This window comes from Balaenoptera acutorostrata, chromosome 15 (assembly GCF_949987535.1).
Source record: "Balaenoptera acutorostrata chromosome 15, mBalAcu1.1, whole genome shotgun sequence".
Taxonomy (NCBI): Eukaryota; Metazoa; Chordata; class Mammalia; order Artiodactyla; family Balaenopteridae; genus Balaenoptera; species Balaenoptera acutorostrata.
Genome location: NC_080078.1, coordinates 45650175 through 45864931, shown reverse-complemented (window position 1 = coordinate 45864931; position 214757 = coordinate 45650175). Strand labels below are relative to the sequence as shown.

General features: G+C 48.3%; 4 protein-coding genes across 12 annotated transcripts; 1 reads left to right on the top strand and 3 right to left on the bottom strand.

Moving 5' to 3' along the window:
* Positions 1-2007: 2007 nt before the first annotated feature.
* On the bottom strand, positions 2008-22643 carry GINS1 (GINS complex subunit 1). Of its 2 annotated transcripts, none has more exons than XM_007191852.2 (7): positions 22449-22643; positions 17738-17802; positions 14087-14185; positions 13384-13474; positions 10886-11002; positions 5970-6044; positions 2008-2691 (listed from the first exon to the last, which is right to left on the bottom strand). In XM_007191852.2, exons 1-7 carry the CDS (start codon positions 22521-22523, stop codon positions 2623-2625), a joined length of 591 nt encoding a protein of 196 aa, XP_007191914.1. In that variant the 5' UTR covers positions 22524-22643; the 3' UTR covers positions 2008-2622. The 2 variants fall into 2 exon arrangements, with proteins under 2 accessions (XP_007191914.1, XP_057385858.1); XM_057529875.1 differs by lacking the exon at positions 22449-22643 and adding an exon at positions 22244-22421.
* A 3776-nt stretch (positions 22644-26419) lies between these two features.
* Positions 26420-96604, top strand: ABHD12 (abhydrolase domain containing 12, lysophospholipase). Of its 5 annotated transcripts, XM_057529837.1 has the most exons (14): positions 26634-26756; positions 48498-48686; positions 75031-75155; positions 81506-81611; positions 83834-83953; positions 86562-86592; positions 87027-87072; positions 89443-89572; positions 90671-90708; positions 91043-91122; positions 92063-92145; positions 93760-93838; positions 94830-94957; positions 95278-95918. In XM_057529837.1, exons 2-14 carry the CDS (start codon positions 48667-48669, stop codon positions 95501-95503), a joined length of 1212 nt encoding a protein of 403 aa, XP_057385820.1. In that variant the 5' UTR covers positions 26634-26756; positions 48498-48666; the 3' UTR covers positions 95504-95918. The 5 variants fall into 5 exon arrangements, with proteins under 5 accessions (XP_057385818.1, XP_057385822.1, XP_057385819.1 ...); XM_057529835.1 differs by lacking the exon at positions 48498-48686 and having other exon boundaries at positions 26420-26756; XM_057529836.1 differs by lacking the exons at positions 48498-48686; positions 95278-95918 and adding an exon at positions 95927-96604 and having other exon boundaries at positions 26422-26756.
* A 2027-nt stretch (positions 96605-98631) lies between these two features.
* Positions 98632-153264, bottom strand: PYGB (glycogen phosphorylase B). The gene is made up of 20 exons (XM_007191855.2): positions 152897-153264; positions 134263-134364; positions 123541-123619; positions 121183-121286; positions 118361-118492; positions 116536-116647; positions 116161-116243; positions 115204-115347; positions 114591-114683; positions 113493-113639; positions 112649-112812; positions 111838-111952; positions 110815-110916; positions 110080-110227; positions 106736-106794; positions 104833-104974; positions 103057-103264; positions 102361-102495; positions 101202-101268; positions 98632-100093 (listed from the first exon to the last, which is right to left on the bottom strand). Exons 1-20 carry the CDS (start codon positions 153137-153139, stop codon positions 99941-99943), a joined length of 2532 nt encoding a protein of 843 aa, XP_007191917.2. The 5' UTR covers positions 153140-153264; the 3' UTR covers positions 98632-99940.
* A 10292-nt stretch (positions 153265-163556) lies between these two features.
* Positions 163557-186470, bottom strand: ENTPD6 (ectonucleoside triphosphate diphosphohydrolase 6). 4 transcript variants are annotated; one of them, XM_007191856.2, is made up of 16 exons: positions 186351-186470; positions 185079-185220; positions 182898-183015; positions 182131-182463; positions 180439-180515; positions 178047-178190; positions 177050-177125; positions 175921-175956; positions 175102-175190; positions 173853-173932; positions 173107-173171; positions 171046-171147; positions 168752-168892; positions 167820-167876; positions 166818-166930; positions 163558-166709 (listed from the first exon to the last, which is right to left on the bottom strand). In XM_007191856.2, the coding sequence occupies exons 4-16, from the start codon at positions 182420-182422 to the stop codon at positions 166611-166613; spliced, it is 1371 nt and encodes a 456-aa protein (XP_007191918.1). In that variant the 5' UTR covers positions 182423-182463; positions 182898-183015; positions 185079-185220; positions 186351-186470; the 3' UTR covers positions 163558-166610. The 4 variants fall into 4 exon arrangements, with proteins under 4 accessions (XP_057386047.1, XP_057386048.1, XP_007191918.1 ...); XM_057530063.1 differs by lacking the exon at positions 186351-186470 and adding an exon at positions 185673-185895; XM_057530064.1 differs by lacking the exon at positions 182898-183015 and having other exon boundaries at positions 163557-166709.
* Positions 186471-214757: the final 28287 nt, after the last annotated feature.

Here is a 214757-nt window from a genome sequence, read left to right as displayed (position 1 = left end):
TGGTTGAGAATCTGCCTGCTAATGCAGGGGACACGGGTTCAAGCCCTGGTCTGGGAAGATCCCACATGCCGCGGAGCAACTGGGCCCGTGAGCCACAATTACTGAGCCTGCGCGTCTGGAGCCTGTGCTCCGCAACAAGAGAGGCCGCGACGGTGAGAGGCCCGCGCACCGCGATGAAGAGTGGCCCCCGCTTGCCGCAACTAGAGAAAGCCCTCGCACAGAAACGAAGACCCAACACAGCCATTAATTAATTAATTAATTAATTAATTAAAAAAAAAAGAAAATATAATCGAAAAGAAGATTCCATTCATATTAGAAACAAAAACTAGAAGGTAATTGGGAAAACACTAAAAAGAAATGGGCTTGCACTTATATCCGTAACCAGTTAACAGTGGACACACTGGATGGTGGTATTCATTTATTACACCGCATTTTTTTTTTACCTTTTTAACTGTGCATATATTACCTCTATAATAAGAAAAAAACATATATTTTAAAATTCTAGCCACAAGTCTAGAGCCAGTCAACATAAATCAATAAAACCTACAAAATTTTAACTTTTCAACAAGCATACATTCACTTCAAATAAGGAATATACTTATTATATTCTGGGAATTAAACAGAAAAGTACAACATATAGCAATAATTTACGTACAGGAATGATGCTGCGCTGGCAACAGGGCAATGGCCTTCACTGCTGTCTATCCTCACGGCTGATTCACATGGAATCTAGGATCACCTGCACGTGGTTCCACATGCTTGGAAGAGCAAAATGCAAGGGAAGGAAGTGACCACTGATGGACAGTTAAAACATCATCCATCCCATTCACTAGGGAAATACTCCATATTGTTTATTGGCAGAGATTCAGATGAACATCTGATGTGCCTACGAACCTATGGGAGGAATTATTTTTAAGAATGAGGGAATTCCCTGGCAGTACAGTGGTTAGGACTCTGTGCTTTCACTGCTGAGGGCGTGGGTTCAGTCCCTGGTCGGGAAACTAAGATCCCGCAAGCCGAGTGGCACGGCCATAAAAATACATAAACAAAAACAGTCTGTCAAGGGCTGCCTACTGACCTAGGTACGTGTGTTGTGAAAATATGCAGATCCACAGCCTAGGTAGAGCCTCTCTATAGCTTGATTTCTTGACTATAATTCTGGCCAGAAACATTCTCCTGTTTAAGAAATAAACTGCACAGAGAGTGTCAGGTACTGGGTTTATCAGGATTTTAAATTTGAATGCCTCTGAGATTACAGCCCAGCATCATTCCTGTACGTAAATTATTGATATATGTTGTACTTTTCTGTTTAATTCCCAGAATAAAATAGTAAGTATATTCCTTATTTGAAGTGAATGTATACTAGCTGAAAAGTTAAAATTTTGTAGGTTTTATTGATTTATGTTGACTGGCTCTAGTCACTGGTCATGGAGGGGACTGGTGCGGAAAGGCCACTGACCACCAGGCAAGACCACTCTGTGCCTCTCCAATGTCTACCGTTTTCAGTTTATCAGGCAACAGAAACTGCGCTCCACTTAGTTGACCAGCTCTTCATGTGACTTTCTGGTCATTGTGACTGTTGGGGGGAAACTGCACAAAGTTCCTTTCCTAGCCCCAATTCCAGTTTCCCTTTCCAAAGGGGGGATCCTGGTGCTCACCCCACAGGCTCGCAGACAGGCATGAGCCAGATCAGCCACCACTGCTGGAAAAGGGCAAAATCCATTGTGTCCTTCCTTTCTTCCCAAACAGCCAGGTGATAAGTTAACATGTTATTAAACATTAAATATGCTGAAAATTTTATAGGCCATCAGCTCCACCTGCCCATGTGATTTGGAAACATGAATTGCAGAAATTCAGCTCCCCGGCTTGCACAATGCACACTTCCAGCAACACAAGATGCACCAGGACCCCCTATCTCCCTATACAGCCAGGTGAAACTTCCTCATTGTTTAAAGGAGATTAAAATGTAATATTGATAATTTACTTTCATTAAACAAAAACACACTATAGTATTTTGGGAACTGTATATAGTATTTTGGGAATTGTATACAGTATTTTGGGAATTGTATACAGTATTTTGGGAATTGTAGGAATGTTGTGATTACAGATACAACTTACCACACAAAGGGGAGAATCCTGTACAATAGAAAAATAAACCACTTCCACCTTGTGAGCACAGAATGAGAAGATGGCGGTGTATGAACTAGGAAGCACTCTCTTCAGGCACAGATTCCGCTAGAGCCTTGATCTTGGACTTCCCTCTAGAACTGTGGACAGCAGATTGGATATGTGGAGTCTCTGTATGGCAAGAATTCAAACTCTCTATTGAGAACTGATGCTTCAAAATGCAAGCATACAACATAGATTCAAAAATATGTTTACCATGGAAGGTTATAGAATTATATTTGGAAATTAAATAAAAGAGAAACTCAGGTTCAAATGAAAAAAAAGAAAAAGAAAAACAAACCATACTCCTTGGCCAAGCAGTCCTGGTTAAAGAAAGTCTAAATTTTAAAACCAAAAAGTGGTGGGCCTGGGGGAGGTGGAGAGGGAGGTGGAGAAGCGTCCTTGGTTGGGTCCAGCCTCGAATGGGGGAAGCCTTGGCAGCCATCTGGTGCGAGGTCACGATAGCACGTGCTCCAGAATGCCTTGTCTAATCAGCTGCTCGCACTTCCACCGAGGTAGAAAGTGCTGAGGGAAGAGGGGGAGGAAGAAAAAGGAATGAAAAGAATGTTAAATTATACGATGCATCATTAAGAAGCAGCAACGCATTATATATATATTTCAAACTCCACCAGCTAAGTAGTTAAAAGCTAAACTTAAGTATTTTTGCTATTTTAATCAACTGAAATGGATGTCAGCTAGAGCTGTACTGAAGTCTGAATTTTATAAACAAATTCACGTTTTGCTTAAGTTAAATGTAACTATAGAGTTTTGAATTCTAGTAGGTATTTTCCTTCCTGTTTGCATTTTAAAATCTACGCACAGAAGACCCAGGTAGGTGAGATACGGGGCGCTGGATCACAAGTGGTGCAGCAACAGCTCATTAGGAAGGCAAGCGGAAGGAGTGTCTTCTCCATTAAACCTCTTCTAGGATCTGAGTCTGAACAGTCATTCTTCTACTAACAGTGCAACTCTTCTCCCATACTTTCCAAGGATTAAAAGTCATGGTAACCTATGACATGGGTGCTGGTCACACGCTGTGTGTGAGGATGCCAGTGCCTGGCTAAGGCTCATCCTCAACGTCTCCTGAGAGGACACTGCTCTCGTTCTGAGGTGGAAAGGAGTCACCTTGTCTGATTCCCTCTCAAAACACCAGGGCTTAAAACAAAAGTGAGGGCTTCCCTGGTGGCGCAGTGGTTGAGAATCTGCCTGCTAATGCAGGGGACACGGGTTCGAGCCCGGGTCTGGGAAGATCCCACATGCCGCGGAGCAACTACGCCCGTGAGCCACAACTACTGAGCTTGCGCATCTGGAGCCTGTGCTCCGCAACAAGAGAGGCCGCGATAGTGAGAGGCCCGCGCACCGCAATGAAGAGTGGCCCCCACTTGCCACAACTGGAGAAAGCCCTCGCACAGAAACGAAGACCCAACACAGCCAAAAATAAATAAAAAATAATTAATTAAAAAAAAAAAAAAACACAAAACAAAACAAAACAAAAAAAAAAAAAACAAAAGTGAACATTTACTAAACTCTGGAGCGGGGAGGTGCTGGAGGTGAGGCAGGAAGAATTTCCAAGCTCACAAGTGACCAAAGAAATCTCAAAGACAAGACAGAGATACTTGGGTAAAAACAAGAAACAGTACATCAGAAAGTGCAGTGTAGATAACCCTAGAAAGTAACTGAAGGAGAGAGTATGCAAAGTATTCAAGGAAGCAGATGCCACTTCAGTGCACCTGACAGTCCTCCACAAACTCAAAGACCTCAGGTGAGACCCATGACCAAAGAAACTCCTCCAAACCAGTCATGAAGACCCATGGGCCAAGGACTGTTGTCTAGCTTAACTGAATTTTAAAAAATCCTTAAGAATATAAAACGTAAAAAAAAAAATAATAAAGAGAGAGAGAAAAAACTATGGAGTTGTTCATTTAACAATTATTCCAATATCTACTAAAAAGAGGGAGTTCTGATTTCTGGACAACCAGAGAGCATGCTTGCCATAGAGTCAATAATAAAGGAATGTACAGTAGGAAAATGTTTCCCTATTAATATTTTACATTATGTGGGTGATCTACAATACAGATTTTATAGAAAACTGGTTTCAGATGTGCTCAGACATTTTTAAAGCCCCTTAATATCAATTACAGTAGATTATGCTTTTAAGTTTCCCCATTTTTATAGGGTGATACTGAGAGACAAAGTCTCATTAAGAGGAAGGCTTCTGAATGCGCCACACAGTAAACAGCAATCGTCTAACAGCAGCAGACGGAGGAGGGACTGGGTTTCGGCTGCCCTGGCCCCACCCAGGCCCTCCCTGCTGAGGAGTCTTAGCACACCTGGTGGGAAGACTGGCCACAAAGCTCGAGAAAGAAATTCAACCACGGGACAGTGTTTGGGGTGAAGTGCATTTTCTCAGATCTTGCTTTATGAGGCTAGCTTTGTTCTTGTGAACCCAGAGCTTCACCATCTATTTTCTATTCATTAGTATCCTTGGAAGGGAAACTTTTGCCTTAACAACCAAAGATTTTAGGGTACCCTGAAAATCTGTCTTTAAAAATTTCAACTTTTGTTTCAGGAAACTATTTAAAACTCCAAGGGTACTAGTAAAATAAGAGACCAACTCACCCTCCCTTAGGGAAATGAGCTAAGAACCACATAACCAGAACCATTCTTTGGCTCAACAGCACAAACAGAAGTCAACAAAAGTGACTAGGGTCATTAAATACCGACCATCTCATAACAAGATGGCAGGCAACAAAGGAAAGAGTGGTTTTTACTAGTTCACCTTTCCTCCTATGCTAATATGACTACAGAAAACAGAGATAGGATAAAATAAATTTAGCTAATGTGAATTCATCTAATGTGAACCTGAAGATTTCTAAGGAAACAATAAATTGAGATTCTTCGTAAGGAAAAATTTAGTGAGTTACAATTTCACAATTTCAGTCTTTCCCTATTAAATTCTATTATGTTTATATATTAAATGCTTAGAAGTTTTTTGATCCATATCACTATTTGTTAGCTAAAGAACTAAGATTTAAAAGGTGAAGAAGTATAGGCTGAAAACTAGTGCTTTGCACCTTTTTAATAAATAATAATTTGAAGAAAGGAGCTAAATGCAACAACTTAATAGCCCGTTAACTAGAATAAGACCCACTGTGGCAACTTCCCAGGGAAATGCTTAGTATTAAATTCAAGCAATACCCTAGTAAATTATAGCTAATGCTTGAGCATGGGTTTGAACTGCATGACTCCACTCAAATATGCGGATATATATATATATATATATATATATATATATATATATATATATACACACACACACACACACATATATAAAACCTGTATTTTCATTTTACAGATCTTTAAATTGACTAAGTATGGGGAAAAGTTTGTGTTCGATTAGAGATCACAAAAGGTGGGATCAAAAGAACTAGGGCTTGGGTCCTAATTCTATTCAAACTGTTTTAGCTTCCAGCCTTTGGGTGAGTCATTTATCAATCCCTTTGTTTTTGAGGCAGAGATAGAAGTACTCAGCTTTCCGACTGTGTGGGGAGAGGGGAGTCTGTAGGCACCCCTAATCCCTGTGCATTGTTCAAGGGTCAACTGTAATTAACCCTTTCTTACTATATGCAACATTTGCTTCACGTCTTTACATTTAGAAAGAGGACAAAAGAGTATTTTATAATAAACATAATTCCTACGATACAAATGATCATCACAAGGTGATACTTACTTTGCTACTGATTCCAACATTTTTGTCATTCAACACTCTTACAAAATTTAAAGTATCTTAAGACAATAAATACCTGGCTATTTTTTTTTAATAGGACTGAAGTACCATCATCAACTTCAAATTCTCCATAGTCTTTTAGACACCGCACCTGAAAAGAAAAACTGATGTCTTATCTAAATTACTTTATAATATGTAGAAACCATAAAGCAGATGGGGATTTATATATACCCATATGAAAAGTATTAGGCTTTCTCTTTATTTCTTCTCTGTGTACTTAGGCCTAGTACTCCTTCCTGTGGTATTCTAGTGGTTTTAATTGTCCTGTTTTGATGGGGAGGAAGAAAAATGGCAAATCTCCGAATATATGTGTACGTCAGCACTGACAGCAAGGAAACCTAAGGAGCTGCCAAAAAGAGACAACGTCACTGGATTGTTTTCCCTCTGCAAACTGTGAAAAATCAAGCAGTTGAAAACACATCTACAGGGACTTCCCTGGTGGTCCAGTGATAAAGAATCCGCCTTACAATGCATGGGACGCAGGTTCAATCCCTGCTCAGGGAACTAAGATCCCACATGCCATAGAGCAACTAAGCCCATGCAACTAAGCCTGAGAGAACAGGACATAAGTCTGAGAACAGGACATATCTGAGAACAGGACATAAGTCTACAAGATTTGTTTTACAGATTCTGCCAATCTCCTTTGATTGATTGATTCAGACTCTTTCCCAGTATTACTTAGAAGCACACTAGGAAAGAAAAGATACAGACTCATGCTACAAGAATCAGGAGAGGGTCTTAGTTGGAAGGTGGGAGGGGTAAGGAGCCTGATAACCACTTCTGCAACTGCAAAGAAGGAACATTCAAAGGCAGCCCCAGAAATCTCAGACCTGGCTCAGCTTCAAGTGCTGCCACAGGAAGGCGGAAGGGCATTTTCATCTCCTATGAGAGTTCGGACCTCAGTTTATTCTCCAGAGTACTAGCACTGGTGTTAGCAAAGCCAACTCCAGTGGCAAGTCTCAGATTCCTACTTTTCCTGGATAATTTCATGTCCTGTGATTCCTCTGCAATCCTACCATGACTCCCAAAGGTATTTTAAGTTGGTTTGAGAAATACAAGAAAAATCCCCACCACCACCAGCATTTTGCTTCTTTAAATAGACTTTTATTGTGGAAAATCTCAAACACATTGAAAAGTAAAAAGGCTAATAAACTCAATGTCCCACCAACTGGCTTCAACAACTATCAGCATGTGGCCAATCTTGTTCCCTCGCCCACTTCTGGGTTATTTTGAAGCGAAACCTAGACATCATTTCATTTAATCTATAATTATTTTAGTGCTTATTTCTATAAAATAAGATTTTTTTTAAAAAATCCCAATACAATTATCACATCTTATTAATAATTTTTTAATATTATGAAATACCCAGTTAGAATCCAAATTTCCCCATTTTGTCTCATGAATTTTTTTTTAAAGTTGCCATGCTCAAATGAGAGTCAAACGAGAGCTACACATTACACATTTCTGATATGTCTCTAAGTCTCCTTTAATCTACAGGGTTCTCCCCCTTCCCCTTCCCCTTGGCAACTTATTTGTTAAAGAAACTGGGAAGTTTAGTAGTTTCCCAAAAATAGATTCTGTTGTGGACTCCTATGGGGTCATTTAACATGTTCCCCCATCCCTGAATATCCTATAAACTGGAAGTTAGGTGTAGGGGCTGGATCACATCAGGTTTTGTTTTCTGGCAAATGATGTTATGATGTCGTGAAGCACAAAATGTCTGGTGTCCCTTTTTGTTTTTCGGGTTTTTTTTTTTTTTTGGCTGTGTTGGGTCTTCATTGCTGCGTGTGGGCTTTCTCTAGTTGCAGTGAGCGGGGGCTACTCTTAGTTGCAGTGCATGGGCTTCTCATTGCAGTGGCTTCTCTTGTTGCAGAGCACAGGCTCTAGGAGTGCGGGCTTCAGTAGTTGCAGCACACAGGCTCAGTAGTTGTGGCACACAGGCCCTAGAGCACGCAGGCTTCAGTAGTTGCAGCATGTGGTCTCAGTAGTTGTGGCGTGTGGGGTCTAGAGTGCAGGCTCAGTAGCTGTGGCACACGGGCTTAGCTGCACAGGCTTAGTTGCTCTACAGCATGTGGGATCTTCCTGGACCAGGGATCAAACCTGTGTCATCTGCATTGGCAGGCGGATTCTTAACCACTGCGCCACCAGGGAAATCCTGGTGTCCCTTTTTGGATGTTAAGATTGATCAATGGGCCTAGGTGCTATCCATACCCATCCACTACTAAGGTCTCTATTAAGCTTTTCATCTAATGCTTTAGCAGCTACTTGCCTCCATGCATTAGGGCTACAAAACGGCATTAATCTAGTTTTTTTATTCCTGCTGCATTTATTAGCTGGAATTCTTCTATAAAAAAGAGATTTCCCTCGTAAACAATTTGGCTACCCTGAGATAGAATTTGTGCAGTAACGGCAGATGGATGCTTGACTCCATTCTTTCATTTACCATTTTCCAAAATGAGTTGCATCCTTCATATTCTCCAAGGAGCCCCAAAGAGGTTTCAGTTTTAAAACTGTTATTGTTAGGTGTCATTATCATTCATGCTTCTAACGCAACTGATGTGATGCAATTCACTGCAGTTTATCATTTTGATGCTCAAATTGTCTTTTCTTTGGCTAATGCGAGCTCCTTCGAATCAGTTCCCAAGTCTTCTCAGCACTCCCCTTATAGTCCTGGATACTTTCTTTGCTTTCCATGCTCAGCTTGTACATCTTTAATCTATTTGAGACCTGGAATCAGCCATTTTCCCCCCCAAGAGTCCTGGTTTCCTTTCACGGGAAATGGCATATAGACTCAAGAATGTGAGGCTTCCCTGGTGGCGCAGTGGTTGAGAATCCGCCTGCCAATGCAGGGGACATGGGTTCAAGCCCTGGTCTGGGAGGATCCCACATGCCACGGAGCAACTAGGCCCGTGAGCCACAACTACTGAGCCTGCGCGTCTGGAGCCTGTGCTCTGCAAAAAGAGAGGCCGCGATAGTGAGAGGCCCACGCATCGCGATGAAGAGTGGCCCCGGGGCTTCCCTGGTGGCGCAGTGGTTGAGAGTCTGCCTGCCAATGCAGGGCACATGGGTTCGAGCCCTGGTCTGGGAAGATCCCACATGCCGCGGAGCAACTAGGCCCGTGAGCCACAACTACTGAGCCTGCGCGTCTGGAGCCTGTGCTCTGCAACAAGAGAGACAGCGATAGTGAGAGGCCTGCGCACCGCGATGAAGAGTGGCCCCCACTTGCCACAACTGGAGAAAGCCCTTGCACAGAAATGAAGACAGCTAAACGAACACAGCTAAAAATAAATAAATAATAGAAATAAATAAATATTAAAAAAAAAAAAAAAAAGAGTGGCCCCGCACTAGAGAAAGCCCTCACACAAAAACGAAGACCCAACACAGCCAAAAATAAATATAAAAATAAATAAAAATAAATTAAAAAAAAAAAAAAGATAGGCCAAGAGCTAGAGAAATTCCCTTTAAAAAAAAAAAAGAATGTGGATGCTCATGGCTACTGGGTTGGTCCTTGTTTCTAGGCCTTTTCAGTGGACAGAGCTAAGAAATACTTCTTTAGAGGAGATGATTCAACATGAGCCCATGCTATTACTTTTTTGCTCTATTCTTCAATATATAAAGTGTTTATTATTTAAAGAATATTATATTATTCTTAGGAATATTATTACTAATAACATTATTACAAATAATATGATTACTAAAAACAGGTTAAGATTTCTTTGTAATTCTTTTCATCCTTAGTATGTACCCACTAGGGAAATACAATCAATCTATGTGTTTTAAAGTAATTTAAATAACCCCAGTTTGACTCATCTACCAACATGAAACACAGGTTCATTTGTTTCATTTTGTTTTCAAAATGTGTAGGTTGGTTTTCCACTTTGATTTCATTTTGTTTTAACAATATGTAAAATATTTACATGGTTCCAAAGTTAAAACTTTTAAAACAGGTACAGTCAGAAAATTTTGGCTGTTCCATCCTATTCCTGCCACCACTTACAGGTCAAATTTTTGGTTTGAGTTTGTTTCCTTTCTTTTTTGTGCTTTGCTTTATTGTGCTTCTCAGATATTGCGTTTTTTACAAATTGAAGGTTTGTGGCAACCCTGCATTGTCAGATAATGGTTAGCATTATAATGCTAATGCATATTCAACAGACTACAGTATAGTGTAAACATACCTTTTTTTTTTTTTTTAAACATAACTTTTATATGTACTGGGAAACCAAAACATTTCATGACTCACTTTATTGTGGGTCTTAAACCAAACCCATGATATCTCCAAGGTATGCCTGTATAAACTAATATATATTCATATACCCCTTTTCTTTTTTTTTTTTTTTTTTAACATCTTTATTGGAGTATAATTGCTTTACAATGGTGTATTTGTTTCTGCTTTATAACAAAGTGGATCAGCTATACATATACATATATCCCCATACCTCCTCCCTCTTGCGTCTCCCTCCCACCGTCCCTATCCCACCCCTCTAGGTGGTCACAAAGCACCGAGCTGATCTCCCTGTGCTATGTGGCTGCTTCCCACTAGCTATCGATTTTACATTTGGTAGTGTATATATGTCCATGCCACTCTCTCACTTCGTCCCAGCTTACCCTTCCCCCTCCCTGTGTCCTCAAGTCCATCCTCTACGTCTGCGTCTTTATTCCTGTCCTGCCCCTAGGTTCTTCAGAACCATTTTTTTTTTTTAAGATTCCATATATATGTATTAGCATACGGTATTTGTTTTTCTCTTTCTGACTTACTTCACTCTGTATGACAGACTAGGTCCATCCACTTCTCTATGAATAACTCAATTTCGTTTCTTTTTATGGCTGAGTAACATTCCATTGTATATATGTGCCACATCACCCCTTTTCTTAGACAAAAGTCATCACAGTCTATGCATTAAAGAAAAATCCATTTTAAAAAGGTATACTTACTTCTATATATAGGCTTTTTGGAGGTTTCATATCCTGTGTGATGTCCAAACCTTCATCTCCTCCCAATGACCTCATGTAGGTAGCAAGGGACTTTTTGTAATGATTGAACCATTCCATCTACAAACATAAAGATGGCCATTTGACAAAGCTGTAAGAAAACAAACTTGCAGAAATTATATACTAATCCTTTCAGAAACAGCACACATCCCCACATGGATCATTACTACGACCATTCATTCAAGCTACAAATATTAGTGACTGCCTGTTATGAACCAGGCACTGGTCTAGGTACTTAGGATCATTTAACAAAGTGAACAAACATCTCTGTTCTCACAGAACTAGTATCCCAGCATACTTAATCACAGACCTAAGGAACTTTCCACCAGAAACCAAACCACGAAAAATACACCATTTCAGAATTATGATCTCTTCAAACTTCAAACTCTGTATTGACAGGTTTTCTGAAAGCTATAAAATGCTGTTGAGAAAAACACCCAAATGTCCATCAACTGATGAATGGATAAGATGTGTACATCCCTACAATGGGATTATTCAGTCGTAAATCAGAGTGGAGCTCTTATATGTGTTACCACATGGATGAACCTTGAAAACATGCTGAATGAAAAACACAAAAGGCCACATATTGTACGATTCCACTCATATGAAAAATCCATACTAGGCCAATCCATGAAGAAAGTAGAGCAGTGGTCTCTAGGGCCTGGGAAGAGGGGACAGAATATGTTCTGGATAAAATGGTGGTGATGGATGCACAACTCTGTGAATATCCTAAATACACTGAACTGTATACTTTAAAAGGATAAACTTTAGGGGATGTAAATTATATCTCAGTAAATCTGTTTTTTTTTTAATTGTTGAGAGAAATTAAAGAAAACCAAAATATGTGGAAGGATATACCACTTTCAAGGATTGGGTGATTCAGTATTGTAATAATGTCAACTGATCTATAGATTCAATTCAATCTCAATCAAAACCCCAATTTTTTAAAAAATGGAACTTGATAAATTGAGTCTAAAATTTGCAAGGGAATGCAGAAGGCCAAAAGCAGTGAAGACATTGAAAAAGAAGAACAAGATGGGAACACTTACTCAAGACTTATTATAAAATTCCCATAATTTAAACAATATGAAATTGGTACAAGGACAAATAGACTAAGAAAGAAGAGAAAGTCCCACATCCAAAATCCAGATATATTGACATTCAATTTATGACAAGTGGCACTATGCACAGAGCAAGGGGAAAAGAGGACCTTTTCAATAAATGATGCCATCTCAATATCCATACTCAAAATGCAACTAGGCTCTTACATTATTCACAAAAATCTATTCCAGTACTGTAGATCTCTTTGTGAAAGGTAAAACAAGATAACTTCTAAAAGACAATACACATAATCTTCATTAGTAAAGTGTGTGTGTGCGAATACATACACACACCCCTCACTCAGGTTCAGTAATTTGCCAGAATGACTCACAGAACCCAGGAAAGCACTACACTGACAATCACAGTTTTATTGCAGATACAAATCAGAACGAGCCAAAGGAAGAGACACCAGGATGAGGTCTGGGAGTCCCAAATGTGAAGCTTTGAGTATCCTCTCCCTGAGGAATCAGGACACACCACGCTCCTGGCACAGTGATATGTAACAACACACACAAAGTACTGTCAACCAGGGAAGCTCACACAGCTCTGGGGTAACATTACATAGGCTTGATAGATTGATCAAATCATGATTGACTGAATCACAGGTGACTGAGCTCTACTTCTAGCTCCCCTCTCCTCTCTCCAAGTTGGACTAATACCAAGAGGCTAAAAGCCCCAAACCTGAGGGGATGGTGGGAACCTCTGAATTTGTAGCCAGCTGGTCAGAAGGGAGGGTGGCCTTGGGAACCTCAAACTTTACGGCTGGTATCTGAAGTGAGAGCAGTCTTAACCTATAAAGTTTGGTCTAACTTTAGGTAGTGTCCGAAGTCACTGCAACACCGTAGGCAATATGACCCTCACTTTGCAAATGAGGGAATTTAGGCACAGGGAGAGGTCGAGTCACTTGCCCAAGATCTGACAGTGGCAGAGCCAAGGTTTGTACACAGGTTTGCTTGGCTCCAATCCTGTGTCCTTAAATATTGTCCCTTAATGACTGGATAAATCAAGAATTCAAATATTCACATTGATAAGCAAATTATGTATACCCACATATTTTATGGAAAATCTCCCAATAATAATGACAGTTTTCTCATCCTACTGATGGATCACTAACAAGTAACATAATGGGACCCTTTATTTTGTTAAGTAATAGTAGTTTTCCATATAGCATTTAGAATTACTCCTACCATTCTCATCACAGTATATACTACAGACCAAAAATTACTGAAAAACAAATGTTAAAACAAAAAAAGAGAAATACTATAAATACTATTACAGAACACTGCCATAACCTCAGCGATTTTCCAAATTCACAAACTTGAACAACAGTGCTGACTTACTTCTTCAGCAGACATGTGAAATCGTAAAGCACTTGGCAAGACACTGCCACATTCCCACCTGAGTGCTCTAATCCGAAGCAATCGGTCATACCTAGGACATTAATAAGGTATTAGATGGCATAACAGAGGGATATCGGAAGTTGTTTTGATCAAGAGAGACTCCAGACTCAACCACCAAAATTTAACATGTGGACTTTTATTTGGTTCCTGAGGCAAACAAACCATTGTAAGAGGACATCTTTGGGACAACAGGGAGAATAGGAATACAGACTGGATGGATGCTGTGAAGTCGGGTTCATTCCTTTAGGTATGAGAATCATAGTGGTCATGTAAGAAAAGGTCCAAAAGGTCCGTATTTCTTAGAGATGCATACTAAGGTATTCAGTGGTAAAATGCCCGATGTTCTACAATGTTTTAGCATAGACAAGTAAAACAAGATGAAGCAATTATGGCAAAATGTTAAGAATTGTTAAGCCTATATGATGGCTCCATGGGGGTCTGTAACATTATTCCCTAATTTTATGAATACTGCAATTTTTCATTATAAAAAATGTTTAAATAGAAAAAAGAGAAGAATTTAGAATGCTTATAAAAGAGAAACAAATCTAAGAATTTCTGTTATCCATATAAAATGGTTAATTAGGAAACCACATGGGAAACCTCCACTGCTCCCTGCCACCCCAGCAAACACAGAGAAGCTCACAGGTATGCTACAGTGCAGCGCTGGTTTCTTAACAAAGAACAGTGTCGAAACTTGATGGTTGGTATCAAATCACTTCGTCCACCTGACTTCGCTTCATTCCTGGTAAAACATTTAAGGAGGAAAAGAATGTCTATTTCAGTATAAGTCGAATTTTCCAAGCCAACTAACAACTGACTCCATGCTTGTTTTTATCCATTTATGTTAGCAGTTAACCTACCCAAATAGTACCTGCCTCCACATCAGAGCTTTTGCTAACATGTTAAAAGATAAAAAAAGCCAAAAGCTAACTAATTTGCCTAGGATCACACTCCCAGTGTTTTGTTTAGCCATGTGGCACTTTGCATTTTGCACACTGATTAATCTCCATTGTCTCCAAAAGACAAATATCATGTTTCCTCACTTTTTGGAATCCCTTTTTCATGGTGGGATAAGAGACAGATAGAATATCACGGTGCATAAGATTATGGCCTCACATCATGTTCTTATCCTATGGAGTCCTCTTTTTGTGGTACTTCCAAATCCTCATTCTAATAAAGTGAGCTAAGAATTCTGGAGTCAGATGGTCCTCCACTCATCCAACAAATATTTATTGATCTTCAACTACGTGCATGTTCTGTACTTTAGGGTCCTTCACACAGAGAGGGAGAAAATTTTGGTTTTACCCTATAAAATATATATCTCCTTGGATATTAGACAAGTATTGCACTTTGAAACCAATGTATGGGAATTCCCTAGTGGTCCAGTGGTTAGGACTCTGCACTTTCACTGCTGAGGGCACGGGTTCAATCCCTGGTCAGGGAACTAAGATCCCGCAAGCCTCAAGGCGCAGCCAAAAAATAAATAAATAAAATAAAATAAAACCAAATGTACAATTGTTTAATGGGTATAGTGTTTCAGTTTTACAAGATGAAGAGTTCTAGAGATGATGGTGATGGCTATATGACATTATGAATGTACTGAATACACTGAATTGTACGCTTAAAAATGGTTAAGATGGGGGACTTCTCTGGCGGTCCAGTAATTGGGACTCCGCACTTCCACTGCAGGGCAGGGGGCAGGGAACTAGGATCCCACATGCCCCACAGTGTGGCAAAAAAAAAAAAAAAAAAAAAGTTAAGATAGCAAATTTTATGTGATATGTATTTTACCATAATAAAAAAAAAAACTGGAAACAAAACAAAACAAAGCCAGGTATACAGAATGAATTAGAATCTAATCTGGGGTTTTAAAAGGAAACAAATACAAAATATACGTGCCTGCTCCAGGCCCTGAAAATAGAGGTAAAATATATGTCCCATTTTACCATGTCTTCTAGATCTGTTCTATACACTTCTGCCACTCTACAAACGTTAGATTTATTCTCCACATTTTTTTTTGTGGTTTTTTGTTTTTGGCCACACCAAGAGGCTTGCAGGATCTGAGTTCCCCAACCAGGAATCGAACCCGTGCCCCCTGCAGTGGAAACACAGAGTCCTAACCACTGGACCACCAGGGAATTCCCTATTCTCCACATTGTTTACAATGTGCTCTGGATTATAAAGAAATAGCACAAATAAAATACACCCAACCTAACATCAGAGTACTTTATTAGGTACATAAGAACTTCCTTAAAAAACTCACATTTACGCATGAGTAATTAAATAGGAATAGATTTCTTCTGACAAATAATTTTAACCAGAAATTGGTAATAGTGACTGACCCCCGACAACCAAACTAGGAGGACAGGGCACAGAATTTTGGATCATGAATTTCCAGATGGTTGAATACAGGAAAATCATCCTCTTACTGGACCAAGGCCTGTTAGGCCACCTCCTAAATATGTCTATAAACTGTTCACTTTCTCCCTAGTCTGGCTTACCTCTCTTGTCACCTGCATGACCAGCATGCCTCCCTATCCTCTCAGCCCCTCCGTCTACTATCCACACAGAAGCCAGGGTGGTCTTTTAAAACACAAACATGCCTCCACCTGCCCCACATGCTTAAAAATCTCACCCGGTGTCACCCTTTGCCTGCTCACTAAGTTTCAGCCACACTGGCTTTCTTTAATGATCAGTTCCCTGAGCATCCCACCCTCTTTCATGACTCAGGGTCTTTGCATATGCTGTTTCCTCCACCTAGAATGCTCTCTGCCCCAATTACTGCCTCGCTAAAACCTGCTTCTCCTTCAGGCCCCAGCTGAAATGTCTCTTCCTTGGAGAGAACTTCCCTGATTCCTCAATCTACTAATATTTTCAATTCATTATTCTCTCTCCTAGTGTTGTTGTTTTCCTTCATAGCATGCATTCCAACTTGGTGTATCTGTATTTAATATCTGCCTTCTGCCTTACACTGTGAGGGTCATGGGGGCAAAAATCTTGATTATGTTGTTCACAATTGAAATACCAGAGCCATTTATCAGCTCATAATTGTTTAGTACATATCTGTTGAATGAACAAATGAACAGTTTGGGAACCTGAGTTCAGGACTTTACATTTCCCTTACATTTACTGCAGACCTGCTGCAGTTCAGTTCCTTGTTGCATCTTATCTATCTTTAAATACAGTAACTGCAAAATGTGCCTACTGTTCTGTGTACTCCACAAATCTTAACAGCATGGTACTGATTTCTATGTCCAACTAACTGATGAAAACACTCCCTAACAAGGCCAAACATGAAACCTCATGTTGCAGACAGGTTGAGATCTGAATACCTCACCATTGATCCAGCAGTTAGTACTCTGTGTCTTACTCTTCACCAAATCACAGGACCCTATGAAGTTGGTCATTCAGCCCAAATTCTCCACTGGGCCAACTACCATGCTTGGCTCTAAATAGCCTGTAACTCAAGAACCCTCTCACCTACCAAGCCTTCTGTAGCACTAGTTCTCAGTGAACTCCATTCAAGATATTGCAAGTCACTGCTGCTCCTGCTAAGTTTAAAAACTGCCTGTTCTCCTTTTAACCCACTAAGTCTTCTACTGATGAAAACAAGCAGTGGAAACAATACATTTCACTTATTAAGGTTGTTACTTACTCCTGTCTCATCTCTTTTAGGTCCACCCCGATTCCTTTCAAGTCATATCAGTCAAACAACAAATATTTATTGAACGTCCACCATGTGCCAAGCACTGTTTGAATCCCCATGGACATAGCAGTGATTAACACAAATCCCTCTAGTTCTGTATAGTTAGGGTATGATCAGGCTCACAGAGAATTAGAAAAAACAAATCATATCTAAAATCTAATGTTGGGACTTCCCTGGTGGCGCAGTGTTTAAGAATCTGCCTGCCAACGCAGGGGACATGGGTTCAAGCCCTGGTCCAGGAAGATCACACATGCCGCAGAGCAACTAAGCCTGTGCGCCACAACTACTGAGCCTGCACTCTAGAGCCCGCGAGCCACAACTATTGAAGCCTGCACGCCTAGAGCCCGTGCTCTGCAACAAGATAAGCCACCTCAATGAGAAGCCCGCGCGCCACAATGAAGAGTAGCCCCCGCTCGCTGCAACTAGAGAAAGCCCGCGCGCAGCAATGAAGATCCAACGCAGCCAAAAATAATTAATTAAGTAATTAATTTAAAAAAAATTTAACAAAAATAAAACTAATGTTAAGATTATCTGATTTCAATATCATACTTCTTAAATTGTTTTAAAATATCAATCTTATCAACTTACACATCAGATTGGTTTTGTTCATATAAAGCCTTCATCTCCTCCAGAACTTGTCTGAGTCCATCCTCCTAGAACATATAAAATTACACTCATTAATTCCCCCACCAAGTTTGTAGCAATATTCTATCTATGTTTATCTTTGATTTATGTATGTTATCAAAAACCAATAGTACGGGACTTCCCTGGTGGTGCAGTGGTTAAGAATCCACCTGCCAATGCAGGGGACACAGGTTCGAGCCCTGTTCCGGGAAGATCCCACATGCCGCAGAGCAACTAAGCCCATGCGCCACAACTACTGAGCCTGCACTCTAGAGCCCACGAGCCACAACTGCTGAGCCCATGTGCCACAACTACTGAAGCCCGCGTGCCTAGAGCCTGTGCTCTGCAACAAGAGAAGCCACTGCAATGAGAAGCCCATGCACCACAACAAAGGGTAGCCCCTGCTCATTACAACTAGAGAAAGCCCACGCACAGCAACGAAGACCCAACGCAGCCAAAAAAAAAAAAACCAATAGTCCTTCCACACCTACTAGGATGGCCATAATAACAAGTTTGGAGAGGATGCGGAGAAATTGGAACCCTTGTACAATGCAGGTAGGAATGTAAAATGGTACAGCCCTGTAGAAAACAGTCTGATGAGTCCACAAAACGTTAAACACAGAATTACCATATTATCCAGCAATTCCACTCCCAGGTATATACTCAAGAGAACTGAAAACCTATGTTCATACAGAAACTTGTACACAAATGTTCAGAGCAGCATTATTCATAACAGCCAAAAAGTGGAAACAACCCAAATGTCCAATTGATGAACAGATAAACCAAATACTGTATATCCATTCAATGCAATATTATTCAGCCAAAAAAAGAAATGAAATACTGATACATGCAACAACATGGATGAACCTCGAAAACATTATGCTTAGCGAAATAAGCCAGACAGAAGGACAAATATTGTATGATTCCACTTATCTGAAATAGGCAAATTCATAGAGACAAAGTAGATTAGAGGTTACCAGGAGCTGAGGGGAAAGAGGAGTGGGGAGTTATTGCTTAAAGGTTATAGAGTTTGTTTGGGGTTATGAAAAGTTTTGGAAATAAGAGTGATGGTTGCACAACAATGTGAATATAATTAATGCCACTGAAGTGTACACTTAAAAATGACAAATTTTAAGTTATGTATATTTTACCATAATTAAAAAAAATAAAAAGGAATGAATTACTAACACAAAATACACAATTAACATACTGATTAAGGATAATCTTGAATATACTGTACTGAGAAAAGAAGTCAGACAGAAAGGAGTACACACTGTATGCTTCCAACTGGCCCAGTCCAGAAAAGTTTGCAACTCCAAGCATGCTGACTCCAGAAATACATTTAAAAAGACAAATATAATCTGTAGCACAGAAAGAAAATCCATGGTTGCCTAAGGCTGCAGATGGGAGGTAGCTAGTAGCTACAAAAGAGAAAAGGGAATCCTTGGGGTGACAAAAATCTTGATTGGGTTGCTGGTTATAAGGATTGTATACACTTGTCAAAACTCAAATGTCTATTAAAATGTGTATTTTGTTGTATATAAATTATACCTCAATAAAACTAATGACAAAAAAAAATCAATAGCCCTACAAAAGCAATAATGCATGACAAAAGTACATAAGTAATTTATTATTTACTGGAAAATGATCTTAAAAGGTTACTACCAAAAAAAAAACCACTGCTAGAATAGAAAATAGAAAGGTCAAAGGAGATTTTCTACTTGAGCAAATCATTAGAGAAATCATTAGGCAAATCATTAGAGACAAGCAAATCAAAACCACAATGAGGTATCACCTCACACCAGTCAGAATGGCCATCATCAAAAAACTACAAACAATCAATGCTGGAGAGGGTGTGGAGAAAAGGGAACCCTCCTGCATTGTTGGGGGGAATGTAAATTGATACAGCCACTATGGAGAACAGTATGGAGGTTCCTTAAAAAACTAAAAGTAGAACTACCGTATGACCCAGCAATCCAACTACTGGGCATATACACTGAGAAAACCATAATTCAAAAAGAGTCATGTACCCCAACGTTCACTGCAGCACTATTTACAACAGCCAGGTCATGGAAGCAACCTAAATGTCCATCAACAGATGAATGGATAAAGAAGATGTGGTACATAAATACAATGGAATATTACTCAGCCATAAAAAGGAACGAAATTGAGTCATTTGTAATGATGTGGACAGATCTAGAGTCTGTCATACAGAGTGAAGTAAGTCAGAAAGAGAAAAATAAATACCGTATTTTAACGCATATATATGGAATCTAGAAAAATGGTACTGATGAACCTAGTGGCAGGGCAGGAATAGAGACGCAGACATAGAGAACAGACTTGTGGACACAGAGGGGAAAGGGGAGGGTGGGACGAATTGAGAGAGTAGCACTGACATATATACACTACCATGTATAAAATAGATAGCTAGTGGGAAGCTGCGGTATAGCACAGGAAGATCAGCTCGGTGCTTTGTGATGACCTAGAGGGGTGGGATGGGGAGGGTGGAAGGGAGGCTCAAGAGGGAGAGGATATGGGGATATATGTATACATATAGCTGATTCACTTTGCTGTACAGCAGAAACTAACACAACATTGTAAAGCAATTACAATCCAATAAAGATATAAAACACACACACACACGAAATTTTCCCTTGGAAGGATAAAAACATTAGAATTATAAAATTCATAAATGTCACACAATAAGTCTGTCAACAAGCAACTCCTACACCTGAAACATTGTAAACCAACTATACTTCAATTGAAAATTTTTAAAAAAGGAGAAAAAAGCCACTAATGCTATAACAACAACCAAAAAAAACCCACCCAAAACAAAACAAAGATAAGCAACCCATCTACTTTTAGAGCCAAAATATATGCATTAGCAAAAGTGCTTTGGCACTACTGGTATAATTACAGAATTACACTTTACTTAACCCTGCTCGAATATAAGAAATGATTCCTGATGAAAATGAAAGCATGATTTCTACCTTCTCTTTCATCAGCTGGTTAAAAAGAGATCATGGAAAAGTCTGATTTATTAGAATTCAGTTAAATATTCCATTTATTACAAATATTATTTTAAGGAATAGGTGAAACTCTTGCACAATTAGTAGATCAGCAGGTATACAAAAGAGAAGTGTGAAATAATTTTGTAAAGATACCTAAAATAATTTTCCTAAAAACTCACTTAAACTTTTACCAGTTCTGCATGTAGAAAGTGCATAATCATTCCAATTTGCTGAATACAGCACCTAACCATGAGGGATTCGGGAATGAACAAGGCAGAGTCCCTGCTCTAAACCAGCCATCATCTGCCTGGGAAGAATAATTCTTGAAAGTCTGTGTGGTCAAGGGTGTGTGGGGTCAATCAGATCAATTCTTGGTCTCAGCTCAGCTGTGCCAGTGGCTGGCCCCGAAGGCAGGCACGACTGCAAGAAAAGGTGCACCTTCGCCAACTAAGACCCAGAAAAGCGAGTGATTTTACAACTTCTAAGTCCGCCCCTGAGCCCCCCACCCCGAAGTGCGAAACCAACACTTATCCTAAAATGTGAGTGAAAAAGAGAGCTGGACTAAGGGTCTGAAAAGGCAGCACCGTGGGCAGTCTCTGATCCTTTGGGCTGGTTTCCTCCCATGTACCACGACCCCCAAAGGACCTAGTCTTCTGACCCCAGCGGGGCCACATTTGACAGCCTCCACGCCTCTGCATTCCAGCGTCTCTACTGAACCTCCCACTGTGGTCTCCTAACTTTTTAGATGAAGTAACTGTCTGAAGTTGCAAGAACAACAGACTGGACTCTAGGAAACCTGTATTCAGATTGAGGCTCTGGCTCCAATATGCTTCAAGTTCAGGCAAGTTCCTTAAACTGGATCCATAATTTCCGCGGCTCAGTTTCCCCACCCGTTAAATGACCTAAGTGTCAAACTAACTGCTCTTTAATGTTCAAAACAAAACTCACCTTCTCCAAACACTCTTCCTGCTGACCTCCGATGTTTACTCCGCTACCAGAGAGAGAAGCCTCCCGAGATGCCGACCTCTCTCCTCCCCCACTATCCATCCCGTCTCCAGCCCTGTCCTCGTAGCTACAAGTCCTGCTGTCTCAGGACACGGCTTTCAGCGCCCGCTGACCGGGCCGTTCGGACCATACACAACTCTCGTGTGGTCTACTGTAACCACCCAGAGCCATTCTTTCTTCTCTTCGATCCATTCCCCAAAGTGCCGCCATAGTTATCTTCAAAACACGAAGAGTTACCCCATCGCTGCCCTGAAATGCCTTGTAAGTGACCAGCAAACCTCCCGGCCCCGGAGCCCCCGTGCGGCCCGCGCACCCCGCGCCGGTCACCCTTCCCCGGCGGGGAGAGGGTGTCCGCACCGCCGGCTCCCCGGCGGGGCTGCGCTCACCGCATCCTCCCAGGCGCGGCCCTAACGCCCCGCTACCCCGGTCCAAACCTCCCCAGTGCAACTCACACCTGCGTTCCAGCACCCGTCTCCGGGCCTCTCCAGCGCGTCACCGGGGCGAGACGCCGACCGTCCAGCCCACACGCGGGAAGCCGCAGAAACCAACCCGGCCACATCCACCGCGGAGAACCACGGGCACACCCGCCGTCCCGTCCCGGCTGCACAGCCCCCAGAGAAGCCACCCCTGGGAGGCGCCCGCCCGCCCGCCGCCCTCACGTTGAAGGCCGGCAGCCTTCCCTCGGCCGCGCGGTGCAGCTCGCGGACCAGCTCCATGGCCCTCTCGCAGAACATGGTGGACGCGCCGGCCCTTACAGACCACCGGCTCTCAGGCAGACAGCCGCCGACCAGGCCCTACGGTTTCAGCTCCTACAGGTCCTCGACGCGCGGGGCCGACCCCGCCTCCGCGCCGCTTTGGCGCCCAAACACGCGACCAATAGGAGCGCACTGCCGGCCTCCAGGCTACGGCGGCGGCCACGGGACATTTGCCTCTGCTGTGCAGCCGCAGTGCCACAGGGAGCTCCGCACCTGGGCGGTTGCGGATCTTGGTGTGGCTTCAGCCCAGCCCTCCTGTCCAGGCCTCGGTCTGAGCTCAGGCTGAGCCGCAGGACAGCTCCCGCGCAGCACAGCTCGGGATGGACGTACGTCCCCTTTTCCGTTGGATTCATTCATTCTCGTTTAGGTTAACAGGGGCGCGCACGATGCGGTCTAGAAGGCAGACCCGGAAAAGGTGTGCAATGATGTTAGCACCCAGCGTTGCGTCTGTTCGGTTTTGCAGTGTGGGTTTGTTTGTGTGATGGTAAAGGGAAAACAACTTTTATTGGGTATCTCTTGTGTGCTAGGGACTGTGACATACTTCACGTAATTCTCACGATTATCCTTAAAGTGGTTATTAAGACTCTTGGTACTGATTAGAAAACAGAAGTTAGAGAACTTGCCCAAGGTCACACAGTTCGTAAAGTGACAGACCCTGTATTTAAGCCTTCAACTCCACCGTACTACATTTGATATTAAATCAGTCATTTAAAGACATGTGTACAATAACTCACAAGGTGGTGGTGGGGGATTGCCCTAGATTAACATGAATACACATAGCCATATTCCCGCCGAGATGATTACGGAAATTTTCATAACCATATAGAATCAAAGGTGGGAATTACTGCTACGGAAACAATTCGTTTTATTTGGCTTTTTTTTTTTTTTGGCCCCGCGGTGTGACATGCGGGGTCTTAGTTCTCAAACCCATGCCCGCTGCAGTGGAAGTGCGCAGAGTCCTAACCACTGGACCACCAGGGAATTCCTGTGGCTATTTTTTTTTTTTTTTAAACAGGGTTACTTTGGACTTCTGTGGAAGTCCAGTGGTTAAGAATCCACGCTTCCACTGCAGGGGGCGCTGGTTCGATCTCTAGTCTGGAACTAAGATCCCACATGCCAAGCGGCCAATAAATAAATAAAACAAACGTTACTTGGATTCATTCTATCTAACCCTAGAAACTTTGTTCCTCTTTTGCAAGTATAGATACAGTAGATGTGTGGTCTGAGAAATGAGCCTGGGAATGGCCTACAAAGCCTCTGAATCTTATCCTTACGTTGAGTGACCTTTCCTTCCCAGCTCTAGAGTAACAGATAATTTAGCTAAGTGTTTTTATTAAATACACAGTTCTGTAGTGTAATCCAAAGAACACCAGTATCCACAACCTTCCTTTGCCATAAACCTTTTCAATTTCAGACCTCAGGCCTGAGACTCACTTCCTTACCTATACAGTGGGGGCAGTAGTACCCACTTCTGGGGGGTTGTGATGATTCATTATTCCTTCAGCAAATATTTATGAAGTGCCTATTCAGCATTGTTCTAGACTCTGAAGATAAAGCAGCAAAGTCCCTGCTGTCAGAGTCTAAGTTCTAGTGTGGGAAACAGCAATACGCAGATACAGATATACTGATGACAAATATATTGGTGAAACGTGCTAAGAAGAGTATAAGTCAGGGCATACATGTATAAAATAGTCAGGGCATATGGGGAACTCCGCTCAGTGATCTGTGGTGACCTAAATGGGAAGGAAATCTAAAAAAGAGTGGATATATGTATACATCTAACTGATTCATCTTGCTGTACAGCAGAAACTAATACAACAGTGTAAAGCAACTATACTCCAATAAAAATTAAAAAAAAAAAAGAGTATAAGTCAGGGAAGGTGAACTGTGACAGTGAGAGGGCCAGAAGGTTTCGAGTTAGTGCTCAGAGAAGGCACAGACCTGAAGTGGAAGGGAGTTAGCCATGTGGATATGATGACTCATGTGCATGCCACCCACACCCTGGGGCCCCTGCCTCAGCAAGGAGGCAGTGATGCTGGAGCCAGGTGAGCTAGAGAGAGGCTGGTGGCTGAGAACAGAGTGAGGGCTGGAGGCTGAGGCCAAGTCAAGTAGGGCCCGTTGGCCCATTTCATAAGCTTTCAGTTTTATTTTCCACGAGGTGGGGAGCCATTGAAGTGTTTTGAGCAAATAAGTGACAGAACTGGATCTAGGGTTTTTTTAAAAAGACCTTTGTGGCCACTGAATTAAGTAGACAGAAGTGAGGCAGGAGACCATTTAGGCTATTAAAAGAATCCAAGTGAGGGATTATGGCACTTTGGCCCATGGTGGAGGTGGTGAGAAGTGGTTGATCCTGGATAGATTTTGAAAGGAGAGCTGACCAGGCTTGGTGATAGACCTGCTGTGTCCTGAGAAGGGAGGAATCAAGGATAACTCCAAGGTTTTGGCCTGAGGAACTCTAAGGATGGACTTAGCATTCTGGAGGTGGGGAAGGTTATGGATGGAGCTGGGGTGGGAGAAGAGCTGAGAGCTCAGCCTTGAACATGATTTTAGGTGCCTGTAGGAGGTCAGAGTGGATGAGTAGACCACTGGATAGAGGAGCCTGTAGTTCAAGGAAGAGGTGTGGACTGGAGATACAAATGTAGGTGTCCCCATTGTAGGGTGGCCTGGATAAGATTACTTATACTTATAGAGTGAGTGTGGACCAAGAGTTGAGGACTGGATGAGCAAGGCCTAATACCAGCAAGAAAGACTCAGTACCCCTTAGTCTCTTCTTTCCAGCCCTCCCTTCCTAGCTTTTTTGTTTTCCTATTGATTGGAAAGGATTTAGTGAGTGATAGAGTAAAAAAATGTTTTACACTTTATTTTCTGGATTCCCAGTCTTACCAGTATGTGCCTCTACATTACTTTAAAGAATTCACCAAAAGTATATTTGGACAAATATGAATGCTGGTTGTGATATTTAGTAATATGGTCAGTGAAATTCTTTTGCAATTTCTAAGTATCATTACTAAGCTAATATAAGGAGCTATTGAATTTCTAAAGACATTTCTAATTGATCTTAAATTATCAGTTGCCAATAGTTTTCACTGGCACAAATGTTGAAATTACAAGTTACTTTGGAATAAATAAGCGAATCTCTTGGTTGTAGATCATTTGTAAAAAAAAAAATAATGCCATACTAAAGAAAGCCAAAGCTGTAAAACTGAATAGGTGAAACTGCTCTTTCTTTTCTGTTTTTAGGATGGGTTGAATTAGTACTTAATTTGTGTTTCACAAGTGGGAATTTGTGAAATGGATTCTTCCCCCATCAGCTAGTTCTGCTTTATAAAAATCTAAAATCTAATACTGTTTTTTTAAAAAAGTAAAATTTTTAAGCAGCTCAGTTTTCAAACGTTCGGCCCCCCAAAAAATAAAAAGAAATATCTATACATTTCTGTTTCAAATTAATAAACAAAACTACCAGATCACATATTTTTTAAAGAAAAGTCCTTGTGGGAAAATAGTTATAAATCATTATTAGGACAGAATTGTCATGTCACCTTTTTCTTTTTGTTGTGTAAATTCTTATAAAACCCTTTCGGGGGTTTCCACTGTTGGGAGGAGTCAGAGAGCCGGGGATATGAGCGGAGTACCCTTCGGGCCGCTGCAGTGGGCACCAGGCGGCCTCGGGTCTGACCTAGCCCGACCCCTGCCCGGCGCTACTCTGCCAGTCAGCCACGCCCGAACGGTGACGCACCTTGCGGCTTCGTTTGCCCGTGTCCAAGATGGCTGCGATCGCCGCTGGGGATGTTGGGCGCGCCGGGCGCCGGGTAGGGGGCCCCGGCCGGCGTACCCGCCTACAGCCACTCAGAGCCGGCCAATCAGCGCCGGTAGGCCACCGGCCCCGCCCCGACCCCGGCCGGCAAGGACGTCAGGGCAGCGGGCTCGAGGCGGTGGCGGCTCACCTGAGCGGCTGCTCCCCTGAGCGGCGGCCGGCGGCGAGGGCCGGGGCGAGGGTGAGGCCGGCGGTGCTGGCCACGGGATGAGGAAGCGGACCGAGCCTGTCGCCCTGGAGCATGAGTGCCACGCCGCCTCGGGCTCGTCCTCCGCCGGCTCGGCCGCCGCGGCGCTGGACGCCGACTGCCGCCTGAAGCAGAACCTGTGCCTGACGGGCCCCGGGCCGGCCGAGCCGCGCTGCGCCGCCGACGCGGGCATGAAGCGGGCGCTGGGCAGGTGAGCGGCGGAGGCGGGCCGGGACCCACAACCCTCCGGAGCTACTTGCCCTCCACCCCGCGTGCCCCCCGACTCTCTCCGGGCGTCCCCGGGTGCCTCCCCCGTGGTCCTCCTCTGGCCCCCGCGCCCCCTTCCTTCCCGGGCGGGCCTGGGGGCCCCTCCAGCGACCGGCCGGTGAGCGCCTCTCGACGAGGGTGGCGAGCTCCTGGACGCCTGGGAGCGCGGACTCCGCTCCGACCTTCTCTGCGTCCGAGTCCGACCCATCGTCCCTCTCGCCGGGTGGGCAGCTCCCCGGTGCCTGAGTCTCCGCGGCGCCCTCTGCTCGAAGCTGCCGGGCCCTCGGGGACGGTTGAGGGGTCGGCCGTGTCCAGGGGCAGGGGGTGCACCGCGTCCTCGGGGAAGGTTGAGGGGTCGGCCGTGTGCAGGGACACGGAGTGCACCGCATCCTCGGCTGTCGAGGGCGTGGGGGGGAAGCCTGGCGTTCGCGAGCAGCTGGCTGGTGGTACGTGGAATGTGTCCACAGGAGTCGTCTCCTTGGGAATCTCCGTCCCGTCCGGAAGTCACCTGGTTATTTTCGGTCTCTCTTTGGGGAGATGAATGCGTTTATGTTAAATTAATCTCACAGTTGGGATAGGGTCATATTTCACGCGGGCAAGTCTCTCCCCGTAGGCTGGCTGTTTGTAGAACATATCACTCATGGCAGTTTTGAAGTCTTGATGTTTCATGGTGTTTGAAGAAGTTAGTATGTAATATTCTCAGGTGTTGTAGCAGAGTCACTTATTTTGGGGTCAACTGGAATGCCCTTAATTGACACTGGCCACTTCCGTGTAAAATACTTACCCAAATAGCCCCTGAAAACATCAACTGCATTGCCTGAAAGATTATGAAATTAAACTATATACTTCTCTAAGTCAGTGGTTCCCAGTCCTGCCAGAAGTTCAGGCACTGACAATATTTTTGTTTTTGTGTAAAATTATCTAGCAACTGGTTAGTATCTTTTGTGAAACTAATCTGTTCTGTGGAAAGGTTTATTTGCATTAAAAACTCACAATTGGCTTTAATGCACTTTTAGTAACAAGGTTGACATAACACTTAGGTTGGGAACTCTTCCTCTGAAGAAATCAAGTTGTGATGCACAATGTTTGGGGAAACAGTGCTGGCCTGGCACCTTCCTTGAAAGATGTACCGTATTAAAAGGATCTGATTATTTTTATTTTTGAGTTGAGGACAAAGGGAGACATTCAAGTGGTGTCATATCCTTTGGATAAACAAAAGGCTGTTACAGGAATAAAAAGAAAAGCAGAGGGCGGGAAGGCCAAATTTGTGTGTTAGCCCATGGCTTCCTTCCCTATTGCCTGAAATGCTCTCCTGGACGTTCTCCTGCTGTGTTTTCTCCTTCAACCAGGTCTCTGCTTTACTGTCACCTCTTCAGAGAGGCCTTCCCAGGCCAGCACATCCAAAATAGCCTTCCTGCCGCCCCCAACCCCCCTATTCTGTTTACTTGTTTCTTCATCGCACTTATCCCTTAGCTCAGGGGTCCCCAAACCACCCCGCCCCCAGGCCACACAGCAGGTGAGCAGAGCAGCGGGCGAGCAGGCAAAGCTTCATCTTCCGCTCCCCGTCACTCCCCATTGCTCGCATTACCGCCTAAACCATCCCGCCCATCACTCACATTACTGCCTGAAACCATCTCCCTCCCTTCCGTGGAAAAATTGTCTTCCGTGAAACTGGTCCCTGGTGCCAGAAAGGTTGGGGGCCGCTGCCTTAGCTGACGGTGTGATTGCCTGCACACTTGACTTGCTTTGTGGGTAGTCTCCTTTATGAGAATGGAAGCCCTCTGAGAGCAGGGACAGTTTTCCTCTCAGCGTCTGTCTCCAGGGCCTGGCACGTAGTAGGTGGGAGAAAATACTTGTTGAATGAATATCTAGAATAGATTCCTAGAATTGGAATTGCTGAGCCAAGGGGTGTGTGTTTATGACTTTGAAAGCGAGGGCCAAAGCGCCCTCCCAAGAAGTTGTACTGATTTGTACCCCCTCCAGTAGTGTCAGTTGCCTCCCCCCGAATATTGAACATTACCAGATATTTTGATCTTTTTCTACTTGATTGATGAAAATGACATCTGATTTGTAACTTTAATTTGCATTTCTTAATGGTTAGGTGGCAATTTTTGTGTGTTTTTCTAAGCTCATTATACGTCTTTGGGATTATTTATGTCTTTAATGACCTGCCTTTGTTTGGGTCCTCCTGCACATTTTTTTTAACCTTCTATTGTGCACGTGTTCAAATATACAAAAGTAGAGGAGACAGTATAGTATAATATAATGAATAGTCAATAGTTTTCCATGTTTTGCCAATCTTGAATCATCTCTTCTTCCTCCCCTCCGTTTTTAGTATGGTGGGGGACTAGGCTATTTTAAAGCAAATGATTTCATCCATAAATATTTCGCAGTATATCATGAACAAATAAGGACTTTTTGAAATATACCTAACCCCAAAGCTATTATCATATTGTATCAAAATTAACAATTTATAATCTGTAATTAATTTAATATTATCTAATATCCAGTCTACATATACATTTCCCTGTCTCAGAAATGTCTTTTTAAGTTAGTTTTAAAATCCTGTACATTTCTTAAGTTTATTCCTAGTTATTTTATCTTTCTGTTGTTATTGAAAATAGAATATATTCTTATATTACATATTGTAACTGGTTGTATTACTTCTGTAACTAGCAACTTACATAGTCTTAGTTTCAAGTAGTTTTTGCAGTTGGTTCTCGAATTTTCCAGGTATACTATCATGTCAGCTACAAATAATAAGAATTTTGTCTCATTTTCTATTTTCTTATGTCTTTTGTTTCTTTCTCTTTTTTGGTTACATTGTATTTCCAGAACAAGGTTGAATAATAGGGATGATACTGGGTATCTTTGTCCTGTTCCTTACTTTAAAGAGAATTCTTTTAGTGTTTGTGCCACGTTAGTTATTTTAGTAAGGGGTGTGTTGCTGTTTTGTCTTTTTTTAAATCAAAAATGGTTGTTGAATTTTTTTTTTTAATTAATTAATTTATTTATTTTTGGCTGTGTTGGGTCTTCGTTTCTGTGCGAGGGCTTTCTCTAGTTGTGGCGAGCAGGGGCCACTCTTCATCGCGGTGCGCGGGCCTCTCACTGTCGTGGCCTCTCTTGTTGCGGAGCACAGGCTCCAGACGCGCAGGCTCAGTAGTTGTGGCTCACGGGCCTAGTTGCTCCGAGGCATGTGGGATCTTCCCAGACCAGGGCTCGAACCCATGTGCCCTGCATTGGCAGGCGGACTCTCAACCACTGCGTCACCAGACAAGCCCAAAAATGGTTGTTGAATTTTATTAAATGCTGTTTTAGCATCTGTGAAATGATCATATAAATTTTCTCTTGACCTGTTAATATGCTAAGTTGTAGTAATAGATTTTATAATATTGAATCATCATTTTATCTTATTGAATCATCATTATTGAATCATCAATGATAACTCTTATTATGTAGAGATACAGGACACAAATCTCACCAACGAGGTGCGAAGTCCCAGGGTCCCAGGGTTCCTATTCTATTTATTAATATTTTACACCATTATTTGTGAGACTAGTCTGTAATTTTGTTTTTCAATGCCGTCTTTACCAAGTTGTGTTAGTGTTTTCTATAGCTTTATTAAAAAGTTTTTTTTCTCTTCTTTAGCCAGTTTAAATACTTTTGAAATGATCTCTTTCTTTAAATTTTGGTAGAATTCACCTGTAAAACTACCTAAGCATGGTGCTTTTTTTTAGACTATAGCACTTTGATAACTATTATAGTTTCTTAGATTTGCTCTCTCTTTCTGGGTTCAGTTTTGGTGATTTATATGTTTATAGTAAATCATCTTTTATATCTAGCTTTTTCCTCTGTACCTGGGGCTGTTCCCTAGTCTTGTTTCCTATTTTATATACTTATACTTTTTTCCCCTTTTTTCTTGCTCTAGTACGCACACACACACACACACACACTAAAGTGGATTTTTTCCTAAATAAAAAAATATTTTTTCCTAAATTAAAAAATATTTTTTCCCAAAGAAAACCTTTTTTTGTTTATTATTCTGGGAGGCCAGGATGGAGAAAACGTGTTCTATCTGAAGGGGGCAGCAGCTACTGCATTCTCTCCTGTTGCTCCCCAGCAGGAATGTGGTTCCAGGGCAGCCAGATCTTCCAGTCTTTCCTGAAGAGTAGCTGGGTGTAAGCCTGCATCTGTGATCTCTAACTTTTTAAATGTTGCTGGCAACTAATTCAGATGAAAACAACAACCTTGGAGGTGAAACAAAACCAAAACCAGTTTGTGTGTGTGTTTTTAATTTTATTTATTTATTTATTTGGCTGCCTTGGGTCTTAGTTGGGGCATGTGGGCTTCTCTCTGGTTGCGGCTTGTGGGCTCAGTAGTTGTGGCGTGCGGGCTTAATTGCCCCAGGGCACGTGGGATCTTAGTTCCCTGACCAGGGCTCGAACCCGTGTCCCCTGCATTGGCAGGCCGATTCTTAACCACTGGACCACCAGGGAAGTCTGTGTGTGTGTGTGTTTTAATTGAAGTATAGTTGATTTACAATGTTGTGTTTCAGGTGTACAGCAAAGTGATTCAGATATATATATATATGTTCTTTTTCAGATTCTTTTCCCTTATAGGCTATTACAACATACTGAGTATAGTTCCCTTTTGGTTTGTTTTAATTGTTGGACTAAAGGGTTATTTTTGAAGGTAAATGTTTATCTGACTCACATGTCAACTGTGTACTCCATAAGAGGAGGGACTGGATACTGTTTTGCTTTGCGTATGTCTGGTACAAGGAGGCAAATGAGGGATTCTGTGGGCCTTTCATTTTCTTTTCTGTAATCTTGGAGTTCTTGGTAATATGCAGTAAAGGCATAAGTGGTCTAAATTGGCCCTAAGGAGGCAGTAATGAGATGTATAGGTCTCTGTTTCAGTTAACTAGACTGTCCTTTGACTGTCAACTCACAGGCCAGATCTACCAGATAACCGAGATCAGTGGACGGCCTGGGAGATTTCACAGCAGATGACCTTTGTTTGTAAATACAGAAGAACTCAGGCATCACCCTTGGTTCCTTCTTCATCCAAAAGAAGGAACTGCATGCAGGGCTGCTAATGGCTTCACCATAACCCAGAAAGGCAGGTGACCAAGGTGAATGTCTGTCTCGGAGCTAGCTTTTGTCCTTAAAGTCTGGTTTTCTCCATCCCCCTTCTCCTCCCACTCCCCAGAGCAGAGTCTGTGCCTGGACCATGACAAGCAGGGGGGCAGGCTTTGTTATGGTGCCTCAAATGGGACCCCCAACTGGGTCCCTCTCTTCCCAGTTGTGGTTTATCTTATCAGGGACACAGTCCAGCCCTGGACCCGGGACCCTGGGACCCTGGGACTTCACACCTCGTTGGTGAGATTTGTGTCCTGTATCTCTGCTTGTTTCCCAGTTCCTTTCAGCCAGCATATACTCTCCCTTCTCAAGGGAGTGTCTGTCTTCTACAGTAATGTTGAGCATACACTGCTCAAATGCAGGAGATTAAAATCTCCAGAAGATACTTATCACAGAGGTAACCTTGGAAAGAGGCTTAGAAGATGGGTCATCTTCTCAGGGTTCTGCTGACAGCAGTGGAGACAGGATGCGTTTCCAGACTCATGATCCTCCTCCTCCTCCCACTAGAGCACTTTTCTTCCAAAATGCAGTCTACGGGAAAATTTTAACTGCAATATGATCTTGAAAACTGACAGATTAAGTCAATGCTTTTCACCCGGACGTGATGCCACAGAACTTGGGTGTCCACATGGAGAGTGTGTAGGTCATTTGTCTTTTCCTGAACTGAGGGCCAGGGTCTGGAGTGTCAATGAGGACACGGGCTGCTGACACAGGGAAGTGTGATGCCAGGAAACCCAGCCTGAGGTGTCCAGTTGGTAGAAAGACCCGTTGTTTAGGCTTGGTGCCCGTCTTAGTATTGTTTGATATTTTAGGGGAAAGCTTGCATGGATAACTGAGTCTTGAGTGTTTTCAGGTTTGTGGCTTGGGGTGAGTTGCTTAACTATGAGTTTGTTTCTTCCTCTATAATGTGGGGATAAAAATATCTTCCTTATAGGATTGGGGTGAGGGTCCAGTATATGAAAGAGCCGGGCACACAGTGAGCACTCAATCAGTGGCATCTTGGTCATCCCCAATATTATTGCTAGTGTTATTTGTTGGAGTATTGAGAAAGCTCTGTTAACTTAGGTCAAGAAGCATGTACCCCTCCCTCCCTTTCTGCCCCCAAACTTTTTTTTTAGTTAATTAATTAATTTATTATTTATTTATTTTGGCTGTGCTGGATCTTCATTGTGGCACACAGGACCTTTAGTTGTGGCATGTGGGCTTCTTAGTTGTGGCATGCAAACTCTTATTTGTGGCATGCATGTGGGATCTAGTTCCCCCACCAGGGATGGAACCTGGGCCCCCTGCTTTGGGAGCACGGAGTCTTACCCACTGGACCACCAGGGAAGTCCCTGCCCCCAAACAATTAAGTATGTCTTCTCAGCCAGTTGTCATGCATGTAGTTGTCATCATGATCAGTTAACACATCTGTTGGTAATAGAACGTTTTAAGCAATACTTCTTGGTTATTCAACACTTTTTTTTCACTTGTTCATTTAGCAAAGTTTGATGTATGTACAGTAACTCTTCTTAGTGCTGAGGCTGCAGCAGTGGACGTGGGTCATGTCTTGTGGACTTTACCTTCTGGTGGCAGAGGCAGGTGACAAGCGAACAAGTATGTGCTGTGTCAGGTGCTCAGGGCTTGAGGAGGAAAGTAGGGCCAGTAAGGAGCAGCTGAGGCGTGTATACAGGAGGCCTTTCTCGTAAGGGGACATTTGAATGGAAGCCACGGGCTGCTTTAGAGTGGAGGAGTGCCTGGGTATGATGTATGTCATTGACATGTCACTCTGATTGCTGGGATGAAGACAGACTGGAAGGGCAGCAGGAGCAGGGGGACCCGCTAGAAGTCATCCGGGCAACAGATGATGGGGACTTGGGCCTGGGGTAGCTGTGGAGGTGAGAAACGTTGCATTCTGGATCTGTTTCCAAGGAGGTGTCAACAGGATTTGCTGATGGATTAGTAAGAAAGAGCGAGGACAGTCACAGGATTCACCAGTTCTCTTCTGAGCAATGGAAGAGTGGAGCTGCCATGTGCTGAGATGGGGCAGTTGTGGGAAATGAGTTTGGTTTGGGGCATATGGAGGTGCCTATGAAACATGCAAGTGGAATAGGAAGGAGGAGTTGGAGTTCAGGGGAGAGCTGGGGCCAACATCTGACGTTAGCCTGCAGATAGTGTTCAGAGTCACGACAGGATCCCAGGGCTGGACCCTGGGCCCTGGACAGGTAGGGGCTGGAGAAGAGGAGCCTCAAACCAAGGAGACCTGGAGAGAGGCAGCTGAGAGGAGAGCTGGGACGAAGGGGTCAAGGGAGCTACTGGAAGAAAGCCTGTTGCAGAGGAGAGTGTGATCTGCCATTGGATTTGGAGACATAGAGATCAGTGGTTATTAGTGTGGTTAATTTGAGTGGTGGAGGCAAGATCCTGATGGAGTGGCTGAAGGGAGAAGTAGGGAGAAGAAATGCAGATAGCTTTTCCAAGGAGTTTTGCCATAAAAGGCAACAGAAATGAGGGGGTGGGTAACTGGAGTAGGAGGAAGTTTCTGACCGGTGCTGTAGAGTGCCTTGGTTTGCTCCTGGGGATAGTCCAGGAGGGGAAAGACCTGGTGATGCCGAGCACTGGTGGCGTGGTGTCTTTGGGACCCAGTACCCCAAGGCCAAGTCAGCGGTCCCCAGACAGGGAGGTAGGCCAAGGGCGCTGTGAAGTTGCAGGGAGGTGGTTAGATGTGTAGGGGGAGCACTGGAGGTTCTCTTCTGGGTGCTTCTGTTTTCTCTGTGAAATAAGAGCAAAGCCCTGTGCCGAGGGGAGAGGAGGTACTGCAGGTGTTTCCCTTTCAGTTCTCAACCTGGACCCAGTCTTACCTCTCTATCCTTAACCTAATCAAATGTTTCCTACCATTATTTGCTAAAGTCTCATTAACACGGACAGTCAAGCTCCTTGACAGAGACTCTTCTTTTTGACATGTGGTGTTGCAAAAATGGATGACAGAAGTGGTTCTCATGGGAAGTCGTTTAGCTGTGACTTGCTGTGTGTCTGAGAAGCCATGTGCGTTCTGCACAGCCGAGTACTGCCTGGTCCTGGGGGGCCTGAGGGCAGCTGCCCCCCGGAGGGCCCTGCACACAGCCCAGTGATGGGGGTGTTAAGCTGGGTTTGAGGTGGAGGTGGGGAGAAGATCAACATAAACGGAGGGCAACACAGAGTGAGTATGTGGGACGTAGGCAGAATTCTTACCTCTCAGGTTTTGCTAATACACAAATAGAAGTTTCTAAATAGAATTTGTCTTGAGGTGATACTTATGGGCTTTAATTGTCTTAATCATGTGTCATCTGTTTACCAGGTATGGAAATGCCCTGAGAAGGTAAAGAGAGGAGGGGTAGATGAGTGTCAGTGTGAGGAGTTTCAGAAGGAATTTCATTTTGCAAAGATGAAGCAGAGAAGGAGTGTCAATGAAGGAATACAAGCACATCTCAGGAATGCTGCAATTTAGGGTTTGTCCTTGAAGCTTGAAAGTTGTCCTGAGCTTTAGGGTAAAGAAAAGAAAGTTGAAATTATTTTCAGTTCTTATCACACTTTCAGATTTCCACATAAGGTTTAGAGATATATATACATATATATTTTTTAATAAATTTATTTATTTATTTTTGGCTGTGTTGGGTCTTTGTTGCTGCGCTCGGGCTTTCTCTAGTTGCGGCGAGCAGGGGCTACTCTTCATTGCAGTGCGTGGGCTTCTCATTATGGTGGCTTCTCTTCTTGCAGAGCACGGGCTCTAGGTGCACAGGCTTCAGTAGTTGTGGCACGCGGACTCAGTAGTTGTGGCGCACGGGCTTAGTTGCTCCGCAGCATGTGGGATCTTCCAGGACCAGGGCTCGAACCCGTGTCCCCTGCATTGGCAGGCGGATTCTTTACCACTGTGCCACCAGGGAAGTCCCAAGGTTTCGATATATTGACTGAACTATTCGTAATGGGAAGGGAAGAATGGTTCAGTGTTGAAGCAGGTCGTTTGGATGCTGTAGTTCAGGGTCCTGAAAGAGATATATGCCTTTTAACTTTCAACTGTTTCTTTCTCCTAATAATGTGTACAACACAGACTCTTTACCGTTTCATGTTTGACTTGTGCCATTCCTAGGCCTGGAACATCATGTGGTTCCTACCTGAAAGTGGCCGTGTCAGTGTTGGGTGCTTATAGGTTATTGTATTCAACGAACAGTTAACTTGCTTCTATTGTTTGTTTGATGTCAAGCTAGGCACTGGGAAAGCTGAAAGATGTCAGTATCTATACTCAGGGAGTGTGTTGTCTATAAGTTTTTATGTGTGGCAGCCATCTGCTCTAATACTCAAACATTTTTTTTAGTGTTTTTATTGGAGTATAATTGCTTTACAATGGTGTGTTAGTTTCTTCAAACATTTTTATGATGTCTATAGAAGAGACAAAATGCAAGGATGGCTGGAGATGATTAGTCTGATCTCATATTCATCCTTTGTTGCTCTGTCATTTTTTGTGCTGATTTATCTTCACAGTATCTCATCTTTTAGGCTCCCACTTCAATGACAGGATATAACTCATCCTGTCAATGCATCCCTGGCATACCAAGCTTTCTGTAGATAAAAGAAAAGAAATGTTCGCAGTTTAGGGACACGGCAAACCTTGACAAGGCATGTCATGGCAGAACCTACGGGAAGGAAAATAAGACTGCCATTCTAGGACATCGGATACTTGGTTTTGGGTTCCAGAAGGAAGGGACTGTTACACCAGTGGAGGCCAGCTGGGAGCCTGCCAGTACAGCCCCAGGGCCTCAAGAGAAAGCACAAGGGAGATTCTGCAGCGACCAAGGCAGGGATCTTCAGGTATGAGGCCACCACAAGGGATGGCAACTGCCATGGTGAAAGGCAGCCCTTGAGAGATCCTGTCTCTTTCCCTCTGTTCCTTTCTCATTTTGTTTTTTTCCTGATTACAAAAGTAATAAAAGATTTCTTAATACAAATTTAAAACAGAGAAAGTGGAATTATCCCCTGGATAATTACTGTTAACAGTGTGACATATATTGAGAAGATTGCTTGCATGTTTATTCTTTTATTCATCTAACAAATACTTGTTGAAGACGTACTGTGTGCTGGAGGCTGTGGATAAAACGTTACACAGAGTCAGACAGGTCCCAACCCTTGTGGAGCTCACATTCTCCTCGTGAAGGAGAAAGAAAGCAAAAAAGGTACATGTAAATACACAGTAAATTTCAAGAGGTGGTAAAGTGCTATAAAGAAAAACAGGGCTTCCCTGGTGGCGCAGTGGTTAACAATCCGCCTGCCAATGCAAGAGACACGGGTTTGAGCCCTGGTCTGGGAAGATCCCACGTGCCGCGGAGCAACTAAGCCCGTGAGCCACAACTACTGAGCCTGCGCTCTAGAGCTCACAAGCCACAACTACTGAGCCCGCATGCCACAATTACTGAGCCTGTGCACCTAGAGCCCATGCTCCACAACAAGAGAAGCCACCGCAATGAGAAGCCTGTGCACTGCAACGAAGAGTAGCCCCCGCTTGCCGCAACTAGAGAAAGGCCATGTGCAGCAACGAAGACCCAACACAGCCAAAAACAAATTAAATAAATAAATAAATAAAGCAAGATAGCTTTAAGAAGAAGATAACAGACCCAAAATGGAGTTGCTTATGCTAAATAAGCCCCACATCACCGAACGGGGACTTAACTTCATTACAGACTCAGCTCTCCTAGAAATGGGTTCTTAAACCAGTCAATCAGGAATCGCCTGGTTAGCACTAATGTGGTCATCTGCCTGATAGACCCCTGTCGTCTCCTAAAGGAAAGTGACCATGGAATAAATAACCCGCTCCTTTTGTCTTATAAAACTTACTTGTTCCCGCTCTCTTCTCCCTGTGAAAGTCTTTCATTTTGTACAGCTCCTTGGAGTTCCTGTTTGCTGCATGAGATGCTGCCCGATTCATGAATTGTTGAGTAAAGCCAATAAGATCTTTAAGGTTTGCTCAGATGAATTTTGTTTTTTAACAGGAGGTAAAACAATTGTGTATGAAGCACTTGAAAATAAGCTATACTATAGTGATAAAACATCCTGTCACTGTCAGGAGAATAAGGCCTTTTCACAGTAGGTCACCCAGCTGTTAAACTCTGCCAGCATCCTCATGACTTTCTGTTTTCTTCTCTGGGAACAAAGACATTTATGGGATTTCATTTGTGTATTTTATTAAGGCCTTAAAGCTTTTAATTCTGTTCAGTGAAATTACTCCCAATACTGTGTTTGAATAAGAGTTTGAAGATTGTTCTTAAGGTTTCCACCTATAAACTAGGTAGAAATCCACCTATTAGTCTTGGGGAGTGAATTTTGGATTTATTCTTTTGTTCCTTCTGAGAGAATATAATGAGATAATAGAATAGAATAGAATATATATATGTATGTACACATATATATATGATGGAATATATAATATAAGATGCATTTTGGAATATATCTATTAATATAATGGAATAAAGCCAAAAACTCTTCCTTAATGATTTTGATGGTTACAGTAATGGAGGAATTGGTGAAAACTAAATACAGATACTTTTTAATAGGAATACAGTTCTTCCACTTCTGGCCACTGAAGATAGAGTAACAGGGACTGAATTTACCCTGAAATAACTAAAACAACAACAAAATCCAGACAAAATGCATGAAACAAGGTTTCAAAACACTGGCCACTGGCAACGAGAGACAGTAGTCTCTAAGAGGTGACAAACAAAGTGAGCCCTACAACAACTCCAGCTTACTGCTGTGTGAGAGTTTCCCCGCTGTATCACAGGGACAAGGAAATTGATGTGGAGCCTGGTGGACTTCCTGAGCTGTGGATAAGATGCTGAGAGTCTGGGGACACCAACATGCCTACAGTTTATAGGACAGAGGACCAGGGAGAGACATCGGTACAGAGAGAACTCTGGAGATCTGCAGAGGAGAATCTGGAGATCTCTACACCTTGAGTATTCAACACAGTGCTGCTCAGCACACGTGTGTGAGGAAACTATCTGAGGCTGGGGAGAGAACTTCCCTAAAGGTTTAGATGAAACAGTTCCAGTTCCCTCTAACAAGACCATAATTCACTGAACATTGGGAAGAACACTCAGGAATGTCATGCTTCAGTAATGGGAAATAATTAGCCCTAGACAGAGTACTGCTCTGGACCCACCTAACAAATCATAAAAACAAAACCCAGAAGAATCAAACTGTTTCCAATTCACTGCATCCTGAAACAAGATTCAATATTTATAGGAATATAAAAATAACCAGCACCCAACAAAGTAAAATTCACAATGTTTCGTATCTAATCAAATATTACCAGATGTATTAGTTTGCTTGGGCAGCCATAACAAAGTACTACATACTGGGTGGCTGAAACGAGAGAAATTTATTTTTTCACAATTCTGGATGCTAGAAGTCTGAGATCAGTGTGTTGGCAGCATTGGTTTCTTCTGGGGCCTCTCTCCTTGGCTTGTAGATGGCCATGTTCTCCCTGTGTCTTACATGGTCTTTCCTCTGCATGTCTGTCCAAGTTTCTTCTTATAAGGACACCAGTCTTATTGGATTACAGCCTACCATAATGACCAATTTTTCTTTTTAACATTTATTTATTTAGACTGCGCTGGGTCTTAGTTGCAGCATGCGGACTCTTAGTTGCGGCATGTGAACTCTTAGTTGTGGTATGAATGTAGGATCTAGTTTCCTGACCAGGGATCGAACCCAGGCCCCTTGCATTGGGAATGCAGAGTCTTACCCACTTGACCACCAGGGAAGTCCCCACTAATGACCGAATTTTAACTTAATTTAACCTCTAAAAGACTCTATCTCCAAATACAGTCACATTCTTAGCACCTGGGGTTAGTATCTAAATGTATGAATTACAGTTGGGGAGCACAGTGCAAGGAGACAGGAAAATGTAACCTGTAATGAGAATAAGCAATCAATGAAAACCAATCCAGAACTGACACAGATGTTACAGTCAGCAAAGGACAGTAAAACAGTTATTACAACTATATTCCATGTGTTCAAAAAGTTAAGTAGAGTCATGGAAGATATGAAAATTACCCAAATCAAGTTTTTAAAGATGACAAACTACAAGTGTGTTAAGTGAAAAATACACTGAGGGGCATTAATGGCAGATTAGATGTTGCAGAAGGAAAGATTCAGTTATCCAACATGAAACATATAAAAAAGAATCAAAAAATTTTCAGAAGTAGCACTGAACTGTGGAACAACTTCAGGCAGCTTAATATATGGGTAATTAGAGTTCCCACAGAAGCAGGAGAGAAAGAAAAAATAGGTGAAAGAATAATGGCCAGAAACTTTCCAAGCTCGATGGAAACTGTAAACTCAACTCAGTGAATCACCCACACAAAAAACAGGAAGAAAAACTATACCAAGGCACATCATAATCAAATTACTCAAAACCAGTGATGAAGAGAAAAATCTTAAAAGCAGCCAGCGGAAAAAAGACATGTACAGAAAAGCAAATATGCAGGTGACAGCAGATTTCTTGTGAGGAAAAAAAAAGTAAGAAGGCCATGGAGCAGCATATTTAAAACACTGAAAAAACAAAAAAAGAAAACCAAAAAACCACTGTCCACCTAGAATTTATTCTCTCTTTCTTTTCTCTTTTCTTTTTTCTTTCCTCTTTTCTTTTTTCTCCTTCCTCCCTGCCTTCTTTCCTTATAAATGAAGTATAATTGACTTACTATATTAGTTTCAGGTGTACAACATAGTGATTCAGTATTTTTATACATTACAAAATGATCACCATGATAAGTCGCTACCATCTGTCCCCCTACAGAGTTATAGTATTATTGGTTATATTCCCTGTGCTGTACGTTTCATCCCTGTGACTTACTTATTTTATTGGAATTTTGTACTTCTTAATCTCCCTAACCTATTTCACTTATCCCCCTACACGCCTCCCCTCTGGTAGCCACCAATTTGTTCTCTATCAGTCTGTTTCTGTTTTGTTATGTTTGTTCTGTTCTTTAGATTCCACATACAAGACAAATCATATGGTATTTGTCTTTCTCTGTCTGATTTACCTCAGCATAATACCTTCAGGTCCCTCCATGTTGTCGCAAATGACAGATTTCATTTTTAAAAAAAATAAATTTATTTATTTTTGGCTGTGTTGGGTCTTTGTTGCTGCATGCAGGCTTTCTCTAGTTGCAGCAAGTGGGGACTACTCTTCGTTGCGGAGCACGGGCTCTAGGCACACGGGCTTCAGTAGTTGTGGTGCTCGGGCTTAGTTGCTCTGCAGCATGTGGGATCTTCCTGGACCAGGGCTCAAACCCATGTCCCCTGCATTGGCAGGCAGAGTCTTAACCACTGCACCACCAGGGAAGTTCCCAGATTTCATTTTTTTTTAATGGCTGAATCATAGTCTATTGTGTGTGTGTGTGTGTGTGTGTGTGTATCACATCATTATCCATTCATCTGTTATTTGTTGTCTTTTTTGATGATAGTCATTCTGACAGGTGTGAGGTGATATCTCATGGTTTTCATTTGCATTTACTTGATGATTAGTGATGCTAAGCATCTTTTCATGTGTCTGTTGGCCATCTGTGTATCCTCTTTGGAAAAATGTCTGTTTGGGTCCTCTGACCCATTTTTTAATTGGGCTGTTTGTTTTTTGATGTTTAGTTGTATGAGTTCTTATACATATTGGCTATTAACCCCTTATCAAATACACTGTTTGCAAATATCTTCTCTCATTCAGTAGGGTGCCTTTTTGTTTTGTTGATAGTTTCCTTCACTGTGCAAAAGCTTTTTAGTTGGATGTAGTCCTATTCGTTTATTTTTCCTTTTGTTTCCCTTGCCTGAGGAGATACCTATATATCTATATATCTATATCTATCTGATGTCAGAGAGCATACTGCCTATGTTTTCTTCTAGGAGTTTATGGTTTCAGGTCTTACATTTAAGTCATTAATCCATTTTGAATTTATTTTTGTATATAGTGTGAGAAAGTAGTCCAGTTCGCTTCTTTTGCATGTAGCTCTCCAGTTTTCCCAACACCATTTATTGAAGAGGCTTTCTTTTTCCCATCATATATTCTTGCCTCCTTTGTCATAGATTAATTGACCATATGAGTGTGGGTTTATTTCTGGGCTCGCTGTTCTGTTCTGTTGATCCATGTGTCTGTTTTTGTGCCAGTATCATACTGTTTTTTTGGTTTTGTTTGTTTGTTTGTTTATTTTTTTATTTATTTAGGCTGCACTTAGTTGCGGCACGTGAGATCTTTCTTGTAGCATGTTTACTTGCAGCATGAGGGATCTTTAGTTGAGGCATGCAGGTTTCTTAGTTGTGGCACGCATGTGGGATCTTTTTCCCTGAGTAGGGATTGAACCCAGGCACCTTGCGTTGGGAGTGTGGAGTCTTACCCGCTGGACCACCAGGGAAGTCCCACTGTTTTTTTTTTTTTAATTGAAGTATAGTTGATTTACAGTGTTGTCCTACTGTTTTGATTACTATAGCTTTGTAGTATAGTTGGAAATAATGGAGCATGATACCTCTAGCTTTGTTCTTTCTTAAAATTATTTCAGCTATTTGGGAGTCTTTTGTGTTCCCATACAAATTTTGGCATTATTTGTTCTAGTTCTGTGAAAAATTCTGTTGGAATTTTGATAGGGATTGCATTGAATCTGTGGATTGTCTTGGGATTCTTCCAATTCATGAACATGGTATATCTTTCCATTTGTTTCTTTTTAGTTTCTTTCATCAGTGTATTATAGTTTTCTGGGTACAGATCTTTTCCCTCCTTGGTTAGATTTATTCCCGGATATTTTATTCTTTTTGATGCAATTGTAAATGGGGTTTTCTTAATTTCTCTTTCTGATAGTTCATTGTTAGTGTACAGAAATGCAACAGATTTGTATTATTTTGCATCCTGCAGCTTTACTGAATTTATTGGTGAGTTCTGATAGTTTTTTGATGGTGTCTTTAGGATTTTTTTATATATAATGTCATGTCATATGCAAACAGTGACAATTTTACTTCTTCCTTTCCAACTTGGATTCTCTTCATTTTTCTTGTCTGATTGCTGTGTCTAGGACTTCCAATACTATCTTGAATAAAAATGGTGAGTGGGCATCCTTGTCTTGTTCCTGATCTTAGGGGAAATGCTTTCCGCTTGTCACCTTTTTGTATGATGTTGGCATAGGTTTACCATAGATGGCCTTTGTTATGTTGAGGTATGTTCCCCCTATACCAACTTGGGTGAAAGTTTTTATCATAAATGGGTATTGGATTTTGTCAAAAGGTTTTTCTGCATCTATTAATATGATCTTATGATTTTTATTTTTCAATTTGTTATGTGGTGTATCACATTGATTTCTGGATATTGAAACACCCTGCATCCATGGGATAAATCCCACTTGATTATGGTGTATTATCTTTTTGATGTATTGTTGAATTCATTTTGCTAATATTTTATTGAAGATTTTTACATCAGTGTTCATCAGGGATATTGGCCTCTGTTTTCCTTATTTTGTGGTATCCTCATCTGGTTTTGGTACCAAGGTGATGCTGGCCTTGTAGAATGAGTTTGGAAGCACTCGTAACTCTTCCTTTTTTGCAGTAGTTGGAGAAAGATAGATATCAATTCTTCCTTAAATGTTTGGTAGAATTCATCTATAAATCCATCTGATCCTGGACTTTTGTTTGTTGGGAGTTTGTTTTGTTTTTTGTTTTTGTTTATTTTGCTGATTCAGTTTCATGACTGGTAATCATTCTGTTCATATCTTCTGTTTTTTTCTGATTCAGTTTTAGGAGATTGTACTTTTTAGGAATTTATCCATTTATTCTGGGTTGTCCATTTTATTGGTGTTTAATTGTAGTAATCTTTTATGATCCTTTGTATTGCTGTGGTGTCGTTTATAACTTCTCTTTCATTTCTGATTTTATTGATTTGGTCCCACTCTTTTTTTTATTGATGAGTCTGGCTAAAGGTTTGTCAATTTTGTTTATCTTTTCAAAGAACCAGCTCTTAGTTTCATTGATCTTTTCTGCTGTTGTTTTAAGTCTCCATTTATTTCTGCTCAGAACCTTATTTTTCTTTCCTTCTACTAACTTTGAGTTTTGTTTGTTCTTCTATTTCTAGTTCCTTTAGACGTAAGTTTAGATAGTCTATTTAGATTTTTCTTGTTTCCTGAGGTAGGCTTGTATTACTATAAACTTCTTTCTTAGAATTGCTCTTGCTGTGTCCCATAGGTTTTGGATCATTGTATTTCCATTTTCATTTGTCTTCAGGTATTTTTTAATTTCCTCTTTGATTTCTTCAGTGACCCATTGTTTGTTGAGAAGCATATTGTTTAGCCTCCACATGTGTGTTTGTGTTTTTTGCAGTTTTTTCCATGTAGTAGATTTCTACTCTCATACCACTGTGGTTGGAAAGGATGCTTGCTATGCTTTCCATCTTAACTTTATTGAGACTTGATATATCTGTTAAGTTCATCTGGCCTAATGTGTCACTTAAGGCCAGTGTTTCCTTATTGATTTTCTCTCTGGATGATCTGTCCATTGATGTAACTGGGGTGTTAAAGTCCCCTACTATTATTGTGTTACTGTCAGTTTTTCCCTTCATGTTTGTTAATATTTGCTTTATGTATTTAGTTGCTCCTGTGTTGGGCGCATATATGTTTACATTTGTTGTATCTTCCTATTGGATTGATCCCTTGATCATTATTTAATGTCCTTCTTTGTTGTTACAGTCTGTTCAAAAATCTATTTTGTCTGCTATACGTATTGCTGCCCCTGCTGTCTTTTTGTTTCCATTTGCATGGAATACCGTTTTCCATTACCTCACTTTCAGTCTATGTGTTTTTAGATCTGAAATGAGTCTCTTGTATTCAGCATATAGATGGGTCGCGTTTTTTTTTTAGTCTGTTCAGCCGTTCTGTGTCTTTTGATTGGAGCATTTAGTCCATTTACTTCTAAAGTAATTATTGATAGGTATGTACTTATCACCATTTTTAAAAATAAATTTATTCGTTTATTTTTGCTTGTGATGGGTCCTCATTGCTGCACACAGGGTTTCTCTAGTGGTGGCATGCAGGGGCTACTGTTCATTGCGTGTGCGGGCTTTTCGTTGTGGTGGCTTCTCTTGTTGCGGAGCATGGGCTCTAGGCACGTGGGCTTCAGTAGTCGTGGCATGCAGGCTCAGTAGTTGTGGCTCGCGGGCTCTAGAGCGCAGGCTCAGTAGTTGTGGTGCACGGGCTTAGTTGCTCCGCAGCATGTGGGATCTTCCTGGATCAGGCTGGAACCCATGTCCCCTGCATTGGCAGGAGGATTCTTAACCACTGTGCCACCAGGGAAGTCCCTACTTATTTCCATTTTGTTAAATGTTTTCTGATTGTTTTTATAGTTCTCATTTGTTCCTTCTTCTTTTGCTCTTCTGTGATTTGATGATATCTTTAGTGTTATATTTGGGTTACTTTCTCTTTGTGTGTGTGTGTGAGAGAGAGAGTTGTAAGTTTTTGGTTTGTGGTTACCATGATGTTCATATATAACAATTACAGACACACATATGTAATATATGTTAGTAATAACTTGTGTTATTATTTTAAGTTGATGATCTTTTAAGTTGAAATTCAGTCTGACAACCCTGCATTTTCATTCTCCCGCCATGTTTAATTTTTTTGACATCATGTTTTACATCTTTTTGTTTTGTGTATCCTGTAACTACTTATCATGGATATAGATGATTTTACCACTTTTGTCCTTTACCCTTCCTACTAGCTTTATAAGTGGTTGATGCACTACATTTACTGTATGTTTGCCTTTACCAATGAGATTTTTTCATTTCATAATTTTCATATTTCTAGTTGTGTGGTTTTTTCCTTTTTTTTTTTTAATCCTGCTTAGAGAAGTCCCTTTAACATTTCTCATAATGCCAATGCAGTGGTGCTGAATTCTTTTAGTTATTGCTTATATGTAGAACTTTTTATCTCTTCTTCAAATATGAATGATAGCCCTGCTGGGTAGGGTATTTTTGGTTACAGTAAGTCCCCTATATATGAACCTTTAAGTTGCAAACTTTCAAAAATGGAAACGTGGGGCTTCCCTGGTGGCGCAGTGGTTGAGAATCTGCCTGCCAATGCAGGGGACACGGGTTCGAGCCCTGGTCTGGGAAGATCCCACATGCCGCGGAGCAACTAGGCCCATGAGCCACAATTACTGAGCCTGCGCGTCTGGAGCCTGTGCTCCGTAACAAGAGAGGCCGCGATAATGAGAGGCCCGCGCACCGTGATGAAGGGTGGCCCCCACTTGCCACAACTAGAGAAAGCCCTCGCACAGAAACGAAGACCCAACACAGCCATAAATAAATAAATAAATAAAAATTAAACTTAAAAAAAAAAAAAAAAAGGCAACGTGTTCACATGTCCAGTCATGTAAGTAGTTCATGTGTCTGGCATACACTGTCACGTGCATGCATCCTCTACAAGTGGTTGTCCTTTTGTGTACTTTACTGTACAGTAGTGTATAGAGTACAGTAGTACAGTGTCTTTATTTCAAGCCCAGGATATCTGGAAGCAAGTGTAAAAGCAGTGATGATGTAGCTGGACTTTTCAAGGTACTGTACTGTAAGATTTAAAGTGTTTTCTTTATTTTTTGTGTTTGTTTTTTATGTATTATTTGTGTGAAAATTATTATAAACCTATTATAGTACAGTACTGTATAGCCAATTGTGTTTGAGTACCTAGGCTAACTTTGTTGGACTTACGAACAAATTGGACTTAACAAATGGACTCTTGCAATGAAACTTGTTTGTATGTAGGACTTACTATATAGATTTTTTTTCCTTTCATTACTTTGAATATATCATGCCACTTCCTTCTGGCCTGCGAAGTTTCTGCTGAAAAGTCAGCTTATAGTCTTAGGGAGTTCCCCTGCACATAACTAATTGCTTTTTTCTTGCTACTTTTAAGACTCTTTATCTTTAATTTTGCCACTTTAATTATAATTTGTCTTGGTGTAGATCTCTTTGGACTCACCTTGTTTGGGACTTAGTGCTTCCTGGACTTGGATGTCTGTTTCCTTTTCCAGGTTAGGAAAGTTTTCAGCTATTATTTGTTTGAATAAGTTCTCTGCCTCTTTCTCTCTTCTTCTTCTGGGACACCTATAATGTGAATGTTAGTATGCTTGATGTGGTCCTAGATGTCTCTTATTAAAGTATGCTCATTTTTAAAAATTCTTTTTTCTGTTCAGGCTGGATGGTTCCACTACTCTGTCTTCCAGTTTGCTGATTTGTTCTCATTCACTGTTCATTTCCTTCCAGTATAGTTTTATTTCAGTTATTATGTTCGTCAGCTCTGTTTGATTCTTCTTTATATTTTCTAACTTGTTGAAATTCTCACTGCATTCATCCATTTTTCCCCCAAGTTCTTTAAGCATCTTTATGAATATTACCTTGAACTGTTTGTTGGGTAGTTTGCTTATCTCCGTCTTGCTCAGTTCTTCTAGGGTTTTGTCTTGTTCCTTTATTTGAAACAGATTCCTTTGTTGTTTCATTTTGTCTAATTCTTTGTGTTTATTTCCCTGTATTTGGTAGGTTGGTTACGTCTCCTGATCTTGGAAAAGTGGCCTTATATAGGAGATGTCCTGTGTGGCTTAGCAGTCTACTCCCCTCTGGCCACCAGAGCTATATGCTCTAGGGGTGCCCCCTATGTTGGCTGCATGGGCCCTTCTGTCGTGGCAGGGTCTACTACTGTGGGCATGCTGGGAGGTGGGCCTGGACCCGGGCCAGGTTGACTGCCAGGTCCTGCCTCATGCGGTGGCTGTTGGCCCATTGGTTGTTGGGGCCGAGTCCTGGTACATCTAGCTGCATGTCCTGGGGTGTCCTGGGGTTGTTGCCAGCCTGCTAGTGGGCAGATAAGCCCCTGACCCTAATAGGCTAAAGGGAAGACTCCAAAATGGTGCTTGCCAGTGCCACTGTTCTTGTGGTAGAATGAGCTCCCCAAAATGGCTGCCACCAGTATCTGTGTCCCCAAGGGGAGTCCCAGTTGCCTCCTGCCTCTTCAGGATGCTCTCCAAGATTAGTAAGTTGGTGTGACCCAGGCTACTTTCAGATTACTGTCTCTGTGCTGGGACTTGGAGCATGTGAGATTTTGTGTGCACCCTTTAACAGCACACTCTCTGTTTCCTGTAGCTCTCTAGCTCTCCTGTATAGAAGCCCCACTAGCCTTCAAAGCGAGATGTTCTGGGGGCTGATCTTCCCGGTGCAGGACCCCTGGACTGGAGTGCCTGATGTGAGGCTCAGACCCCTCACTCCTTGGGGAAAACATGTGCCATTGTGATTATCCTTCTGTCAGTGTGTTGCCTACTTGGGGTGTGGGTCTGCCTCTCCTACCTGTCTCATTGTGGTTCCTTCTTCATACCGTTAATTCTGGAAAGTCTTTTCTGCTAGTCTTCGTGTTCTTCTCATAGACAGTTGTTCTGTAAATAGTTGTAATTTTGGTGTACCTGTGGGAAAAGGTGAGCTCAGGGTTTTCCTGCTCCACCATCTTGGCCACACTTCACCTAGAATTCTTTACCAGGTGAACACATCTTCCAAAAACAAAGAAGTTTTCAGACATATGAAAGCTGAAAGAATTAATCACCAGCAGACCCACACTGTAAGAAACGTTAAAGGATGTCCTTCAGGCAGAAGAAAAATTATACCAGATGAAAACCTGAATCTACACAAATGAATGAAGAACACTGGAAATGATTATGCGAGAAAATATGTAAGCTATATTTTTTATTATTTAAATATCTTTATATTAAAATTGCTTACATAAAAGTAGTAACAATGCTTTGTGAAGTTTATAACATCTATAAAGTAAAATTCATGACAACAAATGGATATAGGCCAGGAGAGAAGAAATGGAAGTAAACTATTATAAGATCTTTATGTTATATGTGAAATGGTATAATCTCACTTGGATGTCAATATGATAAAGCTGGATACTGTAAACTTTAAGGCAGTCACTAAAGTAACAAAACCAAGAGTTAATAGGAACCCAACAAAGGAAATAAAGAGAAATAATAAAAAAATGCTTGGTTAATTCAAAGGAGGGCAGAAAAAGAGGAAAAGGGGAACAAAGATAGATGGAACAAATAGAAAACAAAAAGCAAGATGGTCTAAACACCCAATTATAAGGCAGACATTATTCAGATTGGATAAAAAAAACAATATCCAACTATGTGATGCCTACCAAAGAAAGGCATTTTAAATATAAAACAAAAAGGTTAAAATTATATGAATGAAAATATATACATACCGTGGTAACACTAGTTAGAAGGTAGCTGGGGTGTCTATATTAATATCAGATGAAGTAGACTTCAGAGCAAAGAATATTACCAGAGATAAAGAAGACCATTTCATAATGACAAAGGGATAAAATAATCAAGGGGACATAACAGTCCTAAACATTTAAATACATAATTGACAGGGCTTCAGAATATATAAAGCAGAAATAGAACTGCAAGGAAAATAGACACATCCACAATTATAATCAGAGATTTCAATAACAGATAGAAGCAGGAGGCAGAAAATCAGTAAGGATATAGTACGCTTGACCAACATTGTTCACCAGTTTAACTTGGTTGCCAGTTCCCCCAACAATAGCAGGTACACATTCTCCTCAAGTACACATGGAACATTTACCAGATAGACCACATTCTAGGCCATAAAACAAGTCTCAATAATTTAAGAGAATTTATGTCATGCAAAGTCTGTTTTCTGACCACAAAGATTTAAATTAGAAATCAATAATAGAAGATGTCTGGAAAAATCCCCAAACATTTGAGTACTGAATAACATACTTTTGAATAAGCCACCAGTCAAGGAAGAAATCAAAGGGGAAATTAGACAGTAGTTGGAACTGAATGAAAATAAACATGTATGCCCCTAAAGCATCCTTGGGGAGTTTATAGCACTAAATACTTACAGTAGAAAAGAAGAAAGGTCTATAGTCAATGACTTTAGCTTGTTTTAAGATACTAGAAAAAAAGAGCAAATTAAACCCAAAGTAACCAGAAAGAAGCATATGATAAATACCAAACAAATCAGAAAAATAGAAAACAGAAAAACAATGTTTATAGCAGGTTTAATGTATAACAAGCAAGTAATGGAAACCACCCAAATGTCCAACAACTGAATGTAAAAACAAATTATATATCCCTACAATGGAATATTACTCAGCAATCAAAAGGAATGAACTTGGAACATAGAGGATATATTGGGCAATGAAACTACTCTGCATGGTACTACAGTGGTGGATACATATCATTATACATTTGTCCATACTCTTAGAATGTACACTGTGAGTGAATCCTACAGTAAGCTATGGACTCTGGGTGATGATGTGCCAGTGGTGGTTCATCAGTTGTAACAAATGTATCACTGGTGGGGGATGTAATAGTGGGTGAGGGGACTTCCCTGGTGGTCCAGTGGTTAAGACTCCATGCTCCCAATGCAAGGAGCATGGGTTCGATCCTTTGTCGGGGAACTAAGATCCCACGTGCTACATGGTGCAACCAAAAAAAAATAAATGAGTGAGGTTGGTGGGGGGGAGGTGTTGTGTATGTACCTTCTGCTCAGTACCTCTGTAAAGCTAAAACTGCTCTTAAAAAGGTTTTTTTTGGGCTTCCCTGGTGGCGCAGTGGTTGAGAATCTGCCTGCTAATGCAGGGAACACGGGTTCGAGCCCTGGTCTGGGAGGATCCCACATGCCGCGGAGCGGCTGGGCCCGTGAGCCACGGCTGCTGAGCCTGCGCGTCTGGAGCCTGTGCCCCGCAGCGGGAGGGGCCGCGATAGTGAGAGGCCCGCGCACCGCGATGAAGAGCGGTCCCCGCACCGCAATGAAGAGTGGCCCCCGCTTGCCGCAACTGGAGAAAGCCCTCGCACGAACCGAAGACCCAACACAGCCAAAAATAAATAAATAAATAAATAAAGTAGGGGGGAAAAAAAAATATTAAAAAAAAAAAAAAGGTTTTTTTTTTCCAGGATTATTCTCTTTTTTTTAATTTAATTTATTTAATTTATTTATTTTTGGCTGCATTGTGTCTTCATTGCTGCACGCGGGTTTTCTCTAGTTGCGGCGAGCGGGGGCTACTCTTCGTTGCGGTGCGCGGGCCTCTCACCGCAGTGGCTTCTCTTGTTGCGGAGCACGGGTTCTAGGCGTGTGGGCTTCAGTAGTTGTGGCTCGTGGGCTCTAGAGCGCAGGCTCAGTAGTTGTGGCGCACGGGCTTAGTTGCTCCGCAGCATGTGGGATCTTCCCAGGCCAGGGCTCGAACCTGTGTCCCCTGCGTTGGCAGGCAGATTCTTAACTACTGCGCCACCAGGGGAGCCCAAAAAGTTTTTTTAAATGAGTGAACTATTGATACAGACAGGAGTAAGTGAACAAATGAATCTCAAAATAATTGTGCTGAGTGAAAGAATCCATTTCATTTAGGTAAAACAAGGAAATTCAAACTAACCTGTAGTGATAGAAAGTCTTTGGTTGCTTGGGGGTGGGGAATGGGGACCAGAGAGGGGTAGGAGGGAGGAATTAAAAGGGGCAAGAGGAAACTTCTGGGGTGATAGGTATGGTCATTATCTTGAATGTGGTGATGGTTTCACAAGTGTTTAATAGGTTAAAACTTATCACATTATACACTAAATATGTGCAGTTTATGTCAATTATACCTCAATAAATGTGTTTAGGAAACAAAATAAATATTATTGAGCTTTTACATGAGCATTTTGAAAAAAGTTCCCCCAGCTTTCATTCTTGTCCACGTTGTTGTCACCACCTGCTCAGTGTAGAACTTCTGTTGGTTTTATTGCCACCAGCCTCTGAAATTATGGGCATTGTCAGGTGAGTTGAAACACCAAGGAGAAACCCAGGTGAGCTGAGGGTCAAGTTACTTTTTGGATTTCTAGCAATGTTTAATTCATTTCCAATGAGGATTTGGTGGAATGGAAAGAGTGGGCCAGACTGAGAGGCCCAGGACACGAGCTCATCCTCAGCTGAGGCCTTACCTTGAGCAAGTGAATTAATAACTGTGAGCTTAGTTTTCATATCTCTAAAATGGAAGTGTTACCTATTTTACCTGCTTCATGGAGTTGTAATATTTCAACAAGGTTATATCGGTATTATACAAGTATAAAGTGAGTGGTATAATGGGTTTTTTTTCCCTGTCCACTTACCCCATCTACTTTTTCTGTTAATTTAAAAGAAGTTCACAAGAGACACCTGTTTTACATGTTAATTTGTTTTCCTTGTTTTATACTTTTTTCTGGAGATAATTAAATTACCTGTATTGTTAAGTCCTTATTTTTTTGCTTTGTATTGCTACAGGTTTCAGAACTTTCTCAGATACTTTTTTGCTATGAAAACAGCACTGGAGAGTAAGTAGTTTCTAGTTGGTAGGGTGCTCACTACTTTGCTTAGAGACTTGTATTGTCTCTTACTGACAATTCTAGTGCTAGGCAAACAATGCTTCTTGAGTGAAAAGGGAGTTATAATGATTTCCCAAGTGAGACAGCCTTTTAAAAAAATTTATTGTGGTAAAATATACAAAGCAAAATTGACCACTTTAACCTTTAAGTGTATAGTTCAGTAGCATTAAACACATTCACTGTGTTTAAATGTCTGTGTTGCTGAGGGGGCCTTTGTTAAGAGCCAAGGCTACACTCAAGGTCTTGGTCCGCAGTCCCTCAAGAGCAGGAAGGCTGTGTTTGCTGAGCTTTTAAAGCAGTACTCTTGTATCCTGGATGCCCCACTGTCTTTCAAAAAAAGCATCAAGCAAGTTGGTGTTTGCTGAAGATGGGGGCAAGGAAAGTGAAGGAGAGTGGTAGAGACAGAACAAAAAAGAAATGAAGAGAAGGAAAAGGAAAGAATAAAGATAGTCACAGAAAGACTTAATAAAAATAACATTGATGGGCTTCCCTGGTGGCACAGTGGTTGAGAATCTGCCTGCCAATGCAGGGGACGCGGGTTCGAGCCCTGGTCTGGGAAGATCCCACATGCCGTGGAGCAACTAGGCCCGTGAGCCACAATTACTGAGCCTGCGCATCTGGAGCCTGTGCTCTGCAACAAGAGAGGCCGTGATAATGAGAGGCCCGCGCACCACGATGAAGAGTGGCCCCCACTTGCCGCAACTAGAGAAAGCCCTCGCACAGAAACGAAGACCCAACACAGCCATAAATTAAAAAATAAATAAATAAAAAAATAAAAATTAAACTTAAAAAAAAAAATAACATTGAGTGCTTTATACCAGATACCATTTTCTTAAGCACTTTACATGTTTTAACTTTTTATTTATTTAAAAATTATTTTGGGCTTCCCTGGTGGCGCAGTGGTTAAGAATCCACCTGCCAATGCAGGGGACACGGTCTGGGAAACTCCCACATGCCACGGAGCAACTAAGCCTGTGCACCACAACTACTGAACCTGCGCTCTAGAGCCCGCGAGCCACAACTACTGAGCCCACGTGCCACAACTACTGAGCCCGCGTGCCACAACTACTGAAGGCTGCACGCCTAGAGCCTGTGCTCCACAACAAGAGAAGCCACCACAGTGAGAAGCCCGTGCACCGTGATGAAGAGTAGCCCCCATTCGCCACAACTAGAAAAAGCCCGTGTGTAGCAACGAAGACCCAATGCAGGCAAAAATAAATAAATTGAAAAAATAAATAGAAAAAAAAAATTATTTTTTATTTATTGTTATTATTTTTGGCTGCACCATGCGGTTTGCAGGATCTTAGTTCCCTGACCAGGGATTAAACCTGGGCCACCACAGTGAAAGCACTAGTCCTAATCACTGGACCACCAGGGAATTCCCTGTATTAACTTTTAAATGTTTACAACTACTTCACAAGGTACTGTAGTCCCCATTTCACAGATGAGGAAATCAAGGCACAGATAGGGAGCTAGCCTAGGGTCACACATCCACTGGAGGCAGAGCAACAAAAATTGGTTGTGAGATATAATGGAAGAGAAGACCAAATAAAGTCAATAACAATGCCTATAAGGAATAATGCCTTGGAAAGAAGTATGCAAAATCAGTAAAAGGAAAACTTCAAACACTCTCGGAGGACACAGAAGTAGACTTGAACAAATGTAAGGACCTATTTGTTCTTGAGTTGGAAAGCTCACATCATAAACTGCCTAATCTCCCGAAGTTTGATTATTCATTTAACAAAATTCCGAGTAAAAATGCCAACCTGGTTCTCTCGGGTTCCACACGAGCTGATTCTGAACAAACAACATACAGGAGTGCCAGGAGCCCTGTGGAGGGGAGTGTGAGTAGAGACTGGACCATGCTGCCGTGTTCAGGTTCTGCAGGATGGCAGCAACTCTGAGTAACAAGCCATTGAGACAGGACGGAAATTCTAGAAACATGAATACAAAGAACATCTGCATGATATCACTAATGAAAAAAGAAAAAAATATTTGCAACTCATTTAGATAAGGAGCTAATTGCTCTAATAGATAAAGAGGTTCTGGGAATTGAAAAGAAAAAGATCAAAACCCAATGAAAAATGTGCAAAGGGCATGCATAATTAATAGAAAAAGAAATACCATATCCCTTCAGTATGTGAAAGGGTGCTCAACCATACTTATTCATAATTAGAGAAATCAGATCAAAACTACACCAAGATGCCATTTCTCACCTATCAGATTGGCACACATGCATCTTAGACAACCATTTTGCTAGTGAGGCTTTGAGGGAAGCAGGAATTCGAGAGCTACCTCTTAATCACAGATGCATTTACTGTTTGATCCAACAGTTTCCATTCTGGGACTATCCAGTGTGCACTTGCACATACAAAATTGCAGTTGTACAGGTGATTCGTGGTGCACTGACTGCTGGAAACAGCCTCAGTGTCCAGTGGTAGGAGACTGGTTTAATGCCCTAGGATGTATCAACCCAATGAAATATTGTGGGGCTGCAACATAGCTGTGAATTGACAGGGAGAGACTGCCCGGGTATATTGTTGAGAGAGAAAAATCAAGATGTGAAACAGTTTACAGTGTGTAGTGTGCCCCCTTTTGTATGAGAAAGAGAAGGATGAGAACATGTACATGTATTGCATAAGGAAACACTGGGAGGATAAATAAGTATCTAATAAAAGTGGTTATCCAGGGCTTCCCTGGTGGCGCGGTGGTTGAGAGTCTGCCTGCTGGTGCGGGGGACGCGGGTTCGAGCCCTGGTCTGGGGGGATCCCACATGCCACGGAGCGGCTGGGCCCGTGGGCCACAGCTGCTGAGCCTGCGCGTCTGGAGCCTGTGCCCCGCAACGGGGGGGGCCGCGATAGTGAGAGGCCCGCGCACCGCGATGAAGAGCGGTCCCCGCACTGCGATGAAGAGTGGCCCCCGCTTGCCGTAGCCAGGGAAGGCCCTCGCACGAACCGAAGACCCAACACAGCCAAAAATAAATAAATAAATAAATAAAGTAGCTATAAAATTTAAAAAAAAAAAAAAAAAAAAGTGGTTATCCAAATGCATGGAGGCGAGTTGTCAGTGAGACTATATTGTTTTACTTTTTGAAATATGTCAACATGTGACCTTTAAAAAATTTATTGGTAAACGAAAAACAAAAATAAGCATGTAGAATATAAGCTCATGTCAGCATGATACCAGCTACTTTACCAAATTAGTACCGACAACCACACGCACATTGCCAGAATCACATTGCTCTGGTGAGCCTGCTCACCCAGCTTCGCCTGCTCCCCAGGTGGGCTGGAAATGTAGTCTGACTGGAAATGTAGACACTTCCATCATCAGCTCTGCCCTAGGGAAGGGTGAGTACAGACTTCTGGAGATCTGCTAGCCATCTCCACCACAGATCCTGACTTTATATGGAATCAAGTTTATAAGAACATACTATGCTAGTATATTAACAGAGGCTCCTATAGGATCATATGATTTGAGGTTATTTTTATTCTCTTTTCAATGCTTTTATGCAGTTTGCAAGTTTTCTACATTTATCTGTTATCAGAGAGGGCATAAAGCTATGAAAAAGTAATCCCTGTTGAATATTGCGAGCATATTCCGTTTTCCTCTCACAGACTGTGTTACAGAGAGGACATCTGTAATATGAAGGCAGAGCCTTCCTGACATGCTAGGATGCTGTCCTCCTTTGTGGTCAGTCCTTCAGAGTGGGTGGAATTGCTTGGTCAGAGAGCAGGGCCCTCTGGCAGTGGGCAGGGTGTCTGCTCATACTTACTGTTTTGGTATTGTCAGTATTCTTTTTTTTGCCACTGCGCAGCTTGATGGATCTTAGTTCCTGGACCAGGGATCAAACCCATGCCCCCTGCAGTGGAAGTGAGGAGCCCTAACCACTGGACCACCAGGGAATTCCCTGTCAGTATTCTTTTATACATATAAATTTATTTATTTATTTATATTTTTGGCTGTGTTGGGTCTTCGTTGCTGCGCGTGGGCTTTCTCTAGTTGCGGCAAGCAGGGGCTGCTCTGATGCGGTGCGCGAGCTTCTCTTGTTGCGGAGCATGGGCTCTAGGCGCACAGGCTTCAGTAGTTGTGGCATGCGGGCTCAGTAGTTGTGGCTCACGGGCTCTAGAGCGCAGGCTCAGTAGTTGTGACGCATGGGCTTAGTTGCTCTGCGGCATGTGGCATCTTCCCGGACCAGGGCTCAAACCCGTGTCCCCTGCATTGGCAGGCCGGTTCTTAACCACTGCGCCACCAGGGAAGTCCCCCCTGTCAGTATTCTTATTTTTTGCCAATAACATAGGTGAAGATGGAACTTCATTGTTTAATGTGTATTTCTACATGTGCTACGTGTTTCAATAACAGGAAATGTCACAAAATACTGTAGCTGTGTAGCCCTTTGCACTGAAGATAAATTCTCACAGTATTGTCTCATTGTGAGTCTTTGTTTTGGTCAAATGAAAATGGAAGGAGAATGAATTCAAGAGCTACTTCAATAGAGTCTCAGAATGGCCTTGACCCAGAGGGCAGGATGGTATGGTCCTGGGGCACTTGGTCACCCTGTTTCCTGCTGTGGTGCAGCAGGAGGCTTTTCTACTCCATTTGCGGCTCGAGAAACCCCAGGCTTAGAGATTATCAAGTGGATGGATATGCAGATGCTTACGTTTGTTTTTTCTAAAGCTGCCTTTTGTACCTTCATATTCTACTGTTTCATTGACAAGTCTACTGTCTATTACACTTAACATTAAATATTGATCAAAGACATCTATCTCATCAACCAACATTGTAATGAAAAGTAAAATGTCAAACATTTTATTTACTGCCTGGCACGTAGTAGATGCCTGATAAATATTTGTTAGATGAATGGAAATTGAAGTGAAGAAGCAAGACTTTTCATCTGCACTCACTGCTACTGTAAAATATTATTCTGAATACTCTAGATATTATGGGAAGTTAAGAAAATGTTAAAAGATAAACCTATAAAGAGGAGCAAAATTTTTCATTGCTTGCTTGCAGATAATGAATTTTTAACTGGAAAACTCCAATAAAACTCAACCAAAAAATTCTCAGAACTAATGGAGCTCAGTTAGATTTTCAAATGCAAAATAAATATACAGCAGTTAATAGCTTCCTTATATACCAGTAACTAACCAGCTAGAAAAATGTAACAGGATAAGCTCTATTTCACATTAAAGACAAGAACTGCATAATATCTAAGAATAAATATACAAGAAATGCATAGCATCTCTATGAAGGAAATTATTCAGCTTTACTGAGAACATAAAATAATACTTGTTTAAGTGGAGAGATACATTTGTTTTTAGATGAGAATCCATAATATTGAAAAGATGGTGTTTCTTTCCCAAATAGATTTAATGCAGTTCTGCCTGGGATCAGTCTGCCTCAGTTTTCCTTTAGGGAAGGCAGGACGCAAGGTCATGAGTAGTTCCGAGGAACACACGTCTCCCACAGTTGCAAACAGGAAGCCAGGGACCGGGGACTGGGTGGTCAGCAGAAGGGTAGTCAGAGTGGGGAGGCTGCTCTGTATTTTTTGCTCCTGAACTCACCACCTCTCTGGGAACTGAGGAAGAAGACTGGGATTCTCAGCGTTCTTTTCTAAACTTTCATGTATTTCTTCTGTGTTTTAGAGTATCTGGCCCTCTGTAGTCCAGAAACCTTCTGTTTACCTTTTGCAGAGAATAAACCTTCAGTCTTTTGGTGGGGTGGGGTAGTGGCCCCATCAGTGAAGTAGGAGTCTGGAAGGATTTTTCACATCGTCCTCCTGATTTGGGTCCCAGCCTGAGCGCCTTCCACGGGCACTGGAGCCACCTGTCACGTGCCTTATCTCTTTGCATGCTGGATTAGGACTCTCCTGGGGGTGTCCACTGAATTTGGAAGCTTTCCAGCTTCTAAAATTTGGGTCTCTCCTCTCATTCTTTGCCCCTAGGGTTTTATGCTTTAAAAAAAATTACTGTCATTTTTGTGGGGTTTTGAGAAAGAACAGTTAAATCTACCATCTTTAGCCTTGTATATAAAATTTTAATGTCTCTTCAAGGTGGCATTTTAGATGGAGAGAAACTTTTGGGTAACTATTTAGGAATATATAAACTCAATCCTTCTTCCTACCATATTCCAAAATATATTCCAGGATTAAATGTAAAATGTAAAGCTCTAAAAGAAAAATAAGAATTTTTTTGATTTTTTTTTTTGAAGTATAGTTGATTTACAGTGTTGTGCCAGTTTCTGCTGTACAGCAAAGTGACGCAATTATACACATATATACATTCTCTTTTTATATTCTTTTCTGTCATGGTTTTATCACAGGATATTGAATATAGTTCCCTGTGCTATACATTAGGACTTCGTTGTTTATCCATTCTAAACGTAATAGTTTGCATCTACTAACCCCAGCCTCCCAGTCCATCCCTCTCCCTCCCCCCCTCCCCCTTGGCAACCACAAGTCTGTTCTCTCTGTCTATGAGTCTGTTTCCGTTTTTTAGATAGGTGCATTTGTGCACCTATCTAAAATAATATGGCATTATTTCATTCTTTTTTATGGCTGAGTAGTAGTCCATTGTATATGTGTACCACATCTTCTTTATCCATTCATCTGTCAGTGGACATTTAGGTTGTTTCCATGTTTTGGCTATTGTGAATAGTGCTGCTATGAACACAGGGTTGCATGTATCTTTTTTTTTTTTTAATAAATTTATTTATTTTTACTTTTGGCTGCCTTGGGTCTTCGTTGCTGCATGTGGGCTTTCTCTAGTTGTGGTGAGCAGGGGCTACTCTTCGTTTTGGTGCGTGGGCTTCTCATTGTGGTGGCTTCTCTTGCTGTGGAGCATGGGTTCTAGGTGTACGGGCTTCAGTAGTTGTGGCACGTGGGCTCAATAGTTGTGGCTTGCAAGCTCTAGAGCGCAGGCTCAGTAGTTGTGGCACATGGGCTTAGTTGCTCCACAGCATGTGGGATCTTCCCAGACCAGGGCTTGAACCCGTGTCCCCTGCATTGGCCGGCGGATTCTTAACCACTGCGCCACCAGGGGAGTCCTGCATGTATCTTTTTGAATTATAGTTTTGTCCAGGTATATTCCCAGGAGTGGGATTGCTGGATCATATGGTAATTCTATTTTTATTTTTCTGAGGAACCTCCATACTGTTTTCCATAGTGGCTGTACCAACTTACATTCCCACCAACAGGTGGGAGGAGGGTTCCCTTTTCTCCACACCCTCTCCAGCATTTGTTATTTGTAGATGTTTTAATGATGGTTATTGTGACCAGTGTGAGGTGCTACCTCACTGTAGTTTTGATTTGCATTTCTCTAATAATTAGTGATGTTGAGCATCTTTTCATGTGCCTACTGGCCATCTGTATGTCTTCTTTGGAGAAATGTCTTTTAAGGTCTTCTGCCCATTTTTCGATTGGGTTGTTTGTTTTTTTGTTGTTGAGTTGTATGCGCTGTTTATACAATATTTTGGAGATTAAGCCCTTGTCTGTCGCATCACTTGAAAATATTTTCTCCCATTCCATAGGTTATCTTTTCGTGTTTTTTAAGAATATTTATCCAGTGTCAAGGTCAGAGAAGAATGTATACCCTTAGAGGAAGAAAGCATAAAGAAAAAGACTAATACAATAAGAACAGAAAAAAATTAAAAATTCTCTTATAATTACAAATATTCCCAAATAAAAAGACAGATGACAGAGGGAAATATTTTAGAAATATATAAAATGTCAGACAGAGGGACAATATCCTTAATATATAAGTAATTGTAAGAGGAGAGCACAATTAGATTGAACAGCCAGGGAGACTTTGGAGCACACAGCCTTGAAGCTGAAACCTGGAGGAAGCACATGAACCAGGGACATGAACCAGTCTCAGAGGTAGGGAAGCATTAGGCCCGTGCAGGCAACTGATAGCTGGAGGGTCAGAGGTGGGCAGTCCTCCTGGGACCTGTTTCAGATGCTCTTGCATGTAAAGGTTTAAGTGAGACAGTGATATGACCAAGTTTGCCTTTGAAAAGGGCCTCTCTGGCTGTATAGCAGGCAGGCGGAGGTTGGGGTTTCCATTTAAGAAGTCTCTTCAGAAGACCAAGGTATTGATCTCCAAAATGGGATGGGTTCACCCAGGAGTTGGGTGAGACACAGTCATTAAGATATGGGAAGGAAATATTGGGACTTCTAATTATATTCATATTCAGATATTAACCACCCAGTTATACATGTGTATAATTTAAAACGAACGTATATATTGAGGACATGTTCCAAAAATGTTACTGATTGAATGTGTAATCAAGAAAGTTTAGGGCTGCTGGTCTAGGTAAGATATGTGGCTGGCCTGGAGCAGAGAGGCAGCAGACGAGGTGACTAGAGGTGTATGTTTTGGAATGTTTTGGAACCTTGGTGTGCATTGGAAGTGGAGGTAGGGCAAGAAGGGGTATCAGGAATGACTGCTGGGGGTCTGCCACGGGCACAGGTATTTGCTGAGATGGGGAACTGGAGGGGAAGCAGATGGAAGCAGAGGGGGAGAGGGTGGAAGATCAAGCATTTGGTTTTGGACATGGTAGTTTTGATCTGCCTGTGGGACTCCACATGGAGACACCGAAGATAGCTGGGTATACAGCGCTGTACCTGGAGCTCAGTCCTTTGAGGCCTGCACGTTGTTGATCTGACCTGAGTGTTGGTCAGGGCAGACCAGGTCATGCAGCAGAACCCCTGGGTCACTGGTGTATTTCTTACCCCACTGTGTGTCTGGTGTGGCCTCTGCTTGTTGTGGTCACTGAGGATCCAGGCCAGCAGGGCCTCCAGCTCCACACACCCTCCCTCCACCTTGTGGGCCGTTGCTGCTCCTGAAGTGGAAGGGACATGGTCTCTCTGCTCACGTTTCCTTAGCCAAAGCAAGTCACTTGGCCGCCCCTAACTCTAAAGGGGGAGGGGGACATGCCATCCTACCCTGGGCCCAGGACGGCACAGAGCCAGAGAGCACGGTGAGCAGCACTGGCGACTGCCGTGTAATCGTGTGCAAGAGCTGATGGGCTCGGCCGTTTTTAGCCGATGGCAGTCGAGTAGCACTGGGCCCGCGCAGCACAGAGCACTGGGCTCCCCTCTTCGCTGCCTTAGGGCACGTCCTGGGGGCCTAGGGCAGAACACCACTCAAGCTGAACAGGAAGGTCCTGTGACTCTGCTAGAAAACGCAAGTGTCCTGGGGACCGAGGGCCACAGAAGTGAGGTGGGTCTGCCTGTGAGCTGCCAGGGCCGGGTGGGGTCCACCCCGGAGGAGGCTGGCAGCCCCACCACAGCCCTGCACCCGCTTCCCGCTTAGCTTCCCTTCTGATGCTGCATGCCACGTTACTGGCTTCATTTCTGAAGCATGAAACCACTGCTTTTAAGCACTAACGTGGTTAAAGAGTAATTGTAATTTAGGATACCAGAGCAGGAAATTAGAGCTCAGCTGGGTAGTTCAGCCAAGCAGGGCTGGACAAAGCCAGCCCAGGACAGAAGCTGTTTCAGTTCAGCTCAGTGTTCCTTCTCCATGTGCGAGACCAAGACCATGACCGTGCTGAGCATTTCATGTCCTTGTTCGTTTACTCTGCACAACGGGCCTTTCAGGTAGATTCCATTAGAGTGAGGGAACCGAGGCTCAGAGAGTCGGACTGTGAGGAGTGACAGGCCATCTCTCTCTCCACTGCTATGCAGAGCCCAGGTTTGGGAGCACGGTGCCTCGCACTTTACAGGTGCTCCCGCTGGAGGGAAGCGCCGCAAGGGCCCCAACTGCCTGAGGGGCTGTTTTACTGGATGGGGGCCTTGCTCTGCGTCTTCACCCAGCACTCTGTTCCCTCCCCTGGCAGAGGAATCAGGCAGGTTATTAAAACATCTAACTTGGGAGCAGTAAGGTGAAAAGCAAATCACTGTCAATTTGGAAATCGGAGGGGAAGCAGGTGCCATTCCTGCACCTGCCTCCTGACTCTCACACATTTTCCCAGAACTGCAGCCCTTCTGCCTTTCTGGGCGCATCTGAGGGTTGCTCACCGGGGCTCGTGGAAGTGGAGTCGGTCCCCAGGTTGGTCCCTGAAGGGCTCCAGTCCTGGTGCTAGAAAGGTGGACACGTCCACGGCAGCAGTGGGTATGGCTGGCTGAGGTCACACGTCCAGGAAAGAGAGGGTGGCCAGTTCCCAACAGTTTTAAACCATTGGGTGTCAGAGCAGCGCATGGGAAGCGGCTGTTTGGAAGCAGATAGGCTTAGTTGCATAGAGACTCTTGCAAGCGCTGAGCATTTATTGCCTAAGGAAAGTCTGAGAGCTTGTGCCAGCTGCCCTGCAGAGGGCCTGTGAGAAATGAAGCCTCCACAGCGTCAGGTGCTGGGAACAGGCAGACCAGCAGGAGTTACTGTGGGGGCCTGGCCTTAGGTATCATTTCTCCTGTTCAGTTTGGCAGGTGCTGTTTGACTGGAACACACTAAGGTATACTTTTGTTTTTCATCTCCATAGTGCAGGAACTATATTGATATAAACAAGCTCATTCACTGAAGTTTTCCTCAGTAAAGAGCATCTTTTGGGCTTCCTTGGTTCCTAGATTTGGCTTCTGTTCTTTCAAGAAAGGTCTCTCTCTCTCTTTTTTTTTTTTTAAATTTTATTTATTTGGTTGCACTGGGTCTTAGTTGCAGCAGGCGGGCTCCTTAGTTGCGGCTCGCCAGCTCCATGGTTGTGGCATGCGAACTCTTGGTTGCGGCATGCATGTGGGATCTAGTTCCCTGACCAGGGATCGAACCCGCCCCCCTGCATTGGGAGTGCAGAGTCTTAACCGCTGCACCACCAGGGAAGTCCCAAGAGAGGCCTCTCTTTATCTACCCATCAGTGCTTCATATTATTGCCCTAGTTTCACAGCTCAAAGTGGGGAAAAAGAAGACAGCCTCCTTAAAGTATAAATGACAGCTTTCATTTGGTGGCATGCAATGAAAAATCTTTAAAAATATATACCTTCTCAGTTTGCTCAAAGAAGGGGTTTTGCTCTTTTAGCAGGAAATGGTTAAAAAAAAATTTTTTTTTTAATGACGGCTCCATCCACAGGAAGTTTTCTTAGGCTGAGCTCAGAGACACAGCCTTCCTCATTAAACATGATGAGCGCAGCCTCATTCTTATTTTGTCTTGACCTTAAAATGGGGACAAGGCTTTGTTGTTTAAAATCTTCATTTGTTATCTGCCTGTTTTCCTTTGTTAGCAGAGAATGAGAGTGAACCCCTGCTAGTCTTGATGTCCTGCGTGAACTGTTTTCCAGCTGCAGATTGACAGAGTATCAGACAGGGTTCACTTCTTAACACCTGCTGCTTCCATATAATACAGAATTTCCAGCTCTAGCCTCGCAGAGGACATGGTAGTGTTTATATGAGGTGGGGGCCTTTGGGAATGATTGTACTGTTATTTTTCCGATTTCCTGTTCCAAAGACAGACTTTGACAGCTCAGACCTCTTACAAAGAAATAATGCTTCCATTGTTCAAAGCAGTTTAATTATGTTTGAGTATCTCTTTAGAAGGCACAGAAGGAGAAGAAAAAGAGAGGTAGGAAAGGGAAAGCCCAGGTCAGATAAGCGAGCAGACAGAGAAGCGATGGGGCCAGTTTCTTGGTCTGAACTGCTGGAGGGGGTGTGAAGACTGTCGTTCTGAGAAGATGGGATGGATGGCCAAGAGCTGAGCAGACCAGACCAGTTCGTTTTTCTTCTAGTGTAACCTTTATTAATTTTTTCTGACAGTACAGTCCTGTCTTGCATAGGATTTTGCGGACTCAGTAGTTTGGCTTGCTGGATTTTGTTTGGTGTTGTCATGTTCCCCCGGTCGCTTTGGATCCTATGTGTCTCTGTGAATGGTCTGACCCAAGAATGTTTGTCTCGGACATCAGGAAAGATGGGCTGCGTTCAGTTCCACATGGACCGTGTGCTCATACATGAGCCTCGGTTTCTCACCTGGAACCTGGGACTTATATACAACATTTTAGCCCAGAAGGCATGAGGCCTGGCAATTGATGTAGAAAAGCCAGAACGCTTAAAAAGTCAGCCATAAATGTGAGTGAACTTCTGTGGAAGGACCTATTTTGGCACCAGAGCTGAGGTCAGTTGCGGGAGAGTCCTCCCACTGTGGGCACTGTGAGCCAGTAGGTGTCTCCTTCACTGCCCTTCCTGCCCATTCCCGTCCTGCTTCTGGGACAGCATGCATCCCTGTGTCTGGCTTCCACCTCCCACAGCGGTGAACTGGCACTGCAGGTAGGAGCAGTCCTTACGGCCAAATTCTGGTGGTTGGTTGTTTGCTTAGTGCCAGATGCAGTTTCCTGCTTCATTGAGTTTATTTGATCTGTCCAGGCCAGAAACTCCTTTTTGTTTGTTTGCTTATGAAAGTGGTTTAAGTCTTAAAATTAGAACCTTCAGGTCCTGTCCTGAGAGATTAAAGGGCTCCTTTGGCCACTCCAGGGTGGCTTCCTTTGTCCCCAGTTCTCTGTCCCTCCTAGGTTTTTACGGAGACTCTCAGGAAGGATTGAGGCGTGCTCAGCACCCTTACTGGCCTGTTCCAACCCCAGGGGAAGGGAGATGCCATGCGAAACTCTGAAGTGCAGGTGGTGGCACATTAATGATCATGGGCATTGAGTCTGGCTTGGCAGGGACAGAGGGAAAGGCCACGAAGGTGAAGTAAGTGGCAGTGTCGCAGGAAACAAAGTGGGGCCAGAGAGGATGGTCACGTCCCAGGTCTCAGGTGAGTCCCTGGGACGGGGGATGCCCGCCAGTGTGGGTTCTTGGCTTTGTGCAGGAAAGAATTCAAGAGCGAGCCATAGTAAAGTTATTAGGAAGTTTATGCGGGGACATCCCTGGTGGCACAGTGGTTAAGAATCTGCCTGCCAATGCAGGGGACACGGGTTTGAGCCCTGGTCCGGGAAGATCCCACGTGCCGTGGAGCAACTAAGCCCGTGTGCCACAACTACTGAGCCTGCACTCTAGAGCCCACAGTCCACAACTACTGAAGCCTGTGCACCTAGAGGCTGTGCTCCGCAACAAGAGAAGCCACCGCAATGAGAAGTCTGTGTACCTCAACAAAGAGTAGCCCCGCTTGCCGCAACTAGAGAAAAACCCGTGCGCAGCAACGAAGATCCAATGTAGCCAAAAATAAATAAATAAACTTATTTTTAAAAAAAGGAAGTTTATTCAGGGAGATACACACTCCATAGACAGAGTGTGGGCCATCTCAGAAGGTGAGAGGCACCAGGGTACGGGGTTGTCAGTTTTTATAGGGGTGGGTAATTTCATAGGCTAATGAGTGGGAGAATTATTCCAACTATTTTGGGGAAAGGATGGGGATTTCCAGGAATTGGGCCACTGCCCACTTTGTGACCTTTATGGTTGGCCTTGGAACTGTCATGGTGCCTGTGGGTGTGTTATTTAGCATGATGTATTACAGTGAGCATATACTGAGGCTCAAGGTCTAGTGGAAGTCAACTCGTCCACCATCTTGGAGCTAGTTGGTTCTAATCAGTTTATGTTGTGTCCTCGATGGCTGTCATTCTTTTAAAGGTTACACCCTGCCCCCTTCCTGTCTTAGCAAGTGCTGAGGTGCTCAGGGGCTGCTCAGGTGGGCAGATGGCTGTGGTCTCCTCAAGTGTGGTCAAGTCATACTTCAGACCAATAAAACTAGAATTTCTTTTTTTTCTTTCTTTATTTTTATTATTATTTTTTCTTTTTCTTTTTTTGGCCATGCTGCACGGCATGCAGGACCTTAGTTTCCTGACCAGGAAGCAAACCCATGCCCCCTGCAGTGGACCGCCAGGGAATTCCCCAAACTAGAATTCCTGAAGCAAGTTCCAGGCATTGATATTTTGTAAATTTCTCCAAAGATTCTAATATACAACCAAGTGGCTGTCAACCAGAGTAACTTTCAGTGTAGATGCTTGGTTGAAGACACAAACTATGAACTAGAAAAAAACTGTGGAACTCTTAAGTGTAGTGGGAGCCCAGAGAAGTTGGTGGTGGTTCTGATAATTTTCTGCATTAATGATCATGGGGCAGTAATTCTTTGATCAAACATTCACTGAGCACAAACTGTAGGCGTGGCATTGACTTAGCTACCACAGAGACAAAGGTGAAAGACAGGGTCCCTGCTGGAAGGACTTCATCTGTTGGAGAAAGAGGGCCAGACCCCATGATTATGCTGCTGAGAGAAAAACTTTTCCAGCATAAATTTAGATCTGAAGTAATTGATAATAGACAGATTAACAGGAGAAAAGTTTATTATGCATGTGGGAGTGCTCTATAAAGAGAGTAGCTCCCCAAACAGCCAGAGGGAAAGGGTTTATATTGCCAGTTTCATAAAGGGGAGGGGCAGGACTAGGGCTTTTAGGGCTTTTAGGGCTTTTAGGACGGAAGGTTCCGATGAAGCTTGTTGATACAGTGTTTTTGGATGTCCTGTGCCCAAGGTCAGTCACCTCCCTGACTGGAGACCTCCCCAAGGGCGGTTTGTGGCAGCTGCTCTTCTAGAGCTCTGCCTTAGGCAGAGGAGGGAATTTCCAATGAGATTTCTTTCTGCATCTGTTAGAAATCAGATGTTTTCATTTTGAAGTAATTTTGACCATTTCTTTTGGGTTATCAGTCCCCACATTCCCCCCAGTTGAAACTTCCCAAGAAGTTTCACAAGCAAGGAGCTGGTTGATTGCTGCAGAGAGAAGACTCAGCTGAGAAGGTGAGAAGTAGGCAATCTGCAGTAAGAAAGAAGACCTTGGGTTAGAACAAGCAAACAAAAAGAAAAACAAAGGTTAATGGTTGGAGCAGATTCTAAACCCATTTTCTGAGTCCAGAGGGCAGTCAGTCGAGAAGATATTTAAACATTGAGTTTGAAGCATTTTTAGGTGGTGGAGGGAGGATGGCAATAAGATGGATTTCCTGGTTTGCAGTTTGAATGTCTTTGGTAATGGCATCCCACACATGATCTGCTGTGCTGAAGCCTCAGAAAGGTTTACATCAAGTTGACCAGCTTCATCCGGAAGGACTTTTCAGATCCTCGGGGAAGGGGAAACTGCACGACAGCCTGGAGTCCCAGTGAGGATCTGGGCAGTCAGGTCACCTCGAGTCAGGAGGGTGTGAAGAAAATTAGAAGTGTTAACTTGGAGGGTTGTAACCAGGCATTGAAGGAAACCCAAAGAATTGAGAATTTGGTGAAGACTGATAAAATGTACAAGAGGGTAGGATCTAGACCAGTTTACAGATAGATAATAAAACCTCAAAGATAATGAACAGGACTAGAAATCTGAATAACCCACAAGGGTGTGTTACAGTTTTCTGTTGAAACATAAAATTTCTCTCCACAGTCGTGTCCTTCTTTGATCAGAGATACTCAAAAGTAAGATTATTTTTCTTTATTTAAAAAAAAAAAAGATTTGGCCTAGTCATTTACATAAGTGCAGCAAGAATGCCAGTTGACCACATAAGCCTCTTAAAAGTTTGCTTTGCTGGAACGTTTTATAAGGAATCTCAGACTTTTAAAAGTCTTTCGAAGCTAGGAAGCCAAGCCAAGAACTGCAGTACCTATAGATTTGGATGAATTCCTATCTTTCTGAAGTCCTTAAAATATCCTACAGTTTTGGGGGCCTGCCAGGAAGTGACCTGTAAGTAAGGCTGGGAACTATGTAAATTAGGTACCAGGCCTGTTTTTCTAAGAGGCGTTTCTAAACATTGGTTCCATAAAGTCAGCCTTAGTTCCTTAAAGCTGTCTGGTCGTATACAATTCTATGAATCATTTTTAAATATGCCATTCCAGTCAAAGCCTTGGTTATATAATCAGTGTTTCCAATTGTGTTCTGTACAAGGAGGACGGATTCTTGCTGAACTTATGCAAGTAACTGCATTGCCATGAAAATAAGAATAGTCAGTCAGAGTCTCTGAATTCTGGAAGGATCAGGCAGGGGGAAAAAGATAAATGTTTGTTACCAAAGTTAGTGTGCCCAATGCACAGTGAGGCCAAACAAACCAGAACATCGGAGTTTGGAGCAGAGAAAGGTTTATTGCAGGGCCAAGCAAGGAGAACCCCGGTGGCTCGTGCTCAAAACCCCTGATGGTTTTGGTGGAAAAGTTTTCATAGGCAAAATTTGGGGTGAGGGCTGCAGGGTGTGTAACTTTCTTCTGATTGGTTGGTGGTGAGGTATTACGGTGGTGCTACAGGAATCTTGTGCTCAGCCTGAAATTACCATCCTCCACCTGGGTGGGGGCCTTAGTTCCTGCAGAAGAAACTCAAAGATATTGTTTTGTATATCCCTTGAGGAGGAACCAGGACTCTGCCCCAAGGGTGCACTGTTGTTCTTGACTGCCCCTCCCTTGTTTCTCCATTGCCTCCCTTCCCCAATTAGCAACTGTTTGAATCTGCCCTTTGGAAATCAGGGAAGGTCAAGGAGGCTGAGTGAAGCCTATCTCCTAGAAACGGGGTGCAGAAGGGCTTTTGTGCCCAGGAGGGCCCCACAGAGTCCTGCTTGGTTTCAGCTATTGTTGAAAAATCCATTCATAAAACTTTTATATCATGTCAGCCTGATACACTGGTTCTTTTATATACCTATACATTTATTTATTTATTTATTTATGGCCACATTGGGTCTTCGTTGTTGCTCACGGGCTTTCTCTAGTTGCAGCAAGCGGGGACTACTCTTCGTTGTGGTGCATGGGCTTCTCACTGCGGTGGCTTCTCTTGCTGTGGAGCACGGGCTCTAGGCGCGCGGGCTTCAGTAGTTGTGGCTCGCGGGCTCTAGAGTGCAGGCTCAGTAGTTGGGGTGCACGGGCTTAGTTACTCTGCAGCATGTGGGATCTTCCGAGACCAGGGATTGAACCCATGTCCCCTGCATTGGCAGGCGGATTCTTAACCACTTCGCCACCAGGGAAGTCCGATACACTGGTTCTTAACAGTTATACTGGGATTGTTCATGAATGCTGTAAGCTAGCCATCATCAAGTTATTTCCCTGTGTATTATTTTTATAACACTTGTGTTAGGCAAGTTTCAAAAAAAAAAATCACAGAATAAAAACCTTAGTTAAATACGTGGGTTTTGTTTTATTGCTGCACTTGATATACATGAAATAATGGATTTCAAACAATTTTACTGCATATCTACTTGTACTTTTATTCTTAGGTTGAGTTTATAATTTTTATAATCTTAATAATCTAGTATATTATATTAGGTTGTTATTCTACCTGGGTTTATTAGTCAAATAATGTGTGCTCATATTATACTTAATGCTGATAACTCAGAGTGAAACCATGCACTTCAGGTGGGACTTGAACCTATATGCCGGGAGTTGACCCTGGTCAAAACCCACTGTCTTTTAATTGAGGTCACACATCTGGTCTCAGGTCTTAATGAAGCTCAGGTTCTTTATGTCTTGTCCAGTGAGAGACAAAGTGATAGGTAGAAGTGGATTTATTTAGAGAGGAACACACTCCACAGAGTGTGGGCCATCTCAGAAGGTGAGAGTCCCCGAAATATGGTGTGGTTAGTTTTTATGGGCTGGGTAAATTTCATAGGCTAATGAGCAGGAGGATTATTCCAACTATTTCGGGGAAGGGACGGGGATTTCTAGGAATTGGGCCACCGCCGGCTTTTGGCCTTTTTTGCTTGGCCTCAGAACTGTCATGGCACTGGTGGGTATGTCATTTAGCTAATGCATTACAATGAGCATATAATGAGGCTCAAGGTCTACTGGAAGTCGAATCTTCCACCATCTTGGATCTAGTTGGTTCTAACCAGTTTTTGTCATGTCCTTTGGCTATGTCATTCTTTTAAAGGTTGTGCCCTGCCCCCTTCCCTCCTGTTTCAAGAGGACAACTGCTTTTATTAAACTGACACCACTAAACTGGTTTTATTTATACATGAGCTTGAAAAATATTTGGGTTCTTATACTTCTGGGAGTTTTAGGAATATTTAATTTGTCACTTATTTCTCTTTAAGCCAATTGGAACAGAGCTCCTTAAAGGGATTTTATAAATTAATTTGGTGATACCATCCAGGGCTAGGAAAACATCACAAATACAGTGGACCCTTGAACAACACGGGTTTGAACTGTGCGGGCGGGTCCACTCATAAACAGATTTTTTTTCACCAAAGACATACCACAGTACCACATGATCCACAGTTGGTTGAATCCACAGAAGCAGAACTGCAAAAATGGAGGGCCAACTTCAAGTTATACTCAGATTTTCAATTGCATGGAGGGTTGGCACCCCTAACCCCTTCGCTGTTCAAGGGTCAGCTGTAGGTTACATACGTACATACATACACACACATATGTCCATACATATGTAAACAGTCAGATACAAAGAGGTTTTTTTTTTTTTTTTTTAATATTTGTCTCACAAATGACTTTTATTTATTTATTTATTGGCTGTGTTGGGTCTTCGTTTCTGTGCGAGGGCTTTCTCTAGTTGCGGCGAGCGGGGGCCACTCTTCATCGCGGTGCGCGGGCCTCTCACTGTCACGGCCTCTCTTGTTGCTGAGCACAGGCTCCAGACGCACAGGCTCAGTAGTTGTGGCTCACGGGCCTGGTTGCTCCGCGGCATGTGGGATCCTCCCAGACCAGGGCTGGAACCCGTGTCCCCTGCATTGGCAGGCAGACTCTCAACCACTGCGCCACCGGGGAAGCCCCAAAGAGAGATCTTACTGCACTCATCCTGACAGCTGAGCCACCAGTCAGCATAATCACAGTCACACAAAACTCAGCAGTTTATGTAATGTAAGAGTTGGTTCTCATCTTTGCCCTGCTTTATTTATCTTTTTATCTGAATTTAGTTTTGGGGAAATGGAACAATTTAAGGTAACCTGCTCAAGATGAGGACTAATGCATTTTTACTATATTTGACTTTTAAGATTTTCATTTCCCATGATATGTAATCTTGTGGAGGCAATGGACTAAATTTCAGGTGAGGGACTTTTTGAGAATACCAAGCAGCAGTCTGGGTGTTTCCACAGCCCAGCTGCGTGGGTAAAACATCCGACCTGTTTCCAATTTGTCATTTTTCCTTTTCATCCTCAGGTAGAGGCTGTGTGGAGTCCCTGAGTCCCTTAGCAGCCCCCCATGGAGGCAGGGGCCTAAAGCTCTAGTGGCTGTAGGGAGGTGGGGCTGGGGTGGGAAGGAAAAGGCCTGGCAGGGTGGACAGAAGGAGCCGGTAGAAAGGTCAGGCCCGCGTACAGCCCTGTCTGGGATGCCTTCTGAGGAGACGGCTTGGGATTTCCAGACAGAAAGTAGAGTTAGGGGATCAGGGGATGAAAAATTATTGAGGAGACATCAAGGGTGGGGGGACTCTTGCTAAAGGCAGGTCAAGGTCAAGGCAAGAGGGCTCAGTTCTTGGTAAAAGCTGAGAAACTAAGTGAATGTCTAATGACTGCATAAAAATTTTACAAGTCAGGTGCTGTCAAATTCTTAGCTGTCAACAAAAATGAAAAAGGGCTTATTTGAGTGTTTTTACTGTGTGATTTTGAGCATATAAACCTGAAGAAGTGGTGATACTAGTAAACTTCATTCCCTTTTACTGATGTGAACAAGTTCTCAATACTTATATTTTTAAAAACCAAAAACAGAAGTAGAATTAATGCTAACCCCCCCTTTTTTTCTATCAATAAGTAATATAGAGAGAGAGACATGATGCATTTGGGAAAGTAGTGGAATCCATCTCATTTAGAGTCTGTCATACAGAGTGAAGTAAGTCAGAAAGAGAAAAACAAATACAGTATGCTAACACATATATATGGAATCTAAGGGAAAAAAAAAAAAAAAGGTCATGAAGAACCTAGTGGCAAGACGGGAATAAAGACACAGACCTACTGGAGAATGGACTTGAGAATATGGGGAGGGGGAAGGGTAAGCTGTGACAAAGTGAGAGAGTGGCATGGACATATATACACTACCAAACGTAAAATAGATAGCTAGTGGGAAGCAACCGCATAGCACAGGGAGATCAGCTCAGTGCTTTGTGACCACCTAGAGGGGTGAGATAGGGAGGGTGGGAGGGAGGGAGATGCAAGAGGGAAGAGATATGGAAACATATGTATATGTATAACTGATTCACTTTGTTATAAAGCAGAAGCTAACACACCATTGTAAAGCAATTATACTCCAATAAAGATGTTAAAAAAAAGATGTATTTTCAATAAAAGTTTACTTTTCATGCTTAATAATAATTTACCAAAAATATAACATATTTGTCATTTTGATTAATGTGTATGATAATAATTATAATGATAACTCAATCCAGAAGAAAATGATTTTAATGTAGAAGAGCCTTATTGCTACAGGTATATAAATTTTTTTCATTTCTATTTATATATATATATTTTTGTTCAAGAAGGATATGACAGCTAATAAGTGGTAGATTGGATGCTGGACCAGATCATTTGACTTCAGAACCGGCACCTTAACCACTACATCCTATGCCTTTCCTCAGTGAACGGGTAGATTGTGCATGGAATTTAAGATGCCCTTTTAAACTTCTCCTGCATCATCTAGTTAACTCCTGTATTCCTGACTTAGTGTTTCCACCAGTGGCCCTTTCCCTGGAAGCCCAGACTAGGTCAGGTCACCCTGCACCAGATGCCTCTCTCACAGCCCTTTGTCTGCCCCGCTGAGCTGAGAGCACAGCAGAGACGCAGATGGCATCCTCTGCTGCCCTTATTGTCCACTGCCCCAGGAGTGCCCAGTGCTCAGTAACGACTGGTGGATGAGCCAGGTGAATGAGTGAAAGGATTACATTGTCAGATATGCATTTGTCATCAGCTTTATTGAGGTATTATTTACATCAGCTTTGTTGAAGTATCATTTACATGCGATAAAATTTACCAACATATACATTCATGTGTCCACAACCACAGTCCAGATAAAGAAAATTTCCATTACTGCAAAAGTTGCCCCGTGCCCTTTGCAATCTCTTCCCTCTACTCCCAGCCTCTGAGGTCACTGTTCTGCTTTTCTGTCTCTGTAGTTTTGCTTTTTCTGGAATTTCAGACAAATGGGATTATACAGTATGTAGTCTTTTGTGTCTGTCTTATTTAACTTAGCCTAATGCTTTTTTAAAAAAATTTATTTATTTTTATAAATTTATGTATTTATTTTTGTAAACTTATTTATTTATTTTTGGTTGCATTGTCTCTTCGTTGCTGTACGTGGGCTTTCTCTAGTTGCGGCGCGTGGGCTTCTCATTGCGGTGGCTTCTCGTTGTGGAGCACAGGCTAGGCGCGCGGGCTTCAGTAGTTGTGGCACGTGGGCTCTAGAGCGCAGGCTCAGTAGTTGTGGTGCACGGGCTTAATTGCTCTGCGGCATGTGGGATCTTCCCGGACCAGGGCTCGAACCCGTGTCTCCTGCATTGGCAGGCAGATTCTAAACCACTGTGCCACCGGGGAAGTCCCTAGCCTAATGCATTTAGATCCTTCTGTATTGTTGCATGTGTCAGCAGTTCAAGGTGTATTTTTTTAAACCACCTTACTTTTTTTCAAAATAGTCCAGAAATAAATAACTAAACCCATTGAGGTTGAGACTTGATATGCTGAGATAAGCAGCAGTTTCCATGTGTGCTTGGGGCTCATGGGGTCCCCAGAACCCTTCAGCATGTCCGTGAGGTCAGAGATTTCATGGTAACACTGAGATGCTGTTTGCCTTTTTCACTTTCATTCTCTCATGGGGTTTCGGGAGCTTTCCAGATGCTGCGTGACGTGTGGGATTGCAGCAGATTGAATGCAGAAGCAGATAGGAGAACCCATCTGTCTTCTGTTAAGCTGTCTGACTTAAAGAAATTTGTAAAAATCTCCTCACTAAAATTTTTCGTTTTGGAAAATATAATCATTTTTTTATAACAGATGTTAATTATATTAACATGTAATGGGTTGTTTATTGTTATTAGATGACTTAATAGATATTTTAAATTTTTCTTTAATTTCTCATAAAACAAATCATATGAACAGAAGCTCTTTGGGGCCCTCAATTTTTCAGTTGTAGAGAGGCCCTTAGTCCAAGAAGTTTGAGACTCTCTGGGCTAGGGACATTTTTTAACAGGGGATCAGGAACAGGATGAGGAAGTCTTGGAGCTGGTTGTGGATTAGAAGAGAGTCTTGAGACCTGGGGTGATGACCTGGCCCGAGGTGCCCAGAAAAGGGGCCTCTGGAGGGTATGCGGGCAGAAATATGAGAACATGCAGTGATGGCCAGAGCCTTGTTCTCAGCGCCTGCTGCCTCCCGGGACCTGGTGTGGCAGGTTCTGTCGCATGCGTGCTTCCTCTGATGGGTAGCCCACGCTTGCTTGCAGGAGGGCAGTCAGAGGCTCAGGGGCAGCCACTCTCTTGAGGTGAAGTTGCAGCTACTGTCTGACATGAAGCTGGGCACTTTCTGAGGATCTGATGGCTGTGCTGGGTTCTGATCCCAGGGCACACAAAGGAAATCAGCAGGACTGTTTCTTTGGCTTTCAGGAAACACATTTTACCCTTCTGGTAGAGTTCTAAGCACAAATTAAAAGGAAAAGCAGGTGGGAGGCTCCTCTTATCATTGGTGATATTCTTGTTGGAAACAGTAGGTGTGGATCTTGGTCAGTGATTTTGACGATGCTGTTACTAAACCACAGCAGACTCACTCCTGTCTTTGACCTGCTCACTGCTTTTCTCTTGCAGGCGAAAGGGCCTGTGCTTCCGACTGAGGAAGATACTCCTCTGTGTCGTGGGGTTGTACGTGGCCATTCCATTTCTCATCAAACTGTGTCCTGGGATACAGGCCAAACTGATTTTCTTGAATTTCGGTAAGTGCTGTGTGTCCATTTTTCCTTTCATTTTAGTAAGAGTTCATTTTCATGGTGATTTATGTATTTATATATTCACTACTCAGATCAGGAAACAGAGCCTTTTTATTGTCCAGAAGGTTCCCTTTGCCCCTTCCCAGTTAAAAGATGTTTGTAACGAGGGCATTGCTCTTCAGGGTTGGCATTTGTGTGCACAGGTGACTGACTACTGCATGGTTGCGGGGGGGGCGGGTCTTTCTTCAGCTGAGGTGGGTAGAAATGTTGAAAACATGGAGAGTCTTCTGCAACTGTCATGTTGGGGATGCTCTGTCCCTTGTGCAGTCTAGGAGGTTAACTATCCTTGGAAAAGGTGACCACTGAAAATAGTGCCTTAAAAATAATTAGGCCTTTATTCTTTAAATTAAAAAAAAAAACCTTTTTTTTCCCCCTTAAAAAACCCTGACATACTTTGGTTTCTGTGGAATTATATGCTGGCTTTAGAGGTGTTATAGTCTCCTTCAGTTAACTTGGACCTGGTGTGTTCCAAAGTTTGATTTTTTTTTTTTTCATGCTATATGTTTACTTTTGGGCAAGTGGGAGGAAAAAGGGTAGAAGTATCAAGTTCATGAAGTGGAAGGTATACGGTTGCCAGGAATAATCCTTTTATGGAGCATCCTTTTACACTTTCAAGATGAGGCCGGGCAGGAAGAGACTGCGCATGTGGGCATTAGAGGTCAGCGGATAGAACGTGGCGCTTGGCACACAGCAGGTGCCTCGTGAGTGATGGCCATGCAGTCGGGTGTGGGGAGCACTCAGGGCAGATGAGGCAGGCTCTGCACGCTCTTGGCTGTGCTGGTTTGCAAAGAGTGGGTTTGAACTTGTGTGTGTCGGGGCTGGAGGCTTGGGAAGCTGGGCTGGTGCTACGGAGGCAGCAGGGGAGCTGGTGAAGAGGAGGTGGGGGGAGAGGACAGACAGTAGGTATTGAGGTGTGCTGTGCGACTGGCCTGGGGCAGCAAGGCAGGGGGTGGGTGGCCCCTCGTCTGTAGTAACACCAGTGCTGCAGACTGCAGAGGCCTGTGTGCATTGGGGCATATGAGTTTGGGGTGTTAAGTCTGCAGTAGACTTGATCACAGAAAAGTGGATGTCGCTGCTAAAAGGGAATGTCTGCTCTAAAGAGAAGCAGGAGGAGGAGGAACAGAAATAGTAAGGTGGATATTTAATACTTCATAAATCTAAAATACGTTTTTTATTTGGGTGTCATAAAGTAAGTGTAAAACACATGTAGGTACACTAAGAGGCATTTGATTTTTCTAACATAAACGTGGCTAAACTTCCAGGAATTTATCATCCCTGAGTTTTCACCGCTTGTGAGAAGCACAAACTTAGAAGGAACTCACAACCTATTAAAATCAAGAAAGTTTTGGTTTTTTTCTGACTGTAATATCCCTTAAATGTCCACAGTCAGTCTAGCACAGAAGAGAGTTTGGGTAACACGCAAACACGAAGCCACAGGCTGCAGATTTCCCGATAGCAGACCTTAGAGTCAGCCCTGCACAGCTTTTGCACAAGGCAGGCCTCCGGACACCTTCAGGCCCCTTGGGCAGGTGTCTTGGCAGCAGGTGGCCTGCTGCCCTCTGGGCTGCCACACCGTGGGGTCCCAGCAAATATTTGAATTGAGTTGATTTTCTTTAGGTCAATCCTTGGGGTAACTTTAGACACAGCCCACATATTTTGCACTGTTGATTTCCTAATGAAATGTCAGGATGTTCCTGGCTTCTCTGGGTCGGGCTCCATGGCACAGAAGAAGAGGGCCAGGCTGGGCCGTGGGGCCACCCTGCATCCCCCAGAGAGACACCCGTCCCCAACTCCTTGTTTCCATATGCCTGCTGTGTGGAAGTGGGATAGTTGTCTGTGCCCCTCTCCTGTGGAGGAGATGGGGATCTCCAGGCTGTCTTGCAGTGTGACTTGGCAGTTTCATCTCATGCTTCTGGAGGGCCTGCGTGTTCGGGGGGCACCTTCGTTCTTGTCTCCTCAAGATGTGAATCGTGAGCTGTGGATTTCCATTTGGACATTGAAGGAAGTGTAACAATCTTTTGGGCCCCAAAACATGATTAAAGTAGTCTTAAGTTCATAGCAACTCTATCTGAAACTAAATGTATAACTCAGATAAATAAGCATTAGATGAAGGATAGCATCTATGATTTAAGGCATTATTCTACTTAAAATATATTTTTATAAACAAAAAATACATGATCTTTCTAAAAACAAAAGATTAACTGAAAAACTCTGAATGGCATGAAGAAGAAAATGAAACTTGTTCAGAGAAAATTGCTGTCACGTTGTTTATTTCCTGCTGGTCTTTTTGTGTGTGTGTCTGTACATGTAAGCATAAATATATGTGCTTTTCAATACTCACATTCAAAAGTCGGTACCCCCGCCTCCAGCCCAGCGATGTTGTGGTGACACCAGCCCCTTGTCACAGTCTTTGCCCTGGGATTTAGAACCATCTCCTGGCGGGAAGGAGTGTTTCACTTCAGAGGCCAGTGCAGAACGGCTCTTGTCTGCACACTGCCTTGGGCCTTTTTTGGAGATTAGGGTTAATATATGAATTGCTCATTTGTTGTTCAAGCAGAAGGTCAGCCTGTCCACTACAGCTTTCATGGGATGGCAGTCCTTCAGCCTCCTTTTTCCTTCCCCTTAGCAGTCCCTGTGACCCCTGATAGCTTTCTTTCCTTATCCCTTTCTTCTTGTGGAAGCCCAGAGCCCGTGGGGAGCTGGAGTTTGATAAAACCCAGAGGGCCTTCCCAGCCCTTCCCTTGTTGGTGCCCCACCTCTTCCCGTATGTCAGGGTGGTCTTTACTCAGTGCCTGGGATGTTCAAAGTTCTCAGGCAGTCAGACGTGTTCTCTGCAGCCCAGGAGTACTGGCCTCTCACCCCACCAGTATCTTCTAGATTGGCTGAGGAAAGGATGGCAGACTCAGTTGTTTTCTGTTCATTCATGTGTTTACTCACCGTTTACCGAGCACCATCTCTTGAGGGTCCTTTCTAAATCGCTCTCGATGATGTTTGTGGTTGCTGATAAATGACAGCGAGGCCAGAGGGTGGATAATACACAGCTGGGGAAGCAGGAGAAACCAGAGGCCTGGTCCTGACAGCTGCATGGGCCTGTGTGCTGGGTCCCTGAGCTGTGCACTCAACTTGTGTGTGAGGCGGAGCTTGTAATTGATAGCGATGAGGAGCTGGGTCGCTGCCCCCGGCTCCCGATTCCTGCCCCTGCCACCTCAGGGGACTGCTGGCAGGCTGGGTGCTCTCTCCTTGCTTCAACCCTGCGGTGGAAGCAGGGGCCAGGAGGGTGGGCTCCAGCCTGCATCCCAGAGTCACGGGCCAAGGGCTGTGGCCACACGAAGGCCAGCAGGAGTGAGCCACGTTCTGGTCCAGGCAGATCCTGGACCCTCCTCAGGCCAGCCTGGGGCTCTGCACCCCTTGACTCCGTTCCTTTGTCTTGCAGCAGTTCTGCTTGCTTTTACCAGTAGTGGCCAGGTGGTTCCTCTGGGGCTGTCTCACCCCCTGGGACTGACCAGGCACCTCTCGCTAGCTGGAGGGGAGGCACACGGGCGGCACCTGCTGCACGTGGTACGTTAACTGCATCCTTTTCCACGTTGTTTCTAAAACAGAAATGAAAGTGAACCGGAGGATGGGCTTGGTGGGATGAGTCTGTCCTAGAGCAGAATTGAGTTTCTTGGTTCTAGATTTCTCGGGCTTGGAAGCTTTTAGGATTAACTGCTAATCCTTGGAAGACGCTTTTCACTGGTAGGGGCCCTCTCAGAGCTCTGGGGCAGCGTGTAAGCTGCATGGCCGCCTTTTCTGGGAGAGAACCCATGAGGCCTGACAGCAGTGCCCTCAGCCCTCGATGGCGCCCACCTTCCCTTTGGCACGGGCACTCCAGCCTCAGGAGGAGAGTTGACTGAATCAGCACTTGTTGGACATATTCAGAGTTTTACTGACAGAGCCGTTTCCCCTCAGTGGTCAGATGATGAACTGCCACCTGACGCTGCAGCCTCGGCTTCCCCAGCACGGAGCGGTCACCGGGGATGGCAGGAGCGGGCACCTCCGTCTAAAAGAGACGCGTCCAGGGGAGACCTTTCTAGGCCTGCTGGTCAGGAGTCCTCCCTGAGGATGTTGTCAGAGTGAACTCTGACTCCACAGCATAACAAACACCACAGACGGGGTGGCTTAAAACCACAGAAATGTATTCTCTCCCAGTTCTGGAGCTTCGAAATCCCTGTGTTGGCAGGCCTGGGCTCCCTCTTCCTTGCCTCTTCCCAGCCTCTGCTGGTGGCTGGTGTCCCTTGGCTTGTAGCTGCACCACTGCTGCCCCTTCCTCCGTCACACGGCTGTCTTCTCCTGTGACTTCATGTTGTCTTCCTTCTGTCTGTATCCAAATTCCCTTTTGATAAGGACACCAGTCGTATTAGATCAGGTCCACCAAATGACCTTACTTAAGCTCGATTATCTCTGTAAAGACCCTGTTTCCAAATGAGGTCACCTTCTGATGTGCTGGGGGTTAGGACTTCAATATATCTTTTGGGGGGACCCAATTCGAGAACATTCAGGGCCCACCAGGATCAGAGCCAGTTTACCTTCCTCACTTCCTGTCCGATTAGTCAAGAGTGTGGGCTATGGAGTCGGGCTGCCTGGGTGCAAATCCCAGAATCATCACGTGTGACCTGTGGTTGAGCCAGTGCTGTGGTCACAGTGGTACCCGCCTGTTTCAGGGACGGTGTTCAGAGTACCGGGAAGGTGCGCCAGTAAATAGGATGCCACCTCCTTTGAGTGCCGGTTTTCTTTTGAGAGAAAATAATTAAAGTTTTTAAAATGTAGCCTGCTGCTTGGAAAAGAGATGGATTAAGAAGCTGGAGGTTCAAAAGCAGCCCTGGTGGGAGGATTTGTCTTCCCCGTGGTTTGAAATGCTCAGGGAATTCCTGGGGGAAGGAGCGTGTGCGTATCCCTATGTCCTCGTGAGTTGGCTATTTCATTTCTTCAGTGAACGTTTACTGAGCCGTGGGGACATTTGACGAAGTAAGAGCTGGAATGTAGGTATGTGGGCGCAGAGTATTGGGGGGGCAGCAGGTGCAAAGGCCCTGGGGCATGAGGTAGGCACGCAGGGCTTGGTTGCCAAGAGGCCGTGTGAGTTACACAATGAAACTACTCTCTTCACCAAAGAAAACCAAAGAGTTGCATGACTTCCTTGTTGAAGGTGGGACTGGCTGGAAGTCAGGGCTACACTGCCCATTGTCCCCACCCCCTCTGGGAATTGATATTTTATAATGTGAGTAAATCCCATCTCAAGGTTTGGTTTTTTGTTTTTGTTTTTCATTTTTCAACTAAATATAACTTCAAAAATTGTGTTCATCTCAAGCAATAAAAGTGCATTGGTATACAAGGGGAAAATTACACGCTCGCCTCCACCCCCACACACACACTTTAAACCCATGTTCACAGCCTGGTGTGTCTCTCTGTATTTCTTTCCAAGCCACACTCAGTGTTGGTGTTGGTATTGGCGTTGGTGTTGCTTGCTTGTACAGTGACGACATGGGATTACGTAGCAGCAGCACAGTGATCTTACCCTCCTTCCCTGCTCTTCTCACCTGCCTGTAATTCACGGAGGTTCCTCGAGGTCTGTGGATATCGGTTGCCTCTGTCTGAAGGCCCAGGGCTTCCCATCGGTGGGTACACCGCAGTTTATCAGCCGTTGCCCTGTCGACAGGTCACCTGTTAAATTCAGGGCTGAATGAGTCGCTGCTGTCTTGTTCCCATGACTTCCCTCGACTCTGTGTGGCTTGTGGGTTCTGTGGATTCCTCCACCTCTGGCACCCACTCCTCATCTTCGGCCTCACTCTCTGTTAAATGACAGCACTGGAAACCTCAGAATCCCACTTTCCTGGCCCGCACCCACATTCAGGTTGTCATCAAGCCCGTGGCCCCAGGTCCAGAACACACATCCATCTGTCGCCTTTCCCACAGTCCCTCCCCCAGCACCCTGGCTCCAGCCTTCAGTCGTAGCCTCCTTGTCTCCAGCCTCTCTCATGGCCAGGCCGACCCTCAGGTCTCCCAAGGATCTTTCCTTCCCTCCTTCGCATCTTCTCACACCTTGAACAACCTTCAGTGGGTCTCTGTTTGGACCTCGTCCTTGCCGAAGGATCTGTAGACACATCTACCTCCAGCCCCGCCCGAGGCTGGAGGGCCCGGTGCCCCAGGCAGTATGGCGTTGGGAAAGTACTTGGCACTTTTTGAGAGCTTCACCTCTGCTGTGTACGTGTGTGTCCGTCCACCCTCACTAATCCTGGTTTCCATCTCTTTGTCCCCCACAGTTCGCGTTCCCTATTTCATTGATTTGAAAAAACCGCAGGATCAAGGTTTGAATCACACCTGTAATTACTACCTCCAGCCAGAGGAAGACGTGACCCTCGGAGTCTGGTGAGTGTGCAGCCTCAGGGCTGCAGGGCCGGGCGCTGGCTCTGCGGCCTCTCCAGGAGGCAGAAGGCCTGTGAGATGTGGCCACTGCTGTTCTGACAGCGGAGCCGTCTCTGAAACTCTAGCTTGTCCTTTTTTACCTTTTACCTGCTGTTTCCAAAGGAAAGATCTCAGCTAAATTCCTTGATAATGGGGCACGAGATGGCAGCACCAGCTCTGTTCAGAGGTTTGCAAACCAGATTGGTTTTTGCAGAAAGCCTCGTTTCCAGGGGAGAAGAAAGCCAGAAACAGAGAATATATCACAGAATTGTGAGCGCAGGCTTGAGCCACACCTGTCTTGCAGAGAAAGGCCCACCCAGTTGTTGAAAACAGCTGCATTTCTTTCACACACAGCACTCTCAGCTCTTGATAGTGGTGGTCTTTGCTCTTTTCTTAGCGTTTACTTTTTTAGCCATAAATTTCGGTTGGGCCTAAGTTCTGTGACTTCTTGGCATTTCTTTCGAATATGATTTAATGCTTTTTTCTGTGGACTAGTTGGTGTTTACAAACAACAGAACCAGAGCGGACCGGCTTTCCTGTGGCGTCTTCTCTTTCTCTCAGAAGCAGCTCTGAATTGCTGCCTTTGTCTCAGTAGAACTGCTGTGGACGTGAGAAGCTTCTGAGTGAAGTGCTCTGAATCGCTTCCCTGTGCTGTGCGGAGGGCAGGGGTTCCTGCTTAAAGACCAGAGAGTGAGAGGGAGGTTCTGGTTCTTAGTGGCTGAGGCTGGGACTGTCTTTGGTCATTTCTAGTTTGATTTAATGGAGCATTTACGACCAGTGTGTGCATGCAGGCCGCTGTGCATTTTCATTTTCAGTCAGAAGCCTGACATGTTTTGCTCAGAGCTGTTTGGGGGAATTGGCGGCTCTCCTGATGGTTAATAGGGTCTGTGCTTTGAAGATGTGGGCTCAGCCAGGCTTCTTCCTCGAGCAGAGCAGCCGTGTTACAGGACAGGTATTTGTGGACAGTTACCTGTGAAGGTTGTGTTGGTGATGACCACGTGAGTCTCCGGGAAGCGACAGCTGCTGTGTGCAGGTGGGCACCACTGCCCGCCCAGGTCTGCACCCTGTGCTGTCTTGATGGCAGTGCGGGCCCTTGGGTGGCAGCAGCTCCATTCACCACCTGCCCTCACTGGCACCTCGCCAGGTCCTCCTGCTGCAGAGGAGCTGGAGGCGGGTGGTGGTGGGAGGGCAGCTCCTCTCTGCTTGGCAGGGGGAGGAGCCCAGGGATGGAGAGCTTGCCTGGGCCTTCGTCAGGAGCTCCGAGTTCGGGTAGGCTGGCTACTGGAGGCGTATCAGCTCCCAGCACCTTCCAGATGTACCTTTCCGTCTCATAGGTTTGTAATTGTGGGAGAGTGATAATTGCAGCGGTCAGAACCACCCAAAATGCAATCCTCTGAAATGGGTCAGAGAGACACGTTAGAAACGAGATGCTAACACTTAGAAAAGAAGAAATCGGCCATGTAATGTTTTTAAGACTTCCCAAGAATGAATTTGAATAAGTTTTACAGAAAAAAGTATTAAATCAGACCCTCCCCAGTGATGAACAGTGACTTTGATGTGTCCTGAGTTAAGATGAACCAGAGCACCTCTCTAAAGGAGGGTTTGGCCACATAGACAAGTGTCCACATGCCTGGCTAGGCGTGGAAGGACTGCCCACGTGGGCCTGTGACGTCTCCTGCAGAGGTGTGTCTGTGCCAAGATGGCTTGTGGACAGGCTCTGTGTTAGAAATGGTGCTTTAAGGGTGGCCGGGCTTCCAGTCCAGCCCGTAGACCCGTGTTGCTGAATTAGTACATATAACAGCATGACATGTCTTACGTCGTGAGTTCAGTTATGTACTTCAAGACATGGATGACTTTGAGGGGACATGGCGTTGCTCAGTGTCCATTCAGTGCCCATTCTGTGCTGGAACCCAGCTGGAAGGGGTCTTAGCTCACATAGCTTCCCCTTTATACAGGAGGAGCGGCTGTCGCCCCACCCCTAGTAACTGCTGCCGGGGCAAGCTTCTGGGGCCCAGAGAGGGCCCATCCGCAAGTCAGGAAATGACCTGCCTCAGCTGCCAGAAGCTGCCCTCACAGCTTGGAGTCAGCCCACCCGGCCTCCTGCTCTCCGCTCAGTTGTGACTTGAGCCGCGGGCATCCCGTCTGCAGGCGCGTCACCTGCCGCTCCCCTCTGCTTCTGCTTCCAGGCACACTGTCCCCGCTGTCTGGTGGAAGAACGCCCAAGGGAAGGACCAGATGTGGTATGAGGATGCCTTGGCTTCTAGCCACCCGATCATCCTGTACCTGCACGGGAACGCGGGCACCAGGTGAGGAAGGGCTCCTTCATGGGACCCATCGCAGTGAGAGCGTGGGTGCACCTGGGACATGGGCGTCCTGAGAACACAGGAAGAGGCAGGGTTTGTCTGGGGTTTGGGAGAAGCTTGCATGAAGTCGTGTTCCCACAGGCCCAGAGCAGAGCAGGGCTGTGTGCAAGGTGGACCGGGCCTGTTTGCTTGGAAACCACCTGCTGAGCAGATGTGGGCAGCTGTGTCCAGAAACCCCTGGTCTGAAGCTCGTGCCTGGGGTGGGATGGAGGTTGCTGCGTCTGTCAGAGCGACCCAGAGCCTCAGCCAGAGGGGTGTCCTTCTTCCTGGGTTAGGGAACAAGGCTTCTCAGTGGGCAGGAGGCATGGTCCCTCAGCCGAGGTTTGTTGAGACCCTGCAGAGCCACCGTGTGCCCAGGAAGTCACCCCTGCTCACCCAGCATCTGCTGTCTGGTCTGAGGACACTTTCTCGCTGGCAGGTGTGCCCTGCTGGAGGGGGAGGCATGCTTCCTGGGGAGGGGCGAGGGTGACGTTGAAGGTGGGGTAGTCCCATGAAAAGACCCAGCTGATCATGCAGGGACAAGCTTGTCCTCGGGGGCCGCCATGCCACGCTCTCAGGCCAGGGTACTTCCAGCCCTGAGCCAGCAGTGCCAGCGCATCCCACTGGGCCATCAAGGAGGCACCTACGTCTGTGCAGATAAAGCCCTCGCCCAGGTTTATCCCAGGTGCTGTTCAAGAGTAGGTTTAATGGATGTCTTTCAGACTAGCGGGAATTGGAGCCGTTGTTTAAAGAGGGCTCCTTCCAGGCCACATGGTCAGCCTTGTTGAGAAGAGTCTGCAGGAGAGCTGGTGGGGTGAGAGGAAGAGGGGCGTTTTCTGAACAAGCATTGCCTGAAACCCCTGGGAGGGTCCCTGTTCCTTGGGTCTCGTGAGAGAGAGCCAGCAAGAAGCAGCAGGAGGCCGGGCACCGTGGGGCCAGGCTGGGGTCAGTCATTTCACAGGCAGAACCGGCGAGGAGGACAAAGCAGGCCACAGCAGGCGTCTGGGCAGAGGGGCTACACAGAGGATGTAGCAGGATATCCAGGAAGTGGGGCCCACAAGGACACTCTGAGCTGGGAGAGCAGAGCGCTGAGCTACTGACTCAGCACGCACTTGGCAGTCTGCTTTCCCTTCGTCTGGGACAAGCTACAGCGGGTTTCTCTTCCGCTTTTCAAAGAGCAAGTGAATACAAACAGCTCCTGTAGCCTCTTTCTATAAGTGAGGGAAGTTTGGAGTTCTTTGTGAGCAGTGCCAATCACATGGTAAAGAAGACAAAGTCTATCTGTAACTTCAGGATGGAAGGAATCTTGTGACTTTGAAGGTTTGCGGCCCGCCCCCCAACCCCGCCACGTCCCCAAGGACTACTCAGGCTGCAGATCTTGGCGGCCACCCGGCCGGGCAGGACAGCAGCAGCCATAGTTCCCTGAGACTCGGACCCCCAGGATTCCCCCAACCCCATCACGCTCTAAATCCCCCTTCTTGCTCAAGGTAGGGTATTGGGAAAATTTAGAAAAGAGCCATGACAAACTGTTGCAAAGATAACTGAAGACACTGCAGTATTTCTTTCTGGTCTTGAAGCTGAGTCCTTTGAATGTTTGTTTCTGGGTTATATTGGCTTTCCTCCTTCGTCGTGTTCTCGCCTCCCCTGAGGACACTCGCTCCGTGAACACACACCCCGGAAATTGGCCAAATGTTCCTCATAAAGAAGGGAAGGAGCTGAGAAGTCTGGCGAGGGTGAGCCCGCCTGCTGATGTGCTTCCCTCTCCCGAGGCAGCTCTGTCCCCGCTCGGGTGTCTGTGCACGGTAACAGCCGGCCAGCATCTGGGCAGAAAGTGGGAGAAAGAGATGGACAGTCCTTGGACAGAGGTGCAGGCGTGAGGTGGTGCCGGCAGTGGCGCCTGCTTGGCCGTGGTGTTCGGCCGAGCCACTGAAGCTGGAGCCTGCTGGTGAGGGGCTGGCAGGCTCACGGTGGCTGTCACATCACGATGGCACCTTCAACCCAGCATCCTCCCGCGGACATACGTGTGTGGAAGGACATCGGGGGGTGACTGCAGCAGCAGAACCTCAGTTAGCAGCAGGTGGGAAAGAGCCAAAGTGACCACGAGGGGAGGGCGTGAATGGCCGAGGAGGAGAGTTCGGAGAGTTGGCTGTGGCTCTGTAGGTGCAAAGGTTGGGGCAGGAGGTGCCTGTGGCCAGTCCCCGTGGTGTGTGTGCCAGCAAGGAAGTGCTTTCCTCCTGTTCGTGGGTGGTCCTGGACACTGGGGAGCTGAGGGGCCCTTTGTGTCTTCCGGGGTTTGTACTGAAGGTTTGTATGGCCTACTCAAACCAAAGGTGAGGTAATAGTTAAGAAATATCCCCCAAATGCTCAGACTGCCCCTTGTTTGGCACCATACTGTGGAGGCAAGCTGGGAGCCATGTAGGTGCCCTGAGGAGGAGGTGACCTGTCCATCACCCTCCCGTGTAGATTTGGGGACCAGGCACTAAGGGCCCAGATGCTACAGTGTTGATCCTGGGCCCCCTTTCTGAGAAGATGCACTAACAGCCATGCTTGTTTCCTTTCCCTGATGATCTAGAGGAGGCGACCACCGGGTGGAGCTTTACAAGGTAGGTGAGGACGGCACACAGTTTATGATGGACAGAGCGGTGCGCTTAGCTTATGACAGACAGAAGAGGCCACACAGTGGACAGATGGATGGAGCAGTGCCCATGGGGTGTGACCCACATGGTCTGTGGCAGATTGAGCGTTGCTTGCCTCCTGCTTCTGGCTGTTCTTTCCAGGACGCATGAACAGAAGAGGGTCCCCCTAATAATTTTGAGTTAATCATTGTTGATCTTTTTAACACTGCCTGTTATGGATGTGTCCCCATGGAATGCTTCCCATTTTGCTGCCTCTGGGGATAGTTTCCAAGATCAGGATGAATGGACTTTGTGGATCATATGCCAGAAATTGGCAAATTACATAAAGTCACTTAAAATTGTTTGGGTTTAGTGGGTTTAGCCAGAGCCATGTTGCCCAGGTGTTTGTTTTTCACTTCCAGGTGCTGAGTTCCCTTGGCTACCACGTGGTTACCTTTGACTACAGAGGTGAGGGCTCCGTACTTGCCCCGCTTCTTCCAGGTCGGTGTGGGATATGCAGGTGTTGCTCTGAGAGGCTCCTGCGCGGCTGGTGGCTCTGCCGTGACCTGTGGCAATTGTGAGCACGTGGAGGTGGTGGAGGTTCAGGGTCTTTGGAGGTGTGTCCTGCGTGCATCCGCCCCTGTAGGGTGCCTGGAACCCCAGCACACACCCTCTGTCAGCCACATTTTTTTTTTTTTTAAACTTTGGGTTTATTTATTTATTTATTTATTTTATTTATGGCTGTGTTGGGTCTTCGTTTCTGTGCGAGGGCTTTCTCTAGTTGCGGCAAGTGGGGGCCACTCTTCATCGCGGTGCGCGGGCCTCTCACTATCGCGGCCTCTCTTGTTGCGGAGCACAAGCTCCAGATGCGCAGGCTCAGTAGTTGTGACTCACGGGCCTAGTTGCTCCGCGGCATGTGGGATCTTCCCAGACCAGGGCTCGAACCCGTGTCCCCTGCATTGGCAGGCAGATTCTCAACCACTGCGCCACCAGGGAAGCCCTCAGCCACATTTTAAAAGTAGAAAGTACTGTCTTTTCTTTATTGGACTCAGACTTTCCCCACAGCTGGGCACGCTTCATGCTCAGCACAGCTGGTTTTGTTGACGTTATGGAGACAGGGAAGAGAGAGACTCATCTTCTCGCCCCTCAGTATTTCTTCTTTCTGGCATCCCACAGTTTGATGTGTGAGGAAAATGCTTTGTGTTAGCAGGGAGCGGCTGTGTGGGAAGTGTGTGCCTTGGACAGTCCTTGGCGGGAGAGGTCAAAGGGCTAAAGGCCTCTTGTCCAGCTCACCCTGACTGGGGGTAAGGTGGGGGGGGGGTCCACATCCGCAGACCCAGGAGCCGGTTGACATCATCTGAATGTGAACTTTGGAAGAGTTTCCTCTTGCTGCTGCAACAAGTTACCACAAACGTAAATGTCTCGAAACAGCACGGACTTATTATCTTAAAGTTCTGGAGGTCAGAAGTTCAAAGTCTTTAGCCACTGGGATAAGTCAAGGTGTGGGCATGGCTGGAAGCTCCAGGGGAGAGTCCAGCTCTCGAGGCCATCCTCACTCCTTGCCTGTGGCCTGAGTCTGCACCACTCTGGCTCTGACTTCTGTCTCCCGTCTGGTCATAAAGACCCTGTGATTACTTGGGGCTCACGCTGATCAGGATAATCTCCCATCCCAGGGTCTCCTGATTCGCAGCCTCTTTCCTTCTGCACCCTTCATTCCGCTTCCGTGTAAGGTACCAGAGGCACAGGTTTCGGGGTTGGACATGGACATCTTTGGGGGCCATTATTCTGCTGACCATAGGGTGAGGGATGGTTCTTTTGTGGAAGAGTGTTCCATCAGGAGGAAGGTGCTGGGTTGGAGAAGCTCTGAAATGAGGCTCATCCTTTCCTCCTGCTCCTGCTGCTGGAACCTCAGGGTGGTGAGAGGCGTGGCCCTCTTCCTTGTTCGCCTCCTGGTGCTTCTAACAGAAATAAAATCCCATCTAGCACTTCCTCTTTTCATTTCCTATTGAGTCTCTGCCTTTCTAAGCCGTACAAGAGTTTGTCCCTGTCTCTGTCTCTCTGTGCCTCCCCCTGTCTCTTTGTCCCTGCCCCCACCAGTGCCCCGAGCCCTCACACTGGCCTTGTCCCTGACATTGGCTCCTTCCCTAATCTGGGTCTGGGATGCCCCGGGGAGGTGGCCTGTGGTGCCCCTGCCTCTGGGTTTTGCTTGTGTAGCAGGACTTGCTCTTTCGGAGCCTTGTGGTGCTTTCAGATCATTTGATGATGACTCACTGCTGAGCTGCTGGAAATGACAGTCACACTTGACTTTTCTGAGAATCTGGAGGGAAGGGCCCTTGGGAGGTCGAGGTTTAGGGGCCGAGACAGTTGGCTTTCCTCTGTTAAGCAAACCGGATGCTAAAAGCCCCTTCCTTTCTGGGTCAGAGTTGCCCTGAGCCTGGACTCTGCCTGTCTGGGGGCCTCTCCATGCCTGTCCACAGCTGGGCCATGGAGTCAGGGCTGGGCTCAGGGGCCCCAGGGCGGACTGGACTCTCGCTGGCTGAGCCTGTCCGTGCCTCATCCTGGTGCCAAGCCCCAGGTGTTGGTGCCGGCAGCGGTCTGTGTGTCTGACCACCCCGTCTGCTCAGCTGCTCATCGAGACTCAGATGAAGGCGAGTGGATGGCCGTTTGGGTTCAGAGGTTGTGACAGCTGAGGAGGTGGGAGAAGAAGAGCTGGCTTGGCCAAGACCTTGAGGCCCCGGACGTTCTGGGCCTCCTGCTGAGAAGGGGGAGGAGGTGGGCTTGCCCCTCGAGGTCCCCTGGGCTGCATGTGACGTCCTACTCTTGCTGCTGCTTTCCCAGGTTGGGGTGACTCAGTAGGAACGCCGTCGGAGCAGGGCATGACGTACGACGCGCTCCATGTTTTTGACTGGATCAAAGCGCGAAGTGGAGACAACTCTGTGTATATTTGGGGCCATTCCCTCGGCACCGGGTAAGAATTCCCCACGTGGCCTTTGCAGGAGCAGGTCTTCACGGGCGACTGTCCAGCCCAGGCTCTCCTAGGGGCCCCGGTGTCCTCTGGACCCTGTAGCACCATTAGTGCTGTGACGGGGGCAGGGGATGAAGCACCACAGAGACCACGAAGGGCTTGAGATGCTTCAGCTCCTCAACCCAGGAAGTGACGGGAGGTACAACAGCAGTCGTGGAGGTGCCGTCTCCTCCGCAGGGAGGATGCAGACGCGCCTCAGCAGAACTGTGCCCTGAGGAGGTGGGTCCGAGCAGAACGGGACAGGGCACTCGGGCTTCCCTTGGCCTGGCTGAGGACGCATGTGCTGCCCAGCAAGCTCAGGAGCCGGGGCCTTGATTCTGTTTGCAAACAGTGGGCCCCTTAGCCCACGCTTGGCGGCGTCACCGGAGAACTTGGGGAGGCAGCAGTGCTGGTTCCCTTCCTCCATCTGCCAAGACAGGAAGCACTTCGATGTTCTGCGTGAGCCACCTGCATCGCTTCCACGGGCGTAGGGGCCAGTGTTTCTAAAGGAGCCCAAGATCGGCACCTGCTGTTTTTCTACTGCCTTTCCTTTGGACGCGGTGGCTGCAGGCGGGTTGGGACCGCAGGCTGGGCAGTGCCCAGGACAGGGCCTCCTGGCCCGCCCTCGCGGGGAGACTGAGCCCTGGATAGGGGAGCAGGCCATCCTGCCCTGGGTGTCCGCATGGAACCCGCCCAGGTTGGTCCTGGGAAGGCAGGAGGCCCCCAGGCCTGGCAGACTGCAGCCTCCTCCCTGCTGACGGGGCGGCCCTGGGCCCTGCTGTCCTCCTCCATGTCCCGGCGGCACCCATACGGGCCGGGTGTGAACTGGGGCGCCGCTGTGTCGCCTGAAGGGGCTGCTCCAGGTGAGGCGCATGCCTCGGGGACGTGGAGGTGCCCTGTCAGAGGGGCTGGCTGACGGCTGGGGCATCTGTGCTCCCCCTGCCCAAAACCCCACTGGTCACTTCGCAGATCCCAGCTTCCTCGGTCACCTTTGAGTATTAGGATGATCTCATCTGAAACAATTTTTGTCAAAATTCAGCTGAACTTTTTTCTTCTTTCCAGAGTGGCCACAAACCTGGTGCGGCGCCTCTGTGAGCGAGGTAGGGGCTCATGTGGGGTCACACGTCGTGGGGACGGCCCGGCTCCCGTGGGCAGGTGGAGTGTTGGGGAGCCGGCTGTGCTCCAGGCGCTGGGGCTTCTTGTGAAGTGGGTGGTGGTGGACATGCCGTGCAGTGAGACGAGAGCCAGCTGCTGAGGTGGGGGCCTGAGCAGACCCTTGAGGGCCCACTCCCATTCCCCCGATCCGCCAGCGGCTGGCGGGGCCTCACCGGGGCCGGGCTCCGCTGTCCTGTGGAGGGTGGCTGGATGGGGGCGGAGGAGCGTGTCTCGCTGGGGCGTCTTGCTCACCTCCCAGTTCCCTGTCTGTTTATCTAGAGACACCTCCAGATGCCCTCATACTGGAATCTCCATTTACTAATATCCGTGAAGAAGCTAAGAGCCATCCATTCTCAGTGGCAAGTACAGATCTTGTTAAAAATTGACTTATTTTTATAATGAAAATAATTGCTATAAAATATAAAAATGACTAAGTAAATATGTATAATAAATTAAAATATCATAAAATTATTATTTAAATAGTCTAATGAATACAAACTTTATTAAAAGTTAATTCTCATTTAGTTCTGGGGAGAACCAGAACCTGACTACAGAGCCGCTCAGGATGTTTGTAACTTCGTGCCAGGTAGAAGGATGAGGTCACAGCCAGGTTGCCTGAGGGCGGCTGTACCCACAGGAGGCCTTGCCCCCTGGCGCGGTTTGCCCCCCTGGCATTGCTTGCCCATGGGGCTCAGTGCAGGCTGAGGGCGCTGTCCTGGCTGCCTCCCCAGGAGTGGAGCTGGTGGGCACCCCAGGGAAGCCCTGCTGGGGATTACATGCTGTTGGGCCGTCACTGGCCGGATTCGAGGCCTTGGACTCTCCATTTACAGGCTGGGCCCAGAGGGGGGTCCTCTGTACCCTGTTGCTTCCTCCTCCCACTGCTTCCGTGTGTCCAGGGGAGCCGTGTCGGCCCCACCCGACCTCATGCTGCTCCGCTGCAGACAGAAGAGTCCTTTGTTGGGTCTCCTTTGATGTTGCTCTTCTCCTGAGTCGCACAGACCCCATTCCTTGGGGGTGGCAGCCTGTTGTGTGTGGGAAGCCTGGTCTCCTAGTCTGAGGTGTGGGAGCCCTGTTTGCAGGCAGCCCCCCTGCAGCCGGTCTGGGGCCTCTTGAGCAGGGAGTCTGAGGGCGGGGGGCAGGGAGGGCAAGGGCGCCCCCCCCCCAGCTCCGGGGGGCCCACAGGTCAGCCTGCTCAGAAGCAGGAGTGACCCCTGGGCACACGGCACCTCTGTTTGGACCCTCAGCCCTGCGGGGGTGTTTTAATTGATCCTCTGCTTATTGTCTACATGTTGCCTCCAGATCTATCGATACTTCCCTGGGTTTGACTGGTTCTTCCTTGATCCCATCACAAACAGTGGAATTCAGTTTGCAAATGATGAAAAGTGAGTACCATGGAAGAGAATTTAGAAAAACCCCAAGAACCCCCAGAATAAGTGTCTTGAGTCACGTTAACCAAGTGGGATAGGATTCTGAATACATAGGGATCTTTTCTAAGCAACACATCTCTGTAAAGGGAATGTCAATTAGAGAAGGAGAACCAGGAATGTGGAAAGACTGTAGGATTAGATTAAAGAAGTAGGAAGACAACATATTTTTGGTCCATAAAGCTGTTTTATTTGAAAATTATCTATCAAAACCAGAACTCCTAAACAGGTATTAAAGCAGTAATAGTAACTGTTATTCAAAAAATGACTTTGCCTCAGCCATTTGTTTTGTGTTTGGTTATGGAAAGATGTTACGAAGTTTAATATTAAAAATATTTCTGAGGTAAACCAGCCGTTACATGTTCTATTTAAGGACTGTTTGAACAACGTTCAGATTCTGTTGACATAATCTTTGTGATATCTTAATTTCATGGGTTTTAATTTCTTCAAAAAAAAGAAAAAGGAAAAATCCTTATCTGAATATGCAGTTAACATTTAAAAATCTACATTTTTTAAAGAAGAATTATCTGAATAGACTGGGTTCCCTCTAAAAATGACAATGGTGAGAAAGCCACCTTTGGCTGTCCCCCAGCTGAGCCTGTGTGAGTGCTGGTGGGCTGGCCGGCCCTCACCCACTGGAAGTCAGGAGCCCCTGCTTGGTGGGCAGGTCTGTTTCCAAATATTTGGTAAGGTGACAGCATGTGAGGGGGGCCTCCAGAGTCAGAGAAGCTACGGAGCAGCTTCGTGGGTGGAAGTCCAGAAAAGATGTTGCCCATCAAAGCGTGACTCGCACACCAGCAGCGCTCCACCCTGGGAGTGGAACGCGGTGGGCGGGTGAACTTGCGAGCCGCTAGCAGCAGTTGCAGACTGCCAGAGTTAGGCCTCTGAGGGGCGGCGCGCCCCCAGGCCTGGTCCTGCCAGGTGCCAGGCTTGCCCCAGGGCTGCCCTCGTGAAGCCCCCAGATCAGCATGGGATCGCCAACAACAGGTGTCTGCGTCCAGCAGCTCCCCGTGAGACCTCAGTGAGGGGCGGCTAGGAGACCCCGGGCCCATCCAGTCCTTCTGTTAGGTGGTTTGCTGAAGGACAGGATCCTGTGAACCTGTTGAGAATGTTAATTTACTTGAAACTCTCAGGAATGACCTTAAATGTCATTTACACGAAAGATAAATTAGAGGGTGGCTCTTTTGCCAACAGATGTCCAGTAAAGTTCATTTGCGTGAGTTTCCTGGCCCACCTAAATTACTTAGTTTGTAAATATTGTTTTGTAACTTTTTAAGAATAGTCTACTGGCAAAAGAAATAATTTTTAATTTCCAGGAAATATTCAGGGACCCTATTTGGTGAATGAATTGATCTCTAGATTTGACTGACACCTGTCACCTAGAATAGATATTGATGGAAACATCTAAGAAATCAACTGCTAGTTCTCTATTAAAATGCCCACAGTTTGAGGCGTTCCACACCACGGTGAAGCGCTCCCTAAGCCAGGTCCCTGCTGTGGGCAGGACTTGGGAGCCCAGGAGACCCCAGCTCCTCCTGAGGGCCGATCCAGCGCCTTTCTCCCTCCCTGCAGCGTGAAGCATATCTCCTGCTCCCTGCTCATCCTGCACGCCGAGGACGACCCGGTCGTGCCCTTCCAGCTCGGCAGAAAGGTGGGTGTCCGGCGGGCATCGGGCAAACTCATGTTCGGTCCAGGCTAGGCCAGGCAGGTGTGGAGGAGGGTCTTGCTGCTGGCAGGGCCCCTTGTGAGGGAGAGGGCAGAGAAGGTTGGCAGCAGGGTCAGGGCGGGGCTGGACAGCTGATGCCGCCCGAGAAGGAAATGTGAAAATAAGCAAATGAATATCTCCTGGGTCCCCCGTACAGGGGACTCAGCCAGGAGGGCTTGCCAGTTACTGGCTGGAGGGAAAGAACCCTTGATGGCGAGGCTCCCCCAGTGGCTGGAATTGGCACAGAACTCTCACCTGTTCTCTTGCCTCTGGGATGGAACTGACGACAGAAGGTGCCATGTTGCCTCTGTGTCTGCTTTTGCTGTGTTTGCTTTGCCTTTGCTGCCAGGAGGCCCGATTAGATTTGCAGGTGGGGGTAGGGTGGGAGAGAGCACTGTCTGGCCGTGGCGCTGGCAGGCTAGAGGGCGCGACGCCCAGGCCACCTCAGACCAGGCCTGAGGCAGGTGTGCGAGGGCCAGGTCCTTCCCTCCAGCCGGTCCGGGCACATGACCTGGCCATCCCGGGCTGGGAGTAGGGGGCTGAGGTGGCATAGATCCTGAGCCACCTTGTTGACGGGCCTTGACCCAGGCACACGGCAAAGTTTGAGGCACACAGCCCACCCAGCCCCAGGGACTGAGCTATCGAGGCTGCTGTTGGCACTCGGGCCACCACCGCATCCCGTAGCAGGTGGCTCTCTGCAGTGCTGCAGGCCCCTGAGGAAGGGCGGTCTGCAAGACGGGCGTGAGGACGGAGAGGGTCTTGAGTGGTGGCCCTGAGGGTCCCTGCTGTGGCCGAGGCAGGCTGCAGGGTGCTGTGCGTGGGGGGCTTGGGCTGCTCTTTGGAGACAGCGGCCATGGGCTGCTCTCTGTTGCAGGGGGAGGCCAGTAGGCAGGTCACCCCCAGGCCCCAGGCGCTGACCCGCCTCTCCCTCCCCCAGCTCTACAACATTGCTGCACTGTCACGCAGCTTCCGAGACTTCAAGGTTCAGTTCATCCCCTTCCACTCGGACCTTGGCTACAGGCACAAGTACATCTACAAGAGCCCTGAGCTTCCACGGATCCTGAGGTGAGGCGCTCTCCTCTCACCTGTGATGCCGTCCTGCGTGGCGATGGCTCAGGCAGGCGTGTGCGGCCGCAGCTACAAAAGCCATTTCGGGGCCGAGTCACAGTGAGGGGTCAAGAGTGTCACCCCTCCCTCCTGGGCCATCCCCACGGTCAGTAGGGCTGTGATCTCCCTGTGGTGCAGGTCGTGCAGTGCAGACACCACAGCTGCTTTGGGTCAGGCCTCCGTCCCTTCCCACAGGCCCGTCAGGTTGCTGCTCCTGCGCGTGGGGCACAGGGGGATGCAGGTCTGGGCCAGCTCCTCAAAAGCCTGTTTGTCCCCAGCTGCTTCTGGAAGGGAGGCTGTGCCCCTGGCTGCACTGCGCTGGCCGAAATCCTGGGCCAGGATGTGGGCTGCCGCCCCAGGCACCCATCTCGAGCTTGGGCGCAGAGCCTGAGGATGAGGGGTGTGCTGGTGGCAAAGCGAAGGGTTTGGATGGACCAGGCACTCCCTGCCTCCCGCTGGAGGGTGCAGGCAGCCCGCACGTCCCGGCTCAGGGGCCTCTGCTGAGCCCGGGGTGCTGGAATCGGCCCTCGGTGAGGTGTGTGCCGGGTGGTTACACTTCGCCCTTGAGGTTCCAGGGGCGTTCCTTTGCAGTTTCTTGCCTCACGGATGTGGGTTGCTGCGAGGGGACAGTGACGAGTATGGGTTTGCTCTGGGACTGTGGCTTTTCCCCATAAAAGGAATACATTACACAAAATGTAGACCAGAGAATGGCTGCAACATTGGGGTGCAGTTAGTGACCCCATCCTTGCTCCTGTGTGTCGGGACTTGACTTGGGTGCTGCTGTTGGCGCCCTGCTTGTTTAACTCAACGGGGTTTTCTGAGCGGAAGTGTGGTCCTCCAGGCTCCTTTGTGGCCTCCCCGGGTGGGCTGTAGGAGGACCACAGGAGGTGGTGTCTCAGGTTTGGCCTCAAGAGGTTTGGCCGACAGGTGTCCTCCTCTGGTCCAGGGAATTCCTGGGGAAGTCGGAACCAGGGCGCCAGCACTGAGTGTTACTCGCCACCTGAAGGAGCATGAAGATGTCTGCCCTTGCCCCCCCCTTCCTCTGGCCAGCCCGGCACCCTGAAGATGCGTCTGGAGAGAGAACTCGGATGCCAGCGGGCCAGGCAGAGGAGGCCCTGGCAGACCTGAGGCACCCGCCCCGGGTGGCTGGGAGCACAGGTCTCTGTGGACAGTGTGGGTGGCAGGCATGTGGCCCTCTCTCCCTCTTGCTGCCACTCAACCTGAGGTCTTGTTGGGAAGACGGTGACAGAGCTTTCTGGCCATCGGCTGGTTGATCCCACACTTCCTGAGCTGGGCACCGGGAGCCTGAGGCAGGAGGCGTGGGGTCTTGGGACCACGTTGAGCTTTCTGACACCACTCTCGAGAATGTGGGGAAACTTGGGTTCTTTCTGTCCCTTCCCAGAACGGACTCTAGTGGTTCCATCAGCCCCTCCCGCCCTGTGCACCCCGCTTGCCTTCCTTGGTGTCCCTGCCTCCCTGGGCGGCCCCACTGCTCCCAGCGGGGGAGGTGCCCGTGGTCTGCCTTCCTCTGATTTCCACCCACCTGTCTACCTAACCTGGCCTTAGACTGAGCATTTATTTAAGAATAAAATCGTGGTGGTGGTCTGTCTGTTTTCTCAGTGACACCTCCAGCCCAGGCCCTATGCACAGCCCCAGGCCACTCTCAGGACCCGGCTGTATGGGAAGAGATGTTGGCTCTGTAAGGCCAAGGATCATGGGCCCTTCTTTCCCACTTCCTTCCAGACACTGAAGCCCAGCAGGGAGGGGCATTATCTCTGGGGAAAGGCCTGTTCACGGTGGGAAGGTGGGGACGGCTTCTCCAGGTGGAGCAGATGGCATTTTTCTAAAAACCAGGCCTACACAGGTGACCTTTCCAACCTTACAGTTAATAAGCTCGTTGAATGTTGCCGTGTCGATGGACAGGTGGTGGGGTTCAGGCTGCTGGAGTGCAGGGACTCTTCTGGCCCACGAGCATCGCCCTGTTCACTCACTGGTGGTGGCACTTGTGTTGTTGGGCTTTTTGCCAACCCAGCCTCCCTGCACGTGTGCCGTTCCCAGCCAGCGCCTGCCAGCTGTCCCACTTCTCACCTCCCTGCTAAGTGACCTCTCTCCCAGGAGAGGGTGTGTGGCTTAATAAGGGGGCTTCAAGCTGTGCAGTACAGGGTTTGTCCCAGGTCGGAGGACTTCAGTCCACCTAAGTCTCTCCTGATGGCAGGCCTTCCTCCCCCAGATCGTCAGGCTCTGGCACTTTCCAGTCCCGGCAGCGCAGAAATTCCCCAGGGTGGGAAGGGGCTTGTTTACCTGCCCCCCTTGTGGCCTGTTAGCAGCTGTGCCCTGGCTGGAGGCCCAGAAGCAGGTTACACCCTCTTTCTGAAGCATCTTAGAGCTGCCCATGGTGATTCTCATATCTGGAAAACCCACGTCTCTCTTAAACCAGGTTTGAAACGGAACAGACTCTCCTGAGGTCAGTTTGTCAGTTATCTTCTACTGGATGGGTTTGCTCTGCGCTCCTGGTATCTAATTCAGGTGTGAGCACGGCTTGCAGGGCCCCACCCCGTCCCCCAGCTTTGTGTCTCCTTGGACTTCCGTCAGAACTGGGACACCCATCCCCACCTGACACCGTCTTCATGTAACTAAAGCATGAAGTGCCCGCCTGGCCAGGGCAGCCCCTTCGTGCTTTTCTTAGTCACTGAGGCTCCTGGAGGCTCTGCAGCTCAGAGCCACATCCCCAGCTCGTCTTGACCAATGAGGCCGTCTAGACCTGGCCTGCTCTGCCTGGGCTCAAGTCTGCATCTTGTTTTTCTTAAACTTTTGTGTATGTAAGTTGCCTCAGATTTTTTGGGGGGGGGGGGGGAATAAGGTAGGCTATAAAGTAAAAATACAAGCTGTTAGTGTTTTTACAGGTGTGTGACAGTCCGAAGATAAGGAAGCATAAAAAGGGATCGTGGAGCTGGTAGCTGCCGCCCTTGTCAGCTGTCAGGTAATTAGTAATCAGGTCTACACATCTCTGCCTGGTGGCATCTCAGCTTATTACCTCGGTCCGAGCGACTAAGCTTAAACTGTGGGTTAGGACTGACCCTTTAATGGGTCACAAAAGTCAGTCTGTGGTCAGGAACAGCAAGAAATGTGCACAGCTGTGAACTGTGGTCGTCAGATGCATGTGTCCCAGGAACTGCCCCAGACCTGAGACCAGGAATGTGCATCTCAGGTGCCCCCAACCAAGGGGTGCCTTGCACACCCAGCCACCAGCAGGGGTCCACGGTGTTCTTGGGTACTTTGGGTAACAATGAGCCCCGAGTCATATCCCTCTGGGTTTTTGATTTAACCTGCAGCCATACAATTTGGGGTGGGGGGAGAGTTTTGGTCCCCAGGGCGTTCCACTTCCCAGGACCAGGAGTGGGTAGCAAAAGATGGGTGCAAAAACCAGTACAATTCACACCAAAAATGCCAACACCCAGGAGACAGTTTTCCAAGTGGCTGGGTTTGACGGTTCAGGCACTTGTGGCTCTGAGTCCCACACGCAGCTGGGGGTGAGAGAACTTTCTGTTCTCAGTCCTGGAATGATGGACCATAATTTAGCCCGGCTGGGACATGGACTGCCCTGGGCACAAGAGTGACACACAGAGGCCAGATCAACTGAGCACAAGCAGGAAGGTTTAATCCATTTCTCACACGAGGCAGTGACAGTGAGGGGCACAGTGATGGTTACGCTCGGCCTAAGGGACGGGCAGCAGAGGGCGCTGGGGATGCAACCACAGACCCTCACGCCTCTGGTGAGGTGAGCAGTCAGGACGGGGATGAGGGCAGGACCCTGTGCCACCCAGGTCCAGCATTTGATGAGACAGCCTCAGGAAGCTTCCGCCCGCAGCTCCTGCCTGCTCCCTGGCCCTGTCCTTCCCTGGCCCTATCCTTCCCACCTGCTCACCCGCCCTCCCCAGCACCAGCCTGCTCTCTGGGCAGAATGGAAATTGGGCTCCTCTGGGCCCACTCAGTCCTTTTCCAGACCAGGTTGTCATGCTGCTGGAAGGAGGGAGTCTGGCCTCCTGAGAGACCGGAAACGCACCCTCCTGGACTCGACGGGCACAGGGAGGGCACAGATCTGCAGCGGGGCTGGGTGTTCAGCTTCACTCAGCAGAGGTGGGGACCCCACCTGGGTCCCCAGGGCCAGGTGAGAACATCCCAGCATTGCCTCCCCAGGCACTAAACTTTAAAAGGGCTATTTTTAGTTGCTAAGACAAGGAAAGGCTTCAGCTAGTTTCATTTCCTTGTGAAAAATCTTATGAAAAAGCAAAACCAAACCAATTCTGCATCAGCCAGCCTTGTCCCAGCCAAAGCTCCCTAGATGCTGGACACAGGTGTCGTCCCCAGTGTCACTCTCAGTTGTCCTGGGGCCTCTTTATCTGATCAGTCTGGAAACCCCAGGCAGGGTGCCCACACAGCAGCTATGAGGACATGGCCTAGCACACTGGACCCTCCCTGCATGGCCAGGAGGCAGAGCTGGGCCAGGGAGGACTGGGGCCACACTGGACGGCCAGCCCAGGTGCTGCACAAACATACACCGCCCCAGGCTTTACCACGGCTACCTGGCCGGACCCCAGAATCCAGAGGCTCAAAACTAAAAACGAGCTCACACAAGGTGTGTGCAAGGCTGCGAGGAGCCCAGCAGACAAGTCCACCTTCCCGCATCTCCAAGGGGCGGGTGGGCAAAGCAGCAGGCCAACTGCCCTGCTCAGTGCTGCGGGCTCCGCTTTCCTGCAGGGAACGGGGGAGCATCTCACCTCAGCATCTTCCCCCAACCCAACCCCTGAAAGCCACCACCCGGATCCCTATGGCCCTCCCGGAAACAGCACTGAAAAAAGCAGGGTGCTGGCAAAGTGCTTGGAAACGGGCAGAGTCAGCAAGAAAACAAATGCCTCTGGTCGCGAGGGCGAGGGCGGGGGCCTAATCTCTGGGGAGGCTGGGGGGCGGGGTCTGCAGGGCAGAGGGCTCCACGCCCCAGATGTCCCGGGCGTACTCCGTGATGGTCCGGTCACTGGAGAACTTGCCCGAGCAGGCGATGTTCCTGATGACCTTTTTGGTCCACTCCTTGGGGTTCTGCAGAGGGAAGCAGGTGCTCAGTGACCTCGGGCTGTTCCCAGATGCACTTAGGCCCTGGGCAGCCTGACAGATGACGAGCACTCTACAGCCAAGAGTTCACCGGGAAGGGGGCCCACCCACCAGGAAAGTTTCCAGATGACTAGACAGAGGTCCTGCTGGGGTGCGGCGCACACAATGCACAGACACTCCACCAGAGGAGTATGCGCCCCCAGACTGCAGCCAGCACCAGGAGGGGCCTCCCCAAAAGGAAAGCAAAGGTTCCTCCTGGAGCCCAGAAGATCACTCGGTTTCTAGGCCCCCTCCTGTTCTGTCACAGGAGGGAATATCAGGGGCTGTTTCCTCGAGGTGGGGGGAGGGAGGGGTGAGACGTGGGCAACAACTCAGACACCCAAACCCCTCAGGCCGCGTCCAAGAATCTGCTTTAACGACCTGGGCCATGAACCATCTGACCCAACAACTGCACAGTCACGCCCCCATCGCCAGTGTCCCCTCCTGCTGCCGTCCTTGGCTGGGTGCACAGGGTGGAACACCCTCCTTTACCTCCCCAGGTTCAGGAGCTGAATCTTCCCAGGAGACCCCACTGGACATGCACGGTCTCTGTGGGCCATGCCAAGGCAGGGACACAGGGCCGCGGACTGGGGAACTGGCTCCCGCAGCCCCACCTTAGAAACTCCGCTCCTTAGAGCTACAAGTCCTTGTTCTACTTGCTGTCAGATCTGTCACTTTTACAAGGAATTGTTCATCTTCTCATTTTAAGCACAGAAAGATCTTCACTACTTACAAGGCCCATCCCTCACCTCAGGCTCTCCTGATCACACCCACATGGGCCGTCAGACCGCAGACTAGGGTGTGCAGAGCCTCCAGAAGGAAACTCCTGCCCTGCTCACCTGCGCTCTGTGGCAGCTGCCCAGAGGCTGCAGGGGAAGGTGCGCTGGTGTGGACAGCAGCCTGGGCAGAGGGCTAGACGAGTCAGTCCCTGAGCAGGAAATGAGAAAGCCCAACCTGCTCTGGGCCACTAGATGAACTGTGACCTCCTGGGAGTGGCCCGAGACAGCAGGACACAGTCACGCCCTGCTGCTTTCCTGCCAGGGCCCAAGGACCTTACCCGGTACAGCTGGTCCACCCGGGCCTGGCACTCCACGTATGCCTCATAATCCGCAAACACCTTGAACCTGAAATGGGAGACAGGAAGCTGGGCTGGATGGGTGACAAGTGGGAGGTCAGGAAACGGGCCTGGCTGGCTGCGTCCTCATGCTCTGCAGGACAGGGGTGGCCACGGGGACTACTCTGTGAGCAACACTTCTGTCCTGGGGACGCTATTCTAGAAAAACCTTATTTTAACCCAGTGTTCTTCAAAGAACCCGTGCACATGGGTTAGAGCTGCACAGGCTGAGGCATCCCGCCAATTTCACCTCCAGGGGAAGGGCACAGGGTGAGCACAGGCTCCATCACCATCTGTTCTCAGGTCTCACGGGCTGAGAACCAGTGGTGCAGGATTTATGGACACAGAAACACGTTTTGTTTACGATTGAGTCAGAAACACAATTCATAAAACCCTGTAAAGTCCCTCCTTGATCACAGACCTCAGCAGGGCCAAGCTCCCAGCCCCGGGCGTGTGTGGAGTTACGATTGGGTCTGACAGAAGCCAGCTGACAGCATTCATCAAAAAGTGACACACTAAACCAAAGGAACTGAAAGTGGAATAGAGGTCGATTCTCAGCCTTTGACAGACTCAGCTTTTACCACCCGGGTGGAGAAGAGGCCTGTCATCAGAGGAGGAGGCACCGCCGACCTATAACAAGTGCTGTGCAAGGCTGTGCCCCAGGGTGGGTGGGGGGAGCAGAACCCCGTGTCCACGGCCTCGTCGTAAAACACCAACCATGTGGTAACTCATGGCCTCACAAGCTCATTCCACCTGAACCACTCCTGGGCTCCCCATTAAACCCAGGCTCCCTCTGCCCTGAGGAAGTCGCCTCCAACCCGCCCAGGTGACGCTTGTCACTCCCGTCCAGGAGGTCAGCTGGTGCCGGGGGCCTGGGGCTGGACCTGGCAGCTGGCAATCCTGCCACCAGGCCCCCAGGCTCTCTGAGCACCGTCAGAAGCCCCACAAACCCCGGGCCCTGGGTGCGGCCGAGCCTCTGGCCGTGGGCTGAGGTGGGGGTGAGCCTCACTGAGGCCCAGGCTTGGCCCCAAACAATGTGCAGTTTTCAGCCCACCAGGGGGACCCTTTGACCCACTGGGGAGGGACAAGGGGCCTGTCCCACCTGTCATGGTTCAGCAGCATGTCGATGACACCCTTGAAACAGTCGGGCTCCCTGGGGGAGAAGAAGCCGCTGCTGATTTGGTCCACGGCCTGCCGCAGCTCGGGCAGGCAGTCATAGTACTCCCGGGCGTTGTACCTGCGGGGAGATGGCAGCTTCATGGGCAGGTGCTGAGGCCGTTTGTGCCCTGGGCCCAGGACAGCCAGGTGGGGTTGGCAGCCACAGGCACTGGGAGGTGGACATGGGCCGTGAGCACATCAATTCCACCTCCTCCTTTTACTGTTACAGACACATGGTTGCTAGAGGACGTACAAGTCACGTGCACGGCTCTGTCGCTGTCCTCCTCGAGAGGATGCTCAAGCAGCCCCGCCCCCACCCCCAGTGCCAGGATGTTGCAGAAGAAAATGATATGTGAAACCAAGTTGGGGAGACACCCTGCGGCCATTAGGGAGTCTGGGGAGAGGGAGGCGTGTGGCAGACATGGGACAGGGCCAAAAGGGCCAGCGCTCACAAGCTGACAAGGTTCTGACTGTTTGGGTTCAGCAGCTGGTGCCTGAGGCTTCAACAACTCCCCTGAAGAATTTTAGGCAACTAGGCAATTTCAGTTGCACAGAATTAGGCCGGGCTGGGACCCCTCAAGGTATCCAAGGGTGTGAAAAACAAGTAGAGGAGATCTGAGGTCTTGAGAGGGACACACACCCTTTCCGGTCCAGGGCTTCCACGTCCTCCACCCGCAAGCCAAAGATGAAGAGGTTCTCCGCCCCAGCTTCCTCAGCCATCTCCACGTTGGCTCCATCCATGGTGCCGATGGTGAGGGCCCCATTGAGCATGAACTTCATGTTGCCTGTGCCTGAGGCCTCGGTGCCCGCGGTGGAGATCTGCTGTGACAAGTCGGCGGCGGGGATCACTGCAAGGGGGCGAGAGCAAGACCCATCAGCCATGAACCACTCAACACGAGAGCAATGGGAACAGCACAGAAACACCACGCACTGCCCGCACCACCCGTACAGCTCCCTTTTTTGACCCAGGGCAGCCTGAGGCAGAGGATCCACAGTGGAGATGCCTGAGAAGCCCTGCAGGTGGCAAAGGACCTTTGTTCTGGAAACTTCCACGGACGAGGGCCAAACCAAAGCCTGGTGGTGTCATCATTCCCTTGTATCCTGACATCACTGCTGTCTTAATTCGATCAGCCCCGCAGGCTCCTTAAATGGCTTAAAAAGGAATCCGACTCACAGCACCAGAGGACTGGGGACAGCGGGGGGACAATCTTCTTGTGGCCACATGCACCGAAGTCACTCTGTGCCGTTTACAGACTGGCATAGCGGCCAAGACACGACCCCAGCCACAGCCCTGCAGCTTCTCCCAAGTGTGGGTTCCCTGCGTGAGTTTGTCCATGTGGCAGCAGGAACGCAGCCTCCGTCCTGCCTGCCTTGGCATCCCTGCTCCCACGTCCTCAGCTTGTCCTCAGAGCTGATGCTGCTTCCCTAACCCAGCTGAAGGGCACTCGGGGTCAGCCAAGACCAGAGCCCAGCCCCTTCTTCAAGGTCAGGTCCAGGTGCCAGGATAGAGACACAGGCACCCCCAGCCCCTCAGGCAGAGGGACATGGGCAGACGGGATGGTGGACACGTTACCACAGCCAGTCCAAGAGCTGGGGGAGGGTGCGGGGCCCAACCCCAGGCTGGCTGTCCCCAAGGTCAGTTCTAAGGAAGCACAGGAACTGGCCTGGGAGTGCCAGGCGGCGGCCGTAAGTTGCTTTAGAAGCTCAGTGAAACACTAACCCCAACCGAACCCCCGGGCCACACATGGTCCATGGCAGTGGCGGGACCACAGGGATGGTCCTGATGACCCGGCGGCAGTGGAGGAGGAGGGAGTGCATGAGCCTGCCCTTCACTCAGCGGCTGGAGGGCAGCGCACAGTCTCATGGATCAGAGGGGCTGCTACTCGGGCCACAATTCCAGGCTCAGGTTTCCCAGCACTTCCTACCAGGTCTCCGGAAGTGGCCGGCTTAGAAAGGCCTGTCCAGCTCAGGACAGCTATGCTCCGAGGCACGTTTGGCCACAGGCCCTTCTCCAGATGGCAACACATACCCAGTATCCCCGAAGTGGAGTGGCCCCAGGCTAGACCCTCCCAGAGCAGGTGCAGGACGCGAGGCCAGAGTGAACAGGTGGGGACGAGAAGAAGCATCCTCTGGGGGACGGCGAGGGCCAGCAAGAGGGAGCCCCGGGGCAGAAGGGCCAAGCTGAGGGGCAGAGGAGCGAGGGGGCGGGGAGCAGTGGGAAGTTCAGAGAGCAAGGATGTGTGAGGCCAAGGATGACCCACAAACGTGGTGGCAGCAGGGCTCCCCCAGAGCCAGACCGGGGTAGGGGGGGCCCTCTGGCTGGGCAGCCTGGTGTTGGGGCCGTTAATCTGTCTGAAAGCAAGACAGGCCCTGACCAGAGAGGACCACTGGCTGCGCCCAGGGAGGGCAGGCTCACCTTTCTCGGCCAAGGACACTCTGTAGTTCTCCAGGAAGATCACTTTGAGCCTGTCGCCCACAACCGGATCGTGGTTGACAACGTCGCCGATGGACGTGACCAGCTTGATGATCATCTTGGCCATGTGGTAGCCGGGCGCTGCCTGGAAAGGGGGAGGGGTGCTCAGCAGACACCCTGTGCTCAGGTGCAGGGCAGGGTCGCCGGACCCGGGCTGGACACGCCCAGCCTGGACACACCCAGCCGAGTGGCTCTGCCAGCGGGGGACGGGGGGCTGAGGCCATGGCATCCCTGTGTGTCCTGCCCTCAACCTGGCAGACGGACCCATGGGGCACGGCGCCCCACCCGCTTCGTTTTCAACCGAGCACCTCTCATGACGGCACCTCACCCACGTGCACAAACCTGTCAGCCTCAAGCTTGGTTTTCTGATTCTAGTTGGTTTTTTCAGAAATGGAGAGAGAGAGGGAACAAGGACCTCTGAGAACTGATAGGAAACGCAGTAGGAAACTTATAGGAAACGCAGGGAGCCAAGGAAGGTACTGCGAGATACCAGAGGGACATGGTTTGGGGAAGACACACAACATGATTTCTGTAACAAATTGCGGGGGGAAAAAAGAGGGGGACATGGAGGAAAACTTATAGATGAAGAGATTTAAGAGACACAGCCGCCCGTCGCCATGTGAGAACCTTGCTGGATCCTGATTCAAACAAGCTCAAGATATTTGTAGCTGTCACAGCTGCATGTGGCCCTGGCTGGATATTTAATGATGTGGAGGAATTCTTGTCAAGTGTTTTAGGTGTCATGGTGGCGCTGTGTGGTTTTGCAGGAAAACATCACTGTGAAGACAACTGATTAAGTTTTTAGGGTTGAAGTGTTATAATGTCTGTAATCTACTATGAAATGGTTCAGCAAAAGTCTGGGGGACAGGTTTGTGGATGTTCTACAGTTCTTTTTTTCTCTTTTTAAAAATGTTAATTTTTAAAAAATTAACATTTTTTAACTTTTTGAAAGTCCACATCTCTAAGAAATGCATATGGCAATACTGACAAACAAAACAGCACGCTGGGGTGGGGCGGTGGTGGGATGAATTGGGAGATTGGAATTGACATATATACACTAATATGTATAAAATAGACAAGTTAAAAAAAGAAAAGAAAAGAAAAACCCCAGCATGCTGTCCGGAGTCTGCTTTAGAAACATCAGGAGTCGGTGGGCCGGGGGACGGTGGCAGAGACAGAACAAGACGGGCCTGCCCGTGAGGTGCCTCCACCTTCATATGTGCTCAAGTAAGAGGCGAGGACAGTCCTGGGCCCACCTGCAGCCCCCGTGAAGCAGCTGTGCCCAGGCTTCTGGGAAAAGTGGCAGAGGGTGGGGACGCAGGCCCTAGAGTGTGGAGCCCGATGACGGGACCCACTGATGCCTGCCGGCAATACCCTGGGACTCTGAGATCCCATGTCCAAAAGCACATGTAAATAAAATGAATAAGGCCAGGCTGAGCCGAAAGCAGGCGCACATCTGGCTGACGGAAGCAGCCAGCGACTCACGTCTACTCGGCACACAAGTGCAGGGGAGGCGTGGAAAGCCGGCAGTTACACAGAGAAATAGTGCTGCCCCATGAGAGGCAGGGGCCAGCAAGCCCAGTAGAGACTGGCCCTTGGGGCTGGGGACCCCACTCCCCTGGGCCAGGCAGACAGGGGCCCCATCCAGCTCCCTCCTGTGGCTGAGCTGATGGAGCCTGACCTGGCCCAGAGGCACACCTGGGGCCAGGACCTCTGGGCTCTGTGTGCAGGTTGGCGCCCGGCCACCCGCAGCATCCAGCCCCGACACAGAGGCACTGCTGAAAAGCATGGTGGTTTGTGCATCCCCAACCAACGCCAAGCAGGAGCAAAGAAGACGTCACCTCACCTTGCCCCCGATCATGACAGTCCTGGGCACAAAGGCCTGGGCTGGGTCCTTCTTTATTCCTGCAGGACAAACAAAAGAGAGCCACGTGAAGCCCCTGGAGCCAGACATGCCTGAGCCCTGGGACAGGCCTCAGTGACAGCGTCCTCAGAGGCCAGCCCGACACAGGTGCTGCACTGCCAAGAGCTCCCGCTTACAGAATTCTACACTTGGTCCAGGTTGGTTTGGAAGGCCAGCCAGGAGCAGACTCTTCCAGAAGGTTCAGTGGAAAAGCTGTGCCTTTGCGTCCAAAACAGCCCAACACAGGAGCTTCTTTGGGTCTGGTCACCAGGACTGAAGGCCCTTGCATGTGATGGGTACTCAAAAATAGGGTGACCTTGGGATGGTGATGATTCACCGTCAGCCTGCGAGGGATGTCAGTGAGACCCCAAGCCCCCTCCGTCACTGGGACAGAGGGTAAGAAGCCCCCCAGACCTTTTCTGCACAGGAGCAGACAGCTCACCTCCAGCCCCAGCAGAATGAGGTGTCCTCACCAGGCCACCGGTTTCCAGATTTCAGCTGGGGGTTGGGGGCAGGGAGTGTCTACAGAAGTGACAGGCTGCCCTAGATGGCATTCACCAGAGTCAGGAATCGGCCGCAAGATTTACAGGAGCCACTAAAGGGTCACGGCTGATCTTTAACCTCTGACTTCAGGTTCTAGTAGGAACGTGACCGTCCCTTAGTTCTGAATCTTCCCGCTTCCAGATTGTGGACAGAGTAACAAAGAGAACAGGAAAAAAAAAAAGCCAAAAACCCACAAACTATATTTTTACTAAAACTAGTAAAGAAGAAAAATACGCTAACTCCAGATCATTGAGCAAGTCCTGCCGGGTCATGGGATGGGTGCGAGACAGGGCTGTGAAGTCAGGGTCTCAGGAACCCCAGCCTCCTGGGGGCTGTGAGCGGGGGAAGGGGAGGCAGGAAAGAGCCCCAGGGGGCCGGGCGGGCAGACCCTGTTGGCACCCCTCCTACAGGGAAACCTCGGAAAGGGGGTCTGGACATCCTCGTGGACAGAGGCCCACAGGGCCACGACGCCTCCTGAGCCAGCCTGGACTTGGAGCCCCAGAGAGGTGTCACAAGCTGGGGAGGCCTGCGGCTGCCTTGAGCTCACGAGGCCCGGCCAGAGTCCTGACGCAGCTCCTCAGACACAAGCGACCAACCCGAACACACAGCTTTGCCACAGACGAGGGAAGTGGAAGCAGCCTCCCTGTGAGTCCCCAACCTGTGAGGACTGTCAACACAGACAGGAAACCATAGCACCGAAACGCAAGACCCCGGGAGAAAGCAGAACACAGGCAACAAGGCAGAACCGCCCCACAGAGTGCAGCCCGATCACAGAAGCCAGGAGGGAGGGGAGACGTGCAGAAAACACAGAAGACACACACAGCGTGGAAGCGGGACCAGCAGACAACATGGAACAGAAAAGGAGGGAGAGCTACCAACAGGCAAAAAGAAGGCGGTGGAAGAAACCAACCACACACCTCACTGGAGCCGCAGGAGAAGAAAGCCAAACACATGTTTTAATGTATTTCAAGGAAACTTCCTAGAAATGATACGAGATATCAACCACCATCCTCAGAGTGCCCGAGCATCAGGAAAATGGACCCACAACAGCCGGCACCCAAGACACAGCCGAGTAGAATGAGCACAGGCCAAGAGAGCAGCTCACTCCGGACCCACCCTCCAGACGGTGCCGCTCGAGGCAAGAATGGGAGACTGAGAACGTCGCTTCCGCGGAACCACCCTTCCTGCAAAAGGCCACAGACTGCTGTGGACGTGGAAGACCTCGGGGCACAGGAGCTGGGCAGGAGGGCGACCGGACGGCCCTGTAAGAGGACTGGGCGTCTCATCGCAGACTGAAACCCAGGTCAGATGGAGGCGAGGACGGCAGAGCAGCACCACGTTGTGCGCTGCATACACGCAGGTGGACGAGCGGGCGGGTGACACGTGCCCTGACGGCCCCATCGGAATGCCGTGGGCGCCCTGGGCGCTCACAAGCCGAGCAGAAGCAGCACCCTGGGCAGCAGGAAGGCACCGGCCACAAGAGGTGATGGGAGGAAGGGCAGGCCACCCAGCGACTGGCCCTGCTGCTCATAGGCAGGGGACTCAGGGACACCGCCGGGGAAACGACAAAGAAAATGCAGAAAAATCACAACTGCAGAAGAAAACCACGGCAAAGAGCACAAAACGAAGTCTCCGTGAACTGCCGTTTTCTGGCCCAGGGGGCACCCCCTTCAGCCACACGCACAGGAGGGCCCTCACCTGGGCCTTTTCTGAGGGTCGGGTCAGAACCACTCAACCCAAACTAGCATCCGTCCTGTCACTTCACTGTCTCACGAGCGAGCGGATCCCTCAAGACAGAGTCTCCCTCACTGGCAACTGGAGACCTGATGTCCTCGAGGGGAGCTCTGCGTCTTGGAAAGTATTTGGTTCCTTCATTTTCAAAATTAGTATTTGCTTTACTACATTACAAGATTTTAAGAACCAAGTTTTGGGCTTCCCTGGTGGCGCAGTGGTTAAGAATCCACCTGCCAATGCAGGGGACACAGTTCGAGCCCTGGTCCGGGAAGATCCCACGTGCCACAGAGCAACTAAGCCCCGTGTGCCACAACTACTGAGCTCACGTGCCACAACTAACTGAAGCCGGTACACCTAGAGCCCGTGCTCTGCAACAAGAGAAGCCCGCACAATGAGAAGCCCGCACACCGCAACGAAGAGTAGCCCCCGCTCGCTGCAACTAGAGAAAGCCCGTGCACAGCAACGAAGACCCAACGTGGCCAAAAATAAATAAATTAAAAAAAAAAAAAAAAAAGAACCAAATTTTTCCTTGAGGCTTTATTATCTTATTTATAGAAGTAGCAAATGTTCATAGTTACTTTTAGGTGGGTCTTTGATTCACATGTGCTTCAAAATCAAATGCCACTTAAATAGTTTAAGGCGTATAGATGTAACATACTATTTCATCTTCTATGAGTATACTTCAAATGCCTCACCTGCTAAGTATAATCTCTCCAAATAACTTGAGAGGAGTCTAATAACGATAATAACTAAGTACGAAAGAAATGCTACACCAGACCTAAAACCCAGCCTCCAAGTACCCCCAAGCCTCCACTCTGGAGGAGGTGGAGCCCCTGGGCCTCAAGCTCCCCAGCCTCTGAGTTCAGGTCTCACTCCTTGTAGCTGCTCTGCTCCGAACACAGAAAACCAGAAGGTGCCACTCAAAATGAACGTGCAATGTCCTCCCCGGTGGCCATGTGAGAAAAGGGCCTGGTCGGAGGGTGGGTGGGGCGCAGGGGCGGAGCACTCACGGTTGTACAGGGTGACCACGTGCAGGCAGTTGAGCAGCTGCCGCTTGTACTCGTGGATCCTCTTCACGTGCACGTCGAACATGGACGAGGGGTTGACCTTCACCCCGTACTCCTTCTCCAGGAAGGTAGAGAACTTCGCCTTGTTTTCCTGGGAGAACAGAGGTAAGGATGGTGGGATGTTCACAGGGCCGAGCCCCCAGGGCTGGTGTCAGAGACGCAGCAGGGAGGGGATGCCCAGGACGCGCTGCCACCCCAGGGAAGACGCAGAGGGACACAGAAGGTCACCGGAGCCTGGTGGGCAGAAGGGGGACACGTGATCCTGAAAGTGGATCCGCATGAGAGCATGGAGATAAACAGGAAAGTAGACATGCAAACCCAGGAAGAGGAGCAAAGGATGAGAAAAGCAGAAAAAGGAGACGAGGAGACCTGGGGCGGGGGCGAGACTCCAAAACGAAGACTATTTCTGGGCCCCCGAGGCCAGGCTGTTGGCACAGTGGAGGGTCAGTCTCGGTCTTCAAAGGCCGCCCAGTGGGCCAGGCCGCCTGGCGGTGAGGTGGCCACAGGGAGGCCCAGGTGTGTGGACAGCATGTCAAGTGCAGACGCGAGACCTGCATCGATTCCCACTGCTTCCCTCCAGACGAGCTCTCCTCCGGACCTGGGCGGCGGTGCGCTCAGGGGTCAGCGGGGCCCCCTCTGCAAGGCTGAGTGGGGGGATGGGCCCCTCTCCGGGCCTACCTGCTTGACCTGGGCCACGTCCCTGATGAGTGCCTCGTCACTGACCAGCTGCAGCAGTTTCTTCAGTTGGCTCAGGTCCGTCAGGAAACCCTCCCCGATTCTCTGCCGAGCCATAAGGGAGACGCGGTTTCCGCACCTCTTCTCCCCACCTCAGCCCCAGGCCCGCTCCTCTCCCACGACACCCCCTCCCAGGAAACACCGCACACCCGGCGCCAGTCAAGTCCCGACCACTGAAACGTGCCCTCAAATGCACGCGCCTCCCCCGGCTCCCCACAGGCCTGAAACCCGGGGGCCCGTCTCCGCCCACCCCCAAGGCCCGCACCCGCCAGAACCGCGAATGGACAGAGGCCTTCCGGCCGCTCCCGCCCGGCCTGGGCACCCCACCCTGCCCCCGACGCTGCAGCACAGCGCTGTTTCCAAACGAACCCCAGCTGCAGTCTCCCTGTTTCTAATTTAGGACCGAGAGGCAAACTCCTGGCCTCCAGACACCTGGGCCGTCTCCGTGGCCTCGCCTGCACCGAGGCCACACCAGCCAGGCTGCGGGTGGTCACGTCCCTGCAGCGCTGCTCCCGGGCCCTCCCAGCAACTGGGCAGGCAGACCTCGGCTCTGCCGTCCCTTTCCAGAGAAGCCTCCCCGACACACAGCTCGCCCCCCAGTACCCCCGCCGCATCCCCATGTCCAGCATGCGGCCTGGCCCCTGCGTAACTTGTCTCCTTCCTCGCTGAGCGCGTGAGCACGGGAACAAGTCAACAACGACCGCGTCCCTGGCTCACAAACCTCTTCAGGGGCAGCTGGGCCTGAAGCCTAGGACTTCCCCTCTGAACTCCTGCACAGGCCGCCAGGGCTGCTGACCGACCGCACGGCCCCCCACACCCGGGGCGACAGTGGGTCCCCACCGCCCGCACCGTCCAGGAGCCATCGCTGTCCACACACAGAGGAGCGGGTCGCCGCCCACACGGCCCCAGGCAGCTGCCGCTCTGCCTGCCCACAGCTCCGGGTGGGCTCAGAGGCGCCGGCCTCACCTCCACGATGGTGTCCGCCAGCCCCGGGTTACACAGGAGCAGCCACCGTCGGGGCGTGATGCCATTCGTCTTATTCTGGAACTTCTCTGGCTCCAGCTCGTAAAAGTCCTTAAAGCTAAAAACGCAGACAACGGGCAACTGTCACAAGCGCTGTTTCTAACAAGGTGAGCGAGAGGCACAAGGCCCTCTGAAGGGAGCCCCTGGGCAATCCAGAGCCCAGCCTTTCTGTCCCATCCCCCAAGGAGCCCAACTCCACGCCAGCATGTGGCTGGAGCCTGGCCACCTCCCAGTGGTCGTGACAGTGGAGAGTGGACGGACAGTGGGGATTAAACAGTACATCACACAAAGCCTCAGGACAGCACCGAGGACACGGAAGCCGCCACACGGACAGACCCGTCCAGGACTGCCGGGCGCTCACACGAGGCGCTCCACAGGTCTGGGGCGAGGATGGAAAGGAGGAATTCCAAGACCACATCCCACAAAGAGGGGGCAGAAGCAGGGAATCTGACCTAAGAATTCCTCCTTCCTCTCGGGGACGAGCCCCAGCCCGTCACACCCTAACCTCCACCCTGGCGGGGCCCAGGACTCTTGTACCCAGGCGGGGTGCCGAGGCCCACAGCCAGCGGCACGCGCTCCAGAAGGAGAGCCTCTGCCTGGACAGACCGAGAACGCAGACAACGGGAAGGGCTCCTGGTGACAAGAGGGCTCGGCTCCCCAGCATTGTGCACCGAGTCAGGGCCTCACCCTCCCACCGCCGCGCTCTGGCAGTTCACTCGCCCTGGCGCAGCCAAGCGCGGGCCCCACTACTCACACTGACTGCTTCACGATCTCTGAGTGGATCCTCGCCACGCCGTTGACAGCGTGGGACCCGATGACACAGAGGTGGGCCATGTTGATCCGCTTGCAGTCCCCTTCCTCGATCACGGACATCCTCCGCAGGCGGCCCACATCCCCGGGGAACAGGGTGGCCACGTGCTGCCGAGACAGAGCAGTGAGCAGGAGGGTGGGGGGCTGCTTTCCCCAAGAAAGGCCCAGGGCGGCTGCAGCCCAGCCTGACTGGGCCCCGGGCGAAGGTCTGCCTCGGCCTGGGGGCAGCGGGCCCGGCCCGTGGGCTCGGAGGGGCTGAGGAGGCGCCGTGTGCTGTACAGGAAGAGATGGGGATGCTGCCCGCTGGCCCAGGCAGGGTGTAACCTCAGTCTACCAGTGAGAATAGCTACTCTTTCACTGAAAGATTAAAAAAATGAACTATAATCACACCTGAATTCTAAGTTCCCCTGTGCTTGTACCACTATCCTTTCTGTGGGTGACAGAGGAAAGACAAAGGTGATTTGTTTCCAAATCACCCAAACGCTGCAGTGATGTCTCAGGACAAAGGCCTCTGGCATTCCAGGAACAGACACTCACATCTGAACCTGCTCAGAAATGAGAAGACTCCACATCACGCAGCAGGGGTCCAAGCGTGGGGACCAGCCAACAGCTCTGCCAAATGACAGCCCCAGACCCCAAAGTCCTCTTCTTGAACGGCTGGCTATTCCCTTCAAGAAGTAAAGCACCTGTCCCGGGCCAGGCGATCTGACGTGGAGGGCAGAGGGGGGCCCGTCAGAGCAGGGCAGCCCTCTCCCCTGCCCGCATCACCACAGGAAGGGCGTGCTCACATCCAGGTGCCTCTGGTTGATGGCGTAGACGATCTCCAGGTGCCGTGGCAGCAGCTTCTCAAACATGGACACAGGCCAGCGCTCCAAGGCCTCGGGCAGCACCGTGTGGTTGGTGTACGCACAGGTCTTCCTTGTGATTTCCCAGGCCTACAACATTCCAGAACACCCCAATGTTTTATTCAGAAAAAAGCAGCTCGTGGCCAGATGCCAAGGTGAGGGGAACGTGTAGGGTCAGAGGCAGGTGTTCAGATGCCACCAGGGAAGGCCCCGCACGTTTCTGCTCTCTGGGGCCCAGAACTTCCTAAACCCACAGTGAGCCCTGCGCCCTTCACTGTCCTGACACGCCCCACGTGCACCTCACATCCTGACCCAGAGCACACGCAGAAATGAGCACCTTACCTGCTACCTGGGAACCACCGCAGGTGGTTTTCCTCTGTAAACCAGACAGAGCTCCAGGCAGCTTTGCTTTATTTCCACCAAATTGACTTCACACCCACAGTCCAGAGAAAACTGGTAAACTGTGTGGCCCTGCCCTCCGCTGGCCAGGGGTGAACAGGGTCTGCCCAGCCCCACCCAGAAGTGCAGCCCCAAACCAGAAAGGGGCTCTGGTGCTAAAAAATGGGGTAAAAATGGTTTTATATGTTGATTTAAGTAAATGAGATCAACAAAACCCCACTAAAGGATCTAGGACCAAAATAAGTGAAGCAGGGAGAACAAGCCTATAAATGTGTAAACGAAGTATTTCTTTAAACTGAACACTTCTGGGTTTTTCGCCACAATTCTAAGATGAAAAAATATAGGTGAGAAGCTCTCAGAAGTGTCGGAATCCTTTTCTTGTCTTCCAGAAAACCACCCTTCTCTGGCCTTTAAACGGCTGCTCCCACTCACTGTGTCCTGCCCTTGGGAGAAACCCCAGACCCGCTCCTGGAACGTCCTTCTCCCCATAGCCCCATCTTCCCAGGGGCAACTTCCTTCTGTTGTCCCGAGGCCACCAGAGAGGCCTCCCTCTGCATCCCAGGACCAGCTGTTGGGAGAGGCGGGGAGGTCACCCCCGTGCCCCGGTGCTCGGGGACACTGCGCTCGGGCGCTCGGGCTCACCTTGTCCCAGTCCACCTTCTCCACGTCCACCAGGATCCGCATGAGCTCAGGGATGGCCAAGGCTGGGTGGGTGTCATTCAGCTGGATGGCCACCTGCGTTTACACGGGGTGACCCCTTCAGTCCCTTGCCTGCGTGTGCAGAACTGGGGTCCTCGGCTGCCCTCCCCGAGGAGCCTGGCCATAGGGCTGGCAGCAGAAAGCGGACGGCGCTGCACGGGCTCCAGGCCCAGCATGGAAAGCCGCGGAGGAGCAGGGAGCAGGTCAGGGTGGAGGATCCGCAGGCCAGCCCCGCAGCACGCATCCAGAGCCCTCCCCGCCTTGGAACGCTGCTCCTGCCTGACGGACACTGGCCGGTTGTGTTCAGATTACTGAACTGAGCCTGCAAACTGGCCGCTTGGCCCGACGGAGCCTTTCACAGCGTTCCCTGCTGCCTCAACGCCTCCCGAGGCCCAGGGCAGCCCTGGTCGAGGAGGAAGGCGGCCTGGTCCCCGGGCACGAGGAGGCCCAGGTTGGGGAGTGGCTTCCCGCCCCGCCCCCACTGCAGCTGGAAGGAGGAGGCCCAGTCCGGGAACAGCCCGTCTCCGGCACAGCGCTCACCCCTCTACACACGCACCTTGTCTGGGAACGTCTCGAAGGAGGTCCTTACGGGGTCGCGGCAGCCGAACTTGGATGACTTGAAGCGCCGGATGATGTCTTGGAGGGTGGCGGCCACCACGAAGTATTCCTGCTTCAACCGCAGTTCCTTCCCCTCAAAGAACTGAGGACACGCCCGGCTCAGGCTCCGCTGCATGGGCCCTTGGGGCCCCCGAACCCAGGACAGGGCCCAGGCTGGGGTGCGGCCCAGGGCTGCGATGCCTCGATCCCCGGTGCTGGGGCCGAGGCCCAGAAAGCAACCTCCCGGCTGCCTCACGTTCCAGGAGGCCTCACGCCTGAAGCATGAGACTCTGCTCGGAATCTCGGGGGGTGCTGGGGGAGGGCATTTTCTTATGAGCCTTTCAGCACAGGGCCCTTTGCACATATTTCCCTGATAAAATAAGAGAAACACACAACCCACAAAGATGGGCAACTCCTAAGGGCTCGTTTGGTGGCAGTGGATCATGTGGCTGAGGCCCCCGCCACACAAGTGGGGACACCCGCTAAGAGCGTTCCAAGCCATGACCATGTGGCGTCTCAAGGCGTCCCTGCAGAATAGGGACTGCTGGCCCCACGCGACAACGCGCCACCCAACTCTTGGGGAGCTGGCGCCAGGTGCTGAAGAGCAGAAACGGCTGGACGTGAGGTCTGAGGGCTCCGCGGCCCTGCACTCGGCGGCCGTGTGTTTATGGGGGGGAGCGTAGGTGTGAGGCCAGGAACCTCCTAAGAGCTCCCCTGGGCGGAGGGCAAAGGAGGGGCTACCAGCACACAGGTGCTCCTGGACCCCGTCAGGGATGCCGTGTCCGCCCTCACTCTCGTGGCCTCACCTGACAAGCCTGAGGCCAGCACAGGGGCCCTTCTGGAGCCCAGCCCTGCAGGGCTGCTTCCTACACTGGAGGAACGGCGCGGACGAGGACCCCCCGCAGCAGCTACTCACGTTGTCGTTGGGATACAGGACTCTGGAGATGTTCTCGGCCAGGTTCCGGTCCAGGACCGCCTCGATGTAGCCGCCCACGTTGACTGAGGGCAGAGAGCGGAGTCAGGACCCGCGTGCCCGCCGAGGCTCCCGCGTGCCCTGATCGGTCTGAGGGCAGCGTCCCCGAGCGGAAGGCGCCCCACAGCTGCTGCGCCGACCGGCCCACACGCCGCCCCAGGCCCCTGGCTCCTTCCGGAGGGCGCGGGGTCCCTGGGAAGTCCAGGGCTCACAGGGAACCCGCCCTCAGCCCTCCCGCAGTGGGGAGCCTCGTGGGCTGTGGGTGCGGACGGGGTCGGTCTGGGATCAGCCACCGGATGGGGACAGGAGGGGACGCACAGTCATGGAGCTTGAAGTCGTTGGGCGCCTTGGCGGACCACAGTCTCATGGTGTTGACGGTGTCGTTCTTGTAGCCCGGCACCGGGGTGTCGTACGGCATGGCCAGCACCACCTGCCGAGGGAAGACACGGTCCCCAGGCCTGGGCCACCTCCCCCCACGGGCTGGGGCAGCTCGGCCTCGCAGGAAGCGGCCCACCGGCCCGCCCTCCTCTGGCTTCGCTCCTTCCTCCTCAAACACACCCAACCTGCCCCGTGTCCCTCGCACCTGCAGCCCCGGCTCGCACACGTCCTGAGCCGGGAGCACCCGAGGCCGCCTCCGGTGGGCCCTGACCACACGCCAGGCCTTCTCTAGCTTCACCTTCGACACCGGCGTCGACTGTAACCTGGCTCCTCGGTAGCCCCTCCTCCCGTGTCCTCGGCCTCCCCCTCCACGCCTGCCCTCTTCTCACTCAACTCTGCATGGGCGATTTCGGGACTCACCTAACCTCTCCCCACAGACCGCTGCTATTTCAGACCATCTCCCACGTCTGTGGCGAGGCTCCTCCTGTTGCCTTGACCTCGAACTTCAGCAAAACCAAAGCAGCCTGCACACTCCCTCCCGACAGAAAACACTGGACCTGCCCCCCACCCCCGTCCCAATCCCCATCTGTCCAGAAGCACCAGCTCTGCTCTTGCCGAGCACAGGAAGAGGTGCACAAGCCTCAGGTCACTTCCACCCGCAGACCCTCCCACGGGCTTCTCACACTCAGGCCTGCTCTCGGGGTGCTTCGTGTGCGGCTTCAGGAGGTGAAGGCAGCTCCAATGGCCACAGAGGACTGCGGGGCCCCCGGGTTAAAGCCCCAGCATCACCCTTCCCTTCTCGTCTCCCCGCAGCCCTGCTCCGCAGCCCTGCCTGGCCTTGACGAGCCCTGTAAAGCACGTGCAACCTGCTCCTTCCCTCCCCACGGCCAGTCCCCCAGGGGAAGGCCCTCACTGCATGCGCCTGGGGTGCCGAGTGGTCTCCAGGCCTCCTTTCATTCATCTTCTACAAGCACACGCACCTAGAAAACCAGACCCCCTTCTCTGCTTTTCCAAATTAAATACAACTTATTCCGGCATCTCAGGCCACCAGCCTGCCCTGGCTCCATGAGCCCCAGTTAAGACTCGAATCTGATGACTCCCTTGACCCCTGTGACCCACAGGCTTGCCCTGTTTATGCTCTACTGCCCACATGGCTGCGGTGGCGTCTTTCTCACTTATTGCAACCCCCCCCCGCCGCCCACCCCCCGCAAGAAGCTCTCCTCCGCCCTCCGCGGTCTCTGAGCCCGGGCTGGACTCCGCGTGTGCACCCGCCGGTACGGCACCGCGTTCCGCCAAGCACTCGGTGCTCCTGCCCTGGCGCCCCCAGGGCCCAGCTGGGGGGCGGGGGTGCCGCGCTCCGTTGCAGGGCATCCGCCCAGCCGCCCCGCACGCCCAGAGCTCCGACAGCTCAGAATAACCAGTGAGCTGCACTGAGAGCCGGGGCCACACGTGGGACCGGGAGCGAGGGGTGAGTGCCTGCCCCACCGGGACGCGGGGCTGGTCCTACCCCCTCTACTAGGGTCGGGGCGGCGGGGGTCAGTGCCCTGCCCCTCCCAGCGCCGATCCGCTCACCACGAGACACCGCCAGTCTCAGCCGACACGGCTCCCGTTAAACTATAGAGTGTGGCTTCACAGTTGGTGTCTGGACAGTCCCAAGCGGGGGGAGGTGGGTCCCACAGGGAAGCCCCAAGGGAAGCCGACGGGACAAGGCGAGTCGAGGGTCCCCGTGCTCAGCCCCCCACCCCCCAAGAAGCGCCCGTGGTACCTGTGTGTCCAGCCAGCGCACGCCCTCGGGGCTGTGCTCCACTCGCCCGTAGAAGTGCACGGGCAGCATGTACTCCGGCCGCGCCTTCTCCCAGGGGTTCCCGTAGCGCAGCCAGTCGTCCGCCTCCTCCACCTGGAAGGGCGGCAGGTGAGGGCGGGGGAGACGGTCCCGGGCACTGGCGGACCCTGCCCTCCGCCTGCACTGGCCACGCCATCCAGACGATGCTGCCCGGCACGGAAACAAAACTGCAGCCTATTTACAGCGCAAAGGTTTCCAATTCTGGTCAAGGCTCTGTTTAAAAATGAACACTTTGGGCTGTTAAAGAAAAAACTCATATAAAATTAGAAGAATAAATCAAAGTAAAAAGATGTTAAGAATTGCTTGAATTCAGCAGTAAAAGGAAGAAGTCCTGGGGCACATCAACGGACCTCGAGACGTTACGCAGGGTCCACACATGACTCCATCCACGTGACGTGACCAGGACGGCCGAGTCACAGACAGAAGGATGGCCCTGTCTACACCACACGTCCAGGACGGCCGAGTCACAGACAGAAAGATGGCCCTGTCTACACCACACGTCCAGGACAGCCAAGTCACACAGACAGAAGGAAGTCAAGTCCCCAGAAAGAGCATCTGGGTCATGCTTTTAGGACGGTGACGTGGCTGAGGTTACTGCTTCACTGTGCCCGTCTCCACAGAACTCCCGGCAAGACTGTCCTGCCTGGTGCAGGCAGATACTCATCACAGGACTGGTCCTGCCTTTGACCTCCTGTACGTTAGTGAGATTCCAACATCAGAGCCTGGCCGTCTCCACAGAGCAGTTCAATGAGCTGTCTGCAGAAGCAGCATCTTCCCAAGTACACGAGGCAAGGGGGTCTCCCTTCTGGAGCCCCTTCTCTGATAGAAAGGCTGGTCTGTGGCCCCCGTTGGCCACCAATGCTGCTTTGTGACCACTGCCCACGTTTACTTGTGCTAAAGCTAAACTCCGCTAAAAGCATTCTGACTGAGCAGCTCCCTTGACAGAAGCATGGGAGTTGGCAAGTTGACCACCGGCCTCTCATCCTAGGACTGTCTTTAAATTGTTATGCAAGATGGCAAGAGGCACAGGAACAGGGAACCAGAAGGAAGAAGTGTCTGTGGTCAAACAGATGGAAAGAGACAGAAACGACCACCCAAACCTTCCTCCTTACGACCGTAACACCCACCGGGCAGGGAGGAGCCGCAGAGTCTCTGTCTTACAAACACACACATCACCTCGACTACGAAAGAGCTGGAATGGGCCACAGACCACACGTGTACAAAGGCTGGCTCACATCTGACAGATACACACACATAAATAACTGTGACTAGGGAATTCCCTGGCAGTCCCGTGGTTAAGACTCCACACTTCCAATGCAGGGGGTGCAGGTTCGATCCCTGGTTGGGGAACTAAGATCCCATATGCAGCGCGGTGTGGCCAAAAAATAAAAAAAAATTAAGAAAAAGAAAAAAAAAAAGAACCGTGACTAAAATCACCCAGAAGGTGGCAGGAGGAAAAGTGCATTTCTCCTTTCAAGGTCAGAGGGAGTATTTCTATAAATTAACCAGTGGCTACAAATCTGTTTTGTTTCCTTTTACTTTTGGCCATACTTTTCTTGGCTAACGTTTTATTATGAGCATTTTCAAACGCACAGAAATGCCAAGGAATTGACAGTGAACTGTACACCCTCCGCCCAGGCTCTGTCACTGCTACCATCTTGCTGTACTTGATAACCACGTCTCCTTCCATCCATCCATTACTTTTCTGATGCATTTCAAAGTGAGCAGTTCATCCCAGACATCTGTCCACTCCTCCCCTGAACACTTCAGCAGGCATGTCATTAAGGACAGTCCATCACGTGTTTATTTTTTAGGTTAACAGACGCACAGTGAAATGCATAAATCTTAAGGACAACATTGGTGAGTTCTGACAATTGCACACACCTGTGTGACCCAAACCCCATCAAGACAGAGGACATTTCTGTCACCCCGATCATTAGCTTCTTCGTTCAGACTGTATGACTTTCCTGTTACCAGCTTTTTGATCCTAACTCCAGCCCTGCTTTATCTGTGACTTTTAGACCCCAAATTATTTAAACTATTCTCCACCCAAGTGGAAGAGTGCTGCCTTCCTTTTTGAAATGCCAAAGTGAGGGGAAAGGCCCACCTCACCTAAGAGGAGGAAGGTGGGACTGCATTTTGAATCCCCCGTTTACCAGCAGGGTCTTCACCGTGTTACTTCTCTGCCTGACGCTTTAGAATTGAGGCTCATTCTTCCTAAGAGCCACATTGCTTTGCAGAGTCCAGCCCCTAACCCCACAGGACGCCACCACCTCGCTGGTGTCAGAGAGTGAGGGCAGGTGGGAGCAAAGCCTGCAATAGCTGTTCTCCTAGCGACTCCAGGCCAATCCTCCTCTGCGGTGGGGGTGGGCTGGGGGGGTGCCTTCGCTCTGTGAGAGATGACAGAAAACGACACCAGCTGGTGGCGTCCTCAACCCACAGTGTCTCCTGTGAGGCCCAGCTGGGCTCTGGCCCCAGCCCACCAGACGTCCTGTCGTCACACAGAAGCAGTGTGCAATGAGCACATGTGGGCGACGGGCCCTGCCGGCCGTGGGGACGATGTGGAAAGCACGGAGTGCCCAGAACTCCCAGCACTGCCCACCTGCCCCGCTCCGCTCTGCCAAGGACCGGCACGCAGCCTCTCCAGGAGGAGCAGAAAGTCCAAAAGCAGAACCGACAGTGCCTGGCTACTTTCTTGTGTGCATGAGAGCTTCAAGTGAGCAAAGGAAGGAAATCGCACCCACCTGCCAGCCATTGACAATCTTCTGGTTAAAAATCCCAAACTCATAGCGGATTCCATAGCCGTATGCCGCCAGGCCCAAGGTGGCCATCGAGTCAAGAAAGCAGGCTGAAAGTCCAAACACAAAGAACTTCTTGGGATCAAAGACAATCAGTAGACCCAAGGCCTCTGGAGTCAAGGCCCAGACACCAAGTCAAGTAGGCGCCGGAGGGCCGGCCCCCAGGGCATCAGGCAGTGGCCCAGTGGTGACCAGTCACCCTTAGGTCTCATGAAAAGGAAAATGGAACCCCACTCTGATGCCCTTCGGCTTGAGAGCCCGGGGCCAGGCCAAGACAACATCCACACGGGGTCTACTTGGGGGTGTGGGAAGAGGGACGAACCCCACAGAGGACACTGCCAAACTCAGCTCATCTCAACACACTGTCCCCTCCTGCCAACGTTCTCTTAGGAACCCTTACTCAGGCTGCAGGCCTCCCCACCCTCGCACGTTCTACTTGAAATCCAAGCAACACCACAAAACATCTCCCCACACATTGGTAAAGAAGGCACAGAAGTGGGGCCTGCAAATGTACATTTCAGCACCCACAGCGCCAAATACCCAGGTGCCAAAGTGCCACCAGGGCCCCCGGAAGGTGTCACCAAATGGAGCCCTTGTTCCGATCAAAGTGTCTTGAAAGCAAACCACCATGATTTGAATAAAGATTCAGAAGGCAGCCTTATTAAACTTGTGGATTAAAAAGAACACAAAATTTTAACAACGGAACACCAGCACATAAGATACATGCCAATTTACCAAACACGCACAGACCTGGGGGTGTCAGGCCCTCTGCTGAGGAGGAACGACAAGAAGACCCACAAACTAAGACCTGGGCTCTCGCTCTGAGGAAATCATTCTCGCAGGAAGGACGCCGCACGCGAGCTACCGCAGGCTGGGGGTGACCCAGGTCTGCACGGTGAGGGGAGCCGTGGAACCAGAGGGGCCCAGAGGAGTCCAGGGGGAAGGCCGGTGGTGCTGCCCAGTGGCAGGAAAGGTGCCTGGAGTGGACGCGAAGCAGCCTGATGCGGCCTGAGGACCCGCGGGGCGGAACGGCCCATGAGCTGACACGCCGGCCTCAGAGTGGGTGGCCTGGAGCTTCCCTCGAGCTTGGGGAACAGGTTCAGTTTTTACTGACTGAGCAAGGACTAAGTGGGGAGATGACCACGCTCAACGGAATGCTGTCAGGGCAAAGGGGACCGAAGCCTGCCCTCTGCCTACCGGCCTGGACGCCGTAACGCCGTCTGCAGCGGGAAGCGACGGCTTAGCGTGGTGCGTGTGACCTCACCTTCACAGGCCACACAGAGCCCGCACCCACCAGCGGGGCACACACGGCCCTTCCCCTGGAGGCGGGGCAGGCCTGGCCGAGGGTTAACCTAGAGCCAGGTGCTGCTGTGCTGGACAGAAACATACGTTGCGCCTATAAGTTTTCAAGAATTTAACTTAAATTCTGAAAACGTGAACACATACACACAACTCACCCAGATAAATTTTAGGGCGTTTGCTCCCTTTACAAAATGACAGCTCTCAAAAGGGGCAGTAATGCAAAGTGTATTACTTTAGGGCCCCGTACACACAAGGGCAGCACAGAACTTGATCATCTCTGCTCCAGAAGCACTGTGCCCAAAAGCCTTGAAGGACACAGTGACATCAAATCTCACTGTGACTGCTGTTTCCACTTCCAAGTTCTTAACCCAGCTCCTTCCCCCCATAAAGGCTGGCGAAAATAATTAAAACAGAAGAAAACCCTACAAACTTCAAACTGGGTATATTCTCAAATAGGGTGGCCCAAAGGAGCCAGTAGCTCCAAGAGAAACAGCTCTTGCTATTTTAGAGCAATCTGTTTACTGTAGTAAAGCAGGAACAGTTGCTTTAAGCTGGGCTACATTCATAAATTGTGCGTGTGTGTTTGTAGCCCTCTGTCTTTCTCCCAGTTACTGGCTGTGGAGGTGGCTGGTATATTGCAAACCCCTCCTGGCACCCAGTTCCCCAATACTGGCAAGCCTGGTCACCATAATTATGAAGCGCCCTTTGTGTGAGAGAGAATATATAATTTGTATATAATTTGTATATAATTTGTATATAATTTGTATATAATTTGTATATAATTTGTATATTTGTATATTTGTATATAATTTGCATTTTTTCCCCCTACTGGTGGCAAAGATTTTGACCCGGAGGACACACTGTCCCATCCACTCTGAGGGACCAATCTATCCCCACGGACCAGTGCTGGGAGCATGGCTGATCTTGGCCTTGCCATGTGCTGCTCTCTGACCAAGGCACTGTGTCAGGAAAGGTCTGTCCTGGACAGGAGCCCGGGGTTACCTGCCAGCCTCCCCAAGCCTCCGTTCCCCAGGCCGGCATCCTCTTCTATTTCCTCCAGTTCTTCCAAGTCCAGCCCCAACTGTGAATAAAAACAGAGGTAACATTTTAATATTACTTAACATTTTCCCTCAGTGATAGGTGGAAAGATATTTAAATCTTATGAGCTTATATCAATCACAGGTTAGAGTCTGCCTTCTTTTAGACTTGCAAATACAACATTAAAATCTGGTGTTAGGATGCGGAGAAAGGGGACCCTCCTACACTGTCGGTAGGAATGTAAATTGGTGCAGCCACTGTGGAAAACAATATGGAGGGTCCTCAAAAAACTAAAAATAGAGTCACCATATGATCCAGCAATCCCACTCCTGGGCATATCATCTGAAAAAAACTCTAACTGGAAAAGACATATGCACCCCAATGTTCATTTCAGCACTATTCACAATAGTCAAGACATGGAAGCAACCTAAATGTCCATCGACAGATGAACAGATAAAGAAGATGTGGTATATAATCTACTATGGAATATTACTCAGCTATAAAAAGAATGAAATAATGCCATTTGCAGCAACATGGATGGACCCAGAGATTATCATACTAAGTGAAGTAAGCCAGACAGAGAAAGACAACTATTATATGATATCACTTATACATGGAATCTAAAAAATAGTACAAATGAACATATTTATAAAACAGGAACAGACTCACAGATACAGAAAACAAACTTATGGTTACCAAAGGGGAAAGTGGGGAGGGATAAATTAGGAGTAGGGGATTAACAGATGCACACTACCATATATAAAATAAACAACAAGGATTTACTGTGTAGCACAGGGAACTATATTCAATATCTTGTAATAACCTATAATGGAAAATAATTGAAAAAAAAAAACTGAATCACTTTGCTGTACACCTGAAACTAACACAATATTATAAACCAAGTATACTTCAATTTTTAAAATATCTGGTGTTTAATCAATGCATGAAAATGAAAGCTTCCAGGTGTTTCAAAAGCTGCCGAATGACTTAAGAATTAACAGTCAAAATGAGACATGGTTTAATAGCCAGAGATATTGACTGCCGCGTTATTAACCTACTTACAGTGGTCAGATTATAACATGTATCCTAAAAAGAAGCCAATGCTTTTAATAACTCTCTACCTTCCCATGGTCTAATGATATTTACACATCTTTTAAAGCCAAAGCCTAAAAGCACTTTTCCTATCTATTACAACTGCATTCAAACAATCTTGTGAAACAGATATGGTAGGTTAAACATCAGAGAGAAAGCACCTGATTTAAAACCATTCAAGAATGCAGATCTTGGGGCTTCCCTGGTGGCTCAGTGATTAAGAATCCGCCTGCCAATGCAGGGGACACAGGTTCGAGCCCTGGTCTGGGAAGATCCCACATGCCGTGGAGCAACTAAGCCCGTGCGCCACAACTACTGAGCCTGCACTCTAGAGCATGCAAGCCACAACTACTGAGCCTGCGTGTCACAACTACTGAAGCCTGCACGCCTAGAGCCCATGTTCTGCAACAAGAGAAGCCACTGCAATGAGTAGCCCGCGCACCACAACAAAGATTAGCCCCTGCTCAGCACAACGAGAGAAAGCCCGCGCAGCAACGAAGACCCAACGCAGCCAAAAATAAATAAACAAACAAATAAATAAAAGAATGCAGATCTTAAGGCTCTCAATTAGGATAGATGGATAATTGTTCCATTAGTCTGGCTTTAGTGTATTAAACTTGACAAATTGCTCATTAATTACTTTTTTTTTTTTTTTGGCCATGCCACATGGCTTGTGGGATCTTAGTTCCCCGAACAGGGATTGAACCCTCACCCTCCACAATGAAAACACAGAGTCCCAACTGGACTGCCAGGGAATTCCCTCATTAATTACCTTGATCAGTGTGGTTTCTAAACTTTTTGATTTCAGGAAGACCTAAAGAGTTACTGTTTATTGAGATTATATCTATCAATATTTATCAAATTAGAAATTAAAATGGAGAAATTTTTTGAAGTATATATGAATTCATCTTAAAAGAACAAACCCATTACATATTAACACAAACAACACTGTTTAATGGAAAATAACTATATTTTTTAAAACAACCAAAAAAAATAATGAAAAGGGTGGCAGTGTTTTACATTTTTATAAATCTCTTTAATGGCATTCAGTCTGTTAAGATATCACACACAATAGAGCCTCTGGAAAGCCTACCGTACATAGACTCATGCGAATAAGAATAAATAGTTCTGACTCAGAGGACCCCTTGAAAAGGTCTCAGGGACCCCGGGGATCTCCAGACCACACTTTGAGGATCTGACAAACTGCAAAGGGTGGAAGCTAAGTTGTGAGAAAATTAAAAACATTAGTCATAAAGAAATGATTTAGTATCTATTAAATCAAATGGTATTAACACGTACAACAATCTGATTAAGATTTCAAAATACTGACTTCCAAATTTCAAATTTGAATTTCAAAATATGACTCTTACAGCAATTTCAAAGAGTGTGTTCCACCAAAATATTTTGGGTGTGTGGGGGAGACAGGATGTACCTAATAACACGTTACCAGCTCAACGTTAAGAAACGTGTTTAACTGCCACATTTTCCAAACTTGACGCTGGAACCTCTTACTCCTGACACGTCTCTTAGCTCAGAGACCAGACACTCAAGGAAGACAGGCCCAGGGTGCATGTGGGCAAGATGTTTTGTTCCTTTACGTTTTTACCTGGAATGTTGTAGGCACACCTCAGCCTAGGAAGGCAAAATTTGCCTTGATTTTGAGAGCATTCAGAAGAGGCACAGAAGTAGCTAATTGACAGAAAGTCTAAAACCTTCCTGGGACTTCCCTGGTGGCGCAGTGGAGAAGAGTCTGCGCTCCCAATGCAGGGGGCCCGGGTTAGATCCCTGGTCAGGGAACTAGATCCCACAGGCACGCTGCAACTAAGAGTTTGCATGCCACAACTAAGAGTTTGCATGCCACAACTAAGGAGCCTGCTGGCCGCAATTAAGACCCAGCACAACCAAATAAATAAATAATTAATTAAAAAGGGGAAAAAAAAAAACCAACCTTCCTAAAGTGGGCTTCGGAAACAAAGACGGAAACTGAGCACAACAGAGCTCTCTTAACAACCTGACTTTTCCTTATTGAGTTATAACCCACAGACCACAAAAGCGAACAAGTTGATGGTTTTTAGCATATTCACAAAGCTGTACAACTATCACCACTATCCAGTTTTAGAACTTCACCCCCCCCAGAAAGAAACCCCCTACTCAGTAGCAGTCACTCCCTATTTCTCCCTTCCTCCCTTTTCTACTTTTTGTCTGTATAAATTTGCCTGTTCTGGACATTTCTTGTAAATGGAGACATACAATACGTGGCCTTTTGTGTCTGGCTTCTTTCAATTAGAATACTGTTTTCCGGGTTTATCCATGTTGTAGCCTGTGTCAGTACTTTTATCACTGTGTAGTAGTCCGCTGTATGGCCATGCCACATTGAAAGACATCTGGTTGTATTCACCTTTTGGCTATTATGAATAATGCTGCTATGAACATTCATGTACAATTTTTTGTATAGATGTATGTTTTCTTTTTTTAATTTTAATTTATTCGTGTATAGTTGATTTACAATGTTGTGTTAGTTTCAGTTGTACAGCAAACTGATTCAGTTATACACATATTCATTCTTTTTTAGATTCTTTCCTCATATAGGTTATCACAGAATATTGAGTAGAGTTCCCTGTGCTGTACAGTAGGTCGTTGTTGGTTATCTATCTTATGTACAGTAGTGTATGTTCATCCCAAACTCCTGATTTATCCCTCCCCCCCACCACTAGAAGTATGTTTTCATTTTTCTCAATATAAACCTTGGAGTGGGGTTTCCCTGGTGGCGCAGTGGTTGAGAATCTGCCTGCCAATGCAGGGGACACGGGTTCGAGCCCTGGTCTGGGAAGATCCCACATGCCGTGGAGCAACTAGGCCCGTGAGCCACAACTACTGAGCCTGCGCGTCTGGAGCCTGTGCTCCGCAACAAGAGAGGCCGCGATAGTGAGAGGCCCGCGCACCGCGATGAAGAGTGGCCCCCGCTTGCCGCAACTAGAGAAAGCCCTCGCACAGAAACGAAGACCCAACATAGCCAGAAATAAATAAATAAATATTATAAACCTTGGAGTAGAATTGCTGGGTTACATGGTAATTCTATGCTTAACTTTTTGAGTAGTTGCCAGACTATTTTCCAAAGTGGGTCCACCATTTTACTTTCCTACAAGACGTGATGATGAGTTGCTGCCTCGGCATTTTACAGTATGACAGCCCGGCTCACACTCAGAGTCTGGGCATTTAGATAAGGACTCAAGCTGAGGATTCCCAACCCGTTCCCACTTTGCTTTTCACAGTAAAAATAACCTTTTAAAATAACCACTTAGAGTTGGGCCTGAAACCACCTTGTAAGTACTAAGTGCTTACTGCCCTGCTCTCTATCTCCTGCTTGCTGGCAACCTGGGACAGAGGACTGCCCTTCCCCGCAACCCCCATTTCTGTAAGCAACAAGTCTTGTGACTTTACTTACTTTATGTGGGTGTATTGCAACTGTACCTTCAATCAAAGTGATCCCAGGGTGTGTCTTTCCCCAGAGTGGGAGCATGGATGCCGACCCCACGTGGGTGGCTTGTGCCTCCTCTTTCAGCTGGCCATACTTTGCATATTCTTAATTTAATACACTAGCTTCTCAACATAGCAGCATATGAGGGTTCCAATTTCTCCATATCCTCACCAACACTTGTTCTCTGTCTTTATGATTACAGCCATTCTAGTCGGTGTGAAGTAGTATTTCACTGTGGTTTTGATTTGCATGTCCCTGATGATTAATGATGCTGAGCAACTTTTCTGTCTGTCATTCTGTTATTTGGATGTAAGCGTTCTTAGTACATTCTGGATACTAGACCCTTATCAGATTTATAATTTACAAATATTTTCTCCCATTTTGTAGATTGTCTTTTAACTTTCTTCATAACGTCCTTTGATGTCCTTTGTCCAATTTACCTATTTTTTTCTTTTGCTGCTTGTACTTTTGGTGTCATTTCTAAGACAAATTACCAAATTACCAAATCATGCAGATGTACTCACATATATTCTTCTAAGAATTTTATATTTTTAGCTCTTACACTTAGGTCTCTGATCCACTTTGAGTTAATTTTATATGTAGTGTGAGGTAGGGATCCAACTTCATTTGCAAGTAGATGTCTAAGCGTCTTAGCACCACTTATTTATTCTTTCTCTATTGAATTGTTTTGTTACACTTTTCCTTTAAAAAAAAAAATCAATCGACCATATATGACACCAAAACCACAGGCAACAGGGACTTCCCTGGCGGTCCAGTGGTTAAAACTCCGCACTTCCAATGCAGGGTGTGCGGGTTCGAGCCCTAGTCGGGGAACTAAGATCCCACATGCCGCACGATATGGCCAAAAAAAATAAATAAAAAATAAAAATAATAATAATAAAAAATTTTTTATTAAAAAAAAAGCACAGGCAACAAAAGAAAACTGGACTTCATGAAAATTAAAACCTTTTGTGCTCAAAAGATATTATCGCAACTTCCCTGGTGGTCCAGTGGTTAAGACTCCGCGCTCCTAATGCAGGGGCCCCACGTTCAACCCTGGTCAGGTAACTAGGTCCCGCATGCCGCAACTAAAGATCTCACACACTGCAACGAAGATCCTGCACGTGGCAACAACGATCCCGCGTGCTGCATCTAACACCCAGCACAGCCAAATAAATAAATAAATAAATAATTTTAAAAAAATCTACTATCTTAACCATTTTTAAAATTAATCAATTAATTTATTTATTTTGGCTGTGCCAAGTCTTAGTTGTGGCACGAGGGATCTTTGTTGTGGCATGAGGGATCTTCAGTTGCGGCACGCGGGATCTTTTTAGTTGCAGCATGCAGACTCTTAGTTGCGTCATGCATGAAGGATTTAGTTCCCTGACCAGGGATAGAACCCAGGCCCCCTGCATTGGGAGCGCAGAGTCTTACCCATTGGACCACCAGGGAAGTCCCTAAATAAATATTAAATAATTTTTTTAAAAAAGACATTATCAACAGAGTGAAAAGGCAACCCACAGAATCGGAGAAAATATCTGCACAAACTACATATCTGATAAGGGATTAATATACAGAATAGATAGAGAACTCCTAAAACTCAACAATAAAAACACCAAGCAACCCAGTTCGATAATGGACAAAGTACTTGAATAGACATTTCTCCAAAAGAAGACATATAGATGGCCAATAAGCACATGAAAAGACACTCAACATCACTAATCTTTAAGGAAATGTTAATTAAAATCACAATGAGATATCACCTCACACCCATTAGAATGGCTACTATCAAAAAAAAAAGAAATAAAATGGTAAGTGTTTGTGAGGATGTGGAGAAATTGGAACCTTTTACACTGTTAGTGAGAATATAAAGGGGTGCAGCTGCTCTGGAAGACAGTATGGTGGTCCCTCAAAAAGCAAAACAGGATCACCTTATGACCCAGCAATCCCACTTCTATATATACACACAAAAGAACTGAAAGCAGGGCTTTGAAGAGATATTTGTATATTCATGTTTAACAGCATTATTCACAGTATCTAAAAGGTTGAAGCAATCCAAATGTCCAAGGACAGATGAATGGATAAACAAAATGTGGTATATACATACAGTGGACTATTATTCATCCAGCCTTAAAAAGATTCTGACATATGCTACAACATAGATGAGCCCTGAAGATATTAAGCCAGTCACAAAAAGACAAATATTGTATGTTTTCACTTATGTGAGGTACCCAGAGTATCAAATTCAGAGACAGAAAGTAGAATGGTGGTGGTCAAGGGCTGGGAGAAAGGGAGAATGGGGAGTTAGTACATAATGGATATAGAGTCTCAGTTTTACAAGATGAAAGAGTTCTGGAGATGGACGGCAGTGACGGTGGCACAATGATATAAATGTACTTAATACCACTGAACTGTACACTTAAAAACAATTAAGATGGTAAATTTACATTATGCGTATTTTACCTCAATTTTTTTAAATTGGGAAAATAATCAATTATAAATGTGACGGTTTATTTCTTGATTCTCAATTCTATCCCACTGCTCTATCTGTCTGTCCTTACGCCAGGACCACACCTGTAGCTTTGTAGTGAGTTTTGAAATTGGAAATGTGAGTCCTCCAACTTTGTTCTTCTTTCTCAGGATGTTTTAATTAATCCTGATCTGTTGCATCTGCATCTGGATTTTAAAATCAGCTTGTCAATCTCTGCAAAGAAGCCAAATGGAAGTTTACTGGGGACGGCAATGAGTCTGTAGATCAGTCTGGGGAGTCTTGCAATCTTTATTTTTTTGGCAGCGTGGGTCTTTGTTGCTGCACGTGGGCTTTCTCTAGTTGCGGCGAGCGGGGGCTACTCTTCGTTGTGGTGTGGTGGCTTCTCTTGTTGCAGAGCATGGGCTCTAGGCACGCGGGCTTCAGTAGTTGCAGCACGTGGGCCCTAGAGTGCGTGGGTTTCAGTAGTTACGGCGCATGGGCTCAGTAGGTGCAGCGCCTGGGTTCTAGGGCACATGGGCTTCAGTAGTTGTGACACACGGGCTCAGGAGTTGTGGCTGGCGAGCTTAGTTGCTCCACGGCATGTGGGATCTTCCCAGATCAGGGATCAAACCCATGTCCCCTGCATTGGCAGGTGGATTCTTAACCACTGCGCCACCAGGGAAGTCCCTGCAATCTTAACATTAAGTCTTCCAAGCCATTAACAGGGGATGTCTTTCTATTTTTAGGTTTTCTTTCTCTCAACAATGTTTTCTAGTTTTCAGAACATAAGTTTGTGTCTCTTTTGGAAATTTGTTCCTAAGTATTTTATTATTTTTGATGCTATTTTAAACGGAATTGTTTTCTTAATTTCATTTTAGGATTGTTCATTTCAGGTATATAAAAATACAACTGATTTCTGTATATTGATCTTTATCCTGCAACTCTGCCGAACCCATTCATTTGTACGTTTTTACTAGATTCCTTAGGATTTTCTAGGTCATGTCATCTATAAGTAGAGATAGCCTCTCTTCTTCCTTTCCAATCTGGATACCTCTTATTTCATTTTCTTGGCTAAATGCCACAGCTCCATCAGTACAATATTGAGTAGAAGTGCTGAGACATCCTTTGGACAAAGCAGCAGGTTAAACACAAGCTGGGGACACTCTACAGAACAAACCCAGTTTCAACAAATACACTGCAAGGCAGACAAATTAAAAAAGAGGAAACGCTCATAGATTAAGAGAGATTTAAGAGATATATTAACGAAACGCAACTAAGTTTCTGAACATACTATTTAAAACAATTTTAAGGTGATCAGAGAAATTTGTACACTGCCTGAAAAACGGATATTAAAGAATTAATTGTTAATATTTTAGAGGTCATAATGGTATGACTCTATCTTTAAAAATATCCATTGAAATATTTACAAGTGAAATATTATATTTGACATTGGCTTAAACAATCTGGGAGTGGTGGGGGCATAAGGGAAACAAGACCGGCCATGACTTGGGCTTGAGGACTGGTGAAGCCAGGTGATGGTATGTGGAAGAAGTTCATCATAAGAGTCAACTCAATTTCCATATATAAACTTTTCTACAATAAAAAAATTTTAAATGTGTCCTTGATAGCTCAATCAGGAGATAGTGGCTTCTTCTGAATTTCTAGTTTTTAGTGTATCCCGCTCCCAGAACTAGCCCTGGGTGATGCAGTGGTAGCATGTTTTATTTTTGACACTGCACTGTCACTGGGGAGCCTGGAGGGAGGAGGCCTCCAGCCCTGCATCACTGACAGTCCCACCCACAGCATCTGGTACCCGCCTTGTGCCTGGAAGGAAGGCCAGGCAAACGTGTGCCTGAAGATGCTCAAGTTCTGTCATCGTGGAAACTTTTCAAACACAAGCTTAATTAAAAGCTAAATGGCAAGTGAAATACTGTTTTTAGGGAAAAAAATGTACAATGTTTAAAAAGATATATGTCTCCCTGTATTTTCCAAGTTTCTACAATTAACATCTTGTTTGTGTAGTGAAAATTATAAACAGGGAATTCCCTGGTGGTCCAGTGGTTAAGACTCTGTGCTCTCCTTGCCAAGAGCCAGGGTTCAATCCCTGGTCGGGGAACTAAGATCCCACAAGCCCGCAGTGCGGCCAAAAAAAAAAAAAAAATTTGGCTTCAGGAATAATAAACAGCCATTTTAAGTAAATATTTTAAAAACATTATAAACAGATAATGCATATTTATGGTATAAACATTCCCTAAAATATTTACTATCTGTTAAGAATTATATACAGAAAAAATGTTTCAAAAAATGAAATGCTTTATACGACTGTAAATTCCACTGTTCTGTGGTCCTTATAGACATGTTCTAACATTCATAGTCAGTAAATGAAACTCAAATGACAAATCACCTGGGAGGAAAACCTCCATCTTTTTAGATAACTGTGAGCCTAAGGTTCCTATTTGGGGGAGTCAATTTTTTTTACAAGTTTGTATTGTGCCAACTGAAACCACTTGCCCCAGATGCTAGGCTCCTGTAAGTCCTGGAGGGGAGACAGGAGCCCCTGTGATGCCAGGGCCTGACAGCTACAGGAGGCTCACACCACCATGCTTCCAACAAAGCCCCCAGAGCACCTCCCACCCCAACACCAAAACCAAACAAAAGCAAAGGCAGGGGCAGGTGCTGGGGGAAGGAACAACTCTGGAGAGGACCCTTCCACATACGTGCAAAGGGCAGGGGTGCTGCCCATTCACACTCTAGAAATCCTACACTGAGCGTCCGGTGTGGGAGGGAGACAGTGTCCACAGAGGGGGTACACAGACAGCAAACAGACACGGCCAATTCCAGCTCTGCCCTAAAACTGCAAATCAACTGTGAAAGGGTGAGGCCTCTGAGTGAACAGCTGTCAAAGACGAACACTCAGGCAAAGGCAGTGTTTACTCTGAGTAGGGGAGAAAGGGCAAGACCAGTGTCTTGGGGTGGGGGAGGGGAGCTGGCGGTGGGTCACTGGCTCAATAAAGTGGAGAGAAATGGGACGATACCAGCCATTTCTGCCACGTGGTAAACCCGCCTGGGGTTGGGGTACGGAGTGCAAAGGTCTAGAAGCGTCAAGCCTTGGCATCACAATGCACTCCAGTCCTTGACCTCTAGCGCATTAGCTCCCATCCACTTCTTTTTTTTTTTTTTTAATTAATTAATTAATTTATTTATTTTTGGCTGTGTTGGGTCTTTGTTTCTGTGCAAGGGCTTTCTCTATTTGCGGCAAGCGGGGGCCACTCTTCATCGTGGTGCGCGGGCCTCTCACTATCGCGGCCTCTCATTGCGGAGCACAGGCTCCAGACGTGCAGGCTCAGTAGTTGTGGCTCACGGGCCCAGTTGCTCCGCGGCATGTGGGATCTTCCCAGACCAGGGCTCGAACCCGTGTCCCCTGCATTGGCAGGCAGATTCTCAACCATTGTGCCACCAGGGAAGCCCTCCCTCCACTTCTTGCTTTCTCCCCTTGAGCAGGAGTGTCGCCCACCAACCCATTCTCCCCGACACCTGAGCCATTTCTCCCGTCCCAGACGGCAGCGCTCACCTCTGCAGGGCCTGGATTAAGACTCAGTGCCCACGAGAGGCCACCTAGCAGCCTGGCCCCAAGGACCCATACCTGATAGATGGCTTCGTCACAGGCGTTCTGAAGGCCCAGGTTCACCATTGTGTTCTGTAGTGTGCGGCCCATGTAGAATTCCAGGGAAAGATAGTAGATGCGCTGAGGAAGCAAAACGAAGCATCTTAGATTGTGCATTCCACCCCACACACGGGAAGATTCCGGTGCTGAGTAGACCTTCTTAGGGGCTTCGCTCAGTCAACCCTGCACTTACCTGCACATCCCTAAAATGGGCTCACTCCCTTCAGCCTTGGCCAACCTCAGCTTTCCAGGGGCAGCCCCCCTAGTGGGGGCCCTTCGAAAGTTGTCTGTTCACTGCCCTTCTGGAGTCCCCAAGGGGATGGAAACGAACCGCTGCCTGAGGTAGGGAGGCAGGGCGGGGCAGTAGTGGGGAACAGACTCCCAGGACAGACAGAGCCAGGTCTGAGCTTGGCGGGGCCTCTTCCCAGCCACGCCCTCGAGGAGGAGACCACGTCGCTCACACAGGGTGAAACAGCCCTGCAGGATGAACAGCTTCTGATACCTGCACTAAGCGTTCAGTGCAAACAGCACGGTCAACACAACGGGACAGACCGATGGACACGTCTACTTCCACCTGCTGACTGTTTGCTGGCTTTGGGGGACTGAGAGGTAAACCTCCGTGAAAACGAGGTGACGACCACCAACACTCGCTGGGGGCCACGCAGGGTTCAACACTTCCCGCACTTAGTGCCATCTGCCCACACGACCACCCAATGGGCCACGGGAGGCGGTGGCAGAGCTGAGATCCGGCCCGCAGAGTCCTGTTCTCATACAGGGCTCCATGCTGCCTCCAGCTGTCAAGAGTAGGGCCTTGGGACTTCCCTGGAGGTCCAGTGGTTAAGACTCCACACTCCCAATGCAGGGGGCACGCGTTCGATCCCTGGCTGGGGAACTAAGATCCCTCATGCCACACAGCACGGACAAAAAAAATAAATAAAATAAAACTAGAACTCTCAAAAAAAAAAAAAAAAAGAGTAATGCCTTGATGAGAGAAGGGAAAAACGCTTCCCTACAGAAGAATTCTGATTAATAAACGCAGAAGGAATGGGAGGAATGGAAAACCACCATGAGAACAGCACAGTTAACAGCTGCGCAGGTGACCACCGTGGCTCTAGGGACTGACTGGATATTCTGCACAGCCCTCCAAGTGTCTCCCCCCAAATAATCTTAATCACCGTGGTGGCTTTAGCAGATGCCCCCAAATTCTCTGGTAGCCTTCACTCCAGGAGGTGGTGTGGTGCGCAATCCCCCTCCCGCTGAGGGTGGCCTGGTCATGGCAGCTCCCTTCCGACAAATAGTCTGGAAAGGGAAAACTGCGAACTCACAATTTTGGATTGTGACGACACCTTCCCCACATGATCAAGGTTAACTTCACCAGTAACAGGTCGGGTGATATGCTGTCATGAGAAGGGGACCTCACCTCCACGGTTTTCTTTCCAAAACTCCCAACCCCAGACTGACGGTGAGAAGCATCGGTCAGACCCAAAGTTAGGGACATCTGTGGAAGTGCCTGACCAGCACCCGTCAGATCTGTCAAGGTCACAGAGGACAAGGAAAGACCAACAACCACTGCAGACAGAAGACTAAGGAAATAGGACAACTAAATGCCCTGAGGACCTTGGATTAGGTCCGGGACAGAGAAAGGCCATCAGAGGAAGAACTGACAAGAAGTGCTGAGCCAGAGCTAACTTCTTAGTTTTGATACCTGTGCTGTGGTCACTCAGGATGTTACCATTGCGGGCAGCCGTGAAGGGCACGTGGGCATGCTACACTCTATTTGCAACCCTCTGTCAATCTAATATTGCCTCTAAGTAAAAAGTAAAAGAGCAAAACCAGGCCTTGAAAAGGTGTGTGTCTGTGAGCTGTGCACGTGCACGATGACGAGAAAGCACGTCTCGGTCTCAGGTGTGAATCCAGGGGAGAGTGTTGGCTGCGCTACGGTTTGACCTTTCCCATAAAATTTCCAAAATATACAATCTAAAAAATCTATTTTCCTATGGGCTGCAGAATGCAGGGAGAAGAAAGGCCTGGATTCCTTCTCCTCAGGTGGCGAGAGGGCTGCTGGGGCCTGTGCACTTCACGGAGACACCTGCAGAGGGCGACCTGCTGAGCCCCGCACCAGCAGCTTCGGAACCCACCATTTGGGCAGAGACACGCTGAAGGTGCTTTCTTACACCTTGTTTAGAATTCTGACCAGCAGCTGACCAGAAACATCTGAGGAAACCTGGTGGCCGTCTGCCAGCCAAGAGCCGTTTTAGTGGTGCTGCCCTTTGGGTTTTTCCAGCAGCACTCACACCATCACTTCACACTTCACTGTAGTTGTTCTTAAACTACTCTCCTCAGAACCAAGAAGCAGCCTGAAAGGATGGGCCAGGTAGAAAGAGGCTCCCAACTTGCAAAATACACAGGCAGGGGACCTATGTACATGGAGAGACATCCCATGTCAATGGATTGGAAGGCTTAACGTTGTGAAGATGGCGATAATCCCAAAATGTTCTACAACTTCAACACAATCCCTGTCAATATTCCAGCTGGCTTCCTTGCAGAGTGACAAGCTGACGCTAGCATTCAGATGGAAATGCAAGGTGTCTGGAATAGTCAAAACAATCTTGAAAAAGAAAACAAAAGTGGAGGACTCACACAAATCTCAATCCTTACTATAAAACTACTGTCAGTGAGACTATACTGGCATAAAGAAGGACACACAGAGCAATGGAATAGCACAGAGAGTCCAGAATAAACCCTCACATTTATGGTCAACTGATTTCCAACAAGAGTGCCCAGATAATTCTGTGGGGAAGAATAGTCTTTTCAACAAATGGTGCTAGGACAACTGGATATCCACATGCAAAAGAATAAAGTTGGGGGCTTCTCTCGTGGCGCAGTGGTTAAGAATCCACCTGCCAACGCAGGGGACACGGGTTCGAGCCCTGGTCCGGGAAGATCCCACATGCTGCGGAGCAACTAAGCCCGTGCACCACAGCTACTGAGCCCATACACCACAACTACTGAGATAGTGCTCTAGAGCCCGTGAGCCACAACTACTGAGCCCACACACCACAACTACTGAGACTGTGCTCTAGAGCCCGCAAGCCACAACTACTGAGCCCAAGTGCCACAACTACTGAAGCCCACGTGCCTAGAGCCTGTGCTCCACAACAAGAGAAGCCACCACAGTGAGAAGCCTGCGCACCGCAATGAAGAGTAGCCCCCGCTCACTGCAACTAGAGAAAGCCCACACGCAGCAACAAAGACCCAACACAGGCAAAAATAAATAAATAAGTAAAAAAAAAAAAAAAAGAATAAAGTTGGACCCCTCTTTCATACCATATGCAAAAAATTAATCCAAAATGGATCAAGAACATAAATGTAAGAGCCAAAACTATAAAACTCTTAGGAGAAAACATAGGGGTAAATCTTTGTGACCTTGGATTAGGCAATGGTTTCTTCTGACATGACATCAAAAGCACAAGTGAAAAAACAGATAAACTGGACTTCATCAACATTTAAAACATTTGATACAATTAAGAAAGTAAAAAAGACAACCCACAAAAAGGGGGAAATTTTTTTTAATTGAAGTATAGTTGATTTACAATATTATACTAGTTTTAGGTGTACAACATGATTCACAATTTTTATAGATTATACTCCACTTAAAGTTATTATAAAATATTTCCCTGTGCTGTACAATATATCCTTGTAGCTTATTTATTTTATACATAGGGGTTTGTAGCTCTTTATCCCCTACCCCTATCTTGCCCCTCTCCTCTTCCCTCTCCCCATTGGTAACCACGTTTGTTCTCTGTATCTTCAAGCCTATTTCTGTTTGGTTATATTCATTCATTTTATTTTTTAGATTCCACATATAAGTGATAACATACAGTATCTGTCTTTCTCTGTCTGACTTGTTTCACTTAGCATAATACCCTCCAAGTCTATCCATTCTTGTTTTTATGGCTGAGTAATATGCCACTGTAATATACATATCACATCTGCTTTATCCATTCATCTATTGATGGACACTTAGGTTGCTTCAACATCTTGGTTATTGTAAATAATGCTGCTATGAACACTGGGGTGCATACTTTTGAATTAGTGTTTTCATTTTCTTTGGATGTATATTGTTTTATGAGTAGTATTCCACTGTGTATATTGACCACATCTTCTTTATCCATTCATCTGTTGATGGTCACTTAGGTTGCTTCCATATCTTGGCTACTGTAAACAGTGCAAATATCTTTTCAAATTAGTGTTTTCATTTTCTTCGAATATATACCCAGGAGTGGAATTGCTGGGTCATAAGGCAGTTACACTTTTGAGTTTTTTAACGAACCTCCATACTGTTTTCCATAGTGGCTGCACCAATTTACATTCCCAGTGTAGGAGGGTTCCCTCTTTTCCACATTCTCGCCAACATTTGTTATTTATGGTCTTTTTGATGATAGCCATTCTGACAGGTATGAGGTGACATCTCATTGTGGTTTTGATTTGCATTTCTCTGATGATTAGTGATTTTGAGCATCTTTTCATGTGCCTGTTGGCCATTTGTATGTCTTCTTTGGAAAAATGATTATTCAGGTCTTCTGCCCATTTTCCAATCAGTTTTTTTTTTTTTTTGATACTGAGTTGTATGAGCTGTTTATATATTTTGGATATTAACCCCTTATTGGTCGTATCATTTGCAAATATTTTCTCCAATTCAGTAGGTCTTGTCTTTTCGTTTTGTCAGTGGTTTTCTTTGCTGTGCAAAAAAAGCTTTTAAGTTTAATTAGGTCCCATTTGTTTATTTTTTATTTTGTTTCCTTTGCCTTAAGAGAAAGATAAAAAAAAACTGCGAAAATTTATGTCAAAGAGTGTTCTGCCTATGTTTTCTTCTAGGAGTTTTATAGTATCTGGTCTTACAGTTAGGTCATTAATCCATTTTGAGTTTATTTTTGTATATGGTGTGAGGGAATGATCTAATTTCATTCTTCTACATGTAGCTGCCCAGTCTTCCCAGCACCACTTGTTGAAGAGACTGTCTTTTCCCCATTGCATACTGTTGCCTCGTATGTCCTAGATTAACTGCCCGTTAAGTGGGTGTGTTTATTTCTGGGCTCTCTATTCTGTTCCCCTGATCTACGTGTCTGTTTTTGTGCCAGTACCATACTGGTTTTTGTTAGTTTGCTTGTTTTTGTTTTTTTATTGGCGTATACTTGATTTACAATGTTGTGTTAGTTTCAGGGTGATTCAGTTATACATATATATATTCTTTTTCAGACTCTTTCCCCTTATAGGTTATTACAGAATATTCAGTAGAGTTTCCTGTGCTATACAGTCGGTCCCTGTTGATTATCTATTTTATATGTAGTAGTGTGTATATGTTAATCCCAAACTCCTAACTTATCCCTCCCCCACCCCCCTTACTCCTTTGTTAACCATAAGTCTGTTTTCTATGTTTGCGAGTCTGTTTCCTTTTTGTAAATAAGTTCATTTGTATCATTTTTTTTTAGATTCCACATATAAGTGATATCGTATGATATTTGTCTTTCTCTGTCTGACTTACTTTACTTAGTATGATAATCTCTAGGTCCATCCATGTTGCTGCAAACGGTATTATTTCATTCTTTTTTATGGCTGAGTAATATTCCATTGTATATATGTACCACATCTTCTTTACCCATTCATTAGTCAGTGGACATTTAGGTTGCAGTATCATACTGTTTTGATGACTGTAGCTTTGTAGCTTTGTGACTGTAGTCACAGCGTGATACCTCCAGCTCTGTTCTTCTGGGAGAAAAATATTTGCAAATCACATAGCTGGTAAGAGATCTGTATCAGGAATATATATATATACAATTCAATAATAAAAAGACAGCCCAGTGGTAGGTTGGGCAAAGGATCTGCACAGACATTTCTACAAAGAAAATACAAATTGCCAATAAGCACATGAAAAGATGCCTAACATCATGAATCATAAGGGAAATGCAAATCAAAAGCACAATGAGATGCCACTTCACATCCATTAGTACAACTATGATCAATAAGCCATCAGATAATAACAAATGGTTAGCAAGGATCTGAAAACTAGCTGATTAGAATGTAAGACGGTGCAGCTACTCTGGAAACCAGTCTGGCAGGTCCTCAAAAGTTAAACAGTTTACCATTTGGCCCAGCAATTCCACTCCTAGACATATACCCAAAAGAAATGAAACCCTGTGTCCACTAAAAGACTTGTATTTAATAGTCAAAAGGTGAAAACAACTCAAATGTCCACCAACTTATGAATGGATAAATAAAATGTGATATATCCATACAGTGGAATATTATTCGGCCATAAAAAGGAATCAAGTACTGATAAAGCTACAATGAGAATGAACCTAGAAAACATTATGCTAAATGAAAGAAGCCAGTCACAAAAGACCACATATTGTATGATTCCATTTATATGGAATATAGGTAAATCTACAGAAACAGAAAGTAGATTAGTAGTTGCCTAAGACAGGCGGACAGGGAGTTTAGGGTGGGTAACAGCTAAAAAGCTTGGGGTTTCCTTCTGGGGTAATGAAAATGTTATAAAACTGACTGTGGTGATGGTTGCACAACTCTGAATATACCAAAACCACTGAATAAACTGTACACTTTAAATGGGTGATTTGTATGGTATCTGAATTTTATCCCAATAAATATTGTATGTAAGATAGAATACTTCCAGTTGTCAAGGTAGTAGGATAAAAATGTCTCTGCCCACTTCTCCCTAAAACTCACTGACCCTAGGAAAACAGAGGTGGAAACTGAGGGAGGCAGAACTCAGCCAGAAACTGCCCCTTGTACCACTTCACCACCAAGCTGCAGGGGAGGGACGAGGGTGACTGTCCACTGCTGGTCTCTGCCTTCTGAGGCCGATGAAAGGACAAAGCACTTCACACTCACATGCGTGCACACTCACACACCCACACGTGTACATGCATTCAAACCCACGGTGCACACTCGCTCACACCTGTGTGCGCATGCACACACACACACACACACATCACAAAACTGGGAACCAGGAGGGGCTGCTCCCTCCATGCTGCACACAGCAGGCCCTGCCCCATCATCCAGCTGCAAGCAACTGGCTCAGGAAGACTCCCCTCCACTCAGAGATGGAGCTCAGGGTCTACACCCTGAGAAGAAAAACAGAACAGACAGGAAATACAACAGGCAAAGAACACGCAACATTTACCAAGGGCCACATGAAATCCATAAACACAGACACATCTAAGACATCAAGAAACACTGATAGGGCTTCCCTGGTGGCGCAGTGGTTGAGAATCTGCCTGCCAATGCAGGGGACACGGGTTCGCGCCCTGGTCTGGGAAGATCCCACATGCCGCGGAGCGACTGGGCCCGTGAGCCACAATTACTGAGCCTGCGCGTCTGGAGCCTGTGCTCCGCAACAAGAGAGGCCGCGATAGTGAGAGGCCCGCGCACCGCGATGAAGAATGGTCCCCACTTGCCACAGCTGGAGAAAGCCCTCACACAGAAACGAAGACCCAACACAGCAATCAATCAATCAATCAATCAATCAATAAAATATATATTAAAAAAAAAAAAGACTCTGTGCTCCCAATGCAGGGGGCATGGGTTAAAAAAAAAAAAAAAAGAAACACTGATAAGGTAACAAAGGGACTCAACCGAGCACGGAAAAGATGTAAAATAAATAAGAGATAAAACCACCACAGAAATGCAGGCAGCACTGAATGCAAAACAGCGGCACAGCTGAAAACAAAAAGCTGGCTGGAAAAGTGAGCAAAGTGGGGGAAAATCATGAAGAGGACTGGAGAGAAAAATACCCATACAGAAGACAAAGAATACTTAACATCTGCTTAGTGTTCCCGAAGAAAGAAAATGAATAAAATGTTAAAAAATTTTTCAATATGTAATTTAAGAAAACTTTACATACATATTAAATCTACAAATTGAAAGAACATGCTTACATACAAAAAAAATTCCAGTGTCCTTTAAATCACAAACACATCGCAGTGTAACGAGTGATTCTGCAGAGCTGCCCTCTGCTCCACCACCGCTGTCACTGCTGCTCACGGCCCATTGCTTCCTCCTGACTTTTCATCGTCCTGGACGCTATTTACTCTACACTTGAACTGATTTATTATTATATGGGGTTCCCATAGCACGGTACCACACCTCCCTCCAGATGGGGCTTAGTAATCAACGTGAAAACACACTGAGACGACAACACCCAGCTGTCCGAGAGAGTGAGTGAATGTTTTGAGCAGCCATTTCCTTCTAGGCACATATGAAGGCCATGCCTATTTCTGGGGTTCTCCCAAGAGGTTTTATAAAAAGTTGGCAGGGGACTTCCCTGGTGGTCCAGTGGTTAAGAATCTACCTTCTGGGACTTCCCTGGTGGCGCAGTGGTTAGGAATCCACCTGCCAATGCAGGGACACGGGTTCGAGCCCTGGTCCAGGAAGACCCCACATGCCACAGAGTAACTAAGCCTGTGCATCACAACTACGGAGCCTGAGCTCTAGAGTCTGTGAGCCACAACTACTGAGCCCTTGTGCCATAACTACTGAAGCCCGTGTGCCTAGAGCCCGTGCTCCGCAACAAGAGAAGCCACTGCAATGAGAAGCCCACGTATCACAACAAAGAGTAGCCCCTGTTCGCCACAGCTAGAGAAAGCCCACACGTAGCAATGAAGACCCAACGCAGCCAAAAATAAATAAATTAATAAATAAATTAATTTTAAAAAAACCTTTAAAAATAATTAAAAAAAAAAAAAAAAAGAATCCACCTGCCAATGCAGGAAACACGGGTTCCAGCCCTGGTCCGGGAAGATCCCACATGCCGCGGAGCAACTAAGCCCGTGCACCACAACTACGGAGGCTGCGCTCTAGAGCCTGAGAGCCACAACTACTGAGCCCATGTGCCACAACTACTGAAACCCGTATACCTAGAGCCTGTGCTCCGCAACAAGAGAAGCCACTGCAATGAGAAGCCCGCTAGCTGCAACTAGAGAAAGCCCATGTGCAGCAACGAAGACCCAAAGCAGCCAAAAATAAATAAATTTATTAAAAAAAAAAAAAAAAAAAGAATCCGCCTTCCAGTACACGAGACGCAGGTTCGATCCCTGGTCGGGGAACTAAGATCCCACATGCTGCGGGGCAACTAAGCCCATGCGCTGCAACTACTGAACCCATGCACTCTGGAACCTGCGCACCACAACTAGAGAGAAGTCTGAGCACCACAATGAGAGATCCTGAGTGCCGCAACTAAGACCCAACACAGCCAAAAATAAATAAATATTATAAAAAAAAAAAGTTGGCATGTCAGACATATGATCAAGATGTTTTTATTTTGCCTTTAAGTATGTATTTTAAAAGTTGTAGTTCAATCTTTCTGCTAAAGTTTCCAACTTTTAACTAGCACTATGAAAATAGCTCGATTATCTCTTTTTCTAAGAGATGGGTGCTGAGGGATAAAATGTTGGGCCCAGTCTTAAAGCCTCTGAATCTCTTTCATTTTCCTCCCAAGTTCAACATTGGGTGTCCAGGGTTCAGCTGTGTATTTAGTTCTGTAAACCTGCCCGGGCAGCCTCCTGCGGCATCCTGTACAAGAGGGCAGCAGGAGCAGCATGCCACCCAGGGGCCGCCCAGCACTGCCCACTCAGAAAGGACCGACCACGGTCAGCTCTGCGCCAGGCACCGCTGCAGGCTGTGCTTGGCTGGAGCTCTGGACTCAGGGTCTGTGCCTTGTTTTCTGTTGCTGTTTTTGTCTGTGTGACTTGAGAACTTTTATTGTTTCCTCACATATATTGATTTTGTTTTCCCCAGTTTCCTTAAGATGGTTCAGCGTGAAACCATCAAACTGAAGAAGGCGCTTGAGAAGCCGGCCAATGACATGAACAGATTTTGAACCACGCGGACTGGGTCCCATCCCGGCTCCTGCAGCGGCCGGTGGGGCGACCTGGTCACTTTATGTCTCTGATAGCACCATGCCTACCTGGGACTCGGCAATGCTGGTCCCCTCACCTGGCCAGATTTTCAGGGAGGGGTGTGGAACCTAAAGAACAGGGTGACAATTCTGGGAAAAAACCACCTGCAAAGGGCCAGCTCCTTGCCGGGCCCAAACTCTGCTGCTGCAGGCCCAAGGCCATCGCAGGCCCAGCCCAGCCCCTTCCTACCTCTCCAGCCCCTCCAGCCTCCTCGGTACCATCTGTGCAACCTTGGACAGGGCTTCCTGGCTCAGGGGTGCCAATCGAGAACCAGATGTTCACCTGCTTGAGCCTGAGAACAGCAGGGATCCCTTAACCTTGCCACACAGCTCTGGGGGGCCGTCTGCAGGCCTGAACTAGGTCACTGATCTTTCTTGCAGTCCCTTCTTTGCAATATGGCTGTAACAAGTGTTAAATGGCCTAGAGGCAGCCTTAATTTTTTTATAAATTGAGTTTATTTATTACATGCAAAGCCCACACCAACAGGTTACATCACAGAAAAGCATAAACAAAGCTCTTCGACACAGATGAAAATATGATCAACACAAATATTATACAACATATTAATCTCCTAAAGAATCTTAGGAGTTAATGAACTCTGTGAAAATGGAGTTTAATGTCAATAGGTAGAGCCTCATTTTGCTCTCTATACAACCAAGATTAATACACAGAATTGGACTTTCAGAGACCTCCAATTTCTTTTCCCTCTCCTAAAAGTGTGTTTAGAGTCCTTGTTTAACAGAAGGGTCTGAACACCCTGCAGGAAAAGGAAAGAAAGAACTTTCAACACTCAGGGCATCGAAGCACAGACTGGGGCAATCGACTTCACCACCAGCAAGAACCTGATTCTACAGGCAGATCCGGCCAGGAAGGTGTCCGCCTGCGCCAGGAACACGCAGCCTCACTCCTCTTGTCTATCAGATCCTGTCGGTGCCGCAGTGGCGTCTTAGCCCACGAGCTGCCCTCTCGCAGCACAGAGTGGCTCCCGCCAGACAGAGCGGGCCCTGACATGACACAGGGACACTGAGCACTGACCCAACACAGAAGTCAGCTCCGGTGGGCCCCCCAGCCTCTACAAAGGCACTGAGGCCACCTCCAGCCTGCCGCCCTGCCCGAGCAGCTCAGCGAGAGGAGGGCTGCTGGGGGGAGGGGCCCTTCCACGCCTGTCCTCACTGAGCATGTCCCCGCGTACACGCCACTGCGTCTGAGGGGCTTTTTGGAGGAAAGAGCTTTATAAAACCACTACTGTGCTTGTGTAAGGATGCTGAGCATTATCTACCACACCTCTTAAGGCCCAACCTATGAAGTCACACTCGTACTTTCTTTCAGAGCAAACTGCCAGGGAACCTTGGCTTCCCCTAACTGGTGGGTCGTGTCTCAATGTGGACCATGAATTTCGTTCTTTATTTTAGGTACTGGTACCTAGGAGTAGAACACAGGTCTGTTTGCACAAAGTCAACTTGGAAAATGTAAAATATGATAAAATTACAGTATTTTATCCCTGTAAAATCTACAGGGATTTTACACTCAGAGATCACTTAGTTCTGCAGGAAACAAATTCACTTTGTGCTACACGACGTCAGTGTCACAGTCCTCTGCCTTCCACCTTATGTGCCGTTAAGCTCTACAAAGCGTCTACTCACCCCATCCCAGAGCCAGATAATCATGGAGGCCCCCTTGTCCCTGACAGATAGCCAGAGCCTAATCAATTTAGAGTAAGTGATCTGGACCATGTCAAACTACACTCGTGACTCAGTGTTATAAGTCAGTGTTCTCAACAGAGCTACTTTCACCTTTAAAAAAAAAATGGTGTTTCAAGGCTGAGAAAAGACACTCAGCTAAAACTGAAATTACATATAATTCCTACTCCAGAAGATCCTGTCGAAGGCATTGTTAACCAGACTTTTTTTTTTTTAACATCTTTATTGGAGTATAATTGCTTTACAATGTTGTGTTACTTTCTGCTGTATAACAAAGTGAATCAGCTATATGTATACATATATCCCCACATCCCCTCCCTCTTGTGTCTCCCTCCCACCCTCCTTATCCCACCCCTCTAGGTGGTTGCAAAGCACTGAGCTGATCTCCCTGTGCTATGCAGCTGCTTCCGACTAGCTATCTATTTTACATTTGGTAGTATATATATGTCAATGTTGCTCTCTCACTTTGTCCCAGATTACCCTTCTCCCTCCCAGTGTCCTCAAGTCCATTCTCTACATCTGCGTCTTTATCCCTGTCCTGCCCCTAGGTTCATCAGAATCTTCTTTTTTTTTTTTAGATTCCATATATATGTGTTAGCATACGGTATTTGTTTTTCTCTTTGACTTATTTCACTCTGTATGACTGACTCTAGGTCCATCCACCTCACTACAAATAACTCAATTTCAGTTCTTTTCATGGCCGAGTAATATTCCATTGCATATATGTGCCACATCTTCTTTATCCATTCATCTGTTGATGGACACTTAGGTTGCTTCCATGTCCTGGCTATTGTAAACAGTGCTGCAGTGAACATTGTGGTATATGCCTCTTTCTGAATTATGGTTTTCTCAGGGTATATGCCCAGTAGTGGGATTGCTGGGTCATGTGGTAGTTCTATTTTTAGTTTTTTAAGGAACCTCCATACTGTTCTCCATAGTGGCTGTATCAATTTACATTCCCACCAACAGTGCAAGAGGGTTCCCTTTTGTCCACACCCTCTCCAGCATTTATTGTTTGTAGATTTTTTAATGATGGCCATTCTGACTGGTGTGAGGTGATACCTCATGGTAGTTTTGATTTGCATTTCTCTAATGATTAGTGATGTGGAGCATCTTTTCATGTGTTTGTTGGCAATCTGTATATCTTCTTTGGAGGAATGTCTATTTAGGTCTTCTGCCCATTTTTTGATTGGGTTCTTTGTTTTTTTGATATTGAGCTGCATAAGCTGCTTGTATGTTTTGGAGATTAATCCTTGGTCAGCTGCTTCGTTTGCAAATATTTTCTCCCATTCTGAGGGTTGCCTTTTCGTCTTGTTTATGGTTTCCTTTGCTGTGCAAAAGCTTTTAAGTTTCATTAGGTCCCATTTGTTTATTTTTGTTTTTGTTTCTATTTCTCTAGGAGGTGGGTCAAAAAGGATCTTGCTGTGATTTATGTCATAGAGTGTTCTGCCTATGTTTTCCTCTAAGAATTTGATAGTGTCTGGTCTTACATTTAGGTCTTTAATCCATTTTGAGTTTATTTTTGTGTATGGTGTTAGAAGTGTTCTAATTTCATTCTTTTACATGTACCTGCCCAGTTTTCCCAGCACCACTTATTGAAGAGGCTGTCTTTCCTCCATTGTATACTTTTGCCTCCTTTATCAAAGATAAGGTGACCATAGGTGCATGGGTTTATCTCTGGGCTTTCTATCCTGTTCCATTGATCTATAATTCTGTTTTTGTGCCAGTACCATACTGTCTTGATTACTGTAGCTTTGTAGTATAGTCTGAAGTCAGGGAGACTGATTCCTCGAGCTCTGTTTTTCTTTCTCAAGATTGCTTTGGCTCTTCGGGGTCTTTTGTGTTTCCATACAAATGGTGAATTTTTTTGTTCTAGTTCTGTGAAAAATGCCATTGGTAGTTTGATAGGGATTGCATTGAATCTGTAGATTGCTTTGGGTAGTATAGTCATTTTCACAATGTTGATTCTTCCAATCCAAGAACATGGTATATCTCTCTATCTGTTTGTATCATCTTTAATTTCTTTCATCAGTGTCTTATAGTTTTCTGCATACAGGTCTTTTGTCTCCTTAGGTAGGTTTATTCCTAGATATTTTATTCTTTTTGTTGCAATGGTAAATAGTAGTGTTTCCTTAATTTCTCTTTCAGATTTTTCATCATTAGTGTATAGGAATGCAAGCGATTTCTGTGCATTAATTTTGTATCCTGCTACTCTACCAAATTCACTGATTAGCTTTAGTAGTTTTCTGGTAGCATCTTTAGGATTCTCTATGTATAGTATCATGTCATCTGCAAACAGTGACAGTTTTACTTCTTCTTTTCCAATTTGGAGTCCGTTTATTTCTTTTTCTTCTCTGACTGCTGTGGCTAAAACTTCCAAAACTATGTTGAATAATAGTGGTGAGAGTGGGCAACCTTGTCTTGTCCCTGATCTTAGAGGAAATTTAACCATATTTTTCAGTTGTCCAATTACCTTTCTAAATTTCTGTGTTCATTTCTCTTCCCTTCACCATATCCTAAGAGCCCCATTCTCTACAAGGTAGAAAAGAGCCAGCTATCTGTTGCCTGCTGTTTACCTGCTTCATGTCTTAAAATGTGTGGGTTTCCATATGGGTTACAGCCTGCTCTGTTTAATGGGCAGGGAAAAAGGAGGTATATGGAAAGATGTGTAAAGTTCTCTCAGTTTTCTTCCTTGTATTTCTTATCAGTGGCACAGCTGACAAAGCTGAGTAAGGTCTGCAGGTGACAACACCGTGTTGGTGTGAACACCCTGAGTTTTTTCCAAACGCTCTGGTGGTATAAGGGAATCTCCTTGATCTTCCGAGTCACACATTTGAGTTTTCAGGGGGAAAGGGGTATCAAGCCTAAAACTTACTTTCAAATGGTTCACAGAAAAAATGTATTTATACAGAGAGAAAGACATAACAAACGTGTTAAAAATGTTTCATGTTTGGGGAATCCAGATAAAGAGCATATGGGAATCCTTTGTAACATTCTTGCAACTTGTAAAAGTCTGAAATCACATAAAATAAACGTTTAAAAAATCATCTATAAAGGGCTAGGATGCAGAAATGAGATCAGTTACAATATTTCATAAAGATACAAAGGGTTAGCCATCCACAGCACCTGGGTATAAGTCAGGGTTCCCCAGAGAAACAGAATCAACAGGATATATACACAGAGATTTATTTTAAGGAATTGGGTCACATAATCATGGGGGTCCAAGACCAAAATCTGCTGGGGTGAGCCTGCAGGCTGAAGACCCAAGAAGGAGCGGCATTTGGAGTCCAAAAGCCTTCTGCCGGAAAATTCCTTCTGGCTGGGGAGGGATGCAGAGAGGAAGAGAGGGGAGGTGGGTATGGTGGGGGTATCAGTCTTTGTTCTGTTCAGGCCTTCAACTGATTAGAGGCCCATCTACATTACGGAGGGTAATCTACTCTCCTCAAAATCCACTGACTTTAATGCTAATCTCATCTAGAAAACACCTTCACACAAATAACCAGAATAATATTTGACCAAATATCTGGGCACCATAGCCCAGCCAAGTTGGCACACAAAATTAACCATCACAGCCTGCAGGAGCAGAGGCTAGACTGTCTTCTAAGAAAAATCACGGCACACACCCAAAGCTTCCTAATCTCATAAATGACGGCTTCAGCCTACCTTCCATTTGGCAAGCTGTCAGGGTAATCAGCAACACGAAACATCTGCCCCACCCCAGCTTCTGGCCAGAGAAAGTAACTGAGCTCTCTGCTATCAGGGAAGCTTGCCCATGGGATACAAGGTCAACTTCACACAGATGAGGGCAAACACATCAGAACAGTTAAGTGGGTCAAAAAGATCCCAGCGCTGGACCCACTCCTGCCTAATTAAAACAAAATTTCAGAAGTAGGCGTTGTGTGCAGCCAAGGCAACAAAAAACTGCTCTAGATCATCTTCCTTTAACTCCCAGATCCAGCCAAACCATAAGATTAATTGTATTCATCATGATTATCTTACTAGAAATATTTAGGACAGCAGTTTGGACCCAGTGGTAGAGCTCCTTTCCTTAGTCCACCAGTATGGTTATGCCAAGAGCTCATGGGGAAGAGCCATGGTAAACTGGCCAGTCCATCCACTGCAGGGATGCAATCAGGCCAGCTGTCCACATCGTACAATGTCTGCTTTAAAGACCCATGGAAGAAATCTCGCACCTGCTCATTCTAGAATTTACTGCAGAGATTCCATGACTCCCATAACTGGGCATGATTTGCAATCTGCTTTGGTTGCCAGAACTTACATCTGCATTTTGTGTCCTGACCATGCATCTGAACTTAACCCACCTTCCTACCCTTACTGTCTTGCCCCAACTTTCTCTTTGAGGTCTTCTATGAAGTTGAAACTTTTGCAGCATATCTTGCTTAAGCATTCTCAAATTCTTTTTGGATGGAATGTTAATATAAACTGGAAACATTTTATCAGCAAACACAAAGCTACAATGTTTTAGAACGGCAAGGTACTCAGGGATGGATTACCTAGCTTGACCTTCCTTATTTTAAAGATGAAGAAACTGAGGCCAAGAAAGGTTAAGAAATCCACCCAAGCTCAAGGGTCAAACAGGCCAAATGGTAAAGCCAGGACTTGAGGAGCCTGGATTTGTGTGAGCCATCCCTCACCACCCAGCTCTTTTCCGTCCCTGAGTTTGCAGTGGAGTCCTGACCTTGCCATCACTTCAGAGACTCCTGGAGCCGTCTTTAGAACTAAGCCTGCCTCCTGCCAAGAGCAGACTTCTTAATTTTAGCCAGATTCTTTGACTTGCTGATTTGCCAGGCAGCTTACTTGAAAACTCTTCCTCTGAGCACTGAGCTTCAACTGTTTCTACTATTACCAAAAATAGAGTGCTTGAGAGTTATGAAACAATAGGTGCAGCACAGCACTATACTATTTTGTGTAATAAAAACAAATGTTTCTACCTGCACAGAAAAAGAGATGTGGAACACAAGATGTTTGTAGCATTTACAGTGCTACCACTAGGTGGTGAGATTACAGTTAATTTTTTCCTTTTGGCTTATCTGTGTTTTCTAATTTTTTCTCCAATAATCACAAGGACTTGCATAACTGTTTTAAAGTAAATTAAAATATTAAATAAAAGCACTTTAACTTATTGTTTAGATCGTCAGGCTGCCTAAGTCTGCAGTGCAGTGGTACACATCCTTGAAGCCGTTCTTAGGCTGGGGATGTGGCTCTGCAGGATTATTACTGGGAGACCTTCCATGTCCTCTCAGCTCTGATCCTCCTGGGGCTTGTTTCTTGTCCGTTACAAGCAAACATGTAACTTTTGCAGAAAAAGGAGATGATGAGCTTATTTTCAACATGAATTAGCCAGACTGAAGCACTCAAATTCCAAGTTTCCACTTTCAAATGACCTTCCTATCCAGGACAAGCAAACAACCTTCCATTTACAGGCTGTGTGGCTTTAAAGAAGAGAAAGGTTTACACCTATAGCCACATAGCAATCAGTGAGGATCAGCAAACCTGTTTTGTTAGAGGGATTTAATCCTGTTCATGAAAGGTTATTTCCGTAATCCCTGAGCCCATCACTAGCCTTTTCAGGATCTAAATATAGATGAACACTCTAATGGGACCCCACGGTGTTTCGGTGTGTTCTGGTCCAGCTGCAGGGAAATACCCTTGAATGTGCTGTCAGAGATGTACCTTGTCACCTGCTACATGAATAACAATGATATTGCAAATCAGAGCTCTGCCATCAGCAGGGAATTCTGGGGGAGCCACTGCCTGTTGGCCAGTTTCCCTGGCAAAGTCATCCCAAGCCCTTGTTGAAATAACCTGTTTCTGCCATTTGGTGCCACTTCTTTCTTCACTGTCTTGCATACTAAATATGAAGATCCTAGTTGGTATGCTAACAAATCTGTCCTTCTTACCACCTCTCTTTTAGAAAAAAAGAGTGCCCCAGAATAAGTTTGGAAAAGCAACCAATCTCAGACTTAGCAATTATTAAACATTTAACGCCCTACAAAAATACTGTAAATTACTATCAACAAAGCAACTGCCCAGTGCTCAGGTGTACACTGCAAGTCAAATCCTTGCAAATTGGCTTCAGGCCTGCAAGTGTGTCCTTTCCTCACCAGTTTTCACTCTACATTAGTATAGTAGAAAGGATAAAACTCTCCATGGTCAAGAGGAAAAAAACAAAAACAAAAAACCAAACAAACAAAACTGGTAGCAGGGGCCTGGCCAAGCCCATACCCATCAAACTGAAAACTACCAGTTTGGAGAATCATATTTACTGACTTGGAAAGCTGCTAAAAAAGCTACAAATGTTGATGAATGAAACAGAAGAGCCACAAAATTGTATATACAACATGCTTTTTAAAAGTGTGCATATATATTCAAGAACAGGAAAAGGTGTAGAAGGACATGCACCTATAGCTTAACACAGTTAATAACGGAGGTGATAACCAAATTTTCTCTCGTGTATTTTGTACTTTTCAACCATAAACCTACATGCGTGTAAAATGTAAAAAGAATAAACAATTCCTTAACGTCGGCCAACCTTAAGCTAAGTGAAGCTCTTCAAGGTAGGTGTGAGCGCCTGGAAGGCAGAGCCCATCACTGCGGGCTCCTTCTCCTCAGCAGGCTTCCCAGTGACGCCCCCCATCTCTGCCCGCCCGGACAGCAGGCCCCAACCGCAGGGCTCCAGGCCACCCAGTACGGGAGGTTAGGGTTAGGCGACGCCGTGTGCGGGGATGCCTCACCCGGTGGTCTCTCCTCAACTAGGGGGAGGGGGGGTCGCTCCCCATCTCAGAGGGCTCTCTTCACCTTGGGAGGGGTCTCTCCTCACCGGGGGTCCCTCCCCACCCGGAGGGCGGTCTCTCCCCATCTCGGGGGAAGGTCCCTCCTCACCGGGGGTCTCTCCCCACCCCGGTGCCGCCTCACCTTGGGGTCGCGCTCGTAGTAGTGCTGCTGCGTGCGGATCCAGCGGCCCACCAGGTGGTCTCGCACCGTGTGCGCCAGCGCCAGGTAGTAGTCGCGGCGCGTGGCCACGTTGCGGTCCTTGACGAGCGTGAAGTGCAGGTGCCGGTTGAAGCTCTTCCGCACCTCGGCCACGTCGCCCAGCCCCGCCAGCCCGCGCACGCTGATCTGCTTCCGCCTCTCGCCGTCCGTCAGCGGCTTCGCCATCGCGCCGGCAGTCCGAGGAGGACGAGGACGAGGAGGGCAAGATGAGCCGCGGGGACACGCCCGCACGGAGGATGCTGCAGCTTCGCCGGCTGCCAGGCCGCGCCTGCGCACTGCGCTGCGGCGGCGAGGAAGGGAGGTGCTGAGGGTGCGCCTGCGCGCTGCGCCGGACCAAATGAGGGGCGGGGCCTGAGGAAAGGCGGGGTCGCGGGGTGGGAGGGGCCTCCTGGAGGGGCCGTGCACCTACCCCTGGGTGAAGGAGTATTGCGGAGTTTCTCAACTTGCAGAGCTGAGGATGAGGTCCTGGGCTTGTGGCCCATTCTGCCAGCAACCCTCTTCATGTCCACTCCCTGAGACAGTGTCTCCTCCTGCTCCTCCCCCTCCCTAAAGCTGCTCACCTGGTTCCTACCTGCAGGTCCTCTTCTGGGGCCCTCTTGCTCACTCTCACCAGCAACCCTCCGGTCTACACCCACTAGCACCACCGCTGCTGTTCCCCAGGGCCGTCTTCGGGTCCCTGGCTTCAGGGTTGCTCCCACTGCTCCTCCCTGATCCTATCTTGGCCTCTGGGGTCTCTGCATCAAGGAGAGTCCTTACAGGTTGGTTTAACATTGAAAAACTGGCAGTATTCACTGAAGCTAAACACCTACTTCTGACCCAGCAATTCTAGTCCAAAGAAAATACCCAACAGAAATGAATGCTTAAACCAACCAAAAGGCATGTACAGAAATGCTCATAATATTCAAATATTCAAAACAGTCCCAAACTGGAAACCACGCAAATGCCCATCATTGCTGGACTGATAAATAAACTGTGGCATATTCCCACAGTTGCATAGTCCCCAGCCGTGAGAATGATCGACCACATCCAATACGCAGACGAACAATGCTGAGTGAGAGTAGGCAGCGCTAAAGAGCACAGCCTGAAGGATTCCACTCACGTGAGTTTCTAAGACTGGCCAGTCTCTGGGCCTGCAGACCTAGGATGGTGCTGAGCCTTAGAGGTGGACATAGCTGGGAGGGGAGGGGCAGGGAGGGGAAGTGGGTGAATCCGTGGCATCTGGAAAAGCTCTGATTACATGTGGTGTGCAAGCTCATCACTGCACACGTGGCAGCTACCCCACGTGGGGAGCGTCTGTGGGTGTGGTCCTGGGGCAGGGCCCAGTGGTGGGGTGGGTCATAGGTGCGGCCCAGGGCCTTCCACCATCTTTCTCCACAGCTCATCCTGTTTCCTTGCCCTCCCTCCACACGCAACGGGGCTCCAGATCCTTCTTTAGGCCAAAGCCTTCCTGCTTGCTCCCAGATCCAGTGCCAATAACATCAGGCCTGGTGGGCCTGCCTTCTCTCCCAAGCTCCCAAGGGCTCTCTCTCAGGAGCCGGTCCTCCAAGAGGAAGTCTGGGTCCTCCAGCCATTTCATTCCCTATGTATCTAGTCCGTCCTTAGCTGCTCTTTTGGGTCCTCTTGCTGGGATTCCTGTGGTAGTTTCCTCATGGGCTCCCCTGCCTCCCAGACACTCCCCAGAACCATCCTACCCAGGCTGCAGACTGGACAGCCCCTCAGCAGAGGGCTGAGCCCAGCACAGCTCCTGCAAACCACAACCCCAGCCAGGTAAGCTTGCTAAACCACTCTCAGGCCCTCCCTAGCAGGTCCTCAGGCTGGGCCTGGGGGGCTAGAGGGGACAGGTGAAGGCAGGCACCCAACTGCAGCGGGCAGGCATTCTCATGTGTCCCATCCCAAAGGGACCAGGCAGAAGGGGAAGTGGTCAGAGCCAGGGTCAGTGAGAGAGCTGGGGGTGGGGAGAGAGAAGGAGCTCCCGAACTGTGGAGGCTGTGGGGCTGTGAGGGGCTGCAAAGGACACACAACCAACATCCACAGGCCTCCCTGGTCTGGATCTTGCCCTCTGCAGCCCTCACCCCTGGGGAGTCCCTCACTGGAGGGGTGGATTTGCAGCCTGGTTTCAAGCTGCATCTCAGGGGGCTGCCTCTGCCCACCCTCAGCCCAGGCTGGCCCACCACCTGTTTTTATATGGCCCTCAAGTTAGGAACGCTGTCTACATTTTTATTTTTTATTTTTTTAAATAAATTTATTTATTTTATTTATTTATTTTTGGCTGCGTTGGGTCTTTGTTGCTGCGTGCGGACTTTCTCTAGTTGTGGTGAGCAGGGACTACTCTTCGTTGTGGTGCGTGGGCTTCTCATTGTGGTGGCTTCTCTTGTTGCAGAGCAAGGGCTCTAGGCATGCGGGCTCAGTATTTGTGGCATGTGGGCTCAGTAGTTGTGGCTCATGGGCTCTAGAGCACAGGCTCAGTAGTTGTGGCGCACGGGCTTAGTTGCTCCGTGGCATGTGGGATCTTCCCGGACCAGGGCTCGAACCCGTGTCCCCTGCATTGGCAGGTGGATTCTTAACCACTGTGCCACCAGGGAAGCCCTACATTTTTAAATGATTGAAACAAGTGAAAAGAAGAATAATTCATGATGTACGAAAATTACATGAAATCCAAATTTCAGTGTCTACAAATACAGCTACACTCATTCCTTTCTATTTTCTCTAGGGCTGCTTTCACACATCCATGGCAGAGCTGAGCATCGTGACAGAGACTGTATGGCCTGAATCCGCCCCTTACAGAGGTTGCTGCCCCTGACCTGGAGTGTACGCTCCTGGGGGAGGGCCCCATGTCCCCAGCACTGCCTCACACTCGCAGTACTCCAAATAGAGCGAATCCCCACGGTTCTAGGTGCCGCATGCCAGACAAGGGTGGACTGAGGTGTGGGAGGTGGCTGGCCTGGGCAGAATTCTTGAAGCCTCTTTATTTTATTTTATTTATTTATTTTTTTAAAGGATTTTCTTATTTATTTATTTATTTATTTTTGGCTGTGTTGGGTCTTCGGTTCTCGTGCGAGGGCTTTCTCCAGTTGCGGCAAGCGGGGGCCACTCTTCATCGTGGTGCGGGGACCGCTCTTCATCGCGGTGCGCGGGCCCCTCTCTATCGCGGCCCCTCCCATCGCGGGGCACAGGCTCCAGACGCGCAGGCTCAGCAATTGTGGCTCACGGGCCCAGCTGCTCCGTGGCATGTGGGATCCTCCCAGACCAGGGCTCGAACCCGTGTCCCCTGCATTAGCAGGCAGACTCTCAACCACTGCGCCACCAGGGAAGCCCTTGAAGCCTCTTTAAAATTCACTAGATCACATTGGGAAAACACACATTAAAACCCCAGCGGGCAGCAGGACTTACCTGATACATACAATGGTCAACATGAAAGTGACTGACAGGGACTTCCCTGGTGGTCCAGTGGTAAAGAATCCGCTTTCCAATGCAGGGGACGCAGGTTCGATCCCTGGTCAGGGAAGTAAGATCCCACATGCCACGTGGCAACTAAGCCTGCGCGCCACAACTGCTGAGCTCGCACGCCTCAATAAGAGAGCCTGCATGCTGCAAACTACAGAGCCCACACGCTCTGGAACCCATGCGCCACACTAGAGAGGAGCCCGCGCACCGCAAGGAAGAGCCCGCATGCCACAAGGAAAGATCCCGTGTGCCTCAACAGAGATCCCGCGTGCCACAACTAAGACCCAACACAGCCAAAAATAAACTAACTAACTAAATAAATAAATAAATGCTCTTAAAAAAAAAAAAAGCAGCCTTTAAAAAAAAGAAAGAAAAAAAGAAAGTGACCAACAGCACAGAGTGGTGGTGAGGCGGTGGAGTGCTGCTCAAGGGAGTGTAACCATTACAGCCATGTTGGAAACAGTGTGGCAGTTTCTTATAATAAAATAGTCAATAGTTAAACATACACTTACTACGTGGCCCAGCCATTCTACTTTTAGGTATTCATCCAAGATAAATAAACACCTATGCCCACAAAACAACTTGTGCAAGGATGTTCACAGGAGCCTTATCACTAATGCCCCGAACTGGAAACAGCCCAGGTGACTATCAACAGGAAAGTGAAGAAACAAAGTAGGATATTGAAATAGTGGAATACTAACTCAACCATAAAAAGGAATGACACCGGTGAATCTCACAAATATTATGCCGAGTGGAAGGCCAGACACAAAAGAGCACATATTGTACAATTTTATTGACATGAAGTTCCAGAATTGGCAAAAGTAATGTGTTGTGATGGAATTCAGACCAGTCCCCCAGGGGCCAAGGGTAGGGGGATTGTCTGGGGAGTTTCTGGGGTGACAGAATAGGGATATGGGCTACATGAGTGTATCTGTCACAGTGGTTTGAACTCTATTCTTAAGATCTGTGCATTTTACTATATGAAAATACCTCTATAAAGATATTCTTTAAAAAAAAAAAAACTCACTAGGTCAGAAGTAAAAGCTAGAAAGAGCTTAAGTACCAAAAACAGCCTCCATCAAACAGGAAGCCTTTGCAAATCCAAGCCTCTAGGAAGCAACACTGAGTTCCTCCTGAGGTTCATTTTGTTCAGAGACATTCCAGCTGAAGCTTTGAGCTGAGTATGAAGGGTCCATCCAAGAGAGAAGTGAAGGAAGTCTTCTTGCCGAAAGCCTATTTGCTTTGCTAACCCTTTAGCCTTGCTGTTTGGTTTGGGTGGAGTCCTACCAGGAACTCCCACTGGGAAAACGAGAGGATATTTGGCTCCACAGGAAATTTGGGGGGCAGAGAGGGAAGGTCAGTGTCCCTGTTCTCCGGATTTTCAATTCTCCTGCTTTCTTTTAGGCAACATTTTGTGACTCAGTAGGCAGTCGAGGACCCCTCCCCATGAGCCCAGCCCCTGCAGTACCCAGGGCTTCACCAGGAAGGAGCAGACCTGACCCTCCGCCTGCCCCAGGGAGAGAATCTTCTCTCAGCCTACAGGCCTGAGGGGAGACCATGAGGAGACTGAAAAAATCTAAGGGTTGCCTTTTCAATTTGTTGACGGTGCCTTTGCTGTGCAGAAGCTCTTTAGTGTTTAGTGTTTATTTTTGCTTTTATGGCCTTTGCTTTTGGAGTCAGATTAAAAAAAAAAAATTATTGCCAAGACTGATGTCAAGGAGTTTCTACCTATGTTTTCTTCTAGGAGTTTTACAGTTTCAGGTCTCACATTCAAGTCTTTAACCCATTTTGAATTAATTTATGTGTATGGTGTAAGATTGTGGTCCAGTTTCTTTCTTTTGTATGTGGTTGTCCAGTTTTTCCAGCACCATTTATTGAAGGGACTGTCCTTTCCCCCATTGTATATTCTTGACTGCTTAGTTGTAAATTAATTGACCATATATGCATGGGTTTATTTTTGGGCTTGCTATTCTGGTCCATTGATCTATGTGTCTGTTTTGATTATTATAGCTCTGCAATATAGTTTGAAAGCAGGGTGCATGATGCCTCCATCTTTGTTCTTCTTTCTCAAGATTGCTTTGGTTTTTCAGGGTCTTTTGTGACTCCACACAAATTTTAGGACTGTTCTATTTCTGTGAAAAATACCATCAGAATTTTGATAGGGATTGCATTGAATCTGTAGATTGCTTTGGGTAGTATGGACATTTTAACAATATTAATTCTTCTGATCCATAAGCATGAAATATCTTTCCATTTATTTCTGTCTTCTTCAATTTCTTTCATCAATGTTGTATAGTTTCCAGTGTACAAGTCTTTCAAAAGCTTCTGCACAGCAAAGGAAACCATCAACAAAATGAAAAGGCAACCTACTGAATGGGAGAAAATATTTGCAAATCACATATCTGATAAGGGGTTAATATTAAAAATACATAAAGAACTCATACAATTCAATAGCAAAGCAAAAACAAAAACAGAAACAAAACAAACAACCTGATTAAAAAATGAGCAGAGAATCTGAATAGACAATTTCCCAAAGAAGACATACAGATGGCCAAGTGCATAAAAAGACAAGTGTTGGCAAGGACGTGAAGAAAAGGGAATCTTGTGCACTGTTGGTGGGAATGTGCAGCCACTATGGAAAACAGTATGGAGATTCCTCAAAAAACTAAAAAGAAGGACTTCCCTGGTGGTCCAGTGGCTAAGCCTCCATGTTCCCAGTGCAGGGGGCCCGGGTTCGATCCCTGATCAGGGAACTAGATCCCACATGCCACAACTAAGAGTTTGCATGCCGCAACCCCCAGCCATATGTGCTGAGCACCTCGAGCCCTGGAAGTTATGTTTGGAGCCATCCCACTGCCTGTGTTCTGTGCCACAAACATGCAGCTCTGGTGCTCTCCTGACCTTCAGAGAGGCCTCTGGAGAGGATGCCTTACAGGGGGATATCTGCTTCTGAGCCACATCGATCTGAGGCAGACACTGAGGTTTACAGGACTGCACTTAAGCTCTTAGACAGAAACCTCTATCCGCCAATCAATAACACAGAAAAGCAAGACATCAGGGACTGTCAAAATGATAGAGGCAGTCAGGCCTGGAGCTAGTTTTTATTTCTCTTGACTCTATAACTATTTTTCTAAATATTCCATGCTTGGACTTCCCTGGTAGTGCAGTGGTTAAGAATCCACCTGCCAGTGCAGGGGACATGGGTTTGATCCCTGGTCCAGGAAGATCCCACATGCCGTGGAGCAACTAAGCCCATGCGCCACAACTACTGAGCCTGCGTGCCACAACTACTGAAGCCCGAGTGCCTAGAGCCCGTGCTCCACAATAAGAGAAGCCACCACAATGAGAAGCCGTGCACCGCAATGAAGAGTAGCCCCCACTCACTGCAACTAGAGAAAGCCCGCGCAGCAATGAAGACCCAATGCAGACAAAAATAAATAAATTTATATATATATTAAAAAGTATCCCATGTTCATTATGATCATGATGATTGATTCTTCAGCAGAGAAACCTGATTTTGATAAATAGCTACATGCAAGGTCTGATGTGATGAAAAATTTCGTCTGGAGACACTCTTAACTTGGGAGGCACACCAGCTTGGGGTTTGGAAGCCTCCAGACCTGGGTCCTAGTGGGACCCTTCAGCTCCTCAGCCACTGACCTTCAGTTCAGACAGTCCCAGCCTCTGGGCTGCGTGACAGAGATGACAGGTACCTGCCCATGGCTGCTGTGATGATGAAATCACTGGCTGCATGCCTGACACCCAGTAAGCTCTCCATCAACACAAGCCATTGTCATTACTATAGCTCAAAATAGAGAGATGCTACATGTGGTATGCTTATCCCGCCACGAACTCAACATAATTTTCAAGGCGAATCCAAGGGCCTTGAGTGTGAAGAGGCCTTGGAGGTGCCCGATTCTGACCTCTCACCCCCAGCAGGGACCCCTTCTCGGGCACCCTTGAATGCTGACGTGCGTGAACGAAGAGCCGTCTTCTTTCAGGACATCTTTCCTCATCAGCAGCTTCCCTGTGAGTCTGAGCTCTGGTCTCTGGAGCCACACAGGCGGGGCCAGGCTCTGATAATCCTTACAGTATTTTTTGGGGGGGAGGGCAGGCGGATTGCAGGATCCTAGTTCCCTGACCAGGGATCGGACCCGCGCCCTAGGCAGTGAAAGCGAGGAGTCCTAACCACTGGACCACCAGGGAATTTCCAACCCTTACAGTATTGAGGACAGCTGTCGGAACCCCACCCACCTAAAGCCTCTTTCCAGGCCTGTGATGTCATGATTTATAGTACGAAATATATGTTTGGCCTTCATCCCTGCTCCTGGCTCACAGCTCCCCGAACCCTTGGGATTTCCTAAGCATAAGAGCAATGGGAGCATCTTTTGTTGCATTTGGTCTTTTGTCCTCAGTCCTATTAGCCCTTTCAATCATACTTGAATTTGCATTAATGAGATGATTTTTGGAAAGCCTCTAGGTAACCACAGGGTGAGGGCTGGTTGCCAGGGGAACCAACCAAGTGATTAGAGGGCTCAGAGATTCCGCCTTTCCTAGGCCCAACCTCTGGGGTGGGGACAGGGGCTGGAGATCAATGACTTCATCAATCAAACCTATGTTAATGAGGCCTCCATAAAAACCCCCAGAGTACAGTGTTCGGAAAGCTCCCAAGGTGGTGAGGTGTCGGGAGGGTGGTGCGCCCGGGGAGTGTGGGAGCTCTGCACCCTCCCCGATGCCTTCCCCTCGTGTCTCTTCCGCCTGCCTGTTGGTTTGTATCCTTTGTGATAAACTGGCAATAAGAACTAAACTGTTTTCCTAAATTCTGTGAGCCTCTCTAGCAAACTGCAGAATCTCAGGAGTGGGTCATAGGAACCTCTGATTTACAGCTGGTTGATCAGAAGCCCAGCTGACTAGCTGGACTTGAGAAGGGCCTCAGAAGGGCGGGCAGTCTTGCAGGACTGAGCCCTTAACCTGTGAGGTCTGACGCCGCCTCCAGGTAGATGGTGTCAGAACGGAGTTGAATGCTGCGCATCCAGCTGGTGTCTGAGAATTGCCTGGTGGGAAAAGCCCCACATGTCTGGTCTCAGGGTGAAGCACTGAGAGCCTAGTGAGGGGTGAGTGGAGGAGAAGAAGGAGAAAACAGAGTCTCCTCCACAAGAATGAACACTCCTCACATTTCATGGTCTCCAAACAAGTCATTTAAAAACAACTTTACCACAAATTGCACACCCAAGTGTGGCTTTTCACAGTTCTTACCTCGGGAGACTCTGTATCTATATTACTGACCTGTGATGATTCTGCACCCTTCTGAAAGTTCCCTTTGGGAATTGCCTCATGATCTTATTGCCATCCTTGATTTTATCCAAAAATGGTATTATCCCAGTTCGAATATCATATTTGCCTTCCAATGATTCTATTGTTCTAAAAATCACATCCACCCCGAAACAATGATTTGCTGTGCCTGAGAGTATTCAAAAGCATGTGTGGGGGGTTCTTAAAGTAATGTAAAAACTAAAACTGTATTTTTAAAAAGCTGTTTTGTTAACTTTTAAAACTGTCTCATTGGGGAAGCCTTTCTAACTATGACACAAACCCCAGAATGCATCAAATAAGATAAATTATATCAAACTGTAGTAAATTAGATACAGTTAGGAAATTCTCTGGTGGTCCAATGGTTAGGACTTGGCGCTTTCACTGCCGGGGCCTGGGTTGAAGCCCTGGTTGGGAACTAAGATCCCACAAGCCTCACAGCACAGCCAAAAAAAAAAAAACCAAACAAACAATTAGATATACTTAAATACATTAAAATAGTAAAATTGTGTATTGAAAAAATATTGTAAAGTCAAAAAGTAATAATAAAATGGGGGAAAATGTGCAACACATTCTACCACAATAGCCAATTTCCTTAATATATAAAAATCTCTTAAAATCAGTAAGAAAATGACCATAATCTTACCGAATAATTGGCAATGGACATGAACAGATGTTTCATAGAAAAGGAAATACTCAGACACACACACAAGATGAATTAGATCAGTGCCTAGTAAAACTATCAGTTCTCATTTTTTACCTGACAGAATGGCAGAGCAAACAGCTTGGCCATGGCTGTGTTGATGAGGGCTTGGGAAGCAGGCACCAGAGCTGCCAGTGGAGTTGTAGGGAAATCTGGCAAAGCAGCCACAATTTAAAATGTTCTTGCCCTGCAGAGCAAAGCAAACCATCAACAAAACAAAGAGACAGCCTACTGAAGGGGAGGAAATATTTACAAATCATATATCTGAAAAGGGGCTAATATCCAAATTACATAACAAACATATAACTCAATAGCAAAAAACAAAACAATCTGTTTAAAAATGGGCAGAGGATCTGAATAGACATTTTCCCAAAGAAGACATACAGATGGCCAACAGGTACATGAAAAGATGCACAGCATCACTAATCATTAGGGAAATGCAAATCAAAACCACAAGATATCATCTCATGCTTGTCAGAATGGCTATTATCAAAAAGACAAGAGAGAAGTGTTGGCAAGGATGTGGAGAAAAAGGAACCTTTGTGCACTGTTGGTGGGAATATAAATTGCAGCAGCCACTGTGGAAAACAATATGGAGGTTCCTTAAAAAATAGAAAGTAGAACTACCATATGATCTAGCAATCCTACTTCTGGAAATATAGCCAAAGGAAATGGAATCACTAATTAGAAAAGATACATGCACCCCAATGTTCATAGCAGCATTATTCACAGTAGCCAAGATATGGAAGCAACCTAAGTGTCCATTGCTGGATGAATGGATGAAAAAATGTGAAATATTATTCAGCCACAAAAAAAGAATGAAATCTTGCCATTTGCGACAATGTGGATAGACCTAGAGGGCAGTATGCTAAGTGAAATAAGTCAGACGGAGAAAGACAGATACTATGTGATCACACATGTGGAATCTAGAAAACGGAAGTCACAGAAACAGAGATCAGACTGGTGGTTTCCAGAGGTAAGGCGTGGGGGGGGTGGGGGTGAAATAGATCAAAAGGTACAGACTTTCAGTTATAAAATAAAAGCCCTGGGGATGTAACGTACAGCATGGTGGCCATAGTTAATAATATTGTACTGTACATTTGAAAGTTGCTAAGAGAGTAGATATCACAAGAAAAAAATTCTGTAACTCTTTACGGTGACAGATGTTAACTAGACTTATCAGTGATCACGTCACAACATATACAAATGTGGAATCATTATGTTGTACACCTAAACTGATACAATGTTATATGTCAATTGTACCTCAATTAAGAAAAGAACAGTTCAAGACATGATGTCGTGTCTTGCCTGGGGAATCCGCTCCCGTTCTGCATGAGGTGGCATAACAGCAGCAGGCAAACCCTTGCGGGTATTTCAAGTGAAGTCCTTCCCGAAACTCCTCCAGGGGTCTCACAACTCTGTCTTCTGGAAAAGTGTTGCTTCTTAAAAGGACTTTGCTCCCACCAGGGCCCCGATCTTCACAGGTGCTTGTCACCTCCAGCGGTTCCCTAGATCAGCAAGGCCACCCCTTCAACCACTCCATTTATATCACCCTTAAGACTCGTCCACCTCCTCCAGGAGGGCAGGGAAAATAGACCCCAGCTCCACACAACACCCTCTCGGAACTGGACCCCAGAAGTCAGGGCAGGGTCTCCCAGTGGGACGCCTCAGTGAGTCACCTAAGACACAGAGCTCCCGGCACATTTTCTATTTTCTCAAGATACTTAACCCCGTGAAGACAAACAGGAAGTAGGTTGAACTATTCTGAGTATCGAGAGGGTACATTTCATATTAGGGAGTAAAAATCAGTTTAATTCCATTATTTTCTAATTTATGTTGATCCAAGGCTCTCCAACATCATTCAGCTTAAGCTGCAATTTAATTTAGATTTTAAATTCCTTATTAAAATACCCTTCTAAGAAGCACCCTAAGACAAAATAAAGCACGTTCCTGCAGTTGGGTCCGCAATGTCAGGCCAGCTCACGCACACGGGTGTGGGACTGCAAACAGCTGGACACCGTGGGGTTGTTATCCAGACAGGGCGGCTGTTCTGAGTGAGGGCGGGAAGGTGGGGTGCGGGACACACGGGCAGGGCACGTGGGTGGGAGCCTCTTGCCCACGCGTGTGCATCACTCACAACGTGTTGGGATGTGCACGTGTGGCTATTTTTAAAAAACAAGAGCCTACTTCATTATCACAAAGACACTCAGTGAATGACTTGCATATTCTGCTCAGCTCAAAAACATTCCATGACTTATTTGGGAATCTCTTGGGAAACGTCCAGTTGTTTATTTTTTCAGATGTGAGATCACCAACCTATAAACAGACCAAATCAATTTTCACTTCTGCCTTCATGCATTTTTGATTCCTTGCCTCTGGAGTCCATTAAGTATCTAAACCGTTAGGTATCATGGAAGGAAGGGGCTGGGAGGCCCACCAAGGCGGGGGTACTGGGTGGAGGGGAGCTGGTTTTCATGTCCTTGTCAAGTAGAGCCTGGAGCTTTAGTGCTGACGTGGCTTTCTGTCTGGGGGAAGCATCTTCCTGCTCTGTCTTTTCCTGCTGTGTCGCATGCAGACCTCTGCCCCCTACCCCAGTACTGATACTTCAGGCAAACCACCGGGCAGAGGACAGCTGGCTCCAGTTTCCAGTGTTTACATCCTGGTGGCCTCCCTCCAGCCCTCTAGAGTTGGGGTTGTGGCGACGCCCCGACCCAGACTGGGTCAGGACACCCAGGACGGGGTGGGGACTCCCCGTGTGGCTGTCCTGCAGGCTCAGTGCTTCTCAGGTTGTACACTTGCATCCCTCTCCCGGCCCTGCCCACTCGGGGGTCAGGGCTCCGTCCCCACAGGCCTAACACATGGGCTTATTCAGCAGTCACGTCACTCTGGACCCGCTGCAGCCCTGGGAGGGGTCTGTCCAGTCTTTGTCTGGCCCGTGACCCCCTTCTGACTGTCCTGGATTAAAGCCAGATCCTTGCTGAACACACTGCAACCTGGAGCTCGGTGCTCGCTCCAGACCCTACGGCCGCCGGAGGTGATGAGCCCGGATCCTCACCCGGCAGTGCCACGAGTCACAGTCAAGGGGGCTCTGCCCTGCCAGACCCCGGAACAGCCTGGGCCTCCACAGGGCCAGTCCCGGACAGGGGACGCCAGGAGGGCCCGACGGGGGCTTCTGTGTGTCCTTCTGCTGTTGTCTCCCCAGGATGTACCGACAGGATTTAATCCTGCCATCACATGTCACCCACTTGGGCAGGTTTTTGTTTAAACTTTGGTGAACAGGGACCTCAGGTGCCCGACACCTGGGGTGGAGGGACACGGCTGGCGCTCACCGAGAGGAATCCAAGGAGCAGAAACCCTGGAAAACCCTTTATTTCAAGTGGAACCCATGAGGTTCAGCTTATTCCGTGAACTGTGCATATGCCACAGGAACGGCTGCGGGCCTGGGACACGAAGCATCCTGTGCACAGCTCAGCCAGCATCCTGCGAGCCTGCGGGGACGGGCCGTGAGAGGGTGCATCTGGGGCTTCAGCCCGACTGACACCGCTTGGCTGCAAATGGCTCAGGGCAGCGATACATCCACTGGGCTCAGAACACAGCTGCTACACGAGCACTCAGTACCACACAGACATCACTCACTCACCGACACAGATACCTCACAGCAGCTCACGCTCACGTTTAGACCGCTTTGAGAAGCCGGGGTACACGGGCCACAAAGAGGCATTTCCTCCAGCCCCTCTTTCCAGTCTCAGCGCCAACCCGCCAGCTAACCCTGAGCCACCCGAGGACCCAAGGAAGCGGCGTCGGGATGATGTCACAGTCCACACCCACGCAGGAGATGCCTGGCCCGCCAGCCCAGGGGGCTCTCGCTGGGGGCAGTGGGACAAAGCAAGACTCCCGTCACAGGACGTGTGCCCCAGCCGCCCCAGCCCTGCGATGGGACGGTGGGGACAGCAGCTGTGCCACCCTGGCCTCGGCCTGTGCCCTTTACCCTGTCTGGTCACTGCCCACCGGGAGCCAAGGCCTGGGCCGTGTTCCAGCACGTCCAGGGGCCGGTCTGTGAGGTCACGGGGAGGAGGGTCTCAGCCTCTGCCGTGACCCCCTCCCCGCACACTGGGGGTCCCAAAGGGGCCTGTTCTCGCAGAGACAGTGCTTCTACGGGGACGGCCGGCAGCTGGGCTGCTACAAGGTGGGGCTCTTCTGTCGGCTCAGGGAGTCGATGTAATGAAAAGTGGCCCCCAGAGCCCAGCTGGTCTCCACGTTGTCAATCCTCCGGGTCAACTTGAAAAGACAAGGGGCGGGGGGGGGGGTGGAAGGGAGCATGTGCGTGTGAAAGGCGGGCATGTGCTCGCGACGGGCGGGGGCTGGGGGCACCGGGGGAGTCCCCACCTTCAGCACTTTGTCCCCCGGGAAGCCGAGCCCTTGGAGCAGCGAGCTGACGTAGGTGAGATCCAGGCACAGGAAGGGGCTGCGCGGCGGCTGGGTCTCCGCCGTCCGGCACACTGGTGGGGAAAGGGCTCCTGGGTGGGGGAACGAGGGCAGCCGGACTCCACCCACCTGGGGCACCCACCCCGCCAGGCCCTGTGCCACCCGGGGCCTCACTGCTGGTCAGAGCACAGCACAGGCAGGGACTTGAGGCCAACCCGGTGCCCACTGCCCGCCTCCAGGCCCCATCTCTGCACCGTGACCCCGGACACCTCTCCTTGGCGTGGACCTGGGCCTTCTGGGGACTGGAATCACCCACCAGGCTGGCACAGAACACCCCACCCCTGTTCACGACGGGGACGACAAACCAACCCACAGCCTCTGCTCGGAACCTTTTCTGGCTGGTGTCTGGGAGACAAACCCAGAGGTAACAAGAACGATTTTAAGAAAGCCTTTTTTCAGGGGAGGGAGAGAAGGTCTTTCTATGGAGAAACATACAGCATTTAACCCCTTTGACCCGCAACTGGGAAAGGCAACCAAAGAGCAGAATCTACAAGCAGCCCGTACACCCGGCCATGGAGGAGCGAGGGGAGTGGCGGCCACCGGCCACACCCCAGGGGACAGCTCTCCGTCCCCCACACTGGACTCTGCGGTGCAGGGGCCCCTGGCAATTGTGAATCTGCTGGGACACTTTTGGGAGTTGAGGTCACCCGAGTCACAGAGAAAGAGTCAGAAAAAGTGAAATCAAGGGGGTCTGTTCCTCACAGCCCTGGGACTAAAAACCCCATCTCTACCACCCGGGCCACCCAGGGCACGGCGGGCCTGCTCTCTGGGCTAGCTCAGCGGCTCCTACACACTCTCACGCCCCCGAAGCCTCGTCCGGTCGACAGTCAGGGGCCGACCGGGAGCTCTGGGGCCGGCGCCTGCCTCACGCCCGGGCCAGCGTCCTGCCTCCAGGCCACTCACCGTACTTGGCCGCAGTCTCGAAGTCTCCAACCACGAGGCTGCCTCCCTTCTCTGCATCTGTGGAGGAGACGGGGCACCCAGTCTGCACCAGCGCCGTGGAGCCGAGACGGCACTGAGGCCCCCGGGCCTGCGCCTGGGGTACCCTGGGGGTGGGGGTTCAGACGTGGGCGGCCACACGTCTGGGCATCGGCGTGCAGACGAGGGTGCCCTGGCTCCAGCTACGGGGAGCCTGCAGACCAGGCGGCCGAGGGGCAGCTGCTGGGGTGCCCCAGAGGGAGGGGCCTGGGCCTAGGTGAGGGGTGAGAGGTCACCTTCCGCCTGGACCGGCTGGCTGCCGTCCACACTGGGCCCGACAGTGTAGCCCAGCGGGCCCCAGGGAGCCGGAACCTGACGGCTTCGGTCTCTCCAGGGCGGCTTTCTGCAGACATTCACGTTCTCACCCTTGCCACGGGCAACACGTTCTAATATCCTCAATCTATTTCATCAAAAGACATGTCCGGTCACGACCCACTGAAGTGACCTCACAACCCTCTCGAGGGTTTCCAGTTGGTCTGACCAGCACCGGTCCCAGACTCACAATACCGTCTTCTGTCCTGACGGCACCGCGGGCTGGGGAGGGGTCAGGGTGATACCCCCAGGCTCCTGAGGGCGATCTGAGGGGTGGGCTGAGCCCTCCTGCTGGCCTGGGCGCCAGCAGCTGACGGTTTGAGAATCACACAGGTGAAAGGAGAATAAACCCACAGCGAGGAAGCCTTCCTGCACCGAGCGGCTCAGAGAACTGACTTATTTATAAAAGGGGGCCTATTACTCTCTACTCAGTGACACGTCCCCCGCCCTCCCTCTATTTCTATCACCCTGATGTGACTGACGGGCCCTCCGCCCGGGGACCCACACCCAAGTCCCTGCACAGCCCAACCGAGCCCCACCCTTACCTATGAGGCCCACATTTGCAGCAAGGTCATAATAGTAGGAAAAGGCATAAAAATCCACGTCCTTCACTTCCTCCGTCCTGTGCACTTTGTTTCGGAGGATCTCGGACACTCGGCGGGCACACAGCTGGTAGAGGTTCCCCGCTGGGGCGAAGGGAGAGCAGACTCAGCGGTCAGTGGGCTCTGGGCGCCTGACCACACAGCTCAGGGTGACTGTGACCTGGGGGTGCTCACCAGCAACTTTTCAGGGGCCACGTGCTGCGGCCAGCCCAAGGGGAGAAACTGTGAGCACAAAAGGTGGCCGGAGAGAGTGCGGCCCGACCCTGAAGGTCACGCGCCTCCAGCTGGGCGCCTGCAGCTGCCGTGACGCAGCCCAGTGGGTCCATCCCACACTCACCCTGCCAGCCCGTGCTGAGCTCGAGTGTGCACTGTCCCACCCCATCTCACCAGCCGCCTGGGTGGGGCCTGCACCTCCCTCCTGTCACAGATGAGGAAGCTGGGGCCTGCAGGCAGCTTGCCAAGCTCACAGGGCTGGTCACTAACTCCTTGCTCAGAAGGACAGCGACAACACAAGACTGAGTCAGTGGACATGGACGGCCCACAGCCCACAGCTGGGCCCAGTTCTGGTCTTGCCCCAGCCCTGCTCCACGTCTGACGGCAGCTCCATTTAGCTCTCCCAGGGCCCTGGGAGCTGCACCCTTGCACCTGGGACCTCATCTCCCTGCACTCTCCCTCGTCTGACCCGTCACACCACCTCTGCCATGCTCCTTAAACACAGCAGCCACCTCTGGCCCTTTGCACGTGCTGCTCCCTCGGCTTGGAGCTCACTTCCCATTTCTTCACGTCTTGTCTCAGGTATCATCCCATGAGGCCTTCCCTGGTCGTCTTTAGACCGCAATCCCCCCCGGCACCCCCAGCCCCCTTCTGTTTATCACTGGATAGTAAGGAACATGCATTTGTTCTCCACCCTGGGTTCCTGGCACAGAGATTGTAAAGCCTCGTGAGACCCTGAGTGGTGAGAGTGAGAGAGGCGTTTTGTGATTCATAATAAGCCCCTTTCAATCCTCCTGGGTTGTGCTAATGAGGTGACTCCTGGTGGGTCCCTCAACAGCTTCAGGATGGGAGCTGGTGATTAGAGGGCTGAAACTTTCAGCCCCACCCCCGAGGGAGTGGGCAGGGGGCTGGGGATTAAGTCAGTCACCAGCAGCCACTGAGTTAATCAGTCCCTCTGCCATGGGCCTCGTAAAAACCCTACACGACAGGGCTCAGAGAGTTTCCTGGTTGGAGACACGTGGAGGTGCTGCTCCAGGGGAGAGGGTGCTCCCGGGTGCAGGGGGTGCTCCTGGGGGGAGGGTGCTCCAGGGGGGGAGGGTGCTCCCGGGTGCAGGGGGTGCTCCCAGGGAGAGGGGGGTGCTCCTGGGGAGGGGGGCTCCCGGGAAGAGGGGGGCTCCGGGTGCCCTCCCCACACGCCTGCCTTGTGCCTCTCTCCCATTTCACTGTTGCTCAGCTGTGTCCTTGATAAGAAACCAGTGATAGGAACATGTTCCCTGAGTTCTGTGAGTGCTTCCAGCAAATTATTGAATTTGAGGAGGAGGCCGTGGGAACCCCTGATTTGTGGCCGGTTGGTCATAAGAACGGGGGGCCCAGCACTTGCAAAGGTCGGGGGGGGCCTCATCTGATGAGGGCTGCACTGACTCCGGAAGTCAGTGTCGGAACCAAGTGAATCGCAGGACACCCTGCTGCTGCCAGAGAACTGGCCGCTGTGGGAAAAACCCCACACGTTTGGCGTCAGAAGTGCTGTGAGTAGCAACAGCCCTGTCACCAGAGGCAAACCTCACGCCCACATACCCAGCCTGGACACAGTGTTTCAGCATCTTAGAAGAAACTCAAAGAGCACAGAGCCACGGGACCCTGTGGGTGAGACAGGCCTGGGGCTCTGCGGCCTCTCCCGCCCTCGCCGGAGCACAGGCAGCGGGTGTGGGAAGAGAAGCCATTTCCCGCAGAGTTGCCAGGCCCACAGCCGCGCCTGGCTGTCTGCTCGAAGCCGAGGGACGTCCAGATCCTCCCTCACTGGAGGCTTGCTGGGAAATGGGGTCCCTGGAGGAGCGGCAGACAAGGGAGCCCTGTGCAGGGACCCCGCAGGAGCCGGGGGTTCCAGAACCGTGTCCAGCTTGCGGGCAAGTACACACTTGTCTGAGAAGGAGGCTGGACGGTCCCCCTGCTTCTCTGAGGTGTCCGGAGGGAAGGGGCTGCCGTCGACCCTCACGAGCCACCCACGGAGGATAAACGTGCCGTACCTGCCTCCTGTCCCGAAACCCTGTACGTTACTTCAGCGTGCTCCCACTCTCCTCTGAAACCAGGAGACAAACAAGGGCTGACCAACTCTGCTCCATCCTCAGCTGAAACAGAAAGAGACAGAGGCGGATGAAGAGCACTGACCGTGGTGGGGTGAGGGCACACCTGGAGCTGAGACGGGGCCCGCTGAGGGGAGGCCGGCAGCACTGAGTGTCTCAGGTCAGCGCCGAGGGCCTCGGAGGGTCAAGGGAACATGCTTCCTTTTTGCCGCGGGATGGACTTGCGGAAGCGCCCCGAGTCAGCTTCGGGAGGCAGAAGCCCCAGCAGAGCCACTCCCAGCTCACGGCCACAGAGGGGCTTCGGGGGTCCAGGCGACGCTCATGACGACCCCAGCGGCTCCCCGTGGGGGCAGCCTCCAGGGCCCCAGGACGCCAACCCTCGGGGACACGCCTGCTGGCGTCCTGCCGAGTGGGTCCCTGTCCCCCCGCCCCGATCCTGGCCTGGGCCCGCCTGCACCAGCGGAACGTGCAGGACACAAGGCCTTGGGACCTCAGGAGGCTTTCCTTCCTCTGACCCGCCAGGGAGAAGTGCAGGCTGCTCTGCGGGGTAGAGGCCAGACACGCGTCCCAAATGCCACCTCACAGGACCCCGGGGACCCCAGCAGAGGAACCGCCGAGTGGATGCCTGTGCAATCCTGAGATAAGACGACTGCTGTTTGCAGCTACTCAGGGCAGTGGGTGGTCTGCTGAGTGACAACGGCTCACACGGCAGGAGACGCCTCCCTGGGGCAGCGAGGGGTCTGCACCCCTTCTGGCGGCTGTCACAGCCCCACAGGAAGACACACGGCTCCCCGCCGCTCTGCTGGGTCGGGGTGCACGAGGGACAGGACCCTGAGGCCGGCACAGACGGGCAAGTGGGTGCCTGCCGTCCTCCACTGGCTAACAGGTGTTTTCTGGCCCAGAGTGTGGTCGTGGGTGTTTCTGAGACGCAGACGCATTTTTGGTTTGCAACAAAGGGGCCACTGTTATGAGGTTAAACAGCAGGATTCGAAATAAAGGAGCTGAAGCAGGATGTGCGTGGAAGACAATTCCAGTGGAACATTCCCGCTCTGTCAGAACGGCCAGGCCCTGGAAGAGGCAGTGGAAGTGCTGGGCCGGGGGTGTGCGTGGCCGAGAACACACGTGGGCTTGCTCACGTCTGACCGAGGCCTTCGGGGGGACAGGCCGAGGCAGCCTCAGAGCAGGGCCCCCGCTCGCCTCGGGCATGTGGTCCCCTGAATGTCCCAGGGGCTCGAGCGCCCACCAGCAACGCCTGGCTTGTCCCAAGCCAAGCATGTCAGGGCAGGATGGCACAGAGAGGGCCTGGGAACAGACACAGGCTTCGTCCCCAAATGCCATGTCTGGAGGAGGGCAGAGCCCGTTCCAATTCCCCTCGAGAGCAGAAGAACACAGGGGACATTCTCAGGAGCCAGAACCTCCCCTGAAGCCCCCCCTTGGAGCCCCTCCCGTACGCCCCGTGGTAAATCCTTACCAACAAGCCAACTCCGATCACACCCAGTTCCTTGGGTTCCTAAGAACCCCCTGCAACTCGGTGATTCAGAAACCGCTTCACTAGCATCTTTCTTTAAAAGTAACTGAGAAGGGCTTCCCTGGTGGCGCAGTGGTTGAGAGTCCGCCTGCCAATGCAGGGGACACGGGATCGAGCCCTGGTCTGGGAGGAGCCCACATGCCGCGGAGCAACTAGGCCCGTGAGCCACAACTACTGAGCCTGCGCGTCTGGAGCCTGTGCTCCGCAACAAGAGAGGCCGCGATAGTGAGAGGCCCGCGCACCGCGATGAGGAGTGGCCCCTGCTTGCCCCAACTGGAGAAAGCCCTCGCACAGAAACGAAGACCCAACACAGCCATCAATAAATAAATAAATAAAATTTAAAAGGTTAAAAAAAAAAAAAAAAGGTAACTGAGAAGGTCTTCAGGGGCCCACCAACAAGGTCTCGGGGGGGGGCGCCCTCTGGGGCTCCCGAGTCCTGTTGGCCGGGAAGGCTCTGAACACCGTACCCCACTCACCAGGCTTTCCCTCCTCGCCGCCTAGAACCGCCAGCCGCGCCGACATCAGGCCGAGCCCCAGGTAGCTGCGGAGAGAGAACCCAGGTGAGCGGAGGCCGCCCTCAACTCCGCCTGCAGCACATTCACCAGCCTGGATCCAAAATGTGGGGAGAAGGAGGAAACTCGGGGCAAGGCAGCAGCTTCCTGCTTCTTCCAGGAGCTCCCTCAGTGGGGTTCAGGGCATCCAGCTCCTCAGCGCAACAAGCGAAGGCTCTTACTTGGTGGGAGCTCGTCCAGGAGCTGTGGACACCGGTGAGGGCGACAGACAGGTCCCCACCTTTATGGTGTGGATGAGCCTCACGGAAAGAACCTGTTAAAGGCGCCACGTGGCAAAAAAGACGGCCCAGAAAATTCCTGCACCGTCTATGGGCTCTTCCCCACTTTCCCATAAACCTCTTCCAAGGCAGAAGAGAATAAGTACAAAAGAAGAAATGTAATCTTACTACAGGTGAATTAAAAAAGGAGGGAGAAGGAAGAGGAGGAGGAAGAAGAGGAAGAAAGAAGGAGGGCGGGAGGGAGGGGGGAGGGAGGAGGGAGGAGGAAGAGGCTGCAGGGGGGTCCACAGCAGGGATTTTGGGACTGAGTCTATGGCCCGGCACCCTGGTCACTCCCCAGGCGGGAGGCGGAGGCTGGGGGAGGCCTGCAGTGCTAAGCTGAGCCACATGCCTGGACGGTGGACCTCTCCACCCTCAGTCCTGAAAACAAACCTGTAGGAGTAGAGCCTGTAGGTCCTATTAAACATCTGGAGGGACGTGAGGAAGCCGGGCGGGGAGGTCTGAAGGGTGCCCTGGGGAAGAACACAAGGGTTAAAGCACCTTTCCTGCTGGCCTTTCTAGAAAATTGTCCCCCACTCCCTCAATTCATTTGAAAGAACAGGGATATGCACAGATGTATTCCATTAAATTAGCCTTTCATCAAATCACATGCTGTGAAACAGCTTGGAGCAAGCAGTGAAACACTTTGTCTTTCCTCTTTTTTTTTTGGCTGCATCAAGAGGCATGTGGGATCCTAGTTCCCCAACCAGGGACTGAACCCACACCCGTTCCAGTAGAAGCGTGGAGTCTTAACCACTGGACCGCCAGGGAAGTCCCGTGTCTTTCCTCCCTGTGAGTAACATTTACCCATTCTGGGAAATACGGCCCAACCAGAAGAGTTATGCGTAAATTTAAGGCTATTCCATTAATGCTAAGTTTTCTTTTTATTTATTTATTTTTTGGGCCATGCCATGCGGCATGCGGGATCTTAGTTCCCCAACCAGGGATCGAATCCATGCCCCTTGCACTGGAAGCGTGGACTCTTAACCACTGGACCGCCAGGGAAGTCCCAAGGCTCTTCCATTAAAACTAAAAATAATAGTAATAATTTAAAAAGTGGCAGATGAGGAAGGTACTTTTTAAAAACAGCACGCAGTCTCAACTGGAAGCGTTTTCGTGTCCCTTAGAACAGCGGTCCCCAACCTTGTTGGCACCAGGGACTGGTTTCATGGAAGACAAGTTTTCCACGGACAGGGGAATGGTTCAGGTGGTAATGCGAGCGATGGGGAGCGTCAGATGAAGCTTCACTTGCTGCCCGCCGCTCACCTCCTGCTGTGCAGCCCGGTTCCTACCAGTCTGCAGCCTGGGGGTTGGGGACCCCTGCCTTAGAACATCCACCCTGAAAAGGCCTTCGGCTCTGTCCCATCTGAGTCAGACTCCGGCCCCTCCCTGGAAGCCCTTGCGGGGGCGGGGAAGAACCCACCCCACACCCTCTGCCCCAAGGTCTCCAGGTAGTATCTAGTTTATCACCCCGCTGAAGACCAGATTTCTTTTTTTTTTTTTCCAGGCAGAGTTAAAATCAAACTAAGAAGCATTCACTGCAGGTGATCTGACCCTCAGGAGAGAAGCTGAGTGCACAGACCTCCCCCAGGGCTGAGGTTCCCCCACGGGGCAGGTGACCTTGGGGGCGGCGGCGGGTTACCTCGAATCTCGGGAGGAAGGTGATCTGGGTGGACCCTCCGCCCAGGTCCAGCATGCCCACGTTGCTCCTCCCGGGGGTCTTCAGACTGCCTGCAGCACCCGGAGTAAAATCCACACAGCAATGCCCGTTAGTAAACAGACAGAACAGCAGAAAAGGGGAGGTTAGAAGCCAGGCCCTTCCGTGGAAAGAAGAACAAGACAGACAGAAGCTGTGGCCACTTGAAAATGTCCATGTGTGTTTGGGGGGCGTGAAGGACAGCTGCCCCGGTGGCGGCTTTCATCTGAACGAAGGACGACCTGTGCTCCTGGGGCCTGGGCTCCTGATCTGTCACCTGACATGGCTCCCCATCCCCGGGCGGCAACTCCTCCAGGAAACTTCCTTCTTTCTCATCCATGTGTCAGACACACTGGTCTTGTCCATACTTACAACAAAGGGACAAAAATCCACATCCTGAGAGTAATCTAAGAAAAATGACTCCTCGCCACCTGTTCCCTGTTCTACCTACAGCAGGACTTCAATTATAAGGTGATCAGCATTTGCGTCACGTTCAATATTGACTGGTGTGACTCAGGGCTTCTCTCAGGAACGAGGACGGTGGCCAGGGGACGCTGCTGTGGGAGCAGAGGCTGAGCTGAGCCTTTGGAGAAGGACCCCCTGCATCTCCATCATTTGCATCTGCAAGCTCGGTGCCCGCCCCACCCATCCCAACACCCTACTTCGGGTCAGCAACCCGAAGGGGTTACTTTAGTGTGGAAATGAGGCCCCTGCTCTAAAGACCTGTGTCTGTGAACTGCTGGCTTTATGACGAAGGGAACCCACCTGTTAGGAAGTTCACAGTGATCCACGCAGAAACACCTGCAAGAGAGGGTCACAAACAGCATCTGAATCACCTGAGAGGCTGTAAACAGCAATGGGGACTCATGACAGCTTTCCGATTTCAGGAGCGCAAGGAGACCACTTCCTCACTACTCTCAGCCTCCAGATCGGCTACAGAAACGGGCATCACTCATAGAACCATCCAGCTGCTTCTGGCAGACTGCTCTAGAAGACACCACACTAAAAATCAGAGCGCTCAGCCAAACTGTCACATCTCTTGGTCGCACTCTTTATCAATTGTCTCTTTTTGGAAGAGGTGGTATGAGAAACAAATGTTCCCTTTCCCTCCACCCAAAAAAACTCTTAAGGTCACTTTTAAAGTCAGGGGCTGGTAAGGAACCTTATGAAGTGACTCTCTCTTAGAATTAATGCAACAGCAACGTTCTAACACATCAGCAACTGGGGATTCTCTCTAAATGTTCTTAAAATAGAAAAGATGGGACTTCCCTGGTGGCGCAGTGGTTAAGAATCCGCCTGCCAATGCAGGGGACATGGGTTCGAGCCCTGGTCCGGGAAGATCCCACATGCCGTGGAGCAACTAAGCCCGTGCGCCACAACTACTGAGCCTGCACTATAGAGCCCATGAGCCACAACTACTGAGCCCGTGTGCCACAACTACTGAGCCTGCGCACCACAACCACTGAAGCCTGTGCGCCTAGAGCCCATGCTCCACAACAAGAGAAGCCACCGCAGTGAGAAGCCCACGCACCGCAACGAAGAGTAGCCCCCGCTCACCGCAACTAGAGAAAGCCCACGCGCAGCAAAGAAGATCCAACACAGCCAAGTTAATTAATTAATTAATTAATTAAAAAATAAAACAGAAAAGATGATTTGTTTTCAGAAACGTGATGTATGCCAGGCTTGGAGCCAGTCACGAGGAGAATCTGTCTCTACCACTGGCCCCAAGAATACAGTGCTCTGAGACGGTCAGACTGCGGACTGGGGTGGGACCGGCACTTTGGTGTCTGTGCCTCCAACCAGGGAAGGCTCCCAGCGCCATGCTGACAGCAGCCCTGCGTGCAGCCCGCCTCGAGGGGCAGCCTCATGGCAACATGGCGCTTCTGGCGACTACCTTCGTCCGTCCCGTTCATGATGGAAACACAGTCGTCCCCTACGAGGAATGGCGACGCCTCAAACACTTCTTTCACCTAAATGTAAAGAGAGACAAGCCTTTATCGTTTAGAATGTAAACTCACAGTCCCAATCACTGCCCTGCTTTAGGACAGGACAGGAGGGGTGGGAAGCCCCACAAAGCGGATCCCAGCCCTGGTCCGCCACGTGGCCTGGTGGGCACGTCCCTGGGAGATGACCTGGCACGGGGGAAGCGAAAGCGGTGAGCAACTGCGTTTGGCTTTATTTCCTTCTCCACTTCTTTTTTTTTTTTTTTTTTTAGCAATTATTGATACATAGAAACTTCAGTCCCACAATCCAACTTGAGCATGTGAAGGTATTCAGTAGTTTTTATAAGGGACCTTGACAAACCTGCAACAATCTGTCATTTAGCAGCTAACAGGTTCAGAAACAGTGCGGAGGAGGAGGACTACTTTGCTGAGAACACTTTCCCTGATTCCTGATGGTAAGAACCCTGCAAGCACATGCCAAAGACAGGCTCCAGAGCCACCTGCGGGGAGGTGCAGGGCTTGGGCAGACACGAAGGGGCCTCCTCAGCAGTCACATCTGAGCATCAGACCAAGAGCGGAGCCCGCACTTCCCACGAGGACGACTGTCTTGAGCCGAAATGTCAAGAATTCAGGTCCCACGGCCTTAGACACTCGGCAAGTTCTTGGATGGAAGGAAGCCCTTCAAAAGCACAATATATTTTTAACATGAACTTGTTCTTTTTATAAAACAGATTCATTCTAGAAAACATGAATAGCTTTAAACATCCTGAGAAAGAAAGCATCGTTCATCCACAACCCCTCCACCGAAGGCAACACTGCTAACATTTCGACATGTTCCCCTCCTTGGGGAGCTTCTCCGTGGCCTGTCTGCCTGCTTGGACGTGGGCTGATGTTCCATGTTTTCAGTTATCACAAGTCACCCGCCCCGGGGTAACTGGATGAGCTCACCTTTCGCAGTAACTTCTGAGCCTTTTCTCCTGGTAACAGACGTAAACCAGCTGTGGCCTTGAGGACCAAGGGGGTGGCCTTCCAGAAGTCAAAGGGTATGTCCTGTTTAGCAATGTCCAGTAACTCCTGAATTCCTGGGGTGCTCTGTGAACATGGTGGGTAGAGCAGGGTTTGCGCTCAGCGTGCAGGGTCACAGGTGCTCCCCACCCTTTTGGTTTTATTAATTTATAAATATATTTTTTCTAATTTTCCAAATCAGCAGAAACAGAGACTCAAGAGGTGCAGGCAGGAGTGTGGGGCGGACCCTCGGCAGCGGAGCGGGCCAGGGTTCTACGCGCCTGGCAGCCGGCACCCCGCCAGCCACCAGCCCCGGGCAGCCTCAGACGAGCTGCGACGCCCCTGGACACCATGAGTGAATTCTGGGGTCCCTCACGGCACTAAAACCTGTGAAGAGCTACACTGAGGAATCACGTCACCTGCCGGAATGCTGAGCTCTCCATGCTGGACCAGGGCCCGTGGGGGGCGGGCTGGGCAGGGCGGGGGACGACTGCCATGAAGCCTCGCCGGGCGTGTGGAGGGTACGATGCTGGGGGGAGTTTAGCAATGTCTGTGGGGGACACGCGTGCCTCTCACTCAGAAACCCCCCAAGAGTTCACCCAGGCAATGCCCTCGCATGTGAGGGGAACGAAGTGTGCATAAGGTGACACAGAGCAGCCTTTCCCAAACTGTGAGGAGCGAAGGGTGGGAGGTCACCTACAGGCCCTCCGGAGGGGCTGGCTCTCCAAGTGCAATGTGCACATGCACAGCAGGACAGAGCACTCTACTTCCTGACGGGGCACGATCTCCAGGGCACACTGCTCAGCCCCGGGAGCGAAGCGCATACAGTGTGAACGTGCTCCACTGTGCGTGTAAATAGAGGGGACGAGAACACAGAAGGACAGCGAGAAACCAGGGACACTGTCCTCCTGGAGGAAGTGGGAGGGGTTCGCTGTCCGCTGGGAAGCTGTACAAGTCACCCCACGTGAATGTGTGCTGCCTGCTTGAACAAGTAAGATTTCAAAAGCCCCATGAGGGGCTTCCCTGGGGGCGCAGTGGTTGGGAATCCGCCTGCCAAGGCAGGGGCCACGGGTTCAAGCCCTGGTCTGGGAGGATCCCACATGCCGCGGAGCCACAACTACTGAGCCTGAGCTCTAGAGCCCGCGCGCCACAACTACTGAGCCCACGCATCACAACTACTGAAGCCCGTGTGCCTAGAGCCCGTGCTCTGCAACCAGAAGCCACCGCAATGAGAAGGCCACGCACCGCAACAAAGAGTAGCTCCCTCCCTCTGCAACAAGAGAAAGCGTGCGTGCAGCAATGAAGACCCAACGCAGCCAAAAATAAATAAATAAATAAATAGATAGATAAATAAATTTATAAAAATAAATAAATAAAAAGCCCCATGAGTTTATTCCAAGATATATCATTTAATCAGGTTTAACCGCTAGAGTCACTCATTTTGATTTCTGTTTTCAATTTGTTTCTTAACCAAGCTACAAGAAACCAAGGCCGTGACTTCACTGTCTGGTATCAGGATGCATCTGTGGCAAGAATGCCACGTCAGCTTCTGATTTAAGACGTGCTGGGACCAAAGGAACTGACAGCTGCATGAGGGGCTGCTTTCGGGAGCCCCCTGGGAACGCAGGTGCCCTGTGTTCGTGCAGCTCAGAAGTGTAAACACCACCAACTTACCAAAGTCACCACTTGACAGTTCAGCTAAATTTCTTTTACACTTATTTGGTTTTGTGGATTTTGCATAATACATTTTTTTGACTTTAATTTTTTTAGTGAACATTTGTCATCTTCAATCAGAGAAACCGAAACAAAAAAAAGTTAAACTTTCAAATAATGCTTTTTCTAAGTTTGCAGCGTTTGTGCTTTTAAATCACACCGTGACTTCTGGGTGGCATGCGGGCCAGCTGGGGGATATATGTGGCGTGTGTGTGTGGTGTATATGTATGTGTGTGCTGTGCATGTGTGGTGTGGTGTGTATGTGGCGTGGCTGTGTACATACGTGTGGCTGTGTGTGTGTGTATAGGTGTGTGATGTATGTGGTGTATGTGTGTGTGCTATGTATGTGGTGTGTGTGTATGTGGTGTGGTTGTGCGTGTGGTGTGTATGTGTATATACGTGCAGTGTGTGTGGTGTGGCGTGTAGTGTATGTGGGGTGGTGGTGGGACCTCCCGTGGGTACCAGTGTCCTCCACAGACTGTCCTACACAGTGAAATGTCCCAGGTCAGCACAGCAAAGACGCTGCTCTGGGGGGACGGCTCTGCATCTGAGAGAGAGTCACTTTAACAAATCGACAGGAGGCAAATTTGATGAGCAAAGAGAGATGAGAGAACACCGTTACCTTATCAACGTCGTCAGCATAAGCAGAAAGACCTGGCTTCAGTGCTTTGAAGGTTTCATGGGTCAAGGTGGGAGTTTCTAAAGGAAAATCATGTTTTAAAAAAGGTACAAGTGTGAATACAAACACAAATACATGAACCTATATAACTATGATGAGCCACACTTTCAAGGCAGACTTCTGAAAACAGACCTTCATTGTTTCTCATCTAAACTCTGCCTCTTTAGTTTGGCTACACGATGAATATTATACTTAATGTTTTGGCCAGAACTTTTCCTATTTAAAAAAAAAACCAACTTTATTGAGGTATAATTTACATACCAAAAACTACCCATTTAAAATGTTAAATTTTAACATAGTTAATTCTTGCTGATTCAACAAATAGAGAAGCAGGGAATTCCCTGGTGGTCCCGCGGTTAGGACTCTGTGCTTCCACTGCAGGGGGCATGGTTCGATTCCTGGTTGGGAATTAAGATCCTGCATGCAGCAGTGTGGCCAAAGAAACAAACAAACAAAAAAACAAAACAAAAAAAACCCAACAGAGGAGCAGGGCAAATGATTCCAAACTGCAAATGTGAAAATCATTTTCTTAATTCTAGATAGGATGCATTATACATTCTAAAGAATATTTCATTCTTTTTTTTTTTAAAAAAAGAATATTTCAGTCTTCTTTTTAAAAATTGAGTGTTTTAGATTTTTAGGGGCCTGGACTCATGTGCTTACAGCAAGGGAGAGTATTCCCAGGCACACCGAGGCCAAGGGGTGCTGTCCGAATGCAGACACAAAGACCAAGGAGGAAAAATCAGCAACAAACTTTCTGTAAGGAGGTCTCTCCAAAGAAAACACGCCGGTACATGGCTACTGAAGGATTACATGCCAACACACGTTGCCTTAACTTAGCTTCAAAACCAATTTTGGAGGTAGGTTAAGTCCAGCGTATAAATATCTAACTATTATAACAAGTTTAAAAATACAGCAGATGAAAAGTAGATAAACGTGCCATGAGAGGTTTGAAGAGACCTACTGAAGGCATCCGGAGCCAGCAGTTCAGTTAAACGCCCAGAAGGGTCAGCGCTGAAGCAGAGGGGAGGGACCCCGGCTGTGAGCACCGACCCACAAGGGGTGGAGGGGGGACTGGGCAGCGCTGGGGGTCTCCCCACGGGAGAAGCCCACTGGTGAAGATGCCCAAACTCCACCCTCACTCCTCCCCAGCCCCCCACCGGGAAGCCAGGCCCGCAGGCTCTGGTCCCAGCTTTACTCTCACTGAGGCCACTGCCATCTGTCACCCCTTGTTGCCTGGCCCCATTGGGCAGTTCCGTGTTGGCCTGGGCTCCGGGTCTTTGCTCATGTACCTGACTTTCCTGGACTCCCGGCTCCCACGGGTCTGAACCTGGGGCTACTTCCTTCCTTAAACTCACCCCATGTGACCTCTGGCCTAAGTCATGGTCCTAGCCACCCAACCTGCCCGGGATGCTGGGAGGGGACAGGCCACCCCAACGCCCTCTGGGATCTCAGCTGCCCTTAGGTGGTCACCAGATGCCAGTGCGAATGAGGACATCTGGGACTCCGGGGAAATGGCACTGTCGACAGGCTCCCCGGGGAGTCCCAGGCCCGGGGTGCAGCCCACCCTGAGGGCCCATGCTTTGCTGTGAGACAGAGGCCAGGGGAGCGCGGCCAGGGCTTACTACCCGGTACCTCCAGGCTGCCGGCTGAACTGGAAGACGTGCACTCGGGTGCCAGTGCTCCCCGCGTCGAACATGATGCCGTAGAAGAGCTCAGGCCCGCGGGCAGCTGTCCCCGGGGGACTGCGGGACTGCTGGCCCCTCCGGGCCCCCGTGGCCACCTCGGGGATGCCGAGGAAGGCCTGGGTGGCGGAGGCCCAGTGCCACTTGATGTAGGCGACGTAGATGAACAGGCACACGAACAGCCCCAGCGGGTACGCCACCTTCGTCATCCTCAGGTTCCCATTGTTTGGTATTTTTCTCATTTCCTTGTCTGCTGAGGATTGTGTCACAGTGGCTGGTGGAACTGGAGGAGAGGCAGGAAAAACCCGTTAGGCTGCGAGGTTCTAGGGCGAGTCAGAAATTCCTGCACTCAGGGACAAAAAATTCCTTCAACCAGAACTTTTTCCACAGGTCTGCATTTTTCCTGTGGAGTCAGAAGTTTCATTTGATCCTCAGAATGATTCTGGAAGGTGGGATCCCCATTTTGCAGAAGAAGAACTGAGGTTCATAGAGACTAGACAACCTGTCCAAGGCTGCCGGTCCTGCAGGTGCTGACCTGGGCCACAGCCCCACAGCCCAAGGATCCCCTCTAGGTGCTAGCCCAGGCAAACGGCTCTAAACTCGCCGCTATTTTAAAAGCCACGTGGGCATGGTGTCCCCAGACCTTTCAAGGTAACAGAGATGTACGTGCAGTCCATTCTCTCCACTCGCACTTTTTCTCCCACGGTGGTAACTTACTTTTAAAGGTTTAAAATCCTGTCCCTTGGGGACTGCAGAGCCACAGACAGATCAGAGAAACGGCTCATTCTCCTGGGAGTTTCACAACAGATACCTCTTGTCATTCATATACATGTTCCTGCCGAGAAGGAAATAATGCCCATGTGCTTTCAAAGCCCAGAGCAAAATAAATCAATTCAGCACCCCTAGTTTTGGTTCAATGCACCCCAAAATGGAGGCACTTGCTCAGCGGAGGCACCGGGTGGGAACCCGAGACTTCAGAGGACGAGAAGCGAGGCGCCTGGTTCTCGGGGCTCCCCTTACCCTTGGGGACGTCCACCATCTGTCCACCCTGGCTGTCAGTGTGGGAGGTGGAGTGGACGCCCCGGGGGGAGGGAGACAGGCACGTGCCGGGTGGGAAGCAGGGCGAGTGCCTGTGGACCAGAGCCCTGGGGGTGTGTGGGCCGTGCTCAGGACACAGTGATGGTGGCGGGGGAGGAGGGCTGGAGGACAGCATAAAGGCCCTCACAGGGGAGGGGGAGGGGGAGGGGGAGCGGGGACCAGGCCTAGAAGCGCAGGGGGCAGCCTGTGGTGGTCTCATGCCAACCCCAGGCTGTCTGGGGGTAGGAGAGACAGAACAGTGGCCCTTGGGGGGAATCCAGCCCTACAGCCACACCTGGATGCCCGCAGCCCCTGGAGCACTGTCCAAACCTTGGGCCAGCCCTGTGCCCCTGCCAGGGGAGAGGCCCGCCCAGAGGCCCACCATCCAAGTTCGGACGGGGCGGTGGGGGGGGGCAAGACAATGCACCCCTCCCTGAGCACAAGGGGCCTCAGGGAAGGCTCTCTCAGCAGCTCCCTCCCCAAGACTCGCCCTCCCCAGCCCCAGCTCTGGCCTCACTTTACTCTCAGAATAACGTCATACCCCTGCCCAGGCCTGGCCCCCGTCGGCCTCTGCGCTTAGTCTCTACCTCTCTTGCCCCTGCTCAGGTGGGCCAACCTGGTCCTCATCCCTAAGCCTCGGCTGACAAGCTGTCATTCCCACCTTCCCTGACCACCTCCACCCACTATGTGCTCCGTGACTCCCTGCCCCCTCCTGACCAAGCACCACCATTATCTGTGATGACCATGAGTCTGTGGGATTTCTTCCTGAAGGTCTGTGTCCCCTCGAGGCCATCAGCCCCCAAGCGCAGGGACTTAGCCTGTCTTGTACTGCTACAGCAGTCTGGAACACAGGGCTTTATCTAGGACAGCCTTAAATATCCTTTTTTTTTTTTTTTTTTTTTTTAAGCATCCTATTTCTTTGGTCCTTTATCCACACCCCTGCAAAACCTACCCAAGATGCTATGCTCACTGCCGCTCTGAACCCTGCAGCCGGAGGCTTTGTGTTCCTTGGTGCTCTCCACTCTCACTCCCTGAGTAAGCTGCATGTGGAGTTGTTCATTTGTGTCTCCCTTCCCTCTGGTGAGATGGTGCCTCTCTGGAAGCAGGGACCAGCCCAGTCATCCTGACCTCCCACCCATGACACAAGGCCAGAGCCCAGCATCTGCTCAGCCATCACTTGCTGGTGAAGAAAGCGAGCTGATGACGTAGGAATTCACCAAGAGGCATGGATGATGCTTCAGGACCCATGCGATGGCCATGTGGGATGGGGCAGAAGACAGCAGTGACCAGGTTTTCTACATGTCAAGTTTGAAATGACAGCAGGACATCAGTCAGAAACAGAACTGAGCCTTGTGAAAGATGACAGGTTTGGGGTTGGCGCTTGAGGAAGCCATCCCCAGGCAGCCAGCTCTCACCCAGCAACAGGCCCTGTCAGAGGTCTCCTTTGGTTAGGTTATAGTAATCCAAAGTTTCCCACTGCTAAGTGATCATTTAACAAAAAAGTATTTCTCGAGAAAGTTCTAAAGCTACTATTTCCAAGGATGATTAGTGAGGACACAAAAACAATACTAACATCTTACAACTCTGAAAGCGTTTTATAAAATCTTTTTACATAGTCAAATTTTATCATGTCCTATGTTAGTCTAAGAAGCATAACATACATGATCAGACTAACAGGTAGTATATTAAATTTCGAGGCAAAGGTTGCTCTTAATTAAATGTGTCTACCCATTTAAAAAATACCCCTTTAAATATGCTAGATCCTGTTACCAGAGGCCCACAGGCTGGCACTTATATACCACACGATATATGATGACTTACTTCCATACAACAGGACACAGGACCAAGGCCCGGGAATGTCTATAAACGGACTTGCCTGGGATCACACAGCTGGCACGCAGCAAGGCAGAGGAGTTTCTGGCTTCTGTCTCCAAATCAAATGTGCTTCATCACTTCACTTTCCCTATTCATATAAGACTACTTCAGACCACCAAAAAACAGTCATGTGAAATTACATACACATAATCATTCAAGTTACACACCAAGTTCAGGGTGACATAAACAGAGGCCAAACAGAACATAACTCTGAGGGGGGCACAGAGCCAGGAACAGCCTGGCCCACAATCACCTCCATGGCCCTGAGGCCCGAGCCTAAAAGCCAGTTTCATTCCATGGGGTAAGGTGCTTGTCCAGAGCTAAGGAGGGGCAAATCACATTTCTGTGACACCACTAACACCACAGTGGCCCTCCCCAGAGGATCACCAAGGAAAACAATTTTAGATGAGTTTTGTTCTTTAAAGGAGAGTCTAGAACAAAGCTGTAAGGAAAGGTAAGCCTGGAGGGAATGAGGAGCAGGCTGGGGGATGGGGCAGGATGTAGGTGCACAAAGGCAAACAGAGGTTTGGCTGAGCTAACCTTGCTCTCAGCGGGCTCCTGGGGCGGGGGTGCCTCCCTCTGTCAGGGGGAGGCGGGGTCAGAGAGGAGAATCTCGGTGTGGGGCTGTGGCAGTGATGTCCGGACGGGGCCCGCCCCATCGCCCGACTAGCTTTCCTGGAGCTGGGGACGGCAGCTCGGCTCTCGAAACACAAGTTCTATCCCAAGGTTAAAATACCCAAAACGGCCGTGCGTGCAAATGACTGCCGCACATGCTTAAAACCTATACAAAATTAAAGCACATGAACAAATACTAAGTCTCCTGGTAGGTTTAAACGGGCGTTTCTCCCCTGCCTGTCCTGCCCCTGTTGGATCTCCTGCGCCCGGCACAGAGCTGGGAGCGGGTCAGCAGACCCTGGCTGAATGAATGAAGACAGCAGGCTACAGGCTCCCTGGGGGTGGAGACTCCGACTGTCTTGCCCACCCGGTGCCAAAACACCGACCGCGCCCCTCACTGGTCAGCGGAGTGCCGGCTGCCAGTGACCCTGAGACCGCCTCCAGGCGCTGCCGCTTAAGACCGGGGAGTTGCCAGGCGCTGGGTCTGCGCCCCGGAGGCCCCCGGCCCTGCTCCGCCTCGGCCCTTCTCCAGGGCGCAGCGCACCGTGCCCGGGGGTGCCCACATGCATAGATATCCTGGGCTCTGCGGAACCCACCGCTTACCCTGCAGGGCCCTGTGCCCCACCCACGGAGCGAAGTGCCAGTCCCCGGGGAGTGCGCGGACCACAGAGACCGCTTCCCAGCGCTCCCGCCCCACCGGCTTCAGCGTGGCCTCCACCCCCGGCCTGCGGGAGGAGGATCTAGACGCGGGGCCCCGCCCACGTGCACCGCGCGTCAGCCCAGTGCGCAGGCGCGGTGGTGCGGCCCACTGCACAGGCGCCGTGGCTCCTCCCGCCCGGGTCTGCTGGCGGTTCCCTCTAGCTTGGAGCCTGGAACCTGGAGCCTGGCCGGTGTTGTGCGGGGAGCGGGGTCTCGGCCATGTGGCCCCTCGCTCCTGGCCCCGCTTATAGGGTCCCCCGCGGCACGGCGGAGAGGGCCTTTGTCGTGCCTGGCCGAGGAGTCAGCCCCGCAACCTCACAACCTTGACCTTGACCAGCTGTGGAAATTTTGGTTTTCCTTGGGCTCCCTCCCCGCCCCCCACCTAAAGTCCCTCTTTTCCCTTAAGGTAACGCACGATAGAAAATGCCACCACAACAGGACAGGCAGTGCCACCAAGCCCCTCCTGTTCCTAACCCCCATTTTCTTGTCTCTTCCCGGAGGCCGCCAAGGTTGCCGGCTCCTGCCTGGGTCAGTCGTCCATGCGGCCCCGTTTACTCAGGGTCCTGCTGGCAGGGGAGCCCACGTGTCCCCTCGGTCAGTCTCCTCTCCTCACCAGAAGGCAGCCCGCTTCCAGCTTCCCTTGCTGTGGGTGTGCGCACGTGACGGCGTCCGGCCAATGGGGTGTGGGTGCGCCCCTTCCAGGCCTGGCCCTCGGAGAACCTTCGTGGTTCTTGAACCGCTCCCCGACCCTCCCCGTGGCCTGAGTTTGTTGTTGAGTCATGGACACTTGAGAGTGAGTGGGTGCTGACAGGTGGGATGTAGGGACAAAGTACTAGGCCAGGACTGGGCAAGGCGAGCGAGCGTGTCATCACTGCCAGCACCTGGTGGGACTCTGGCCTCGTTTATCAGGTTGTTTGGTGAACACTGGCTCTGTTTGGTCAGCTCCACCTTGGGCCCACAGTGCTACCGCTTCCTTATTCTGGGTGACTGAACTTTAGCCCACTCACAAGGAATGAGCCCAAGCCAGTTAAGCTCCCATCAACTTTTACCGTGGCCTCCATCTGATGTGAAAACTGGAAGAGTGCCTTTTGCTGATGCAGACGGTTAAAGGTCGAGACCCTCCTCCCCAGCAGATTAAAAACCTCTGGTTCCCGTCAGTGTGGATGTGCTTCTCTCCAGTAGTCAGATTCTATTTTTAGCTTTGGTCCCTTTAAGTTTTCCTGTACCCCTTTGACAGCAAGGAGTGCAGTTGTGAATGCCTCTGGATCGTCCCTCCACCCATCTGCCTGTGTATAAGTTACCCACAATAAACTCCATAATGGCATTATAGAGTTGCTGCTTCATCTTTCAGTCTCAAGGTTCCTTCTCAGGTCGGAGGATATTATTCAATGTCTCCGCCACCCAACACAGACCAAACCGGGAGATCTGGTTGTTCAGGCAGCAGTTAGCCAGCACTGTCCCTTGTTCCACAAGTTTGCTGTCATGAATAATGCTACGGGATCCCGAGGACTGTCTCTATGCACATGTGGAGGTATATCCGTGGGGAAAATGCCTAGAAGAGGAATTGCTATGGTAAAGGATATGTCCTTTCCCTTTTTTTTCTTTTAAATATTGGATCCATACGGAAAAATTGCTCCTTACATATTGTACTAATTGACATGCCCACAGTAGCGTATAGGAGCATGGGTTTCCGCATTCTTTTCACCAGTGGAGTCTTTCCAAACCTTTGGATCTTTGCAATCCAGTTGTACACAATTCTTTCTTATATACAGTCATAAAGCTTTAATTTACATTCTAATGTTTTGAAATCATTGATCGCGGAACTATGATGGCTCTGCTTCAGTCTACCTCACTCACAACATCACTTTCACAATACTTCACTCTTAGAATTTCTAGAATTAGTCAGTTTTACTAACATAGGCTTTGCATATGCTATTTGCTGCTTGGAAATCTCTTCCCCCAGGTCTTTCCTTAGTAAAATGCTATGGTCTGAATGTTTGTGTCTCCCCAGGTTTATATGGTCAAATCCTAACCCTCAAGGTGATGGTATTAGGAGGCGAGGCCTCTGGAAGTTGAATGGCATTAGTGCCCTCCTAAAAGAGCCCCCAGAGAGATCCCTCACCCCTTCTGCCACGTGAGGTTGCAGTGAGAAGCCAGCACTCACCAGACCATGAATCTTTGTTTTATATTTCTAAATTTCTCTCATCTTCATTATTTCTTTCTACTTTTTAAAAGTGTATTCTGTTTTTTGTTTTTCTAACTAATTATCTCATTAATTTTCAGCCTTTTTTTTTTTGGCATCGCCGTGCAGCATGCAGGCTCTTAGTTCCCCGACCAGGGATCAAAATGCCCCCTGCAATAGACGCGTAGAGTCTTAACCACTGGACCGCCAGGGAAGTCCCTTAGCCTCTTTTTCTAATAAATGCATTTAAAGCTTTCAATTTCCCTTTAAGTACCACTTTAGCTTTATCCCACAAATTTGCATTATTGTCTTTTTAAAATTATCAATTTGAAGTTTTTTCCTAAATTCCATTATTATGTTTCTCTGTCCTATGAGTTACTTAGAAATGTTTTAAATTTTTGAATTAATTTAAAAAATTAACCAATTACTTAGTAAATTCTCACTTGATTGCATTGTGGTCTAGGGATATAATCTCTGTAACACTCATTCTTTGAAATTTGTTGAGACTTGCTTTGTAGCCCCATCTGTGGCTACTTTTTGTATATTTACCATGAGTACTTGAGAAGAATGTGTGTGTTTCAGCTCTTGGGTGAATAAAATACCCATTAGGTCACACTTGTGAAGTGTCATATAAACTAGGATAAAGCAAAGGGCTGAAACAATGATACCGCACTGTAGGTTTAAGCAAACAGAAGAGGATAGCTCCCCGTCTCCCTGACCCAAGGCTGGGAGCTCCACTCCGCACCGTCAGTCATCCGAGGACCCAGGTTCATGGGGCTCTGCAACCTTCAACATGTGCTGTCCAAGGCCATCCTCTCAGGAGAGTCTAAACCTCAGGAGGGCAGGAATGTGTCTGTTTTCTTCACCTTTGTTCCTGCAGATACAGAGTAAACATTCAGGAAGTATTTGTTAGGTATATGACTCAATGAATGAAGAAAAGATGGCCTCCTTGTTAACATACTGAAATTTAATAAACAGATCTTTTTCTTTTTGGATTTAATTTTTTTCAGTTAGCAATACATTGTTATGGCTCAAAATTTTAAAGGTATAGAAACAATAGGGACTTCTCTGGTGGTCCAGTGGTTAAGACTTCACGCTTCCAATGCAGGGGGTGCCAGTTCAATCCCTGGTCGGGGGAAAAAAAAATAGTGATAGTGTTCCCAGACACACTGTCCCTCTTCCTGGAGACAATCACTGTTAACAGCTTGCTTGTATTCTCCAGAAGAATTTCATACATACACAAGTATCTCTGCATCTGTGTGGACTCATTTCTAATATATTTTTCAATTATAATAAAACGGCTCATTCTCAACCTTAGTCATTTCAATACTTCTGAATTCGCATTTCTGAGAATGTGTTTGGTGTCAGTTTGTTGACGGGACGCCAGGTGGCGGTATACTACCAAGAGATGGAGGCCAAGGGCCGGGGTCGGGGGAAGGGGCTTCTCTTTCCAAAAATTACATAGTGATTTCACGTGGTTTTCCTCTGCCTGACAGACCTTGTAAGCTCTCTGGCTGTGAGTGCTGTGTAAGTGTGCAGGTAAATGCCTGCCCAATTTCAACAGATTAAAGAGGACTTGGTTGAGTTGAAAAACTAGGGCAAAACTGAGCTGTAGGACCTGAGCTAGGACTCAGTTATGTTTAGTTTATTGAGAAAAACACAATTTTGAAGCTGCTCCCAGTCGAGACTCCCTGACCAGGCTTCCTATATCATGTATCTGCACTCGCCTCCTCCCTCAAGACTGTGAGCTTCCAATGACTTAAACCCACACTACAACTGTCATCTGTGGGGTTAAAGAAACGAAGGAAGCCCTCTTAACTTCTCCACGCTTCAGATTTCCCCTCGCTTTAAAAGATTGACTCCTTCCCCACGTGAGCACCCACCCCAGACCCAAGGCCACCCGGTTCTCTCTTCTCCTGGAGACAACGCCTTACCCCTTTCTCCTTCCTTCTAGTGACGTTCTGGGTATGAGTATATATTTCCTTTATCGAAACCCCTCCGCCCAGCAAGGAGTGCATTCACTATAGCTTGTTCTGTACTCATTTTCCATTTAACAATATACCCTGCAGATAATTACTGATCAATAAATACAAAGAGAATATTTTTTGAAGCTTAAAAAAATTGACCTATAGCTTATTACAGCTGGTGAACAACACGAATCTTGTGTGGAACCTGATGCTTTTTTGCAGACGTTCGCAATAGCGTCACCACCGACCCCTCATGATGGAGAGCACGCCTAGCTCCCAGCAGCCCCCTTGCCCCTTCCAGTCACACCCCCCTCCCAGTAACCACAATGGTGACTCTCAGAGAAGAGATCAGCCCTTTGGGCGGCTGCGTGGTATCCTGACGCACTGATGTGATGTGTTTAGCCACGTGCCTCCAGTCTTTGCGGTTAGAAATAGCGGTACCCTGACTGCCCTTGCACACATCACCTCGTGTCTTCTCGCCTCTACCCACAAGCCCAAGCTCATCTCATAAAAAACACACAGAAAGTAATTTAAACAGGGGCTTTGGATCTTGCTACTTCTTCCCGTCATTTCTATCTTCCTTCTGAATAGATTCCTCTCCCTCCTTTGAATTCCTTTTGTCCTTCTCATTTTACCAATCAGTGCCCACTCTTTGCTCGTCCCTTGAAGGCGTCTTTCAGCTTCTCCCACCAGAACAGACACCCTGCGGGCCTGGACCTGGATGGACTCGACTCCGCAGTCCCAGCTTGGCACAGAGGCTGGAAAATCCAGATCTGGTTCAGCATCTGTTGGATAAACGAATCTGTGTGCCAGTATCTTAGACCTTCGGAGTGTTACGAATACAGGAGGCCTCAAGGATGAAACCTCCGTCTGCTAAACAGTTAAGCAACGGAACTATCCATAGTAGGCTGCGGAGCAGACTCTAATTGCTTAGTTTAATAGCTGTAATTAGTCTCTTCCCAAGGCTCCTGCTAGACGCTCTCCTTGTAGCCGCAGTGCACTTATCACAATCAGAAACTTAACACTGATTCTACACGAAATCCACACGGACCAAGGTTCACCGATTGTACCAAGAGTGTCTTTGTAGTAAAAACAAAACAGAACATAAACTCTCTCCTTTACCTTCCTTCCTTTCTGGCCCACATCTTTTATGTACTGGTCTCTGTCAGTCTCTTTCAGTCTAGAACAGTTCCTCAGCCTTCTTGCATGTCACGACCCTGTCATTTATGAAGTGAACAAGCCAGTTACTCTGTAGAATGTCTCCCAGTTAGGGTTTGCCTGACGTATCTTCACAGCAGCTTAGGAACTTTGGGGGGGTTAACACCCCAGGTGATGTCATGTTCTTGTCAGTGCTTCACGTCAGGAGCCCATGATGGCTCACGATGGGTGATGTTAAGTTTACTCACTTGGTTGAGATAAATCTGCTAGGTTTCTTCACTTTGGTACATGCACCCTTTAAATTAATTCCTGAGACAATTGTGATTATCTTCATTTTACAGATGAGGAAACTGAGGCACAAAGACACAGATAACTTGCCCAAAGTCATACGAGCCGTTATGGCTCCAGAGCAAACACTCTTAGCTGCCACACTGGAGAGATCAACTTGGGGCTGGAAGCCTGGATGAACTTGGCCTGTGGAGGACCCTCAGAGGACAGGGGATATTTGGATGGACAGAAGGTGAAGGGTAATGGGCTAAGTCTGGCGTTTCTTCATCAGCATGTCTGACTTGGGGCTTGGTGCCTCTCTGGACACCAGCATTACTCTGTGGGTAGTTCTGCTAAGAATGGCCCGAGGTGGGAATTCCCTGGCATTCCAGTGGTTAAGACTCCGCGCTTTCACTGCTGAGGGCCGGGGTTCGATCCCTGGTCAGGGAACTAAGATCCCGCAAGCTGCGTGACATTGCCTAAAGAAAAAAACAAAAAGAACCCTAAAAAAAAAAAAAAAAAAAAAAAAGAATGGCCCGTGGTATGGTTTGTGCTGATCTGACCCTCCTTCTCTGGAGTGTCAGGGCTGGACTTGCTGGAGATGACCACCACTCCAAATGCCTATTCTGAGGGAAAGTTCCTTGTAGTTGTTTGAAGATCATGATGTGTCCCGAATCTTGAGCTTCTTGGCTACATCTGGGGCTTCACTGTATGGCATGGTGAGGAAGTGTCCATCATTTAAAAAAAATTTTTTTTAATTTAATTTAACTTTATTTTTATACAGCAGGTTCTTATCAGTTATCTATTTTATACAAATTAGTGCATACATGTCAAACCCAATCTCCCAGTTCATTCCACCACCACCCCCTGCCCCCGCTTTTCCCCCTTGGTGTCCATACGTTTGTTCTCTACATCTATGTATCTATTTCTGTCTTGCAAACCAGTTCATCTGTACCATTTTTCTAGATTCCACATATATGCATTAATATACAATATTTGTTTTTCTCTTTCTGACTTACTTCACTCTGTATGACAGTCTCTAGGTCCATCCACGTCTCTACAAATGACCCAATTTCATTCCTTTTTATGGCTGAGTAATGCTCCATTGTATATATGTACCACATCTTCTTTATCCATTCATCTGTCAATGGGCATTTAGGTTGCTTCCATGACCTGGCTATTGTAAATAGTGCTGCAATGAACATTGGGGTGCGTGTGTCTTTTTGAATTATGGTTTTCTCTGGGTATATGCCCAGTAGTGGGATTGCTGGGTCATATGGTAATACTATTTTTAGTTTTTTAAGGAACCACCGTACTGTTCTCCATAGTGGCTGTATCAATTTACATTCCCACCAGCAGTGCAAGAGGGTTCCCTTTTCTCCACACCCTCTCCAGCATTTGTTGTTTGTAGATTTTCTGATGATGCCCATTCTAACTGGTGTGAGGTGATACCTCAATGTAGTTTTGATTAGCATTTCTCTAATAATGAGTGATGTTGAGCAGCTTTTCATGTGCCTCTTGGCCATCTGTATGTCTTCTTTGGAGAGATGTCTATTTAGGTCTTCTGCCCATTTTTGGATTGGGTTGTTTGTTTTTTTAAGGAAGTGTCCATCATTGAGTCATGAACAGAAAGAGTTGACTTGTGCCAGCTACAAACCTGCTTCACTGATAAGTCTCTGTGTGTTAGTGTCCACGCTCACCTCAGGCTAGAGACCCCCAAGGCTTTGAGGCTTTGTCTGAGCAAAACCATCCTGCTTCTTTGCTCTTCCCTCTGATTCTTTGACCCCTGTCTTCCCCTCAGCCCTTGCTGACCCTTGAAAGCCTCCTAGTTGCGTGTGCCCTTGCTCCCTGTCACTGCCCCGACAGTGTGTAGGGCGTCCACTCGGCCACACCTGGCTCAGTTCCAGATCACTCAGCCAGGTGTCCTCTGCTTCACAGCAATATTTCCAGATTCACACCGTCTTAGTTTGGGTCCCCCAGAAGAAGAGCTTGAGGCAGGAAGGAACTGGGGTGTTTATCTACCAGCTCCTATCAGCCATTGTTCGAGTGTTAATTCCCCTGCATGTCTGGCCTCCTGTACGTACAAACCCTGGAAAGAGCCCTCAGGCATGGAGATCAGATACTGGCAGCTGGAGCCGACCATAGTCGGCTTAATCTTTCCAGTCAGTGCTGGAAAGATAGGGTCTGAGGGCTATGGCCCAGGGCATTGGCAACCTCATTCATAGAATCTTAGGGTTTTAGAGCAGAAAGGGAGTTCAGAGAGAATCTAGCTCACTTCTCCTTGCTGTGTGGAGTCAGGGATGAGCATTGTGTCCTCGGGTATGAAGAGAAAACTCAAATGGGAAAATTTCCTGAATTTCCTCAATTTCTCTGAGCTCCACTCTTATCATGTATAATGCAGGAATTAACAACAGTATCTACCCCACAGGTGGCACAGAATAAATGACAAATGTTAGATGTTATTTTGGGAGAAGTAGGCTTTGCGTACAAGGTAGCTATTGCCACAATAGTGCTACGTAACAAACCATCAAGGTTGTTTTTTTAAGGTTGTTCTCTATACCTCACAGAGTTCGAGAGAGTCCTGGGCCACTTTTATTTATTGAGGTTCCAGGAATATTAAAATGCAAATTGCAAAAGTAAGTTGACTCTAGTGGGAAAAATCAATAGTTGTTGCCCATGGGGTGGGGACGGGGGTGAGTTGGGCGTGGGGCTGAGTTGACTGGGAGGAACCAGAGAACTTATTAAGGTGATGGAATATTTTGTGTCTTGATGGGGGTTTGGCCGTGGGTGCACACTTTTGTCCAAACTCTGGAATGGGGCACTTTGGAGTCAAGAGTGACATTATATATGTTTTACCTAAAAACGCCCACAAACACATGTTGACCTCTGGTTAATGACACACGTGCTGAAGCATCTAGTGGAAGGACATGGATGTCAGCAGCTTAGATGTCAATTTAGATGGATTGATCGCTGGACAGAGGGTAGATTTGTGATGAGGCAGATGTAGCTGTTTTAATAACTGGGGAATGTACGTGGTGGCTAAATGGGGGTTCACTTTGAACTTTTCTGTATATTTGAAACTTTTCGTAATAAAATGTTGGGGAAAAATGGGTTACCAAAGAATTATAGTATGTTTCAGTTGTTTGCATTTAACAAGTAGATGCCTTTTATATACCAAAATAAAGTACAGTGGAGTTGTGCCCTTCACAAGGTAACTGTTCAATTCATGGAAAATATGAATTTATAGTGTAAAGATGTGGTCTCATAATGGGACACAAGTTAAAATTAGTATGGGGGCTTCCCTGGTGGCGCAGTGGTTAAGAATCCGCCTGCCAATGCAGGGCACACGGGTTCGAGCCCTGGTCCGGGAAGATCCTACATGCCGTGGAGCAACTAAGCCCGTGTGCCACAACTACTGAGCCTGCACTCTAGAGCCCGCGAGCCACGACTACTGAAGCCGGCGCCCCTAGAGCCCGTGCTCCACAACAAGAGAAGCCACCGCCATGAGAAGCCCGTGCACCGCAACGAAGAGTAGCCCCCACTCGCTGCAACTAGAGAAAGCAAAGACCCAATGCAGCCAAAAAGAAATAAAAATAAAATAAATTTATAAAAAAATAATAATAAAAAAAATAAAATAAAATTAGTATGAAGGACTTTTTAACTCTTAACGTCTGACAGTGTAAGTCAGAATTACACTGTTTTGTGAAAAACTGAGACTTGTATACAAACTCCGTTGGTCTGTCCAAAGTCTGAATTTGCTGGGGCCTCAGATTACATGGCCTTTGTCTCCCCTACCCCAGAACAACCCAGTTGGTACCCATGGGATCCCTGACTTGCCCCATCCCCCGCAGGCCTCTGGTTCTCTACTGTGCCCGTGAATAACAAAGCTTTAACATTTACTAAGCAGGAGGTGACAGGTCCCTCCCATCTCTTTCTATTCATGGCTTCAATTAATAATTAGTCCCCCTGCAGAATGAGGCAATCTGTTTTGTGGAGGGAAAGAACCATGAGCCAAGCCAATTAGCATCTTGGTTCTGGCTGCCTTGGGAATTTAATTTAGTCTCACGGCCCATTTAAGTTCTGCAAATATTGTTGCCTCCGCAAGATCGAAGTCATGATAGTTAAATGAGCAAAGGCCCTGGGGACCCATATGCTGAGGATGCCCCGCAAGGCGGGCTGGCCTGGGCACAGGGCCGGCGGCTTTTGTCCAGCCCACATGCCCGCGCCATTCTTCTCCCAGGATTCGGCAGCTGGCCCCGGGCAGTGCCGACCTTAACCACCCGCGGAGGGAGTGGCGGCTGCCCCCAAAGAGTTGCACACTTGAGTGGGTCTTTTGTCTGCTCAGAAGACATTCCAACTGCCCGTTAGCAGTTTGCCTGTGCACAAAAGGGGGTGACCGCCGGACAGGGCAGTCTGTCTGTGCAGCGTATTGTTGAGGGGCGGCGAGTCTGCAAACAGGCCGTCCGAGTTGTCCCCTGCATGGAGGGTATGCGGGGAACAGCCAGGAAGGACAGGCCAGGGGAGGGCTCAAGGAGCAGGATTAGTCAGACAATTTAATTAGGGACTGTGGGGAATCATGGAATCAGGATGTTGAGGCTCCAGGGGGAACTTGAGGAACAATCTAGATCTTTTCTCTCTCAGGAACCACCCAAGCCCAGCAGCATGGAATCCTCTTTTAAAAGAAATGCCAAGGCCTCCTGCATTTCACAACTGTTGCTGGAAGAAAATTCTTTGCATCATGCAGATTTAAAATCTACTCTCCTTTCTTTTTTTTTTTTTAATTTCTGAATGAATTTTAGAATTACTTTAATGTATACACTAATAAAAACAACAACAACAACAAAACCTGTTGGGTTTTTGGTTTTTGCATATAACCTATAATCAATATGGGAAGAATGGGCATCTTACGATATTGAGACTTCTGTGAACAAGGCATATCTTTTCATTAATTTAGATATCTAACATCTTTCAATGACACTGTATTATTTTCTGTATAAAAGCTTTTATATGTGTCTTGTTATATTTATTCCTAGCTACTTCTTATTTTTGATAACATAAATAATAGCTTTAAATTTTTTTGCTTGCTTTTGAATAGATATTTTACTAATAATTTTGTGTCTGGCTTCCTTGCCAAACTCTTACTTAGTTCTGTAGTTGTCCCTCTACTTATATTTGTTTTTCTTCATCTTCTTTTTGATTCATTGGGTATGTTTTTAAAATGTTACTTCTCCCCCTTTACTAATTTAAAGGTTACACACACTGTTTCCATTCTTTTAAAGGTCGTCACAGCATATTTAACTCATCAAAGCCCAAAGTTAATCATCACCTTTCCCTCTTCCCTAATGATTGGGGAACTTGGGACACTACTTCATTCACCACTACCACCTCTCACCTCCAGATTTATACAAAATATTTAAATTTTTTAACCTATACTACATTATAGTCTTACACAACTTGTGTTTATTTAGATTTGTCCTTTTTTTGTTTTCTTTTGGCCAAGCTGCGGGGCTTGCAGAATCTTAGTTCCCCAAACAGGGATTGGACCCAGGCCCACGGCAGTAAAAGCACGGAGTCCTAACCACTGGACTGCCAGGGAATTCCCCTGTCCTTATTTTTTTTTTTTACCATTTTCTGTGCTCTTCATTTTTTTTTTCTTGCATCTCTCTGCTCTCCTTCCTCAAGTGACACCAGTAACAGCTGGCTTTCTGCCTCCGAGGCATCAGAGATGTGAAAACGGTCGTAGATGAGCCCCCGGCCCTGATTGCAGGGCTGCCCAGGCAGCTGTGCTGTGAGCCTGTGCCCGGCTCCTTTCACCCACAACGGCCTGGGAACTTGATGTTATCACCCACATCTCAGAGAGGAGGGAACTGAGGCTTTGAAAAGATGAGGGCCCAGCCCAGCGACAGCGGGGCTCAAGCCCGGAGGGGCTCATCCCAGGCAGCACAGGCAGGTCTCAGAGCCGCCAGGCAGCATCACGGTTGCCGTGAGGGAGCCAGTGGGCGGGGAAGAGTTCTCCGCCTGGCAGTGCTGGGACGAGAAATCACAGGAGGACTGTGAGAGCCCCTGGGTCGGGCCTCAGGAGGGTCTTGTCCAAAAGAGTGAGATGAACTAGGGAAGTGGGGCTGGGAGGAAACGGGGTGGTCAGAGCCTGGAGACGGGGTGGGAGGGCACGAGGCCCAGGAGGGCAGGCCCCGGGGGCTCTGCGAGGCGGTGGTGAAGATGGGCGGAGGTGCTGGGGGGGACGAGCTCCCGGGAGGGCCTGGCACCTGGCTGCACACGCCATCTGTCTGGGATCAGCTGGGAACATTCCGAGGCCCAGTCGTTTGTGAGCAGAAACCCGGACACGGCCCTTAGACCCACCAGCCGGGCTCACGGCCTCACCCTGGCCGACCTCGGACCCCGGGCTTTTCAGCGGCCGAGACGACCCCACTCGGCTCTCCACCTGGGGCTCCCGGACTAGCCCCTCAGGCGGGGAAGCCATGAACACCAGTTCACTGAGATCACTTGACAGCGACCCAAATTACTGTCCCACAGCTGCTCCATTTCTGTTGGTTTAAGGAGAGGATTCTTCCTGAGGGTGGGGGATTTGGGGTGGGACAAGAAATTGGGTGAGGAGGGGGCTCCCATCACGCGGCCCACGTGGGAAGATGCGTGGAACCTGATCGCTGACTGTCCTGGGACCCTCGCCACCCTGCCCTGAGACGCTGTTGGTCCCTGGGGTCGGAAGATGACACTCAGTGGTAGGGGCTGCAGGCTGATGTCCTGTGGCCTCACAGGACCCAGTGGGCCGGGGGGCGGCGGGGACCCGAAGCCAAGGGCAACACAGTGGCTGCGCGTTTGGGCCCTGAGCTGGTCAGTGCTGGGTTCAGACTCTGGCTCAGTCACTGCAGCCCTGGACAAGGATTTGGAGCAGGGAGTTTACCTGGGGCGTGATCCTGGGAGCGCTAGGAAGGACTTGGGTAGTGGGACAGAGAGGAGATGGGAGCCAGGCAGGTGCACTGGTACACTCGGCTCAAGCCTCCTGGGGGCCTCGGGCCGGCGGGGAGCTGGGGTCTCTATCCGCCATAAATCCTCTGTGGGTGGCTGGGGGCCGCCCCTGCAGATGTTGGCTCCTGGGCCCCTCTGCCTGCCCTGATGTGGGCTCAGTAAGGACCTCACGGGAGTTCTGGTTGGGAGCTGCTGGGGCTGAGAGGAGGGGACAGAGCATCTCCTCCTCAGGATGGGCTGGATCCTACCTCCTCCAGCAACCATCCTCTAGGCCCCTCCTCTTACCCTTCCCGACTCTGCTTTGCCCAAGAATAATCTGGTGGGTCGGCCCTGGCCCTGCCCTGCATCTACCTTCTGGCCTGGGGCTCCCCAGACACGGGTGTGGGTGCCCATAGGGAGGTGACATCTCCTCAAGGCCCCTTCAGACACGTTGACCAACCCAGTAATGCTCCCCAGCATTGGTCCCCTCCTCCCCCAGCCCTTGTGCCTGCAACCCGGGATCACTCCCCAGCCTGCATCAGGCTTTGCCTTCTGGGGACCAGCTGTCCCCTCAAGGATAGACTGAGGGACCCTATACACGCTTGAGGGCGGGTGGGCGGGGGCTTGGCTGTGTGGTCTGTCAGAACTCTCCATGGGAAGGATGGTGGTTTAACACCTGAACACTGGGCTGCAGGGCAGGCAGGCACTGGCGAGATGGTCAAATCTCTGAAACGAGTCAGCCATGTCCCCATGTTCAGAAGGGGACAGAGAGCAGGGCAGCGCTGGCCTGCTGCTAGAGGGCGTTGCTTTCCAAGGGGCAGAGACGGTTCAGGCAAGTCTCACTCCTTTATTTTTCCTCATCGTCCTGGAATTCAGGGCCATGGTGTGACACAGCCCCGGAGCTGCTGGCCACCCCTGGCAACAGCATCCAAGGGACCCCGGCATGTCGGGGGGTGGTGGTAGGGGGACTTACATGACGATGCTACATTGTCAAAACGGGCACTACACTATTTACTATACCACAGACTTTATTTGGATTTCACCAGTTTTTCCACTAATGGCATTTTTTCTGTTTCAGAATCCAGTCCAGTAAACCATAATGGAAAAGAATACAAAAAAAAAAAAAGAATGTCTATATGTGTATAACTGAGTCACTTTGCTGTACACCAGAGACTGGCACAACATTGTAAATCAACTCTATTTCAATAAAAATTAAAAAATTTAAAAAAAAATTCAATCCAGGATTCCACGTGGCATTTAGTCATCATGGGTCCTTAATCTTCCCTCTGTGACAGTTTCTTGTCTTTCCTTGTTTATCATGACTTTGAACTTCTGAGCAGTATGTTTACTAATTTTTTAAAAACGAAGCTGGCTGACAGCTGGGGGGTTGCAGACACAGTGATGGTTTTGGCCATCCTGATCCAGGAGACCTGACTTTTCACCAACCGAGGACCCTGCAGTTCTCTCCGGGTGGCTGATCCTCGAAGCCCTTCAAAACCGGGTGGAATCTCGCCCATCTCCTGCATATATGCACTTTGGTGCACTCTTGTTGTTGCTATGGGAAGGGTGTTCTTGTGAAAACGGGCAGTAGTAGCCAGTGTCTGGACATGGTCCTGACGTTGTGTTCCTGCAGGAAGGGCAGCCTGTCCCGCAGGCCGCCTGCTCCAGCCTGGAGACGAGGCTCGCTCCGCCGGCACCTGCCTGGCCTGGCGCCTCACCTCCTCAGGGAATTCCCCAAGCAGATGTCAGACTCTGCCGGTGGTGGTTCCAGGCCAGTCTGAGCTGGGTGTGAATGTTCCTCGACCCTCTTTCCCACACAGGGCCCTCCGTTGTCCCTCGCGTAGATGCAGCCCTGATGCACTTACAGAGACAAGCTCCTTGGGAAACAAATGCTCTGGACTCGGCCCCTCAGGACCTGTCTCTGCAGTGAGATCATACAGTATTTATCTTTCTCTGACTTATTTCGCTAGCATAATGGACCTCCAGGTCCATCCATGTCCATGTGTTTTTGGTTTTGGTATCTAATTGCCATATTAATTTTGGGTAGGATTCAAAGAGATTCAAAGGCCCTTAAATCCTTGTGGATTTGATGACATAGGAGCATTCCTGAAAGCCATCCCCAAGCTAGGACGGCTGCAGTAACCTAGCTACGACCAGAAGTGATTGCATCCTCAACTCAACTTCCCCCAGATGCCTCTGACCTCCTAGCAAACTTGACACCCAGGGCTGCGAGGGGGTCAAGTTGGAACGTCTTAAATGCCTGTGGTCATGGTAGTTGTCTGTTGTGGATTTTACAGAAACGTATGGCTACATGAACTCATTGCTGGCCTTGGAAAGGGCATTTAATGTCCACCATTTGGGTGAAGATTAAGTAAACCAGAGTGTATCCACAAGAAGAACTATTACACAGCCAAGGGGAAAAAAACCTTTTCAAATTTAAAAGGAATCTCTTCATAATAATAAATGTGCATTAGAATAATAAATGTGCAATGAATGTGTAGGAAATTAGAAAAATTAGAAAAAAAATACACAAAATAAGAAAATAAAAACATCATATTCCTACCACCCAGAGGTTGTCACTGTTTCCACCTTGGCATATATCCTTCCAGATTTTGAAGCATTTTGACGACAGTTAAAACTGCAGGTAAATGATGTGAAGTGAAAAAAAAAAATCAGAGCGACAAGCTGTATCTACGGTGACACTGAGTTGTAACATTTTGTATGCATGAAATATACCAAAGACGTTAATGGGACTTATTTGTGAGTCATGGGCTTAGGGTGATTGTTACTTTATTTCCTACAACAGGCATGAACACTTTTATAATCAGAAAAAGGAGTCATTTCAGAGAGTAATTTACAGTAATTTCAAAAGTGAGATGCGATTGTGAGTATGTAAAATAGGATAAACAGCTTATTTTGTGTCTGATGATTATGTGGTTTCAGGTTCTCCTCCCTCAAAAATAATCAAATCAGATTGTGATTTTGTTCCCTGACACTAACACGTGGGCGTTACAGGAGCGTGTATGTCACGTGGTCAATTCATCGGCAGAGGATTATGTCGTCAGGGGAATAAATGCAAAATTCTCAAGGTACTTTGCTCCAGTAATCAGGACTTTATTTATCTCTAAGCTAAAAGAGGGGATTGAATTCTTTGACAATGATCAGAAAATGCTTTTAGGAAGATTCCTTTCCTATTAAAATTTTTCTTAAAGTTGCAGTGCACACAGTGTGACTTGCCATGCAGGGGACTTGATGGGACCGTTTCCTTTGCCTTAAAGGCACAAGAAAGGATGTCACAGGATTCCCGCAGAGAAAATAATTTGGAAGAGGAAAAGGTTGAGAGCAAGGGCAGTCAACATTACTGGCAACGTTGTTGGCAAGGCTTCCTGGCCCAGTCACCTAGGGGGACTTTGATTTCCCAAGCAAGTGTCACTTGGTGATGAGACCCCCACCATTGGCCACCAGACTGTCCCCTAAACTATTTGAGAAACCGAGGCCTTAAAGCAAAATCAGATTCAGCAACTTAATTGTATCTCAGCAGTTTGATTTAAGTGCAGGTTCTGTGTTTGAAATGTGAGCGTGTTGGTGGTTTGGTCATGTAAGTGGGAACAGCTGGTACCCACGAGCTGGCCCAGCTCCTGGAGACCTGAGGCTTCCAATGAGAAGACGTTAGACCACAGCCACTTAACCCACCCTTTCTTTGGGGCTGCCCAAGATACCGGGATATTCCCCTTGACTAGTGCCATTGCACTTACACCATTGGAACGTGACGGCAGAATCGCCATGCCCAGGCCATGCCCAGAGGAGAGGACCCACTTCCCTGGAGCAATGGCCACCTCCTCTCCTGGCCAGGAAGCCAGCAGAAGCCCTTGTCCAGCAGCGGAGCTTAGCTAGGTGTCTTCTGTGCTCCTGTCCTGTGCTTCTGGAGGGGCTGGGAGGATGGGGGGGCACTCCTTACCTGGGTCTGGGTGCAGACCCACTTGGAGGAGAAAGAATCTACGCACGGCTCTGTGTTCAGACCACAGACCAAGACAGTGGACAGCTGCAGCTTTGACCTGAGAGAAAGCTGCAGTTCAGACATGAACAAGTATTACGTGTGGTTCTCTTGACCTATAAACCATATGGCATTAGCTAATGGTTTAATTAGAAAATTAACAATTTTCTGGGCACACTTGAGTATAATCTACCCCTTCCAGGTCACTGGGGAAAGCCTCATGGCTAAGAACTAAGTAAGCATTGAAATATCAAAGAATTTCTATGCAAATCTCACTAAATCCTTCTGGTGTCCTAAGGCTTTGCTCACATATATGGAACTTACTGGTTGTAGGAGTCTTTTACATTCCTTATAATATGATCCTGCCTGCTTTGTAAGGAAGGTTGTGTGGCTGAAAGATCATGCCCTGTGGGGTTAGAGTGTCATGTGTTTGAATACTGTGTGTTCTTGGGCAAGTTACATAGCCTCTCTGAGCCTTAGATGCATCCTCCTTAAAAAGAGGATGATAGGGAATTCCTTGGCAGTCCAGTGGTGAGGACTGTGCACTTCCACTGAGGGGGGTCTGGGTTTGATCCCTGGTCAGGGAACTAAGATCCTGCAAGCCGCGCAACGCAGCCAAAAAAAAAAAAAGGATGATAAAATGCAGTCACATTGTATGACTTTTGTAAATACAACTATACAAGTTTGCAGAGAAAGGGAGAGAGAGAGAAGACAGAGAGAAAGATAGAGACAGAGACAGAGAGGGAGACAGAAAGGATCAGAAAGAACAATTTAAGCAGCGGTGGTCATTCAGTCAACACTGCCCCTAATAAGCATGTACCCCAGAGAGATGACGCTTCTTCCCCTGGCTGTTCTCAGCCCCATGTCACTGTGGAGTGTGAGTCTAATGCTCCCATATGTGAAGCACACTGAGTGAATCCCTATTTTCTTAGACGGATGGTCTCCTCCACGGTTGAGTTTACTGAAAGGTGGTAGGTCAGTCTTCCACACAGTGGCTTCCTGAGAGATACTCAAGCTCAGTCTTGACCATGTGAACGTGGCCCTTTGCTCCAAGCCTCGGGAAGCCCGTCCCGCGGTGAGCCATGGCCCCAGCACTGCCTCATCAAAGGCTGGCTGTGCAGAGGCTTGGCCTGGGAAGACGGCTGGATACATTAGGTGATCAATAGAGACGTATTCTCCCTCCTAGGGGAAATATTAAGTCTGAAGTCAAAGGATCATTTAACAAGACTATGGAAAGAGCACTTTGGGGAAGTGTTTGGGGGTATCCACGAGAGTGGACCCAGGCACCCCCCCGCCACCCAGCGATTCTTCTGCTGGGAACCTGTGCTCACTGTGTCCCCTCTGGCGGTGCTACGTGTAATAGTCCCAAGTGGAGAGACCCCAAATGCTCACGCACAGCAGAGTGGATGTGTAGGTCGTGAAATACTACACAGCAGCAGCAATGAACACAGTGCACGTGGTCACGGGTGAACTCACAAGCGTGATGCTGAGTGGAAGAAGCCCGGAGGTAAAGGAGTTCACGTGGTAACTCTAAAGAACTCTTTCAGTAAATATAAACTTTCCCGCGGCCCAGAAGGCAGAGTGTCATAGGAACTGGTAGCTCTTCCCCAAGTGGTGTGTGGAGTGAGGGCAGCGCTGAGGTGACAGAGGTGAGAACTCATGTCCTGGCGGCAACGTGCAGGGTTCGCTCTGGACTCGGCTCCTTTCCAGGGTGCGATCCCAAGCGCCCCTGTGCCTTGGGTTTTCCACCTGAAAAGCAAGGATGGTAATGCTTCCCTCCCCCTAGGCTGCTGTGAGGGAGAAAGGAGGTAATAACAAGGGGAAAGCCCTCACCACTGGGTCTGACAACAGCTGGCGGTGAATAAACATGAGTGACTTTTATATAGAAAATAAAAGCTGGACTTCCCTGGTGGTGCAGTGGTTAAGAATCTGCCTGCCAATGCAGGGGACACAGTTCGAGCCCTGGTCTGGGAAGATCCCACATGCCCCAGAGCAACTAAGCCCGTGCGCCACAACTACTGAGCCTGTGCTCTAGAGCCTGTGAGCCACAACTACTGAAGCCCGCGTGCCTAGAGCCCGTGCTCCGCAACAAGAGAAGCCACCACAATGAGAAGCCCGTGCGCCACAACTACTGAGCCTGTGCTCTAGAGCCTGTGAGCCACAACTACTGAAGCCCGCGTGCCTAGAGCCCGTGCTCCGCAACAAGAGAAGCCACCACAATGAGAAGCCCGTGCGCCGCAATGAAGAGTAGCGCCCGCTCGCGGCAACTAGAGAAAGCCCGCGTGCAGCAACGAAGACCCAACACAGCCAAAAATAAATAAATAAAATAAATAAGTTTATAAAAAAGAAAATAAAAGCTGACAGAAACACAAAGAGAAATTTAAAAATCCACTATCTTGTGTGAGATTTTTAATGGACATTCTCAAAACTGACACAGATCGAGAAGATAAAGATAAGCAGAGCACTTGAACAACACAGATGACAAGTTTCCTATAATAGGTAGTAGGTCTTTTGACCCATCAGAGAATATACATTATTTTCAATCATACATAGCATGGTCACAGAAACTGGGCATGTGTTAAGCCATAAAGAAGTTGTCAATAAAATTAAAAAAATAGAAATCATGATATAGATCACACTGAGCACAATACAATAAAATTAGAAACTGATGACTGAAGATAATATATATATATATATATATATATATATATATACTCAGAAATGATAAATTACACAGAAGTAAATGTACAAAGATGAATATACAAGGTTCATCATTGTTAGTAAAAGGAAAAATACAGACAACCTAGCTCTCTTTCATTAGGCAAATAGTTACAACCTTGGTACATCCACAGTATGGAATCCTGAGCAGGAGTTACAAAGGATGAGGTGGACTTATACACAAGCATGGAATGTCCAAGACATATTGATAAGTGGAAAAGTAGTTTGAAGGGCAATGAGACACTGTATGATATAATTTATGCAAAAGACCCCAGAAAATTAGATTACATTTCTCGTGAAATTAAATCCATTTCATACCTGCACACACACATCAGATGTAACATAAGGAGAAAACTGGGATATTATTTCAATGTGGCACCGTGACAGCTTCTGAGGGTGGAAGCAAGAGGGCATATATCTTCATTACAAGGAAGATATATGCACTGTAATGAAGATATATGCATGCATTACTGATATCATTTAAAATAATTTAAAACAGGGGTCCCCAACCCCCAGTCCACGGACCAGTTCCGGTCTGCAGCCTGTTAGGAACCGGGCCTCACAGCAGGAGGTGAGTGGCGGGGGAGCGAGCGAAGCTTCCTCTGCTTCTCCCCATCACTCCCCATCGCTTGCATTACCGCCTGAACCATCCGCCACCCCCATCCATGAAAAAGTTGTCTTCCATGAAACTGGTCCCTGGTGCCAAAAAAGGTTAGGGACCACTGATTTAAAATAACAAAGATGAGGGGCTTCCCTGGTGGCGCAGTGGTTGAGAATCTGCCTGCCAGTGCAGGGGACACGGGTTCGAGCCCTGGTCTGGGAAGATCCCACATGCCGCAGAGCAACTAGGCCCGTGAGCCACAATTGCTGAGCCTGCGCGTCTGGAGCCTGTGCTCCGCAGCAAGAGAGGCCGCAATAGTGAGAGGCCCGCGCACCGCGATGAAGACTGGCCCCCACTTGCCACAACTGGAGAGGGCCCTCGCACAGAAGCGAAGACCCAACACAGCTATAAGTAAATAAATAAATAAATTAATTAAAAAAAAAAAAGAGTTTGGTAACTCTTGTTAACTCCCATTTAAAAAAAAAAAATAACAAAGATGAGAAAAGAAAAAGTTCTGGGTACCACTGTCCAATGGAAGTACGAGAAGGTTTTAATGTTCCTTTTCTCCTTGCTAATTCTCCATCCTTATCATCCTCTTCCGATGTCTGCAGAATCCATGGACCTGCTTTGGCAGCTCTCAGTATCCTGTTTCCAGAATGTCTTGGCTCACTTGGTCCGGGAGGCCAGTCTCCAATATGGCTGCCGACGACCCCTCCCCCCAAGGAGTCACACTCTTGTGCCATCCTGCCCACGCTGACTCAGGCTGGCCTCCGACCGCCAGGTCGCAAAAGCACTGCACTTTCTGTCTTGCACGGCTCATGGGGTGGGTTGCCAGCCACCGGACCATAAGGGCGCTCAAGCCGCTGTGCAGAGGCCCCCGTGAGAGGCACGAAGGGCTCCCACCACCAGCTTCAGCGTGGGTGGGGGTCCTCCAGCCCGGTCAAGGCTCCAGACAATTCAGCCCCATGAGACACCCTGCACCAGCAGTGCCCAGAGAATCCTGACCACAGAAACCATAAGACGATAAATGACTGTTGCTGTTTTAAACCATTAAGTGGCGGGGTAATCTGTTGCACAGCACTGGGTAACTACTATACTGTCTTTCTCATTGTTCAGAATATCCCTTCCACCTCTCTGTTTTTCATTTCCCCATCACCCTTCAATCACAAACGTCGGGTGACTTTGGTAGATCCGACGGTCTTTGAAGGCTCCGTTCTCCCAGTCAGCACCCCACATCTGCCTCACTTTATCTCTGTTTGGTGCCATCTCAGGCTGCCTCCACCTCTTCTCTTCACCCGCCTGCCCACCTCCTGGCCGGTCCCCAGGCTTGCCCTCCAGAATGAGGAAGGGTCAGCAGCCTGCCTGGGGTCTGCCCAAGACTCCCCTTGGGCGCTGTCACAGGTATGACAGTTTTGTGGGTCCAACCTGGTGTACTTCTCTAGCTGGACAAGGGGTTCCAAGGAGGATGCCGTCTCGTTTGTGTTCAGGACCTAATTCTCTTTTTCTTTTCTAGGGGATGAACCAGCCTGGTGGGAGCATTATCCTGGCACAAGGGGACAGACCAGCTTTGGGGATAGGCAGGGGTAGTCCTTTGGGGTCAAGCGTTTTCTGGAGCGTGTATGAGTATTTCACGGGGTCGGCTCACTCTCGAGTTTCCCACATTTGGTAACAGAAGGCTCCACCCCTTGTGTGTTAGCACAGCCATAGGAACAGACTCTTTTCAGGCTGGTTTGCTGCCGAGATGCCATTCTGCTATAATCCGACCGTCCCAGGTCTGAGGAGAGGGACGGGCTCGTTTGTGGGAAGGGTCTCACCAGAGCACCTGTGAGGGAGGAGAGCCGAGCCCTCCTGCCACCCACTCTGGGCAGGCTGAAGGCAGGTTTGAATGGACAACTTGGATTTTCAGAGCTGGAAGGAAACCTAAAAAACTACTTAAAATTATAGTGGGAGACCCTGCAGCCTTAAGAAAGAGAAAAGATACAGCATTTGCATGCTGACACAGCACCATCTCCCAGGTGTTTTGTGAGTGAAAAGTGTCAGGTGTGGGAGGTTTGCATAAATAAAGTGAATGATGCGTTCCTTAGTAAATGTGTAAACTGTCTCTGGGAGGAGCATGCACAAGTAGGGCTGGGGTGGGAGGGAGATGATCACTGAATATCCTTCTGTAATTTTAAGCTTGAACCATCTGCACTTATTCCTTTTCCAAAAATAAAGTTTAAACACACAGCACACAACTCTATCTAACCTAACCTCTAATCATCTTACTGATGATCAAAGCGGAGACCAGAGAAGCGCCAGTGAGCCAAGGGGTGGGGGCTGGATCTGGATCTCCCAACTCGTATTTCTCTTTGTCTTCACTTTCCTGGACTTCCTGGGCATCTGCTGGCTCCTTGCACCCCATTTACCATGGAGATGCCCCAGGTGGGAGGATGAGAAAGAGGGCTCTCTGGGGCCCCTCCCCATTTGTCTGCTAAGCCTTGGGCCAGCATCCACCCAAAGGGAGTGTTGATTACACACACACACACACACACACACACACACACACACACACACTCACGGCAAATTCTTTATCTGCAGAGGTTAAATCTAACTGTGCTCTTAAGAAGGGTTTCAGATGTGATGTGGATTGCAGACATTTTTGGAGCCCACACCATTTTCATCTGACCATGATTTCCAGGCTTTTTCATTTGCTTTCCATTCCCAGTGAAATAGCAATTACTTGATAGATTCCAATGCTGCCTCTCTGACTGACTGTCTCGTGGTTTTATCTCTTGGGGCATCAACCTGGCCCTCTGGTCTCTCTCCCCATGGGTCCCTGCCTTCTTTGAAGCCATTCTCCACACGGCATGAAAACCAGTAAATAATTACAGGGTCGTGATGGTGAGAAGTTAAAATCCAGGCGTGACACCTCCCTGAGCTAGAAAGCTTTTAAACAGCTTCCTTCTCTGTTCTGTTTTTTCAGCTTTTGCAAATGGGAGTCTTAGGTATCTTTAGGGGCTTGTACTCTGTTCAGTGGTGTTTACCAGTCATTTGCTATGTGCTGGCCACATACCCAGCATGCTAACTCCAACCCAATATGGAAAAAGGGCACATTTTATGGAGAAGGGAGCTGAGACTCAGGAGGCGGAGAAAAGGGCTTGGGTGCTTGCAGCTGTTGTGGAACATAAGCCCATGGCCCCCACAGGACATTCATGCCCCCAGGCACCTGCTAGAGGCGGCTCAGGTCACAAGGGGTCTCAGAGGAAGGTGCCTGGCTCAGCTGGGCCAGAGAGGCTTCCTGGAGGAGGGGGCCTCGGGCGAGGCTGGAAGAGGTGAAGAGCGGGCCAGGGAGAAAGGGGGGGTAGGAACAGTGTGTGCGGGCTGGAAGTGGGCGAGGGAGCGTCTTCTTGGAGATTGGGAGGGAAAAGACCAGAGGGAGGGGGCGCCTGGCTGAGGGGTCAGCAGGCAACAGCCATAAAGGTCAGCCAAGTCCCAGGCCTGCAGGGAGGTCCCCCCTCCCACCATCATCCCCCAGTGTCCCCTGCCTGTTCAGGTAGTTGCAGCTGTTCTGGGTTTCCGGGACAGCACTACTTTAACGAAAGTTGACACTTTTCAGTAGACTGGGTGCATGAACTGTATAACTAAATGTGATTTATCTGTATGTAATCCTTTGTGAACAATGTTTCACGGGAACACAAGGATTGGATCAGAGACTCTCCTTTGCTAGATCCTGCTTTGATCTTGACCCCTGGTCCTTTTGTACCTTCTGGCTCCTTGAACCTTCTGTACTGAGTCCTTGGACCAGCTCTGGCTTACTCTCTAGAGCTTTAAGCCATTGTAGTGTTACCGACTGGGGTTTTAATCAGTAGAAATTGATAAGAGGCCAGACGAGGAATTCAGGCAAGGCTTTACGGGGGCTTGTGCTGCAGCAGGAAGGAGGGAGAACAACAGGTACCCTTGCTCACTTGCTGAGGGAGGTGCGAGCTGGTCTCGGGCTCAGAGGTCAGGCCAGAGGGGCGATGTGGGTGGTCTGTGCACCCCCTTGGTGGTGCTGTGGGCAGTACCCTGCTTTTGCTCCCGCACCTCAAAAGTGGCAGCTGGGTTTTGGGTCTTCTTGTTCCTAACTTGTTCATATCTTACTGTTCATAGTTTGCCCCAACTGCGTGCAGTTATTTTTAGTCCTTTATAGTTTCTTTGTATTTTGTTGCTTGAGGAGATGTTTGTCCAGGTGCAAGCTCTGCAGCAAAGGGTCCCGGGTCCCATGTCCCAGCCTGTGTCAGTAGCAGATGTTTCTAGTGCTCTGCCCAGACCCCCCCATTGCCCCACCCCGTGTCCTTTTCTGGTTAGAGGGTGTGTCCTCCCCAGCTGCTGAGGGGGCTGGGGCCCGCTCCTGCCACCTGCTCCTGGACCCCTCTGGGGAGGGGAAGCCACCTGGCCCAGAGCTGCGGCCTCCACCCCCCGGCACCCAGCCGCCTGAGGCTTCTGACTGCCCGGCCAGGGTGAGGACCTCTGGGTACCAAGCCCCTGCCTCCTGTCTCAACAGGACAGTCCTTGAGGTGCCCTTGAGCTCCAGAACTCCTGCGGGATCCAGCTGGAGCCAAACTTCACCAGAAACCGCGTTCTTGCCCTGCTTCCTCCTTCTTCATAGGTGTTGCCCTTCAGTGAACCAGAGCTTGTGAACCCCTGTCTGGGCTCGGCTTCTGTGGACCCTAGACTGGGACCCCTATTCTGAGTATCCTGGCTTCTCCAGCTCCCTGAGGACGGGGATGAGGACCGGCATTTTTGGCATCTCCTGGGGGTCAGGCACAGTGTGGGGCTCCGTGGAGCCGGGATCGTGTAGACACAGTTAGACAGCGGCCGCCCCTCCAGGATGAGACAGCCTCCCCCCGACTGTGTGCACAGCAGCTCTCCTGACGGTGGCCAAGGTAAGTGGGTTGATCAGATGTGGTCGATTGGTGGCTGGGCAGGAGATGCCAGCTAAACGTGAAACTGGAAAAAAAGTGGAGGCAACTTACGGGGCTCAGCGTTGGTGGGAAGTGGGAGGTGGGGCTGGGACGAAGGAGCCACCGCAGGTGACTCTGCTGACGCCAGGACACCTGAGCAGGGGAGTGGAGGATGGGGCGGGCGGGGCATTGCCTCGGTGGGCTCTGGGGACCAGTGAGCACGGACTCGGGGCATCCCACCTGAAGGCCGGGAAGCTGGAGCCGTGGCTGTCAGCTCCTTCCCTTGTGGGTTGGGGCTGTTTTTGGGCACTGACGCTCTGGCGTTCCCAGCAGTCGGGTGGAAGGCAGAGTGACAGGCGTTCGCAGGAAGCACCCTCGGTGTGTCCAGGAGGACGTGAAGGGGGCCTGGCCGGTGAGTCTCACCTATTGGGCTAAATGCTCTCCCTGCCCTGTGTTAAAAGATAAACTGAGGCATGTTAAAGGAATTCCCTGGCAGTCCAGAGGTCAGGACTCGGCACTTTCACTGCCGTGGGCCCAGGTTCAATCCCTGGTCGGGGAACTAAGATCCCGCAAAACATGCAGCGCGACCAAAAAAAGAAAAAGAAAGAAATGAAGCATATTAAAAATTGTAAGAGTTTATTTGAGGAAAGAACGATTTCAATCACTCAGTGTTCAGTCCAGCAGATAGAAAGAGCTCCGAGGAGCTATACCAAGTGAAAGACTTTCACAGGCAGAGGGAGCGGGAGCAAGGAAGTTACACGAGACAAAAAAGCATGTTGTTTATAGCAAGGTCACTTCCCTTTAGGGGACGGCAGGGGTAGATCAGGCAGATGACCTCATTAGCGCTGACTGACAGGGTTACGATTCCACTTCTGGGGGAGGCGAGACTGTAGTGAGGTGGGGTCTGGGTTTGGTGACGCAGCATAAGCGACTCCTCGTGGGCCCGTTGTCTAGTTTTTAACGCCGGGTTCCGTCCGTCCTTCCCACACCCGTGGAGCACACGCCGTTCTCACTTTACAGATGGGAGACTGATGAGAGCCCACACTATTGCTGAAGGTCGCACAGCTGCCAGGTGGCCGAGGGGGACCCAGGCCAGCCTGGCCCCGGGCTCTTAGCTGACCATCTGAGCTTCTTGGAGTCTACACTGGAGCTTCCTCATGTGTTACGAAGACCAGGGCAGGTCCCCGTCTCCCGTGGGCGTCATCCTGTCCCAGGGCCCATGCAGCTCCTGGGGCTCTGATCCCGGGCTGAGTGTCCCCACGCCCTTGCCTTCCCCCCACCGGGTGCCAGGAGGCCCTCCTGACTCGCTGGCCTCACACACAAGCCGTGAATCTCACTTGGGTTTGGGAGCAGAGGAGGGTGACTGCCGCTCCTGTTCACCTCCATACAGGAGTGCAATGAAATTCCCCTCTAGGAATTTCCTCCTTGCCTCGGGCAAGGGGAAGACCAAACACAAAAGGGTTAAATGCTTTATTTCAATGTCTGTGCTTGTTCTGGAGAATTAATGGAAGATAAGCTAAAAGTTCATTTATAAGAGTATTAAAGGATAATTATGATGGAGTAAGTGCAGAGAGTCAAAGGGCATTATGATGAACAGACTTAAAACACAGGGCTGGGAAAAACAGGCTAAAATATATTCAGTAATGCAGTACCAACATTTCCCCACAAATTCCACTATCCGTGAAAATCCATCTTTCTCTCTCTCTCGCTCGCTCCCTTTTTTCTATTTTAATTAAAAGTATAGTAATTCAACCCCTGGTTAGGTCATCTATGAACTTATAATTATAAATTCATCCCAGGAACTTAGAGTTTGAGGCAGATCCACATAGGTGACCTTTTAATAGCAACAAAATTAAAAAAAAAAAAGATTTTGTGCAAAATCTGCTTCGATCAGATTAGATGGAAAGTGGGTAAAGCTGATTACAATCCTACTAAAGACAGTATTTGGGCAGTATTTGTTCTAAAACAATAGTATTAATTCTTCTTTAACAAGTATTATCTGGAAAAAATCAGTAATTAATGGGCCCTCAATATTAACTCACAGTGAATTAAGGGAAGCTCAGTATGAACTCCCCATGCGGCTCAAGACTCAGGAGCAGGAAAAGATGAGGCCATAGGTTCTGCCCCATCTGCCGTCAGTGGAAGGCGCCCCAGCTCCTCAAGTTTTGGGTTAGACTGGAGCATGTTTGGCCTTTTAAAAACATAGTAACTTTACTGAGGTATCATTCATGCACATAAAATTCACCCTGTAAGTGTACAGTGCAGGGTTCTCAGGAACGAGATGCCAGATATTCTGCGCTTCCACACAGACACGACAGCAGAAATGGTGGGGGCTTTGCTGTGGTCTTTAGTGGCAGAGCATGGGTGTCTACACGGGGATGGGGGGCACAGTGATTTAAACAGGACGATCTGTCCTTTCACCAGCGGCAGCCCTCAGGTCCTGTGTGGTTTCCAGGGAAGTTTTGTTTGGCCCAAAGATTATTTTATTTATTTTATTTTTTTAATTTTTTTTAATTTTTTTTATTTTTTAATTTATTTTTTAATTTTATTTTTTTAAAACATCTTTATTTAAGTATAATTGCCTTACAATGGTGTGTTAGCTTCTGCTTTATAACAAAGTGAATCAGTTATACATATACAATATGTTCCCATTTCTCTTCCCTCTTGCATCTCCCTCCCTCCCACCCTCCCCATCCCACCCCTCTAGGTGGTCACAAAGCACCGAGCTAATCTCCCTGTGCTATGCGGCTGCTTCCCACTAGCTATCTGGCCCAAAGGTTATTAAAACAAAACTTTGAGCTACATTAAAAAATAGGTAGATTGGGCTTCCCTGGTGGCGCAGTGGTTGAGAGTCTGCCTGCCAATGCAGGGGACACGGGTTCGAGCCCTGGCCTGGGAAGATCCCACATGCCGCGGAGCAACTAGGCCCGTGAGCCACAACTACTGAGCCTGCGCGTCTGGAGCCTGTGCTCTGTAACGAGAGGCCGCGATAGTGAGAGGCCCGCGCATCGCGATGAGGAGTGGCCCTCGCTCCCCGCAACTAGAGGAAGCCCTCGCATAGAAAACGAAGACCCAACACAGCCAAATAAATAAATTAATTTATAAAAAAAAAAAAAAATAGGTAGATTTTAGATGAAAATCTGGATTTCTGCATTTTACTGAGAGATCAGAAGATCTACAGACTCCAGGCCCTTGTTCCCACATGGCCGTGATGAGCTGGTTTTTACAATCCAAGATTTAGTCAACGATCATGCATTTCATGTTGTGTCTGTGCTTTTGAATTTGCAATCCTCACTTCACACATTTAGATTTAAAATCCTCTGATATTTAGCCTGGTCTTATCCCTGCCATTTCTTAGGTATTTCATTTAATGTGTTTTATCACTGATGACAAATCTTTTAGGTGAGTAGGCTAATTTCAATTTTCCTCTCTGCTTTCTGTTCCCTCTTTCTGGAACTCCTATTATTGGGTGGTGGAACTTCCTTGTTAGATCCTCTAATTTTCCTGTCTCCTATTTCTACCTTCTTTTGCTCTAT

What these genes read in the sequence shown, in the direction of transcription:
- PYGB (XM_007191855.2), bottom strand. Translation starts at nt 153,139, where the DNA reads ATGGCGAAGCCGCTGACGGACGGCGAGAGGCGGAAGCAGATCAGCGTG. An exon ending in TGCGCTGGCTGGACACACAG is followed by an intron (nt 116,648 to 118,360) that starts GTACCACGGGCG and finishes TTCCCTCGGCAG; the next exon opens with GTGGTGCTGGCCATGCCGTA. An exon ending in TCCTGTATCCCAACGACAAC is followed by an intron (nt 115,348 to 116,160) that starts GTGAGTAGCTGC and finishes GCGTGTCCTCAG; the next exon opens with TTCTTTGAGGGGAAGGAACT.
- ENTPD6 (XM_057530064.1), bottom strand. Translation starts at nt 182,422, where the DNA reads ATGAGAAAAATACCAAACAATGGGAACCTGAGGATGACGAAGGTGGCG. An exon ending in ATGCTGACGACGTTGATAAG is followed by an intron (nt 178,191 to 180,438) that starts GTAACGGTGTTC and finishes CCATGTTCACAG; the next exon opens with AGCACCCCAGGAATTCAGGA. An exon ending in CGAGACTGCGGCCAAGTACG is followed by an intron (nt 166,931 to 167,819) that starts GTGAGTGGCCTG and finishes TTTCCCCACCAG; the next exon opens with TGTGCCGGACGGCGGAGACC.
- GINS1 (XM_057529875.1), bottom strand. Translation starts at nt 22,348, where the DNA reads ATGTGGCCGGGTTGGTTTCTGCGGCTTCCCGCGTGTGGGCTGGACGGT. An exon ending in CGCTGCACTGTAGCATACCT is followed by an intron (nt 13,475 to 14,086) that starts GTGAGCTTCTCT and finishes TTAATGTCCTAG; the next exon opens with GTATGACCGATTGCTTCGGA. An exon ending in TATTAAAAAAAAATAGCCAG is followed by an intron (nt 2,692 to 5,969) that starts GTATTTATTGTC and finishes CTCTTCCCTCAG; the next exon opens with CACTTTCTACCTCGGTGGAA.
- ABHD12 (XM_057529835.1), top strand. Translation starts at nt 26,566, where the DNA reads ATGAGGAAGCGGACCGAGCCTGTCGCCCTGGAGCATGAGTGCCACGCC. An exon ending in ACTGATTTTCTTGAATTTCG is followed by an intron (nt 75,156 to 81,505) that starts GTAAGTGCTGTG and finishes TGTCCCCCACAG; the next exon opens with TTCGCGTTCCCTATTTCATT. An exon ending in GACGTGACCCTCGGAGTCTG is followed by an intron (nt 81,612 to 83,833) that starts GTGAGTGTGCAG and finishes TTCTGCTTCCAG; the next exon opens with GCACACTGTCCCCGCTGTCT.